General features: G+C 46.4%; 1 protein-coding gene across 1 annotated transcript; it reads left to right on the top strand.

Annotated features, from left to right (window-relative positions):
- The first annotated feature begins 141702 nt into the window (after positions 1-141702).
- LOC139278343 (tripartite motif-containing protein 16-like) lies at positions 141703-143739 on the top strand. Its single transcript, XM_070897012.1, has one exon. The coding sequence runs from the start codon at positions 141703-141705 to the stop codon at positions 143341-143343; it is 1641 nt and encodes a 546-aa protein (XP_070753113.1). The 3' UTR covers positions 143344-143739.
- Positions 143740-288358: the final 144619 nt, after the last annotated feature.

The raw sequence follows: 288358 nt of genomic DNA, 5'->3' as shown, positions 1-288358 counted from the left end.
ATTGTTACATTGCATACATTTTCATACTTGCACCCTTTAATCGCATCTTTAGATTTAAAGTCCGTGTACTCAACTAGTTGAAACTTCCCCTTTAAATTTTTTTGGTTACCGGTCTCCTTTAAGGGAGCCTTCAAATCCGATTGGCTGCTCGATGTCACATGATGCTCCTCCATGTTCACTTGTGGCATGGCGGAGGCCATTTTGATTACAGGTTCTGCTGCTTGTGATGCTGCAACCATTTTCTGATCTTGCTGCAGGTAGGCTGTGGTGCTCTTTTCTTCCACAGGTTCGATCCTGGAAGTTGGGAATCCATTTCTTTCGTCGATGTTCACCTCTTGGAATGCTGCCCCAGCCTGGAAATTGGAGTTTGGATCCTCGGTCTCGGAGATTTTGCCGGGGTGCTGTGAGCAGTCGAGCTGGACAGTGGAATCTCCGGATGCTGCAATGGATCCATGTTCAAGGTCGATTGCTGGAGCCTGGAGGTCTGGGAGCAGCTTCGCTTGGACAGGCTGTCGTTGTGGTCGATTGGCGGGATTCACCCAAAGTTCTTCAAAGGTCGCTTGGCTCATCACAGGCTGGCTCGCTCCTGTGTCGCTCTCTATAGAAACTGGGACCCCGTCGATGACTACTTTCATCACCCACGGAGAACTTTCGGTGGAGCAGGTATGAGTTCCATACTTTTCTTCCAGGGGTTGAGTAACTTCATCTTCCTCTGTGTCAGAGCCCCGGTGATCAGCCAACTCATCCGAGACGTGGTGAGTAAAGCTTTTTCTGCATATCCTTTGAAGGTGCCTTTTCTCTTTGCATGCATAGTCTTTGTAGAGGCACTGGTGGGCTCTGTGGTTTCCTCCACAGCGTCAGCACGGGGCTAGCCGGTTTGCCCCATGTGGCGGACTCAGGGTTGTGGGACTCGGGGCAGCGTTTTTGCCCTTAGAAGTATCAATGCGGTGCACTGCTCTCGTCAGTTTAGAATCCCTTTGTGCTTCATTTAGTTGCACGGTGCAGCTAGTCTCCTTAAGTGTTCCAATCTTTCTACAAAAGCATCCCAATCTTCCCCATCGGAAATTGCTGAAAGTTGTTGAGATTCGACATGCTGAGTGTGTGGTTTGTGACCTCGTATTGCCGTCACCAGTTATAGCGTATATAGGCATCTTTAGTAATAACTCCACGAGGCAGGGTATGATACTTAAACAGTGTTGACCTGTAGTCCTTTATTTGCAGCTCCTGAGTGAGGACAACAAGCTGTGTGTTCCTTTTTATACTGGTTTACCTGCAGTGTGCAGGCAACCCTTAGGTCTCCTCCAGCAGCAGCACCCTCTGGTGTATAGGCAAAGTGTGTACAGTGTAAGGGTACATTCAGTGTTGCATAACAGTGTTACAGACATCACACAGTAAACAGGCATGCATACACTGCACCTAGCCTTTCCTGAAATCTGGATCTTGAATTTTATGAACTGGCCCTCTATGTACAAAGGAACCATCTGTGTTAGAATAAATTACTAAATTCTCTTGCTACATGTTTCTAATGAAGCCCCCAGACTTGTTTAGTCACCTCCTAAAATGCCACATACAGGATAGAACATCAGAAAGGTGGATTGGTATTCCAGTATTCCAGTGCGGAGTAGCGACGAGAGATCGTGGCGGAGGTGCGGCAAATGGGGGGTATGGGGCCCAGAAGAGCCGAGGGCCCAGGGGAAGCTAGGGCCAGCCCACACTGCGATATGTGTGCGCGCACTAGGTCCATGCAGCAGAGCTGGTCTCCAGCCGTCCTGGTTAACCCTTGCCACTGGATAAAGGTCTAGCTCTGTCAAGCCCATGTGGTGGCTGATGTGCAACAGTCACCACACGTTAAAAAAATCCATGCACAGGCATCTTCCACCCCTGGAGTTCAGGACTGGAACATCGGGTCCTTCATTGAAACATCTACAAACTCATCCCTTTTGGTGTGGAAACAAGTCATCCTCATTCGAGGGACCGCTTATGATGACTCGAGGGTGACCAGCTTTTTTTTATTTGTTCAGGGATGTGGGCGTCACTGGCAAGGCCAGCATTTATTGCCCACACCTAACTGCCCATGAGAAGGTGGTGGTGAGCCGCCTTCTTGAACTGTTGCGGTCCGTGTGGTGAAGGTACTCTCACAGTGCTGTTGGGGAGGGAGTTCCAGGATTTTGACACAGCGATGATGAAGGAACAGCGATATATTTCCAAGTTAGGATGATGTGTAACTTGAAGGGGCACTTGCAGGTGATGGTGTTGCCATGTGCCTGTTGCCCGTGTCCTTCTAGGTGGTAGAGGTCGTGGGCTTGGAAGGTGCTGTCGAAGAAGCCTTGGCGAGTTGCTGCAGTGCATCTTGTAGATGGTACACACAGCAGTCATGGTGGTGCACAGAGTGAATGTTTAATGTGGTGGATGGGGTGCCAATTAAGCTGGCTGCTTTGTCCTGGATGGTGTTGAGCTTCTTGAGTGTTGTTTCTGTGGAACTACACCCAGCTAGGAATCAACACGTTCAGGAAAGGAGAGGCAAGGACAATTGATGGAAAAAATAATCAGGTCATATAAATCACATGTATCAGAATTAATTTTGCTTACATTGTCCCAGATTCATTCCTATCTATTCAATATAAGAACATAATCATTTTGAGGAAAAAGCCATTAGGTCCAACAAACCCAATCATTTTTGATTGCTCTCGAACCCATCTATCTGCCTTCCTCCTTCAATTCATTCTTTCTCCAGAAACAAATTTGTTTGCCTCTTGAACCCATTTATAATATTCATTTCAGTTGGCTTTTCTTCTAGCTTGTTTCACAACTCTATCACCGTTTATGTACAAAAAGCTACTTTAGAGAAGCATATGTTTAAAGGTGATCTGATCAAGGTTTATAAGATGATGAAAGAAATAGATTGTGCTCGAGTTGATAGTTTGTTCTAATTATATAGATTAGGGAGGACCAGGGTTCACAATTTTAAGTTGTACAATGCCAAATCTAGGTTAGATGTCAGAAGTTGTTCCCTGCCACCCCCCCCCCCCCCCCCACCCCCTCCAACTCCCCAGAGAACAGTGGACCTCTGGAAAAGGTTATTGGCTTGTGTGGTGGACGTCAATTCACTGAATTACTTTGAGCGAGAGATGGACCTGTTTCTGGCTGGGGTGGAGCTCAACTCGTTTTAAAAAGAGCTAGATACTGCATAGAATTATCAGAGCCAGTGTGATCTCCTGGACTAGATTCAATTGACCTGGGCCGGAGGTGGGAGGTGGTGGGGTAAAGGTCGGAGAGGAATTTTCCAGATTATTTTGCCCCCCTAAATTGGCCTGGGTTTTTAATCTGGGTTTTTTTTTCCCTCTCCCAGATGATATGGTTTTTGGGTGGGAAGAGAATGTATATATTATGGGGTAGGCTGGATGAACCAGTGAGCCTTTCCTGTCCATCATTGTTCCTATATTCATATCTTTCTAAGTCTGCCTGACTTCCTTTTGTACTCTTAACATCCTATTTTTTTTAACTTGTTCCCCGTGGTATTTGAACCATTTGGCATAATTTTCCTGGATCAACTTTGTAAATTCTCTTTGGAATCTTGAAGATTTCAATTTGATGCATTGAACAAACTCTGCTTAATTAACCAATGCCCAGAATAGTCTTCGTTGCTCTCCTCTGTACCTCGAACTAATAATATCCTTTGCCTGAGGATGTGACCAGTATTGTGCAGGATGGGCAGGATCAACCTTAGACAGGCTTTACTTGTATTATTTTAAGAAAGGAAGAGGGTAAAATATGAAATCAATTTAAAGATGGTAAGTCTCAATGGTTTACAAAGCAATGCACCTTATCTGCTAAGGGCACTTTTAACATTGCAAATCGCCCACCAGCGAACAGTTCGGAGATTATAATCCAGTAAATTCATCTGACATCCTTGGAGGTCCCACAATGAATGAATTTGATTTTGTTGCAAATATGCCTTTAAATTCGACTTTGGAAGTCAAAGATACAAGCATTTGCAATGTGAAAGTAACTGATGTCTGTCTAATGTGTCTACAGTGTTGCCATCAGCCCGAGTTTGTCCTTTCAGATATTCAATGAGCTAAGTGCTGGGATGTGCTGATAATCGCGCCTCTTTGAATAAGTTGGAATCAATCAATTCGGAAGCAGGAAGGTTGATTTGCAAACTATGGGCCCATGACAAGTAGATGCTGCTATTGTCAGCGAGAGAAAGGATTGAACAATGGGCTAAGGCAAGAGCACACAATCTCATGAGATTTGATAAAATTAAACTCCTGAAGAGATACCAGCCAAGAGATTTTTCCCTGATAATTGATGGGTTTTATCCGAAAGTAGGTGGCAAATGAACAGGAAGAATGACGGTGTAAGCATGCTAAGAGATTTCGGTCCCTTTGAACATGCAATGTCAAGGCCACACCAGGTCTCACAGAGCTTATAGTATTGACTGTCTTTTGTTCCAATATTCATTTTAAGTAAGAATATATATTATAAAGTAAATTGAAGGTTGGCATGCAGGTACAGCAGGCAGTTAAGAAAGCAAATGGCATGTTGGCCTTCATAGCGAGGGGATTTGAGTACAGGGGCAGGGAGGTGTTGCTACAGTTGTACAGGGCCTTGGTGAGGCCACACCTGGAGTATTGTGTACAGTTTTGGTCTCCTAACCTGAGGAAGGACATTCTTGCTATTGAGGGAGTGCAGCGAAGGTTCACCAGACTGATTCCCGGGATGGCGGGACTGACCTATCAAGAAAGACTGGATCAACTGGGCTTGTATTCACTGGAGTTCAGAAGAATGAGAGGGGACCTCATAGAAACCTTTAAAATTCTGACGGGGTTAGACAGGTTAGGTACAGGAAGAATGTTCCCAATGTTTGGGAAGTCCAGAACCAGGGGACACAGTCTAAGGATAAGGGGTAAGCCATTTAGGACCGAGATGAGGAGGAACTTCTTCACCCAGAGAGTGGTGAACCTGTGGAATTCTCTACCACAGAAAGTTGTTGAGGCCAATTCAATAAATATATTCAAAAAGGAGTTAGACAAAGTCCTTACTACTAGGGGGATCAAGGGGTATGGTGAGAAAGCAGGAATGGGGTACTGAAGTTGCACGTTCAGCCATGAACTCATTGAATGGCGGTGCAGGCTAGAAGGGCCGAATGGCCTACTCCTGCACCTATTTTCTATGTTTCTATGTTTCTAAATGACAAACATGTCTAAATAGTTGTCTTCAAGTTCCTGTGTCACAGTCCAAATACAGCATGAAGTCTGACATCACTCAGCATTAAACTGCAATATCAGAGGAACGGGTAGCTTTATACAAAAAAGAAATACAAGATGTATGTCAAAGGATTACAGTCAGTAACCTAATCCTGGGATTCAGCTGCTCCAAATTCTGCTCTGGTGCTTTCTGATGTAATCTGACCCCCCCTCGCCCCCCTGCCGATAGCATCATTCCCTTGTAGGCTAATGCCAGTTATCCATACTTCAGTTCTCCAGGATTGCTTAGACTATCGGACAACCAAGTAGCAGATCAATCACGAGGATGTACATTGGGAAGTGATGACTAACAGGAAATTCATGTCAAATTAGTAAGGAGCGACACAATTCACACCAGCATTGCATGACCGAGTGAACTAAGTCATGTATGTGCGCAGTTTACGTTTAGTAATTGGCCACTATCCCTGTGTCTATGCTGTTTGTTCCAAACATTCCAACCAGATTGATGACCGTGCCTTTCTTTGGGGAGCAGGAACGATGGCTTGTGATTTTTGCTTTGCAGATATTTGTGCTGCACATTGTTTAGACGCAGATTGAAGACACCATTCGTGGGGAAGACCATTGTAAAGTCAACGTGGCGAGTCAATGGACTGAGCCCTGCACATGGTATATGAAAATGTTCTGAGGGAGGGTCACAGACCCAAAACGTTGATTCCGTTTCTCTCTCCACCGATGCTTGCCTGACCCGCTGAGATTTCCAGCATTTTCTGTTTTTATTATTGAAAACATTTAAAATGAGCTCCAGCCATAGTACTCGAGATCCCCATGAACCATTGTTCTTGAATCACTGCTGCTTTACTTCCTACAGGTTCAGGCACAGACACGATGGGCTGAATGGTAGGAAGAATAGAAAAACAGAATATTTTTTAAATGGTGACAAACTATTAAATGTGGGTGTTCAGAGAGATTTAGGAAACACAGAAAGTTAGCATGTAGGCACAGCAAGCAATTAGGAAGGCAAATGGCATGTTGGCCTTTATTGCTATGGGGTTGTGGTACAAGAATACAATTGTTACAATTGTAAAGGGCTTTGGTGAGACCGCACCTGGAGTACTGTGCACAGTTTTGGTCTCCTTATCTGAGAAAGGACATGCATGCCTTGGAGGCAGTGCAACAAAGGTTCACTAGATTGATCCCTGGGATGAGAGGGTTGTCCTATGAGGAGAGATTGAGTAGATTGGGTTTATATTCTCTGGAGTTTGGTAGAATAAGAGGTGATCTCATTGAAACATATACGATTCTGAGGAGGATTGACAGGGTAGATGCTGAGAGGTTATTTCCCCTGGCTGGAGAGTCGAGAACTAAAGGGAATTGTCTCAGGTTAAAGGGGTCGTCCTTTTAATAATTACAAGATTTCTGTGAACTTCCCCTTTTGTATCTGGATGTGGGTAGTGATCTGATGAAGGGAGAGTTGAGAAGGAGGCTATGATCTGTAGGAAGTACTTGAGTACTGTGTGCAATTCTGGTCACCACATTACAGGAAAGATGTGATTGCACTAGAGAGGGTACAGAGAAGATTTACGAGGATGTTGCTTGGACTGGAGAATTTTAGCTATGAGGAAAGATTGGATAGGCTGGGGTTGTTTTCTTTGGAACAGAGGAGGCTGAGGGGAGACCTGATTGAGGTGCATAAAATTATGAGGCACCTAGATAAGAGTAGATAGGAAGGACCTATTTCCCTTAGCAGAGCAGTCAACAACCAAAAGGCATAGATTTAAAATAAGTGGTAGGAGGGTTAGAGGGGGTTTGAGGGATTTTTTTTTCACCCAGGGGGTGGTAGAGATCTGGAACTCACTGCCTGAAAGGGTGGTCGAGACAGAAACCCTCACCACATTTAAAAAGTAGTTGGATGTGCACCTGATGTGCTGTAACCTACAGGGCTACTGACCAAGAGTTGGGAAGTGGGATTAGGCTGGATAGCTCTTTGTCAGCTGACGCGGACATGATGGGCCGAATGGTCTCCTTCTGTGCTGTAAATTTCTATTTAAGATTGAGATGAGGAGGAATTTCTTCGCTCAGGGGGTTGTGAATCTTTGGAATGCTGTGTCATTGAGTATATTCAAGGCTGAGGTCGATAGATTTTTGGACTCTAGGGGAATCAATGGATATGAGTGGGAAAGTGGAGTTGAGGTCAAAGATCAGCCATGATCTTATTGAATGGCGGAGCAGGCTTGAGGGACCGTATGGACTACTCCTGCTCCTAATTCATATGTTCTTATAGCGTTCTTCTGTGCCGTAAACCTCTATGATTCTATGAAGTAACCCAATTGAAATATAGTGTACCACTCCTACCAGTGAGATAAATCAACTTATACCAATAAATATAAAAAAAATTGCAAATGTTAGAAATCCAAAACAAAACCGGAACATGCAGGCAACACACCTAAGGTCGGATAGCATCTGTGTGGCGAACAGACGGACCAACATTTGAAGTCAGGTCTGCTCTGGTCCAAACCATTGGCCTGTCTCTTCTCTCTGCATATGCTGACAGGCCTGCTGCGTGTTTCTCGAATTTTCTGTTTTAACTCGGTGTATACCATTACGCTAATTAACATTTTGTTTAAAAATCTGGGAGTAACTTGATGCCAACAACAGTTAAGTTTCTTTGTGTTGTGCTGAAGCTACTTTATAGAATGTATTATGCCATAAATTAAAAGGTTATACAATTGTATAGCTATTCAGAATGATCACTGCAATAGAGCATGTGCAGAGTCATACCTGCATTATAAATACCTGCATTGCTCCTCGAGTCTCGTCGCCGAGTGCATGCAGAAGACAAGCGCAGGCAGCGGAAAGAACGTGCGGCTAACCTTTCCCACCCTCCCTTACCCTCAACGACTGTCTGTCCCACCTGTGGCAAGGGCTGCGGCTCTCGTATTGGACTGTTCAGCCACCTAAGGACTCATTCTAAGAGAAGATTCCGAGGGACTGCCTATGATGATGATAAAAGTCCTGCTATGGAGATCACTGCTGTACGAGCCACATCCCCATTTACTACCACAGAATTCAGTAGAATTTATTTGTGTACCTTTATTTGCTTTGATACACTACCTGCCTGACTATTGACCACCCACCAACTGCTTCATTTATTTGCCTCTTGTCATAATGATACCAATGATACTGTCGCCATGGCAACAGTAAAAGGTTGCTCGGACTAGGTGTTCTCAACAAAGCTCAGCCCCACTTGTCGTAGTTAGAAACCGAAATGTTTTATAAAACCTGCATCTGTCCAATGATGGATCATTGTGGTATGTGATTGGCAAACAACACATAACAGTATGAAGAAATCATGGGCTGGACGTGAGGGAGGTACTGTGTGCAGATTTGTACCCTATCTAACAGCATGAAGATCAATGGGCTAGTTGAGAAGTGCTTATTGTATACCAGAGTCTACCCTCTCCAACAACATGGTAAGAAATGTAGGAGTAAACTCAACAAGTTAGGATAGGATTAACATTCTATTTTGATATTCAAAGATCTTAAAGAGACGGGAGTGTCCGTGCTTTGAAGCAATGCAAGTCAGAGAAATCGGGGTAATATATATAAGGCAGTCACATTGATCTATTCTGCATCTGAAGTTAGTTTGCATTTGAACTTGCAAGCTTTAAACAGTTCCCGAGATAGCAACAGATGGCCAAGACTTGTCAGCAATTAAGATACAATAATGTATCAAACGACTCTATAAATTTAAGAATGAAAGAAAAACCCAAATTCTGAAATAGAGATGCATTCCCTTGGGGAACTTTGATGTTCAGGTATAAATATATACCAATTTAGCATTGGTTCATTCAGATAGAGGAACACTAAAGCAGATTGATACTGTGCCAAAAAAGACACAGACTAAGGACTGGCTCAGCCCGAAAAAAAATTAAAATAAACAAAGGGAGAGGAATTAGCCCATGCCAAGACCAATATCTGGGTCCTAAACAAGTGTTTGGTGGTTGAAATTCGGATAATGGTAACCGGCACCTTTCAAGTAGCCAGGCTAGCTTCCTGAATCGTGTTATGCCCCTTGAATATGCTAATCAGGGGTCTACTGCCTGTTTCAGGACCCTGCTCCCACATTTGGCAGAAGCTGCATGCAAAGGTCCCGACTGACAAGCTCCATAGGTTCACCCGATTGGTGTCCACAGCACGCTGGTTTTATGGAAATGAGACGCAAGGCCTAATATGGAGTGAACCTCAGGCCAGTGTCGGCGTGCACCTCCCACTTTGTGCCGGTTTCCAGCTCAAACCAATTTCTCTGTCAAATAAAAAAAACCTATGAGACAGCCACAAAAGAGGAAAACTGGGAAAAGGCCCAGTAAGAGAAGTAGACCATTTTATAAACAGAATCAAAGTTGTGCAGTACAAGAAGTCAAAAGTGCTCAATTGAGGTCAGAGAGTGATCTAGCAATATTACATCATCATCATCATCAATATTACAACTAGTTAATTCAGTAGCATTTAAGAGAAGACGGCTGACAAACCAGGAATAAAAGTTACTCATGGAGAGAATTCAGTGTAGGCATAGCATGAATGCCATTTCATAAATATGGCATCATATATTAAACTCCAGACATATAAAGGTGAATTACGATAAATTTCCTGTCCATTGTAGGCACCATAATGTCATGGGTTTACCAATGAATTATTCCTCCGCTAACGGATGCTTGAGTCGAAAGTTCAGATTCCTCTGCTTAACAGGGGTTAGGGTTTTAGACACACATGAATCCTCCCTGCAGCATGAAGACTAGTTGGCTGCTCCATGCCAGAGTCCACCTCGTCCATCAACAGTGCAATGAAGTAGGCTATCGGCACTCTGCAAGATCATGACTTGGCAGCACTGCAGCAGTTGCTGGTACTGATGCCAGAAACACAAGAAGTGCTGCAGCTGTCCCTCTATATCTTGTATCAATCCAAATATTCAAAATCAGCAGTAAAATATTATGCACCGCAGCTTCTTCTGGCTGTGAAACTACTTTCCAATAGCATTGTTGGCAAGAATTTCCTCTTTTCTAAGTCCAATATTGATCTAATCACCATTTTGCTGAAATAGGTTTGTTGGAGCTTATACAGGTTGAACCTCCCTTATCCAGAACTCCCTTATCCGGAACCACCTCTCGTCCAGAACCATTCCCGGCACCGGGTGGCACATGTGCAGAACTCCGACATGAACAAATTGAAGTCCTTCCTCACTGCCGACTCCCACAATCACTGGCCTGACCCTGCGATTCACTGCCACCCTCCCCCACGATGATCTCTCTGCCCTTGCTCAATACCAGTACCATCCAATTTAACGTGACCACCCCTCATCCAGAAAAATCCCTTATCCAGAACAGGCCAGGTCCCGAGGGTTCCGGATAAGGGAGGTTCAACCGGTATCAGGCTACAGGAAGCATCTGGGTTTAACCATTGGTTCCCCAGTAAAAAATACATTGGGTCTCTCAAGAACTCAACAACTGTGATTATCAATTTAGTCAGATTCTGTTTTTTGTACTTGCAGCCACATTATTCACCATCTAAATATGTATGTTGTTCTGTAATGAGTAGCAAATTTGTGGTAAGACTGTGGGTCGCTCACAGAGGTGGTGTAATAATGGGGGATGGTCTTACTGTGCAAGTTCTCACCATAAACTACATATATTTCTTTAAGAATGTACTTCTTGGACTTTGTCATATCTGATTGGGCTACTTCGCAGGTACGTTACATAGGGAACAGCAGGCTGCCTCTCCTTTGGTGGAAATACATCAAAGACAATAAGTTCCATGGGATGTGTTCAGGCCAAGGTTCTTTGAAACAACAATCAAAGTTGAAGACACTGCACCACCTTTTCAGATGCTCCCTAGTAGCTTAATTCACAGGGCAGCTGAAGCCAAGGCTCTTTCTTGCCTCGTTGTTGCACATCAGTTTAAAAAAAAATCACCTCTTTTTAACAGCAGTGAGACTAATGTTTTTCGAATCAAAACAGTACCTTGCGACAATATGTCCTTTGAGAGTACACTAATGGAATCTGAACACATTGTACATCTTGTGCGAACAATCATCGCAATGGTATAGGCCTATTGACATTACAGGAGAACATTGAAATGGGACAGATGTTGAGTCGTGTAATTTAATTTTGGAGTCTCACAATGTTGAACCCTGCTCCAGTGTACCAGTCAAAACTTAACCATTAAGCAAATTAGCTCAATGGCCAAGCTATACAGTGGATGGTGGAAATAACAGCAACATAATTCCTATAATAAGACAGCAACAAAAATCTGATGGATTTCTTGTCAGCTCAATAATTATAACATGCAAATTTATACTGGGGATGTGTCAGAGGACATAATTAGCTTATCTGATCGAATCTAATTCAGAACTTCAAAACCAAATCTGGATATGCACAACCCTCTCTTAAGCAGACGCATACAGAAAATTTGTAATTTAAGAGCCTATTTTTAGATTTTTAATAGAGCAAGTATAGAAAGTCACACATACCCATATGATTTATGATTTTCCCTAGTTATGGGGGTTATGGAGGCTGATGCACATGTTCTGCCTGTGGTCACTAGAGGGAGCTGAACTTTCAGCAATTAGCTTTTTGCTATTTCACTTTTTGCCAGGACGAAGCTATATCTAAGGCACAGTTTCCAGGACCATACAGACCCCTCTCTGGCTAAAAACATTGCTGCTGGCCTTGCATGGTATTTATTGCAGTTGGTAAGTGCATTGATTTGTATGTTGAGAACTGGTTAACCTCACAGCAAATGTATTTTCACTACAGTCGTGCACTGCTTGTGTCTCATAAATTTTGATTACTGTTAAATAATACTTGCTGGACTGGAGGACAGTTCAGTTTTTTACATCCAATAAACGTCTTGAATAAGGATAGTACGCTATTTCTGTAACAGAACAATTTGTAGTTTGATGTCCTCGGTATGTCAGAGTAAAACCATGTTAATGGGTGTGTTGGTGATTGCTTGCTTTGTTTGAGAAAGGTGTCTACTGTACATGGTCCATGTCTCCGAGCCATACAAGAGGGCGGGTATTACTACAGCCCTGTAGACCATGAGCTTGGTGGCAGTTTTGAGGGCCTGGTCTTCAAACACTTTTTTTACTCAGGCGGCCGAAGGCTGCATTGGCGCACTAGAGACGGTGTTGGATCTCATTGTCAATGCCTGCTCTTGTTGATAGGAGGCTCCCGAGATATGGGAAGTGGTCCACGTTGTCCAGGACCGTGCCATGGATCTTGATGACTGGGGAGCAGTGCTGTGCGGCGAGGACAGGCTGTGGAGGACCTTTGTCTTAAGTATATTTAGCATAATGCCCATGCTTTCATACACCTCAGTAAATACGTTAACTATGTCCTGTTGTACAGTAGACACCACAAGTCGCTGGAGAAATACCACCAATGATGTCTCTGAAAATCCAACAAATCCCCTGGGAGGACAGATGCACCAACATTAGCGTCCTCGACCAAGCCAACATCCCCAGCATTGAAGCATGACCACACTTGATCAGCTCCGCTGGGCAGGCCACATAGTTCGCATGCCAGACATGAGACTCCCAAAGCAAGTGCTCTACTCGGAACTTTTTCACAACAAACGAGCCAAAGGTGGGCAGCGTAGCGTTACAAAGACACCCTCAAAGCCTTCCTGATAAAGTGCAACATCCCCACTGACACCTGGGAGTCCCTGGCCAAAGACCACCCTAAGCGGAGGAAGGGCGCTGAGCACCTCGAGTCTCATCGCCGAAAACATGCAGAAATCAAGTGCAGCCAGCGGAAAGAGCGTGCGCCAAACCAGTCCCACTCACCCTTTCCCTCAATGACTATCTGTCCTATCTGTGACAGGGATTGTGGTTCTCATATTGGGCTGTTCAGCCACCTAAGAACTTATGTGGAACAAGTCTTCCTCGATTCCGAGGGACTGCCTATGATGATGATGTTTGAGAAAGAAAGACCTGCATTATATGGCACCTTTCACGACCTCATGACATCCCAAAGCGCTTTACAGCCAATTAAGTACTTCTGAGGTGTAGTCACTGTTGTAATTTAATAGTGGCAGCCAATTGCACACAGCCAGCTCCCACAAACAGCAATGGGATCATTGTTATGTCTTTAGATGCTCTGATAATGAATCCACGAAGCAAGGTATTACACTTGAACTGTAGTGACCTTAGTCCATTTAATATAACTCCAGAGTGAGGATACCACACGGTAGATTCCTCCTTTTATACCTGGGTACCTGTGGTGTACAGGTGACCTCTGGGTCTCCACCAGTTGCACCCTCTGGTGGTGCCAGCATAGTGTATACAGTGTGAACCTTGTTGATGGTACCTCCCCTAATCAAATCTCCATCTTATGCAACGATACAGTGACTACACAGAGAGTATATCTATCATGTACATATATAACATCACTCTTTCCCAAGTCTTTTGTGTGAATACCTTTGCACTATGTGCTCTGGCTTGGCTCTCCTCAGACTTAGGTGCCAATAGCCCTTGCATCTTGGTTGTGCTTTGGCTTGGCTCTCTCCCTGATAACCCCCAAGTCCTTATTGCCATAAAATTGGGTAGTGGTTACCAGTTGGGATGGTTCAATGATGCAATGGGACTTCAGTGAGTTCTGGGTGTGATCCATGTGTGTGTCTATGGCTACATACATCCATTTTCCCCGCACATGTAGATCATGCTGGTGGCTCATCACATTCATAAACATCCAAGTGCAGAACATGAAATTTGCATTTAAATCATTGCATTTGTGGTACAGTTGTAAGGCAAGTACATTTGACTGATGAGATACACTGATGGTACATCTATGGGATCAGTGCTGGGGTCAGCACCGGTGCGTGAGGATAAGCTAGTTCCAGAGCTGCTGGATGGTGTCCAGGCAGCCTTGTGGCGCCGTGTTGCCCGATGCTGGCAGTGGGAACCCGGTTGGCTTAATTGCCCGCTCTCGGGGCCTTTGCCGTTGCTCCTAGCGTCAGGCAGGTTCACAGATGCCTGTGATCTCCCTGTCCTTTCGTTGCGCCCCGGGTCTGCTGCTCCCAGAGGAGCAGTCGTCTAGCAGTGCACAGGGAAATGCTGACTCGCTTGCCTGGGTGTTATTTGGTTTTGGATCCTGGCTGGTCCCGGTCCCAATTGGGAGAACCGTCGTGGGTGATCCCTCATTCCTGGGCGTAGCCCTGGTGGCAATGGGGTCTGGGGGCTGCACCTTAGCGCAGTTTGCTCTTTCAGGCTTGTGGCAGTTGGTGCCATCGGGTGCCTGAGAGATGGAGCCGATCAGGGTGTTAGATCTCTTAATTTCCAATGAAATACGAACTCCGATGGTAGTTTTAACTTCTTTATTTTTGGCAGAGAGCAACAAGCTGCTGGCTGATTGCCAGTTCCTTTGTCTTACTGGGACCACATGGTCAAAATGGCTGTATTTATACCGGGTTCAATTTACAGAAAAGAACTCGCCTTCTTTGACCTTATTGGCTCAATTAATAGTCTTTTAACCTTTTAATTGGCTCACTACCCAAGGTCCTAAAATGTCAAGTTGATTGATGAGTTAATGCAACATGCTGAGCAGCACATAGTAGCTTTGACTTGGGGGTCTGTGAATTTTCAAAGCCTGTCTAAATGAGCCTGTTTGAATACTCTATCAATCCCCCCTTTGATTCTTTCATAAACTGAATCATAAAACTTCAGGTATCACTGGTTAAACATTCTACAAAATAATTTCATATATGTTAATAGAGTTTCCTTCCAAAATTTGTTGATGTGTTTCGCCACATGTCCGGACTCGTAGCTTCCACACAAATTTACACCAACCTGAGTTCCATCGTGGCCACAATGGAAGTCTGGTTTTAGTAGGTTAATTAACCTTATTCCAATTTAATCCAAATCAATATCTTAATTCAACCAGTAAACAACCTTTCCTGAAGCATAACATACCCCTGTGCCACGTACAGACGGTCTGCTGGGACCTGCAAGGTGTCTCACCTGCGGGACAGCAGCTACATCTGCCTGGTCGCAACAACATTTAATCAACATAAACAAACAATATAAAAGTAAAACAATTACAACAAATAGAATTAAACCTTCCACCAATGAAGTTCCTATTGAACCTAGCCATTCAGTGGCTCTGCTCCACAAAGTGAATGATGGGGGTTGCTTAAGTTTTTCTACCACCTTTTGGATATGCTCCGCTAAGTGGGTAATTTCTTCGGAGCTATCTGGGATATATGTGCGACACTCAGTTCCGAGTAGGGCACAAGTACCTCCCTTTTCAGCCAGGATGTAATCAAGGGCCAGTCTATTCTGTAGGGCTACTGTGCGGATTGCTACCATTTCTGCATTGATTTTAACTAGGGCCTCTGAGGTATCATTGGCTACTCGTCCCACAACGGATGCCATGTTAATGGTTTCCCTTGTCAGTCTGGCGGTCCCATACCTGGGGATCAGATTGGCAAAGAACCTCTCTGTTTCTGTGATAGCTCTCTTAGACCGGTGTAAATGTTCCGACAGTGACTTTATATGATACATATAAAGCACAATGTAGGCTAAATAGCAGGATCCCATCCAATTCTGGGGCAGCCAAGGGTAGGCCTTGTGGCCACACACCCAATAGGTGCCATTATATGCAATGAATGTTAGCTGTTTCTTTGTCAGCAACACTCCGGGGCCTGTCCAGGCTTTTCCATCTGTTTTATTCAGAATCCCCGTTACGTTAAAAATTCCCACATCGGCCCAGTTTGGACGGTTCCGTGGCTTGATTATATTATAATTCCGGGAGCAGTTACTATACCCCATATTTTGGCCTCCTTTGATGTTTCTAATCAGACAGACCGATTCCCCCGGTCTTCCTATTCCCGTTGTATTAGTGATAACAAAAAATGGGGGCCGTTTGGAATTATTGTAGCACGGTTGGTATCCCCCTTCAAAGGTAGTCAGATTGTAACCTGCTGACTTCCATTTACATGCCCAGTTTTCCGTATCCTAAAACGCATTGCCTGTTTTATTTTGATTAATTATCCACTCAGCCATTTCCGAGATATTCAAGGGAACTGGCCTCAAGGGAATCCCTCCCTTTGAGTGAATAGGAATATGCGCACACACCCAACAACTAGAAATGTTACCTTGTTTGGCATAAATGTATGACATATATAAAAATGTATTTACATGTAATTCCCTTGCTACCCTACTATTTCCCTTTGGTGCAGAAGGTCGGCTAGTAAGAAGTAGGCCTATGCCTAGAATACCTACAATCAATAATACAGTAAATTTATACATTTTCGCAAAATGTAATTGTCCTTATTAGATTTCAGCTTCAGTTACGGGTGCTCGTTTAATGTGTGAAGCGTGGATCCAGGCTTTCTTTCCTTGGACTTTAATAGCTGCCTGGGTGGTCAATAACACTTGATAAGGTCCCTCCCACTTGGCACCCAAAGGCTCTTTATGCAACTTTTTCACATACACCCAGACTCCCGGGATGATGTCATGTCCTCCTTCGGGTGGATTACCCCAAGCTGCCGATACCTGTCGGGAAACAGAACTAATAGCATTGGTTAAGTTCTGACAGTATGATAACAAAGTGTCACTCATTAAGTGAACATCAGCTTTCCGTAAATCGATAGTTCCTGGCAGCGACATGGGTCTTCCTGTTATAATTTCAAATGGGCTTAGACCTGTAGTTCTGTTCGGGGTTGCCCTAATGCTACATAGCACTATTGGTAGTGCCTGGGGCCATGGTGTTCCTTCTTGGTGATATTTGGCAAGCTGTTGCTTCAAAGTTCGATTCATTCGTTCTACTTGTCCTGATGATTGTGGATGATAAGGACAGTGTAAATCCCACGTAATGTTCAGTAACCTACAGATTTCTTGGCAGACAGCACCTGTGAAGTGTGTTCCCTGATCTGAGTCAATGCTACTCGGGACTCCCCATCGGGGAATGTAATCCTTACACAAGACCTTTGCAGTGTGATTGGCTGTGGCTCTTTGAGTTGGGACAGCTTCTACCCATCTAGAGAATCTGTCGACCATGACAAGAATGTTAGTGTATCCTTGGCATGAAGGAAGAGATATATAATCAACTTGCAGATGCTGGAATGGTCCGACAGGGGCAGGGGGCCTCAGTTGGGGCATTACCGTGATGGGTCCAGAATTATTTTTCTGGCAGACCACACAGCGGTCTGTTACCAGCTGGACATGTTTTTTAAATCCCCGACCCCACCAGCTTTTCTGGAACCGTGCCGTCATCTGTTGTGAGGCCAAGTGTCCCCACGAGTGGATCTGTTGGGCTAAAAAAAGCATAAGCGCTTGTGGCGCGACTGGCTTGTCGGTAACTCTTTGTCTCCAGACACCATCTTCGCATAGCTTAATTCCTGCCTCAATCCATGTCCATTTTTCTTCTCGGGAGCACTCGCCTTGCATTGTTTGAAGGTCTCGTGTCAGAGTCCTGAGTGCTTTCAATCTGCACATCTGTGTTGGTTCTTCTGGAGGAACGCCCTGTGAGGCGGCATCTTTAGCTGCCTGGTCGGCTAGGGCATTTCCCTGTGCTTCTGTGGTATTTTCCTTGGTATGGGCCTTACACTTCAGGATGGACACTTCCTGAGGTAATTGTATGGCCTCTAGTAAGTCTCGGACTTCTTTTCCATTTCGGATAGGTGTACCAGCAGCAGTGAGGAATCCTCTTTTCCGCCATAACAGACCAAAGTCGTGAGCGACTACAAAAGCATAACGAGAATCTGTGTAGACATTAGCTGTCTGTCCTTCTGCTATTCGACATGCTTCTGACAGGGCCCGTACCTCGGCCTGTTGTGCTGACATTCCTGAGGGTAAACATCCTTTTGCCACTACCTCATATAAGGTTGTAACTGCCCATCCTGCTTTTCTGGTACCATTGTCAACAAAGGAGGAACCATCTGTAAACAGGATGAGGTCTGGGTTGTGCAGAGGCTCCTCTGCTGCTAAGGTTGCTTCTTCTGTTTCTTTTAAAATCTCCACGCAGTCATGCTCTTCACATTCTCCCCCCTCTTGCTCCCCCGATTCTGACATCGGGAGCATAGTTGCGGGATTAACCGGGCTGGCCCGGACGATATGGAGATTAGGAGCTTCCAAAACTGCTGTCCAGCGGGTCCATCTTGCTGCCGTCACCTGAGACATTCTATTCATAGACAGCAAAGTGTGTACGGTGTGGGGACACTTGACAATCAGCTTTTGGTCGAGGACTAGACCCGCAGTGATCTTTACCGCTCGACATGTAGCTTCCATGACCCATCCGAGGGCTACCGCATCCAGTTTTGCCGAATAATAGCCAATAGGTCTTTGCTGATCCCCATGTTCTTGTGTCAGTATAGCTGTCATATATCCTTCTTTCTCATGGACAAACAGGGTAAATGGCTTACCACTGTCGGGGATTCCCAGAGCCGGTGCCGAACACAAAGCCTTTTTCAAACTCAGGAAGGCCTCTTGCTGTTCTTTAGTGAGGGTGATGGCTTCTTTAGAGGCACGTTTCCCCTTTAAAATATCATTCACTTGCTGAGCAAGCTGTGTGAAGGAGTCAATCCAATTTCTGTTAAAGTTACACAATCCCAAAAAAGACCTTAGTTCCTGAATAGTGGTGAGTTTTTTAGCAGCCCGAATGGCTGCAGTTCTATCCTGGGTAAGTTCTCTCTTTCCTTGTGAAATCTTTTGTCCCAGGTATACAACCTCTTCTTGGGATATTTGTGCTTTGTTGATGCTGGCTTTATGTCCTTTCAGCCGAAGGTGATCCAGCAAAGCTCGTAAATCTTGTTCATGCTGTTCTTCCGTGTTTGAAGCTAGCAGGATATCGTCTACATATTGGATGACTGTGGATGACAGGGGAGGTAATTCTCACAAATGGCTTTGTAAAGCCATGTGGAATACTGTAGGGCTGTTGTGGAAACCCTGCGGTAACCGGGTCCAAGTATACTGTTGTCCTTGGACCGTGAAAGCAAACCACTGTTGAACCTCCGGTGCCAGAGGCACCGACCAAAATCCGTTGGCCATATCTATAACCGAGAAATATTTATGTTCCAGTTTGAGGGCATTAAAAATGGTGGAGGGATCTGCGACCAAAGGAGCTTTTTGATCAATACACTGGTTAGCTTTCCTATAATCGACAGTCAAACGCCAAGTCTCATTTGATTTCTGTATCGGCCACACGGGGCTATTGGAGGAGCTATGCGTTTTAATAAGCACCCCTTGTTTCTCCAATTGCTGAATAACCGGTAAGATTCCCGTGATGGCAGTTGGACTGATGGGATACTGTTTAGTACATGGAGGCTTGGTCCCTGTAAATGACGCAGGCTCCATCTGGAGTAGGCCACAATCGTTCTTATCTTTAGCCCATATCGGGTGTTCCTTCAATTCTTCTTTCTTCAAAGTTCTAATTGACCATGTCACCCGACCATCCTCAAAATGCAACGATGAATCTACTTGGATTAGAACGTCCATTCCCTAAAGGGGTTGATCTACTGGGCCTATCCAGACCGGCGTGGTTAGTTCATGTGGACCCAGCCCTATAAGTACCGGTGTTGTCCTTTTAATTTCCATTTTATGGCCCCCAACTCGATAGGCTGTACGTGCCCTACCATCCAACGGCAAAAAGTCTCCATATTGTAGGGGTAAGCATGTTAATTCCGCCCCTGTGTCTAAAAGACAGTCCACATTCTTATCGCCCACCCTCACAGTTATATATAGCCCATCTCCCCTTTGCTTTATTAGTGTGAGGAGGGGGGCCAGGGTGGGCTCTAATCGTTTTTTGCTATCCCAAGTAACTCCTTCTGTTGTTGTATTGTCAGTCGCTTAAATGCTTCTATGAGGTCATTATCTTGTGACAAGCCTGGTTTGTTGGCTGAATTGTATCCCTGGCTGCGTCCTCTTCCCCAGCCACGACCTTTCTGTTTTGCCCTGCACGTCTTGGCCCAGTGACCTTCTTTCCCACAATAATGACATTTTCTGGGTAATTTTCCTAATAACTGTTTATCGGAATCCTGGGATTTCCATCCCATAGCCTGTACAGCTCGGACTTTAGCTCCCATATCCCGATCTAATTGGTTACATCGATCCACCAATGCTGCAAAGGTAGTTCCTCTACCTTCCCAGTCCGGTAACACTACCTTAAGCATTTTGGACAGTTCTGGCTTTAGACCTGCCACGAAAGCTGCTTTCAGGGGTCCAAACACTTGTTCATCCATTTCCTCATCCGTATTATTCATACCCGAATGTTCTAGCCACGTGCATCTAAACCGCTCGTCATACTCCAGGACCTCCTCTGTTCCTTTCTGCTGGCAGGCTGCAATCTTAGCTGGACTGAAGACTTGCAGCCAGTGTTTAATCGCCTCCCATCCTGCGTCTAATTCTTGCTCATTCTGCCCCAAAGCTCAATCTACCTTGTCGTGCAATTTTCTTCCCTGTGTTTTTGGCACCATTGTGGTCAAAATTTGCACTCCGTCCCAGGGATGAAGTTGATATATATTTCTTAAGCGGTCCAATTGGTCCCACGTTTTTACTCCCCCTTTCTTTGGATTGGGCAATTCCTTGGACCATTTATCAATTTTCTCTGGGTCTGCCGGAGCATGAACTAAGTATTCTTCGTACACCCTTCTCTTTGATTTTTTGGTTCCGCCCTCATCCGCAGTCTCTTCTGATTTGACTACAACTCGTTTTTTTTTTAAACAGGGCAAAACGCATCCCTAATTCGTCATCCTCCGACACTGTATTGTCGGAGGATTCAGAATCTGTATCTACTCCTCGGTCGTGTCTTCGGGTTTGCGCTTTTAATTTATCCAAACATGGGTACCCTGGGAATTGATCAATACATTTTACTTTTCCTATTACTGTCTCTTGACCTAATGATTTTTTCCATTCTTTAATTTCACCTTTAAGATCTTTAACTTCCGCTTCCAGCTTTTCAAGTTCAAGCTTTTTCTGTCGCAGCTGCGCACAAACTGCTTGCAATTGATCCTTTGTACTGGTCATTCTCGATCATGTTTCATTCCGGTTTCGGATCTTTCCCATAACCGCTAGGGACCATCTAGTTCGCTCTTTATTTTTCATACGGGTCGTTTTTCCCCAGATCCTTTTAATCTCGTCCAAGGACCATTGTCCTTTGGAGGTTCTGTACTTTTGTTCGATCTTAATACAGGTTTTAGATAAGTTGAATTGTTGCTCTATGTATTCTTTCAACTGTTCGAGAATTAAATCTAGCGAAACTTCAGGTGGTGCTTGCCCACCTTTAACAGTTGTAGGCAATTCTTTGCCCTTATCTCCTGCTGTCATAATTTCTTTACTGGGGTCTCGAGTCGTAGGCTTTCCAGCCGATCAATAGGTCAGTGATTAATTAACTAACACACCGCCGAAGTTTAGACGTCTATGGGACCTCGAGCCGACTACCAACCGGTGGGTTCACAAACCGGAGGCTTTCGGAAATTGCATAGAAGGAGAGGCGAATGTAGACTTTTGACCGAGGACTTTTAAAAAGAGGTGTCCTTACCTCTGTATGTAGGTCCCATGTCCAAAATTCAATTCTTTCCTCAGCGATCCTGTTCGTGACGCCAAAATTGTTAGATCTCTTAATTTCCAATGAAATACGAACTCCAATGGTAGTTTTAACTTCTTTATTTTTGGCAGAGAGCAACAAGCTGCTGGCTGATTGCCAGTTCCTTTGTCTTACTGGGACCACATGGTCAAAATGGCTGTATTTATAACGAGTTCAATTTACAGGAAAGAACTCACCTTCTTTGACCTTATTGGCTCAATTAATAGCCTTTTAACCTTTTAATTGGCTCGCTACCCAAGGTCCTAAAATGTCAAGTTGATTGATGAGTTAATGCAACATGCTGAGCAGCACGTAATAGCTTTGACTTGGGTGTCTGTGAATTTTCAAAGCCTGTCTAAATGAGCCTGTTTGAATACTCTATCACAGGGGCAGGGTATCGATACCAGTGCTGTTGCCCTCCTGAGATCGCTTGCTCTGCAGCTTGTCTATTTTAGCTGCTTGTGGCCACACTCCGTGGTGCATCACCCTGGTCTCAGGGGTGCAGGCTACAGCATCGGGTAGCCCGCTGGACCTGTGTGTTTCCGATGGGTGTTTGCCTGCTACATCATCAGAATACAGTTGAAATCCTGCAACGCACAATGTTTCTTTGCTTATTGTAGATAAACTGTAGCTCCGATCGCAATCGCCCGACTTTTCTTTGCTTATTACATGTATAAAACTCTGATCAGCAATTACAAGCTTTACATTTAGCTCACAGTTGTTATTACATTGAGTGAGAATGTGAGACTGTCCCTTTAAGTGTGGTGGGTTGCTGGCCTCCTTTAAGAGAGCCTTGCTATCTTTACCCCAATCCACTTCTTCGCTGGGTACCACGTGTTGCTCCATCAGCGCTGCACCTCGTGGTCTGGCCGCTGCCACCTTTTCCTTCAGTGCTTCAGCTCGTGGTTTGGGCGCCATCTTTCTTCCATCCACGATGTCGGCTGCTGTGACCCTCTTCTCCCCGGGTTCTGCCACCGAAGCTGGGATGTCATTTTTGGATCCAATTTTCTTCCTCCGGAGTCCGAAGGTGCGTTCGGGTCATTTCAGCTGGATCATCTCCATGCAGTCGTGCTGGGCGGTCTATGCCTCGGATGCTGTGCTGGTCTGTTCTCTGGTGTCGGATCCAACCTCAGGTGGGGGCTTGCTTTGTCTCTGAGCGCGGGGGTCGTCGATCGCTGGAGGGATGAAATCTTCCCAGCTCCAATGAATCTTCTCCATCCACCTTCTTCCAAGTAGCGTTAGTCCATCACCTGCAACAATCCACAGGGGTAACTTGCGCACAGCGCCATCATGGAGTACCTCAACATTCGCACTACCAACGACTGGGATAAGTTCATTGGTGTAGGTGAGCAGCTTTGCTTGAACCGGGACCAACTTGGGTTGTTCATTGTCTCATAGCCTCTCAAAAGCTTCTTGATTCATTACTGGCTGGCTCGCCCCCGTGTCCACCTCCATGAAGACTGGAACGCCGTTTATCTCGACTTCCATTCTCAACATTCTGTGGTGCAGGCAAACATTCCGTTCACCTCATCGTGGGGCTGAGCTGCCTCTCTGACTATCGCTTCATAATCCGCGCTGGATTCATGGCCCTCTGCAGAGTCTTCATCAACACGGTGAGTTCTACTACTTTTATTCATTCGCTGGAGGTGGCCCTTTGTGCTGCACCCTTTGCACACACAGTCCTTAAAATGGCACTGGTGAGCCCGATGATTTCCTCCGCAATGCCAGCATGGTGCTAACCGATTAGCCCCCCTTAACGGACTCAGAGTTAAGGGACTCGGGGGGCCTATACTCTCTCCCCTGAGGAGATTCACGTTCTAATGTCGAGCCTCTAAAAGACGCCAGTCTGTGTACAGTACTTGCCGGGTTTGAGTCCTGAGGATGAGTCATCCGCCTAGAGCCGCAGTTCGAGATCATGAATGCCTGGCTCATGATGATGGCCTTCTGCAGTGCGACTGTGGTATCCGCAGACAGTAGCTTATGAAGAAGGCCCTCATGGCCAATTCCAATGACAAAGATGTCCCGCAGCGCTTCGGTGAGGTGTTTGCCGAAATCACACGGTGTCGCCAGCCTCCTGAGGTCTGCAGCATATTTCGTGATTTCCTGGCCTTCGGGCCATCGGTGGGTGTAAAACCGATGTCTGGCTGTGAGGATGCTCTCTTTGGGCTTGAGTTGTTCTTGGCTCAGCAGTACAAGCTCCTCCTGCATCTTGGTCGTTGTCTTCGCTGGTGCCAGCAAATCCCTGACTAGGGCATAGACGGTGGGCCACAACTGGTGAGCAGGATAGCTCTGCGTTTATCAGCCAGCATGGCTGGATCATCGCCTGCCAGGTTGTTTGCCGTGAAGAAATGGTCGAGCCTCTCCACAAAGGCGTCCCAATCATCCCCATCGGCGAACTGCCTCAACGTACCAAAGTTAGCCATTTTTGCGTGAAATTCCGTAATCTTGTTGCCAATTGTTATGTTTTTAGATGCTCTGATAATGACTCCATGAGGCAAAGTATTGCACTTGAACTGAAGTGACTTTAGTCCATTTAATATAACTCCAGAGTGAGGATACCACATGGTGGACTCGTTTTTATACCTGGGTACCTGTGGTGACCTCTGGGCCTCCACCAGTTGCATCCTCTGATGGTGCCAGCATAATGTATACAGTGTGGACCTTGTTGATGGTACCTCCGGTAAACAAGTCTTCATCTTATGCAACTATACAGTGACTACACAGACCGTATATCTATAGTATGCATATATAACAATAATGACCAGATAATCTGTTATTGTTATGTTGATTGAGGGATAAATATTGGCCTGGACTCTGGGATAATGCCCCTGCTCTTCTTTGAAATAGTGGCATAAGGTCTGTTACATCCACCTGCGCAAGCACATGGGGCCTCGGTTTAATGTCTCATTCGAACGACATCACCTCCGACAGTTCAGCACACCCTCAGTACTGCCACAGAGTGCCAGCCTAGATTTTCGTGCTCAAGTCTCTGAGTGGGACTTGAACTCACAACCTTCTGATTCAGAGGCGAGAGTGCTACCCACTGAGCCAGGGCAGACATATATACAGCATATGAATTGCACATCTTTCAGAGTCTATTGATTCATATAGGAAGCTTTACCATAATTTAATAATTATGTCCCACTCCAGAGACTTGAGCACAAAAATCCAGGCTAACACTCCAGTGCAGTGCTGAGGGAGTGCTGCAATGTTGAAGGTGTCATCTTACGGTTGAGACATTAAACCGAGGCCCCGTCTGCCCTTTCAGGTGGATGTAAAAGATCCCAGGGCACTATTTCATAGAAGAGCAGGGGATTTATCCCCGGTGTCCTGGCCAATATTAATCCCTCAATCAACATCACTAAAAATCAGATTATCTGGGCAGTATCATATTGCTGTTTGTTGGAGCTTGCTGTGCGCAAATTGGCTGCCAAATTTTCCTACATTACAAAAGTACTTCATTGACTGTAAAGCGCTTTGGGGGGTCCTGAGGTTGTGAAGGACACTATCGAAATGCTAGTCCTATTTTATCCTGTACGCGCATCTTTGGTCTAAGTGGTGAAAGTAAATTCTTTCTTTTTAATTGTAGCTTCTGTACTCTTATTTATGATTTTTTCCTTTGCTGCAATGTGCCTTTTCTACCCTGCCTACTGGATGTATTTTTATTTCCTCCTACTCTCTCTGGGCTGCACGCCATTCATTAACTTTGACAACGTCCCAACTCTTGGCGTTCTCCATGAGCGATCTGTGAGAAGGTGCATGTCTACAGCAGCAACAATGACTCACTGTCTGATTGCCTTTGCAAAGAGGCACCGAGTTCTCTTCTGCATCTTCTGGATGCTACGGTCGAGATCAGGAACTTGCTGTGCCGAAGTTTCTCAGCAGCCAACCTGGATTCTAATACTTCATGTACTGTGCATCAGAAAACCACATTGTTCTCATTCGACTTTTTGCTACTCATGCACTACAAATTATAGAAAGAAAAACTTGGATTTATATAGTGCCTTTCACAACCGCCGGACGTCTCAAAGTGCGTTACAGCCAATGAAGTCATTTGGGAGTGTAGTCACTCTTGTAATGTGGGAAACACGCAGCCAACTTGTGCACAGCAAGCTCTCATAAACAGCAATGTGACCAAATAATCTGTTTTTGTTATGTTGATTGAGGGATAAATATGATGATGATGATGGTCCGGGATACCAGGGATAACTCCCCTGCTCTTTCTCAAAATAGTGCCATGGGATCTTTTATGTCCACCTGAGAGAGAGCAGACTGGACCTCAGTTTAAAGTGTCAACTGAAAGATGGAACCTCTGATAGTACAGTACTCTCTCACCACTGCACCTGGAGTGTCAGCCTAGATTTATGTGCTCAAGTCCCTGGAGTGGGACTGTGAACCCACAACCTTCTGACTCAGAGGCAAGTGTGCTACCCACTGAACCACAGCTGACATTTGGACTTATAAATAAAACCTCAATGCTGTCCTTGGAACAGAGTACCATATTAAAATAATGCTCAAGGAGAGGGGGCGTGGGGTGGTGTGTAAGAGGGATTTGTGTCAGAGAGAATTGGTTGCACAAAGACATGCCTGCTGATGGGAGACTGGCAGAGTCAATTTTCTGTGGCAGACTCGGTAATTGGATTCCTGAGCGAGACAAGTCCGCAGCACCCCATGATTCACCAGTCAGCCTGCCTCACTGATGTCACCTAGGAAGCTAAATCTGTCACTAGAGGCTGGTGTTCTTCCCACTCGGCTTCGGATAAAACCTTCTCAAACAACAGCTAGGATGGTTTTATCTGGTTCAACTCTAGCAGCACCTGCACACATCCTTAGGGCATCTAAGCTTTGACTCATGCTAGCTATCTCTAGACTTAGATAAATACGGTATCTCCCTATGGTGTGCGGCATCCACATCCACCTGCACAGAAACTTTGCTTATGTGGATTCCTCCGTGGATTATGCATTAGCAATGGGTTTTTTACGTGACAAACACCTGACTGATGAATAAAAAACCTTTACTTAGAAATAACTAAAACAGAAATTGTCCTTTATTGTGAAGATAATACCTGTCAAAAAAGAACATCCGCTTTACTTTGCATATGGTTATTCTCCAGAAATTTCACAAAGTCTGTGCAACAGAAAGGGTCAACAATCTGGAACGCTAACTCTGCTCTCTCTCCACAGATGCTGCCTGACCTGCTGAGATTTCAAGCATTTTCTGTTTTCATTCCAGATTTCAGCATCCACAATATTTTGCTTTTGCTTTTGGGTGTGCAGCCCAAGTATAAAAGGCCAGCCATTTTGTATATTAGTCACGTTGGGCCTTAATAAAGCAGAGCCAAGGTTATACCTATTGGAGTTAAACAGTACTCAGTCTAACAGTTATTGCATACACAACACTGCAACATCTATTCACATTTCTGTGCCAAAACAATTACAAACTGCTGTGTAATCCTATAATGCACAGAACAAAATTAGTACTTCTATCATCGAGACATCGCCATCCATTTTCCAGTCATAGACAGGACGGTTTCAAGCTAATGGCGAGACATTAATGTCAACTAATATGTCCTTACTATACAGTATACATGCACATGAGGCCCATACTTGAGAGAAGGTCACTCTGTGACCAGTTACCTTTATTACCAAGACCTCAAGAAGCAGACGGTGGGTGGAGCTTCCCCTTTTATACCGGCAAGTCCAGGTTAGGAGCGTGTCTCACAAGTTCGCCCCCTGTGGTCAGTGTTCTCAAGATGTACAACTTGGGTCAGCTTATACATGGGTTACAGTGACAGTTGAATACATGACATCACCTCCCCCCAAAGTCTTATTGGGATCACACGTTAAGTCTCTCTGGTGGTTTACGCTCCCTTGAAGAGCGCCTGAGTTGGGGCTCCGGTTGTTGGGTGCTGGCCTGAGTGTCTGTTGTTTGCGGTGCCTCAGAACTGTCGGACTGCCCACAGTGATTGGGCTCTCCTCCACTTGGTTCCGGTGTTCAGTCACCTGTGGTGGAGTAAACGCGACGTCGTGTTCTTCCTCTGCTTCTTCTATGGGGTTGCTGAACCTCCTTTTAGTTTGATCCACGTGTTTGCAGCAGATTTGTCCATTGGTAAGTTTAACTACCAAAACCCTATTCCCCTCTTTGGTAATCACAGTGCCTGCAAGCCATTTGGGCCCTGCAGTGTAATTAAGGACAAAAACAGGGTAATTGACATCAATACATCGCGCCCTCGCATTCCTGTCATGGTAGTCACATTGTGACTGATGCCTGCTCTCAACAATTTCTTCCATAGTAGGGTGCATAAGGGATAACCTGGTTTTGAGCATCCTTTTCATTAGCAGCTCTGTGGGTGGAACCCCTGTGAGCGAGTGTGGTCGGGATCTATTGGCCAACAGGAGGCGTGATAAGCGTCTTTGTAGGGAACCCCCTTGGATTCTGAGCAATCCCTGTTTGATTATCTGTACTGCTCGTTCCACCTGGCCGTTTGAGGCCGGCTTGAACGGTGCCGTTCTGACATGGTTGATTCCTTTGCCTACTACAACCAAAAACATATTTCCCATGAAAGGACCTGCGTAGTCCACATGGATGCGTGACCATGGCTTGGCGAGCCAGGACCAGGGGCTAAGGGGGGGCTTCCCTGGGTGCGTTGCCCAGCTGAGCACACGTGTTGCACCTGCGAACACAAAGTGCCAGGTCTGCATCTATCCCTTGGCCACCAAACATGTGACCTGGCAATTGCCTTCATTATGACAATGCCCGGGTGCTCATTGTGAAGTTCTCTGATAAACAACTCTCTGCCCTTCTGCGCATGACTACTCGGTTTCCCCACAGTAGGCAATCGGCCTGAATCGAGAGTTCATCCTTGCGCCTATGAAACGGTTTAAACTCCTCAGGGCATGCCCTGTACGTGGCTGCCCAGTTCCCATTCAGCACACATTTCTTAACTAAAGACAGTAGCGGGTCTTTATTTGTCCAGACCTTAATCTTACGGGCTGTCACAGGTGAGCCTACGCTTTCGAAAGCTTCAACAGCCATAACCATCTCAGCATCATGCTCGGTAGCCCCCTCAGTGGTGGCTCATGGTAGCCTGCTGAGTGCATCGGCGCAGTTTTCAGTGCCCGGTCTGTGCCGAATTGTGTAGTCATAGGCGGCTAATGTAAGTGTCCACCTCTGTATGCGGGCCGATGCATTCGCATTTATGGCCTTGTTGTCGGCCAAAAGGGACGTTAGGAATTTGTGATCTGTCTCCAGCTCAAATTTCCTGCCAAACAGGTACTGGTGCATTTTTTTTACTGCATATACACATGCTAGCGCTTCCTTTTCTACCATCCTGTAGCCCCTTTCTGCCTGGGACAGACTTCTGGAGGCATAAGCTACCGGCTGCAACTGACCACTGGCATTCACATGCTGCAACACACACCCGACCCACATAGGACGATGCATCGCACATTAAAACTAGTTTCTTACACGAGTCATATAACGTTAACAGTTTGTTGGAGCATAACAAATTGCGTGCTCTATCAAAAGCCCTTTCCTGGCTGTCCCCCCAGACCCAATCGTGACCTTTGCGTAGGAGTACATGTAGCGGCTCTAACAGTGTGCTCAATTTGGGAAGAAAGTTACCAAAATAGTTCAGGAGCCCCAGGAACGAACGCAGCTCCATCGTGTTACGGGGTCTGGGTGCTCTCTGGATTGCTTCCGTTTTGGACGCAGTAGGTCTGATCCCGTCTGCTGCTACCCTCCTCCCCAGAAATTCTACTTCTGGAGCTAAGAAGACGCACTTCGCCTTTTTCAGTTGCAGCCCTACCCGGTCCAGTCTGCGTAGCACCTCCTCCAGGTTGTGAAGGTGTTCTTCAGTATTGCGACCCGTGATGAGGATGTCGTCTGAAAACCACTATCCTTGGAATGGACTTGAGGAGGCTTTCCATATTTCGCTGAAAAATCGCGGCAGCCGAACGAATCCCGAATGGACATCTGTTATACTCAAACAACCCCTTGTGTGTCGTGATGGTGGTCAGCTTCTTCTACTCACTCGCCAGCTCCTGGGTCATGTAAGCTGAGGTCAGGTTCAATTTTGAAAAAAGTTTGCCACCGGATAGCGTGGCAAAGAGGTCCTCCGCTCTCGGTAGCGGGTACTGGTCTTGGAGTGACACCCGATTGATGGTGGCCTTGTAATCGCCACATATCCTGACCCATCCATCCACCTTGAGCACCGGCACGCTCGGGCTTGCCCAGTCACTGAATTCGACTGGCGAGATGATACCTTCTCTCAGCAGGCGGTCCAATTCGCATTCTATCTTTTCCCGCATCGCGTATGGCACCGCTCTGGCCTTCTGGTGCACTGGCCTGGCGTCCGGGTTTATGTGAATCACTACCTTGGTCCCCATGAAAGTGCCGATGCCGGGTTGAAATAATGAGTCAAATTTGTCCAGGACCTGTGAGAATGATACTCGCTCCACAGAAGAAATTGCATTGACATCGCCCCATTTCCAGTTCATGACAGCAAGCCAACTCCTCCCCAGTAGTGCGGGACCGTCCCCCGGGACAATCCATAGTGGCAATCTGTTCTCCGAATCTTTGTGGGTCACGACTACCACGGCGCTGCCTAGCACCGGAATGATCTCCTTTGTCTATGTCCATAGCAGTGCGTCAATCGGCGATAATTTTGGCCCCCTGGCCTTGGACACCCAAAACCTTTCGAATTGTTTGATACTCATCAGGGACTGGCTGGGCCCCGTGTCTAGCTCCATTAATACTGGGATGCCATTGAGGAGCACTTTCATCATTATCAGTGGCATCCTGGTATATGAACTGTATATGTGCTCCACATGAACTCGCTGAACTTCAGCTTCCAGCGATTTCCCCCAGTATTCATTTGGCCTCGTAGGGCTTACATCGGGCCCGTCCTCCTCGTACATCAACCTGGCTGCAGGCTTTCTGCACATACTCGCCAAGTGACCACTGACGTTGCAGTTTCTGCAGGTATATTGCTGATTCCTGCAAGCTCTGGCTGGGTGTTTGCCTCCACACCTCCAGCATGAGCTGGAGGCTCCATTGTTGGAAACAAAAGGTCCATTACCACTCGATCGTCTCTGACTGTCTCTGTAACTGTCCTTAAGCGCACCATTGACAGGTATTGATGGCCCCATTACTGGCCGCATTGTCCATTGCGATGGCATGAATCGCCATTCAGCTAGCCATTGTCTCTGTTGAGTTCTGCCTTTGGGTTCGATTGCATGCTGGGGCATGTCCGATTGCCCTTGTCTGCCTAGAGAACTGTGTGCCGCATTAACAATGTTGACTCCCTGGTCGTTTGACGCATTTGAGCCAAGATTTTGCCATAAATCATTCTGGTCTCTTCCTCCCCTGAGATAATTGTCTGGGCTATCAGAGCCGCCGCTTCCAAGGTCAAGTCTTCCGTCTCAATTAGTTTCCTGAAAACCCCAGCATGCCCGATGCCCTCAATAAAAAAAGTCTCGCAGCATCTCTGCTCTGCGTGCATCTGGGAACTTACATAGGCTCGCCAGTCGCAGGAGATCAGCCACGAAGTCTGGAACGCTTTGCCCTTCTTGCTGCCGGTGCGTGTAAAACCGGTGTCTCGCCATGTGCATGCTGCTCGCCGGTTTAAGGTGTTGCCCGATCAACTTACTGAGCTCTTTGAACGTCTTGCCCGACGGCTTCTCTGGCGCTAGAAGGTCCTTCATCAGGGAGTAGGTTCTGGATCCACAAACCGTCAGGAGAGGAGCCCTGCGTTTGTCGGCCGATTCCTGTCCCAACCATTCCTTAGTGACAAAACTTTGCTGTAGTCTCTCAATAAAGTCGTCCCAATCATCACCAACACAGTACCTCTCCTGTGCTGCTAGTGGCCATGCTCACATGGTTTAAATCACAGTTTCTCGTCGCCAATAATATGTCCTTACTATACAGTATAAATGCACACGAGGCCCATACTTGAGAGAAGGTCACTCTGTGACCAGTTACCTTTATTACCAAGACCTCAAGAGGCAGACGGTGGGTGGAGCTTCCACTTTTATACTGGAAAGTCCAGGTTAGGAATGTCTCCCACAAGTTCGCCCCCTGTGGTCAGTGTTCTCAAGGTGTTCAACTTAGGTCAGCTTATACATGGGTTACAATGACAGTTGAATACATGACACCAACCAAGCTAATCTTGAGCACTTGGACTTGTGTAATTGCACAACTTGCCTCTCCTTGTGCCTCAGTGGGATTATTGAGTGAGGGGCTGGGCCCTAGAGACCAGCAGGGCCCTATGTTTTATCCGCTGGTGTGTAACGAGTTAGCCAATCAGAGCAGGGGTAGCATTCGGGCTGTTGCCACAAACCTAGGTCAGGGATGGAAAAAAATCGGCTCCGATATCTGCTCCTGTGCAAGTACACGTGTCGGCTGAGGATGGGATTGGGTTGGGCTGCATTTCCCCTGGCAATCTAACAGGCTGGCAGCCTTCACGTCAAGGTTCTTGGGAATGGTGCTGGAGAATGCCTGACACCCGTGGAATTGCATCCAGGAATCAGCAGGAGGCAAGCGGACAAAATTGTCCAGATTGAAAAAAAACAAGAGTCCAGATGCTACTGCAGCAGTTGATATAAAAGCACTTTCTATTTTGCTCAGGGTAATGACGTCAGCTGATCAATAGTTGAATTACAAGTGAGAACATTTATTTTGATGTATTAGCTTCTGTAGCAGACAAGCAGAACAAGCCTCTTTGGCTTGTGATGTAACTGCTGCCCCATTAGCACTTTCAGTACACTTAAAAAAATATGCCTACTGTACATAAAATGTGATATAATGCGAAGCCACGCACACCTCATTACTGTTGTGAGTTTCGCTCAGTGCTCAGCCGCACAACTGGCCAGAAGGTGGCATTGACTCACTCAACCGTGATGCATCGTCCTTCCTTGTCTCTGAGAAAATGGAACGCCCCCCACCGCTCCCCCCCCACAGGGTACCCAGCTGGCATCGGTACTTCACTACAAGGGGGGAATTATGGGCTTGAAGCTAAGTCCGACCCTCCATGTCAAATTGTCCCGTGTTGTTGAACTAACAGGTGGAGCTGCCCTGTGATAATAATAACATACGTTGCTCAGGAAAACTCATTTCTCTTTAAAACTGGGGTTAGTGTGATAGATCGAGGGTTCTCTTGAGAAACTGCAAGCCTGCTCATTTAAATTGCAAACACTTTGCGCTGAATTTACACTTTAAACACAATGGCAAGGAGGTTAAGAGGCTGTTAAAGTTGTCTACATGTTACAGAATTCAAGTAAAAATACAGAAATAATTACATTGGAGATCTTCACTTTGACAGCCGTTTTAAAAGTAAAAATTATGCAAATACACATTTGGTTAATCTGCGAGGTTTTCATTTTCTATTTTCAATTTGCGCCAGCTGCTGTGGTTGGAAAATTCTTTTCTCCAATTCTCTTTCCTCTTGTCTTCAAGAAAGAAAGACTTCATTTATATAACGCCTTTCATGACTACCGGACATCTCAAAGCGCTTTACAGTCAATGAAGTACTTTTGGAGTGTAGTCACTGTTGTAATGTGGGAAACGCGGCAGCCAATTTGTGCACAACAAGCTCCCACAAACAGCAATGTGATAATGACCAGATAAACTGGGTTTTTGTTATGTTGATTGAGGGATAAATATTGGCCAGGATACCAGGGAGAACGCCCCTGATCTTCTTCGAAATAGTGCCATGGGATCTTTTACATCCACTTGAGAGCAGATGGGGCCTTGGTTCAACATCTCATCTGAAAGACAACACCTCCGACAGTGTAGCACTCCCTCAGCCCTGCTGTGTCAGCCTAAATCTTTTTGTGCTCAAGTCCTTAGAGTGGGACTTGAATCCACAACCTTCTGACTCAGATGCGAGAGAGTGCTACCCACTGAGCCATGGCTGGCACTAGAAGCACCACTTTATACTGAGCAGAGGAGCAACTGCAAGCGGAGAATACAGCCTGAGATCTGTTGTCATGTTGGGGACCTGGTAATTGGCTCAGGCTGATTCCTCCCTCATGCACAGGGATGGTGAGTTTATTTCCCAGGCAGGAAAAGCGGCCTAGCGGGTGGCCAGTCCATCTGGGAGCAGCAGCAGGAGCCCTCCGGCCGGCTTTAATGACCGGGCCTCATTAATGTTCTTCTGGCCGACCCCCTGACCAACCCAGCCAAGCTCTCGTCAGGAAACAGTTGCGCAGCTGTTAAAATTAGATAGTTCGGAGGCTGAGAGCCAGGCCGTGCGGGGCGGGAGAGAGTGACGGGACATCAAAGCTAGTCAACGGTTTGGGAAGGGAGTGGGGAGACCTACAAATTACTCTTGGTGCCTCTTCTCTCAGTGATCAGCCTTGGGCCTGCTTTAGCCTGGCAGGCAAGCCGCAGAGCCTTCCCCTACTCAAGCCAAAGTTAAAATGGTAGCCTGGTTCCGATGATGTCATCTGGATCCAATCTCCATATTTAAAGAAGAACCTGGCTGAATTTGGTGTCCTTAATGCCTGCAATTTAAAATTTCAGTTGGCGGGATTGAGGTGGGAGGCCAGCGGGCAAATGCCCTGTTCCATTTTAACAGCTTCCCCTCACAGTTTTCTGCCATTTGGGAAGAGTTGAAATGTCCCCGCCCTCCCCCGCCCTCCCCTCGCCACACAAACACCCGACCTCCACGTGTGAACAGAGGCATTTATATTATGGCCCTGCAGGAGGATGCTGATTGACTTTTCACTTTGCCTCTGACTTTGAGAACAGCCGCTCAGTATTGGGGCGGTGAGGCACCACCATTCGGCACGTGCCAGCCATCACTGCCCATGTTCCGCTGAATTGGCTGGTGAGCCACATGGGTGATGGAAAGCAGTCCCGAGTCGGGGTAGGGCTGCTCTCTGTCTTGCTTTGTATGTGGCTGTGTGTAGGCTGCTCCTATTTCATAGTCTGAGAAATATCTCTCCAATGAGTTTGTCCTCCAAATGATCAACAAGCCTGAAGATATGGTAGCCAGAGGCGTTGTTTATGTCATAGCAACAGTGTACAATATAACAGGCATCTCCTTTATGTTGAATCAATAAGAAAAACTACAGGCTCAGTTACTGGTATTACAGAGTCATTTTTAATTAATATAACCATGGCCGTGGTTTGCTAAGCTTATACCTGTACTATGAAATACCGAAATAAATGTCTTTATTGTATGTATTGAATCGTAATATTTCACAGTTGTAATGTATGCACCTGTGAGCATTCGAAATAAAGTAAATGAGTTGACGGCACAAATCATTACAAATGGGTGTGATTTGGTGGCCATTACAGAAACGTGGCCAAGACTGGGAATTAAACATACAGGGGTATCTGACGATTCGGAAAGATAGACAAGAAGGGAAAGGAGGTGGGGTAGCTCTTTTAATAAAGGATGATATCAGGGGAGTTGTGAGAGACGATATTGGCTCTAATGAACAAAATGTTGAATCATTGTGGATGGAGATTAGAGATAGTAAGGGGAAAAAGTCACTGGTGGGTGTAGTTTATAGGCCCCCAAATAATAACTTCATGGTGGGGCGGGCAATAATCAAGGGAATAATGGAGGCATATGAAAAAGGAACGGCAGTAATCATGGGGGATTTTAACCTACATATCGATTGGTCAAATCAAATCGCACGGGGTAGCCTTGAAGAGGAATTCATAGAATGCATACGGGATTGTTTCTTCGAACAGTATGTTACAGAACCTACAAGGGAGCAAGCTATCTTAGATCTGGTCCTGTGTAATGAGACAGGAATAATAAACGATCTCCCAGTAAAAGATCCTCTCGGAATGAGTGACCACATTATGGTTGAATTTGTAATACAGATTGAGGGTGAGGAAGTAGTGTCTCAAACGAGAGTACTATGCTTAAACAAAGGGGACTCTAGTGGGATGAAGGCAGGGTTGGCTAAAGTAGACTGGAAACACAGACTAAACGGTGGCACAATTGAGGAACAGTGGAGGACTTTTAAGGAGCTCTTTCATAGTGCTCAACAAAAATATATTCCAGTGAAAAAGAAGGGCGGTAAGAGAAGGGATAACCAGCCGTGGATAACCAAGGAAATAAAGGAAAGTATCAAATTAAAAACCAATGCGTATAAGGTGGCCAAGGTTAGTGGGAAAATAGAAGATTGGGAAAATTTTAAACGACAGCAAAGAATGACTAAGAAAGCAATAAAGAAAGGAAAGATAGATTACGAAGATAAACTTGCGCAAAACATAAAAACGGATAGTAAAAGCTTTTACAGATATATAAAACAGAAAAGAGTGACTAAAGTAAATGTTGGTCCCTTCGAAGATGAGAAAGGGGATTTAATAATGGGAAATGTGGAAATGGCTGAGACTTTAAACAATTATTTTGCTTCGGTCTTCACAGTGGAAGACACAAAAACCATGCCAAAAATTGCTGGTCACAGGAATGTGGGAAGGGAGGACCTTGAGACAATCATTATCACTAGGGGGGTAGTGCTGGACAGGCTAATGGGACTGAAGGTAGACAAGTCCCCTGGTCCTGATGAAATGCATCCCAGAGTATTAAAAGAGATGGCGGAAGTTATAGCAGATGCATTCGTTATAATCTACCAAAATTCTCTGGACTCTGGAGAGGTACCAGCGGATTGGAAAGCAGCTAATGTAACACCTCTGTTTAAACAGGGGGCAAACAAAAGGCAGGTAACTATAGGCCGGTTAGTTTAACATCTGTAGTGGGAAAAATGCTTGAAACTATCATTAAGGAAGAAATAGCGGGACATCTAGATAGGAATAGTGCAATCAAGCAGACGCAGCATGGATTCATGAAGGGGAAATCATGTTTAACTAATTTACTGGAATTCTTTGAGGATATAACGAGCATGGTGGATAGAGGTGTACCGATGGATGTGGTGTATTTAGATTTTCAAAAGGCATTCGATAAGGTGCCACACAAAAGGTTACTGCAGAAGATAAAGGTACACGGAGTCAGAGGAAATGTATTAGCATGGATAGAGAATTGGCTGGCTAACAGAAAGCAGAGAGTCGGGATAAATGGGTCCTTTTCGGGTTGGAAATCGGTGATTAGTAGATACATAGATGACCTGGAAGAGAGGACACAAAGATTAGTGGGAAAGCGTGTTGTGTAGAGGACACAGAAAGGCTGCAAAGAGATTTAGATAGGTTAAGCGAATGGGCTAAGGTTTGGCAGATGGAATACAATGTCGGAAAGTGTGAGTTCATCCACCGTGGGATAAAAAACAGTAAAAGGGAATATTATTTGAATGGGGAGAAATTACAACATGCTGCGGTGCAGAGGGACCTGGGATTCCTTGTGCATGAATCCCAAACAGTTAGTTTGCAGGTGCAGCAGGTAATCAGGAAGGCGAATGGAATGTTGGCCTTCATTACGAGAGGGATGGAGTACAAAAGCAGGGAGGTCCTTCTGCAACTGTACAGGGTATTAGTGAGGCCGCACCTGGAGTACTGCATGCAGTTTTGGTCACCTTACTTAAGGAAGAATATACTAGCTTTGGAGGGGGTACAGAGACGATTCACGAGGCTGATTCCGGAGATGAGGAGGTTACGTTATGATGATAGATTGAGTAGACTGGGTCTTTACTCGTTGGAGTTCAGAAGGATGAGGGGTGATCTTATAGAAACATTTAAAATCATGAAAGGGATAGACAAGATAGAGGCAGAGAGGTTGTTTCCATTGGTCAGGGAGACTCGAACTAGGGGGCACAGCCTCAAAATACGGGGGAGCCAATTTAAAACCGAGTTGAGAAGGAATTTCTTCTCCCAGAGGGTTGTGAATCTGTGGAATTCTCTGCCCAAGGAAGTAGTTGAGGCTAGCTCATTGAATGTATTCAAGTCACAGATAGATAGATTTTTAACCAATAAGGGAATTAAAGGTTACGGGGAGCGGGCGGGTAAGTGGAGCTGAGTCCCCGGCCAGATCAGCCATGATCTTGTTGAATGGCGGAGCAGGCTCGAGGTGCTAGATGGTCTACTCCTGTTCCTAATTCTTATGTTCTTATGCTCTAGGTTTATAGAGCGGTTACTTCTCTACGTGGGAGTTCTCCCTTTATCTATTCAGGACTTGGCCTGGAGGATGTTGCACAGAGCAGTCCTGTGCAATAACTTTTTAAGACAGTTCACGGAGTCACAGGCCGCCTGCAATTTCTGCGGTCTGGCTGAGTCCATGTTCCACGTGTATGTTCAGTGCGTGAAGTTGCAGCCCTTCTTCCATTATTTGAAGGGGCTGCTCCTCGATTTTTGGCTGCTCTTTAGTCCCATGCTCCTGATCTTTGGGCACCCTGTGCAGAGCGGTGTGAGCAGGTTGGAGGGCCTCCTTGTAGGACTGCCCCTGGGCCTGGCCAAGGTGGCCATTAACAGGTCCAGGCAGCGAGTGGTCGAGGGGGTTGTTCAGCCCGACTGCTGGCCTCTCTTCCGTGGTTACATTCACGCCAGTGTGTCCCTGGAGATGGAGCACGCTGTGTCTACCCGTACGCTCGCGGCCTTCCGCAAGAGGTGGGCACTGGAGGGACTAGATTGCATCATAACCCCTGGCAACCAAATTTTAATTTGAACTAAGTTTCCTTTAAAGTTTTATTTGGAGATTTGTGGGTTCTAGTGCCCTTACCAAAAGGGGTTACTTGATTTAATGTTACAATTAAAATAGTTGTAGAGCGGTTGCATTGTGATTGGCTTAGCCAGTCATGTGATGTTCACAAGACTCAATAAAACCCCAGTCAGTTGGGTCCAGGTCATCCACGAAGAGGTATGCGGTTGTGAGCTCAGTGGATGAACTGGTAGGTAATGTGTAATGTGATTGTTAAACCTTTATTAATAAACCAAGTAGTTCTTAATAGCAATGTGTTGCTATGAATTCTTAAGCAAAGAATCCGCGAAACAAATACATTACAATGGTATTTTGAGGGGTCTGGCCTGTTCATTGACCAATTCTGATCAGACAAGTGATGCAGCTGACGCTGACAGTGAGGAAATATATATGGGGCAGTAGACCCCACCTAAAGCTGAGAATAGGTATAGATTTGAAATGTGTGACCAAGAGGGAAAGCTTTCATTTGCTTTGTGGGGAAATTGGCCTCTTAGTGCCAGGCCATTTGTAGTATTGAGTCTGACAACACCTGAACAAGTTGATACTTCTTAGTTTACCTCAGCTGGCTAAGGTATGAAGGGCCCCAGTTTGAGGTGTTACCACTGTAAGTCGTAAGCGAGGTTCCCGCTGCTCTTCTGGTGAAGTAACGCTGGAGAGGCAGCTTCGAGGAATTTCCCCGGCCCTACGTTTTGAATTTTTTTGTGACTGACTTTTAATATCAATCTACATTGGTCCCCTTCAACGCTCTGCCTTTCATTTTTCCCTGCAACTCTAATTTCCACTGAGGCCTACTCTTCAGGGACTCTGGGCGAGACCGTGGGAGATTTAATTTAAAACAAATACAATAGCGGGCTTAGCTCTGCACAAAGAAGTCTAGGGCATGATAGTCAATAAAATGCCATTAAATCGATGTACGTAATGTTCTGTATTCTTTCTTATTTATCGAAGCGTTTTGCATGTACCAAATACTGACAAATAATTGGAACTAACGGCTGAATTGTCACATTATCTATTAATGATATTTCACAATGTAATGAATTTCATAGTGACGGAGCAGAAAGCTCTAGATCAAAGCTACACTTCAGCTTTTTGGCATGCATGCTTTTGTCTTCATTACACTCTTAATAAGTTCACGTCAGCAATGCAAATCCACATCTGTCATTGTGATCACCCATGCAAACTTATTTCATTGCATTTTGGTTGTCGATCTCGCCCAAACTGCACCTCACACGTCTCGCGCTTCAAATTAGCAAAAGGAAAACATATTTTTGAAATAGTTTTCAGCTGGTAAGCAGAAGCATTTTTCTTTTGTTAAGTGCAGGCACCTTTCATTTGCATTTTAAGAACCCCTGGAAAATTATTTGCAGCACATCTATTGGGCATGACTGTTTTCATATGTTGCATGAACAATGCGAAGGCCAGATTTTCCACACTAAACGGAATTGTCAACCACTATAACACGCTGTCAGTGGTCCAATCAACAACTAACAAATTCCATCCTGTTTAGAAGCTGTTCTGACAATCTAGACAGGAAATGAACCTCTCACCACCTTTGAAGTGAGCTCTCATATTGATGTAGTAGGTGTAAGCACTAGTGCACAGCTAGGAGAATTCTAGCTGCTTACTTAGGCTTATGGAGTTTGGATAATCTAGACAGGAAATGAACCTCTCACCACCTTTGAAGTGAGCTCTCATATTGATGTAGTAGGTGTAAGCACTAGTGCACAGCTAGGAGAATTCTAGCTGCTTACTTAGGCTTATGGAGTTTGGATAAACAGAGTGAAATATGGTTAATCCTCTCACCAGTATGAACCTTCATTTAAAATTGAACAAAGCACTTCATAAATAGCAGCAACCAAAATACAATAATCGTTTGCTTAGATATCAGCTTACATATGATCTACGCGTTTCTGACACTTGATGAATAATGTGCAAATGAATAGGATGCAATTCATTGAAAAATCCTCACCAGCTTAGAAGGAAATGTCAGCTTGTGACACTTTCATCTAGTACAATTTTTCAGCAACCATTCCTTAGAATCATGAGATGTTGTACCTCGGGTTGTTGGCAGAGTGATCATAGGACACACAATTAATCTTCGACAATCAGAGATGTATGTAATCAATTACACTGTCGACAAGCTACAACTCAGTGGCTTCATCAAAAGAAAATATAGTTACCAAACTGAAGGGAGATGTAAAGGAACAGTAGATTGTCAATATTTTGTTTAACATTTTATTTCCGCTCATCCTTTCCTGCTTGAAGGCCTTTCATGTGATCTTTTTCTATTAAAATTATTTTTCTGAAGATAGCATAGGCAACAGTTTTTTTTTTAGCTCTGAGCCAGAACACTAGAAGTACAATAGTGAAACAACAGTAATAAAAACAGAAAATACTGGAACTACTCAGCAGGCCAGGCAGCGTCTATGGAGAGAGAAACAGAGTTAACCTTTCAGGTCGATGACCTTTCGTCAGAACTGGAATAAGTGAGGGATGCACCAGTTTTTAAGCAAGTGCAGAGGCAGGGAAAGGGGCGTGGGGAGGAAAGAACAAAAGGGGTAAGTCTGTGATAGGGTGGAAGACAGGAGTGATTAAATGACAAAAGGGATAATAGTGTAAGGCAGTGGGACAAGTAAAGAAACAAATTATGGGTCGAGAGGAGCTATACATGGCACAACTGAACCATTGCACCTGCTGTCTGAACAAAATGGGAGCAGTGGTTATGGTCTGAAATTGTTGAACTCGACGTTGAGTCCAGAAGATTGTAAAATGCCTAATCAAAAGACGAGGTGCTGTTCCTTGAGCTTCTGTTAAGCTTCATTGGAACATTACATCAGATATACAGCACAGAAGCAGGCCATTTGGCCCAACCAGTCCATGCAGGCATTTATGCTCCACTCGAGCCTCTTCCCGTCTTTCCTCATCTAAATCTATCAGCGTAACCCTCTATTCCCTTCTCCCTCGTATGCTTATCTAGCTTCCCTTAAATGCATCCATACTATTCGCTTCAACAACTCCCTGTGGTAGAGAGTTCCACATTCTCATCACTCTTTGGGTAAAGAAGTTTCTTCTGAATTCCCTATTGGATTTCTTGGTAATTATCTTATATTGATGGCCTCTAGTTATGCCCTTGCCCACAAGTGGAAACATTCTCTCTGTATCTGCTCTATCAAAACCTTTCCTAATTTTAAAGACCTCTCAACCTTCTCTTTTCAAGAGAAAAGACACCCAGTCTGTTCATCCTTTCCTGATAGGTATACCCTCGCATTTCTGGTATCATCTTTGTAAATCTTCTCTGTACCTTCTCCAGTGCCTCTATATCTTTTTTATAATATGGCGACCAGAACTGTACGCAGAACTCCAAGTGTGGTCTAACCAAGGTTCGATACAGGTTTAGCATAACTTCCCTACTTTTCAATTCTATCCCTCTAGAAATAAACCCTAGCGCTTGGTTTGATTTTTTTTTAATGACTCTGCTAACTATCGCAACTTTTAGTGATTTGTCTATTTGTCCTCCGAGATCCCTTTGTTCCTCTACCCCATCTAGACTCGCACCCTCCAAGTAATGAGTGACCTCCCTATTCTTCCTACCAAAATGCAATACCTCACATTTATCTGTGTTGAGCTTCATTTGCCAATTGTATGCCCATTCTGCAAGTTTATTAATGTCCTCATGTAATTTGTTGCAGTCCTCCTCAGTATTGATTATCCCCCCAAATTTGGTGTCATCTTCAAATTTAGAAATTGTGTCTTTGATTCCAAAGTCTAAATTATTAATGTAAATTGTGAACAACAGTGGTCCCAGCACTGATCCTTGTAGAACACCACTACCCACCTTCTGCCACTGTGAATAGCTACCTTTTACCCCTACTCTCTGCTTTCTGTCTTGAAGCCAGCTAGCTATCCATTCTGCTACTTGTCCACTGACTCCGCATTCTCTGACCTTGTTCATCAGTCTATTATGGGGTACCTTATCAAAGGCCTTTTGAAAATCTAGATAAATGACATCTACTGCATTACCATTGTCTACTCTCTCTGTTAGCTCTTCAACAAATTTAATGAGGTTGGCCAAGCAAGATTTTCCCTTTTGAAATCCATGCTGACTATTCAATATTATATTTTTGATTTCTAGATGTTCTTCTATTTTCTCCTTTAGTAAGGATTCCAGTATTTTTCCTACCACCGATGTTAAGCTGACTGGTCTATAATTCCCTGGACATGTTCTATCCCCCTTCTTAAATATAGGTATTACGTTATATATCCGCCAGTCCTCTGGCACTATACCTTTTTCGAATGAATTATTAAATATATGTAGTAATGCTTCTGCTATCTCTTCCCTAGATTCTGTTAGAATGCATGGATGCAATCCATCCTGAGCAGGGGGTTTATTCGCTTTGAGTTTGATTAGTTTATTTGATTTATCCCCTCTTTCAATTTTAAATGCACTTATCTCATTACTAATCAAATCATCCAATGTCATGCCCACCTGTTCTATCTCCCTGGTAAATACTGAAGCAAAATAATGATTTAATATTTCTGCCATCTCTCTATCATTACCTGTGGTATTATCCTGGCAATCCCTTAATGGCCCTATTCTCATCCCAATCTTCCTTTTTTTATTGATATGCCTATAAAATACTTTACTATTTTTTTTAAGTTCCTTGATAATTTAATTTTATAGTTCCTCTTTGCCTTCCTAATTGTTTTTTTTGACTTCTCCCCTAATCTCTTCATTGTAAGAATAAAAGTGTTTATTAATGATTTATACCTATATTTAAGAAGGGATATAGAACATATCCAGGGAATTATAGACCAGTCAGCTTAACATCGATGGTAGGAAAAATACTGGAATCCTTACTAAAGGAGAAAATAGAAGAACACCTGGAAACCAAAAATATAATAATGAATAGTCAGCATGGATTTCAAAAGGGAAAGTCTTGCTTGGCCAACTTTGTTGAAGAGCTAACAGAGAGAGTAGACAATGGTAATGCAGTAGATGTCATTTATCTAGATTTTCAAAAGGCCTTTGATAAGGTACCCCATAATAGACTGATGAACAAGGTCAGAGAATGCGGAGTCAGGGGACAAGTAACAGAATGGATAGCTAGCTGTTTCAAGACAGAAAGCAGCGAGTAATTAAAAGTGTAGGTTATACGGAAAGGCCTGTTTATGTTGAAATAAAATGGAAGCCCACAGAGCTGCCGCAAGGGTTTTGTGTATTGGAAAGCCATTTAAATTAATCAAGAGATGGCTGAGCCAGGTCAGACAGCCACATATGTGAGGAGAGCCAATAAGGAACTGCCCTGGAACCATGACCCAATCCCGAGGCTTTCGGAGGGACAATGGCTTTGAGAGGTTTAAAAGAACTCAGACAAAGACTTTTCTCTCTCTCTTAAACCAGCCAGCCAAAGGGAAGTAACATATATCACTCTTTATTATAACCTAATTGAATCTCTTGTAACTAAAGTGGATGTGCATGTGTGTGTGTTTTTTTTTATAAACTGTTCCAATTGTTTTAGAAGAATTGTCTCACTGTCAAATTTAATGCCAGAGATTTAGAAATCTTACATCATATTCTCCCTTATCATGCACTCCCCTGCTGTCCATGTACTTAATTTATGCCTCTTTCCTTACCCTCAATTGTTCCCTTATGGCTTTATTCATCCATGGAGTCTCATTAGTTTAGCAGAATATATTATTCCTGCACTCTGTTGAACTTTGTTTTAAATGTTTCCCATTGCTATTCTACATCGTTGTTTGCCAATATTGTTGTCCATTTTATTTTCCCAAGTTCTATTTTCAGCTCCTCAAAATTAGTGAAGGAGGCTAAGAAGGTAGAGACATGAGAGTGAGAGTGGGACGGAGATTTAAAATAACAAGCGATGGGAAGCTCAGCATAATGCTTGCAGGCTGAAGTGAGATGTTCAGCAAAAAGATCGCCCAATCCGTGTTTCGTCACCCCAATGTAAAGGAGACTCCATCGTGAGCAACGAATACAGTACGTCCTAGAACAGTATATTACAGAATCCACCAATGAGCAGGCTATCTTAGATCTGGTACTGTATAATGAGACAGGATTAATAAACGTTCTCCTAGTAAAGGATCCTCTAGGAATGAGTGACCATAACATGGTTGAATTTCAAATTCAGTTGGAAGGTGAGAAAGTTGGATCTCAAACCAGTGTCCTAAGCTCAAATAAAAGAGACTACAAAGGTGTGAAGGCAGAGTTGGATAAAATGGACTGGGAAAATAGATTAAAGTGTGGGACGGTTGATGAGCAGTGGCAGACATTTAAGGAGATATTTCATAACTCTCAACAAAAATATATCCCATTGAGAAGTAAAGACTAAGAGAAGGGATAACCATCCGTGGCTAACTAAGGAAATAAGAGATGATATCAAATTGAAAACAGGGGCATACAATGTGGCCAAGACTAGTGGGAGGCCAGAGGATTGGGAAACATTTAAAAGCCAGCAAAGAACGACTAAAAAAAAATAAAGAGCACAAAGATAGATTATGAAAGTAAACTAGCACAAAATATAAAAACACATAAGAGTTTCTACAGGTACCTAAAAGAGTGGCTAAAGTAAATGTTGGTCCCCTAGAGGATGAGACTGAGGAATTGATAATGGGGAACAGGGAAATGTCAGAGACTTTGAACAAATATTTTGTATCAGTCTTCATGGTAGAATACACTAAAAACATCCCAATAATGGATAATCAAGGGGATATAGAAGTAGTACTCAGTAAAATAATGGGACTAAAGGCAGACAAGTCCGCTGGACCTGATGGCTTGCATCCTAGGGTCCTAAAGGAAGTGGCTGCAGAGATAGTGGATGCATTGGTTGTAATCTACCAAAATTCCCTGGATTCTGGGGAGGTCCCAGCAGATTGGAAAACCACAAATGTAATGCCCCTATTTAAAAAAAGGAGGCAGACAGAAAGCAGGAAACTATAGACCAGTTAGTCTAACTGTTGTGTATGGAGAAAGAGTCAGACTGAACACTGTGAGCTCAAAGTAACATGTGACCTTAGTCTTTTATTGCAGGTCTCCAGAGTGCCTCTCTAACCTGTGAAGCCTCCTTAAATACCTGTGCTCCCAAGGGATTATGGGATCCCTTGGGACTCCTGGGAATGAGCCCTCTGGTGACTGTAGAGAGTAAATACAAGTTTACATATATAACAACACCCCCCCCCCCCAAAGTCAATAGTGTAACTATTTACAATGTGAGTTGATCTGGGCCCCTTCTTGCCCTGGTTGATTGTCTCAGTGTGAAAGCTGGTGTTGTTGAATCATTTGTTGGGCCCTCGCTGGGCTGCTGTGCAGCTGGCCTTGCTGGGCTGCCTGTTGTGTTGGGCCCTGTTAGGCTGCTGTGGATGATGTGTTCTGCTTCGTGGCCAACTGTGGTGCCGGTTGCCACTGGTGTGTATGTTGGGGAATCAAAAAAGGTAGGATCCAAGGTGGCTTGCTCAGGATAGTCCGTTAATCTCAGTTTGATTTGGTCCAAGTGTTTCCGGTGAATGAGTCCATTTGAAAGTTTGACCCGAAACACCCTGCTCCCCTCTTTGGCCACGACAGTGCTGGGAAGCCACTTGGGACCTTATTCATAATGTAATACAAATACAGGATCATTGAGTTCAATCTCGCGTAACACATTTGCGCTATCATGGTATAGACTTTATTGAAGCCGCCTGCTCTCTACCTGATCAGGGTGAACTAGAAAATAAGAACATAAGAATTAGGAACAGGAGTAGGCCATCTAGCCCCTCGAGCCTGCTCCGCCACTCAACAAGATCATGGCTGATCTGGCTGTGGACTCAGCTCCACTTACCCGCCTGCTCCCCATAACCCTTAATTCCCTTATTGGTTAAAAATCAATCTATCTGTGATTTGAATACATTCAATGAGCTAGCCTCAACTGCTTCCCTGGGCAGAGAATTACCACAGATTCACAACCCTCTGGGAGAAGAAATTCCTTTTCAACTCGGTTTTAAATTGGCTCCCCCGTATTTTGAGGCTGCGACCCCTAGTTCTAGTCTCCCCAACCAGTGGAAACAACCTCTCTACCTCTATCTTGTCTATCCCTTTCATTATTTTAAATGTTTCCATAAGATCACCCCTCATCCTTCTGAACTCCAATGAGTAAAGACCCAGTCTACTCGATCTATCATCATAAGGTAACCCCCTCATCTCTGGTATCAGCCTAGTGAATCATCTCTGTACCCCCTCCAAAGCTAGTATATCCTTCCTTAAGTAAGGTGACCAAAACTGCACGCAGTACTCCAGGTGCGGCCTCACCAATACCCTGAACTAGCGAGAGCCTTGTCTTAAGTGCTCTTTTCATGAGCAGTTCAGCAGGTGGGATCCCAGTGAGTGAGTGGGGTCTCGTGCGGTAGCTAAGCAGGACTCGGGATAGGCAAGTCTGCAGTGAGCCTTCAGTTACCCTCTTCAAGCCTTGCTTGATGGTTTGCACTGCTCTCTCTGCCTGACCATTGGACGCTGGTTTAAATGGGGCAGATGTGACATGTTTGATCCCGTTATGGGTTATGAATTTTTTGAAATCCGCACTGGTAAAACATGGCCTGTTGTCGCTCACCAGGACATCGGGTAAGCCGTGAGTGGCAAACATGGCCCGCAGGCTTTCAGTAGTGGCAGCGGACGTGCTAGCCGACATTATCTCACATTCAATCCACTTGTAGTACGCGTCTATAACCACAAGGAACATTTTACCCAAGAACGGGCCTGCATAGTTGACGTGTACCCTAGACCACGGTTTGGAGGGCCAAGACCATAAACTTAGCAGCGCCTCCCTGGGTACATTGCTTAACTGTGAGCATGTATTACATCTGTGAACGCAGGACTCTTAAGTCCGCATCGATACCGGGCCACCACACGTGGGATCTGGCTATCGCTTTCATCATTATGATGCCTGGGTGGGTACTGTGGAGGTCATTGATGAAGGTGTCTCTGCCCTTCTTGGGGACCACTACTTGATTGGCCACAGAAGGCAGTCTGTCTGTATAGACATTTCATCTTTGTGCCGCTGGAATGGCTTTATCTCTTCCTGCATTTCCACTGGGACACTGGACCAGCTCCTGTGAAGCACACAGCTTTTGACTAGAGATAATAAGGGGTCCTGGCTTGTCCAGGTTTTAATCTGCCGGGCAGTGACGGGTGATTGCTCACACTCAAATGCTTCCATAACCATGGCTAGATCTGCGGGCTGCCCCATTTCCACCCCCGTGGTGGGCAATGGCAGCCTACTGAGAGCATCGGCGCAGTTTTCTGTGCCTGGCCAGTGGCGGATGGCATAGTTATATGCGGACAATGTGAGCGCCCATCTCTGGTCAAGGCCGATGCATTGGTATTTATCCCTTTACTCTCGAAAAACAGGGATATAAGTGGCTTATGGCCAGTTTCCAATTTGAATTTTAGCCCAAACAGGTATTGATGCATTTTCTTTACCCCATAGACACATGCTAATGCTTCTTTCTCAATCATGCTGTAGGCTCTCTCAGCCTTAGACAGATTCCTGGATGCATAAGCAACCGGTTGCAATTTCCCGAAATCATTAGCTTGTTGCAATACACACCCGACGCCATATGACGATGCATCACATGCTGGTACCAAATGCTTACATGGATCATACAACACAAGCAATTTGTTTGAGCATAACAATTTTCTCGCTTTTACAAAGGCATTTTCTTGGCTTTTGCCCCAAACCCATTCGCCCCCTTTTCTTAGTAAGACATGCAGTGGTTCTTACTTTGGTAACTTCTTATGGGTCTCAGCAAGAGACCCGTAAGAAGTTACCAAAGTAGTTCAGGAGTCCTAGAAACGACTGCAGTTCCATCACGTTCTGTGGCCTCGATGCGTTCTCGATTGCCTCCGTCTTCACGTTGGTGGGCCTGATGCCGTCCGCCACAATCCTCCTTCCCAAGGACTCCACTTCAGGCGCCAGGAAAATGCACCTCGTTTAACTTGAGCCCCACACGGTTGAGTCGACTCAGAACCTCCTCCAGGTTCTGCAGGTGCTCGACTGTGTTCCGACCTGTGACCAAGATGTCGTCCTGGAAAACCACGGTGCGTGGGACCGACTTCACTAAACTTTCGTGTTTCTCTGGAATATCGCCGCTGCTGATCGGATTCCAAATGGGCATCTGTTATAAAAAAAAAGACCTTTGTGATGCAGGTGAGGCCCTTCGATGATTCCTCCAGTTCCTGCGTCATGTTGGCTGAATTCAGATCCAGCTTCGTGAACGTCTTTCCTCCCGCTAGCGTTGCAAAGAGGTCGTCAGTTTTTGATAGTGGGTATTGGTCCTGCAGGGAGAAACAATTGATAGTTATTTTGTACCCGCCACAGATTCTGATGATGCTGTCTCCCTTGAGGACTGGGATGATAGGACTGGCCCACTCGTTGAACTCGATCGGTGAAATGATGCCCTCTCTTTGCAGCTGGTCAAGCTCGATCTCTACCCTTTCTCTCATCATGTGTGGTACTGCTCTCGTCTTGTGATGAATGGGTCCCTCCCCCGGAATTAGGTGGATCTGCACTTTTGCTCCTTGGAATTTCCCGAAGGAAATTTGTTTAAGACCTGGGCACACGAAGTTTCGTTAGCGGGTGATGGCACTCGGACGTCGTCCCAGTTCCAGCGTATCTTTCCCAGCCAGCTCCTGCCGAGCAGCGTGGGACCATTGCCCGGTACCACCCAGAGTGGTAGCTTGTGCACCGCTCCATCGTTGGAGACCTTTACGGTAGCACTGCCGATTGCAGGTATCAGTTCTTTTGTGTAAGTTCTTAGTTTTGTGCGAATTGGGGTTAAGACTGGCCTTGAGGCCTTGTTGCACCACAACCTTTCGAAAGTCTTTTTGCCCATGATGGACTGGCTCGTGCCCGTGTCCAGCTCCATTGACACCGGGAGTCCATTTAGTTCAATATCCAGCATTATCGGGGGACAATTCCTGGTGAATGTGCACTCCATGTACCTCTGTCTCCTCGATCTGAGGCTCTGTTTCATCGTGATCCTCCGTCCTCCTCTGCAACATGGTGGTTTGCAGGTTTAACAGGCTTTGCACCTCGCCTGCACACTCGTTGGAGGTGTCCCATTGTTCCACAGCCCTTACAAACGTATTCTTTGAATCGGCATGAATGGAAACGATGATCACCCCCGCAGCGCCAACAAGGTGTTAATGGCCTTTCATTCATCACCCTTGATGGTGGACTCTGAGACATCTGCGGATGTGCAGCTGCAGGTATGTGTGACCTGCCTTGTACGTTAGAGATTCGAAAACAACTTCACTTTGTTCACAGTACTTTTAGCAGCAATTGTCTGCTGAGAGATTTGCTTCGTATTGTCACTGGTGGCAATGAACGCCTGGGCTATCGCTATGGCCTCACTCAAAGTTGGGATTTCTTCAGGCAAAAGTTTGCGAAGTATGGTTTTGTGGCCAATGCCAAGTACGAAAAAGTTGCTGAACATGTGCTCCAGATATCCTTCAAATTCGCAATGTTCTGCAAGGCGTCTTAGCTCGGTGACATAACTCACCACTTCTTGGTCTTCAGACCGTTTGTAGGTGTAGAACCAGTACCACACCATCAGAATGCTTTCCTTCGGGTTCAAATGCTCTCGGACCAGTGTGCACAAATCATTGTACGATTTCTCCGTGGGTTTCGCTGGAGTGAGCAGATTCTTCATGAGGCGATACGTTGGTGCCCCACAGACAGTGAGGAGGATCGCCATTCGTTTGGAAGCTCTCTCTTCCCCATCTAGCTCGTTGGCCACGAAGTATTGGTGGAGTCACTCCACAAAAGTTTCCTAATCATCTCCTTCTGAGAATTTCTCCAGGATGCCCACTGTTCTCTGCATCTTTGGGTTCACTATCTGTATCTTGTCGCCAGTTGTTGTGTATGGAGAAAGAGTCAGACTGAACACTGAGCTCAAAGAAACATGTGACCTTAGTCTTTTATTGCAGGTCTCCAGAGTGCCTCTCCAACCTGTGAAGCCTCTTTAAATACCTGTGCTCCCAAGGGATGATGGGATCCCTTGGGACTCCCGGGGATGAGCCCTCTGGTGGCTGTACAGAGTAAATACAAATTTACATATATACTGTAAAACTAACATCTGTCATTGGGAAAATGCTGGAGTCCATTATTAAGGAAGCAGTAGCAGGACATTTGGCAAGGTATGATTCAATCAAGCAGAATCAGCATAGTTTTATGAAAGGGAAATCGTGTTTGTCAATTTTGCTGGAGTTCTTTGAGGATGTAATGAGTAGGGTGGATAAGGGGGAACCAGTGGATGTGGTGTATATGGATTTCCAGAAGGCATTCGATAAGGTGCCACCTAAAAGGTTACTGCACAAGATAAAAGCTCACAGGTTTGGGGGTAATATATTAGCATAGATAGTGGATTGGTTAACAAACAGAAAACAGAGAGTCGGGATAAATGGGTCATTTTTCGGTTGACAAACAGTGACTAGTGGGTGCTGCAGGGATCAATGCTGGGGCCTCAACTATTTACGATCTATATTAATGACTTGCTGATGATACAAAGATGGGTGGTAAAGCAAATTGTGAGGAGGGTACAAAAAATCTGCAAAGGGATATAGACAGGCTAAGTGAGTGGGTGAAAATTTGGCAGATGTCAAATAATGTGGGAAAATGTGAGGTTATCTACTTTGGCAGAAAAAATAGAAAACCAAATTCTAATTTAAATGGAGAAAAATTGCAAAGTGCTGCAATACAGAGGGACCTGGGGGTCCTTGAGCATGAAACACAAAAAGTTAGTATGCAGTACAGCAAGTAATCAGGAAGGCAAATGAAATGATGGCCTTTATTGCAAGGGGGATAGAGTGTAAAAGCAGAGAAGTCCTGCTACAACTGTACAGGGTATTGGTGAGGCCATGCCTGGAGTACTGCGTACAGTTTTGGTCTCCGTATTTAGGGAAGGGTATACTTGCATTGGAGGCTGTTCAGAAAAGGTTCACTAAGTTGATTCTGGAGATGAAAAATCTGCAAAAGGACATAGCAGGTTAAGTGAGTGGGCAAAAATTTGGCAGATGGAGTATAATGTTGGAAAGTGTGAGGTCATGCACGTTGGCAGAAAACATCAAAGAGAAAGTTATTATTTAAATGGAGAAAGATTACAAAGTGCTGCAGTACAGCGGGACCTGGGGGTACTTGTGCATGAAACACAAAAGGTTAGTATGCAGGTACAGCAAGTGATCAGGAAGGCGAATGGAATCTTGGCCTTTATTGCAAAGGGGATGGAGTATTAAAGGAGGGAAGTCTTGCTACAGTGGTATAGGGTATTGGTGAGGCCACACCTGGAATATTGCGTGCAGTTTTGGTTTCCATATTTACGAAAGGATATACTTGCTTTGGAGGCAGTTCAGAGAAGGTTCACAAGGTTGATTCCAGAGATGAGGGGGTTGACTTGTGAGGAAAGGTTGAGTAGTTTGGGCCTCTACTCATTGGAATTCAGAAGAATGCGAGGTGATCTTATCGAAACGTATAAGATTATGAGGGGGCTTGACAAGGTGGATGCAGAGTAGATGTTTCCACTGATAGGAGAGACTAGAACTAGGGGGCATAATCTTAGAATAAGGGGCCACCCATTTAAAACTGAGATGAGAAAAAAATGTATTTTCTCAAAGGGTTGTAAATCTGTGGAATTCGCTGCCTCAGAGAGTTGTAGAAGCTGTGACATTGAATAAATTTAAGACAGAAATAGAGTGTTTCTTAAACGATAAGGGAATAAGGGGTTATGGAGAGCGGGCGGGGAAGTGGAGCTGACTCCATGATCAGATCAGCCATGATCTTATTGAATGGCGGAGCAGGCTCGAGGGGCCGTATGGCCTACTCCTGCTCCTATTTCTTATGTTCTTGTGTTCTTATGTGGGGATTGACTTATGAAAATAGGTTGAGTAGTTTGGGGCTATACTCATTGGAGTTCAGAAGAATGTGAGGTGATCTTATCGAAACATAAAAGATAATGATGGGGCTCGACAAGGTGGATGCAGAGAGAATATTTCCACTCATAGGGGAAACTAAAACTAGGAGGCATAGCCTCAGAATAAGAATGGCCGCCCATTTAAAAGTGAGATGAGGAGGAAATTCTTCTCTCAGGGGTGTTGTTTTATTCTGTGGAATTCTCTGCCCCAGAGAGCTGTGGAGGCTGGGTAATTGAATATATTTAAGGTGGAGATAGACAGATTTTTGAGCGATAAGGGAATAAAGGGTTATGGGGAGCGGGCAGGGAAGTGGAGCTGAGTCCATGATCAGTTCAGCCATGATCTTATTAAATGACAGAGCAGGCTCGAGGAGTCAAATAGCCTACTCCTGCTCCTATTTCTTATGTTCTTAATATACTAAATTGCAAGAAAATGACTGCTTTATCTGGAAGGTGTGAAGGACAGGTATTGCACTTGCATGGAAAGGTGCTGTGGGAAGGGGATCTAACATTGAGTTATATAATTTCAGATTATAACTGCTCCCATTCTTATTTCTGTTTTTTTCCAGAATTCCAGCATCCGCATTATTTTGCTTTTGTATTAGTGAACTATCTGTGTCTGTCCCTGTGCATTGCCTGGGGCGGAGGGAGGAAGAGGTCAACTGGGTAAAACTGCAAACCTGATGTTCCTCAGCCTACCTGGATTAATGAGAAAATATAGACAAAATAGCATAAGCACTCTCATTTTGATTTTATTTCTGAAATGAAAAAAAGTAGAGGCTATGCTTTAAGAGTTTTGCTAATGATAGAATCGATATTTAAAAAAACCTGCCAAAGGCACACTCGTCCTTTAAAGTGCTATTCCTTCAAATTTATGTTTTGTAAAAAATCATTACTTTTCTGTTTTTTGGATTTGTTATATTATCTATCACAGAAATACATTGAAAGGTTGCTTGGCGGGTGCAAACCTTTTATTAGGCTGGCTGCTATTTTGCACAATAAGACAGGGAGGAGTTATTACTATGCAGAAGGTGCTTGAGTTATTTATGCTTTTAAGCTTTTCATTCCCACTACTCATGTTGATGCTAGTGTATTCCTGGAACTGGAAGTGAATCTGTATGCTGCCTGAAGCAAACAATAGGACTTAGTTGGGAAGTCTGAAGTTTGTAGTTTCATTATTTTTTTTCCATTAGGTGGCATGATAACAGAGTGCTGCAGCACTGACGTGTATTGCAAATTGTGCAATGAACGCATTAACTCCTATGTATGAGATTCTTTTCTCTGCTATTTCAACAAAGGCATTTACCCTTTTTTAGAAGCTGGAATTATATACACGCATGTGAATGGGTCCATTGACTCAAAATCCCTGCATCCCAAGAAAGAAAGGAGATTGACTCAAGCACAGCACTTGTGAGGATGATGTTGTGTAAGCTCTGAATGTTGTTGACTACACACATAATAGTCTTGAGCTATTTGATGGACTGGTTATTCCGATCTGTTAAGATGCTAGCTACCCAAGGAATCACTCTTAAAGTAATCTCACCAATTTATAACCTCCGACTCTGGTCACTGCTATAATTACTACTCAATGGGGCCGAAATTCCCCCGCCCGAAATGTTCGCACCTTCCGCTCCCGAAGTGTTTTTTCTGCCGTGTCGGATAAGGTCGCCTCTTTCTGTAAATTCAGCTTTCTGTCTCTTTTTTTTCAGGCGGGCTGGAAGTCGGGTGGTAAGCAGCAGATCGACAACAAGAGGGGCAGAAGTGGTTGGGCGGAGCGGAGTCACTGCCGCTGTCAATCATCAGCGGAGTGGTGATGATGTCATAACGCGTGTGCGTCACCACGGCTCTCCCCTTCATTTAAAGGGGACAACCTTCGGCATTTTAAAACTTCAGTCCACTGGGCCACTAGGGAGGGTTCGGCCGGGCCAGCGGCCTGGCACCGAAGAGGGGGTGCCTGTTGGCAGCCTGGCCGAACTCGGGGGCATAATTGTCGGCCCAACCTGGCAGTCGGCCAACAACAAAAACATGGCAGCCGCAGCAGTGCGGCCTCCCCTTGAAGGGCTGCCACGCTGCCATGGCTCACACACTAAAGGCAAGGTGCACCGACAGAAAAAGCTGGCAGGGACATCGTGTAGCGGATCAAAGATTTTATGGAGCTAAATTTCACGGGAGCTGCAGGAGATCGGTGGTGCACTCTTTGATGACGCACTTAGGACGGGTCGGCAGCAGCGGGGCAGAAGTGGGGATCACCGGAAACTCCCCCCCCCCCGAGGTGAATTTCGCCAGTGGCGGCCATTCAACCACAAACCGGCGGCCACTGGACTCCGTCGCTTGGCCACGCATTCTGGCGGTGAGGCCTATTCGGGACTCTGAATTTCAGCCCCATTATCTGTTAACGCTGATTTTCAAAGATACAGTGTGTCACCAGTGCAATTTTTGCGAAGTAATTCTGTCCATTATTCATTTGCTACTCAACTGCTAGGTAGCTGTGATTATATGCATACCTATTGAGCAATCATGTACACTACTTTAACTTTTAAGTTGTGAATTGTAAACAATAAATAGTATTTAGCACATGACTTCTGGTCTGGTTTCTTCCTTGACAATTTGGCAAAAAAGAGTTAAATCACTCAGACAGCAGCTTGAGGGTAACCTAATCGAGGGATAGTAAATTAAATTAATTTTGATCCGAACTGGGTTAAATGTAAGATAGTTCGGTGAGGCAAGTCAGGCATCACTCATCCCTAGACCTAATCTGGGATGTTAAACCGTAGGATGTTCCTGAGTGAGGACTTACAGGAGGGTGTTGAGAATTTGTCTGGTTCCTCGGCATATATTTGTCAGGATACCGAAACATAAGAACATAAGAACATAAAAAATAGGAACAGGAGTAGGCCATACGGCCCCTCGAGCCTGCTCTGCCATTCAATAAGATCATGGCTAATCTGATCATGGACTCAGCTCCACTTCTCCGCCTGCTCCCCATAACCCCTTATCCCCTTATCGTTTAAGAAACTGTCTATTTCTGTCTTAAATGTATTCAATGTCCCAGCTTCCACAGCTCTCTGAGGCAGCAAATTCCACAGATTTACAACCCTCCGAGAGAAGAAATTTCTCCTCATCTCTGTTTTAAATAGGCGGCCCCTTACTCTAAGATCATGCCCTCTAGTTGATAGTGTCTAGGCCTTTGTAAGATTGAAAAAGGCCATGTATAAGGGCTGGCGCTGCTCCCTGCATTTTTCCTGCAACTGTCGCACTGCAAAGATCATGTCCGTTATGCCCCGTAGGGGACGAAATCCGCACTGTGATTCCGGGAGGATTTAAACTAATATGGCAGGGGGATGGGAACCAATGCAGGGAGACAGAGGGAAACAAAAAGGAGACAAAAGCAAAAGACAGAAAGGAGATGAGGAAAAGTGGAGGGCAGAGAAACCCAAGGCAAAAAACAAAAAGGGCCACTGTACAGCAAAATTCTAAAAGGACAAAGGGTGTTAATAAAACAAGCCTGAAGGCTTTGTGTCTTAATGCAAGGAGTATCCGCAATAAGGTGGATGAATTAATTGTGCAAATAGATGTTAACAAATATGATGTGATTGGGATTACGGAGACGTGGCTCCAGGATGATCAGGGCTGGGAACTCAACATTCAGGGGTATTCAACATTCAGGAAGGATAGAATAAAAGGAAAAGGAGGTGGGGTAGCATTGCTGGTTAAAGAGGAGATTAATGCAATAGTTAGGAAAGACATTAGCTTGGATGATGTGGAATCTATATGGGTAGAGCTGCAGAACACCAAAGGGCAAAAAACGTTAGTAGGAGTTGTGTACAGACCTCCAAACAGTAATAGGGATGTTGGGGAGGGCATTAAACAGGAAATTAGGGGTGCATGCAATAAAGGTGTAGCAGTTATAATGGGTGACTTTAATATGCACATAGATTGGGCTAGCCAAACTGGAAGCAATACGGTGGAGGAGGATTTCCTGGAGTGCATAAGGGATGGTTTTCTAGACCAATATGTTGAGGAACCAACTAGGGGGGAGGCCATCTTAGACTGGGTGTTGTGTAATGAGAGAGGATTAATTAGCAATCTCATTGTGCGAGGCCCCTTGGGGAAGAGTGACCATAATATGGTGGAATTCTGCATTAGGATGGAGAATGAAACAGTAATTTCAGAGACCATGGTCCAGAACTTAAAGAAGGGTAACTTTGAAGGTATGAGGCGTGAATTGGCTAGGATAGATTGGCGAATGATACTTAGGGGGTTGACTGTGGATGGGCAATGGCAGACATTTAGAGACCGCATGGATGAAGTACAACAATTGTACATTCCTGTCTGGCGTAAAAATAAAAAGGGGAAGGTGGCTCAACCGTGGCTATCTAGGGAAATCAGGGATAGTATTAAAGCCAAGGAAGTGGCATACAAATTGGCCAGAAATAGCAGCGAACCTGGGGACTGGGAGAAATTTAGAACTCAGCAGAGGAGGACAAAGGGTTTGATTAGGACAGGGAAAATGGAGTACGAGAAGAAGCTTGCAGGGAACATTAAGGCGGATTGCAAAAGTTTCTATAGGTATGTAAAGAGAAAAAGGTTGGTGAAGACAAACGTAGGTCCACTGCAGTCAGAATCAGGGGAAGTCATAACGGGGAACAAAGAAATGGCGGACCAATTGAACAAGTACTTTGGTTCGGTATTCACTAAGGAGGATACAAACAACCTTCCGGATATAAAAGGGGTCAGAGGGTCTAGTAAGGAGGGGGAACTGAGGGAAATCTTTATTAGTCGGGAAATTGTGTTGGGGAAATTGATGGGATTGAAGGCCGATAAATCCCCAGGGCCTGATGGATTGCATCCTAGAGTACTTAAGGAGGTGGCCTTGGAAATAGCGGATGCATTGACAGTCATTTTCCAACATTCCATTGACTCTGGATCAGTTCCTATGGAGTGGAGGGTAGCCAATGTAACCCCACTTTTTAAAAAAGGAGGGAGAGAGAAAACAGGGAATTATAGACCGGTCAGCCTGACCTCAGTAGTGGGTAAAATGATGGAATCAATTATTAAGGATGTCATAGCAGTGCATCTGGAAAATGGTGACATGATAGGTCCAAGTCAGCATGGATTTGTGAAAGGGAAATCATGCTTGACAAATCTTCTGGAATTTTTTGAGGATGTTTCCAGTAAAGTGGACAAAGGAGAACCAGTTGATGTGGTATATTTGGACTTTCAGAAGGCTTTCGACAAGGTCCCACACAAGAGATTAATGTGCAAAGTTAAAGCACATGGGATTGGGGGTAGTGTGCTGATGTGGATTGAGAACTGGTTGTCAGACAGGAAGCAAAGAGTAGGAGTAAACGGGTACTTTTCAGAATGGCAGGCAGTGACTAGTGGAGTGCCGCAAGGTTCTGTGCTGGGGCCCCAGCTGTTTACATTGTACATTAATGATTTAGACGAGGGGATTAAATGCAGTATCTCCAAATTTGCAGATGAAACTAAGTTGGGTGGCAGTGTGAGCTGCGAGGAGGATGCTATTAGGCTGCAGAGTGACTTGGATAGGTTAGGTGAGTGGGCAAATGCATGGCAGATGAAGTATAATGTGGATAAATGTGAGGTTATCCACTTTGGTGGTAAAAACAGAGAGACAGACTATTATCTGAATGGTGACAGATTAGGAAAAGGGAAGGTGCAACGAGACCTGGGTGTCATGGTACATCAGTCATTGAAGGTTGGCATGCAGGTACAGCAGGCGGTTAAGAAAGCAAATGGCATGTTGGCCTTCATAGCGAGGGGATTTGAATACAGGGGCAGGGAGGTGTTGCTACAGTTGTACAGGGCCTTGGTGAGGCCACACCTGGAGTATTGTGTACAGTTTTGGTCTCCTAACTTGAGGAAGGACATTCTTGCTATTGAGGGAGTGCAGCGAAGGTTCACCAGACTGATTCCCGGGATGGCGGGACTGACCTATCAAGAAAGATTGGATCAACTGGGCTTGTATTCACTGGAGTTCAGAAGAATGAGAGGGGATCTCATAGAAACGTTTAAAATTCTGACGGGTTTAGACAGGTTAGATGCAGAAAGAATGTTCCCAATGTTGGGGAAGTCCAGAACCAGGGGTCACAGTCTGAGGATAAGGGGTAAGCCATTTAGGACCGAGATGAGGAGAAACTTCTTCACCCAGAGAGTGGTGAACCTGTGGAATTCTCTACCACAGAAAGTAGTTGAGGCCAATTCACTAAATATATTCAAAAGGGAGTTAGATGAAGTCCTTACTACTCGGGGGATCAAGGGTTATGGCGAGAAAGCAGGAAGGGGGTACTGAAGTTTCATGTTCAGCCATGAACTCATTGAATGGCGGTGCAGGCTAGAAGGGCTGAATGGCCTACTCCTGCACCTATTTTCTATGTTTTTTCTATGTTTCCTCGGCCACAGGGAGAAGACGGTTGAGGAGAACTCTCGCGACAACCTTTCCAGTGGCTGATAGCAGGGAGATTCTCCTGCAGTTGCTGCAGTCGAACTTGCCCCCTTTTAAAAGATGGCCATGATAACTGTATCTCTGAGATCTCCCGGCATGCTCTCCTCCCTCCAAATGAGAGAGATGAGGTCATGTATCCGTGCCAACAGCGCCTCTTCTCCATACTTTAGCTCCTCAGCAGGAATTCCATCCGCACCCGTAGCCTTGTTATTCTTGAGCTGTTTTATGGCTTTGCCTACCTCGTGCAGCGTTGGGGTTACACTGAGGTGGTGGCAGGTCGCATGCTGCAGGATGGAATCGAGAACACTCAAGTCAAAGGTAGAGTCTCAATTGAGGAGATCTTCAAAGTGCTCCTTCCAGCGGACCCTGACAGCCTCGGTGTCCTTGATGAGTGTTTCCCCATTCTTGGCCAGGAGTGGGGTGGGGCCTTGGAAGTTTGAACCATAGGTGGCCTTGACTGCGATGAAGAATCCTCGCATATCATGGCTGTTGTATCTCCTGTGCTTTCTCCATCCACCACATGTCCTTTAGGTTCCGGGTTTTTTGTTGGACCTCAGCCTTGAGCCATCTGTAACATTGCTTTGCAGCTCCCGAGCTGGGTTGTTGCTTGAGGCTCAGAAATGCTCTGCGCTTACAATCTATTAGTTCTTGGATCTCCTGATCATTTTCATAGAAACATAGAAACATAGAAAGTAGTTGCAGGAGTAGGCCATTCGGCCCTTCGAGCCTGCACCACCATTCAATAAGATCATGTCTGATCATCACCTCAGTACCCCTTTCCTGCTTTCTCTCCATACCCCTTGATCCCTTTAGCCGTAAGGGCCATATCTAACTCCCTCTTGAATATATCCAATGAACTGGCACCAACAACTCTCTGCAGTAGAGAATTCCACAGGTTAACAACTCTGAGTGAAGAAGTTTCTCCTCATCTCGGTCCTAAATGGCTTACCTCTTCTCCTTAGACTGTGCTCCCTGGTTCAGGACTTCCCCAACATAGGGAACATTCTTCTTGCATCTAACCTCTGGACTCTGGGGAGGTACCAGCGGATTGGAAAGCAGCTAATGTAACGCCTCTGTTTAAAAAAGGGGATAGACAAAAGGCAGGTAACTATAGGCCGGTTAGTTTAACATCTGTAGTGGGGAAAATGCTTGAAGCTATCATTAAGGAAGAAATAGCGGGACATCTAGATAGGAACAGTGCAATCAAGCAGACGCAACATGGATTCATGAAGGGGAAATCATGTTGAACTAATTTACTGGAACTCTTTGAGGATATAACGAGCATGGTGGATAGAGGTGTACCGATGGATGTGGTGTATTTAGATTTCCAAAAGGCATTCGATAAGGTGCCACACAAAAGGTTACTGCAGAAGATAAAGGTACGCGGAGTCAGAGGAAATGTATTAGCATGGATCGAGAATTGGCTGGCGAACAGAAAGCAGAGAGTCGGGATAAATTGGTCCTTTTCGGGTTGGAAATCAGTGGTTAGTGGTGTGCCACAGGGATCGGTGCTGGGACCACAACTGTTTACAATATACATAGATGACCTGGAAGAGGGGACAGAGTGTAGTATAACAAAATTTGCAGATGACACAAAGATTAGTGGGAAAGCGGGTTGTGTAGAGGACACAGAGAGGCTGCAAAGTGATTTAGATAGGTTAAGCGAATGGGCTAACATTTGGCAGATGGAATACAATGTTGGAAAATGTGAGTTCATTCACCTTGGAAAAAAAACAGTAAAAGGGAATATTATTTGAATGGGAAGAAATTACAACATGCTGCGGTGCAGAGGGACCTAAGGATCCTTGTGCATGAATCCCAAAAAGTTAGTTTGCAGGTGCAGCAGGTAATCAGGAAGGCGAATGGAATGTTGGCCTTCATTGCGAGAGGGATGGAGTACAAAAGCAGGGAGGTCCTGCTGCAACTGTACAGGGTATTGGTGAGGCCGCACCTGGAGTACTGTGTGCAGTTTTGGTCACCTTACTTAAGGAAGGATATATTAGCCTTGGAGGGGTTACAGAGACGATTCACTAGGCTGATTCCGGAGATGAGGGGATTACCTTATGATGATAGATTGAGTATTCTGGGTCTTTACTTGTTGGAGTTCAGAAGGATGAGGGGTAATCTTATAGAAACATTTAAAATAATGAAAGGGATAGACAAGATCGAGGCCGAGAGGTTGTTTCCACTGGTCGGGGAGACTAGAACTAGGGGGCACAGCCTCAATATACGGGGGCGTCAATTTAAAACCGAGCTGAGAAGGAATTTCTTCTCCCAGAGGGTTGTGAATCTGTGGAATTCTCTGCCCAAGGAAGCAGTTGAGGCTAGCTCATTGAATGTATTCAAATCACAGATAGATAGATTTTTAACCAATAAGGGAATTAAGGGTTATGGGGAGCGGGCGGGTAAGTGGAGCTGAGTCCACGGCCAGATCAGCCATGATCTTTTTGAATGGCGGAGCAGGCTCGAGAGGCTAGATGGCCTACTCCTGTTCCTAATTCTTATGTTCTTATGATGTAACCTGTCCAGTTCCGTCAGAATTTTATATGTTTCTATCAGATCCCCTCTCATCCTTCTAAACTCCAGTGAATACAGGCCCAGTCGATCCAATCTCTCCTCATATGTCAGTCCTGCTATCCCGGGAATCAGTCTGGTGAACCTTCGCTGCACTCCCTCAATAGCAAGAATGTCCTTCCTCAGATTAGGAGACCACAATTGAACACAATATTCCAGGTGAGGCCTCACCAAGGTCCCGTACAACTGCAGTAAGACCTCCCTGCTCCTATACTCAAATCTCTTAGCTATGAAGGCCAACATGCCATTTGTCTTCTTCACCACCTGCTGTACCTGTATGCCAACTTTCAATGACTGATGTACCATGACACCCAGGTCTCGTGCACCTCGCCTTTTCTTAATCTGCCGCCATTCAGATAATATTATGCCTCTGTGTTTTCGCCACTAAAGTGGATAACCTCACATTTATCCACGTTATAGAAACATAGAAACATAGAAAATAGGTGCAGGAGTGGGCCATTCGGCCCTTCGAGCCTGCACTGCCATTCAATGAGTTCATGGCTGAACATGCAACTTCAGTACCCCATTCCTGCTTTCTCACCATACCCCTTGATCCCCCTAGTAGTAAGGACTACATTTAACTCCTTTTTGAATATATTTAGTGAATTGGCCTCAACAACTTTCTGTGGTAGAGAATTCCACAGGTTCACCACTCTCTGGGTGAAGAAGTTCCTCCTCATCTCGGTCCTAAATGGCTTACCCCTTATCCTTAGACTGTGACCCCTGGTTCTGGACTACCCCAACATTGGGATCATTCTTCCTGCATCTAACCTGTCCAAACCCGTCAGAATTTTAAACGTTTCTATGAGATCCCCTCTCATTCTTCTGAACTCCAATGAATACAAGCCCAGTTGATCCAGTCTTTCTTGATATGTCAGTCCCGCCATCTCGGGAATCAGTCTGGTGAACCTTCGCTGCACTCCCTCAATAGCAAGAATGTCCTTCCTCAAGTTAGGAGACCAAAGCTGTACATAATACTCCAGGTGTGGCCTCACCAAAGCCCTGAACAACTGTAGTAATGCCTCCCTGCCCCTGTATTCAAATCCCCTCGCTATGAAGCCAACATGCCATTTGCTTTCTTAACCGCCTGCTGTAGCTGCATGCCAACCTTCAATGACTGATGTACCATGACACCCAGGTCTCGTTGCACCTCCCCTTTTCCTAATCTGTCACTATTCAGATAATAGTCTGTCTCTCTGTTTTTACCACCAAAGTGGATAACCTCACATTTATCCACACTATACTGCATCTGCCATGCATTTGCCCACTCACCTAACCTATCCAAGTCACTCTGCAGCCTCAAAGCATCCTCCTCGCAGCTCACACTGCCACCCAACTTGGTATCATTTGCAAACTTGGAGATATTACACTCAATTCCTTCATCTAAATCATTGATGTATATTGTAAATAGCTGGGGTTCCAGCACTGAGCCCTGCGGCACCCCACTAGTCACTGCCTGCCATTCTGAAAAGGACCCGTTTATCCCGACTCTCTGCTTCCTGTCTGCCAACCAGTTCTGTATCCACGTCAGTACATTACCCCCAATATCATGTGCTTTGATTTTGCACACCAATCTCTTCCCGCTGGCTCTTCATCAAACAAGTCCTGGTGTTTTCTGGTTGAGTGACCAAGTGTCTCTTCACAGGCACTGGTTATGGAGACCTGGAGGGCAGACCAAGCGCTTTGGGCATTCAGCATCTCAGGGTCATCAAGGCATAGCTGTGAGGCGCTGGCTGTATAGGGCTCTCTTAGCTGAGTCTTTAAGTGCCCCAGCATTAACTTTTTTGCGGCACTGTTTTTGCTGACCCCTCTGCTTTGGGGCTATGTTTAGATTGATGATGGATCGGATTAGGCGATGGTCTGTCCAGCAGTTGTCAGCTGCTGTCATGGCGCGGGTGATGCGCACATCCTTACAATCCCTGGCTCGGACGATGACGTAGTCGAGCAGGTGCCAGTGTTTGGAGCGAGGCTGTTGCCACGATGCCTTGTATTTGTCCCTCTGGCGGAACAGGGCGTTGGTGATGAGGAGTTTGTGTTCTCGACATTTTGTCAGGAGTAGGGTACCGCTGGAGTTGGCTTTCTCTACGCCCTCTCTGCCAATCACGCCTCCCCAGAGGGCAGTGTCTTTGCCGACCTTGGCATTAAAGTCACCTAGGAGGATCAATTTGTCGCCTGTGGGGAAACGGGACAGGGATGTCTCGAGGTTGAAATAAAAACCCTCTTTAGCCTCATCCATTGCATCGAGTGTTGGGGCGTACGCACTGATGACTGTGGCGCATTGGTTCTGGGATAGGGTGAGGCAAAGAGTCATCCCCGCAGGGGGTCTTTGAGGTGGTCGACCATTTCATTTTTGACGGCAAAGTCGACTCCATGAAGGCGGTGTTCTTTCTCTGGCTTTCCTTTCCAGAAAAAGGTGTATCCTCCACCATGTTCCTTGAACTGGCCTTCTCCTGCCCGCTGGGTCTCGCTTAGGGTGGCGATGTCAATGTCAAAATGTCTAAGTTCCCGGGCAACTGTGGTGGTGCGACGTTCTGGCCTGTTGCTGTTGGAGTTGTCCATGAGGGTCCGGACATTCCAAGGTCCCGAACTTCATATTAGCGAAGAGGAAGATGCCTGTGCGTGAGTTCTTTTGACGTGCGGTGGCCGCTGCACACCGGCAACCACACGGGCTTAGCTGAGCAAGGTCTTGGTCCAGTGGCAAGGGGGTCCAAGACGACTGGAGATTAGACACTGCTGTATGAGCCTAATTGCCTATGGCGAGATGTTGGGATCAAGCTTGGCGCCGAGTAGCGCCATTGATGGTAGGTGGCCCGAGGCTTAGTTGGGGGGCAGGCATTGGGAAGGTCAACTGTCCGCTGGGGTAGTTATTTTAAAAGTTTAAGAGTTTAAAAGTATTTCCAATTTTTTTTTTAAGTTACACAGGTTGATTGAAGGTTTAATAAATAGATTAAGAGTTGATTAAAAGTTATAGAAAAAAAAAGTTCTCTAAGTTGATTAAAAATTTAAAAATTTTCCCAAATTGTTTGAGAAGTTTAGAAGTCAATTAAAAGTTTAAAAATTAAGTCCCTTCGGTCGGTTCAGCGCCGGCCCCGGAGTCCCTTCGGCTGGTTCGATACCGTCCCCGGAGTCCCTTCGGCTGGTTCGATACCGGCCCCGGAGTCCCTTCGGCTGGTTCGATACCGTCCCCGGAGTCCCTTCGGCTGGTTCGATACCGGCCCCGGAGTCCCTTCGGCTGGTTCGATACCGGCCCCGGAGTCCCTTCGGCTGGTTCGATACCGGCCCCGGAGTCCCTTCGGCTGGTTGATCGAGGGCTTGCACCTACCCCGGGCTGAAAGGACCCTGCACCTGCCGACTCTTCCCAGACCCACCGGGGCCCGCTGACTCTTCTGGGGCCAGCCGATTCTTCTGGGCCCACCGGAGCCAGCCGACTCTTCGGGGGCCACTGGCTATTTTGGGCCCTACGGCTCTTCCGAGGTCTGCCGACTCTTCTGGGGCCCGCCAACACTTCGGGGGCCTGTAGACTCTTCCAGGCCCGTCGGCTCTTCTGGGCCCGTTGGTCCGCCAGCCACAAGGAAGATACTGGAGTGGAGTGTTCCGGCAGTACTGTGAAACATTCTACTGAGTACCACCTCCTTAGTGATTGTGCTTGTGTTAAGTTCCTACCCCCTATAGCCCCTTCACTATCCACTGTCGGAATATTGTTTGTGCCCTCTACCGTAAAGACTGATACAAAATATTTGTTCAGAGTTTCTGCCATCTCCATGTTTCCCCGGTCTCGTCCTCTAAGGGACCAACATTTACTTTAGCCACTCTTTTCCTTTTTATATATCTTTAGAAACTCTTGCTATCTGTTTTTATATTTTGTGCTAGTTTACTTTCATAGTCTATCTTCCCTTTCTTAATCATTTTTTAGTCATTTTTTGCTGGCTTTTAAAAGCTTCCCAGTCTTCTGTCCTCCCAGTAGTTTTGGCCACTTTGTATGCCCTTGTATTTAATTGGATACCGTCCTTTATTTCTTTAGTTAGCCACGGATGGCGATCTTTTTTCTTACACCCTTTCCTCCTCACTGAAATATATTTTTCCTGAGAGTTGTGAAATATCTCCTTAAATGTACACCAGTGTTCATCAACCGTCCTACACTTTAATCTATTTTCCCAGTCCACTTTAGCCAACTCTGCCCTGACACCTTCATAGTATCCTTTATTTAAGCTTAGTACGCTGGTTAGAGATCCAACTTTCTCACCCTCCATCTGAATTTGAAATTCAATCATGCTATGATCACTCATTCCGAGGGGATCCTTTACTAGGGGATTGTTATTAATCCTGTCTCATTGCACAGGACCAGATCGAAGATAGCCTGCCCCCTGGCTGGTTCCGTTACATACTGCTCAAGGAACCCGTCCCTTATGCACTCTATGAACTCCTCCTCAAGGCTACCCTGACCAATTTGATTTGTCCAATCAATATGGAGGTTAAAATCACCCATGATTATTGCTGTTCCCTTCTTACAAGCCCCCACTATTTCCTGGTTTATGCTCTGACCAACAGAGTTGCTTTCTTAAATACTCCTGGTATAAATTGGCTGGGAGTACAGCATGGACTTGGGAAATCAGCCAAGACCTGGGTACACCAGTCCCCAGCAGAGGTTAGAAGCTTCTGACAGGATCTGGTTGGGGTGTAACCTCTGCCTGGCCCAAACATGGCACCCTGATGCAGGGCGGAGGTGGAGGGGGTTAGTTGGAGGACAGACTGAGGGGAGGTAATGACGACTGGAATTTGCTCAGTTTTGACCTTTCTAATAACCAGCAATATGGATGGTAGAATGGGCCTGGAGTACAGATCTTTGGAGCAACAGAAATAGAACCTACCTGCTGGTGCAGGACTGGATTGTGGCCTAGTCCGCGCCCACCCACCCATCGGAAAGCTGGGAGATTGCGGAATTCTCAGCCCCCTTGTAAAGGAACCTGGCACTGGAGTGAGCCCAAGTATTTTGAGGCCTGTTTCTTACAGCCTTCTTTGAAAAGCCAATTTGTTCTCTTTAGCATCAATCTAGAGATGGAATCGAATATTTTTTTGATATTATGCTTGATTTTTTAAAGGTTAAGATAAAGTTTGCTCTGGAACTACAATCTAGCCCTTTAGTCAATACTTTTCACAAGTAAATCATGCCTTTATACATGTAGCAAGCTTTTTGCCTTTTAAAAATAAACATCGACAAGTCTTTTGAATAGAACTGCCACAACTGTAATAAATCATCAAACACTTTTAAGTTAAAGGATGTGCTTTGCACTTAATTCCCCTTGCTGACAAAATCAATTCTGGGGCAGATTAGGGTCAAAAAAATAATTGATCTGAAATTGGTAGTTCTGATACAGTGGACTGCATCTAGATTTTATTTTGGTCTCATTTGTCAATTTGACACCTGTTTTTTATGGGGTGCTTGTGCATGGCCGTCATCATAAGATACGGCCTGAATGAAAGCAAGAGACCATGGCCTACTCTCTGTCTCTGCGAAAGATACAACTGTGCATTATGACCACCTTCTGGTTCTTGGGTACGTTGTATATATTGAAACAAAACCAGAAGATGCTGGCAATAGGCAGCAGCTCAACCAGCACCTGTAAAGAAACAAGCCAGCTTGATGTTATGCATAACAACATTTTATCAGAATGGTTCTGACGAAGAGTTACAAAAGAACATAAGAACATAAGAAATAGGAACAGGAGTAGGCCATACGGCCCCTCGAGCCTGCTCCGCTATTCAATAAGATCATGGCTGATCTGATCATGGACTCAGCTCCACTTCCCTGCCCGCTCCCCATAACCCCTTATCCCCTTATCGTTTAAGAAACTGTCTATTTCGGTATTAAATTTATTCAATGTACCAGCTTCCACAGCTCTCTGAGGCAGTGAATTCCACAGATTTACAACCCTCTGAGAGAAGAAATTTCTCCTCATCTCTGTTTTAAATGGGCGGGCCCTTATTAGAAGATCCTGCCCTCTGGTTCTAGTCTCCCCCATCAGTAGAAACATCCTCTCTGCATCCACCTTGTGAAGCCCCCTCATAATCTTATACATTTCGGTAAGATCACCTCTCATTCTTCTGAATTCCAATGAGTAGAGGCCTAATCTACTCAACCTTTCCTCATAATTCACCCCCCTCATCCCCAGAATCAACTGCCTCCAAAGCAAGTATAGCCTTTCGTAAATATGGAAACGAAAACTGCACGCAGTATTCCAGGTGTGGCCTCACCAATACCTTATCTAGCTGCTTTAAGACTTCCCTGCTTTTATACTCCATCCCCTTTGCAATAAATGCCAAGATGCCATTGGCCTTCCTGATCACTTGCTGGACCTGCATATTATCCTTTTGTGTTTCATGCACAAGTACCCCTAGGTCCCGCTGTACTGTGGCACTTTGCAATCTTTCTCCATTAAATAATAACTTGCTCTTTGATTTTTTCTGCATGACCTCACGCTTTCCAACATTATACTCCATCTGCCAAGTTTTTGCCCACTCACTCAGCCTGTCTATGTCCTTTTGCAGATTTGTTGGGTCCTCCTCACACATTGCTTTTCCTCCCATCTTTGTATCATCAGCAAACTTGGCTACATTACACTTGGTCCCTTTCTCCAAGTCGTTAATATAGATTGTAAATAGTTGGGGTCCCAGCACTGATCCCTGCGGCACCCCACTAGTTACTGCTTACCAACCAGAGAATGAACCATTTATCCCGACTCTCTGTTTTCTGTTCGTTAGCCAATCCTCTATCCATGCTAATATATTACCCTCAAACCCGTGAACTTTTATCTTGTTCAGTAACCTTTTGTGTGGCACCTTGTCAAATGCTTCCTGGAAGTCCAAATACACCACATCCACTGGTTCCCCTTTATTCACCCTGTTCGTTACATCCTCAAAGAATTCTAACAAATTTGTCAAACATGACTTCCCCATCATAAATCTATGCTGACTCTACCTGACTGAATTTTGCTTCCAAATGCCCTGCTGCTGCTTTTTTAATAATGAACTCCAACTGTAAAGTCCTGACCCTGCAGTACAGACTTACACAAGGCACATCTTGAAGTCAAGGTCACTCAGGACCTGCACCTTTATTTCACAGCTCTGGAATGCCTCACTTATCTGAGACCTGCCTTTATATACCTGTCGGGGACAGGTGTACAGTGTCTCCTGCAAGTGCACCCCTGGTGGTAAGATATGCTTGTGGTTACAGGTCATATCGAGTTACATTCATGTAAAGCATGGTAAGATACAGTTATATACAGTGATGTGAGATACATGACATCACCCTCCCCCAAGGTCCTATTGTCTTTATAGATTCAGTCTCTCAGATGGTCTAGGCTCTCGCGTGGAGCGTCTTAGTTGTGGTTCAGTTGTTTGCCTTGGTGCCTGTTTTTCTTTCGGTGTGATTGCTGGTATCTCGCCTGGGTTGTTTGTTTCGTTCAGTATGATTGCTGTTATCTCGCCTGGGCTGTCTGCTGAGACTGACCTTTCCTCAGGTTGTTCCCTCTGTCTGTCCACCAGGTATGGTGTGAGTTCCACATTGTAGTCTGCCTCTGGTTTTGCAGTGTTGTTGGTGAATCTACTTGGCCATTGTCCATTTGTACAACCAGTAGCCTGTTTCCTTCCTTGCCTGTTACTGTCCCTGCAAACCATTTGGGACCCCTGCCATAGTTTAGCACAAGCACTTTGTCCCCTATCTCATTCCACCTCCCCCTCGAATTTCGGTCATGGTACTCAGTTAGCTTCCGGCGCTTTGCCTCAACAATTTCATGCATGTCTGGGAGGATTAACAAGAGCCTAGTCTTTAAGATCTGGTTCATCAATAGTTGCGCGGAGGGAACCCCAGTCAACGAATGCGGACAAGAACTGTATGCCAACAGCAGTCGCGACAGGTGGCTCTGCAGTGTGGGACCTTGGATTTTAAGCATGCCTTGTTTAATGGTTTGCACTGCTCACTCTGCCTGGCTATTGGAGGCCGGCTTGAACGGTGCCGTCTTAACGTGATTTATGCCGTGGTCAACTATAAAATCTTGGAATTCTGCGCTGGTGAAGCACGGACCATTATCACTGACCAATATGTCAGGAATTCCGTGCGTTGCAAACATGGTTCTAAGGCTCTTCACAGTGGTGGAGGTGGTGCTCGAGTTTAAAATGGTGCATTCGATCCACTTTGAAAATGCATCGACGACTACGAGGAACATTTTGTCCATGAATGGGCCTGCATAGTCTACGGTGCACCCGCGACCACGGTTTGGTGGGCCAGGGCCAGAAGCTCAGGGGGGCCTCCCTGAGGGCAATGCTGAGTTGGGCACAAATGGTGCACCGTTGGATGCAGTGGCAATGCCAGGCCACCAGACGTGGGATCTGGCTATGGCCTTCATGAGAACGATCCCCGGGTGCTCGCGGTGGAGCTCCCGGACAAACGCCTCTCTGAATACAAAGGCATGACTACTCGGCTGCCACACATCAGGAACCTGCCTGTAGTGATAGTTCATGCATGCGCCTATGGAAAGGTTTGATCTCCTCGGGGCAGGCATCGCGAGCCTCTACCCAGTCACCAGTTAAAACACATCTTTTGACTAAGGATAACGTGGGGTCGCTGGTCATCCAGGTTCTGATTTGGCAAGCTGTCATGGGCGAACCTGTGGATTCAAAGGCATTGATTGCCATGACCATCTCACAGTCCTGTTCGTCAGACCCTTCCGTGGTCGCCAGGGGTAGCCTGCTAAGCGTGTCAGCACAGTTGTCTGTGCCTGGCCTGTGCCTCATTTTGTAGTCGTAAGATGCCAGCATGAGTACCCACCGTTGAATGCACGCCGAGGCGTTGGCGTTTGTTGCCTTGCTCTTGGATAGCAGGGACGTGAGGGGTTTGTGGTCGTTTCTAACGTGAACTTGGCCCCGAAAAGGTATTGGTGCATCTTTTTGACACCGTACACGCGCGCGAACGCCTCCTTCTCCACCATACTGTACCCGCGCTCCGCCCTCGAAAGTGACCTGGAGGTATAAGCAATGGGTTGTAATTTACCCGCACCATTAACATGCTGTAAAACGCACCCGACCCCATACTCTGACGCATCACATGTAAGAACTAACTTTTTACCTGGGTCAAAAAAAGTGAAAACACTGTTGGAACATCGAAGGTTGCGTGCCTTATTGAAGGCGTGTTCTTGGGTGTCCCCCCAAAACCAATTGCACCCCTTTCTGAATAGCATGTGGAGAGGCTCCAGCAGCATGCTTAAGTTCTGCAGAAAGTTCCCAAAGTAATTGAGTAGCCCGAGAAAGATGCACAGTTCCGAGATATTCCGGGGCCTGGGTGCCAGACGAATTGCTTCGGTTTTGGATTCTGTTGGGCGGATTCCATCAGCGGCAATCCTTCTGCCCAAAAATTCAACCTCGGGCGCGAGAAACATTCGCTTGGATTTCTTAACTCTTAGGCCTACCCGATCCAATCGCTTTAGTACTTCCTCCAAATTGCGGAGATGGGAGTCGGTGTCCCTGCTCGTGAAACACAACCGTCCCCGGGATGGACTTGAGCAGACTCTCCATGTGGCGCTGGAATATAGCAGCTGCCGACCTGATGCCGATTGGGTATCGATTGTACATGAAAAGGCCTCGATGTGTGTTGATGCTGGTGAGTATCTTAGACACTTCGGTCAGTTCCTGTGTCATATACGCAGATGTGAGATCTAGTTTCGAGAAATGTTTTTCTCCAGCCAATGTGGCAAATAGGTCCTCCGCTCTGGGCAGCGGGTAATGGTCCTGTAGGGAGACTCTGTTTATGGTAGATTTGTAATCCCCACAGATTCGTACGGATCCATCAGGCTTCATGATGGGGACGATGGGACTTGCCCAGTCGCTAAATTCCACGGGTAAGATAATGCCTTCCCGCAGAAGCCGGTCCAGTTCATGTTCAATCTTTTCCCTCATCACATAAGGCACAGCTCTAGCCTTGTGATGGACCAGTCTAGCATCCTGTGTGATGTAGATTTTAACTTTCGCCCCTTTGAAGGTGCCCACACCTGGCTGAAAGAGATTTTCAAATCGACTTAGAACTGTTGAGCAGGAGGTCCATTCCTCTGACGACATGGCGTTCACATCATCCCATTTCCAATTTAGTTTTGCCAGTCAGCTTCTCCCCAACAGTGCTGGGAGATCTCCAGGGACAATCCACAGGGGAAGTTGGTTCACCGTCCCTTTGTGTGTGACTGAGAGCGTGGCGCTGCCAAGGACTGGGACGATTTCTTTGGTATAGGTCCTTAGTTTGGTGTCGACCCTTGTGAGTTTTGGTCTGTTGCTTTTGTGCGGCCACAGCTGTTCAAATTATTGGACGCTCATGAGAGATTGACTCGCTCCCGTGTCCAGTTCCATGTTGACAGGTATCCCGTTGACTAGGACGCTCATCATTATTGGAGGCGTCTTGTTGTAAGAACAGTGGACATTGATCGCGTTGACCCGCTGTACCTCGGTGTCCCGGGTACTGTCCCCACCGTCTTCTGGTCCGCTTTACGACCCTTCCGATTTGTATACCAGCTGAGCTGCTGTTTTTCTGCACATGCGGGCCAGATGCCCTGTATAGTTGCAATTTCTGCAAACGGCATGCTGAAATCGACACCCCCTTGATGAGTGTCTTCCCCCACATCTCCAGCACAGACCGCTTCCATTGTTTCCAAAGGATGAGCTGCGTCTGGATGATCTCTCTTGAGCTTCTCTCAGGTTGTAGTTGATTGTTTGCATTGTGGGTTGATGAGGTGTGAACGGCCGTTCCTGTGGCCCTTGATGGCTTCTGGTGCCACTGCCTGCTGTTGAAGGCCTGCTCTCCTGCCTTTGTCTGTGTGTGGGGGTAGCGGCTTGTTTCACCCCTTGTGAACCCCTTGTTCCTATGTTTCGTTAGTTGTTGTACCCGCAGTATAGATCAACCTCGTTTCTTCTTCTCCTGCCAAGAATGTCTGTGCGACCAGTGCTGCTGCCTCTAAGGTCAAGTTCTTGGTCTCTGTGAGCTTTCGAAATATGCCTGCGTGGCCTGTTCCTTCAATAAAAAAGTCTCTCAGTACTTCTCTCTTTAGTTCATCGGTGAACTCACATAAACTAGCCAGCCTCCGAAGTTCCGCCTCAAAGTCGGAAATGCTCTGGCCCACACATCATCTGTAGTTGTAGAATATGTGTCTGACCATATGTAGACTGCTCGCTGGCTTCAGGTGGTCTCTCACCAGTGTGCTCAACTCTTCAAACGACTTGCTTGCTGGTCCTTCATTAAGGCGTATGTTTTCGAGCTACAACTGGTCAAGTGATAGGCTCTTCTCTTGTCTGCCTTATCGTCGCCCAACCAGTCTTTGGTTACAAAGCTTTGCTGGAGCCTTTCTATAAAGTCCTGCCAATTATCTCCGGCATTGTATTTCTCATCTCAGCCGTTGGTAGCTATTCTGTGGATTCTGTGATCCCGTAACTCGTCACCACTGTAAAGTCCTGTCCCTGCAGTACAGACGAACACGAGGCACATCTTGAAGTCAAAGTCACTCAGGACCTGCACCTTTATTTTACAGCTCTGGAATGTCTCACTTGCCTGAGACCTGCCTTTATATACCTGTGTGGGACAGGTGTGCAGTGTCTCCTGCAAGTGCACCCCTGGTGGTAAGATATGCTTGTGGTTACAGGTCATATCTAGTTACAGTCATGTAGAGCATGGTAAGATACAGTTATATACAGTGGTGTGAGATACATGACACCAACATTGTCCCAACCACAGATATTAGGCTAACTGGTCTATAGTTTCCTGCTTTATGTCTGCCTCTTTTTTTTTAAATATGGGCAATACATTTGCAGTTTTTGAATCTTCTGGGATCTCCCCAGAATCCAGGGAATTTTGGTAAATTACAACCAATGTATCCACAATCCCTGCCGCTACTTCTCTTAAGACCCTCGGATGCAGGCCATCAGGTCCAGGGGATTTATCTTCCTTTAGTCCCATTATCTTACTGAGTACCACCTCCTTAGTGATTGTGATTGTGTTAAGTTCCTCCCCCCCATAGCCCCTAGAGTATCCACTGTCGGAATATTGTTCGTATCCTCTACCGTAAAGACTGATACCTGAAATATTTAACTAATTAAAGACTCATGGAAACACTCAGGAGCAGGGCAGACTCCATCTGTGGAGAGACAATCAAGGTTAACGGGGGTAATTTTAACCCTCAAGAATGGATGGGTTTGGGTCAGGTGAGAAGTTAAAATTTGAAAAATTTCAAACACGACCCGCACCTGCCCACTGCTGGTTTTAACAGAGGTGGGCCGAGGCGGAAGGCGGGGTAGGGTGGTGGGGGCTGCGGGAGGCAGGGGGGGAGGTGCACGTGGTTGGATAACCAATCGGCTCTCTAGAGGCGGGTCTATCATTGAAAGCTTTGAAGAAGGCAGTGTGCCTCACTTTTAACAGGCTTTTTATTTTTAACCCATTTTGGCCAGGTTTCCCAGGCCTCAGGAAACCCATTTAAAAGCATTTTCAACACAAGGAGGAGTGGGAGGGATTCCTCCAGGTCCAACAAAGTAACCTGCTTCCAGTTCCAAGATCGACAACTCCTCCTAATCCCCTCTCCACCATCTCTTCCCCTCCACCACGATCTCTCCCCCCGACCATAAGCTCTTCCCCTGATCATGTGGCCCAAACAACCCCCCCTGGCCCCCCCACCACCCAGCCCCCCGACCACCATCTCTCTCTCAGGCCGGCTGTTGGGTGGGAAACCTACAAAAAAAAATGTAAAGGATTTTGTGCAGTTAATAAACTCGTGCTTCTGGGATTACCGCCCAGAACACCTCCCGGCCTGACCCCTCCCGGCCTGACCCCTCCCCGTCTGCTCCCTCCCGGCATGCTCCCTCCCCGCCTGCTCCCTCCCCGCCTGCTCCCTCCCGGCCTGACCCCTCCCCGCCTGCCTCCTCCCCGCCTGACCCTTCCCCGCCTACTCCCTCCCGGCCTGACCCCTCCCGGCCTGATCTCTCCCCGCCTGACCTCTCCCCGCCTGATCCCACCACACCTGACCCCTCCCGGCCTGACCCCTCCCGGCCTGACCCCTCCTGCCTGACCTCTCCCCGCCTGACCCCACCCCGCCTGACCGCACCACACCTGACCCCTCCCGGCCTGACCCCACCCCACCTGACCTCTCCCCGTCTGATCCCACCACACCTGACCCCTCCTGGCCTGACCCCTCCCGGCCTGACCCCTCCCGCCTGACCTCTCCCCGCCTGACCCCATCCCGCCTGACCTCACCCCACCTGACCCCACCTCGTCTGACCCCACCCCACCTGACCCCTCCCGGCCTGACCCCACCCCGCCTGGCCCCACCACACCTGACCCCTCCCGGCCTGACCCCACCCCGCCTGACCCCTCCCAGCCTGACCCCACTCCGCCTGACCTCTCCCCGCCTGACCCCTCCCGCCTGGCCCCACCACACCTGACGCCTCCCGGCCTGACCCCACCCCGCCTGACCCCACCCCGCTTGACCTCTCCCCGCCTGACCCCACACCGCCTGACCTCACCCCACCTGACCCCACCCCGTCTGACCCCACCCGCCTGACCCTTCCCGGCCTGACCTCACCCCGCCTGACCTCTCCCCGCCTGACCCCTCCCGGCCTGACCCCACCCCCCTGACCCCACCACACCTGACCCCTCCCAGTCTGACCCCACCCCGCCTGACCCCTCCCGGCCTGACCCCACCCTGCCTGACCCCTCCCCGCCTGACCCCACCCCGCCTGACCTCTCCCCGCCTGACCCTTCCCGCCTGACCCCACCACACCTGACCCCACCCCGCCTGACCCCTCCCGTCCTGACCCCACCCCGCCTGACCCCTCCCGTCCTGACCCCACCCCGCCTGACCCCTCCCAGCCTGACCCCACCCCGCCTGACCTCTCCCCGCCTGACCCCTCCCACCTGACCCCACCACACCTGACCCCTCCCGGCCTGACCCTTCCCGGCCTGACCTCTCCCCGCCTGACCCCTCCCTGCCACCCTGTAAATACCCCGGCCAACATTTCAGGCTAATGACCGTTCATTGGAACTGTTGACCGTCCTGATTGGTGGTATTTCTTAGTGAAACTGTGATGTATTTAACTCAATTGAAAAAAAAAATTCTTCTCACCTCAAGCACCTGTCCAAATATCATATTCTGTTTTTCGCTGAAAAAGCAATACTTTGTTTTCAGCTATCCCTAACTATTACTGCAACCCAGTGAGTGTTGTAGAGGAATATGGGAGACCTTTGCTCTTATGTCCTGCTACTTAGTCAGCTCCTCCACATAACTGTGATCATTAACTCAAGGGGAATAATGGAACTAGAACCATGATCCTTGCATGAAACAGCACATTAGTGTACCCTGGAAAGGTAATACTTCATTATTTAAAAAAAATACAAACTATGATTTGTACCTAGTTCATCACTAAGCAGAGTATCCCATAGCTAAATCAAACAAGAGTGACTTACCAATGCAGGCAAAACAGTAAGCACATGATGATTCTTGGGCTCATCGGTGAGAATGGATGTGAGTTAGCCCTCAGGACCAATAAATTGCCCCAATAAATTGCAAGCAGAAGATGCAGTGATTGAATTATTGTACTGGAAGGAAACAAAATGTTACATGCAGTAAGAGTGTGTGAGCCCACAATCTTTTAACGCAGAGTGAGTGCACTATTAACTGAGTCAAGCTGACAACCAATTTGAAAGGGTTGTATAAATCTTGTAGGAGATTGTTGATATGAAAAAAGAAGAAAGTGAGAGCAGTGCCCTGAGACATCTCTAAACTGATGTCAGAAGAGTCAAAGAACTTGCCATTGACTACTGCACAGGTTGAAGAATTTGAGAGGAAACAAAATTGTAATCTCCTTACACATGACTATAAACTCACACGAGGCACGTTCTGCAGACAAGGTCACTCTGTGACCCGAACCTTTATTCACAGGACCAAGAAGTGATGACCCTGCGTGGGACCTCCCTTTATATACCTGGGTGACCAGGTGAGGAGTGTTTCCCACAAGTTCACCCCCTATGGTCAAGGTGTGCATTTCTTAGGTGTATACAGTATGCAGTGTTGTTACATGAAGGTTACAGTTACATGAAGGTTACATACATGACATCACCTCCCCCCCCAACGTCTTATGGGGTCAAAGATTAAGTCTTTCAGGCAGTCGACGCTCTCTCGTGGAGCGCCACAGTTGGGGCGCTGGTTGTTGAGCCTTGGCATGCGTCTCTGTCACTTGTGGTGATTCCGGCCTGTCCGGGCTGGCTGCAGGGACTGTGCATGCTGCTGAATGTTCTTGTTGCTCATTCACTGGCGGTGGTGTGGGCAATATCTCATGATCTTCCTCAGGTTCCTCAGTGTCCATGCTGAACCTTGTTTTTACTTGGTCCAGATGCTTGCGGCATATCTGTCCATTGTTAAGTCTGACCACTATGACCCTATTCCCCTCTTTGCCAATTACAGTACCTTCAAGCCACTTGGGCCCCAAAGTGTGATTAAGAACAAATACAGGGTCATCGATTTCTATACATCTCCCCTTTGAGTTACGGTCATGGTGCTTATTTTGGGACTGGTGCTTGCCCTCAATAATGTCTGACAGGACTGAGTGAATGAGGGACAGCCGAGTTTTAAGTGTACGTTTCATGAGTAGTTCCGCGGGCGGGTCTCCCGTGAGCAAATGCAGTCAGGACCTATAGGCCAGTAGAGGCGAGATAGGCGGCATTGAAAGGAAGGTCCTTGAATCCGGAGCATGCCCTGTTTTATGATTTGGACCGCACGTTCCGCCTGGCCATTGGAAGCCGGCTTGAACGGTGCCGTCCTGAAATGTTTGATGCCATTGACCAAAATGATTCCCGCAATTCATAGCAAGTGAAACACGGGCCATTGTCGCTAACTAGGATGTCCGGCAAGCCGTGGGTCGCAAAGACCGCACGCAGACTCTCCACAGCGTTGGATGTCATGCACGAGTTCAATATGATGCACTCGATCCATTTCGAGTACGCATCAACAACAATGAGGAACATTTTTCCCATGAACGGGCCCACGTAGTCTACGTGAATACGTGACCATGGCCTGGTGGGCCAGGGCCGTGGGCTGAGTGGGGCCTCCCTGGGGGCATTGCCCAGCTGAGCACATATCGTGCACCTGCGAACACAGTGTTCCAGGTCTGAGTCAATTCCCGGTCACCATACATGTGACCGGGCAATGGCTTTCATTAGCACGATGCCTGGGTGCTCACTGTGGAGTTCCCTGATGAATGCTTCCCTGTCCCTCTGGGGCATGACTACCCGGCTGCCCCATAATAGGCAGTCAGCTTGGATGGAGAGCTCATCCATCCGTCTGTGAAACGGTCTGACCTCCTCAGGGCATGCTTCGTGTGCGGGCACCCAATCCCCAGTCAGGACACATTTCTTAATCAAGGATAGGAGGGGATCTTTGTTGGTCCAGATTTTGATCTGACGGGCTGTGATGGGGGAGCCTACACTGTCAAAGGCATCTACGGCCATGACAATTTCATAGGAAGCGGGTATTGGTCTTGTAGTGACACCCAGTTGATAGTGGCCTTGTAGTCGCCACAGATCCTGACTGAGCCATCCGTTTTTAGAACAGGGACGATGGGGCTTGCCCAGTCACTGAATTCAACGGGCGAAATTATGCCCTCTCTTAGCAACCTGTCCAACTCACTCTCAATTTTCTCCCGCATCACATATGGCACAGCTCTGGCTTTGTGGTGCACTGGTCTGGCCTCTGGGGTGATGCGTATCGCTACTTTGGTACCTTTGAAAGTCCCGACACCAGGTTGAAATAGTGACTCAAATTTCTGTAGGACCTGTTAGCATGAACTTCACTCCACAGATGAAATGGCGTGCACATCCCCCCATTTCCAGTTCGTCTCAGCTAGCCAGCTCCTCCCCTAAAGTGCGGGACCATTTCCCGGGACAATCCAGAGTGGCAGCCGGTTCTCTGATCCATTATGTGTGACCACCAACATTGCACTGCCTAGCACTAGGATGATCTCTTTGGTGTACGTCCGTAATTGCGTGTCAATGCGTTCTAGTTTGGGTCTGCTAGCTCTGAGTGGCCATAGTTTTTCGAATTGTTGGACACTCATAAGTGACTGGCTGACCCCTGTGTCCAGCTCCATGTGTACCGGGATGCCGTTTAATAGGACTTTCATCATCATAGGTGGCGTTTTGGTATATGAGCTGTGGATGTTTGCCACATGAACCCGCTGAACTTCAGCATCCATTGCTTTGTCCCAAGCATCAACCTGCCTTGCAGACCCCTCTTCTGGTTCATCTGCCACGTAAATTAGCCTCGCTGCACATTCTGGCTAAATGTCAACTGAAGTTACAGTTTCTACAGATAAATTGTTGAAACCAACAGGTTTTTGCAGCATGTCTGTCCCCGCACCTCCAGCATGAGCTGAGATAGTTGTGAACAAAAGGACTGTTACCAGGCATTCCTCTTTGATTGTCTCTTTGATTACTCTTGAGCACTCTGTTAGTGGATGTCAATGGCCCCACCCCAGGACGCATTGTCCACCGTGATGGCGTAAATGTCCATTCAACCTGCCATTGTCTCTGTTGAGGACCCACTCTAGAGTCTGTTGCTGCCTGGGTGGTGTAGAATTGCCCTTGCCTGCCTGCAGAGTTTTGAGTCGTGTTTACAATGTTAACTCCCTGATCCATCGTCACGTTGGAAGCAGAGTTGCGCGCGTATATTATCTTGGTTTCCTCCTCCCCCGCCATGAAGGTCTGAGCCATCAAAGCCGCCGCTTCCAAGGTCAAGTCCTTGGTCTCAATTAGCTTTCTGAAAATCCCTGCATGACCAATGCCCTCAATGAAGAAATCCCGTAACATCTCCCCCCTGCAGGCGTCTGTGAACTTACAGAGGCTGGCCAAGTGCCAAAGGTCCGCGACGAAGTCCGGTATGCTCTGTCCTTCCCAACGTCAGTGTATATAGAATCGGTGTCGGGCCATGTGTATACTGCTCGTCGGTTTGAGGTGCTCACCGATCAGTTTGCTGAGCTCTTCAAAGGTTTTGTCCACCGGCTTCTCAGGTGCGAGCAGGTCTTTCATCAGCGCGTACGTCTTAGGTCCACAGCGGGTCAGTAGATGCGCCCTTCGCTTGTCAGCCGCGGCATCTCCCAGCCATTCCTTCGTGACAAAGCTCTGCTGGAGCCTCTCAACGAAATCATCCCAGTCCTCACCAACACAGTACCGTTCCTATGTGCTACCGGTGGCCACTCTCGTGAGTCATTGCTTCCCGTTTCTCGTCGCCAAATGTAATGTCTTTACACACTACAGCAAATCAACACGAGGCACATTCTGCAGACAAGGTCACTCTATGATCCGAACCTTTATTCACAGGACCAAGAAGTGATGACCCTGCGTGGGACCTCCCTTTATATACATGGATGACCAGGTGAGGAGTGTCTCCCACAAGTTCACCCCCTGTGGTCAAGGTGTGCATTTCTTAGGTGTATACAGTATGCAGTGTTGTTACATGAAGGTTACAGTTACATGAAAGTTACATACATGACAAAAATAGTCACAAACACTTTACTGCTGGTAGAAACATATAAACATAGAAAATAGGCATAGTAGTAGGCCAGTCGGCCCTTTGAGTCTGCATCGCCATTCAATATGATCATAGCCGATCTGCTATCTCAACACCATATTACCGCTTTCTCCCCATACCCCTTGATGCCTTTTGTTTCTAGAAATCTATCTATCTCCCTTGGCCTCCACAACCTTCTGTGGTAGAGAATTCTACAGGTTCACCAGCCTCTGAGTGAAAAAATGTCTCCTCATAATAAGAACATAAGAACATAAGAAATAGGAACAGGAGGAGTAGGCCATACGGCCCCTCGAGCCTGCTCCACCATTCAATAAGATCATGGCTGATCTGATCATGGAGTCAGCTCCACTTACCCGCCCGCTCTCCATAACCCCTTAACCCCTTATCGTTTAAGAAACTGTTTATTTCTGTCTTAAATTTATTAATTGTCCCAACTTCCACAGCTCCCTGAGGCAGCGAATTCTACTGATTTACAACCCTCTGAGAGAAGAAATTTCTCCTCATCTCTGTTTTAAATGGGCGGCCCCTTATTCTAAGATCATGCCCTCTAGTTCCAATCTCCCCCGTCAGTGGAAACATCCTCTCTGCATCCACCTTGTCAAGCCCCCTCATAATCTTTTGCGTTTCGATAAGATCACCTCTCATTCTTCTGAATTCCAATGAGTAGAGACCCAACCTACTCAACCTTTCCTCATAAGTCAACCCCCTCATCTCCGGAATCAACCTAGTGAACCTTCTCTGAACTGCCTCCAAAGCAAGTATATCCTTTCGTACATATGGAAACCAAAACTGCACGCAGTATTCCAGGTGTGGCCTCACCAATACCATGTATAACTGTAGCAAGACTTCCCTGCTTTTATACTCCATCCCCTTTGCAATAAAGGCCAAGATTCCATTGACCTTCCTGATTACTTGCTATACCTGCATACTATCCTTTTAGTGTTTCATGCACAAGCACACCCAGGTCCCGCTATACTGCAGCACTTTGCAATCTTTCTCCATTTAAATAATAACTTGCTCTTTGATTTTTTTCTGCCAAAGTGCATGACCTCACACTTTCCAACATTATACTCCATCTGCCAAATTTTTGCCCACTCACTTAGCCTGTCGATGTCCTTTTGCAGATGTTTTGTATTCTCCTCACAAATTGCTTTTCCTCCGATCTTTGTATCATGAGAAAACTTGGCTACGATATACTCAGTCCCTTCTTCCAAGTCGTTAATATAGATTGTAAATAGTTGGGGTCCCAGCACTGATCCCTGCGGCACCCCATTAGTTACTGGTTGCCAACCAGAGAATGAACCATTTATCCTGACTCTCTGTTCTCTGTTACTTAGCCAATCCTCTATCCATGCTAATATATTAGCAGGCCGGGGAGTGGAAGGAGCAGCGTGGCAGCCTAGCCCAGCAGTCTGTGGGGCCCTGGCCTGTGAGCACTATCGGAGCAGGCAGGGGAGTGGAAGGAGCAACATGGCTGGAGCAGGAGAGCAACAACAGTGAAGAGTGACGTCATCAAGCTCCAGGTCGGTGATTGGAGCGTGGGCAGGTACTGCAGGAGTGGTGAGGTCAGGGCGAAGGAGCGGCGAAAGATTGTAGAGGAACGTGATCGGGACCCAGGAGAGGTGTGAGTTCTGGGCCCAGAAGAGGCGAGAGCTCAGGGGCAGCACGGGCCAGCCCACACTGCGATATGTGTGCGCAGTAGGTCCATGCAGCAGAGCAGGTCTCCAGTTGTCTTGGTTAATCCTTGCTACTGGACCAAGACCTAGCTCTGTCAAGCCTGTGTGGTGGCTGGTGTGCAACGATCACCACATGTTAAAAACATCCAAGCACCTTCCACCATCATTGAAACGTCTGTGAACATTTTGATGTGGAAGCAAGTCATCCTCGATTCGAGGGACTGCCTATGATTACCCCCAACCCCGTGAACTTTTACCTTGTGCAATAACCTTTTATGTGGCACCTTGTCAAATGCCTTCTAGAAGTCCAAATACACCACATCCACTGGTTCCCCTTTATCCACCCTGTTCGTTACATCCTCAAAGAACTCCAACAAATTTGTCAAACATGACTTCCCCTTCATAAATCTATGCTGACTCTGCCTGACTGAATTTTGCTTTTCCAAATGTCCTGCTACTGCTTCTTTAATAATGGACTCCAACATTTTCCCAACCACAGATGTTAGGCTATAGTTTCCTGCTTTTTGTCTGCCTCCTTTTTTGAATAGCAGCTTTACATTTGCAGTTTTCCAATCTGCTGGGACCTCCCCAGAATCCAGGGAATTTTGGTAAATTACAAACAATGCATCCACAATCCCTGCCATTACTTCTCTTTAGACACTAGGATGCAAGCCATCAGGTCCAGGGGATTTATCTGCCTTTAGTCCCATTATCTTACTGAGTACCACCTCCTTAGTGATTGTGATTGTATTAAGTTCCTCACCCACTATAGCCCCTTGACTATCCACTGTCGGAATATTGTTAGTGTCCTCTACTGTAAAGACTGATACAAAATATTTGTTCAGAGTTTCTGCCATCTCCATGTTTCCCATTACTAATTCTCTGATCTCGTCCTCTAAGGGACCAACATTTAATTTAGCCACTCTTTTCATTTTTATATACCTATAGAAACTCTTGCTGTCTGTTTTTATATTTTGTGCTAGTTTACTTTCATAGTCTATCTTCCCTTTCTTAATCATTTTTTTAGTCGTTCTTTGCTGGCTTTTAAAAGCTTCCCAGTCTTCTGTCCTCCCATTAGTTTTGGCCACTTTGTATGCCCTTGTTTTTAATTGGATACCGTCCTTTATTTCTTTAGTTAGCCACGGATGGCTATCTTTTTTCTTACACCCTTTCCTCCTTAGTGGAATATATTTTTCTTAAGAGTTGTGAAATATCTCCTTAAATGTACACCACTGTTCATCAACCGCCCTACACTTTAATCTATTTTCCCAGTCCACTTTAGCCAACTCTGCCCTCATACCTTCATAGTCTCCTTTATTTAAGCTTAGTACGCTGGTTAGAGATCCAGCTTACTCACCCTCCATCTGAATTTGAAATTCAATCATGCTATGATCACTCATCTCGGTCCTAAATTTCCTACCCCGCATCCTGAGACTGTGACCCCTTGTTCTCGACTTCCTAGCCAGGGGAAACATCCTCCCCGCATCCAGTCTATCCAACCCAGTCAGAATTTTATATGTTTCAATGAGATCCCCTCTCATTCTTCTAAACTCTAGTGAATACAGGCCTAGTCGACCCAAGCTCTCCTCATACGACAGTCCTGCCATCCCATGAATCAGTCTGGTGAACCTTTGCTGCACTCCCTCTATAGCAAGTATATCCTTTCTTAGGTAAGGAGACCAAAACTGCACACAATATTCCAGCTGCGGTCTCACCAAGGCCCTGTATAACTGTAGTAAGACATCCTTGCTCCTGTACTCAAATCCTCTTGCAATGAAGGCCAACATACCATTTGCCTTCCTAACTGCTTGATGCACCTGCACGTTTGCTTTCAATGACTGGTGTAAAAGGACACCCAGGTCCCTGTGTACATCGACACTTCTCAAGCATCACCCTTTAAATAATACTTTGTCCTTATGTTTTTCCTATCAACGTAGATAACTTCACATTTATCCATGTTATACTGCCATGTGTTTGCCCACTCATTCAACCTATCTAAATCACCTTGCAGCGTCTTTGCATCCTCCTCACAACTCACAATCCCACCTAGTTTTGTGTCATCAGCAAACTTGGAAATATTACATTTGGTTCCCTCATCCTAATCATTTATATATATTGTGAATAGCTGGGGCCCAAGCACTGATCCCTGTTGTACCCCACTAGTCACTGCCCGCCACCCTGAAAAAGATCTGTTTATTCCTACTCTCTGTTTCCTGTCAGTTAACCAATTTTCAATCCATGGCCCCCAATCCCATGTGCTTTAATTTTGCACACTAACCTCTTATGTGGGACTTTGTCAAAGGCCTTCTGAAAATCCAGACACATAATGGTGGCTTATTTAGATGTGCACTCTGTCAAAGGCTTTGGAAAGGTCCTACGAAATTAATCATCAAAATGTTCACAAGCAGAGAAGCCAATAAACTGTTATGGAGTTAGGAGAAGTAACTAATGAAATATTACATGTATAGTTGTGTGCACAGTTAGCTGGCTCGCCTTTGCCATGTACTTGATTTACCTTCAGGTTCACGTGGATTAAAGTTTAGGAACTAAAAATCTGATTGCCCCTGAAAACGCAAACTTCATGCTGCCTGCTAATTAGAATGATTGTGGCATGTAGCCCAGCGCTGCACACAATGCTGAGTGACTGTGCGCTCAGCAGGGTATCAAAGATAGTGCAAGGCTGGTATCACTTAAAGCTAATCTGCTCTTCTTAAAGCCAGCCTGTACCTCTTAAAGGGGAGGCGCATTCTGGCTGCAACAAGTGATTCTACTGGCGGGGGAACAGAGTGTGAACATGAAGAAAACGTATTAATGCCACAACTAATGGGGGAGAGAGCATGCTCCAAGGTTCTGGGATACAGCACTGAAGGTCTTGGTGCAGGAGGTGGACAGGAGGAGAGAGGTCTTATTCCCACAAGAGGCCCTCCAGGCAAACTCGGTAAATGCAATGGGAGCAGATAACAGTCATGGTCAATGCCAGCAGTGTAGCCCCGAGGACATAGATGCCATGCCATAAGAAGTCTAATGACCTCGCACGAATGGTCAAGGTCAGTGAATTCATCCTCAAATGCCATATCCTTACAACTGAGCCACTAGCCTCAGACATTGCCCAATACACCACACCCCCTTCACTTCACTTACCTACCAACAATCTCTATCAATCACGACTCATACCTCACATTCGTAGCTTCAGCTCACCATCACACACTTAGCACTGCTGCAAGCCTCACACCTCAAAGCTTATACACACTGGCAGCTATTCAATCATGACAGGTGCATCACCCAAACACATTGCACAACATTCATTGACCCACTTCCCTCTCTCTTGCAGGACAGGGTGGCTCATAACTGGAGGCAGCAGGACCTAACTGGTGGGGGACAGGCACGCCTGCATGAACTGACCCCCATGGAAGAGACGGTGCTGTGGGTAATTGGAGCAGCTATCGCTGAGCCCGTGGTTAGCAGCGCAGCTCAAACAATACAAGATGATGGTCCCCTCATACCTACTCCTCCTTCTCACATCCCACTTGCCCCTCATTCCACAATCTCTTCTGATTTGCATGCTCTCATCGCCGAGAGTATGCAGTAAACAAGTGTAGGCAGCGGAAGGAGTGTGTGGCAAACCAGACTCCCCACCTACCCTTTCCTTCAACCACTGTCTGTCCCACCTGTGACAGAGACTGTAATTCCCGTATTGGACTATACAGTCACCTGAGAACTCACTTGCCTATGATATGATGAAGACTCCTCCTTCTCACATCCCACTTGCTCCTCATCACACAAACTCTTCTGATTCACAAGCTGCAGATGGTGTAAGCCTGTGTCTCTAATCTTGGGATTGCTACCAGTGCCACGTGCTAGTCAGAGGAGGAATCGCAGGATAGCACAGATGAATACGTGGCTTGAGCAGTGGTGCAGCAGGGAGGGATTCAAATTCGTGGGGCATTGGAACAGGTTCTGGGGGAGGTGGGACCAGTACAAACCGGATGGTCTGCACTTGGGCAGGAACGGAACCAATGTCCTAGGGAGAGTGTTTGCTAGTGCTGTTGGTGAAGAGTTAAACTAATATGGCAGGGGGATGGGAACCTATTCAGGGAGACAGAGGGAAACAAAAAGGAGATAAAAACAAAAGACAGAAAAGAGATGAGTAAAAGTGGAGGGCAGAGAAACTAAAGGCAAGAAACAAAAAGGGCCACTGAATATAAAAAGGCTGCAGGAGGGGTAAAAACTAAAAATCATGGTTTAATAACTAGGATGAAAACACTCTACCTAAATGCATGCAGCATTAGAAATAAAGTAAATGAGTTGACGGCACAAATCATTACAAATGGGTATGATTTGGTGGCCATTACAGAGACATGGTTGCAAGGTGGCCAGGACTGGGAATTAAACGTACAGGGGTATCTGACGATTCGGAAAGATAGGCAAGAAGGGAAGGGAGGTGGGGTAGTTCTGTTAATAAGGGATGATATCAGGGCAGTTGTGAGAGATGATATTGGCTCCAATGAACAAAATGTTGAATCATTGTGGGTGGAGATTAGAGATAATAAGGGGAAAAAGTCACTGGTCGGCGTAGTTTATAGGCCCCCAAATAATAACTTCATGGTGGGGCGGGCAATAATCAAGGGAATAATGGAGGCATGTGAAAAAGGAACGGCAGTAGTTATGGGGGATTTTAACCTACATATCGATTGGTCAAATCAAATCGTAGGGGGTAGCCTGGAGGAGGAATTCATAGAATGCATACGGGATTGTTTCTTAGAACAGTATGTAACAGAGCCTACAAGGGAGCAAGCCATTTTGGATCTGGTCCTGTGTAACGAGAAAGGAAAAATAAACGATCTCCTCGTAAAAGATCCTCTCGGAATGAGTGATCACAATATGGTTGAATTTGTAATACAGATTGAGGATGAGGAAGTTGTGTCAGAAACGAGCGTACTATGCTTAAACAAAGGGGACTACAGTGGGATGAGGGCAGAGTTGGCTAAAGTAGACTGGAAACAAGGACTAAACGGTGGCACAATTGAGGAACAGTGGAGGACTTTTAAGGAGCTCTTTCATAATGCGCAACAAAAATATATTCCAGTGAAAAAGAAGGGCAGCAAGAGAAGAGATAACCAGCCGTGGATAACCAAGGAAATAAAGGAAAGTATCAAATCAAAGACCAATGCGTATAAGGTGGCCAAGGTTAGTGGGAAACTAGAGGATTGGGAAGATTTTAAGCAACAGCAAAGAATGACTAAAAAAGCAATAAAGAAAGGGAAGATAGATTACGAAGGTAAACTTGCGCAAAACATAAAAACAGATAGTAAAAGCTTTTACAGATATATAAAATGGAAAAGAGTGACTAAAGTAAATGTTGGTCCCTTAGAAGATGAGAAGGGGGATTTAATAATGGGAAATGTGGAAATGGCTGAGACCTTAAACAATTATTTTGCTTCCGTCTTCACAGTGGAAGACACAAAAACCATGCCAAAAATTGCTGGTCATAGGAATGTGGGAAGGGAGGACCTTGAGATGATCACTATCACTAGGGAGGTAGTGCTGGACAGACTAATGGGACTGAAGGTAGACAAGTCCCCTGGTCCTGATGAAATGCATCCCAGGATATGAAAAGAGATGGCTGAAGTTATAACAGATGCAATTGTTATAATCTATCAAAATTCTCTGGACTCTGGGGAGGTACCAGCGGATTGGAGAGCAGCTAATGTAACGCCTCTGTTTAAAAAAGGGGGCAGGCAAAAGGCAGGTAACTATAGGCCGGTTAGTTTAACATCTGTAGTGGGGAAAATGCTTGAAACTATCATTAAGGAAGAAATAGCGGGACATCTGGATAGGAATAGTGCAATCAAGCAGACGCAGCATGGATTCATGAAAGGGAAATCATGTTTAACTAACTTACTGGAATTCTTTGAGGATATAACGAGCATGGTGGATAGAGGTGTACCGATGGATGTGGTGTATTTAGATTTTCAAAAGGCATAAGGCATTCGATAAGGTGCCACACAAAAGGTTACTGCAGAAGATAAAGGTGCGCGGAGTCAGAGGAAATGTATTAGCATGGATAGAGAATTGGCTGGCGAACAGAAAGCAGAGAGTCGGGATAAATGGGTCCTTTTCCAGTTGGAAGTCAGTGGTTAGTGGTGTGCCACAAGGATCAGTGCTGGGACCACAACTGTTTACAATATACATAGATGACTTAGAGGAGGGGACAGAGTGTAGTGCAACAAAATTTGCAGATGACACTAAGATTAGTGGGAAAGCGGGTGGTGTAGAGGACTCAGAGAGGCTGCAAAGAGATTTAGATAGGTTAAGCGAATGGGCTAAGGTTTGGCAGATGGAATACAATGTCGGAAAGTGTGAGGTCATCCACCTTGGGAAAAAAAACAGTAAAAGGGAATATTATTTGAATGGGGAGAAATTACAACATGCTGCGGTGCAGAGGGACCTGGGGGTCCTTGTGCATGAATCTCAAAAGGTTAGTTTGCAGGTGCAGCAGGTAATCAGGAAGGCAAATGGAATGTTGGCCTTCATTGCGAGAGGGATGGAGTACAAAAGCAGGGAGGTGTTGCTGCAACTGTATAAGGTATTGGTAAGGCCACACCTGGAGTACTGCGTGCAGTTTTGGTCACCTTACTTAAGGAAGTATATAGTAGCTTTGGAAGGGGTACAGAGACGATTCACTAGGCTGATTCGAGAAATGAGGGGGTTACCTTATGATGATAGATTGAGTAGACTGGGTCTTTACTCCTTGGAGTTCAGAAGGATGAGGGGTGATCTTATAGAAACATTTAAAATCATGAAAGGGATAGACAAGATAGAGGCAGAGATGTTGTTTCCATTGATGGGGGAGACTAGAACTAGGGGGCACAGCCTCAAAATACGGAGGAGCCAATTTAAAACGAGTTGAGAAAGAATTTCTTCTCCCAGAGGGTTGTGAATCTGTGGAATTCTCTGCCCAAGGAAGCAGTTGAGGCTGGCTCATTGAATGTTTTCAAGTCAAAGATAGATAGATTTTTAAGCAATAAGGGAATTAAGGGTTACGGGGAGAGGGTGGGTAAGTGGAGCTGAGTCCATGGCCAGATCAGCCATGATCTTATTGAATGGCGGAGCAGGGGCTAGATGGCCTACTCCTGTTCCTAATTCTTATGTTCTTATGTAACTAAAACTATTCCTAACCAAAGAAAGTGGGTACTTAACCCATACATCCAAAACGCAACTTACCGCATCAATGGACACACCCCAACCGAAGACTACGCAGTCCGAAGTCCTCTCCTCTGTCCGGGGTACGGCTCGCCTAGAAGGCCAAGTGCAGCGAACCCCGAATCCATGATTCACCGGCAACTGCCAAAAGGGATTGGTGAGCATAACCTCTGACCCCCCAGAGCTATAACTTAGTTAGTTAGGGGAATTGGGAGGGGGAGGCTGGGATAACTTGTGTAAATGTATCTGCATTCTCCTCTTTAGCCCATTTAGAGTTTAAGCCGTATTCTTTTCCCCACAGGCTGTAATTTGACATTTTATTCAATATGTTGTACCCGTCAGTGTGTATTGGTATTGCTATTCTGTGTGTGTTATTAAAGGTGTGCCTTTTACTTCTTTTTAGACACAATAAAGCCATACCTGCTTCCTAACTTGAAACCGATTGTCTGTCCAAGTCTGTCACAGTCCCTTCATAATTCCAGTGTCTAGAACCAAGGGTGTTGGAGCGATTCGAAACCGCTCATATAAGGTCAGAAGGGAAAGCTGACCCCTTAAAAACCACCCCTTACAGATGTAACTAGTAGAATGGTCAAAGGAGAACCAGTGGATATGGTGTATTTGGATTTTAAAAGGTTTTTGACAAGGTCACACACAAGAGATTGGTGTGCAAAATTAAAGCACATGGTATTGGGGATAATGTATTGACGTGGATAGAGAACTGGTTGGCATACAGGAAGCAGAGAGTCAGGATAAAGTCCTTTTCAGAATGACAGGCAGTGACTAGTGGGGTGCCACAGGGGTCAGTGCTGGGACCCCAGCTATTTACAATATACATTAATGATTTAGATGAAGGAATTGAGTGTAATATCTCCAAGTTTGCAGATGACACTAAGCTGGGTGGCGGTGTGAGCTGTGAGGAGGACGCGAAGAGGCTGCAGGGTGACTTGGACAAGTTAAGTGAATGGGCAAATGCATAGCAGATGCAGTATAACGTGGATAAATGTGAGGTTATCCATTTTGGGGGCAAAAACACAAAGGCAGAATATTATCTGAATGGGGGCAGATTAGGAAAAGGGGAAGTGCAACGAGACCTGGGTGTCATGGTACATCAGTCATTAAAAGTTGGCATACAGGTACAGCAGGCGTTGAAGAAGACAAATGGTATGTTGACCTTCATAGCTAGGGGATTTGTGCATAGGAGCAGGGAGGTCTTACTGCAGTTGTACAGGGCCTTGGTGAGGCCTCACCTGGAATATTGTGTCCAGCTTTGGTCTCCTAATTTGAGGAAGGACGTTCTTGAGGAAGTGCAACGAAGGTTCACCAGACTGATTCCCGGGATGGCAGGATTGACATATGAGGAGAGGCTGGATTGACTGGGCCTGTATTCACTGGAGTTTAGAAGGATGAGAGGGGATCTCATAGAAACATATAAAAATCTGACGGGACTGGACAGGTTAGATGCAGAAAGAATGTTCCCGATGTTGGGGAAGTCCAGAACCAGAGGACACAGTCTAAGGACAAGGGGTAAGCCATTTAGGACTCAGATGAGGAGAAACTTCTTCACTCAGAGAGTTGTTAACCTGTGGAATTCCCTACCGCAGAGAATTGTTGATGCCAGCCCATTGGATATATTCAAGAGGGAGTTAGATATGGCCCTTACAGCTAAAGGGATCAAGGGGTATGGAGAGAAAGCAGGAAAGAGGTACTGAGGTGAATGATCAGCCATGATCTTATTGAATGGGTGGTGCAGGCTCGAAGGGCCGAATGGCCTACTCCTGCACCTATTTTCTATGTTTCTATGTTTCTATGTCCTGGTACTCAAAGGTGACGGCACGGTCAGAATTTGTGGGGACTATAAAGTAACAATTAACCGTTTTTCTCTACAGGACCAGTACCCGCTACCCAATTTGCGACCCTGGCTGGAGGAAAGACGTTCACTAAGTTGGACCTGAGCTCGGCCTACATGACGCAAGAGCTGGAGTAAATCTTTGAAAGGCCTCACCTGCATCAACACGCACAAAGGTCTGTTCATCTATAACAGATGCCCATTCGGGATTCATTCTGCCATGGCAATTTTCCAATGGAACATGGAGAGCCTGCTAAAGTCGGTTCCACGCACCGTGGTTTTCCAGGATGACATACTGGTCACAGGTTGGGACACCATTGAATACTTGAAGAATCTGGAAGAGGTTCTTATTTGGCTAGCTCGCATGGGACTCAGGTTGAAACACTCGAAGTGTGTTTTCCTGGCGCCAGAGGTCGAGTTCTTGGGAAGAAGAATCGCAGCAGATCAGACCCACCGACGCCAAGACGGAGGCCATCAAGAACGCGCCGAGACCACAGAATATGACGGAGCTGCGGTCGTTCCTGGGACTCCTCAACTATCTCCCTACCAGGTTTAAGCATCTTGCTAGAACCCCTACATGAGCTACTGTGCAAGGGAGATGACTGGGTATGGGGGAATTCACAAGAGGCTGCCTTTGAGAAAGCCAGAAATCTGTTATGTTCAAACATACTGCTTGTTTTGTATAACCCATGTAAACGATTAGTGCTAGCTTGCGATGCGTCATCATATGGTGTCGGGTGTGTGTTACAACAAGCTAACGAATCGGGGATTTTGAAACCGGTCGCCTATGCATCCAGGAGTCTGTCCAAGGCTGAAAGGGCCTGCAGCATGATTGAAAAAGAAGCTCTGGCGTGCGTTTACGGGGTGAAAAAAATGCACCAGTATTTGTTTGGTCTCAAGTTTGAGCTAGAAACTGACCATAAGCCGCTAATATAGCTATTCTTAGAGAGCAAAGGGATTAACACCAATGCCTCTGCCCAGATCCAAAGATGGGCGCATTTATGCTGTCGGCATACAACTATGAAATCCACCACAGACCGGGCACAGAGAACTGCGCAGGAAATGGCACAGCCTGCAGACTTGCTCATGGTGATAGATGCATTCGAAAACGAAAAGTCATCCATTACGTCCCGCCAGATCAGGACCTAGACCAGCCAGGGTCCTTTACTGTCCCTGGTTAAAAAAAACTGTGTCCTCCATGGGAGCTGGTCCAGTGTGCCAGCGGAGGTGCAGGAAGAGATTAAGCCGTTCCACAGGCGCAAAGACGAAATGTCCTTACAAGAGGGCCCATTTCTAGGCAAAATGTTCTTGGTTGTTGTGGATGCTTATTCAAAATGGATTGAATGTGTAATAATGTCTGTAAGCACGTCCACCACCACCATCAAAAGCTTACGAGCCATGTTTGCCACATACAGTCTGCCTGATGTCCTAGTCAGTGACAATGGGCTGTGTTTCACCAGTGCTGAATTCAGGGAATTCATGACCCGCAATGGGATCAAGCACGTCACATCTGCCCCGTTCAAGCCTGCATCCAATGGCCAGGCAGAACGGGCAGTTCAAACCATCAAGCAAAGCTTGAAACGCATGTCGGAAGGCTCCCTGAAGACCCGACTGTCCCGAGTCCTCACCAGACCCCACTTGCTCACCGGGATTCCCCCAGCTGAGCTGCTCATGAAAAGTGCGCTCAAAACAAGGTTCTCTCTTGTCCACCCTGACCTCCATGATCATGTCGAGGGCAGGCAGCATTAACAAAGCATGTAACATGATCGCGCAAACTTGTCACGCGATATTGCGGTCAATGACCCTGTGTTTGTACTCAATTATGGACATGTTCCCAAATGGCTTGCTGGCACGGTTACAGCCAAAGAAGGGAGGAAGGTGTTTCAGGTCAAATTGGCCAATGGACTAACATGCAGAAAGCATTTGGACCAAACCAAATTGCACTTCACCAACAGCTATGAGCAACCCGAAGAGGACACCACCAACTTCGACCCTCCAACACACACACACAAGTGGTAACCGACATCACGGTTGACCATGAAGCTGAACTCACCATCCCCAGCAGCCCGGCAAGGCCAGCTGCCCAGCAGCCTAGTAAAGAACCAACCAACTCACCCACACCTGCATTTGTACCGAGACGATAGACAAGTGAGAGAAAAGCCCCAGATCGTCACACCATGTAAATAGGTGTAGTATTGACTTTACGAGGGAGTGATGTTATGTATGTAACCCTTGGCAACCTATATCACACCACCACCAGAGGACCTACCTGTTGAGTCCCAAGGGATCCCAGCATCCCTTGGGAGCACGGTATATAAGCAGGCTTCCCACGCTGTACCTGCACTCTGGGAGTCTAATTAAAGGAGCTATGGTCACACTTACTCATTGCCTACAGTACTCAGTTTCATCCTTTATAATGAGCGTAATAACCACGACAAACCAGAGGGTGGCTATCCGCTGCCCACCTGGTTCATGACTCCGGTGCACCAGCCGACCACACGTGGGCACCGCACATATAATAAAAGCAATGGTGCCACACGGAATTTGATCGAGCAGACCAGTGGCATCCTTGAACACCACTTCTACTGCCTGGGCTGCTCTGAAAGAGCCCCGCAGTACTCGCCAGAGCACGTCTCAAGATTCGTCATGATCTGCTACATGCAGTACAACTTCGCCATCATGAGGGCACAGCCCTTGCCACCAGCTATACAGTGCATAGCTCAATAGGAGCAAGAGGAGGAAGAAGAAGAAGAAAATGCGGAGGAAGAGGAGGAGGAAGGGAGGAGGCAACCAACACAGTCCCTTTCTGGCCGGGCTGATCCGATTGTGATACCAGGGAAGGTAACCTCAATTCTCCATTCACCGCAGTCCCACACCTTACCTTCTCTCTGTTATGGACCATCACAGTGTCCTCTTGGCCACAATGCTACAATAAAAGCTATCACTAAACAAATATTCCAACCCAACTTTATACATCAATCCATTCAATATTATATAACAAAGTCAACCAATCACCCTCATGCATTCCCTTCGTGCATGTCTTCCGTGTGCCTTTGCCTGTTCTAGTGCTCCTACGCAGTGCTACCCCAGTGGCTGCAACGTGGTTGGTGAAAGGCTGCTGAATTTCATTGGGGGAGATGGCAGATGGCTTTGGAGGATGATCTCAAGCAGCACTGGGCCTAGAAGGCCCGGCTTTAGACTGCACCAGCTCGGCATGGGTGGCAGCAGTATGGACAGGCTGGCTAACAGCCAACAGCTAGGGTTCTGGCGGAGTGACATTGGTGAGAGGACGAATGCTGCCATCCTGAGAAAGGACAGCAGGTTCATGCTCCCTGAAGCCACTGCCACTCCCCAGAGGCGGCGCCTCAGCAATCCTAGGAATCTGTTGGAGGATAGATTGCTGGACTGCTGTGACACCCTGCAAGTCCTTTTCAACACTGGTAACTGCAGCCATGAGCTTGCAAGGCAACAAGCCGAGCTTGCAGGACCTCAGTCTGAGCTTCCACTGTAGCACTCAGACATTGGGTGGCTTCTGATTGTGCTGCAATGGAAGCTGAGACATCGGCTTCAGGCACTGCATCATGTTTGGGTCCACAAGTGCGCGAATGGAGTTACCCATCACTTCCATGATGGAAAGGATGGGCTCCAAACTCTGGTGCCGGACTCCTCCAAGCTCCTTGACATTGCACTCAGGCTTTCTGGCAGACCTTCCAATGCACCACACATTTCACTGTGCATAGCAATCTTCTGTAGGCCACCCCTTCCAAATCCTTGCCAGAGTCCTGTGCAGCAGAAATCATGTGCGACTTTGCCCTCCAGGAAGCTGGCACCTGTGCTACCCTTTCCTTTGCCCTGGCTGCAGGCCACTCCTGCCCAGTGTTTCACCATGTGACAATCCCGCGTCTAACTTATTCTCTAAAATACGCAGAGTATCAATATCTGAGATGGTGATTGTGAGCGTGAAATCAAGTGACGGTGCATCTTCTGCATCACTTCTTTCTTCCTCTTCCACCTCCTGCTCCTCCACCACCGCCTGGCCAGGTTGCAGTTCTTGGCTCAAAGGAGAAAGGCACAAGATTAGGGTTGTGGTGAGGTGAGGGGGGGAAGCAGAGAACATAAGAACATAAGAATTAGGAACAGGAGTAGGCCATCTAGCCCCTCGAGCCTGCTCCGCCATTCAATAAGATCATGGCTGATCTGGTCGTGGACTCAGCTCCACTTACCCGCCCGCTCCCCGTAACCCTTAATTCCCTTATTGATTAAAATGTTCCTTTTGGTAATTTCTCACCTGTTGGGTTGTTCAGAAGTAGATTGTAGAGTGGTTGTTAATTTGGTTGCTGACAACCTTCCGTTTCGTGGGCCTCGTGCTCGGTCAGTTCTTGATGAGTTCTAGTAGTTTCCTTCACTACACCATTTCTTCACTCCCCAGCTCCGGCTGCTTGTGTCTGTCTGTGTTCGAGTCTGTGCCTTTTCCTGGTAAAACTGGGAATAGTTATACCCCAAAAAGGCTTTCTTATCTCCCACCAAATCTGGCCCAGCTCTTTGTTTTGATTTTGCAGCCCAGCTAACTGAAACTTGAAGTGGTTTTAATCTGGCATTAATAGACTTTTCGAAGTTGATGAGCTCTCGTCCATTGTGCTAGTCTGGCCTGAGCCAGATATTTCTATGTCTGTTGAAAAGGTGTTGGAATATGTATGTGACATTTGGGTCCTCTGGGTGGGGTGATAATGTTTCTTCCATGGTCGATTGTTTGAATGCTAATGTTTTCTAGGCGCAAGTTTCGAGGGTAAACAGTTCGCAGACAATTTGATTAGCTCCAATGTCGAAACTGGCCCTTTAGAGATTGACCCCACCCTTTTTCTTGCAGACCCAACATTCACCTTTTAAAAATCCCAAATTTGATTAAATTTCATAGTTTCTTCCATGTGCACTTTAGGATTTCAAACTTTCTGGTAGATAGTTCCAAATTAAATTCCCTTTCCTGTGAGTCCAAACACTGCGGGGGGGGGGTCTCCATGAATGCATCCCCTTTTATCCACTGCAGGCCCCATCTCCCCCTTTAAAACTCATTTGTGTCCCAAAGTTTTTCCTTCCATTTTAAAAGTCCAGAAAGGGATTCTTCTCCTCTGCAGGGAAAAGGCACCAGGAATCTTTGCGAAATATTGGTAAATTCTACAATCCTCAAAAAATTCCAGAAGATTTGCCAAGCATGATTTCCCTTTCATAAATCCATGCTGACTTGGACCGATCCTGTCACTGCTTTCCAAATGCGCTGCTATTTCATCTTTAATAATTGATTCCAACATTTTCCCCACTACTGATGTCAGGCTAACCGGTCCATAATTCCCCGTTTTCTCTCTCTCTTCTGCTTTAAAAAGTGGTGTTACACTGGGATGCAGACTATCAGGCCCCGGGGATTTATCGGCCTTCAAATCCATCAATTTCCCAAACACAATTTCCTGACTAATAAGGATTTCCTTCAGTTCCTCCTTCTCACTAGACCCTCGGTCCCCTAGTATTTCTGGAAGGTTTATTTGTGTCTTCCTTCATGAAGACAGAACCAAAGTATTTGTTCAACTGGTCCGCCATTTCTTTGTTCCCCATTATAAATTCACCTGAATCTGACTGCAAGGGACCTACTTTTGTCTTCACTAATCTTTTTCTCTTCACATATCTATAGAAGCTTTTGCAGTCAGTTTTTATGTTCCCAACAAGCTTCCTTTCATACTCTATTTTCCCCCTCCTAATTAAATCTTTTGTCCTCCTCTGCTGAATTTTTAATTTCTCCCAGTCCTCAGGTTTGCTGCTTTTTCTGGCCAATTTGTATGCCTCTTCCTTGGATTTAACACTATTCTTAACTTCCCTTGTTAGCCACGGTTGAACCACCTTCCCCATTTTATTTTTACTCCAGACAGAGATGTACAATTGTTGAAGTTCATCCAAGTGATATTTAAATGTTTGCCATTGCCTATCCGCCTCCAACCCTGGGACAATCGGACTGGCGCGAATTCCACCGGCGCGATGATGCATTCTCGCTACAGCCTGTCCAGCTCAATTTCCACTTTCTCTCGCATCATATACGGTACCGCCCATGCCTTGTGGTGGATGGGTCGTGTACCGGGAACCAAGTGGATCTGCACTTTCGCCCCCGCGAAACTTCCAATGCCTGGCTTGAACAACGATGGGAATCTGCTCAGAACCTGGGCACATGATGCGTCGTCGACGGACGAAAGCGCTCGGATGTTGTCCCAGTTCCAGCAGGTTTTTCCCAGCCAGCTTTTGCCGCACAGTGTGGGGCCATCTCCTGGCATGATCCATAGTGGGAGTTCGTGCACTGCTCCATCATAGGAGAGTTTGACTTCTGCGCTGCCAATTACCGGGATCAGCTCTTTGGTGTAAGTTCTTAGCTTGGTGTGAATGGGGCTGAGCTTGGGCCTGTGTGCCTTGTTGCACCACAGCCTGTCGAAGGTCTTTTTGCTCATTATGGACTGACTCGCACCCGTGTCCAGTTCCATGGATACTGGAATTCCGTTCAGTTCAACTTTTAACATTTCGTGGTGAAAGTGTGTACCCCGTAGACTTCTGCCTCCTCGGTTCGAGTCTCTAGTTCAGCCTGATACACCGTGGATCGATCTTCCTCTGCAACGTGGTGGTTTGCAGGATTTGCAGCTCGCCTGCACATTCGCTGGAGGTGTCCCATTGTTCTGCAGCCATTGCACGCATAGTGCCTGAAGCGGCATTGATGTGCCTGATGTTCACCTCCACAACGCCAACAAGGTGTTAATGCCTCGCATTAACGATTGATGGCAGACTCTGGGTCATCTGAGGTCGTGCAGCAGCTGGCGTGTACGTTCTGCCCATGTCTATTCCTGCTCGAAAACAATGTTACTTTGTGCACAGCACTGGCTGAAACCTCTTTATGCTGCAAAATTTATTTGGTTTTATCGCTGGTGGACATAAATACCTAGGCTATCGTTATGGCTTTGCTCAGATTCGGTGTTTCAACCGTCAATAGTTTGCGAAGAATTACCTCATGGCCAATGCCAAGCAGAAAAAAGTCTCTTAGCATTTGTTCAAGGAATCCATCAAATTCGTAATATCCTGCAAGGTGCCTTAGTTCGGCCACTTTGTGGCCCTCCGATCGTTGACACGAGTAGAACCGCTCCTTGCCATCAAAATGCTTTCCTTCCGATTTAGGTGCTCCCGGACCAGCGTACACAGTTCTTCATAGGATTTGGTGTTGGTTTTACCAGAGCTAGATGATTCTTCATAAGGCCATAGGTTGTTGCCCCACAAATGGTAAGGAGGATCGCCCTTCGTTTGGCAGTGTTCTGTCCCTTTCCAGCTCATTGGCCAAGAAGTATTGGTTGAATCGCTCCACGAAGGCCTCCCAATCGTCCCCCTCTGAAAACTTCTCCAGGATACCAACAGTTGTTTGCATTTTCGCGCGGTTGTTCGTTACCTTGTCGCCAATTATTATGCTCATAATAAAGGATGAAACTGAGTACTGTATGCAATGAGTAAGTGTGACCTTAGCTCCTTTAATTAGACTCCCAGGGTGCAGGTACAGCGTGGGACGCCTGCTTATATACCGTGCTCCCAAGGTGGGCCCTCTGGTGGTGGTGTGATACAGGTTGCCAAGGGTTACATACATAACAGTGGTGAGATATAAACTACAGCACCTATGTCTGGGAGCAACTGGTCTAAGCAAAAGCCTTGAAGTAACCTGCCACACCTCTCCCTTGAGACTTCTGCAACTTCAAATAAGACACCAAGCCAAGAAGCACCTCTGTAAATGCACCCAGAGCTAGTAGAAATCAATCAGCAACTAACCTGATTGTGGGACCTTCCTGCTGCTGAATGGATGTTCAGCTGGGGGAGGTCTGATCCACCGTTGAGGTCTAAAATGGCAGCGCTGGCGTTAAATCCATCTTACACTTTGATTGACATCACGATCTGTGTACTCCGTATACTTCCGGCGCACGCTGCCTGCCCAATCCCAAATGACCTCACCAAAATGGTGTACAGTGTGGCCTATACCAGAAGTGTGTGCTGCTCCTTGGACGTCATTTTGGACACACAATGGCACCCATAGCGCTGAAAAAACACACACTCTTGAGCCGAATTTCTGAGACATATGGTCGGAATTCATTTGGCACTTAAATCTCAAAGTGTATTCATTTGTCTCATCTTACGAGTATTCCTAGTTAGAAATTGTTAAATACATTTTTTAATAAGACAGAAATGAGAAATAATATTGTAAGAAAAAATATTAATTCAATATTAGAACCCCTCATTTCACTAATAAAAGGATTAGTATAGCAGAAAAAGAATCCATACCAAATTGCAAAGAATAAATGTATAATAATTTACCGTCATGCGATTCCTTAACCAATATTTAAACAGTTGACATATACAAACAGAGCTGTTATGTTAGTTCACTAACACGCGGTGTTAATAGTTTCTTTCTGTAGTCTGCAGATTAATCAAGAGTCATTGGTGGTGCCCACTAGTAGTTGTAGCATGTTATAACCGGTCTATTGCTTTAATATAGGACAGGATCTTCGTTGCGGTGCTGGTGTCAACGGTTCCATCCAAGCATGGACTGGACAAAAAGGTAAGCGTAGCATCTACCTCATTGGTTGATTACTGACTCTAGCCTCTGGAGTCAGCCTCATTCGAATATGTGCAATGAGTCTCTGGGGAAAACCGGACATTTTTGTCAGCTCAAGTCGGCAAGAAATGCCTAGCACCTAACACCATTCAGCATCAGTAGTCCAATTTTGCCCCCAAGTGCACGCAGTTCACATTTAGAGAAATCAAATTTGGTTCCGCTGAAATTCAACTGTTTCCAAGGAATGTTCTTCACTGTGTTCCGAACACAGGTGAGACTGCACAAGGGAGGTTAAAGTAACAGTGACCTCAGTCTTTATTAAGACATTCTAGAGTGAGGAACAGGCCTTAGGGGCCGGCTGAAATACAGTGCTGCCAAGGGATGCTGGGATCCCTTGGGACTTCAGGGGATGCGTTCCCTGGTGGCAGAATATGGGAGTGCATGCTTTACAGATACACAACATCACTCCCCCCCCAAAGTAAAAGTGAAAACTATTTACAAGGTGAGGCGGTTGGGTGCATTTCTTTCCCTGGTGGACTGCCTCGGTACAATGTCTGTTCTGGTGTGTTGGCTGTGCCCTCGCTGGGCTGACATGTTGTTGGCCCTGCAGGGCTGCTGGGTGAGCCTGGCCTTGCTGGGCTGTTGGGCGTGATGGGTTCAATTTCCTGGTCCAGGGTGGTGTCGTTGATCCTTTGGGTGTGTGTTGTGGGCTCGAAAAAGGTGGTGTCTGCTGTGAGTTGTTCAGGACAGTCTGCGAACCGCAGCCTCGTTTGGTCCAGGTGCTTTCTGCAAATTTATCCATTGTCTAGTTTGACTACAAACACCCTACTCCCTTCTTTAGCTATCACCATGCCCGCGATTCACTTGGGACCGTCCATAGTTTAGCACATACACAGGGTCATTCAGATCAATTTCCCGTGACACAGAGGGGCGACCATCGTTTACATTTTGTTGCTGCCGCCTGCTCTCTACCTGATCATGCAGGTTGGGGTGGACCAGCGAGAGTCTGGTTTTAAGTATCCTTTTCATGAGTAGCTCAGCCGGGGGCACGCCTGTGAGTGAGTGGGGTCTCATGCGGTAGCAGAGCAGTACTCGGGACAGGTGGGTTTGGAGTGAGCCTTCTGTGACTTGTTTAAGGCTCTGTTTGATTGTTTGTACTGCCCGCTCTGCCTGCCCATTGTAGGCTGGTTTAAACGAGGCCGAGGTGACATGTTTGATCCCATTGTGGGTCATGAATTCTTTAAATTCGGCACTGGTGAAACATGGCCCGTTGTCACTGACCAGTATGTCAGGCAGACCGTGGATGGCAAACATGGCCCTCAGGCTTTCAATGGTGGCGGTGGCGGTGCTTCCCGACATTATTTCACATTCAATCCATTTTGAAAAAGCATCCACCACCACCAGGAACATTTTACCGAGAAACGGGCCCGCATAGTCGACATGGATCCTTGACCATGGTCTGGAGTGGTGCCTCTCTGGGCGTGTTGTTCAACTGAGCACACATGCTGCATTGCCGTACACACGACTCGAAGTCAGAGTCGATACCCGGCCACCACACGTGGGATCTGGCTATCGCTTTCATCACCCAGGTGTGTGCTGTGGAGATCCGAGATGAACGTCTCCCTGCCCTTTTTGGGTAGCACTACGCGATTACCCCACAACTGCCTGAATGGGCAGCTCGTCCTTTCGCCGCTGGAACGGCTTGATTAGCTCTTGCATTTCAACGGGGATGCTGGCCCATCTCCCATGCAGTACACATGCAGTACACAGATTTTTACTAGGGACAGCAGAGGATCTTGGCTGGTCGAAGTCCTAATCTGGCGGGCCGTGACAGGTGATTTTATCATTTTCAAACGCTTCCATGACCATCAACCAATCTGCGGGCTGCGCCACTATCAACAAGTTTGCAGGCTGCGCCATTTCCACCCCCATGATGGGCAACGGTAGCCGACTGAGAGCATCCGCACAGTTCTGGTGGATGGTATAGTTATACGCTGATAGCGCAAGTGCCCACCTTTGTATGCAGGCTGAGGCATTAGTAATTTTCCCCTTGTTTTCAGCACACAGGGATATGAGGGGCTTGTGATCAGTTTCTGGCTCAAATTTGAGGCCAAACAGGTTACTGATGCATTTTCTTTACCCCGAACACACATGCTAATGCCTCTTTCTCAATCATGCTGTAGGCCCTCTCGGCCTCAGACAAGCTCCTGGAGGCATAGGCGACAGGCTGCAACTTCCCCGCAACGTTAGCTTGTTGTAATACACACCCGACTCCGTACAATGACGCATCACATGCTAACACAAGTCTTTTACACGGATTATACAATACAAGCAGCTTGTTGGAGCATAAAATGTTTCTGGCTTTCTCAAAAGCAATTACTTAGTTTTTTCCCCATACCCAGTTCTCACCTTTACGCAATAACACATGTAGGGGCTCTAAGAGGGTGCTTAACCCCGGTAGGAAGTTACCAAAATAGTTGAGGAGTCCCAGGAACTACCGCAGCTCCATCATGTTCTGTGGCCTGGGCGTGTTCCTGATAGCCTCTGCCTTGGTGTCTGTGGGCCGAATGCCGTCCGCCGCGATCTTTCTCCCCAAAAACTCCACTTTTGTTGCCATGAAGAGGCATTTCGACCTCGTCAGCCACAGCCCTATGCGATCCAGTCACTGGAGGACCTCCTCCAGGTTTTGTAGGTGCTCGGCGGTGTCCCGACCCGTGACCAATATGTCGTCCTGAAAAACCACCATGCGCGGTACCGACTTGAGTAGGCTCTCCATGTTTCTCTGGAAGATCGCTGCAGCCGACTGAATTCCAAACGGGCATCTGTTGTAGGTGAACAGTCCCTTGTGTGTGTTGATGCAGTTGAGGCCCTTTGAAGACTCCTCCAGCTCCTGCATCATGTAGGCCGAAGTCAGGTCGAGCTTGGTGAACGTCTTGCCTCGTGCCAGCGTTGCAAATAGGTCGTCTGCCTTAGGTAGCAGGTATTGGTCCTGTAGCGAGAAACGATTAATAGTTACTTTATAATCGCCACAAATCCTGACCGTGCCATCACTTTTGAGTACTGGAACAATCGGGCTGGCCAACTCGCTGAATTCCACTGGGGAGATGATGCCCTCGCGTTGCAGCCTGTCCAGCTTGATTTCCACTCTCTCCCTCATCATGTGAGGTACCGCTCACACCTTGTGGTGAATGGGTCGAGCCTCTGGGACCAAGTGCATCTGCACCTTTGCCCCGGAAAAGTTTCCAATTCCCGGCTCAAAAAGGGAAGGAAATTTGTTAAGAACCTGGGTACATGAGGCCTCATCAACATGTGATAGCGCTCGGATGTCATTCCAGTTCCAGCTGATTTTGCCCAGCCAGCTCCTTTCAAGCAGTGTGGGGCCATTGCCCGGGACAATCAAGAGTGGCAGTTCGTGCACCATGCCCTTGGTGACCTTGGTGACCTTGGCCATGACGCTGCCCAGGACAGTGATGAGCTCTTTGGTATACGTTCTCAGTTTCGTGTGGATGGGGTTCAGGGCTGATCTGAGTGCCTTGTTGCACCACAGACTCTCAAACATCTTTTTACTCATGATGGATTGGCTAGCGTCAGTGTCCAGTTCCATGGCTACGGGTAAGCCATTCAATTTTACATTTAGCATTAATAGGTGGACATTTCATTGAAAATGTGTGCTCCCCGTGTACTTCAGCATATGCCTCCTCTCTCTGAGGCTCGAAATTGCTTTGATCCACCATGGACCGATCTTTCTCTGCCACGTGGTGGTTAGCAGGTTTTACCGAGCTTGCAGCTCGTCTGCAAGCTTGTTGGAGGTGCCCCATTCTTCTTCAGCTCTTGCAAACATACCCTTTGAAGCAGCATGAATAGGCTGAATGCAAGCCTCCACAACGCCAATAAGGTGTGAATTGCCTTGCATTCATCCTCAGTTGCAGATTCTGAGTCATCTGGGTCACCTGAGGCCTGCTGGCAGTTGCAGACTCGTGGTTTCTGCCCTTACATTTCTGCTCGCAAACACAGTTCCAGTTATTTTATGAACATTTGTTGCTGAGAAATTTGTTTGGTGTTATCACTGGTGGACATAAACGCCTGTGCTATCGCAATGGCCTTACTGAGGGTCGGTGTCTCTACAGTCAAACGTTTTCGTAGCATGGTCTTGTGGCCAATGCCCAGTACAAAAAAATCTCTGAGCATCTGCTCCAGGTAGCCATCAAACTCATATTGTCCTGCAAGTCGCCTTAACTCGCTGGCACGTGTAGAACCGATACCTCGCCATCAGCATGCTCTCCCTTGGGTTAAGATGCTCCTGAACCAGTGTACACAGCTCCTCATATGACTTATCTGTGGGTTTCACCGGAGCCAGAAGATTCTTCATGAGGCTGTAGGTCGGTGCCCCGCAGACTGTGAGGAGGACCGCTCTCCTTTTTGCAGCGCTTTCTTCTCCGTCCAGCTCATTGGCTACAAAGTTATGGTCTAGCCCTTCGACATAGGCTTCCCAGTCCTCAGCCTCTGAGAACTTCTCCAGGATGCCCACAGTTTGCTGCATCTTTGCATTGGATTCATATACTCGTCGCCAGTTATTGTGTTCTTAACACAGGTGAGACAGCACACAGGGAGGTTAAAGTAACAGTGACCTCCGTCTTTATTAAGACACTCCAGAGTGAGGAACAGACCTTAGGGGCTGGTTTATATACAGTGCTCCCAAGGGTTGCTGGGATCTTTTGGGACTTCAGGGGATGAGCTCCCTGGTGGTGGAACATGGGACTGCATGCTTTACAGATACACAACATTCTTGATATAGTGTTAATGTTTCATCAGTTGACAATATTGGATTCCTAGTACTTTAATTGCAACTGAATGTATCTATGTGAAGGTGCATTTAGTTGCAGCGTGACAAAGATATCGAGGGATTTGTGGATGCATTGGCCGAATGGAGAACTTAGGTGACATCTATGAGAGCCTGGTTAATGGTTGCAGCAGTCTCAAAAGATACTTCAGCAACACAACTGTTTGTATTGCTTATCTCCTTGCCGTGATTTGTTCTCCTCCAGATGCTCCATGGTTACGCCTCACTGGATAGCAAAGTTGTGCAGCATGCAGCAAATGACAATGATCCTGGAGTCTTTGCCAGGCTATATTATGGCAGGCTCCCAGTCTGTCAAGGAATCCAAAGAGCTGCTTCAACATGACTATTGTTTGTTTTATGGTAATTCTAGTAGCTACATGCACCTCATTGTACCTGCACTGTGAACTGCATGCATGTGTTGTAGAGGTAGCAGAAGCCAAGGGTCAAGAGGCTAGCCTTGGCTGCCAGGGAGTCAATCTTGCATTCATATTTCTGGATCAAAATATTGGGGCACAGTGGATTACCTCAAAATACATGATTACTGCCTGTGACTTGGGCTTTGACCTGCATGATCCTGTGATGATGGTAACAGACTCTCGCTGTACGTTGATCGACTGATAGCTCTTGCAGTGCGTTAATATGCAGCTTTTGTGTACAGAAGCCTGAAATGGATGATATTAATGATGTCCTTCACTTTAGGAAACCCTACCATTTGGAAGAAGGGTGATGCCCTGTTTTACTATTCCAGGGAAAATGTGCTGTAGCAAACAAAGGATCAGTTACCTGCTTGACTTGTCCCTGCATGCAGTTTGACAGACAATGCTGGTATCCCTTGTCAGAGCCTGGAGTGAATGGAAACGTAAAGGTTGCGTGTCATGTGACCTTGACAGTACATGCTATGCCTCTGGTGCAGTTTGGCTAGAATTGAAGTTCCAGCAAACAGCACAACTTGATCAGAGCCTCTCTGGTGAATCATAATTCTGCCGATAAATCTAAGTAAGTGGATCTCTGCAGGTCTATCTGAATCCTAAGGTAATGAAGGGTAAGGTTTGTCGACCTGTGATGCAACCTCACCTGCCCATTGTACCTCCTTTGCTCTTCTTCCTCCTCCAAAATACATAAGTAGTGAGGCATTCACATTCCAATATCCGTACTCTTAGTTTAAATTGTCAGGCAGAAAAATGAAAATGGCAAAACCTTTAGCTCAAGTATTTATAAAACAAGCTGGGTCTAACTCTTCCCCCCACAAAAAAACTATTATACTGCAGCCTTCAAAAATTCGTCCCAATTGGAACTGTTCCCATTTAAATTTGCAATGCGCAACAACCATGAATGCTGTGTTACTGGTCATCAACACTGAACACATTCTCAACATGAAAAAGAATAATGATGTGGCCCTTTATTATCATTCATTTATATATAATTGTTATATGGAAATTAAGCTTCTGCCTTTTTCCGCTGAAGCTTCCTGCAGTCATGTCTCGCCCAACTGAGAATGCATATGACACGTAAAATTGGCAGCGACACCAAGCACAATCTCCGCTCTGATTTCTGGATCCCACTGCTGTGCCTGTACCGCCTCAGATGTTATTACCCTGCTATCTTAAGCTTTGGAGAGTAAAGTATTTTGTTAAAATACAAATGAAATTCAAACATAATAAATGTCTTCCCAGACCTTCAAAATCTCTTCAGACTACATCAAATTAAGATTTATTGTAAATAGAAATGTTAAACATATATATTTTGTATTAAAAATTCTTGATATTCCCCAGCTGTAGTAATTTCCATTAATAATATTGCTACAAGGCTCCATTGAGGATAGTCAAGGCAAACCAACTAACTGCAATATACAATAAAGCACTTTAGATGTTTTATCGTACCTGCACTGTGAAATAAAGGAATAAAAGAATGTTGGAGAACGGGATTTGCAATCTATCTAAAATTGACCCAATGTATAGTATTTGTATCTTGAACCACTTTGTCATTTGGTTGTAACTGAATGTAATGATACAGTTCCACTACACATCTTACTTTGCCACAAAGTACTTTTTGTAGTGCCCAAACACAAGATGAGCAATATAACAGTGCCAACCTCACACTGACATTCTACCAACAGTGAGACCATTGAGAGGCGGTAATCTCACACTGCTTCAGTTTCAGGCCAATAATTGAAGCCCCAGGATTTTACTGCAGGAGTTCCTCAGAACAGCATCCTCAGCCAAACATCTTCAGCTGCTTCATCGCTGACCTTCCCTCTATCTTAAAGTCAGAAATGGGGCTGTTCGCTGACAATTCCACAGTGTTCAGCTCCAATATCAACTCCTCCAATAATGAAGCAGGCCGGACTAAGCCTACAACAGAACTTGAACAACATCCAGGCTTAGGATGACAAATGGCAGTTGACGTGTGGCCCAGCCAGCTCCCCTTGACCTTTACTTGCACTACCATTGCTGATCATCCACCATCTACATACTGAGGGACACCATTGTCCAGAAACTTAACTGGACCAGCCATATCGGTGGAAGGGTAGGAACTCCCTACTTAACAGCACTGTGGGAGTACCTTCGCCACACAGACTGCAGCAGTTCAAAAAGGCGACTCACCACCACTTTCTCAAGGGCAATTAGGGACAGGTGATATATGCTGGCCTTGCCAGCGACGCTCACATCCTGTGAATGAATTAAAAAATATATATCATTGTGGCTGCAAGAGCATGGCAGAGGCTGAGTGATCTGTGATGAGTAGCTCACCTACTGATGCCTCAATATACTCTGCACCATTTACAAAGCTCACCACTCACCCGGATGGTTGAAGCTGCAACAACACTCAAGAAGCTCGACAGCATGCAGGACAGAACAGTCCGCTTCCTCCACTACTGGCGCACTGTGGCTGCAGCATTTACTGTTTACAGGATGCACTGCAGCATCTCACCAAGCTTACTGCAACACCACCTCCCAGCCCTGTGACTTCTACCACTGAGAAGTATATGAGTAGCAACAACATGAAACACCATCACCTACAAGTTCCCCTACATCACACATCATCTTGGCTTGGTAATATACTTCCATTCCTGGGTCAATATCATGGAATTTCCTATCTAATACCAGTGGCTGCCCTATCAGCCCAAGCACCTCAATAGTTCAAGGAGGAAGTCCAGGACCAGCTTCACAAGGAAACTGAAGAATGCCAATAAATGCGACCTTGTTATAATTACCCACATCCTAAGAAATTACCAAGTTTAACAGACAGAGAAATCTCATCTGAATGAGATTTATCAGTGATTGTCATTTTGAGCATTACATTTCTGGTGATGGGAAATAACAAAGTAATAGCTATTTCCTAACCATAACATGCTCTGTTCTGCTCAGTGAGTCTGTTAGCACGGGATGGGTTCAAACATTTAATTCAGCATTTTTCTTGCTGCATATCACATTAAATTCTCAAATACTCAAGCGGTACATTATATGGTCATCACGCTCCAGACACTGGAGAAAACTGACCCAGCGACTGCTTCAGGAGTACTTGTGAAATACAATTGCTATTTACCAGCAAACAGTGAAAGGGGCTGCTTTATTCAGTCCCTATGCACATTTCATGAGCTCATTGGCGTTTGGAAATAAGTTCATGATCCAAACTGTCAAAAGAAAAATAGAGAATCAGCAACCAAGGAGAAGCATTTGAATAAAGCCCACAGCTCAGCACATCTCTGTATCCAGCCTGCCATGCATGCCAGCACACAGCTTTCACCCCTATTAACTCAGGATGGAAGAGAGAAGGAAAAAAAATACATAATCATGTTTAAGAGTATCTGAATGAAGCATGAGCACGTAATCAGAATTTATTTTGTAATTCTGGAAAAGAATGATAATTATTGGCTACGTTAGCCCCCCGCTGGAGTGGAACTAAACTACAGAACCAGTGGGAACCTGTTCAACTGCGCAGTCTCCAGGCCAGGTCCAAGACCACCCCAACCTCTGTCATCGAGCAACAGTACGCGGACGATGCCTGCGTCTGTGCACATACAGAGGCTGCACTCCAGGACATAGTCGACGTATTTACTGAGGCATACGAAAGCATGGGCCTTACGCTAAACATCCATAAGACAAAGGTCCTCCACCAACCTATCCTCACTACACAGCACTGCCCCCCAGTCATCACAATCCATGGCGCGGTCCTGGACAACATGGACCACTTCCCATATCTCGGGAGCCTCCTATCAACAAAAGCAGGCATCGACGACAAGGTCCAACACTGCCTCCAGTGCGCCAGTGCAGCCTTCGGTCGCCTGAGGAAAAGAGTGTTTGAAGACCAGGCCCTCCAAACTGCCACCAAGCTCATGGTCTACAGGGCTGTAGTAATACCCGCCCTCCTGTATGGCTCAGAGACATGGACCATGTACAGTAGACACCTCAAGTTGCTGGAGAAATATCACCAAAGATGTCTCCGCAAGATCCTACAAATCCCCTGGGAGGACAGGTGCACCAACATCAGCGTCCTCACTCAGGCTAAAATCCCCAGCTTTGAAGCACTGACCACACTCGATCAGTTCTGCTGGGCAGGCCACATTGTCCGCATGGCAGACATGAGACTCCCAAAGCAAGTGCTCTACTCTGAGTTCCTCCACGGCAAACGAGCCAAAGGTGGGAAGTGGAAACGCTACAATGGCACCCTCAAAGCCTCTCTGATAAAGTGCAACATCCTCACTGACACCTGGGAGTCCCTGGCCCAAGACCGCCCTAAGTGGAGGAAGTGCATCCGAGAGGGCGCTGAGCACCTCGAGCCTCAACGCCGAGAGCATGCAGAAATCAGGCGCAGACAGCGGAGAGAGTGTGCGGCGAACCAGTCCCACCCTCCCCTTCCTTCAACAACTATCTGTCCCACCTGTGACAGAATCTGTGGCTCTCGTTTTGGACTGTTCAGCCACCAAAGAACTCACTTCAGCAGTGGAAGCAAGTCTTCCTCGATTCCAAGGGACTGCCTATGATGATGATTAGAGCTGGTAAAGTGTTTTTACTCCTCCACCGTGGACAGCGTGTTCAGTTTAGTTCAACAGTACAAACTCCATAGGATAAACCTTCCTGGTCACCGAGACCTGGCATTGGACAGGAGCAGTACATCCAACGTAGGCTGCACCCTGGCCAGTGCCCAGAGTGTTGGGATATTCTGTTCCAGGCCATTAACATGGTCCGAAGCATCCACCCCTCCCCCAGCTTGGAGCAACCCTGCACCCTGGCTTGGCTGAGCGCAGGTCAAGTGAAGTGTCATGTATGTACATGCTGTTTGTAGCCATCAAATGGTGTCATTGTTGGAGGCCACTGAGCAGCACGCACATGGTGCTGCTCTGATATAAAAGGTCAGCCATTTTGTGAGTCAGGCACTTTGGGCCTAAATAAAACAGAAGAAAGGTTGTACCTTGCTTAGTTAAACTGTCATGTATTTAACCATCTTGCAATGACATAGTCATGTAACTGTAACTCATGTACACTGTACCTGTACCCTAGAAATGCACACCCTGACCACAGGGGGTGAACTTGCGGGAGACACTCCTCACCTGGGTTTCCAGGTATAAAAGGGGTGGTCCTACCCAGGGTCAGCACTCCTTGGTCCTGGCAATAAAGGTGAAGGTCACAGAGTGACCGTGTCTGATATAACTATGCCTCGTGTGAGTTTGTAGTAGAGGTGCAGGGACACTACATTTGGCGACGAGAAATGAGAATCACTGAACCAAGAGGATGGCCACCGGTGGCACAGGGGAATGTTACTGTGTGGGTGAGGACTGGGACGACTTCGTGGAAAGACTCCAGCAGAGCTTTGTCACAAAGGACTGGCTGGAAGAGACAGCGGCTGACAAGCAGAGGGCGCATCTACTGACCAGCTGTGGACCACTGACGTATGCGCTGATGAAAGACCTGCTCGCACCCCAAAAGCCAGCAGACAAGTCCTTCGAAGAGCTCAGCCAGCTGATCAGTGAGCATCTCAAGCCGGTGAGTAGTGTACACATGGCCCGGCACCGGTTCCACTCTCACCGGCGTCAGGATGGTCAAAACGTCTCGGACTTCGTGGTGGAACTGCGGATTTGGCCAGTCTCTGTAAGTTCTCCGATGCCTGCAGGGGGGAGATGTTAAGGGACTTTTTCATCGAGGGCATTAATCATGCCGGCATTTTCAGGAAGCTCATAAAGACTAAGGACTTGAATTTAGAAGGGGCGGCATTGATAGCTCAGACCTTTATGGCAGGGGAAGAGGAGGCCAAGCTAATTTACGCACGCAGCCCTGGTCCAAACGTGGCAACGGACCAGGGAGTTAACATGGTGAATGCAGCTCTGGACCCCACAGGCAGGCAAGGGTATTTTGAAATCGCCCAGGCAGCAACAGGCTCTAGGGTGGGCCTGCAACAAGGACAATGGAAAGGGGATCGGCAATTCACGCCATCTCAAAGAACAATGCATCCCACAATGGGACCATTAACACCCACCATCAGAGTGCTTAGAAACAGCCAAATGGACAACAGAGAGGAATGCCTGGTAATAGTCCTTTTGTTAACAGCAATCGCAATCTCAGCTCATGCTGGAGGTGCGGGGGTAGACACACTGCGAGAAGCTGTAGGTTCCAGCAATATACCTGTAGGATTTGTAATGTCAGTGGACACTTGGCCAGGATGTGCAAAAAGGCAGTAGCGAGGCTAATCTGCGAGACAGAGGAACCAGACAAGGGGTCTGCAATGCAGGATGAGGCCTGGGGTAAAGCCATAGATGCTGAAGTTCAGCGGGTTCATGTGGCTGACGTCCACAGCTCATACACTAAAACGCCACCCATGATGATGAAAGTCTTACTGAATGGCATCCCGGTGCACATGGAGCTGGATACGGGAGCTAGCCAGTCACTCATGAGCGCCCAACAATTTGAGAGACTATGGCCACACAGAGCTAGCAGGCCCAAACTGGAAGGCATTGAGATGCAGCTACGGACGTACACCAAAGAGATCATTCCAGTGCTGGGCAGTGCAAACTTGGTGGTAACACATAATGGATTACAGAACCGGTTGCCACTCTGGATCATCCCGGAAAATGGACCTGCGCTTTTGTGGAGGAGTTGGCTAGCTGAGATGAATTGGAAATGGAGGGATGTGCACGCTATTTCATCCGTGGAGCGAAGTTCATGCTCACAGGTCCTGCAAAAATTCGGGTCACTGTTTCAACCTGGTGTCGGTACGTTCAAGGGCACTAAAGTAGTGATACGCATCACTCCAGACGCCAGACCAGTGCACCACAAAGCCAGAGCGGTGCCGTACGTGATGCGTGAGAAAATTGAATGTGAACTGGACAGGCTGCTCAGAGAGGGCATAATTTCGGCCGTTGAATTCAGTGACTGGGCAAGTCCCATCGTTCCCGTCCTCAAAGCAGATGGCTCGGTTAGAATTTGTGGCGACTACAAAGCCACCATCAACTGAGTATCGCTGCAAGACCAATACCCGCTTCCGAGAGCGGAGGACCTTTTTGCCATGCTGGCAGGTGGCAAGCTGTTCACAAAGTTGGACCTCACTTCGGCCTACATGACTCAGGAACTGGCAGAAGAATCCAAGCTTCTGACCACCCTCACGACGCACAAGGGATTATTTGTCTACAACAGGTGTCCGTTTGGCATTCGTTCGGCAGCAGCCATCTTTCAGAGAAACATGGAAAGCTTGCTCAAATCCATTCCTGGAATGATCGTATTCCAAGACGACATTCTCATAACGGGTCGAGACACCGAAGAACACCTCCACAACTTGGAGGAGGTGCTACGCCGATTGGATCGGTTAGACTTGCGGCTGAAAAAGGCCAAGTGTGTGTTTTTGGCCCCAGAGGTCGAGTTTTTGGGCAGGAGGGTTGCTGCAGACGGGATCCAGCCCACTGAATTAAAAACTGAGGTGATCCGCCGGGCGCCCAGGCCCGGCAACACGTCGGAGTTGCAATCATTCCTGGGACTTTTGAACTATTTTGGGAACTTTCTACTGAACTTAAGCACATTGTTGGAGCCATTACACATGCTCCTGCGTAAAGTTTATGAATGGTTTTGGGGGGACTGTCAAGAACGGGCTTTCAATAAAGCGAGGAACATGTTGTGTTCCAACTGTTGACTTTGTATGACCCCTGTAAAAAACTGGTGTTAACATGTGATGCGTCATTCTACAGGGTTGGGTGTGTGTTGCAGCAGGCTAACGATGACGGTCGACTCCAACCGGTGGCTTATGCCTCCAGGACGCTCTCCCAGGCAGAGCGTGGATACGGCATGGTCGAGAAGGAAGCACTCGCGTGTGTTTACGGTGGGAAAAAGATGCACCAGTACCTTTTTGGTAGACAGTTCGAGCTAGAGACGGACCACAAACCGTTAACATCCTTGTTGTCCGACAGCAAGGCTGTCAACTGCGGGAAGTGTATCCGCCTCCAGCTCCTGACGGACCGCGTTGCAAAATTGGAGCTGAAGGTGGATTCACTCTGGAGCATCCACGATGGTGAGAATGACGTGATTAGCACGTGTCGCGAGTTGGTCTTACCGCAGGTAAAGGATCCACAGCCATATAGGGAATGAAAGATCAACAGGAAGAGCAGTGCAAGGAAGGTAGTACAGGGGTCCCCTGCGGTCATCACCCTGCAAAACAGATACACCGCTTTGGGTACTGTTGAGGGGGATGACTCATCAGGGGAGGGCAGCAGCAGCCAAGTTCATGGCACCGTGGCTGGCTCTGATGCACAGGAGGGCAGGAAAAAGAGTGGGAGAGCGATAGTGATAGGGGATTCAATTGTAAGGGGAATAGATAGGCGTTTCTGCGGCCGCAACCGAGACTTCAGGATTGTATGTTGCCTCCCTGGTGCAAAGGTCAAGGATGTCTCAGAGCGGGTGCAGGACATTCTGAAAAGGGAGGGTGAACAGCCAATTGTCGTGGTGCACATTGGTACCAACAATATAGGTAAAAAATGGGATGAGGTCCTACGAGACGAATTTAAGGAGCTAGGAGCTAAATTAAAAAGTAGGACCTCAAAAGTAGTAATCTCGGGATTGCTACCAGTTCTACGTGCTAATCAGAATAGGAATCGCAGGATAGCTCAGATTAATACGTGGCTTGAGCAGTGGTGCAGCAGGGAGGGATTCAAATTCCTGGGGCATTGGAACCGGTTCTGGAGGAGGTGGGACTAGTACAAACCAGATGGTCTGCACCGAGGCAGGACCGGAACCAATGTCTTAGGAGGAGTGTTTGCTAATGCTGTTGGGGAGGATTTAAACTAATATGGCAGGGGAATGGGAACCAATGCAGGGAGACAGAGGGAAAGAAAATGGAGACAGAAGCAAAAGACAGAAAGGAGATGAGTAAAAGTGGAGGGCAGAGAAACCCAAGGCAAAAAACAAAAAGGGCCACTTTGCAGCAAAATTCTAAAGGGTAAAGGTGTGTTAAAAAGGCAAGCCTGAAGGCTCTGTGCCTCAATGCGAGGAGTATTCAGAATAAGATGGACGAATTAACTGTGCAGATAGCAGTTAACAAATACGATGTGGTTGGCATCACGGAGACATGGCTCCAGGATGACCAAGGTTGGGAAAAAAACATCCAAGGGTATTCAACATTTAGGAAGGATAGACAGAAAGGAAAAGGAGGCGGGGTGGCGTTGCTGGTTAAAGAGGAAATTAATGCAATTGTACGGAAAGACATTACCTTGGATGATGTGGAATCGGTATGGGTGGACTACGGAATACCAAAGGGCAGAAAACATTAGTGGGAGTTGTGTACAGACCTCCAAACAGTAGTAGTGATGTTGGGGAGGGCATCAAACAGGAAATTAGGGATGCATACAATAAAGGTGCAGCAGTTATCATGGGTGACTTTAATATGCATATGGATTGGGCTAACCAAACTGGAAACAATATGGTGGAGGAGGATTTCCTGGAGTGCATAAGGGATGGTTTTCTAGACCAATATGTCGAGGAACCAACTAGGGGGGAGGCCATCTTAGACTGGGTGTTGTGTAATGAGAGAGGATTAATTAGCAATCTCGTTGTGCGAGGCCCCTTGGGAAAGAGTGACCATAATATGGTGGAATTCTACATTAGGATGGAGAATGAAACAGTTAATTCAGAGACCATGGTCCAGAACTTAAAGAAGGGTAACTTTGAAGGTATGAGGCATAAATTAGCTAGGATAGATTGGCGAATGATACTTAAAGGGTTGACAGTGGATGGGCAATGGCAGACATTTAGAGACTGCATGGATGAACTACAACAATTGTACATCCCTGCCTGGCGTAAAAATAAAAAAGGGAAGGTGGCTCAACTGTGGCTATCAAGGGAAATCAGGGATAGTATTCAAGCCAAGGAAGTGGCATACAAATTGGCCAGAAATAGCAGCGAACCCGGGGACTGGGAGAAATTTAGAACTCAGCAGAGGATGACAAAGGGTTTGATTCGGGCAGGGAAAATGGAGTACGAGATGAAGCTTGCAGGGAACATTAAAATGGGCTGCTAAAGCTTCTATAGATATGTAAAGAGAAAAAGGTTAGTAAAGACAAACGTAGGTCCCCTGCAGTCAGAATCAGGGGAAATCTTAACTGGGAACAAAGAAATGGCAGACCAATTGAACAAGTACTTTGGTTTGGTATTCACTAAGGAGGACACAAACAACCTTCTGGATATAAGAGGGTCTAGTAAGAAGGAGGAACTGAGGGAAATCCTTATTAGTCGGGAAATTGTGTTGGGGAAATTGATGGGATTGAAGGCCGATAAATCCCCAGGGCCTGATGGTCTGCATCCCAGAGTACTTAAGGAGGTGGCCTTGGAAATAGCGGATGCATTGACAGTCATTTTCCAACATTCCATAGACCCTGGATCAGTTCCTATAGAGTGGAGGGTTTCCAATGTAACCCCACTTTTTAAAAAAGGAGGGAGAGAGAAAACAGACAATTATCGACCGGTCAGCCTGACATCGGTAGTGGGTAAAATGATGGAACCAATTATTAAGGATGTCATAGCATTGCATTTGGAAACAGGTGACATGACAGGTCCAAGTCAGCATGGATTTGTGAAAGGGAAATCATGCTTGACAAATCTTCTGGAATTTTTTGAGGATGTTTCCCGTAGAGTGGACAAGAGGGAACCAGTTGATGTGGTGTATTTGTACTTTCAGAAGGCTTTCGACAAGGTCCCAGACAAGAGATTAATGTGCAAAGTTAAAGCACATGGGATTGGGGGTAGTGTGCTGACGTGGATTGAGAACTGGTTGGCAGACAGGAAGCAAAGAGTAGGAGTAAATGGGTACTTTTCAGTATAGCAGGCAGTGACTAGTGGGGTGCCGCAAGGTTCTGTGCTGGGGCCCCAGCTGTTTACATTGTACATTGATGATTTAGACGAGGGGATTAAATGTAGTATCTCCAAATTTGCGGATGACACTAAGTTGGGTGGCAGTGTAAGCTGCGAGGAGGATGGTACAAGGCTGCAGAGTGACGTGGATAGGTTAGGTGAGTGGGCAAATGCATGGCAGATGAAGTATAATGTGGAGAAATGTGAGGTTATCCACTTTGGTGGTAAAAACAGAGAGACAGACTATTATCTGAATGGTGAGAGATTAGGAAAAGGGGCGGTGCAACGAGACCTGGGTGTCATGGTACATCAATCACTGAAGGTTGGCATGTAGGTACAGCAGGCGGTTAAGAAAGCAAATGGCATGTTGGCCTTCATAGTGAGGGGATTTGAGTACAGGGGCAGGGAGGTGTTACTATAGTTGTACAGGGCCTTGGTGAGGCCACACCTGGAGTATTGTGTACAGTTTTGGTCTCCTAACTTGAGGAAGGACATTCTTGCTATTGAGGGAGTGCAGCAAAGGTTCACCAGACTGATTCCCGGGATGGCGGGACTGACAAATCAAGAAAGACTGGATCAACTGGGCTTATATTCACTGGAGTTCAGAAGAATGAGAGGGGATCTCATAGAAACGTTTAAAATTCTGATGGGGTTAGACAGGTTAGATGCAGGAAGAATGTTCCCAATGTTGGGGAAGTCCAGAACCAGGGACACAGTCTAAGGATAAGGGGTAAGCCATTTAGGACCGCGATGAGGAGAAACTTCTTCACCCAGAGAGTGGTGAACCTGTGGAATTCTCTACCACAGAAAGTTGTTGAGGCCAATTCACTAAATATATTCAAAAAGGAGTTAGATGAGGTCCTTACTACTAGGGGGATCAAGGGGTATGGTGAGAAAGCAGGAATGGGGTACTGAAGTTGCATGTTCAGCCATGAACTCATTGAATGGCCTACTCTTGCACCTATTTTCTATGTTTCTATGTTTCTATGTAACGCCAATGCGTCAGCTCGCATACAGTGCTGGGCCCTCACGCTGGCTACGTATGACTACACTATACTACACCGGCCAGGCACCGAAAATTGCGCCGACACGCTCAGCAGGCTCCCACTGGCCACCACCGAGGGAGCGTCGGAGCAGAGCGCCAAGATGGTCATGGCCGTTGAGGCTTTTGACACTGCGGGCTCCCCCATCACAGCCTGCCAGATCAAACTCTGGACCAACAGGGACCCCCTCCTATCCATGATAAAGAAATGTGTCCTGACTGGGGACTGGGCGCCCGCGCACAGGGTGTGCCCCGAGGAAGTCAGGTCGTTTCAGAGACGGATGGGTGAGCTCTCCATCCAAGCCGACTGCCTGCTATGGGGCAGCCGGGTAGCCATGCCCCAGAAAGGAAGGGAAGCGTTCATCATGGAACTCCACAGCGAGCACCCTGGCATCGTGTTAATGAAGGCCATTGCCTGGTCACATGTATGGTGGCCGGGGATTGACTCAGACCTGGAACACTGGGTTCGCAGGTGCATGACGTGTGCCCAGCTGGGCAATGCCCCCAGGGAGGCCCCACTCAGCCCGTGGCCCTGGCCCATCAGACCATGGTCACGTATTCACGTAGACTATGCGGGCCCGTTCATGGGGAAAATGTTCCTGATCGTTGTTGATGCATACTCAAAGTGGATTGAGTTCATCATATTGAACTCGTGCACGACATCCATCACCGTGGAGAGTGCGTACGGTTTTCGCGACCCATGGTTTGCCGGACTTCCTGGTCAGCGACAATGGCCCGTGTTTCACCAGCCATGAATTCCATGAGTTCATGTTGGGCAATGGTATCAAGCACGTCGAGACCACGCCGTTCAAGCCGGCTTCCAATGGCCAGGCAGAGCGGGCGGTCCAAGTCATAAAACAGGGCATGCTACGCATCCAAGGACCCTCCCTTCAGTACCGCCTATCGTGCCTCCTGCTGGCCTACAGGTCTCGCACTCGCTCACGGGAGTCCCGCCAATGGAACTCCTCATGAAATGCACGCTCAAGACGCGGCTGTCCCTCATTCACCCAGACCTGGCAGACATTGTTGAGGGCAAGCGTCAGTCCCAAACCGAGCTCCATGATCGAAACTCAAGAGGGAGGTATATAGAAATAGATGACCCGGTATTTGTTCTTAACCATGCTTTGGGACCCAATTGGCTTAAGGGCACTGTAATTGGAAAAGAAGGAAATAGAGTCATGGTGGTCCGACTAAACAATGGGCAGATATGCCGCAAACACTTGGACCAAGTAAAGAAAAGGTTCAGCATAGACATGGAGGAACCTGAAGAAGAGCATGAGATGGTACCCACACCACTGTCAGCGGACGAGCAACAAAGACAGTCCTCAGCATGCACAGTCCCTGCGGCCAGCCCGGATAGGCTGGAATCACCTCAAGTGACAAAGACGCGTGCCGAGGCTCAGCCACCAGAACCACAACTGCGGCGCTCCACGAGAGAGCATCGACCACTTGACAGACTTAACCTCTCAAACAAAAATACTTAAGGAGGGAGATGATGTTATGTATTTAACCATCTTGCATTGACATAGTCATGTAACTGTAACTCATGTACACTGTTACTGTACCCTAGAAATGCACACCCTGACCACAGGGGGTGAACTTGCGGGAGTCACTCCTCACCTGGGTTTCCAGGTGTAAAAGGGGAGGTCCCACCCAGGGTCCCCCCCTTGGTCCTGGCAATAAAGGTGAAGGTCACAGAGTGACCGTGTCTGATATATCTATGCCTCATGTGAATTTGTAGTAGAGGTGCAGGGACACTACATAAACAGTACTCAGTTTGAACCTTTATTGCATACATAACATTTGGCGACGAGAATACAAGAACCTTTGTTTGCAAAATGAGTACGATTGGACTTTTAGAGCGATTCATGGCGGGAGAAGATTGGGCAGACTTTGTGAGCTGTTTGAACCAGTAATTTGTGGCGAACAAAATGAAGGGTGTTGACGAAGCAGATCAGCGCCGGGCCGTGTTCCTCACTGTGTGCGGTTCAAAGATCTACGGCCTGATAAAGAATCTACTCATGCCTAGTGATCCAACAGAGAAAACGTATGAGGAGTTGTGTACATTGGTATGGGAGCACCTCAAGCCAGACGACGGCATCATCATCTCGAGATACAGGTTTTATACACACTTTCAATCGGAGAGCCAGAGCGCGGCAGAATCCGTTGCCGACCTGAGATGTCTAGCGGGACTGTGCAAGTTGGTGATGGTGTTGGCAGACATGCTGCAGGACTTCTTCATTATCGGTATCAACCACGAGGTGATCCTGCACAAACTTCTGGTGGTGGAGGAGTTGGATTTAAAAAGGGCCATCCAGATCGCTCAATCTTGTATGATGACGGACAGGAGTTTAAAGCAAATATCGGTGAAGAACCAAACCTCGGCAAGGACTATAAATGCGATTGATTCGGTGTTCGGCAGAGCGTCACATGGCAGGGCCTATCCGGTTGCGTTCGCGAACCCTGTGGCTGCCCAAAGTCTGCTAGCGGGAATGTATCTGACTTCTCCGTGTTGGCATTGTGGGCAAAATCATTGGCACCAGCAGTGCCGATCTAAGCAATATAGTTGCAAAGTCTGTCTGAGAGTGGGGCATCTCCAGCGCAAGTGTCCGCAGATGAACAAGCGAGCTGCAACACACCACTTGGAGGATGAGAATCAGACTAGAGTGGATCCGGATACGCGATCCGAGATGCCAGAGGAGAAAGTGTATCGAAACATAGAAAATAGGTACAGGAGTAGGCCATTCGGCCCTTCGAGCCTGCACCACCATTCAATAAGATCATGGTTGATCATTCACCTCAGTACCCCTTTCCTGTTTTCTCCTTCATAACCAAGAGTAAACCAATTTTGATTAATGTGAAGTTTAACAGGATACCGGTATCGTTGGAACTGGACACAGGGGTGAGTCAATCGATCATGAACAAGAGGGCATTTAATAAGCTGTGGGATACTAATATTGTGAGGCCCAGGCTGAGCCTTGTTAAGGCCAAGCTGCGCACGTACACCAAAGAACTGATAAAGGTGATTGGCAGTGCACAAATGAATGTGTCATATAACGGTACGCTTCACAAGTTACCGCTGTGGATTGTTCCAGGCAATGGCCCAACACTGCTCGGCAGGAGCTGGTTGGAGAAAATCAGATGCGACTGGAATGACATAAAGGCATTGTCGTCGGAGGAAGATACATGTGCCCAAGTATTGAGCAAGTTCCCCTCGCTGTTCGAACCGGTTATCGGCAAGTTCACGGGAGCCAAGGTGCAGATCCACGTGGACTCAGATGTAAGACCCTGAGTACATCTTACTCATAAAGCTTGGGCAGTGCCGTATATGATGAGGGATAAGGTCGAAATTGAACTGGACGGACTCCAGCATGAAGGGGTCATATCACCGGTTGAATTTAATGAATGGACCAGCCCCATTGTTCCTGCGCTGAAAAGTGATGGCACAGTTAGAATCTGTGGAGGCTACAAGGCTACGATCAACAGGGTTTCGAAACAAGATCAGTACCCGTTACCGAAGGCTGATGACTTAACATAGAAACATAGAAAATAGGTGCAGGAGTAAGCCATTTGGGCCTTCGAGCCTGCACCACCATTCGATAAGATCATGACTGATCATTCCCTCAGTATCCCTTTCCTGTGTTCTCTCCATACCTCTTGATCCCCTTAGCCGTAAGGGCCATATCTAACTCCCTCTTGAATATATCCAATGAACTGGCATCAACAACTCCCTGCGTTAGGGAATTCCACAGGTTAACAACTCTCTGAGTGAAGAAATTTCTCCTCATCTCAGTCCTAAATGGCCTACCCCTCATCCTAAGACTGTGTCCCCTGGTTCTGGACTTCCCCAACATCGGGAACATTCTAACCGCATCTAACCTGTCTCGTCCCATCAGAATCTTATATGTTTCTATGAGATCCCCTCTCATCTTTCTAAACTCCAATGTTTAAAGGCCCAGTTGATCCAGTCTCTCCTCATATGTCAGTCCAGCCATCCCGGAAATCAGTCTGGTGAAACTTCGCTGCACTCCCTCAATAGCAAGAACGTCCTTCCTCAGATTAGGAGACCAAAACTGAACACAATATTCCAGGTGAGGCCTCACCAAGGCCCTGTACAACTGCAGTAAGACCTCCCTGCTCCTATACTCAAATCCCCTAGCTATGAAGGCCAACATACCATTTGCCTTCTTCACCGCCTGCTGTACCTGTATGCCAACTTTCAATGACTGATGAACCATGACACCTAGGTCTCGTTGCGCCTCCCCTTTTACTAATCTGCCGCCATTCAGATAATATTCTGTCTTCTTCACGTTTTTGCCCCCAAAGTGGATAACCTCACATTTATCCACATTATACTGCATCTGCCATGCATTTGCCCACTCACCTAACCTGTCCAAGTCACCCTGCAGCCTCTTAGCATCCCCCCTCACAGATCACACCGCCACCCAGTTTAGTGTCATCTGCCAACTTAGAGATATTACACTCAATTCCTTCATCTAAATCATTAATGTATATGGTAAAGAGCTTGGGTCCCAGCACTGAGCCCTATGGCACCCCACTAGTCACTGCCTGCCATTCTGAAAAGGATCCATTTATCCCAACTCTCTGCTTCCTGTCTGCCTACCAGTTCTCTATCCACGTTAGTATATTACCCCCAATACCATGTGCTTTGATTTTGCACACTAATCTCTTGTGTGGGACCTTGTCAAAAGCCTTTTGAAAGTCCAAATACACCACATCCACTGGTTCTCCCTTGTCCACTCTACTAGTTACATCCTCAAAAAATTCCAGAAGATTTGTCAAGCATGATTTCCCCTTCATAAATCCATGCTGAATTGGACCGATCCTGTCACTGCTTTCCAAATGCGTTGCTATTTCATCCTTAATAATTGATCCCAACATTTTCCCCACTAATGATGTCAGGCTAACCGATCTATAATTACCCGCTTTCTCTCTCCCTCCCTTTTTAAAAAGCGGTGTTACATTAGCTATCCTCCAGTCCATAGGAACTAATCCAGAGTCGATAGACTGTTGGAAAAATGATCACCAATGCATCCACTATTTCTAGGGCCACTTCCTTAAGTACTCTGGGATGCAGACCATCAGGCTCCGGGGATTTATCGGCCTTCCCTTCAATCCCATAAATTTCCCTAACACAATTTCCCGTCTAATAAGGATATCCTTCAGTTCCTCCATCTCAATAGACCTTCGGTCCCCTAGTACTTCCGGAAGGTTATTTGTGTCTTCCTTCGTGAAGACAGAACCAAAGTATTTGTTCAATTGGTCTGCCATTTCTCTGTTCCCCATTATAAATTCACCTGAATCCGACTGCAAGGGATCTATGTTTGTCTTCACTAATCTTTTTCTCTTCACATATCTGTAGAAGCTTTTGCGACGCTAGCTGGAGGGAAGTCATTCACAAAACTGGACTTGACATTGGCCTATATGATGCAGGAGATGGTCGAGACATCGAAATGAGTTACGTTCATTAACACGCACAAAGTACTGTTTACTTACCTCAGGTGCCCGTTTGGAATTCGCTTGGCTGCAGAAATATTCCAGAGGAATATGGAAAGTCTACTGAAGTCTGTTCCCAGATCGTCGTGTCCAAGATGACATCCTGATCACCGGTCGTGACTCCAAGGAACATCTGAACAACCTGGAAGAGGTCCTACCGCGTTTGGACAGAGTGTGACTCAGACTTATATGCTCGAAGTGCATCTTCATGGCACTGGAGTTCGAATTCCTCGGGAGGAAAATCGCCACTGATGGCATCAGACCTACTAACCTATAAACCAAAGCCATCAAGAATGCACCCAAGCCGCAGAACGTAACGGAGTTGCGTTCGTTCCTGAGTCTACTCAACTACTTTGGTAACTTCCGACCTAAATTGAGCACCTTACTTGAACCACTGCACATGCTATTGAGAAAAGGCAACAACTGGGTGTGGGATGCATTGCAAGACAGAGCTTTTGACAAAGCCACTAATCTGCTTTGCTCGAACAAGCTGCTGGTACATTATGACCCATGTAAACGTTTAGTTTTGGCCTGTGACGCATTGTCATATGGAATTGGTTGCGTGTTACAACAAGCCAATGAGCCGGGGAAACTTCAATCTGTCGCGTATGCATCCAAAAGTTTGGCTAAAGCAGAAAGAGCCTACAGTATGGTAGAAAAAGAAGATTTAGCGTGTGTGTACGGCATTAAAAAGATGTATCAATACCTGTTCGGTCTGAGGTTTGAGTTAGAGACCGATCACAAACCGCTCATTTTGTTGTTTTCCGAGAGCAAAGGTATCAATACCAACGCTTCATCCCGCATCCAAAGGTGGGTGCTGACATTATCTGCCTATGATTATGTCATTTGCCACAGACCTGGAACAGAGAATTGTGCCGATGCTTTGAGCTAGTTGCCGTTTCCCACACCAGAGGTGGAAACGCCACAACCGGCAGATTTAATGTTATCATGGATGCTTTTGAGAGTGAAGGTATCTCTGTCATGGCTCAACAAATTAAGACCTGAACCAGCCAGGACCCGATATTAAGGGTTGCATCCTCAAAGGTGATTGGTCTGCTATACCTAAGCAAATGTGCGAGGTGGCCAAACCGTACATTCGTCGCAAGGACGAACTGTCTATTCAAGCAGATTGCAAATTGTGGGGCAATCGAGTTGTAATGCCTAAGAAAGGGAGAGAGAAGTTGGTGCATGAGTTACACATCACACATCCTTGTATAGTGATGATGAAGGCCATTGCCAGGTCCCATGTATGGTGGCCAGGAATTGATTCTGAGCTGGAAGCATGCATGCATCAGTGCAACACCTGCATACAGCTCAGCAAAGCACCAGCGGAATCACCTCTGAGGTCCTTTCCTAGGCAAGATATTTTTAGTGGTGATGGATGCTTATTCGAAGTGATAGAATGCATAATCATGTCATTCAGTAGGTCCACGGCAGCCATAGAGAATCTCAATGTCATGTTCTCGACACATGGTCTGCCTGACATAGTGGTGAGCGACAATGGGTCGTGCTTCACTAGTCAGGACTTTCAGGAGTTTGTAAAACTTAACGGCATAAAACATATAAGGTCAGCACCATTAAAGCCTGTGTCCAATGGGCAAGCAGAACGTGCAGAACAAATGATCAAGTAAAGCATGAGGAGAGTAACCCAAAGGTCACTCCAGGTCCGCTTGTCTTGCATACTGCTGAGTTACAGGACAAGACCCCACACACTCACAGGGGTCTTGCCTGCTGAACTCATGATGAAAAGAGGCCTTAAGACCAAGTTATCTCTTGCACACCCGGATTTAAGTAATCATGTTGAATACAGAAGACAGAGTCAACAAAAGTACCATGATCACGCAACTGTGTCACGTGAGATTTCTGTTAATGATCCTGTATATGTAATGAACAATGGTCAGGGTCCCAAATGGATCGCTGGTACGGTCATGGCCAAGGAGGGCAACAGAGTATTTGTTATTAAGCTCAAGAGTGGGCAAACTTGCAGGAAACACATAGATCAAACAAAGCTGAGGCACACAGACGAGCCAGAGCAGTCGGACGAAGAAACCGTCGACAACCAACCAACCTACCAGCAGCCTTCAGTGGACTCAAGGGTCATCAGTGAACCCGGAATTTCCATCACGGACCTGTTCAATAAAAACGGAATTGCAATTCCTGACATGGCCACTGCCACCCCCAACAAGTCAGCCATCCAGCCACCAGCCACAACAGACCCCGCACACTCACCCAAGGCAGGAATCAAACTGAGACGGTCAACCCGGGAGTGTAAAACACCGGACTGTCTCAACCTGTGAAAGACTGTGATAAGATCTCAGCGGAGGGTATTGTCATGTATGTACATGCTGCTTATAGCCACCAGATGGTGTCATTGTTGGAGGCCACTGGTGCTGCTCTGGTATAAAAGGCCAGCTATTTTGTGAGTCTGGCACTTTGGGATAAATAAAGCAGAGCCAAGGTTGTACCTTGCTTAGCTAAACAGTACTCAGTTTGAACCTTTATTGCATACATAACATGAAGTGAAGCTGCAGGTCTCTCAGAAGTGTAGCTGCTTATCAGACCTTGAGATCAGGCCTTTCTGGCTACACCTTAATATCCTTTTGGTTGTTGAAATGGTAATCAAAGCCTAACTCTCAAGTCTTTGGGCTGTCGTCAGGATCCCCATGGTGGTGGGGTTTCAGTGAAGGGTGGGGGAGGGGGGCAGATACTATACCGTGTTTTTGGGCAACCCTGCATTTTGATGCCCCATGAAAGCTATTCCGGAAAATGAGCCAGGGCGCCATGAACGTGCTTTCCCACCTCATTTGCATTGCTACTTGGGGATTTGCACCTACTGCAAGCATAGGCCCAGGTCTGCCCCAGCCAAACAAAAGCCCTTGAAATCCCAAGGGCAACATAAATGGGGCAGAGAACTGGTGATGGGGTTGTCTGCCCCTTTTTTTCTGACCTTTGCCAATTCGCTAATGCCCTTTTTTTCACTCGACGACAAAAGTTAAAATTACCCCCAAAATTAAGTCTGACCGAGAATCTGAATCCCAAACCGAATGTCTTTCAAATCTCAGGTGAGTTTTTAGTCTGATTTTTTTCAATGTCTTATTATTTGGTTCTTAATATTAGCTGTCAAATTTAAGAATTTCAGAAGTAGTTTAATAATGTCGAATTCCGTATGAATAATTCATTTGGTATTTCTACCGTCACATCACGACAATTATTTTTCAGTCGTTGTCAAATTAGATTCTTTCTATCTATTTGGGACATCTATCACCCCCATTTTCTTTCTTTGTTTTCTCTTCCTTGCAGAACCGCATAAACCATAAATGAAGCTTTCTGGATTTTAACAAAACGATCGCCATGCCAACCTGGCACAGGGCTGTCCTATTCCTCTTACCATTTTTCTCTGAATTTTACTGAAAGCTGAATTTGACAAAATACCCATTGTTATAATAGTTGTCTCAACTTGAATTCCCGCTGGTAAGTAGAATGGAGATCACAAGTATAATTATGCTGTCATATCTGCTATCACTTGCGCACTAAAATTACACAGACTAAAATGTCCTGACAAGCAGCAGCACTTGCTATATAGATTATTACAAGTCACATTCCCTGAACGTGACAGAATTCTGGATCAATAATAAACACAACAAAGCCCATTTTATAGAGACCGATGTTTGCAGTAGTCTACATGCTCATTTACTTTATTGCAAGCAATCTGTAACAAACATCTCCGTGATTATTAGGTTTGCTTGTGATGGCTTCAGCACTGATGTATCTCCAATGGCAGAGAAAACCAAGCAACTTCAGAAGTAATAATTTGCAATCTCTGCAAACAGATGATTACTCGATTATGCCCATTAAAATCCTGTGAGGAAGCAGTCATTAAGTGGTTGCCAACAGATTGCAATAATATTATGGCTAACAATAACCACTGCTGGTAATATGACAGCCTGTAAATGCACAAATAGTAATAATTGCTTATCCCTACACTTTTTAAAGTTTAACAGGTAATAATGCAACATCGAAGGTATGGGGAAATCATTTGTTCTTCATCACTAGACAGTGGGTCGCTTCATTGTAGTTTGCTGCTTTCTGCACAACTTGGCAATGTAAAGATGATTGAAGTTGAAGGAAGTGCAGCAGCATGTTGAGGCATCATCAGATGAGGAAGGCGAGGGAAGATCACATGAAGGAGGACCAGCGCAATGCATTGCAGCTTGACAGGCCAGGGACCTATTGATAGAGCAATGCTTTCAATGGCCTTACCAATCCCCTTACCTGAAAAGGAAGAAAGAAAGACATGGATTTATAAAGCTCCTTTCATGACCACTAGACATCACAGAGTGCTTTACAACCAATGAAGTACTTTTTGGAGAGTTGGCACTGTAGTAATGCACACAAGCAAGGTCACACAAATAGCAATGTGATAATTACCAGATAATGTGGGTTTTTTTGATGGAGGGAAAAACATTGGCCAGGAAAGGACATAACTGCTCTGCTCTTCTTTGAAATAGTGCCCAGGATCTTTTACATCCACTTGAGAAAGCAGATGGGACCTCAGTTTAACATCTCATCTGAAAGACATCACCTCCGACAGTATGGCACTCCCTCAGTACCGCACTGGAGTATCAGCCTAGATTGTTTTTGTGCTCAAGTCTCTGGATTGAGATTTGAACCCACAACCATCTGACTCAGAGGCGAGTGTGCTGCCCACTGAGCCACAGCTGACACTACGTGAGCAGTACAAACAGCCCCTCAGCATTAACAGTCCTTGTTGCCACTTTAGCACTCTCGATTCTGCATTAAAGAACATTGAGAACATCCAGCCAACCTCTGTGTCAATGACAATCTGACGATGCAGACTAAGAAACGGTAATGAAAAGAAACTATAACTGGCAAATTTAATAAAGGTGTTGAATTTAATTCCAGACACAATATTTTAGTGAATACTTGTGTCACACAAGTGATCTACCTATAGAGCTTCTCTTAAAAGGTTTACGAACTCTGCTACTCAGATGAGGTGCTCTGCCAGGGGCTTCAGCAGAGGCAGCAGAAGGATACTGTTGCTTATGTGGAGACTCTTGAGATATTTGTGGCTGGCAACTTCTGTGAGCCCGAAGCTTGTCTGCAGACTGCAGCACTTTGTCACCAATCGTAGCCAGAGAATCAACTGCAACAGCTTTTCTTCCCGCTCCTGCACCGTTACCTCTGGGGTCCCCAAGGATCTATCCTTGACCCCTTCCTATTTCTCGCCTACATGCTGCCTCTCGGTGACCTCATCCGAAAACACAGGATCAGTTTCCACATGTACACCAATGACACCCAGCTCTACCCCACCGCCACCTCTCTCGACCCCTTCACCGTCTCTAAATTGTCAGACTGCTTGTCCGACATCCAGTACTGAATGAGCAGAAATTTCCTCACAGTCTGCCACAAACTCCATTCCCAAGCCACCAACTCCACTCCTCCCCCTTGGCAACTGTCTGAGGCTGAACCAGACTGTTCGCAACCTTGGTGTCATATTTGACGCTGAGATGAGCTTCCGACCACATATCCGCACCATCACTTAGACCGCCTATTTCCACCTCCGTAACATTGCCCCTACCACAGCTCATCCGCTGCTGAAACTCTCATCCATGCCTTTGTTACCTCCAGACGTGACTATTCCAATGCACTCCTGGCAGGCCTCCCACGTTCTACCCTCTGTAAATTTGAGGTCATCCAAAACTCTGCTGCCCGTGTCCTAACTCTCACCGAGTCCCATTCACCCATCAATCCTGTGCTCGCTGACCTACATTGGGTCCTGGTTAAGCAACGCCCAAATTTTAAAATTCTCAATCTCGTTTTCGAATCTCTCCATGGCCTCATCCTTTCCTATCCCTGTAATCTTCTTCAGCTCTACAGCCGCCAATGGCAGAGCGATATCTGCGTTCCTCCAATTCTGGGCATCTTGCACATCCCTGTTTTTAATCGCTCTGCCATTGGCAGCTGTGCCTTCAGCTGCCAAGGCCCTGAGCTCTGGAACTCCTTCTCTAAACCTCTCCGCCTCTCTACTCCTCTTCCCTCCTTTAGGACGATCCTTAAAACCTACCCCTTTGACCAAGCTTTTGGTCATCTGTCCAAATATGACTCGGTGCCAAATTTTGTTTGATAACGTTCCTGTGAAGCGTCTTGGGATGTTATACAACATGAAAGGCACCATATCAATAAAAGTTATTGTTGTTGTTGTTGTTGAATGGTGCAGTGAGCCATGGGCAGCAGTCACTATTTATTATATAATTGGAAAAGGATCTTCAAAGGAGTGCTCCACAGCTCAGGCAGCTCACAACTCAAAGTTCTAATGTACATGTTACCATGGGGATGCAGCATTCAAGCTCCTGCTGCAAGAGACTTGGCAGAAAGGGGATCGTTTTGAAGTGTAACACAAAGGCTCCCTGGATGGTAGTTGCAGAAAAAATAAATGTTGTTACACTTGTGACCAAATCCGAAGGGCAGATGAGGAAGAAATTTGATGCCAATGTAAATGTGTTTATATTTTGCTTCACTTTACAATGTTGCCTTACAATGCCTCTCAACAGCACTTCATTATTCCTTGGTGGGGCAGCACAGCAACCTACTTCCCTTGCCAGTGGACCAAAACCTTGTTCAGCTAAGCCCGTGTGATAGCCGGTGTGCAACGGCCACCCCACATTAAAAGAACTCACGCACAGGCATCTTCCATCCTTCAATATGAAGTTCGGGACCTGGAACGTCAGGACCCGCATGGACTACTTCCCAAGTGCACAGCTATATCCACGTTTTAGCACTGCACTGCCACGTGAATTTATTTGTCCTATAGCCCATGAAATGTGGCAAGGAGTAAATAGCAATCATGCCACAACACAAGATTCTTGCCCGCTACATGTTCACCGCCTGATATACAGTGGCTGCGGACCAGAAGGACTCTCTTCCACCATTGGTTGAGGCAGGCTCTCTTTTTCTCCCCCTGCTCCATTGCGTGGTAAGGTTGTGTAAGGGGCATAAGGTTGCAATTATCTTGGATAATTAAGCTCTGGAACTGCGTTCCTAAACCTCTCCACCTCTCCACCTCTCTTTCTTCCTTTTAAGGCGCTTCTTAAAATCTACCTCTCTGCTGTAATTTCTTCTCATGTGGCTCGGTATCAAATTTTTGTCTGACAACACTCCTGTGAAGTACCTTGGGATGTTTTACTGCGTTTTACTATGAGGATTGGCTAACTAGCAAAAAACAGATAATCGGGATAAATGGTTCATTCTCTGGTTGGAAACCAGTAACTAGTGTGGTGCCGCAGGGATCAGTGCTGGGACCCCAACTATTTACAATCTATATTAACGACTTGGAAGAAGGGACTGAGTGTAACATAGCCATGTTTGCTGACGATACAAAGATGGGAGGAAAAGCAATGTGTGGGGAGGACATAAAAAATCAACAAAAAGACATAGACAGGCTAAGTGAGTGGGCAAAAATTTGGCAGATGGAGTATAATGTTGGAAAGTGTGAGGTCATGCACTTTGGCAGAAAAAAATCATTTATTATTTAAATGGAGAAAGATTGCCAAGTGCTGCAGTATAGTGGGACCTGGGGTACTTGTGCAAGAAACACAAAAGGATAGTATGCAGGTATAGCAAGTGATCAGGAAGGCCAATGGAATCTTGGCCTTTATTGCAAAGGAGTGGAGTATAAAAACAGGGAAGTCTTGCTACAGCTATACAGGGTATTGGTGAGGCCACACCTGGAATATTGCGTGCAGTTTTGGTTTCCATATTTACGAAAGGATATACTTGCTTTGGAGGCAGTTCAGAGAAGGTTCACTAGGTTGATTCCGGAGATGAGGGGGTTGACTTATGAGGAAAGGTTGAGTAGGTTGGGCCTCTACTCATTGGAATTCAGAAGAATGAGAGGTGATCTTATCGAAACGTATAAGATTATGAGGGGGCTTGACAAAGTGGATGCAGAGAGGATGTTTCCACTGATGGAGGAGACTAGAACTAGAGGGCATGGTCTTAGAATAAGGGGCCGCCCATTTAAAACAGAGATGAGGAAAAATTTCTTCTCTCAGAGGGTTGTAAATCTGTGGAATTCGCTGCCTCAGAGAGCTGTGGAAGCTGGGATATTGAATAAATTTAAGACAGAAATAGACAGTTTCTTAAATGATAAGGGGATAAGGGGTTATGGAGAGTGGGCAGGGAAAATGGAGCTGAGTCCATGATCAGATCAGCCATGATCTTATTGAATGGCAGAACAGGCTCGAGGGGCCGTATGGCCAACTCCTGCTCCTATTTCTTATGTTCTTATGTTCTTATGTTCATATGTAAATACACTGCATGGTTCCTCTGATCCCACCCTTCCTCCTCCAGAACCAGTTTGACAGAGGGGTAATTATAATTGGGGCATTCCCAATAAGTTCTGTTTACGCAAATTTCCAATATAATTCCCTCAGTTGATGCCCACAGTCGACAAATGAGATGCAGCTTTTAAGTAGATGTGAATAACTGCAGTTGTGGAACACAAAGACACCTGGAAATAAATCATGAATTCACTTGATCAACATGCAGCTGCTTGATGCGACTATCAAGCAGGCTCCACGATAGAGTACACGAACCAACATAGCTGAACAGACCAATCATCCTGTGCTTATTTTATATGGGAATGGTAACATAGTGGTAATGTTACGAGACTAGTAATCAAGAGGCACGGACTAATAATCTGGAGACAAGAGTTCAACTCCCACCACCGCATCTGGGGGAATTTAAATTCTGTTAATTAAATAAAATCTGGACTTAAAAAAATACTAGTATCAGTAATGGTAACCATGATACTACCAGATTGTTGTTAAAAACCCATCTGGTTCACTAATATCTTTTTGAGAAGGAAATCTGCTGTCCTTTCCTGGTCTGGCCTACATGTGACTCCAGACCCTCAGCAAATGGGTTGACTCTGAACTGCCATCTGAAATGGTGGCTCACCACCTCCTTCTCCAAGACAATTAGGGATGGGCAATAAATGCTGGCCTTGCTGGCAATGCCCACATCCTGTGAATGTATAAATTAAAAAAATATGGGTTGTGAGATCCAGCTGCGTTATTCAAACACTGAGATACAGCAGTGTGGGGCAAGGATTTGACTATTTTTTTCTAAAGCCTTAATGAGTCGAGGGCACAGTTGTTGGATTGGCCCTCAATGCCCCACTTTATTATCCAATGTAATATGCAATAGGTGCACAACAGGTCCTAGTGCCTATCAATGCAGCTAAGCTGGACAACAACAACAACTTGCATTTATATAATGTGTTTAATATAGTAAAACGTTCCAAGACACTGTACAGGATGTAAGCAGACAAAAATTGGCACCAAGCCAAAGAAGAAGACATTAAGGCATGTGACCAAATGTTTGGTCAAAGAGGCCAACTTTGCAATCTTCCTCAACATCACAATCCAACCAGCACTGTGGATTGGCTGGTTTTTAAGCCAGATCTACATGTTTACAGCAGAAGACGATGTTTCTGACTGTAAGCTCCTAGCTGTAAGACATCTTTTATAAGAACAGGTTTTTATCCTGTATAATGTTGTCTTGTTGTTTTCACTAAACAGAGTCAAGACTTATTTACGACTTGACCCTACACTTTCAGAGTTCGAACTTGTGAGACAAAACAATGCAGACACAGGCTGTTTTTCCAACCACCCCAATCCAGGGGTTATCTTTACTTAGAATAATCAAAAGAAATACAAGCAATTTACAATAGCACTAAATGCACAATAATTTCTTAATTATTAGCTCGCACTAACCTATCCCATTAAATCCATTATAACGGTTAAAATTGCTTATCCCCTAAGTGATTAAAAGGAACAAAGTCACCAGACCAGACCATGGTCAGTGATTGTAAGACTTAACCCCACGATTCTCTTGGCAACGAACCAGGTTGCCAGTTCTCTTGACTGCCTCAGCTCCCTATCTCACGTGCTACAGCTATTTTATATTGTTTTTCTGGATGTCTGCCCAACGTGTGTACGCAATTGTTAAGTTTAAAACAAGGAATATTATTAAATGAATCCTTCCCATGAATAGATCTCGTTTCTTAATTACCATAGTTGCAGCTTTCTTCACAGTTCGTAAACAATTCAAGGACGTCTCTTACTGCCTGTGAAAAATGCCTCTTCACAGCTGTGAGATCTCTCAAAAGTTCATTAAAAAAAAAATCACTTGAATATTGCAAAGAATTTGGGGTAATTCAAAAAATGGTCACAACTGTATCAGCCATCTTGGAGCAGTTTGCAAGCACACTTTATTAGCAGAAAAATGAGACAAAAAAACCCGTTTTAGTCTTACACAACGCAGAGACTCCCCACCAGGAACATCGATTGGGAAATTGTGGGTTTGATCTCCACTGTTTTGGGTGGAGAGTCGCGGTGAGTGTGACTGTGGTTTCTCAGTATGTGCACCTGGCAGGTGTGGCTCTGAGCTGAGAGCACATATTTGCAAAACTGCCCTTCAGGAGTACAAAAGCTGTTGTACAGGTGTAAGCTGTGGCTCAGTGGGTAGCACTCTCGCCTCGAGTCCGAAGGTTGTGGATCCAAGTCCCACGCCAGAGACCTGAGCACAAACGTCTCAGGGAAGGGCCCAAGCTGCATACTCTGCAGCAAATAAAGGGTCCTACCAGGACCACCAGGGAGTAGGGGTACCGTGCCAACAGTCCAGCAATCAAGCAGAGTGCTGGGCTGATCGATCGCAGCACAGACCCCGCGTTCAAAGCGTCAACAGGGCACACCAAACAATCGGAGGATTTTTTTTTTTAAAAAGCACCATACTTCCCCTTTAACTTGTGTCCTGCGAGCGGCCGGCTGACAGTACATGTATGTTGAAGTTGCCGCTGTCGTCGCCCCGGTACAGGTGTCTGGTGCGCTGTGCACGGTGATGACGATATCATTGCCGACACCGCTAAACCCCCACCAAACTTAGCGGGAGTCGTTAGCGGCGCCGTGCCCGGTCAAAAAGTCATTTGCGCCCCGTTAGTGCCACCCGAGGGTGCTAACAGAAGACGCAAATAACCCTAATTTCTAGGCCATTGTCTCGTCACTATCTCAGTGCTGTCTGTGGCACATTGGCTGCTGTGTTTCCCTACGTTACAACAGTGACTACTTCATTCATTGTAAAATGCTTTGGGGTGTCCTGAGGTCGTGAAAGGACCTATATAAATGCAAGTCTTTCTTTCACATGCGTCTCAATATTCTGTAGTGTGCCCTAAGATCAGTAGTGAAGCTTTACACAGCAGGCTCGCTGCTTTTGGAGAGATGGCTCCTGGGCAGTATTCTCATTTGGAATTCTGACCCTTGTATTCAGAAGTTTTAGAAGATTATCTGTCCACTTACTAATCATCAGAAGGCCTAGGCTTATCCATTGGCAGTTGTCTTCGCCTGCAAAACAAATGCCTTTGGCATCACATGCTGGTTTTTCTATGCTCTCAGGAAATCAACGGGCCTGTTTCATAACACATCTGACCCCATCACAATTGCCTCCAGCTGCAATCTGCTGAATACACCATATGGATGATCAGTGACACAAATTCCAATCCCCCAAAAATAAAGCATAATCTGTATATGGAAACATACAAAATTAGTATTAAAAAATATGATTTACAACCATAAAGTGATGTAATATACAATTCAGGTTTTAAATTTATATTCAATGAATGCAGAACGCCTAATTATACACGTACTACTGATAGTCACTTCCTATTAGTGTTTGTACCTCTGAAATTGAAAATATTAAATTTATGAATATATTATTCACAGACCCTCAAGGTGCTGTATCCTTCAAAAAGCAGAGTGGTTCTGTAAATACTAATGGCGCTAGAACAAAGCAACACAATAAGCAGAACAGGTCCTCAAATATCATCACTGGACACAGTTTCCACAGATGGTTAAAAAGTATTTTAGACTCTTTGGCCTTTAAACAGTAATAGGGTCTGGATTTTCTAGTGTTGCTTGTGCCGACAGACGTGCAGGGGATGTGAACATCTACTTACTGGTTGACCCTGCCACTGACTTCAGCAGGTTTCTTAGGAAAAGCTAATTCGCATGAGAATTGGTGGTCTCCTACAGAGGAACGCCTGGAGATTGGGCTCAAAGTGGTGGGAGGGGTAGAGTCGGGGAGAAACTGGGAAGCTGCCAGAGCTTTTAAAGGCCTGTGGCGGCTCGTGGGGAAGTGGCAGTATTACAGCACTGAAGGGGATCCGAGGAGTCATGGCAACCAGAACACCTGTAGGGAAACAGCTTCTAATGTCACTGGAGGAGGGATGGATATGTTACTGAAATCGATGAGGGCGAGAGGTTCAAAACAGTTTGGCACACAGGGAAAGAAGCCATGTGAGGGCCCACGAGAGGGGGTTGGCTGATGTACCAACACCACATTCCCAATGTCAGGTAAGCAGTGTAGGAGTTTTTTTTTTAATTATTTGACCAGAATGGACAAGGTAAGTGCCTCATCCAGCCCAGTAAAGGTAGTATATTACCACCTTGACACAATTAGCATGTCTCACAATGGAATCGGATGCTTGTATGGAGGCGTTCACGCCCCTAAGATACTGCACGCAAATTGCATCCCCGCTGGATAATGTTTAATTGTAGGCAACTCGCATGCATTTCATTTAAACTGCAACTGCTTACTCCTTGAGTGCTACAGTTACTAGTTTTGGCATATGCATGCAGTTACTCACACTCACTATCACTAGGGGGGTAGTGCTGGACAGGCTAATGGGACTCAAGGTAGACAAGTCCCCTGGTCCTGATGAAATGCATCCCAGGGTATTAAAAGAGATGGCGGAAGTTATAGCAGATGCATTCGTTCTAATCTACCAAAATTCTCTGGACTCTGGGGAGGTACCAGCGGATTGGAAAACAGCTAATGTAACGCCTCTGTTTAAAAAAGGGGGCAGACAAAAGGCAGGTAACTATAGGCCGGTTAGTTTAACATCTGTAGTGGGGAAAATGCTTGAAACTATCATTAAGGAAGAAATAGCGGGACATCTAGATAGGAATAGTGCAATCAAGCAGACGCAGCATGGATTCATGAAGGGGAAATCATGTTTAACTAATTTACTGGAATTCTTTGAGGATATAACGAGCATGGTGGATAGAGGTGTACCGATGGATGTGGTGTATTTAGACTTTCAAAAGGCATTCGATAAGGTGCCACACAAAAGGTTACTGCAGAAGATAAAGGTACGCGGAGTCAGTGGAAATGTATTAGCATGGATAGAGAATTGGCTGGCTAACAGAAAGCAGAGAGTCGGCATAAATGGGTCCTTTTCGGTTTGGCAATCGGTGGTTAGTGGTGTGCCACAGGGATCGGTGCTGGGACCACAACTGTTTACAATATACATAGATGACCTGGAAGAGGGGACAGAGTGTAGTATAATAAAATTTGCAGATGACACAAAGATTAGTGGGAAAGCGGGTTTTGTAGAGGACACAGAGAGGCTGCAAAGAGATTTAGATAGGTTAAGCGAATGGGCTAAGGTTTGGCAGATGGAATATAATGTCGGAAAGTGTGAGGTCATCCACCTTGGGGAAAAAAAACAGTAAAAGGGAATATTATTTGAATGGGGAGAAACTACAACATGCTGCGGTGCAGAGGGACCTGGGGGTCCTTGTGCATGAATCCCAAAAAGTTAGTTTGCAGGTGCAGCAGGTAATCAGGAAGGCGAATGGAATGTTGGCCTTCATTGCGAGTGGGATGGAGTACAAAAGCAGGGAGGTCCTTCTGCAACTGTATAGGGTATTGGTGAGGCCGCACCTGGAGTACTGCGTGCAGTTTTGGTCACCTTACTTAAGGAAGGATATACTAGCTTTGGAGGGGGTACAGAGATGATTCACTAGGCTGATTCCGGAGATGAGGGGGTTACCTTATGATGATAGATTGAGTAGACTGGGTCTTTACTCGTTGGAGTTCAGAAGGATGAGGGGTGATCTTATAGAAACATTTAAAATAATGAAAGGGATAGACAAGATATAGGCAGAGAGGTTGTTTCCACTGGTAGGGGAGGCTAGAACTAGGGGGCACAGCCTCAAAATACGGGGGAGCCAATTTAAAACCGAGTTGAGAAGGAATTTCTTCTCCCAGAGGGTTGTGAATCTGTGGAATTCTCAGCCCAAGGAAGCAGTTGAGGCTAGCTCATCGAATGTATTCAAGTCACAGATAGATAGATTTTTAACCAATAAGTGAATTAAGGGTTATGGGGAGCGGGCGGGTAAGTGGAGCTGAGTCCACGGCCAGATCAGCCATGATCTTGTTGAATGGCGGAGCAGGCTCGAGGGGCTAGATGGCCTACTCCTGTTCCTAATTCTTATGTTCTTATGTTTTTATGTACTAGGTGCCGTTCCTAATATGCTGATGAACTGATGTAAGCACCAAGTCCCGTTCAACCATGTGCTCACTGACCTGCATTGGCTTCCGGTCCGGCAATATCTCGATTTTAAATTTATCATCCTTGTTTTCAAATCCCTCCATGTCTCTGTAACCTCCTTCAGCCATACAACCCTAGGAGATCTCTGCGTTGCTCCAAATTTCATCGCTCCATCATTCACAGCCTTGCCTTCAGCTGACAAAGCTGTAGAATTCTCTCCCTAAATCTCTCTGCCTCTCTACCTCTCTCTCCTCCTTTAAGATAGTCCTTGAAACCTATCTCTTTGACTCAGCTTTCGGTCACCTGTCCTAATATCTCTCTTTGTGGGTCGGTTTCAAATGTTGTCTGATAACGCTCCGGTGAAGTGCATTGGGACGTTTTACTATGTTAAAGATGCGATATAACTGCAAGTTAATGTTGTTGTTATGCCATATACCCTGTATTTGTTTTGCAGAAGAAGACAATCATTAATGTGAAAGAGAGAAATGACTGAGGGAGGAATAGCAAATACAGGACAGTTGATCACCACGAGGAGGAGGCACGCAGGATAATAGGGCATTGAGAGACCAAAGGTGTAGGAGTTGGAGAGATTGGTTTGCAGGTGGCACAACCAGGTTTACACATGGACAAATTCATTCTGCTTCCTGCATATCATGCAGCCATAATAAGCAGACAGATGCTATAATTATAGCACCACACCATTAAGGGGAGCTTGCTGGTGAGAGACCTAATATTAATTTGTGTTCTTCTATACTCCCAGTTGCTTCCAGATATTGGTGATAAAATGTAGGACAAGGAGCCCACTCACTCTGGCTGCCAGACGGTATAAATGCAAGTTGTTATATATCTGCTACAAATGTACTTGATACTGGCTGTAGAAAGTAGTCAAATATTGCATTCCCAGTAGTGACATCCATTAGCTTGATGAACACTAGAAATTCCAAAGATTTAAATTCAGAAATAATCTTAAAAGCAATCATTCTCTCAGTTTCCACGAATGTAAGATACAAACAAAGGCACTAATGATGCCCTCTAGTCTTTACTGACATGTTGCTATCGAGTCACTAGTGAGTAAGCCGTGCTATTAAAATACAGCTGCTGCATCTTAGGCAATTTTACAGTTTGTTGCCTCTTGACACAATTAGACAAGCAATTATGAAAACTTTAAATAAAGTGACATTGAAAATATGGGACAAAATTTGTTCAGTTATTGCTCAACAGCTTTTTTGGTGGCAATAACAGATACCTGATTGAGACGTGATAAATTTAATAAAACATTGTCATTCTCGTTGCAGCACTTGAAAAGAGCCCTACTATGAATAAGAGTTAGAAACATAGAAAGAAACAGAGAAATTTACAGCGCAGAAGGAGGCCATTTCAGTCCATCGAGTCCGCACCGGCCGACAAAGAGCCACACGGCCCTCGGTCAGCAGCCCTGAAGGTAACATATAAACCAATGAACAATGGCAGAAAGGTAAAGAGCATCCGGCCCAACCAGTCCGTCAGTTCAACAATGGCAACAACCATTAGCTCAATGAGTAGACCAATGGGATCACAGCGGGGTGCACATTTCCCCTTCCCTTCCAGTTTTGACTATAATTTTATTTAAAAAAAATTCATTCTTGGGATGTGGGCGTCACTGGCAAAGCCAGCATTTATTGCTCAACCCTCAATGTCCCTGACACAGTAATGGTGAGCCTTCTTCTTGAACTGCTGCAGTCCGTGTGGTGAAGATGTTCTCACAGTGCTATGATGATGATGATTAGGGAGGGAGTTCCTGGATTTTGAGCCGGAGACGATGAAGAAGCGGCGATATATGTCAGAACGGGATGGTGTGTGATGTGGAGGGGAACCTGGAGATGATGGCGCTCCCATGCACCCGCTGCCCTCGTCCTTCTAGGTGCTGGTTTTCTGGGTCTTAATTGGAGATGTCTTCAGATTCCAGCTGATGGAGCATCTCCCAGTGTTTCAGGTTGAGGAATAAAAAGGAAGAAAGGCGTGTGGTTCTCCCATGTCAAAGTATGCTTTCTCTTCACCAAGTAGTATGGATAATAAGTGTAGGGACTGGGAGCATCTCATCTCCACCACCCCCCACAGCCCAATGTAAGGAAACATACAGAAAAGCTAAAGGCTAAGAAGCAGATCGGGAAAGATTTGCGCCAATTAAAAGCAGATTGGAATCTTATTGTATCTGAATGACTAATATCTAGAATGAGTCTTGAAGTGGCTCATTGAGGCTTGAAGTGACTCTACCCAGCTCCATTTGACTTAAAACAAATTCTGCATTTAGCAAAATTTTAAGGCCGGAATCTTCCCAACCTGTGAGTGTGGGTTTGGGGGTGGGCCCGCTGTCAAAATGACCCTGGTTGACAGCAAGTCGGAAGTCAGCTCTGAAACCGCCTCCTTGTCAGTTTCTTAAGTGTGGGGTATGCCTACGGATCGCAAACCCGACACCAAGCGGCGGGCCAGCCAATTAAAATCGTTAAGAGACACTATAAAGGTAATTTAAATTATTTTTACCAGGCACTTACCATTTTACCAAGTTTTCAACTAGTTTGTCATCCCTCGGGTTTCACGCCAGATAAGTGTGTCGGGTTTTCAGTGACTCTCCATTGCTTTAACTGGTTGACAGCTGCAGAAGTGGTATAAAAGCTACCATTTCACAGCTGTTCACTTTCCAATCTCAGAAGCTGAATCCTTCAGGCATTGGAAGACACTTTTGAACTGTATGCAGTTTGGAAGAATTTGCAATGAGCTCTCTATCCACTTTCACCTCCTTGGAGCAATCTCTCTCACCATTGACAGATCGCTTCTGTCATCTCAACTTCAGCTGCCATCTATTCCAGTAGCATCGGTGCCCTTGAAAAAATATCACCTAGGTCCTCGGAATCCCACCACGATCAACCCCAACACCAACTTCACCAGGTACACCAGCATCACCAACAACAACAACCAACCTTCTCCACAATCAACTGATGTTGCACAGGACACAGGCCATCAGCACCCGACCACATTGCTGCCCGGGACGCCAGGGATGGCCTCACCATGGCCACATTTACTTCACTTGCCACTGTATACCCTGGCTGCCACATGATGCGCCAGGTTGGCACCATCCCACACCATCACCATAAAGCATTCCCGCAATGCCCAAGCCATTCCTTTTACACTCAGGATGAGGCTGAGTGTAACTGGTGGCTAGTGAGATGGGGATGTGATAATGTAGATAGAGAGAGCGTGATGGGTGGAGGTGCAAGGTAAGTTGTGTGAGTAAGGATGCACAGGAGTAGGGTAGGGAAGGCAGAGTGATGGGGATGTGATGAGTTGCACAGTAGGATGAGGTTAAGTGCGGCTTTGCAGTAATGTTTCGTAATCTACTGAGATAATTGAAAGGTTTGTGCCAGTGCAGCCAGGTCCTCCTGACAACCTCCCTGCTTGTGACCTCCAGTGCAATGTGCAATTAGGTTGCGTTGGTGTCCTGGGGAGGTGTCTTCCACCCATTGGAAAGGAAGAGAACCGCCCTGTGTGCTGTGACTCCCACCATAAGCATTTGGACGGAGTCGTGGGAGAGCCTGGGTGCAGCCGTGTACCTTTGTGCAGTGCTTGTCTGTGATTTCAGCATCTCAATCTGGCAAAACACTGACAGAACAACAATCAAAAGGTATGTGGATATGGTCCCTTTAAGAAAACCAGCTGATGACACATCATCAAATGATGTCGTCAGACCCGCTTCTTTTTAATTGGCCAGGAACCTCAAAGAGCAGGCTTAACAAGCCCCAATGGAAGATTGTTGTGAGAGGTTGGGCTGGAGCTGGGAACACCTTCTCCACATACCACCAATGCCGGCTGCCCCGGACTTGCCATTGTTGGCGAAATCATGGTCGAAGAGTGGGGGGAAATAACTCAAGGTGTGCAAGTGCATTTACATGCATTACTGTTTTTGAATTTAGCCTTCTCTCCTCTGCTGCCCCATTAGTATATTTTGTACATATTTGCTATGTTTTAGAGACAGAAGAGAGTAAGAAAGAAGATCTAAATGAGAGTCAAGCTTAATCCCTGCATTTTGGTTCATAATTATTTCAATGGCATAAAATAGAGAATGTAGCAGAAAGAACTTGCATTTATATGTTGCCTTTCCTGAATCTAAGACTGGCCACAGTGCTTCACAACCAATGAATTACTACAGGTTGAACCTCCCTTATCTGGAACCCTTGGGACCTGGCCTGTTTTGGATAAGGGATTTTTCTGGATGAGGGGTGGTCAAGTTAAATTGGATGGTACAGGTACTGAGCAAGGGGATATCGGGGCTGGCTGGCGTGCAGTAGAGAGATCATCGGTGGAGGGGGGGGGGTGCGGTGGATCACGGGGTCAGGCCAGCAATTGTGGGAGTCGGCAATGAGGAAGGACTTCAATTTGTTCAATTTGTTCATGTTGGAGTTCTGCGCATGCGCCACCTGGTGGCTGGGAATGGTTCTGGACGAGGGGTGGTTCTGGATAAAGGAGTTCTGGATAAGAGAGGTTCAACCTGTATTTGAAGTGTAGTCACTATTGTTTTGTATATGGACATGGCAGCCAAATTGTGCACAGCAAGGTACCTTAAACAGCAAATGAAATGAATGACTAGATAATGGCCGAGATTTTTCTCGGGGCTGCTCCCATTCCCCAATAGCAAATTTACCAGAAGTATGGCGGAAACCCCGTTCATGAACATAAATATGGTTTTGATTACACGTTCAGTGAAGTGACGGAGATGAAGCAGGAGCAGCTCCGAGGAAGTGCCAGTCAATGTATTTTGGTGATGTTAGCCATGGGATGAATGTTGACCCAGGACACTGGGCGACCTCCCTCCTCTTCTACACTTGGCCTTTGTGTTTCTTCTGACAGTCAACACCTCTGACATTGTGGTACTCCTTCAGTGCTATGCTGAAGCGCCAGAGTAGATTATGTGCTCAAATTCTGGAGAAAGGTTTGAACTCACAATCTTCGAAGCCAGAGGGAAGAATGCTACCAACTGAGATAAGCTAAATATAGAGACAAGCTTGTATATATGCAATCTGCAACTGAGACTGAGAATAGTCGTGAATTATAAAGGAACGTAGACAGTTAATTTGCAGTTTATTAATGGATGATGAAATATAGGTGGTGCTGTTTACTAACTTGCTCCAGAGTTCAGAGTTCACTGCAAAGTGAATCATTCAGGAAGTTACATTTTACTTTCATTTTCAGCACTCCTCTTTTGTCTTCACTATGGCTGTGTCGCATCAGTCTCTTTTTGGGGAGGAACTTGTCTGTGCCATCTGTTTGGAATTGTTCACAGATCCTGCTACAATTCCCTGTGGCCATAATTTCTGCATGAAGTGCATAAAGAGTTATTGGGATAAAGAAGTAACACACAGTTGCCCAAAATGTCGAGAGAACTTCCTTCACAAGCCTTGCCTTTGTAAAAATATTGTTCTGTGTGAGCTGGTGGGGAGGATTTCCAAACCTGAGAAGCTTGCTCCTCGAGAGTCTTGCATTGCGTGCGATTTTTGTATTGACAACAAGGTCAAGGCTACCAAGTCCTGTTTAGTGTGTGTGGCATCGTTCTGTGAAACCCACGTCAGGCCTCATCGTGAAATTGCAGCACTGAGACATCACAATCTGGTCGATGCAGTCAACACCATGGAGAACAGACAGTGCAAAAGGCACAACAGGCCATTGGATCTGTTCTGCAGAACTGATGAGAACTTCATCTGTTGCATATGTATTGTCCAAGAGCATGGAGAGCACACGATCGTGACTATTGAGGAGGAGAGAGTGGAGCAGCAAAAAAAACTTGCAGGTAAAGAGATGACATTGGAAAAACATGTAGAAGTGACTGCAATTGAGATTGAAGACTTGAGAAAGCAAACGGATGCAATTAAAAACTCTACAATCGCAGTACGAGGAGGCATTGCTGCCAAGTTCAATGAATTGGTCCAGGATATCGAAAAAGCAAATTCGAGAGTGGCTGAATTCATAGAGAAGGAAGAACAAGCAGCAGTGACCAAGACTGAGGAAGCCATCATCAAGAAAGGCGAGGCATGTATTGAATTGAGGAAAAAGAAACTTAGAATGAGAGCGCTTTCAGGAATTAATGATAATATCAAATTCCTACAGGAGTTCAAAGCTTTCAACGATGAGAGTGAAAAGGCCTCATCTCAGGTCATCCGTGACGTGGATATTAGTTTTGCTGGTTTAAACCAGGTTGTAGTTAATCTGAAGGAACAGCTGGTGAGTAAATGCAATGAAATTATGGAAAGCCTCGGTACCGAAGTGGCAGGACTGAGGCAGTATTGGCCAAAGCCACCAGGACCGCAGAACCGGACCGAGCTTCTAATGTACTCCCGTCAGCTGATGTTTGACTCAAAGACAGCACACAAGTGCCTCTCTCTGACCAAAGAGAACTGCAAAGTGACAAATATCTGGCCCGAGGAGGTTTATTCTGTTGATCACTCAGAGAGGTTTGACTGTTGCTGGCAAGTGTTGTGTGCAGAGAAATTGGATAAAGGCGCCCATTACTGGGAAGTCAAAATCAGTGAAGGTAGCTGCCTGGGTGTGACATATAAAGACATAAAGAGAAAAGGGTCAGACAACTCATGCTTCATTGGGAAGAATAACCAATCTTGGGGAATACAGTTGTATAGTAGTCATTGCTCAGCGTGGCACAATAATTCAGAAGTTAAAACAAAATCAGAGAAATATGAACAAATTGGTGTGTACCTAAACTACTGTAATGGAAATCTGGCATTTTATGGTGTCACTGACACACTTACATTAATCTACAGATTCCAGGCTGTATTCACTAAGCCACTGTACCCAGCTTTTAGACTTATAAACAGTGAGTCCTTTTGTTATATTTCCAACTGAATAGGGCATTAAATCATTTTAGTAAGGATCAACATCATAAAAATAACACATTTGCCAAGATGCTGAGTTTTCAGGAGCTAAGTTAAGCAATGCCTCAATTTCAAAATTCTCATCCTTGGTTTCAAATCCCTCCATGGCCTTGCCCTTCCCAGTCTCTGTAATCTCCTCCAGCCCCACAACCCCCCCGAGATATCTGCGTTCCTCTAATTCTGGCCTCTTGAGCATCCTTAATTATAATTGCTCAACCATTGGTGGCAGAGCCTTCTGTTATCTAGACCCTAAGCTCTGGAATTCCCTGCCTAAACCTCTCCGCCTCTCTACCTCTCTTCCCTCCTTTAAGACTGATATGTCCTTACTATTCAGTATAAATGCATACATAAGAACATAAGAACATAAGAATTGGGAACAGGAGTAGGCCATCTAGCCCCTCGAGCCTGCTCCGCCATTTAACAAGATCATGGCTGATCTGGCCGTGGACTCAGCTCCACTTACCCGCCCGCTCCCCGTAACCCTTAATTCCCTTATTGGTTAAAAATCTATCTATCTGTGACTTGAATACATTCAATGAGCTAGCCTCAACTGCTTCCTTGGGCTGAGAATTCCACAGATTTACAACCCTCTGGGAGAAGAAATTCCTTCTCAACTCAGTTTTAAGTTGGCTCCCCTGTATTTTGAGGCTGTGCCCCCTAGTTTTAGTTTCCCCGACCAATGGAAACAACCTCTCTGCCTCTATCTTGTCTATCCCTTTCATGATTTTAAATGTTTCTATAAGATCACCCCTCATCCTTCTGAACTCCAACGAGTAAAGACCTAGTCTACTCAATCTGTCATCATAAGGTAACCCCCTCATCTCCGGAATCAGCCTCGTGAATCGTCCCTGTACCCCCTCCAAAGTTAGTATATCCTTCCTTAAGTAAGGTGACCAAAACTGCACCCAGTACTCCAGGTGCGGCCTCACCAATACCCTATACAGTTGCAGAAGGACCTCCCTGCTTTTGTACTCCATCCCTCTCGCAATGAAGGCCAACATTCCATTCGCCTTCCTGATTACCTGCTGCACCTGCAAACTAACTTTTTGGGATTTATGCACAAGGACCCCCAGGTCCTTCTGCACCGCAGCATGTTGTAATTTCTCCCCATTCAAATAATATTCCCTTTTACTGTTTTTTTCCCAAGGTGGATGACCTCACACTTTCCGACATTGTATTCCATCTGCCAAACCTTAGCCCATTCGCTTAACCTATCTAAATCTCTTTGCAGCCTTTCTGTGTCCTCTACAAAACCCGCTTTCCCACTAATCTTTGTGCCATCTGCAAATTTTGTTACACTACACTCTGTCCCCTCTTCCAGGTCATCTATGCATATTGTAAACAGTTGTGGTCCCAGCACCGATCCCTGTGGCACACCACTAACCACCGATTGCCAAACCGAAAAGGACCCATTTATGCTGACTCTCTGCTTTCTGTTCGCCAGCCAATTCTCTATCCATGCTAATACATTTCCTCTGACTCTGCGTACTTTTATTTTCTGCAGTAACCTTTTGTGTGGCACCTTATCGAATGCCTTTTGAAAATCTAAATACACCACGTCCATCGGTACATCTCTATCCACCATGCTCGTTATATCCTCAAAGAATTCCAGTAAATTAGTTAAACATGATTTCCCCTTCATGAATCCATGCTGCGTCTGCTTGATTGCACTATTCCTATCTAGATGTCCCGCTATTTCTTCCTTAATGATAGTTTCAAGCATTTTCCCCACTACAGATGTTAAACTAACCGGCCTATAGTTACCTGCCTTTTGTCTGCCCCCTTTTTTAAACAGAGGCGTTACATTAGCTGCTTTCCAATCCGCTGGTACCTCCCCAGAGTCCAGAGAATTTTGGTAGATTATAACGAATACATCTGCTATAACTTCCACCATCTCTTTTAATACCCTGGGATGTATTTCATTAGGACCAGGGGACTTGTCTACCTTGAGTCCCATTAGCCTGTCCAGCACTACCCCCCTAGTGATAGTGATTGTCTCAAGGTGCTCCCTTCCCACATTCCTGTGACCAGCAATTTTTGGCATGGTTTTTGTGTCTTCCACTGTGAAGACCGAAGCAAAATAATTGTTTAAGGTCTCAGCCATTTCCACATTTCCCATTATTAAATCCCCCTTCTCATCTTCTAAGGGACCAACATTTACTTTAGTCACTCTTTTCCGTTTTATATATCTGTAAAAGCTTTTACTATCCGTTTTTATGTTTCGCGCAAGTTTACCTTCGTAATCTATCTTTCCTTTCTTTATTGCTTTCTTAGTCATTCTTTGCTGTCATTTAAAATATTCCCACTCTTCTGTTTTTCCACTAACCTTGGCCACCTTATACGCATTGGTTTTTAATTTGATACTCTCCTTTATTTCCTTGGTTATCCATGGCTGGTTATCCCTTCTCTTACCGCCCTTCTTTTTCACTGGAATATATTTTTGTTGAGCACTATGAAAGAGCTCCTTAAAAGTCCTCCACTGTTCCTCAATTGTGCCACCGTTTAGTCTGTGTTTCCAGTCTACTTTAGCCAACTCTGCCCTCATCCCACTGTAGTCCCCTTTTTTTAAGCATAGTACGCTCGTTTGAGACACTACTTCCTCATCCTCAATCTGTATTACAAATTCAACCATACTGTGATCACTCATTCCGAGAGGATCTTTTACTAGGAGATTGTTTATTATTCCTGTCTTATTACACAGGACCAGATCAAAGATAGCTTGCTTCCTTGTAGGTTCTGTAACATACTGTTCTAAGAAACAATCCCGTATGCATTCTATGAATTCCTCCTCCAGGCTACCCCGTGCGATTTGATTTGACCAATCGATATGTAGGTTAAAATCCCCCATGATTACTGCCATTCCTTTTTCACATGCCTCCATTATTCCCTTGATTATTGCCCTCCCCACTGTGAAGTTATTATTTGGGGGCCTATAAACTACACCCACCAGTGACTTTTTCCCCTTACTATCTCTAATCTCCAGACGAGGCCCATACTTGAGAGAAGGTCACTCTGTGACCAGTTACCTTTATTACCAAGACCTAAAGTGATGAAGGTGGATGGAGCTTCCCCTTTTATACCTGAAAGTCCAGGTTAGGAGTGTCTTCCACAAGTTCGCCCCTTGTGTTCAATGTTCTCAAGGTGTACAACTTAGGTCAGCTTATACATGGATTACAATGTTAGCTGAATACATGACAAAGACTCTCCTCAAGACATACCTCTTTGACCAAGCTTTTGGTCACCTGCCCTAATTCCTCCTTATGTGGCTCGGAGCAATTTTTTTTGTCTTATAGTACTCCTGTGAAGCACCTTGGGACGTTTTACTACATTAAAGGTGCTGTATAAATACAAGTTGTTGTAAGTTGGTGAAGCCGCTGAGACTAGTGCCTCTAAAATCTCAGTTTATGTACTTGCAAATAACCTGTAACGTATCAGGACTGTTGAAAAAAATAAAAAATACTTTGCTGAATTGAATTGAGAAAATGTTATAAAAGAGAGTAGGGAGAGTGGCAGAGGCTAAGTCTGTGCTGCAGCAAATGCTATTCTGTTTTAATGTGAATTTTCAAGTGCAGTTGTTTTCTGTCTTTGAACAGAGTGTATTATCCAAAACATGTCATGGCAGTTTTCATGATAAAATTACATCATCATACCACTGGTTAAATAATTGGACACAGTCTGGTTGACAGAGTCTTGCAAAACATTTTACTGGGTAATAACATCCATTTCAAGCTGCTTTTATGTTTAAAATCAGCAGCAATACTCAGCTGCAGTTAGAGATATAAGGGTGGATTGTTCCCTCTGGGTGCTGTATAGACACAGTGCTCTGCATGTGAGGAAGCTGTTTCCTGCATTGTTTATTCCCTGGACCACCTGGAAGAACTTAAGACACGTGTCCATCCTTCGGATGAAAATTCGGCCAAAAGACCATGGAGCAAATCTAGGTGCAGCCGCAGGCCGCTTGGTCTTCTGAGGTTTGCAGCAGTGTATCTGACTCCTAAGATCAGGGTTTTTTGCCTGTTGATGGAGATAAGCAGCCTGACGGTCCCTGGTGGCTCAATTCCTCCTAGTGGCTGGTTGTTAAATTACAGAACCTGCCTATCTTTGGGCCATCCCCAGGACTTCTGTAGCTGTTCTGGTCAGTGGTGATCTGGGGCAGGCCATAGCATCAGGAATTTATGTGCTTGTGTGCCCAACAAGTGCATCACACAGAAATTGATGGCCGGGAATGTCGCCTCCCACCTCATTACAATAATTGGGCTGGACCAGCACCTTCTACGGGTACAGATACAGTTCTGTCTGAGCTGTGGCTCAGTGGCTAGCACACTTGCCTCTAAGCCTGAAGGTTGTGGGTTCAAATCCCACTCCAGGGACTTGAACACAAAAATCTTAGTTGATACTCCAGTGCAGTGCTGAGGTGTCTTTCAAATGGATGGATGTAAAAGATCCCATGGCACTATTTCAAAGAAGAGCAAGGGAGCTTGTCCTGGTTAATATTTATCCCTCAATCAACATAACAAAAGCAGATTATCTGATCATTATCACATTTCTGTTTGTGGGCGCTTGCAGTGTGCAAAATGGTTGCTGTGTTTCTGACATTACAATTGTGTCTGCACTCCAAAAGTACTTCATTGGCTGTAAAGTGCTTTAAGATGTCCGGTGGTTGTGAAAGATGCTATTTAACTGCAAATCTTTCTTTTTCTCTCACTTCTGCCCTGTTGGACAGGCACACAAGTGTGCTGTGCAAATTTGGTGTAGTTGGTCAGTAATATCATGCGATCACACAACACGCTGGGCCTAGTGCTGGCAATGGAAGGGGGATAGGCTCCCGTGGGCATGGCTACCAGCCTCAGGACCTTCTGGTTTCCCCTGGGGAGCCAGTAAAATTAGAATTAATAATATTGCATCATCAAGATCTTGATTTGGTCATCAATCTGCCATTTTCTGGCTACATTTTTACATGGAGCAGTTAGTTCTATTAGAAATCGCAAATATTAGCTACATTAGGTTTAGATTTACAGGCAACTCGTGTTTATCCGGATCGCTCGAGGATTCGGCAATTCCGGGTAAACTAATTTTCCGTTCGGGCGAGTTTACATTTTAAAGTTAACCCTTTAATGAATAAATACAATCGTTAGGGCGAGTTTACATTTTAAAGTTAAAACTTTAATGAATAAATGCAATCAGCTACAGACAGTAACAAGGCAGTTAAGTATACAAAAGATGGACCTTACCAGCATGCACGCTCTTCCACCGGACTATAATTGCGAAGGGACGAATGCTACACTGGGAGTGGCTGCAGGTGGCCTCGAGGAGGAGATTGTCTATCTCGGGGTTCCGGAGCGCACTCTCCGGGGTGCGTTCTGTGCCTGGAACCCGGTGCCGGCACTGCCCCCTAATATGTCCTTACTATACAGTACAAATGCACACGAGGCCCATACTTGAGAGAAGGTCACTCTGTGACCAGTAACCTTTATTAGCCAGCACTGAAGTGATGAAGGTGGGTGGAGCTTTCCCTTTTACACCTGAAAGTCCAGGTTAGGAGTGTCTCCCACAAGTTCACCACCTAGTGGTCAATGTTCTCACGGTGTACAACTTAGGTCAGTTTATACATGGGTTACAATGACAGTTGAATACATGACATCAGCTACCCCCAAAGTCTTATTGGGATCACAGGTTAAGTCTCTCTGGTGGTTTACGCTCCCTTGTGGAGTGCCTGAGTTGAGGCTCCGGTTGTTGGGCGCTGGCCTGAGTGTCTGCTGTTGCGGTGCCTCAGGCCTGTCCAGACTGCCCACTTGGGCTCTCCTCCACTTGGTTCCGGTGTTCGGTCACATGTGGTGGAGTGAACTCTACATCGTGTTCTTCCTCTGCTTCTTCTATGGGGTTGCTGAACCTCCTTTTAGTTTGATCCACGTGCTTGCGGCAGATTTGTCCATTGGTAAGTTTAACTACCAGAATCCTATTCCCCTCTTTGGCAATCACAGTGCCTGCGAGCCATTTGGGCCCTGCAGCGTAGTTGAGGACAAAGACAGGGTCATTGACATCAATACATCGCGCCCTCGCATTCTTGTCATGGTAGTCACATTGTGACTGGCGCCTGCTCTCAACAATTTCTTTCATGGTGGGGTGTATAAGGGATCACCTGGTTTTAAGCGTCCTTTTCATTCACTCTGCGGGTGGAACCCCTGTGAGCGAGTGTGGTTGGGATCTATTGGCCAACAGGAGGTGTGATAAGCGACTTTGTAGGGAACCCCCTTGGATTCTGAGCATCCCCTGTTTGATTATCTGCACTGCTCGTTCCGCCTGGCCATTTGAGGCCGGCTTGAACAGTGCCGTTCTGACATGGTTGATACATTTCCTGCCATGAAGTCCTGGCATTCAATGCTTGAAAAGCACTGGCCATTGTCGCTGACCGAGACGTCCGGTAGATCATGGGCAGTGAACATTGCCCGTAGACTTTCTACCGTGGCAGAGGATGTGCTTGAATTAAGAATGTCACACTCGATCCATTTGGAGTAGGCGTCTACTACAACCAAAAACATTTTTCCCATGAAAGAACCTGCGCAGTCCACATGGATGCATGACCATGGCTTGGTGGGCCAGGACCAGGGGCTAAGGGGGGGCTTCCTTGGGCACATTGCCCAGCTGGGCACACGTGTTGCACCTGCGAACACAAAGTTCCAGGTCTGCATCTATCCCTGGCCACCTTACGTGTGACCTGGCAATTGCCTTCATCATGACAATGCCCGGATGCTCATTGTGGAGTTCTCTGATGAACACCTCTCTGCCCATCTGTGGCATGACTACGCGGTTTCTCCATAGTAGGCAATCGGCCTGAATCGAGAGTTCATCCTTGCGCCTGTGAAATGGTTTGAATTCCTCTGGGTATGCCCCGTACGTGGCTGCCCAGTCCCCATTCAGGACACATTTCTTGACTAAAGACAGTAGCGGGTCTCTATTTGTCCAGACTTTGATCTGACGGGCTGTCACGGGTGAGCCTTTGCTTTCGAAAGCTTCAACAGCCATGACCATCTCAGCAGCATGCTCGGTTGCTCCCTCGGTGGTGGCCTGTTGAGTGCATCGGTGCAGTTTTCAGTACCCAGTCTGCACCGAATTGTATAGTCATAGGCGGTTAAAGTGAGTGCCCACCTCTGTATGTGGGGCGATGCATTTGCATTTATGGCCTTGTTGTCGGCCAAAAGGGACGTTAGGAGTTTGTGATCTGTCTCCAGCTCAAATTTCCTGCCAAATAGGTACTGGTGCATTTTTTTTACTGCATATACACATGCAAGCACTTCCTTTTCTACCATCCCGTAGCCCCTTTCTGCCTGGGACAGACTTCTGGAGGCATAAGCTACAGGCTGTAACTGACCCTTGGCATTAACATGCTGCAACACACACCCGACCCCATAGGACAACGCATCGTACTTTAAAACAAGTTTCTTACATGGGGCATGTAGCGCTAACAGATTGTTGGAGCATAACAAATTGCGTGCTCTATCAAAAGCCCTTTCCTGGCTGTCCCCCAAGACCCAATCGCGACCTTTGCGTAGGAGCACGTGTAGCGGCTCTAACAGCGTGCTCAATTTTGGAAGAAAGTTGCCAAAATAGTTCAGGAGCCCCAGGAACGAACGCAGCTCCATCGTGTTACGTGGTCTGGGTGCTTTCTGGATCACTTCCGTTTTGGATGCAGTAGATCTGATCCCGTCTGCTGCTCCCCTCATCCCCAGGAATGCTACCTCTGGAGCTAGGAAGACGCACTTTGCCTTCAGTCACAGCCCTACCCGGTCCAGTCTGCGTAACACCTCCTCCAGGTTGTGGAGGTGTTCTTCAGTATCGCAACCCGTGATGAGGATGTTGTCTTGAAAAACCACCGTCCTTGGAATCGACTTGAGGAGGCTTTCCATATTTCGTTGAAAGATCGCGGCGGCCGAGCGAATCCCAAACGGACATCTGTTGTACTCAAACAACCCTTTGTGTGTCGTGATGGTGGTCAGTTTCTTTGACTCACTCGCCAGCTCCTGGGTCATGTAAGCTGAGGTCAGGTCCAATTTTGAAAAAAGTTTGCCACCGGATAGCGTCGCAAAGAGGTCCTCCGCTCTCGGTAGCAGGTACTGGTCTTAGAGTGACACCCGATTGATGGTGGCCTTGTAATCACCACATATCCTGACCGACCCATCTGCCTTGAGCACCGGCACGATCGGGCTCGCCCAGTCACTGAATTCGACTGGCGAGATGATGCCTTCCCTCAGCAGGTGGTCTAATTCGTCTTCTATCTTTTCCCGCATCACGTACGGCACCGCTCTAGCCTTGTGGGGTACTGGCCTGGCGTCCGGGTTTATGTGAAACCTTGGTCCCCATGAAAGTGCCGATGCCGGTTTGAAATAATGAGTCAAATTTGTCCAGGACCTATGAGCATGATACTCGCTCCACAGAAGAAATTGCATTGACATCGCCCCATTTCCAGTTCATGACAGCAAGCCAACTCCTCCCCAGTAGTGCGGGACCATCCCCTGGGACAATCCAGAGTGGCAATCTATTTTCCGAATCTTTGTGGGTCACGACTACCGTGGCGCTGCCTAGCACCGGAATGATTTCCTTTGTATATGTCCGTAGCTGTGCGTCAATCGGCAATAATTTTGGCCTCTTGGCCTTGGACGCCCACAGCTTGTCGAACTGTTTGATACTCATCAGGGACTGGATGGCCCATGTGTCTAGCTCCATTGATACTGGGATGCCATTGAGGAGCACTTTCATCATTATCGGTGGCGTCCTGCTGTATGAACTGTATATGTGCTCCACATGAACTCGCTGAACTTCAGTTTCCAGCGATTTCCCCCAGTGTTCATTTAGCCTCATAGGCTTACATCGGGCCCGTCCTCCTCGTACATCAACCTGGCTGCAGGCTTCCTGCACATACGCGCCAAGTGACCGCTGACGTTGCAGCTTCTGCAGGTATATTGCTGATACCTGTAAGCTCTGGCTGGGTGTTTGCCTCCACACCTCCAACACGAGCCATTGTTGGAAACAAACGGTCCATTACCAGTTGATCGTCTCTGACTGTCTCTGTAACTGTCCTTAAGCACACCATTGACAGGTGTTGATGGCCCCATTACTGGCCGCATTGTCGCTTGTGATGGCATGAATCGCCATTCAGCTAGCCATTGTCTTTGTTGAATTCCCCCTTTGGGTTCGACTACATGTCCGATTGCCCCTGCCTGCCTGGAGAACTGTGTCCCGCGTTAACAATGTTGACTCTCTGTCCATTTGCTGCATTTAAACCAAGATTTTGTCCAACACCATTCTGGTCTCTTTCTCCCCTGAGATAAATGTCTGGGCCATCAAAGCTGCCGTTTCCAGGATCAAGTCTTTGGTCTCAATCAGTTTCCTGAAAACCCCAGCGTGCCCGATGCCCTCAATAAAAAAGTCTCGCAGCATCTCCGCTCTGCATGTATCTGGGAATTACATAGGCTCGCCAGTCGCCGGAGGTCTGCCACGAAGTCTGAAACGCTTTGCCCTTCTCGCCGCCGATGGGTGTAAATCCGGTGTCTCACCATGTGCATGCTGCTCGCCGGTTTAAAGTGTTCCCCGATCAACTTACTGAGCTCTTCGAACATCTTGTCCGTCGGCTTCTCTGACGCTAGAAGGTCTTTCATCAGGGAGTACATTCTGGATCCACAAACCATCAGGAGATGAGCCCTGCGTTTGTCAGCTGAATCCTGTCCTAACCATTCCTTGGTGATGAAACTTTGTTGTAGTCTCTCAATAAAATCGTCCCAATCATCACCAACACACTACCTCTCGTCTGTACTGCTAGTGGCCATGCTTGCGTGGTTTAAATTCCAGTTTCTCGTCGCCAATGATGTGTCCTTACTATACAGTACAAATGCACATGAGGCCCATACTTGAGAGAAGGTAACTCTGTGACCAGTAACCTTTATTAGCCAGCGATGAAGTGATGAAGATGGGTGGAGCTTCCCCTTTTATACCTGAAAGTCCAGGTTAGGAGTGTCTCCCACAAGTTCACCACCTAGTGGTCAATGTTCTCACAGTGTACAACTTAGGTCAGTTTATACATGGGTTACAATGACAGTTGAATACATGACACCCCCGTTCCCAACGTCAGCGGCGGCCGCGAGAGACAGCGGCTGCAGCAGCGCACACACACACACGCCAGCAAAGCAAGGGCAGAGGAGGATGGACTAGTGTATTCAGTTTTTAGATTTTTATGATAGATTTTCTGAGTCCTTGCTCATGGTGAGTGTCACGTTGTGCAATTGTTAGCGATTTTGCAACAGAATTTTAAATTCTGTTACAGCGGGTTTTCCGTTAGATCCGTATCCGGATAAACACTGTACTTTGGATATGGTGGTAGTGGTGGTGAGGGGACATATGAAGAGGCACAAACAGCTTCAAGCACACCCTAATGTTTTTTGTGTGCCCCACTGTAGCTTCATTCATGAACAAAGTGACACTGTCCAGTTGTGCACACATGTAGTCATTTTGCATATTCCTCCATCTGTAGTTGCAACTGCATCAACAAACAATAGTGTTTTTAGTGCTCAATAATGCAGTGGGGAAAAGAGGCAGGAACCACAATGGACTAGTGGCAGCTTGCTTTTCTTGGCTGTCCCTGTTGGTGGAATGATTAGCGAGGGCAGAAGAGCGCGGGCGTCTCTTCCTTATTAGTATAGATGAGATTATGCGCCTATGCCTTACTGTATAGTGTACGAATGATCGCGTGCCCTATGGCAGATCCAGATAAGTTGATTTATGTTTGATGAATACCTGAGATTAACGGATCCTGAGAGCCAACAGACAAAAATTTTACTTTAGTCCTGTCACAAGCCAAAAATAATGTTGTGTCTTTTTTGTTGGTGGACTGAACATCACATTTAATGTGTATGCCGTGGTCTTGCCATGGGTTTTCTTTCAATATCAACTGTTTATTTCATTTGCAGAGCCTAACCACCTCACATCATTCAGCTGCCTTGCTCTTTTGTACATCTCATGGGTTCTTGCAGTTACAATTTTCCCAGCTGCCTGTTTTCTGTAGCTGGCTTTGCTCTGGGGCCCTCTCTGCTTTATTCACAATGCTGCTTCTGTATCGTTCTTTTCATTCTCACTTGGTTCATTAGTTTCCCTGTCAGTCTCGCCTTTCTTCTCCCCAACACTTGGCCACGAGAACTGGACCTCCAGGAAGCATACAGAGCAGAGACCTAGAGAGCTAGAAATTGCGTAGCGTTCCTGTTTGGGGCGATAACGTTTGTGGGTGAAAAAGATTTGTAGCTGACGTGAACTTCGGCTTTAGCGCGTCAAGAGGGAAGTGGAGCGCTAAATCAAGTGCTATCGCTTCCCTTAGAGCGGTCAAGGGAGGGAGAAGGACGGTAGCGGCAGAGCTCTGAGCAATGTTCAGGGCAGCGCTGCCGTCTGTACAGGCTCCTTAATTCACTGAAAGGGAAGGGCCAATGCTGTGGTGACTGAGTTTTTCTGCTGCCTGTGTTGGACCTGCGCTATGTCCATAGCAGTCACAAGCACTGTAAGAGAGTGCAGGGCTGAGCAATTGCGGAGTCCGGAAAAAGCAAAAAAACACCACACTGGGGAGATAAATAAATGTTACCTTACCTGACCACCTTTAACTAGCGCTCCCCAAGTGGCCAGCCAAGGTGACAATGCCTCCCGCAGCTGTTGCTGTTGATGCCCGGTGATGCTGCAGGGGGTGGGAGCAACAATTGCATCCAGGGTGGTAATGGGGCGCTGCGCACCGGATGATGTCACGATTTCTGGGGTGCAAGAGAGCGAGGCAGAAAACCACCAGGGAAGTTCGCGGACTGTCCCCCGTTGTCACTCATCAGCGTAGCGCTGATGACGTCATCGTGCTGGAGTGTCACCACGTGTCTCCCCTTCACTGAAAGGGGAGAGTCGTTACGAGCGCTACGATTTTTTTAGTTCAATCCACTGGCCCACCAGGGAGTGTTTCTGCCAGGCCAGTGGCCTGGCACCCAAGAGAGGGTGCCAGGCTGCCTGTTGGCGGCCGAACCCGGAGGCATAATTGTTGGCCAGACCTGGCAGTTGGCCGACAAAAAAAATAAGATGGCAGCCGCGGCAGTAGGCCCTCCCCTGTAATGGCAGCCGCACTGCCATTTTGCAAGCACTCCAAGCACCGTGCACCGATAGAAAAAACTGTCGGTGGCACCGAGCGGCGGGAGGAAGATTTTCTGGGCGGAATTTCATGTTCCGGGGGGGTCATCGGCAGTGCGCGCACTGATGACACACTTAGAACGGATCGGCAGCAGCGGAGCGGTAGTGGGGGGAGCGGATCACCGCCGGGATACCACTGGAGCGGAATTTTCAAAATGGCAGCCATTCCACGAAAAATCGGTGGACATTCCACACCGCACTATGGCCGCCGATTTCCGACGGTAACAGGCCTTAAGGGAAGGGGCAATTTCGGCCCCTTGGTCTTCTGTCCAAATATCTCCTTATTAGGCTTGGTGTCAAATATTGTTTGATAATGCTCCTATGAAGTGTTTGGGATATTTTACTACATTAAAGGCACTATACAAATGCAAGTTGCTGTTGGTACTGAATACTGGATCAACTCCTAAGCCTAACAGCAATTATCCTGCTCCCTAAAGAGCCACAGGTTCCTCACACCTACATGATTTTCTCTCTCTCTCTTCAACTTCTCCCAGCATGGTTTTTCTCTCTCTCTCCTCCCTTTCAACAGGGTCTTCCCTTCTTTTTCTTCTTGATCCCTCTCAACAGGGTTTTCTCTCTGTCCCAACCCCCCCACCCCTCCCACCTCCTCAGCCCTCCCCCCCAATAGCTTTGTGGCTCACCAGGACAGTCTCTTTGCCTTCCCTTTCTCTCTCTCTCCATTTTCTTGGGCAGAAGTAAAAGGGCTGATTTTAACCCTGCACATCCCATCCTATCTTTCCTCACCCTCATATTTCACTTCTCTCAGTTTCTTATCTTCTCTCACTTATTTTCCCTTTTTCTCCTTTTATTACCATTCAAGTCTACACCCTCTGAGAAGTACCATTTCAAATATTGTATCTCTCTCCCATTTGTTTCTGCAACATCTTTCCCACATTATTTGCTGCAGAGCTTGCATTGCCATATTGGAAGACTCAGGGGAGGGTAGGAGTGGGGTACTAGAATAGTACAGCAATAGCGACAGGGTGAGGACCACAGTTACAGCAGATTGGGAGGGAGTAGACTATGTTAGACCTGTTGGGAGATGTTCCTGCAAATTGCTGCCTTGGGATCAAGGTTGAGAGTTTGGCGAATAATGTCTATCCTTTGAACTCTAGTGCACATTTGGGGAGGCAATAGTCATAGTGGCTTCTGGGAAATCTTGTACTAATGAGGCAGATGGAAACATCCAGTAAAGCGACTCCTGATAAAAATGCACTTATGGCCCTGTTTTTCTGGGCTACTTTTCAAAAATATGGCTTATTTGATTTCAGTGCAGATTTTCACTGCTTTTTTTCCCCTCGCTTTCGCTTTAAAGTGAATTCTGTGCTCATCAAAGTGAGGAATGGAATGGAATTCTTCCATTTAATGAAACAAGCGGCAACATCAAGCACTCCCGGGTTAGGTATAGGGTAGTTAATTGCAGATTAAATCTTTCTCCACTCTGCTCCAGCAATGTGACTTGGCTCAAACCTCTGAAGAGTACTTCCGACTGCACTGGTGCAATAATTTCCTATTTACCACAATAACCATCCTGGGGCTTTTCTGAATGTAACTGCCAGCTTAGGGGCACTTTTGTATTGTGGCCTCATGTCCACTCAGAACTGGGCCCAAAAATCATGACACAACAATTGCGCAAAGTCAAGGGCCAGAGGAGTCTTTCATTCCATTAATCCGCACTGGAGTTAAACTCAAGCCCCAGAAGTGAAAGTGCCAAACCCAACAAGCTCTCACTTGCTATGGTATTCGTACCAAAGCAGATAACTCTTTTTTACAAGAGGGATGAATGTCATGAATTAAAAACATCTCTACATGACTGACTAAAGCTTTCTATCATTGGAAATTATAATTAGTGTTGGGACAAAAAGGCTATAAAGTAGAACCCTTTACATATTAGGCATTGCAGCTTTGCAGTTCTTGAAACTTCAAAGAAGTTTAATTTTAATAATATGAAAGTATGTGAGGCTGCCTGGGTTAATACCACCCTAAAAAAGACTGTCAAAGAGAATCGAATGAATAGGAATGAGTCTTTATCAACAGACTCAATCACTAATCAGTTAGCTACTATGATATCAGGAAATCTGATGACAGGATTATAAAAATGGTCTCTATACCACAGAAATGCTTTGCCAATCTGCATATATATATATCACATTGGCATGTTATGGAAAGTAGTGTTTCTCTTGCACAGAGGATGGTTCAATAAATATACTTAAAAATAGCTCAATTTGTACTTCATTAGATTTGCTGCTTAGTAAGCCTTTATCTTTGCTCCATTTATAATGAAATATTATTTGTAGTGTCAAAATGGAAATCGAGTATCGTTGGATCGCGAACTGCCTGAATGATTAACTACATTAAGACTTATTAACTTTCTCTTCATAAAGGGCTTTTGATAATAATAAGGTTTCATTGTCATCATAAGGGGAGAAATGTTAAAACTCATTTTAAATTAAATTAAAAATGCTCACTCATTATAAATCCATTTCAACTTACAAAATTAATGAAGATTGGGGTTGGTTACAGAGCCCACAGAGTATTCATGGTTGCATAGAGGCCATTAAATAGAATATAGGAAAGTCTGCAATTGAATATTTATATCTGAACTACAGTGAATTAATATTTCTCATGCTATTAATTTGAGATAGATGTTTCAACTCTTTATTAAAATATACATTTTTCAAATCAGATAGTTTAATAAGATCTAATACTTCCTTCAACAGCATGGGCCTTTTCTAGGCAGAAAACCTAGTTTACGAAGGAAAGTTCTTAATAAACTGCATGAAACAAAACATAAAAGCCAAGTTTTGTGAGGTTTTGAGGTGCCATGCTGTGATTGGAGGCCATAAAATTGGTCACTTGAAGTTGTATGCTTGATTCTTTACATACCCAATTTTACGAGGCATGATTTGGGGGTGAATAATGAGACCATGTTACCCAAGGGGGAGTCTCATTAAAATATTAAAATGCCATTTTAAACTTTGCACCCTGGTCTCCGCCCAAAGCACAAGTTTCACTCAGAAAGTTTTTGAAAGGGAATTGGTAGGTTTCTGAAGATATTTTAGCATGGGGATGGGTGGGGTCCATTTGTAAATTACATCTGATTAAATAAGGGTTAGGCTGCTTAAAGGGGTATATTTTTTTAAACCATTTGGTTTTGCTGGGTAGTTTTCCATATTTGTTTTTTGGAACTTTTTCCCAACTTCAATATTCTTGGTTTCTACAAGGTTTGACATTGTACCTTACAAAGCGATGAGGATAGGCATTTATAAGATTACAGAGGATATACAGCACAGAAATAGGCCATTCGGCCCAACCAGTCTATGCCGCTGTTTATGCTCCACTCAAGTCTCCTCCCATCTTTCCTCATCTAAATCTATCAGCATAACCCTCTATTCCCTTCTCCCTCATATGCTTATCTAACCTCCCCTTAAATACATCTACACTATTTGCTTCAACCACTCCCTGTGGTAGCGAGTTCCACATTCTCATCACTCTCTGGGTAAAGAAGTTTCTCCTGAATTCCCTGTTGGATTTCTTGGTGACTATCTTATATTGATCACTTCTAGTTATGCTCGTCCACACAAGTGGAAACATTCTCTCTGTATCCACTCTATCAAAACCTTTCATAATTTGAAAGACCTCTATTAGGTCATCCCTCAGCTTTCTTTTTTCAAGAGAAAAGAGACCCAGCCTTTAGGTTTTTTTTAATGTGTTGAATAATTAAGACGAAGAAGAGGGGTTTTTGAGGGTCCAATGAATACAATCACCCTTGAGCCACTTTGGTCACACCCATCACTTCCCTGGGACCTGAGTCTTTGCCTGTAATGATGCTGGGGAGAAAAAGAAAATTAAAACAATTGGCACCAAAGCTCATGATGACGTAAGTGCCAGAAGAAAAGAAATAAGAAAATGGGTCAGATATTATCTCACAATTGCTGAATTGCTATTTTTTTCTATACCTTCAAACTTACTTTGATGCTCTCCTCAGCGCCTGGATACCCTGGAGAATGCCCATTTATAAGGACATCCCGTAGAAGTGGTGCTGTGCAGGTCACAAAAACATGTGAGGTGTCAGAATGGCGCTCCCATATCATTAGCATATGATAATGAAGCTCTTGGTTGTTTTAAATCGGAGCGTACTGTGCATGCCTGTCAGAAATGTGTGCCATGTGTAAAAAGGGTGAAGAGCCAGAACTATGGGGGTTGGGGGGGAGGAGTTTGCGGTTGGTGACATTTGGGAGCGCTGTGTTTCGGGCACTACATTTTATATGATTGACCATTTAGTGCCCGGCGAGATGAGCTGCAAAATTGAGGAAAATTGGGCACTTTTCCCTCAGAAATGCAGCGAGGAGATATCGGAGGCACTAATGGCCTCAGTGGGACACTGCAGGGGCACTATTACCAGGACTGCACCCAATTTCAGCTGACTTTTATTCAGTGATAATGAGGCTGTTGTTCATTCCAGTTCTTAAAGGGGATATCGTTTCAGGCAGCATCTGGTCATTCTCATTATTTGTGGAGTTTGACTGAGCTTTAAGGAAGGTGTACAACGGCTGCTCCAAGAGTTCATGCAAGGGCCACTCGGCTCAACGATCTGGCATTGGAGACATTGGTGGGGCTAGTGGAGAGAAGGAGGGAGGCACTGTTCCCTCCACATGGAAGACAGCCAACTCCATAGGTTTTTAGGGCTATGTGGGCAGAGGTGTTGGCCAGCATAGTTGTGGATAGAACCCCTATACATTGTCGCAAAAAATTCAATGACCTTACTCGGGTGGTCAAGGTGAGTTCATGTTTCTACCGCTCTTACATACCAGCCTCTGAGCCTCTGTCTGTGCACACTCTGCAAACCAACATTTAACCCAGCCGGCAACGACCAACCATCTGTGCCTACTCACAGTCACAGCCTCATTTCACGCCTTGTCTACATTCACAGCTATTTAACCACAGCTGGCATATCTTTCACATACATAACTGGACTCTTACTCGCACAGTTTCCTTTCTTTTTCAGGCCAAGATGGCACAAAACAGGATGGAGCAGCAGCAGTCTGGAGGGAGGGCGGGGGCGAGGGAAACTGCGACAGCCTTCTGACCTGCAGGAGTGAGTACTGCGACTCATTGGCCCGCAGATGGTGGGTGCCATGGCTGGCGGAGTTGTCGATCCCACTGGGGGCAACAATGGGTCTTCATCCCCTCTTCTCATCCCACTTCTCCCTTAAACCAGAAGGCCTTATCACTTTCCACCTCCTCATTCTGTCAGCCTTCCTTGCTCCATTCCTGCCACCCTTTGCTCAGCTTAACGCTACACTTGTGACATTTATGCTTTCAGATAATAAGCCAGCAGATGAGCACCCTGTGCCTGAGTCCTCCCCACCCTCCCCACCCCCCCAACTCAGCCATGAGGGAGAGGGTGAGGAGGAGGAGCCAAGTACTGCATCATTGCTTCTCTTACCCACAGGCACCAGCTCAGATACTGGCACTATGCAGCCATTAGAGGTTAGCTTAGGGCAGGGGTATGCATTGGGCGATGCACCGGGGCCTAGCGGGCTGCAGCACAAGCAAGGGGAAAGGGAAGCTCGGAAGCCATCTCCTCGGAGGGTGAGTACTGCTGGAGAGGACTCAGATGAGGACCTCGATGGGGAGGCGTTCACACAAAGTGTGATGGCCATGCACTCCAACATGATGGGGCAATGGCAAGGGTGCCCGAGAGCCTGTCGCAAGTGGTAAGGAGCGTTGATGAGTCTGCCTCCCGCATTGTAGACAGCTCTGCACACACCATGGGGCCCATCATTGCCAGTGTGCAGACAATGTGGACACCCAGGCAGACCATGTGGATCCAGACCTCATGATGCGTGTCATGGGGGATGTGGCAGCTTCCATTGCGGCACAGGCGGAAGCAACGCAATGTCTTGCTGCTGCAATAGAGTCAATGGTTGCTCGCATGGATGCTCAGACTGCTCAGCAGCATGCCATGCAACCCCTTACTGCTGCCATTGCCACTGGGTCCACCACATTCGACCAGGGATCACACGCTGTTGCAGCTGCCCAGCAATCTGTACTGCAGCAGATTTGTGGGGATGCTGAGGTGCTGCCTTGGGGGAATGGCAGTGAATGAGTGGAGCAGGAACCTGCTGTTCTCTCTCAGGATGACAGCATTCCTGATCCCACCACTGCCACTTTGCCATTGTACTTGTCGCTGCTTGTTACCCAGCCAGCCCAGACTGCTGCTGCCTAGCCTGAGGTGGTGCAGTCTGCAGCTGGGCCTTCCCGGCCCAGAGCTGGTCGAGGGTGTCCTACAAAGCCATCTGTAGTCTCTGGCCCTGACACACAGCAGCCTTCTACTTGCCTTGCTGCAGCCAGAGGTGTGACGTTGCGGAGAAGTAGTCGGTGGATGAAAAAGGGGCTATAAGGAAATGCACAAGGGTGATGATTAATTACACAGTTATACATTTTATTGTTGTTTCATAAATGTGATTGGAATGTTTAATGTTTGGTGTTGTCTCTCTTGTCAGTGTTGGAGATTTGGTATGGAAGGGCAAATTGATGTGGTGATCGAAATGTCCACAGAAACTGGGAAGTGGGATGGAAATCAGTGGAAACGAGCTCTGATGAGATGGTTGCGGACCTCCCTTGCGGGATCACGATGGACTCGCTGCCACCTCCGTCACGGCTGTTGCTGCTCCTGCTCCTCCTCACCCTCCTCCTCGTCCTCCTCCTGAGGTGACACGACATGATGGCAGCCCAGTCGACGCGAGGGCCGCCATTGTCGGGCCGATGCAAGAGTCGAGCGATAAAATAAAATGGCGGCCTGTGGTGCTAAAGACCATCCCTTTAAGGAGTGCCCCGGCGGTGGATTTCCACTAGCTTTGTGCCCCTCGAAGCAGGTGTTGACATTGGCCCGTGTCAGCTCGCGGCCCGCAGGGGTGATTTCCCCCGTGAGGCTCGTGGTGGTAAGGGGTCAACATGCACGCCGATGACCTAATCGGTGGGTGTGCGTCGACCCGGGACGCAAATCGCGAGGCATGCGTTACTGGCACAGCACCCCACCCACCCCCCCCCCCCGCAGATCTCCGGGGCAATTTCCCGGGAGGCGAACCCTGGGTGAAAACGCCATTGCGTCCCATTAGCGCCCCCCCCCCCCGAATGCGTTAACGGTGCTATAAAAAGGGGCAATTTTGGCCCCAAGTGTTGCAAGATAGTCTATTCATGAAAACATCAACGTGTTGTTTCTATGTTGAATGCAACAAAAATAATGAATGGGGGGAGGGTTTCAGTTGATTAAAGGAATTTCGCGACTGGCTGCTGCAATATGCTGCAGTCTGAGCAGCCCACTGAATATTTCATTCCCCTCGTGTGAATGAGAAACAAATGGACAATCTATTATAATTTAGGACAATGTGAGCATAGTCTTCTGTTTTATTCTAAAATATTTTAAGCCATGATGAAAATGATTTATCCTGGTATATTTTGGAATGCAGAGATCTGCCTGCCCATGAAATGTTCCTCACAATTGTATACAGTCTATGGTGAAAGAACTACAGCTGCCACAGTTCGCAGAGTGCTGCAGCCTAACATCACACATCTGCCATTGTGATTACCCTCAAACCATACTATTAATTACAAACTTTTTGAAGGTTGCCAATTTCTTCACGGGTTCTAGCTACGCACTCTGAAATCGAGTCAATTTAAGTTGGATCACAGAGGAAACAAATACTACATTCAAAATGATCAGTGACCAAAATATAAACATGTAAATACTAGACTACTGCGGCATCACTGGAATGCTTTAACCTCCTGTTGGAAGGTAACAGTCATACTCTTACTGTGAAGCTCATTAAAAGACAATTCAATTCAATGCACCCCATTACCCTGAATATGAATTGCATACGGCGAGCTCCTTCAACTGTTGCTGTAGAGTGATTTGAACATATAATGCTTCAACAGGCTTTGCAGTCAATCCATATCTAGTGATTGAAAATGCTTACTAAGCATTGCTGTCTAAAAAATGAATATATACATTAACCCTTACACAGCTAAACAGTGACAAACATTGATTTTCACTTCCTCCTCGTCAGGTTGTGGTATATCTCAATTTGAAAGATAGTTTTCTTAGAAATATAGAAACATAGAAATTTACAGCGCAGAAGGAGGCCATTTCGGCCCATCGTGTACACGCCGGCCGACAAAGGTTACATATAAACCTATGAACAATGACGGAAAGGCAAAGAGCACCCAGCCCAACCAGTCCGCCTCACCACAACTGAGACACCCCTTATACTAAAACATTCTACACTCCACTCCAACCGGAGTCATGTGATCTCCTGGGAGAGACAAAAAACAGATAAAAACCCAGGTCAATTTAGGGAGAAAAAATCTGGGAAAATTCCTCTCCGACCCATCCAGGTGATTGAAACTAGTCCAGGAGTTCACCCTGGCTGTATTCTATTCCCTGCAGTACTTACCATTATATCTGCGCCATCCAACAAAAGATCATCCAGTCTAATCCCAATTACCAGCTCTAGGTCTGTAACCCTGCAGGCTGCTGCACTTTAAATGCCCATCCAACCATCTCTTAAAAGTGATGAGGGTTTCTGCATCCACCACTCTTCCAGGAAGCGAGTTCCAGATCCCCACAACCCTCTGTGTAAATAAACCCTCCCTCAAATCCCCTGTAAACCTTCCACCAACCACCTGAAAACTATGCCCCCTCATTATAGACCCCTCCACCAATGGAAATAGACCCTTACTATCCACTATGTCCAGGCCCTTCAATATTTTGTACACCTCAATGAGTTCTCCACTCAGCTTCCTCTATTCCAATGAGAACAAACCCAGCCTATCCAATCTGTCCTCATAACTAAAATTTTCCATTCCAGGTAGCATCCTAGTAAATCTCCTCTGCACCCTCTCTAGTGCAATCACGTCCTTCCTATAATACAGCGACCAGAACTGCATGCAATACTCCAGCTCTGGCCTAACCAAAGTATTATACAATTTAAGCATAACCTCCCTGCTCTTATATTCTATGCCTTGGCCAATAAAGGCAAGCATTCCGAATGCCTTTTTAACCACCTTATCCACCTGACCTGCTACTTTCAGGGATCTGTGGACAAGCACTCCAAGGTCCCTTTGTTCATCTACACTATTAAGTGGCCTACCACTTAATATGTATACCCTTTCCTTATTAGCCCTCCCAAAGTGCATCACCTCACACCTCTCTGAATTAAATACCATTTGCTACTGTTCTGCCCACCTGACCAGTGGATTGATAATCTCCTGCAGCCCATGACTTTCCTCTTTATCAGCCACACAGCCAATTTTAGTGTCATCTGCAAACTTCTTAATACTCCCTATATTCAAATCTAAATCGTTGATATATACCACAAAAAGCAAGGGTCCCAGTACTGAGCCCTGCGGAATCCCACTGGAAACATCCTTCCAGTCACAAAAACTTCCATCAATCATAAGTGGGAAAATGTTTGATAAAAGATTTGATTCTATAGTTTCTTCCTACCTCTAAGCTAATTTTGGATCCAACTTGACACTTTGCCCTGTATCCCATGGGCTTTAACCTTCATGATCAGCCTACCATGTGGGACCTTATCAAAAGCTTTGCTAAATTCCATATATACTACATCGTACGCACCACCCTCATCGACCCTCTTGGTTACGTCCTCAAAAAATTCAATCAGGTTAGTCAGACATGATCTTCCCTTAACAAATCCATGCTGACTGTCCCTAATTAATCCTTGCCTTTCCAAATGCAGATTTATCCTGTCTTTCAGGATTTTTTCCAATAATTTTCCCACCACTGAGGTTAGGCTGACAGGCCTGTAATTACTCGGCCTATCCCTTTCTCTTCTTCCTTAAATTTTAATGATTTAAAAAGAATCAGTTATTAAAACAATAGTGTGGTACTGATGGTGCAGTGGGAATGGATAATTGCACCATACATTGAGTTATATTCCAGATATTAGGATGAGCAGTGCAGTCAGCTCTTTTCAATTGGTAAAAGACACTGAATATAATTGGAGGCTAATAAGCAGTGCGCTATGCATGGATTTGAGTTCATGTACGTGGGCTTCTGCCTTAGCCTACTCTACATTGTGTGAGTCAGCGGTGTAATCATTGCTTGCATTGCTACTGAAATCCTATTGCAATAAATTGGAGTCTAAGAGCACTATTAGATTTGATCTATTCTGAGGATATTGCTCCATAAAAAGTTGAATATCTTTCAAAATTTGTAAAAGATATACAACAATGATATGTTGGTAACTTTATATTTTGAATTTTGTCCATTCTCTATTTCCCTGCTAAATGTTCACTCAGATGGCAATTGAACATTTAAAAAATATATATTCTTGGGATGCAGGTGGTGCTGACATGGCTATGTTTATTACTGATCCCGAGTAGCACTCAGAAGTTAGTGGTGGGCTTTCTCCTTGAACCGCTGAAGTCCATGTAGTGATGGTGCTCTCACAATGGTGCTATATAGATAATCCTAGGAGATTAATGCAATAACGATGACGCAACTGCAATATACAACCAAGTCAGCATTTTGAGTATACTGCAGTCACAGTGTGCTGATGATGGAAGGTGTGGATATTAAGTTCAGTGGACGGGGCACCAATCAAATGAACTGCTCTGTCCTGGATGTTGTTAAGCTTTTTGAATGTTACAGCTGTAACCAAGCAGGTAAACAATGAGTATTCTGCCACACTCCTGACTTACACCTTGCAAATGATGGATAGGCTTCATGGTGTCTAGAGGTAAGCCACAGAGCACGCAGCCTCTGCCCTGCTCTTGAAGCCACAGTGTGAATATGGCTGGTCCCATTAACCTTCTGGTCAATGATGACCCCCAAGATGCCGACAGTGGAGGATTCAGTGTTTATACTATCATGGACAGTTCTCTGGAATTCCGAAAACCGGACATTTTTCAGACGGCCAATATGGCGACATCGGGCAGCGAGGGACGAGGAAACCGGTAAAAAGCGCAGCGTCTGGGGGCCATGGGCGGCGAGAATCGGCAAGCGGCGAGGAGTGGAGGAGCGGTAGGAATCGGCGAGCAGCAAGGAGTGGGGGATCGGCAGGCGGCGAGGTCCAAAATTCGTCAAAACCCAAAATCCACCACGGACTCAGTCCCAAGGACTGTGGATTTCAGACTATTGATTTTCTTGTCTGAAATCTGGCAAAACCCAAAAATCGGCACGGATTCAGTCCCAAGGATTCCGCATTTCAGACGTTGTACCTGTAGTTTACTCCGTAAAAATAAAATAGCTGTTTTTATTTCCCTTTAGTTAATCAATGCATTTGATACCAATAAAAATGTGAATGATGACAACTTAAGATTGCATTAATTTACAAACCTTACTCGACTATCAACAGTCCACTTCTTGCTGCTTTACTTTTATTTCCACAGATGTAACGTTCAGAGAAAAATCATTAGTTGTTTCTTGAAGTCTGGTTCAGATCATTTCCATCTTAATACCCTGAGTTATTTATCTTGCTTTGGAGTGAGAACACACCATTCCCTAATTCTGGCTCAAAGCATCTCCAAAGCAATGTGATTCAATTCCCAGTAATTCAAATCCCTAGTTACTTCCGCCGCAAGAGTCAATGCTCATCCACTGCACTGACAACCTGATACCACCTCGTAGTTCAATAGGACTGGGATAGAATCAAATCTAAATGCTGAGAGGTTGCAAACGATCCATGATCAAGTTGATGTGACCTGAAAGCGATATCTCATTGTAAGGCAAACTCCATTCTCAGAAATGAAAATCATTTTATGGGATATGAATATCAGCTTAACCCTTTTCAGCCCGTAAATACTTTGTAGATAGAGTAGTCACTGTATATAACATTTTAAAATATATTTTAAAGGTGATTTATGTTAATATTTAACATTATTTTGAGTAAAATATATTCTGTTGGACTAAAATCTGGTTATGGTTCCTCATTATTACTTTCTTTTTTATTATTAAACTTAAAGTGCTGATGATCCAGAATATATTACTATTTCTACTGCTATCACACAATGGATAGGTTCAGGAAGCCTCTTCCATTTCTGCTCTTATCTTAAGATAAAAATATTGAGGTTCCTCCTGCTTGGTGCAGCCCACCAAGCCTCCATGATTGATTATTCTAACATCCTCATTGCCATAACGCCAACTCAATCAGAATTCCATTGAATCCCATTCACCGATCACCCCTGTCCTTGTCGATCTCCACTGACAACGTCCTTTGACTCCCTGTGTTTTAATTTCAAATTCCGTATCCCTTCATGGCCATAATCCATCCCTCCTCTAACCTTCTCCAGCCCTATACCCTCAACCACACCATCTGTTCTTTCAACTCTGATCTACATTCCATTCTTTCCTCCCGCCCCTCCCCCCCACCGCCCCCCCAACGCCCCGCCCACCCTCAGCTCCACCATCAGTGCCAAAGCCTTCAATAAACTTGGCTCCATGATCTGCAATTCTTTTCTTAAAGCCCTCCGCCTTGCTACATCTATCTCTGTATCAGCCGTAGCTCAGTGGGTAGCACTCTCGCCTCTGTGTCAGAAGGTTCCAGGTTCAAAGTCCTACTCCAGGGACTTGAGCACAAAGATCTAGGCTGATACTCCAGTGCAGTACTGAAGGTGCCGTCTTTCGGATGGGATGTTACTTATGTACTTACTTATTTCTGGGAAGTGGGCAGGGAAGTGGAGCTGAGACCATGATCAGAACAGCCTTATTTGCAGCTGGAGGAGCTGGCCGAATGGACTCTGTGGTCGGCGTTTAACCAGCCGAAGGGACTCCGGGACTGGCGACTAACCGGCTGAAAGGACTCTGTGGCTGGCGTTTAACCAGCCGAAGGGACTCTGGTGTTGGTGTTTTACTGGCCGAAGGGACTCCGGGGCCGGCAATTAACCGGCCGAAAGAACTCCGGGGCCGGCCCAGGACAACACAGAAAACTACCCGAAACTACTGCTCAACACACCCAGCTTGTGCTCGGGCCCCCGGCGGTATCCAAGCCTCTCCCCGGCGGCGTTCAGGCCCCCTTCGGAGACGACTGGGCCTCTACTGCCCCGTGGTGCTCCGGGTGTGGCCTTGCCAGGACTTTGTGCAGCTGCAGAGGGCTAGCAGTGACCATGGAGCAGTGCCAAGGGAATAACCCACTGCTGACTTACATCTTAAACATTTAATCAACTTTTAATCAACTTTTAAACTTTTAATCAACTTGAGAAACTTTTTAAACAATTTGGGAAAACTTTTAAACTTTTAAACAACCTTGGAGAAATTTTTAAAAAAAACCTCTGGAGAAACTTTTAAATAACTTTGGAAAACTATTTTTTTACAACTTTGGAAGAAACTTTTAAAACTTCCCTCGGAACTCCAGCGGACAACTGACTTTCCTAATGCCTGCCCCCAACCAAGCTTCGGGCCGCCTACCATCAATGGCGCTACTCAGCGCCGAGATGGCAGCCGACATCTCGCCGTAGGCAATTAGGCTCATACAGCAGTGACTGGTCTCAAGTCATCTTGGACTTCCTTGCCACTGGACCAAGACTTTGCTCAGCTAAGCCCGTGTGGTTGCCGGTGTGCAACGGCAACCCCATGTTAAAAGAACTCACGCACAGGCATCTTCCACTTCGTTAACATAAAGTTCGGGACATGGAACGTCAGGACCCTTATGGACAACACCAACAGCCGCAACACCATAGTTGCCCGGGAACTTAGACGCTTTGACATTGACATTGCCGCCCTAAGCGAGAGCCGGGTAGGGGAAGGCCAGTTGAAGGAACAAGGTGGAGGTTACATCTTTTTCTGGAAAGGAAAACCAGAGGAAGAACAGCGCCTTCACGGAAGCAGCTTTGCCATCAAAAATAAGCTGGTCAACCGCCTCAAAGACTCGCCCTGCAGGGTTAACAAACGCCTCATGACACTTTGACTCACCCTATCCTGGAACCAATGCACCTCAGCCATATGCCCCAACACTCGATGCAACGGATGAGACCAAAGAGGGTTTTCATTCTAACTTCAAAACATCTCAAATTGATCCTCCTAAGTGACTTCAACGCCAGGGTTGGCAAAGACACAGCCCTCTGGGGAGGCGTGATTGGCAGAGAGAGGGTAGGGAAAGCCAACTCCAGCGGTACTCCACTCCTGATAAAAAGTCTAGAACATGAACACCGCATCACCAACACCTTGTTCCGCCAGAGGGACAAATACAAGGCATCGTGGCAACAACCTCGATCCAAACATTGGCACCTGCTCGACTATGTCATCGTCCAAGCCAGGGATCGCAAGGATGTGCGCATCACCCGCGCCATGACAGGAGCTGACGACTGCTGGACGGACCACCGCCTAATCCGATCCATCATCGACATTAACATAGCCCTAAAGCAGAGCGGACAGTAGAAGCAGTGCCGCAAAAAAGTCAATGCTGGGGCGCTTAAAGATGCAGTAAAGAGAGCCCTATACAGCCAGGGCCTCACAGCTAACTTTGATGACCCTGAGATGCTGAATACCCACAGCGCTTGGTCTGCCCTCCAGATCTCCATAACCTGTGCCTGTGAAGAGACACTTGGTCACTCAACCAGAAAACATCAGGACTGGTTTGATGAAAATGATCAGGAGATCCAAGAACTAATAGATCGCAAGCGCAGAGCATTTCTGAGCCTCAAGCAACAACCCAACTCGGGAGCAGCAAAACAACATTGCAGGCGGCTCAAGGCTGAGGTCCAACAAAAAACCCGGGACCTAAAGAACAGATGGTGGATGGAGAAAGCACAGGAGATACAACAACTGGCTGACAGCCACGATATGCGAAGATTCTTCATTGCAGTCAAGGCCACCTACGGTCCAAACTCCCAAGGCACCACCCCACTGCTGGCCAAGAACGGGGAAATACTCATCAAGGACACCGAGGCTGTCAGGGACCGTTTGAAGGAGCACTTCGAAGATCTCCTCAATCGAGACTCTGCCTTTGACTTGAGTGTTCTCGATTCCATCCCGCAGCATGTGGCCTGCCACCACCTCAGTGAAGCCCCAACGATGCACGAGGTAGGCAAAGCCATACAACAGCTCAAGAACAACAAGGCTATGGGAGCGGATGGAATCCCAGCTGAGGCGCTACAGTATGTTGGAGAGGCGCTGTTGGCGTGGATACATGACCTCATCTCTCTCATTTGGAGGGAGGAGAGCATGCTGGGAGATCTCAGAGATGCAGTGATCGTGACCATCTTTAAAAAAGGAGACGTCCGTCTGCGGCAACTACAGAGGAATCTCCCTGCTATCAGCCACTGGGAAGGTTGTCGCTAGAGTTCTCCTCAATCGTCTTCTCCCTGTGGCCGAGGAGCTCCTCCCGGAGTCACAGTGCGGATTTCGTCCCCTATGGGGCACAACGGACATGATCTTTGCAACGCAACAGCCGCAGGAAAAATGCAGGGAGCAGCGCCAGCCCTTATACATGGCCTTTTTCGATCTTACAAAGACCTTTGACACTGTCAACCATGAGGGTCTATGGAGCGTCCTCCTCCGTTTCGAATCCCCCCAAAAGTTTGTCAACATCCTTCGCCTGCTCCACGACGACATGCATGCCGTGATCCTTACCAATGGGTCCATTACAGACCCAATCCGGACCGGGGTCAAACAGGGCTGCTTCATCGCCCCAACCCTCTTCTCAATCTTCCTCGCTGCCATGCTCCACCTCACAGTCAACAAGCTCCCCGCTGGAGTGGAACTAAACTACAGAACCAGTGGGAAGCTGTTCAACCCTCACCGTCTCCAGGCCAGGTCCAAGACTACCCCAACCTCTGTCGTTGAGCTACAGTACGCGGACGACGCCTGCGTCTGCGCACATTCTGAGGCTGAACTCCAAGATATAGCCGACGTAGTTACTGAGGCATACGAAAACATGGGCCTTACGCTAATCATCCGTAAGACAAAGGTCCTCCACCAGCCTGTCTTCGTCGCACAGCAATGCCTTCCAGTCATCAAGATCCACGGCATGGCCCTCGATAACGTGGACCATTTCTCATACCTCAGGAGCCTCTTATCAACAAAAGCAGACATTGATGCGGAGTTCAACACTGCCTCCAGTGCGCCAGTGGAGCCTTTGGCCGCCTGAGGAAAAGAGTGTTCGAAGACCAGGCCCTCAAATCTACCACCAAGCTCATGGTCTACAGGGCTGTAGTAATACCCACCCTCCTGTATGGATCAGAGGCATGGACAATGTACAGAAGTCACTTCAAGTCGCTGGAGATATATCACCAACAATGTCTCCGCAAGATCCTACAAATCCCCTGGGAGGACAGGCGCACCAACATCAGTGTCCTCGACCAGGCTAACATCCCCAGCAATGAAGCACTGACTACACTCGATCAGCTTCGCTGGGCAGGCCACATGTTCCGCATGCCAGACATGAGACTCCCAAAGCAAGTGTTCTATGCGGAGCTTCTTCACGGCAAATGCCAATAGCATGCAGAAATCAAGCACAGGCAGCGGAAAGAGCGTGCAGCAAACCAATCCCACCCACCCCTTCCCTCAACGACAGAGTTTGTGGCTCTTGTATTGGACTGTTCAGCCACCAAAGAATTCACTTCAGGAGTGGAAGCAAGTCTTTCTTGATTCTAAAGGACTGCCTATGATGATGATGATTAATCTTATTGAATGGCGGAGCAGGCTCGAGGGGCGAAATGGCCTACTCCTGCTCCGATTACTTATATACGTTACACTGAGGCCCTGTCTGCCCTCTCAGGTGGACGTAAAAGATCCCGTGGCACAATCTTGAAGAAGAGCAGGGAAGTTATCCCCCGTGTCCTAGCTAATATTTATCCCTCAATCAACATAACAAAAACAGATTATCTGGTCATGATCACATTGCTGTTTGTCGGAGCTTGCTGAGCGCAAATTGTCTACCGTGTTTCCCACATTACAACAGTGGCTACACTTCAAAAGTACTTCATTGGCTGTAAAGTGTTTTGGAATGTTTGGTGGTCGTGAAAGGCGCTATATAAATCCAATTCTTTCTTGCTTTCTACATTCAACAGCCTGCTTAAAACTTCTCCCTTTGACCACATCTTTGGCAAACACCCCAAACTCCTCCTCCACCCCCCAATTATTCCCACTGAGGTCTGAGACCTATGGAATAACTTGGGTGTTTTGCTATGTTGAAGGTGCTGTTAATGCTAATTTTGTCACCATCTGGCTGCAGGTTATGCAACCGTGAGACAGGAAATAGAAATATTGGGATGATGCAGCTATCGATAAAATCCACAAATGAAGGAGTAGGTTACTTCCATGTCTCCTTTTAATGGAACAGTGTTTCTCGAAAAAGTGAGGGGAGAAATTCACCATTGACCCGATTGGAGGCGGTAACCGGTTCGGGGCGGGATTTCCCGCGCCCAAAGCGTAAGTCCCACCCCAGCCGCGAAGTTGCGGTTAACACCCTTCAGAGGAAGTGGAGTGCAATCTCATGCGCTGCACTTCCTCTTGGGGCGGGCTCCGGGGCGATGCTGGGGTGCGATCGGCAGCGCTACACGATTGCTCCACGGAGCACTGACATGGCTCAACACCCCTCTCCTTCGCTTAAAGGGGAGGGCCACTACGCACTCTACCGGGCCTCTCGTGACAGCTTCGCGGAACTTAGGGCAATATCCTCCGCAGGGCGGAACGGGGTCGGCATGCGGCGTTCAGGTGTGGCTGCGCATGGCGATGACATCATCGCCGGTTGTATGACGGCCTGGGGTGCTACCGTGGCAGCATCTCTGCTAACTCCCATGCAATTTCGTGGGAGACGTTAGCACCCGGCCCCCAACCCCGGGTGAAAAGTGTTACCCCCCCCCCACCCGGCGGTGCTAACGGGTGTCACAAAAAGGGGTAATTTCGACCCTATATGTCCGGCATAGGAGTTGGGCCGAAAATTAATTCTATGTAAGGTAGTGATATTAATTAAAGGGACAAAGATATTTGGAAGAAGTGAATGGCACAATCTTCATATAAATACTTCTGAAATTCTCCAAAACACTTAATGCAGAGATTGTGATGGAGTCAAACTTTTTACTTCAGGTTACAGTGCATTGACCCTTTAATGTATGATAACTGGTTCAAAGAAGTTAAGTTCCAACCTCCACAGGTTGACAACAAAGCGCATTTAGAAATAGCTCTACAAAAGCTGTTTAAAAATTGTACTTGGGTTTTACCATTTTCTAATTAGCACTATCTTTTAACAAATTTGTTTCTAATTAACGGTTGCTAACATTTCTCTCCCTCCCCCACAGGAGATTAATTACTGTTGAGCACTTGTGCTATTGATTCCCTTAGGACTAGTTTGAGATGATATTTTTCATTTAAAATGATATGTTTGAAAAGTCCAGAAAAGGTCAGTCAAATTATAATGAAGTCGCTTAGTACACAAATTATTAAAACGCATCTACATGTTGCAAGATTGAAGTAAAAACTGACAATTTTAACAAAGACTTGAACAAAACTCCAACATAGAAGGTTATGGGCCAAGCAATAGAAATGTTGCAGCAAGACAATCGCTTAATTTTTCTCCTCACTACAATGCACGACATATCAACATAATGAATTTCATAAATACATATTAGTGTTTCGTCTGGTGGAGGCGGACTGTGACATTGTCAAAAGAGAGCACGTATAATGAGACAATTATTACTGACAAATAAAATATACTTGTAATGTTTCAGCAAATGTTATTACTGCCAAGTTGCTTACAGGCTCATTGACCTTGAATGAACTGAGAAGCTCACCATTGTATGAATTGCCAACCAAAGTAGATATGTAGTGTAAAAACTTGGGCTTATTCCACACCTATAAATCCACAAGTCCCACTCCAGGAACTTGAGCACATAAAAAAAAAAATCTAGACTGTCACTTCAGTGCAGCGCTGAGGGAGTGCTGCACTGTCGGAGGGGTCGTCTTTCGGATGAGATGTTAAACCAAGGCTCTGTCTGCCCTCTCGGGTGGAAGTAAGTACTTCATTGACTGTAAAGTTCTTCCTTCCTTCTCTCACTCTCTCTCTCTCTCTCTCTCCTGGCCTAGAAACATAATAAGAGGCGCATTGCTGGGCGTGGGCAGACTGTGTCTGGTTCTCTACCTCATCCCTGGATTCCTATAAGTGGTAAATATGCAGTCGAATTACTTCACACAGGACAATGCTGGTAGAAGTTACCAGATTCGTGGATTTATAGGTGTGGAATAAGCCCAAGTTTTTACACTACATATCTACTTTGGTTGGCAATTCATACAATGGTGAGCTTCTCAGTTCATTCAAGGTCAATGAGCCTGTAAGCAACTTGGCAGTAATAACATTTGCTGAAACATTACAAGTATATTTTATTTGTCAGTAATAATTGTCTCATTATACGTGCTCTCTTTTGACAATGTCACAGTCCGCCTCCACCAGACGAAACACTAATATGTATTTATGAAATTCATTATGTTGATATGTCGTGCATTGTAGTGAGGAGAAAAATTAAGCGATTGTCTTGCTGCAACATTTCTATTGCTTGGCCCATAACCTTCTATGTTGGAGTTTTGTTCAAGTCTTTGTTAAAATTGTCAGTTTTTACTTCAATCTTGCAACATGTAGATGCGTTTTAATAATTTGTGTACTAAGCGACTTCATTATAATTTGACTGACTGCAGACTAAAGTTCAGCAGGGAGGCAGTTACAGAGCTACTTCACAGATACCTGCAGGCAGCCTTTACCATAGAAGCAATACTGTCAGTGGCAGTCAAAGGTGAACATGGCTCTCCTTTATGCCTCCAGCTCCTTCCAGGCTATTATTGGGGATATCTGTTGTATTGGCCAATTTGCTGTCCGCAGAGGTATCAAACAGGCTTGTTGCTTTGATCCAACAATTCCATTTCCTGCTATGTTTCAGTGGGTGTTGCTTGGAATCAGATGGCTGCATACCTCCATGTGCTAGCTCCTGAGATGGTGTGCATGGGCAGATGTGGCATTGACTAGAGAGACAGCAGCCTTATTTGTGCCTACTCTAGTCATGCCCCTACATCTGGGCACTTTTTCAGCATGTCCAGTGATCCATGAGAGAGCAGAGCTGAGGTCAGTAAAGAGCTATGTGAAGCCCTGACTCAAAGTTCTGTACATCCAATTCATCAGCATTTGAAGCCAGACAAGAGTGCCGCTTGTAGGTTGGTGCAAGGCTTCTAGGGGCCGAAATTCAGGGTCTCAAAGAGACCTGTTAATGCCCGTTTGCGGTGGTCATTCCTAAAAATTGAATGGCTGCCATTTTGGTGTCAACAGGCCGACCCGACCTAAATTCAGGACGGGAATTTTTCGGCCTGGACCCCATTCTGCCCAAGTAGTTGCACTGCCAATTTAAAGGAATAAAAAAATACTTACCAGCAATTTTCAGCTCCATCCGTCGATCTACCGTCGCGCGGTGCCCCCGGCAGGTTTGTCTGCCAGTGCACCATCTCCGCACTGAGTGCGTCCCAGCAGCGCGGCTGCCCTTAAAGGGGAGGGCCCACTGCCGCAGTCGCAATGGAAGAATTTTTGCGGGACGATTTGTCAATCAGCCGACAAAATACTGGCCCCGGATTCGTCCGGGCCGTCAACGGGCAGCCTGGCACACCCTCTTGGGTGCCAGGCTGCTGGCCCGGCCGAAACCCTCCCTGGTGGCCCAGTGGCCAAAGTAAAAAACGGTCACATCTCTCCCCTTTAACAGACACACGCTGCGACGTCACCACTTCGATTGACAGCGGCGGACAGTCGAACTGACCTATTTTCATCCAGTCAGCCTGGCTTTGAGTCTAAGGCCCGGTCCCATTATGATCCCTTTCCTGTAGGACTTTGAAAAAAATTCAAAATCCTGAAAATGGATCGACTCACTGCACCAAGAGTTCCAGCAGTGAGTACCAGTTAAAAACTCAGGTGTGCGACACCTTTCTGGCCCACCTGAATTTTGTCCCCCTCTGGTCGTAGTTTGAATATTTATGGGCTATGAATGGATCCTGTGCTACTGGTGCTCCAGAACAGCTGCTTCTGGTGTTGCCATACCCTCCATGGTAGACCCTCCCCGTACAACTGCACAGGTGCAGTTAGTGGACCGCACACACCTTGCCAGCCTTTGCAGGATATTTTGAACAGATTCAAGTGAACTCCTGTAAATAGTCCTGTTCAGACAGCAACTCTCTTTTGTGATGTATTTGCAGGGAGGAAGTGTTGTGATGTATTTGCTCTGTACTATGCATTGTACCATGTAATTACATGTAACAACCAACAAATGGGGAAAGCCCGGGAGGCACACATTACTGCACCTCATGCTGCCTCCCAATATAAAGCAGGCTCCTCCTGCAGGTTTCATTTTTGGAGTTTACATTAAACCTAAAGGTGATCAGCTCCAGCAATGGGCCACGTGTGATTTATTATAGTGATAAGCATATGTATCATCTTTTATCTGCAGAGAGCCTGTCAGATTCAAATCCTCAGACTGCAGCTGAAGAAGGCCACAAGCTAATCCCCCAGCCAGCAAGTTTCTGCCACCATCACTTACTGTTCCTCACCTGTACTCGGTGACTCACCTGGCACTATTCCTCAAGCTTGCTATCTAACGCTTCTGCGGCGAGTAGCAGTGCTGATTGGTGAAAATTGGTGACAATGATGCTGTGAGATGCAGGGCCATTTTTCTACCATTCCTACGAGTGCTGGCATTGCAATATACTGCGTGTGAACATTTGAGGCTGAATGTATGACTTTGTGGCAGAGAGTGAAACGGGGATCAAAACGTTACAAGAGCAGCATGATACTATCCTTTAAGGTAAGTCACTGGCTTTATGCTCCACTATTCCTTTGATGCTGTAACAGCCATTGATGTCTTATGTGATCTGCTCAAAAGGCTTGTAATTTCTTGGCCTTCTTCCAGTTTGGGTCTGTTCCTTTTTACTTTGTCTTCCAAGCACCACAGTAGTCTTAAGATGTTAAAAGATGAAGGAGCATGTGTGACAGACATATGCTCTATGCAGCTAGATTGTGTTAGAAGATTTTTCAAATGAAGCCTCTTCAAAATTTCAAGAATAACCTTTTCCAATGTAAATGCAGCTTATACTGTTGTCATGCTGAAGTACAGCCATGCATGCTAAGAGTTAAAGAGCAGTAAGGATCCATGGGTTTGAAATTGGCCAACACCAGTATAGCAATACAGGCTGATAGAAAATTGGCAGCCTGTTTTACACTGTCCCCTTAACTTTAAAAGAAAGTTGCATTTATCATCATCATCATAGGCAGTCCCTCAAAATCGAGGAAAACTTGCTTCCACTCTAAAAGTGAGTTCTCAGGTGACTGAACAGTTCAATGTGGGAATTATAGTCTCTGTCACAGGTAGGACAGGCAGTCATTGGAGGAAAGGGTGGATGGGGAGTCTGGTTTGCCGCACGCTCCTTCCGCTGCCTGAGCTTGTTTTCTGCATGCTCTCAGCGACGAGACTCTAGGTGCTCAGTGCTTTCCTGGATGCTCTTCCTCCAGTTAGGGCGGTCTTTGGCCAGGGATTCCCAGGTGTCAGTGGGGATGTTATAGCTCTTCAAGGAGGCTTTGAGGATTTATATAGTGCCTTTCACAACCTCACTGTCACTAATGAAGTAATGCTCGGTAAAATAATGGGACTAAAGGTGGACAAGTCCCCTGGACCTGATGGCTTACATCCTAGGGTCTTAAAAGAAGTGGCTGCAGAGATAGTGGATGCATTGGTTGTAATCTAACAAAATTCCCTGGATTCTGGGGCGGTCCCAGTGGATTGGAAAACCACAAATGTAACACCCCTATTTAAAAAAGGAGGCAGACAAAAAGCAGGAAACTATAGACCAGTTAGCCTAACATCTGTCATTGGGAAAATGCTGGAGTCCATTATTAAGGAAGCAGTAGCGGGACATTTGGAAAAGCATAATTCAATCAAGTAGAGTCAGCATGGTTTTATGAAAGGGAAATCATCTTTGACAAATTTGCTGGAGTTCTTTGAGGATGTAACAAGCAGGGTGGAAAAGGGAAACCAGTGAATGTGGTGTATTTAGATTTCCAGAAAGATTTCAAAAAGGTTACTGCACAAGATAAAAGTTCATGGGGTTGGGGATCATATATTAGGATTGGCTAACTAACAGAAAACAGAGAGTCGGGATAAATAAGTCGTTTTCCGGTTGTCAAACAGTGACTAGTGGGGCGCTGCAGGGATCGGTGCTGGGTCCTCAACTATTTACAATCTATATTAATGACTTGGATGAAGGGACCGAATGTAATGTAGCCAAGTTTGCTGATGATACACAGATAGGTGGGAAAGCAAAGTGTGAGGAGGACACAAAAAATCTGAAAGGGATATAGACAGGCTAAGTGAGTGGCAGATGGAGTACAATGTGGGAAAATGTGAGGTTATCCACTTTGGCAGAAATAATAGAAAAGCAAATTATAATTTAAATGGAGAAGAATTGCAAAGTGCTGCAGTACAGAGGGACCTGGGAGTCCTTGTGCATGGAGCACAGAATGTTAGCATGCAGGTACAGCAAGTAATCAGGAAGGCAAATGGAATGTTGGCCTTTATTGCAAGGGGAATAGAATATAAAAGCAGAGAAGTACTGCTACAACTGTACAGGATATTGGTGAGGCCACACCTGGAGTACTGCATGCAGTTTTGGTCTCTGTATTTAAGGAAGGATATACTTGTATTGGAGGCTGTTCAGAGAAGGTTCACTCAATTGATTCCTGAAATGAGGGGGTTGACATGAAGATAGGTTGAATAGGTTGGGCCTATACACATTGGAGTTCAGAAGAATGAGAGGTAATCTTATCGAAACATAGAAGATATTGAGGGGACTTGACAAGATGGATGCAGAGAGGATATTTCCATTCATAGAGGAAATTAAAACGAGGGGACATAGTCTCAGAATAAGGGGCCACCCATTTAAAATTGAGATGAGGAGGAATTTCTTCTCTCAGAGGGTTGTAAATCTATGGAATTCTCTGCCCCAGAGAGCTGTGGAGGCTGGGTCATTGAATATATTTAAGGCGGAGATAGACAGATTTTTGAGCGATAAGGGAATAAAGGGTTATGGGCAGCAGGTAGGGAAGTGGAGCTGAGTCCATGATCTTGCTAAATGGCAGAGCAGGCTCGAGGGGCCAGGTGGCCTACTCCTGCTCCTATTTCTTATGTTCTTATGTTCTTATGACATCCCCAGGTGCTTTACAGTCAATGAAGTACATTTGAAGTATAGACATTGTTGTAATGTAGGAAACACAGCAGCCAATTCGCACACAGCAAACTCCCACAAAAGTCATTTGATAATGACCAGATAATCTGTTTTAGTGAGTTTGATTGAGGGATAAATATTGACCAGGACACCGGGGATAACTCTCCTGCTCTTCTTTGAAATAATGCCATGGTGTTTTTTACGTCCAGCTGAGAGAGCAAACAGGGTCTCAGTTTAATATCTCATTGAAAGATGACACCGCCAACAGTGAAGTCTCCCTTAGCACTGCACTGAAGTGACAGTCTAGAATTGTATGTTCAGGTCTCTCTCTCTCTCTTAGGCAGTCTCCCGGATTTGAGGATGATTTGCTTCCACACTAATATGAGTTCTCAGGTGATTGATGAGTCCAATGCGGAACCTACAGTCTCTGTCACAGGTGGGGCAGGTGGTGGTTGAAGGGATGGGTGGTGAGGTTCTTGGGTTGCCGTACGCTCCTTCTGCTGTTTGCGCTTGGCTTCTGCGTGCTCCCGGCGAAGAGACTCGAGGTGTTTGGCACCTTCCCGGAGGCTTCTCCTCCACTTTGAGCTGTCGTGGGCCAGGGATTCCCAGGTGTCGGTGGGGATGTTGCACTTTTCAAGGAAGCTTTGAGGGTGTCCTTGAATCCTTTCCCCTGCCCACCTGTAGTGGGACTTGAACCTGTAACCTTCTGACTCAGAGGTGAGAGTGCTACCTGCTGAGCCACAGCTGCCACAGTTCTATTGTCTTCAATAGAAAAGAAAATCTGCTGTGCTGCAAAGTGGGCGGGCCTCCAACTCACTATCGGCCCATTTTGCACTTCTGCCATTGACCAATTTCACCCATCATCCGTGCTTTGGATAAGGGAGCAGTAAAAAAGTAACCGGTCATGAGTAAACACTGTAGCATGCATGCAGTGCTGCTACTTGGCACCAATATTTTATGATAGCCTTGCCTTCACATCTTACTTAAGGTCTGCCATATCTTGTGGATTTGGATCCATGTCCTTGGGTGTTACTGGCAGCTTTCTCGCTGTTAGCTGTGTCCTACCATGCTCTCTGCACTGGTCTTTACTGTATAAGGTTGCCTTGACATAAGAACATCAGAAATAGAACAGGAGTAGGCCATACGGCCCCTCGAACCTGCTTCGCCATTTAATATGATCATGGCTGACCCGATCATGGAATCAGTTCTACTTCCCTGCCCGCTCCCCATAACCCCTTATTCCCTTATCTTTTAAGAGACTGTCTATTTCTGTCTTAAATTTATTCAATGTCCCAGCTTCCACAGCTCTCTGAGGCAGCGAATTCCACAGATCCACAACCCTCTGAGAGAATAAATTTTTCCTCGTCTCAGTTTTAAATGGGCGGCCCCTTATTCTAAGAGTATGCCCTCTAGTTTTAGTCTCCCCCATCAGTGGAAACATCTTCTCTGCATCCACCTTGCAAGCCCCCTCATAATCTTATACATTTCAATAGATCACCTCTCATTCTTCTGAATTCGAATGAGTAGAGGCCCAACCTACTCAACCTTTCCTCATAAGACAACCCCCTCAACTCTGGAATCAACCTAGTGAACCTTCTCTGAACTGCCTCCAAAGCAAGTATATCCTTTCGTATATATGGAAAGCAAAACTGCACGCAGTATTCCAGGTGTGGCCTCACCACTACCCTGCACAACTGTAGCAAGACTTCTCTGCTTTTATACTCCATCCCCTTTGTAATAAAGGCCAAGATTCCATTGGCCTTCCTGATCACTTGCTGTACCTGCATACTAACCTTTTGTGTTTCATGCACAAGTACCCTCAGGTCCTGCTATACTGCAGCACTTTGCAATCTTTCTCCATTTAAATAATAACTTGCTCTTTGATTTTTTCTGCCAAAGTGCATGAACTCACACTTTTCAACATTATATTCCATCTGCCAAATTTTTACCCACTCACTTAGCCTGTCTATGTCCTTTTGCAGATTTTTTTGTGTTCTCCTCACACATTGCTTTTCCTCCCATCTTTGTATTGTCGGCAAACTTAGCTACGTTACACTCGGTCCCTTCCTCCAAGTTGTTAATATAGATTGTAAATAGTTGGGGTCCCAGCACTGATCCCTGCGGCACCCCACTGGTTACTGATTGCCAACCCGAGAATGAACCATTTATCCCTACTCTCCGTTTACTGTTCGTTAGCCAATCCTCTAGCTTTGTATCGTCTTCAAAGAATTCTAGCAAATTTGTCAAACATGACTCCCCCTTCATAAATCCATGCTGACTCTGCCTGACCGAATTTTGCTTTTCCAAATGTCCTGCTACTGCTTCTTTAATAATGGACTCCAACATCTTCCCAACCACAGATGTTAGGCTAACTGGTCTATAGTTTCCTGCTTTGTGAATGCTTCCTTTTTTAAATAGGGGCATTACATTTGCAGCTTTCCAGTCTGCTGGGACCTCCCCAGAATCCAGGGAATTTTGGTAAATTACAACCAATGCATCCACTATCCCTGCCGTTACTTCTCTTAAGACCCGAGGATGCAAGCCATCAGGTCCAGGGGATTTATCCGCCTTTAGTCCCATGATCTTACTGAGTACCACCTCCTTAGTGATTGTGATTGTGTTAAGTTCCTCCCCCACTATAGCCCCTTGACTATCTACTGTTGGAATATTATTAGTATCCTCTACCGTAAAGACTGATACAAAATACTTGTACAGAGTTTCTGCCATCTCCATGTTCCCCATTACTAATTTCCCGATCTCGTCCTCTAAGGGACCAACATTTACTCTAGCCACTCTTTTCCTTTTTATATACCTATAGAAACTCTTGCTATCTGTTTTTATATTTTGTGCTAGTTTACTTTCATAGTCTATCTTCCCTTTCTTAATCATTTTTTTAGTCATTCTTTGTTGGCTTTTAAACGCTTCCCAATCTTCTGTCTTCCCACTAGTTTTGGCCACTTTGTGTGCCCTTGTTTTTAATTGAATATCGTCCTTTATTTCTTTAGTTAGCCACGGATGGCTATCTTTTCTCTTACGCCCTTTCCTCCTTAGTGGAATATATTTTTCTTGAGGGTTGTGAAATATCTCCTTAAATGTACACCACTGTTCATCAACTGTCCTACACTTTAATCAATTTTCTCAGTCCACTTTAGCCAACTCTGCCCTCATACCTTCATAGTCTCCTTTATTGAAGCTTAGTACGCTGGTTAGAGATCCAACTTTCTCGCCCTCCATCTGAATTTGAAATTCAATCATGCTATGATCACTTTTTCCAAGGGGATCCTTTACAAGGAGATTGTTTATTAATCCTGTTTCATTGCAGAGGACCAGATCTAAGATAGCCTACCCCCCTGGTTGGTTCCATTACATCCTGCTCAAGGAACCCATCCCTTATGCACTCCATGAACTCTTCCTCAAGGCTACCTTGACCAATTTGATTTGTCCAATCAATATGGAGGTTAAAATCACCCATGATTATTGCTGTTCCATTTTTACAAGCCCCCACTATTTCCTGGTTTAAGCTTTGACGAACAGTTTGTACAGCATGAACTTGACTGCAAAATTTATAAGTCTGACTGATGGGTGAGAAGCTTCCATTGTCTGGTAGCTTTACAAATCAAGCACCTTCTCTTCTGTTTAATGAGAAAATGCATCAATTAGATTGGCCCAGAGCCTTTTAAATCAACCTCAACTATTACCCTTGTGTGAAAGTCCCATTTAGTAGCCTGCTGTATAGGTGGGATCTTGCACAGAACAGACAAATTATGCAAATCTCAAAAATCGAGCGTAAACAGCCATGGGCGTTCAGTCACAATGTACTCTTCATCAACATCTTCACTGAGGCGTACGAAAGCATGGGCCTTACACTAAACATCTGTAAGACAAAGGCCCTCCACCAACCTGACCCCGCCACACAGCACTGCCCCCTAGTCATCAAGTTCCACGGTGCGCCCTTGGACAACATGGACCACTTTCCATACCTCGGGAGCCTACTATCAGCAAGGGCAGACTTCGACAACGAGGTCCAACATCTCCTCCAGTGCACCAGCGCAGCCTTTGGTCGCCTAAGGAAGAGAATGTTTGAAGACCAGGACCTCAAATCTGGCACCAAGCTTATGGTCTACAGGGCTGTAGTGATACCCGCCCTCCTGTATGGCTCAGAGACATGGACCATATATAGTAGACACCTCAAATCGCTGGAGAAATACTACCAACGCTGTCTCCATAAGATCCTGCAAATCACCTGGGAAGATAGACGCACCAACCTCAGTGTTCTTGATCCGGCCAATATCCCCAGCATCGAAGCACTGACCACACTCGACCAGTACCACATCGTCCGTATGCCTGATACAAGACTCCCAAAGCAAAGCTCTACTCGGAACTCCTACATGACAAGCAATCCCCAGGTGAGCAGAGGAAACGTTTCAAGGACACCCACAAAGCCTCCTTGATAGGTGGGAATCCCTGGCCAAAGACCGCCCTAAGTTGAGGAAGAGCATCCGTGAGGGCGCTGAGCACCTCGAGTCTCGTCTCCAAGAGCATGCAGAAAACAAGTGCAGGCAGCGGAAGGAGTGTGCAGCAAACCAGACACCCCACCCACCCTTTCCTTCAGCCACTGTCTGTCCCACCTGTGACAGAGACTGTAATTCCCATATTGGACTGTACAATCACCTGAGAACTCACTTTTAGAGTGGAACCAAGTCTTCCTCATTTCAAGGGACTGCCTATGATTATGATGATGACTGTTTACTTCAGGTACCTCGAGGCTCATGAGCGAGCTCTGCCTAAATATATAAACACCCACTTCAGTAAATGTTTAGAGGCTGAACTTCCATAAGAATTCCACTGTTCACTCGTTATAAGTCCCAAACGGTGGAACCCCGCAGAATTTCACTCCGTTAATCTTTTGAGAGCACAGTAGAGCTTGGGGTCGGGTATCCGTTTTACACCCTGTCTACCTCGGCAGATCAGACCGCATCAGTTTCATGTCAGGCATGTTAGGTTAAAAGTAACCCTAAGAAACTGCTTCAGATTGTAAGATCCCAGAGCAGTTTTTCCACTTAGTTTGGCACTACACTGTAGTTCTACTCCATACAATGCTAAACACAATTGGTGGGAAACAGCCTCCTTGAGGAGATCTCGAAACTGTTGCATTCTGGAGTCAGATCAGGACCTAACTCTAGAGTTAAAGGGGGTGAATTTCTGCTCGTGTTCTTCCATTCATCTGCCATAACTTCATAGAGAATCATAGAATCAGGCAGCACAGTAGGAGCCAATGCAGCCCATCATGCTCTGGCAGAAATGCAGAGGGAGTCCCTGGAAAACCAACATTGACAATGTTTCTTCTTGTGTTTCTGCAGCTCTTCTGCAGAAGTTACAGAGATTGAGCAGGACAACCCCCAGAAAATTCAACCCCAAAATGCTTTGCAGCGATACACCAATAATAGTATAATTGCATCCTAAAAACACTGGTTAAGCCAATTGCTTAGGTTGTATCAGACTAAACTGGTGCAAACTATTTTCTACTTTAATAAAAACAGAAAATGCTGGAAATACTCAGCAGGTCAGGCAACATCTGTGGAGGTTTCAGATTTCCAACATCCACAGTATTTTGCTTTTGTATTTTCTACTTTATTGTGTGTTAAAGATTCCCATTTGAAGCTGAGATTTATACAATGTAGGAATTTACAGGCTTTCACTGTAGTGCAATATTCGATGCATTGTAAATAACTAACTATCATTATATTATCAGGGTAATTTTCTGCTTTTGTGCTCCCAGTGCAGCGCACGGCATGCTGAAGACACATATCAGCATATTGGGCGTGGAGAATAGTGCATCCATTACACAGCTCTCCTGTCCGCTAATTCATCTAAAATTTGGGCAGGCTGCATAAGGGGCAGCATCTTTTAATGTGCACTTACGTAGAATTACATAGAATATACAGCATAGAAACAGGGTATTCGGCCCAACTAGTCTTTGCTGGTGTTTATACTCCATACAAGTTTCCAACCATTCTATCTACCTTGCTTTGGATTAGGTACAAAGCTTAAGATAGTGTACAGAAGAGATTTACGAGAATGGTTCCAGTGATGAGGGATTACAGGTTCGTGGATAGATCGGAGAAGCTGGGATTGTTCTCCTTCGAGCAGTGAAGGCTGAGGAGATTTGAAAAAGGTGTTTAAAATCATGAAGGGTTTAGATAGAGTAAATATAGAGAAACTGTTTTTGAAGGTTGAAGGGTCGCTAACCAGAGGGCACAGATCTAAGCTGATTGGTAACCACAGGCAACATGAGGTAAAACATTTTTACGCAACAAGTGGTTAGGATCTGGAATGCACTGCCTGATAGGATGGTGGAAACAAATTCAATAATAGCTTTCAAAAGGGAACTGGATAAATACTTGAAGGAGAAAAAATTGCAGAGATCTGGGGAAAGATCGGGGGAGTGGGACTAACTGAATAGCTCTTTGAAAGAGTTAGTGCAGACTTGATGGGCTGAATGGCCTCCTTCTGTGCTGTACTATGCAATGATTCTATGATTGCATAGTACAGCCTTTTAGAATATCTTACTATTCCTATTCTCTCATGATATATCTCTGCAAGATCCTGCAAATTCCCTGGGAGGACAGGTGCACCAACATCAGTGTCCTCGCCCAGGCTAACATCCCCAGTATTGAAGTACTGACCACACTCGATCAGCTTCTTTGGGCAGGCCACATAGTTCGCATGCCAGATACAAGACTCCTTAAGCAAATGCTTTATGCGGTGCTCCTTCGTGGTAAACGAGTCAAAGATGGGCAGCAGAAGCATTACAAGGACACCCTCAAAGCCTCCCTGGTAAAGTGCAACATCATCAATGACACCTGGGAAACCCAGGCTGAAGACCGCCCTAAGTGGAGAAAGTGCATCCGGGAGGGCGTTGAGTTCTTCGAGTCTCAACGCAAAGAACGTGAAGAGATCAGGCGCAGACAGCAGAAGGTGCGCGCGGCAAACCAGCCCCACCCACCCCTTCCCTCGACAAATGTCTGTCCCACCTGTGACAGGATCTGTGGCTCTCGTATTGGACTGTTCAGCCACCAGAGAACTCACTTTGGGAGTGGAAGCAAGTCTTCCTCGATTCCGAGGGACTGCCTATGATGATGATGACTATTCCTATTCTCTCATGTACTCGTCTAGTTTCCTTTTGAAATCATCATCATCATCATAGGCAGTCCCTCGGGTTCAAGGTTTACTTGCTTCCACACTAAAAATAAGTACTCAGGTGACTGATGAACTCATTTTACATGGTGGAAGATGCCTGAGCATGAACTCTTTTAACATAGGGTGGCTGTTGCACACCAGCCACCACACGGGGTTGACGGAGCAAGGCCTTGATCCAGTGGCAAGGGGATCCAAGACGACTGGAAACCAGGCTCTGCCGCATGTGCCAATACATACACACTAACTCAAACATACTCCTACTGTCCTCCTTCCTTCCTCCTTCCCACAGGACCTCTCTCTACATGGAATTCATATTATGCAATGTGATCTCACAGCCTTGCTATTGGCTTCAGTACCCCATTTTTGCTTTCTCGCCATACCCCTTGATCCCCCTAGTAGTAAGGACTACATCTAACTCCTTTTTGAATATATTTAGTGAATTGGCCTCAACAACTTTCTGTGGCAGAGAATTCCACAGGTTCACCACTCTCTGGGTGAAGAAGTTTCTCCTCATCTCGGTCCTAAATGGCTTACCCCTTATCCTTAGACTGTGACCCCTGGTTCTGGACTTCCCCAACATTGGGATCATTCTTCCTGCATCTAACCTGTCTAAACCCGTCAGAATTTTAAATGTTTCTATGAGATCCCCTCTCATTCTTCTGAACTCCAGTGAATACAAGCCCAGTTGATCCAGTCTTTCTTGATATGTCAGTCCCACCATCCCGGGAATCAGTCTGGTGAACCTTCGCTGCACTCCCTCAATAGCAAGAATGTCCTTCCTCAAGTTAGGAGACCAAAACTGTACACAATACTCCAGGTGTGGCCTCACCAAGGCCCTGTACAACTGTAGTAACACCTCCCTGCCCCTGTACTCAAATCCCCTCGCTATGAAGGCCAACATGCCATTTGCTTTCTTAACCGCCTGCTGTACCTGCATGCCAACCTTCAATGACTGATGTACCGTGACTTAACTATGACTTAGCCTTTCAGAATCCATGCTGACTATTTTCTTATATTTTCTGTCTCTAGATCCTTTCTAGCACTTATTTTAGTATAAATTCCAATATCTTTCATATCGCTGATAAGCTGTCTATAGTTCTCAGGATTTATTCGATCGCACTTTTTGTACATAGGAACAGAATTAGCTGTCCGCCAGTCCTCTGGCACTATCTCCCCTTCTATGGAACTTATAGGGGCTGGAAATTAGGTTGGCGGTTTTTTGAAACGTAAATGTCAGGCAGTGGATAACTTTAGCGGTGGATAATGATTTGCATCAGCAACTGTGCCCTAACAATGGAGTGGAGCACTAAGGGAAGTGTTCCACACTTATCTTAGGGCGTTAGGCCAGGTGAGCAACTGAATATTTTGAGCTGAAGAGCCGGCTTTGTAATGCCCTAAGAGAGCCCTCCCTGAAAAAAAAGAGAATCGGAACAAAAAAGACAAAAAACATTCCCTATAAATTACTCGCCCCAAATGAAGATAAATCTAAAAAAAAAATCACACTTACCTTATGCAACCTATTCCCTCACCAATGCCGGGATAACTGTGCATGCCAGCTTTCTCTGGCGCTGTCACTACGAGGCGCTACGGGCGCTCCCGGGCGATACTCCTCTGCGCCGCTGGCACAGGTACACTGAAATTGCCGAGCGGCCCAAATGCCGGCGCTCGCGGCTGCAAACCCTTTAGCGCCCCTGTTCTGACCATCACGTGGGGCGGCATCCCAGTGAATTTCTAGCACTATATGTATGTAAACTAGTGCCTCTGCTATCTTCTCCCTAGTTTCCTTGAGTATGTGTGTGAACATACCATCTGAACCTGGGGTTTTATCCTCTTTTAGTTTTGTTAATTTGTCATTTATTTTCTCCCTTTCTATCTCGACGGTATTAATCATCTTTTTAAACTCATCCTCGAGTGAAGTGTCTATTTTGTTAACTTCTTTAAGAAAAACTGAGGCGAAGATAATTATTCAATACTGCCATTTCTCTCCTATTACCTGTGAGTTTATCTTGCTCATCCTTTAGTGGCCCTATCCCTACTTTCATTTTCCTTTTGTTATTTATGTGTCCATAGAACATTTTATTATTTACTTATATATTCCTTGATAACTTGATATCGTAATTTCTCTATGCCTTCCGGATGTTTTTGTTTAACCACTTCTGCTAAGTTCTTCACATTCCCTTTTGTCCTCTCTTTTATTATCGAAGTACTTCTTAACAGTCTTTATCTTTAGATTCAATGCTCCCTTTATTCTTTACTCATCCACAGTGTCCCATATTTAGTTTGCTTGTTTGTGGTTTTTAGTGGAATACATTCCTCTTGAGCCCCACTGATTACCCTTTCAAAGATTTCCCATTGTTTTTCTATTTCTTTTGTTTTTCAAGATTTTCTCCGAGTTTACTTTTTTTTAATGCCATCCTAATTTCCTCATAATTGGCTTTTTTCTAATCTGTTACCTTACACTTTGTCCTACTTATGTCACTGTGAATCCTAATCTTGAACCTTACGATGCTGTGATCACTACTACCAAGATGCTTTCCCACTCTTCCTATCTGTTCTGGTTCATTACCCATTACAAGATCCAGCAGTGATTCTTTCTTGTTGGACTTCTTACATACCGAGTGAGAAAGGGTCCTGTACACACTATAAACTATACACTGTAAAAACTCAATTCCCCTTTCTCCTTTTGCTACTACTTCCTACTAATTTATTTGGGGATAGTTGAAATCTTCCATGATTATTATTCTATACATTTTACTCACCTCGTAGATTGGTCTACCTTTTTCTTCCTCCAGTTCCTTTCCACTATTTGGTGGTCTAAAGTATAATGCTATTAGGATAATAGATTCCTTCTTATCTTTCAACTCAATACATATAGGGTAAAAAGTCAGGCCCGCTGCAAATCTGGCGCACCTACTGTTTTTAAAGTGTTTTTTCTGCCACACTGGTTGAGGTGGCCTCTTTCGCTAAATTTAGCTCTCGGTCATAATGGGGGCGGAAGTGGAGCAGTAAGCAGAAAATCGACAACGAGAGGGGCGGAAGTGGAGGCGGGGCGGAATCACCGCCACTGTCAATCATCAGCGGAGCGATGATGATGTCATGATGCGTGTGCGTCACCACGGCTCTCCCCTTCACTTAAAGGGGAGAGCCTTCGCCATTTTAAAACTTCGGTCCACTGGGCCACCAGGGAGGGTTTCGGCTGGGCCAAGAGGGGCTGCCAGGCTGCCTGTTGGCGGGGCCCAGCCGAAGGTCAGGGGCATAATTGTCGGCCCGACCTGGCAGTCGGCCGACAAATAAAAAACATGGCGGCCGCGTCAGTGCTGCCTCCCCTTGAATAACCGCTGCTCAGCCATGTCACACACACAGAAAACAAGACGCACCAACAGAAAAAGCTGTCGGGGGCACCGCGCGGCAGGTCAAACATTTTTCATACTGAATTTAGATGGAGTTGCAGGAGATCGGCGGGTGCGCGCTTTGATTACGTACTTCGGACCGGTCGGCAGCAGCGGGGCGGAAGTGGGAAGCGCCGGAAAATCCACCAAGGTGAATTTCGCTGGCGGCGACCACTCGACCGCAAATCGGCGGCCACTGGACTCCGCCGCTTGTCCGCCGCTTTCCGGCGGTATGAGACCTTTTCGGGAGGCTGAATTTCAGCTCCATAGATTCTTACTGCTAGTTACAGCCTCTTTTTCTACCACCATCATGTTATCTTTAACTAGTACAGTTACTCCACCTCTCCTTCTGCCTTCCCTTTCCTTCCTAAACCTGTTGTGTCCTGGCATGCAATTCAATGCAATATGTTGCAGTGTGATGTGAAGTGATACTCTGCATCAGGAGCATAAAAGTGGATTTCGACAGTATACATGGAACAAGATCAATGTTGCTTCCTTCAGGCAGAAGACATAATTGCAAATTCAGAAGGAATTTGTAGACCTCAGCAAATTAGCCAAGGAAAGATTATCCACCTTAGCCTTATAACAAATAGTTTGGCAAATTATAGATGCCACATTTTTCTTCACCCTCAGGCTACCTAACCACCCTTTTAATGCTTAGCATGAACACTCATTCAGCAGCAGGACACACTTTGCAGCAGCAACTTATATTGATAGCTCTTGATACATTATTGAAGAACTTCACCCGAAATTTACTTCAAATTCTAGCTGCATATGTATATTTATTTTCACCAATGATAGACTGCAGGATGGGCACTAGGGTGTCACTGTCTGTGCTTCTGACACTTCCAACACCTCAATACCACTTCTCAACTTGCAGGACTAGATAGCACTCAACGGAAGGAAGCAGTCATTAATGGAAGGATGGTCCATAATTGAGAGCCCACTGAGTTTATTTGAAGAGGCCATGTTGAAAATTATTGGCATGAAGGACATAGAAGCAGTGACGTGGAATGAAGTCAGTATCCTCCCAAGCTTAGGGCTAGTACCATCTTTTTCATTTTCTTTCTCCTCACCCCGACTCACTAACTCAAGTCCCTGAGCATACACTCGAGCACAGTATCATGTGACACAGCATATTCTCATGTAAACAATATTTGAAGGGGTGTAACATAAGTTTACCTTCCAAAGATATTGCACAGGAAGCAATGTCAGGTCCCAGCGCTGCAGAAGAAGGCAGCAGCTAGCTGCACCCTGCATCACTTCCTGCTCATGGCATCAGCACCAGCACAGGAACGTCCACTGCAAGAGGTTTAAAGAAAAAAAAGATTTGCATTTACATAGCACCTTTCACCACCACCGGACGTCTCAAAGCGCTTTACAGCCAATGAAGTACCTTTTGGAGTATAGTCACTGTTGTTTATTTTAGGTCATGGCAGGAGAGCCCAGACCCATGTCATGCTCCTCCTGTGCTATGTGGGAAGTCAGGGACGCTTCCAGTGTGCAGAAAGTGTATCCAGCTGCAGCTCCTGACAGACCGCATTGCAGCACTGGAGCTGTGCATGGATTCACTTTGGAGCATCCGCAATGCTGAGGATGTCATGTTTAGTGAGTTGGTCACACCACAGGTAAAGATTACACAGGCAGATAGGGAATGGGTGACCATCAGGCAGAGCAGTGGAAGGAAGGTAGTGCAGGGGTCCCCTTTGGGCATCTCCCTCCAAAAGAGATACACCACCTTGGGTATTGTTGGGAAAGATGACTCATCAGGGGAAGGCAGCAGCAGCCAAGTCCATGGCACCATGGGTGACTCTGCTGCACAGGAGGGCAGGAAAAAGAGTGGGAGAGCTATAGTGATAGGGGATTCTATTGTAAGGGGAATAGATAGGCATTTCTGCGGCCGCAAACAAGACTCCAGGATGGTATGTTGCCTCCCTGGTGCAAGGGTCAAGGATGTCTCGGAGCGGCTGCAGCGCATTCTGGAGGGGGAGGGTGAACAGCCAGCTGTCGTGGTACATATAGGCACCAACAATACAGGTAAAAAATGGAAAGAGGTCCTACAAGCTGAGTTTAGGGAACTAGGAGTAAAAATAAAAAGTAGGACTTTAAAGGTAGTAATCTCAGTATTGCTACCAGTGCCACGTGCTAGTCCAAGATAGCAGGATAGCAAAGATGAATACGTGGCTTGAGGAGTGGTGCAGGAGGGAGGGATTTAAATTCCTGGGACCTTGGAACCAGTTTTGGGGGAGGTGGGACCAGTACAAACCGGACAGTCTGCACCTGGGCAGGACCGGAACCAATGTCCTAGGGGGAGTGTTTACTAGTGCTGTTGGGGATGGGTTAAACTAATATGGCAGGGGGATACCAAGGCAAAAATCAAAAAGGGCCACATTACATCAAAATTCTAAAGGGACAAAGTGTGTTTAAGAAGACAAGCCTGAAGGCTCTGTGCTTCAATGCGAGGCGTATTCGTAATAAGGTGGACGAATTAACTGCACAGGCAGTTATTAACGAATATGATATAATTGGAATTACGGAGACATGGCTCCAGGGTGACCAAGGCTGGGAACTCAACATCCAGGGGTATTCAACATTCAGGAAGGATAGACAGAAAGGAAAAGGAGATGGGGTAGCGTTGCTGGATGAAGAGGAAATTAACGCAATAATAAGGAAGGACATTAGCTTGGATAATGTGGAATCTGTATGGGTAGAGCTGTGGAATACCAAAGGGCAGAAAACGCTAGTGAGAGTTGTGTACAGACCACCAAACAGTAGCAGTGAGTTGGGACAGCATCAAACAAGAAATTAGGGATGCGTGCAATAAAGGTACCACAGTTATCATGGGCGACTTTAATCTATATATAGATTGGGCTAAGCAAACTGGTAGCAATAAGGTGGAGGAGGATTTCCTGGAGTGTATTAGGGATGGTTTTCTCGACCAATATGTCGAGGAACCAACTAGAGGGCTGGCCATCCTAGACTGGGTGATGTGTAATGAGAAAGGACTAATTAGCAATCTTGTTGTGTGAGGCCCCTTGGGGAAGAGTGATCATAATATGGTAGAATTCTTTATTAAGATGGAGAGTGACACAGTTAATTCAGAGACTAGGGTCCTGAACTTAAGGAAGGTAACTTCGATGGTATGAGACGTGAATTGGCTAGAATAGACTGGTGATTGATACTCAAAGGGTTGACGGTGGATAGGCAATGGCAAACATTTAAAGATCACATGGATGAACTTCAACAATTGTACATCCCTGTCTGGAGTAAAAATAAAACGGGTAAGGTGGCTCAACTGTGGCTAACAAGGGAGTTTAGGGATAGTGTTAAACCCAAGGAAGAGGCATATAAATTGGCCAGAAAAAGCAAAAAACCTGAGGACTGGGAGAAATTTAAAATTCAGCAGAGGAGGACAAAGGGTTTAATTAGGAGGGGGAAAATAGAGTATGAGAGGAAGCTTGCTGGGAACATAAAAACTGACTGCAAAAACTTCTATAGATATGTGAAGAGAAAAAGATTATTGAAGACAAAAGTAGGTCCCTTGCAGTCAGAATCAGGTGAACTTATAATGGGGAACAAAGAAATGGCAGATGAATTGAACAAATACTTTGGTTCTGTCTTCATGAAGGAAGACGGATATAATCTTCCAGAAATACTAGGGGACCGAGGGTCTAGCGAGAAGGAGGAACTGAAGGAAATCCTTATTAGTCAGGAAATTGTGTTAGGGAAATTGATGGGCTTGAAGGCCGATAAATTCCCAGGGCCTGATAGTCTACATCCCAGAGTACTTAAGGAACTCATTGAATGGCGTTGCAGGCTAGAAGGGCTGAATGGCCTGCTCCTGCACCTATTTTCTATGTTTCGATGTTTCTATGGAAGTGGCCCTAGAAATAGTGGGTGCATTGGTGATCTTTTTCCAACATTCTATCGACTCTAGATCAGTTCCTATGGACTGGAGGGTAGCTAATGTAACACCACTTTTTAAAAAAGGAGGGAGAGAGAAAACGGGGAATTATAGACCGGTTAGCCTGACATCAGTAGTGGGGAAAATGTTGGAATCAATTATTAAAGATGAAATAGCAGCACATTTAGAAAGCAGTGACGGGATCGGCCCAAGTCAGCATGGATTTATGAAAGGGAAATCTGCTTGACAAATCTTCTAGAATTTTTTGAGGATGTAACTAGTAGAGTGGAGAAGGGAGAATCAGTGGATGTGGTTTATTTGGACTTTCAAAAGGCTTTTGACAAGGTCTCACACAAGAGATTAGTGTGCAAAAATAAAGCACGTGGTATTGGGGGTAATGTATTGACGTGGATAGAGAACTGGTCGGTCGACAGGAAGCAGACAGTAGGGATAAACGGGTGCTTCTCAGAATGGCAGGCAGTGACTAGTGGGGTGCCGCAGGGCTCAGTGCTGGGACCCCAATATACATCAATGATTTAGATGAAGGAATTGAGTATAATATCTCCAAGTTTGCAGATGACACTAAACTGGGTGGCGCTGTGAGCTGTGAGGAGGATGCTAAGTGGCTGCAGGGTGACTTGGACAGGTTAGGTGAGTGGGCAAATGCATGGCAGATGCAGTATAATGTGGATAAATGTGAGGTTATCCACTTTGGTGGTAAAAACATGAAGGCAGAATATTATCTGAATGGCGGCAGATTAGGAAAAGGGGAGGTGCAACGAGACCTGGGTGTCATGGTACATTAGTCATTGAAAGTTGGCATGCAGGTACAGCAGGCGGTGAAGAAGGCAAATGGCATGTTGGCCTTCATAGCTAGGGGATTTGAGTATAGGAGCAGGGAGGTCTTAATGCATTTGTACAGGGCATTGGTGAGGCCTCACCTGAAATAATGTGTTCAGTTTTGGTCTCCTAATCTGAGGAAGGATGTTCTTGCTATTGAGGGAGTGCAGTGAAGGTTCACCAGACTGATTCCTGGGATGGCGGGACTGACATATGAGGAGAGATTGGATCGACTGGGCCTGTATTCATTGGAGTTTAGAAGAATGAGAGGGGATCTCATACAAATATATAAAATTCTGACGGGACTGGACAGGTTAGATGCAGGAAGAATGTTCCCGATGTTGGGGAAGTCCAGAACCTGGGATCACAGTCTAAGGATTAGGCATTTAGGACTGAGATGAGAAGAAACTTCTTCACTCAGAGAGTTGTTAACCTGTGGTATTCTCTACCCAGAGAGTTGTTGATGCCAGTTCGTTATATATATTCAAGAGGGAGTTAGGTATGGCATTGACGGCTAAAGTGATTAAGGGGCATGGAGAGAAAGCAGGAAAGGGGTACTGAGGTGAATGATCAGCCATGATCTTATTGAATGGCGGTGCAGGCTCGAAGGGCCGAATGGCCTACTCCTGCACCTGTTTTCTATGTTTCTATGTAGTCAGATTTGGGTGAGAAGACTAGGTGAATCACTAGTGAGGAAAAGCACATGAAGGAAGCAGTGAAGGAGCAGGAACCTGCTGGTCAGATGGACAGTTTGCCTCCTTCTTCAGCTGCATAGCCCCAGAATTTTGAACTCGTCAAGTCTGCATTGAAAAGAATTATGTTATCTGAGCACCAGCTATTTATACAATCATTCGCAGACGTGCTAGTAATCCTTTAAAATTCAACAGTAAGCATGGAGTAGGCACTAGCCGCAGTTATTCATCAAAACCTTTTTCCACTGCGTTGGGTGCACAGCACCTCCAGGCCAATCTGCAGTGGATCCAGCTCTCCTTCCCCATCAGTAATAGAGGCCCGAAACCCAGTCATAGTGTCTGTGTGTCCACCTCATACACAAAATACTATATCTGAAGTACTTAAAATAAAATTACCTTAAGGTGTAAATGTGGCCCCAAAATGTTTCCACAAAAATGATTAAATAGAAATATCAAAATTATGAACATTTTTAATAAAATAACTCCATAGTAAACATTTACTGTAAGTTACACAAAAGACAAAAGCTGTTTAAGAGCTCATTTGCCCATGGAGTTTCTCTTACACCCAGTCCAACATTGCCGCTCAAGGGAGAAAGAGCAAATCTTGCACAAATACCTCAAAATTGTACATGGTGTTCATTTAACCATTTCTACATCTAACCTGGGGCCTTAATAAGGCCAGCACTACAACTCACTAAAGTGGAACGATGGTTCACCAGGCTGGTTCCTGGGATGAGAGGATTTCCCTATGAGGAGAGATTGAGTAGACTAGGCCTATATTCCCTAGAGTTTAGAAGAATGAAAGGTGATCTCATTGAAACATAGAAAATTCTTAAGGGACTTGACAGGATCAATGCGGGAAAATGTTTCCCCTGGCTGGGGAATCTAGAACATGGAGCCACAGTCTTAGAACAAGGGGTTGAGATGAGAAGTTTCTTCACTCAAAGGTTTGTGAATCTTTGGAATTCTGTACCCCAGAGGGCTGTGGATGCTCAGTCGTTGAGTATATTCAAGACAGAAGTCGATACATTTTTGGGAACTAAGGGAATTAAGGGATATGGGGATAGTGCGGGAAGGTGGAGTTGAGGTGGAAGATCAGCTATGACCTTGTTGAATGCTGGAACAGATTCTAAGGGCCAAATAGCCTACTTCTGCTCCTATTTCTTATGTTCTTATGTTAAATACAGCAGCCCAGTAGAAAATAACACATTGCCTGCTCTCTGAATTCTGCATCACTTTGCACCATTCACACTTCTGCTCTCTCCGCCTATGGTACAATTATATCTGTCTTAGACAATTACTTTTTATAGCTCTGCTCTTTTGGTCAGATATAGTGCCATATAAATGCCATATATAGTGACTCTTTATAGCTCCGTTTTTGATTCCGCAGGTGCCAACCATAGTCTACCTCATCCAAATGACCATTAGGCAATTTACCTATGAGGGCATCACAGCCAAAGCTGACTCTGTCCTTATGCAATATCCCTGCATGCACAAATTTCTACCAGAATCACCGGAAGACAATTTTCCCAGCCCTGGGGCTGAGGCCTACTGGAGCCCCTCCCCCACTACTATTCTGCTACTCTGGTTCAGAATAGTTAGTGCTGCAGATCAGAGAAGTAAACCTGGTACCTTCCTACTCTTTGTGGCTCAGTTACCCTCTTCATTTGACAACTGAACCTCTGACAGAGTTGCAGCTCTACATTCTCATTATAGTTACCGCTACTTACCACATGGAGTTGCTCCTCCAACTTATAATTGTCATGAATCCATCAGTAAAAGGATGTTGTTTGTATTGGACACCTTCTATATCAAATTTATCGACTAATGCATCCAATAAGTTGAGTAACTGTCGCAGACTTGAACCAATCATGGTTAGATGGTGTTAATGCTAAATTTACTGAAGCCTGAGCAGTTCCTTGGCTGGCAAAATATGAGAGAAATAAAAGTGCAAAATAAACTGTGCACAGAAAAAGAAAATTAGATTTTTTTTTAGCTGGTCTGTAAAAAGTAATTCAATATGCTGCAGACACTTGTCATTTCTTTGCAAGAAAATAAATAATATCAGCAAATTAAATAAAGTTACAGTGGGGGAGGTGTTTTGCATTCATACGAGACTATATTTACTGTAGTGAAATGGCTCCAACTTATTTCAGTCTCAGCACAAACTGGGTCTGTAAAACCCACTGCATTCAATGTGTTACCCTCTTCTGCTACTGCTAATGCATCGGGGTGACAGTGAGCTCCTGAGCAGTGAGTTCGATCCTTTCACTTGTACCAACACGCTAGCATTGCCTTTGTGCGTAGAGATCAGCTGACCTCCAGAGCAGCAGCATTTCTACTTTCTCTCCCTGATAATTTGCTGCTTTTTAAAATATTTGTGCAAAATTGTCAGCTTACCACTTGTATTATTACAATGAAAAGTCAAAATGGAATTGTCATTGGATTTTGTCCCTGGATCAAATCCAGCAGCACACTTATGATGTGAGGTGCTCGTTTGCTGTACGTGCGTGGTGTCTGTAGCATGGGCACGTGCTTTGCATGTGATTGTGTCTCTCTCCTGTGTGTGTGCGTAGGTTGGGCTGTAGACTCGTGGAGCTCAGCACTGGCTCCTGCAACTCATTAAAGTTTTAGCACGTTTTAAAATAAAAACAGGAAAGGCCGGAAATACTCAGCAGGTCAGGCAGCCTCCGCGGAGAGAGAAACAGAATTAACGGCTGCGATTTCCCCTACCTCAGCTGGGTCTGCGGAGGGCGAAGTCGCTGGTGGGTCCCAACCTCACTGATGGCTCCGGCCCGCTGTCCAACATGATTTTACATTGATTGAACTTGTTAAACCCGCCCAGTGTATTTCCTGGCCAATTGAAGGCAACGGGTCTGATGACGTCACTCGAAGACATGTCATCAGTCGGTTTCCTTAAAGAGACCATGCACAAATTTAGTTTGACATTTGTGCTCACAGTGTTCTACAGCATTGAGGTGCTGCAAGCACTGCACAGAGATGCACAGCGGCAACCAAGCTCTCCCATGACTCCCATATGCTTATGGAGGGAGTCACAGCATGCAGGGAGGTCCTCTTCCCTTCCCAAGGGCAGAAGATACCTCCCCAGGAAATCAACACAGCCTGGATACACATTGCACAGGAAGGCACAAGCAGGGATGTTGTCAGGAGGACCAGGCTGCAGTGGCGCAAACCTTTCAATGATCTCAGTTGATCACAAAACGTTATTGTGAAGCCCCGCTCAACCTCATCCTCCTGTGCAACTCATCACATCCCCACTCTGCCTTCCCTATCCTACTCCTGCACATTCTTACTCATACCAACTTACCTTGCACCTCCACCCATCATTCGCTATCTCCATTATCACATCCCCATCCCACTAGCCACCCCTCACACTCACCCTGATCTTAGTCAAATCATACCAACTAACAACACACAAGGGTAAGCACTTGGGTGTTGTTGCCAATGTTCATGTAAAAGTTTCTGTTAACATGGTGTCAAACATTGAAACCTTTATTTTCAATACTTTGCATTGATGGGCAGGTCTGTGTGCACCTTTGGAAGTGGCTTAGTGAGTTGCAGTGAATGGTGAGACCTAACTGTCATGTATTCAACTATCATTGTAACCCATGTATAAGCTGACCTAAGTTGTACACCTTGAGAACATTGACCACAAAGGGATGAACTTGTGGGAGACACTCTTAACCTGGACTTTCCAGGTATAAAAGGGAAAGCTCCATCCACCTTCATCACTTGAGGTCTTGGTAATAAAGGTAACTGATCATAGAGTGACCTTCTCTCAAGTATGGGCCTCATGTGCATTTATACTGTATAGTAAGGACATATCAGTGGCGATGAGAAACTGGGATTTAAACCACTCGAGCATGGCCACTAGTAGCACAGAAGAGAGGTACTGTGTTGGTGATGATTGGGACGACTTTATTGAGAGACTACAGCAAAGTTTTGTCACTAAGGAATGGTTGGGACAGGATTCGGCCGACAAATGCAGGGCTCATCTCCTGACGGTTTGTGGATCCAGAACATACTCCCTAATGAAGGACCTTCTAGCGCCAGAGAAGCCGGCGGACAAGACGTTCGAAGAGCTCAGTAAGTTGTTCGGGGAACACCTTAAACCGGCGAGCAGCATGCACATGGCGAGACACCGGTTTTACACGCACCGGCGGTGAGAAGGGCAAAACGTTCCAGACTTCATGGCAGATCTCCGGCGACTGGCGAGCCTATATAAGTTCCCAGATGCATGCAGAGCGGAGATGCTGCAAGACTTTTTTATTGAGGTCATCGGGCATGCTGGAGTTTTCAGGAAACTGATTGAGACCAAAGACTTGATCTTGGAAGCGATGGCTCTGATAGCCCAGACATTTATTTCAGGGGAGGAAGAGACCAGAATGATGTGTGACAACAATCTCGGCTCAAATGCGGCAAACAACCAGGGAGTCAACATTGTTAATGCGGCACACAGTTCTCTAGGCAGACAAGGGTAATCGGACATGCCCCAGCATGCAGTCGAACCCAAAGGGGGAATTCAACAGAGACAATGGCTAGCTGAACGCCGACTCATGACATCGCAATAGACAATGCGGCCAGTAATGGGGCCATCAACACCTGTTAATGGTGCGCTTAAGGACAGTTACAGAGACAGTCAGAGACGATCGGAGATATCAGCAATATACCTGCAGAAACTGCAACATCAGCGGTCACTTGGCGCGTATGTGCAGGAAGCCTGCAGCCAGATTGATGTACGAGGAGGACGGGCCCGATATAAGCCCTACGAGGCCAAATGAATACTGGGGGAAATCGCTGGAAGCTGAAGTTCAGCGAGTTCATGTGGAGCACATATACAGTTCGTATACTAGGATGCCACCGATAATGATGAAAGTGCTCCTCAATGGCATCCCAGTTTAATGGAGCTAGACACGGCGGCCAGCCAGTCCCTGATGAGTATCAAACAGTTCGAAAGGTTATGGGTGTCCAAGGCCAGGAGGCCAAAATTATTGCTGATTGATGCACAGCTACGGACATACAAAGGAGATCCTTCCGATGCTCGGCAGCGCCACAGTAGTCGTGACCCACAAAGATTCGGAGGCCAGGTTGCCACTCTGGATTGTCCCGGGGGTCGGTCCCGCACTACTGGGGAGGAGTTGGCTTGCTGTCATGAACTGGAAATGGGGCGATGTCAATGCAATTTCTTCTGTGGAGCGAGTATCATGCTCACAGGTCCTGGACAAATTTGACTCACTATTTCAACCCGGCATCGACACTTACATGGGGGCCAAGGTAGTGATTCACATAAACCCAGACGTCAGGCCAGTACACCACAAGGCCAGAGCGGAGCCGTACGTGATGCGGGAAAAGATCCAATGCGAATTGGACCGCCTGCTGAGAGAAGGCATCATCTCGCCAGTCGAATTCAGTGACTGGGCGAGCCCGATTGTGCCGATGCTCAAGGCGGATGGGTCGGTCAGAATATGTGCCGATTACAAGGCCACCATCAATTGGGTGTCACTCCAAGACCAGTACCCGCTACCGAGAGCGGAGGACCTCTTTGCGACGCTATCCGGTGGCAAACTTTTTTCAAAGTTGGACCTGACCTCAGCTTACATGACCCAGGAGCTGGCGAGTGAGTCAAAAAAGCTGACCACCATCACGACACACAAGGGGTTGTTTGAGTATAACAGATGTCTGTTTGGGATTCGTTTGGCCGCCGCGATCTTTCAGCGAAATATGGAAAGCCTCCTCAAGTCGATTCCAAGGACAGTGGTTTTTCAAGACGACATCCTCATCACGGGTCGCGATACAGAAGAACACCTCCACAACCTGGAGGAGGTACCACGCAGACTGGACCAGGTAGAGCTGCGACTGAAAAAGGTGAAGTGCGTCTTCTTAGCTCCAGAGGTTGAATTCCTGGGGAGGTGGGTAGCAGCAGACGGGATCAGACCTACTGTGTCCAAAATGGAAGCGATCCAGAGAGCATCCAGACCTCATAACACGACGGAGCTGCGTTCATTCCTGGGGCTCCTAAACTATTGTGGTAACTTGCTTCCCAAATTGAGCACACTGTTAGAGCCGCTACACGTGCTCCTATGCAAAGGTCGCGATTGAGTCTGGGGGACAGCCAGGAAAGGGCTTTTGATAGAGCACGCAATTTGTTATGCTCCAACAAACTGTTAGTGTTATATGACTCATGTAAGAAACTGTTTTAACATGTGATGCATCGTCCTATGGCGTCGGGTGCGTGTTGCAGCATGTGAATGCCAATGGTCAGTTACAGCCGGTAGCTTATGCCTCCAGAAGTCTGTCCCAGGCAGAAAGGGGCTATGGGATGGTAGAAAAGGAAGCTCTAGCATGTGTATATGGAGTAAAAAAAAATGCACCAGTACCTGTTTGGCAGAAAATTTGAGCTGGAGACAGATCACAAACCCCAACATCCCTTTTGGCAGACAACAAGGCCATAAATGCGAATGCATCGGCCCACATACAGAGGTGGGCATTCACGTTAGTCGCCCATGACAACACAATTCAACACAGATTGGGCACTGAAAACTGTGCTGATGCACTCAGCAGGTTCCCACTAGCCATCACTGAGGGGGCAACTGAGCATGATGCTGAGATGGTCATGGCTGTTGAAGATTTCGAAAGCGAAGGCTCACCTGTGACAGCCCGTCAGCTTAAAGTCTGGACAAATAGAGACCCGCTACTGTCTTTAGTCAAGAAATGTGTCCTGAATGGGGATCGGGCAGCCACGTACGGGGCATGCCCTGAGGAATTCAAACCATTTCACAGGTGCGAGGATGAACTCTCAATTCAGGCCGATTGCCTACTGTGGGGAAACCGAGTAGTCATGCCCCAGATGGGCAGAGAGGTGTTTATCAGAGAACTTCACAATGAGCACCCGGGCATTGTCATGATGTAGACAATTGCCAGGTCACACGTTTGGTGGCCAGGAATAGATCCAGATCTGGAACTTTGTGTTCACAGGCGCAACACGTGTGCTCAGCTGGGCAACTTACCCAGGGAAGCCCCCCTTAGCCCCTGGTCCTGGCCCGCCAAGCCATGGTCACGCATCCATGTGGACTACGCAGGTCCTTTCATGGGAAATATGTTTTTGGTTGTAGTAGGCACCTACTCCAAATGGATTGAGTGTGCCATTTTAAATTCAAGCACATCCTCTGCCACGGTAGAAAGTCTACGGGCGATGTTCGCCGCCCATGGTCTACTGGATGTCTTGGTCAGCAACAATGGCCCGTGCTTCACAAGCACTGAATTCCAGGACTTCATGGCAGGCAATGGAATCAACCATGTCAGAACGACACCATTCAAGCCGGCTTCAAATGGCCAGGCGGAACGAGCAGTGCAGATAATCAAACGGGGGATGCTCAGTATCCAAGGGGGTTCCCTACAAAGCCGCTTATCATGCCTCCTGTTGGCCAATAGATCCCGACCACACTTGCTCACAGGGGTTCCACCCGCAGAGCTGCTAATGAAAAGGACGCTCAAAACGAGGTTATCCCTTATACACCCTACTATGAAAGAAATTGTTGAGAGCAGGCGTCAGTGACAATGTGACTACCATGACAGGAATGCGAGGGCGCGATGTATTGATGTCAATGACCCTGTTTTTAATCCTTAATTACACTGCAGGGACTGTGATTGCCAAAGAGAGGAATAGGGTTGTGGTAGTTGTTAAGTTCTGACTCTAATGTACTGACTTACACGAGACACATGCTGAAGTCAAGGTAACTCAGGACCTGCACCTTTAATTCCCAGCTCTCCAGTGCTGCACTTGCCTGAGATCTCCCTTTATATACCTCAGTGGGACAGGTATGGAGTGTCTCCTGCCAGTGCACCCCTGGTGGTAGGGTATGCTTATTGTTACAGGTCATATCCAGTTACAGTCAAGTATAGCATGGTAAGATACAGTTATATACAGTAATGTGAGATACATGACATCACCCTCCCCCAAGGTCTTATTGCCTTTATAGATTCAGTCTCTCAGGTGGTCTGCATTCTCTTGTGGAGCATCTTAGTTGTGGTTCAATTGTTTGCCCTGGTGCCTGTTTTTCGTTCGGTGTGGTTGCTGGTATCTCGCCTGGGCTATCTGTTGAGACTGCCCTTTCCTCAGGTTGTTCCACCTGTCTGTCCACCAGGTGTGGTGTGAGTTCCACATTGTAGTCTGCCTCTGGTTCTTCAGTGTTATCAGTGAATCTACTTTTTACTTGGTCTACATGCCTCTGGCAGGTTTGGCCATTGTCCATTTGTACAACCAGTAGCCTGTTTCCATCTTTGTCTGTTACTGTCCCTGCAAGCCATTTGGGACCCCAGCCATAGTTTAGCACAAACACTTTGTCCCCTATCTCATTCCACCTCCCCCTTGAATTTCGGTCATCGTACTCAGTTAGCTTTTGACACTTAGCCTCAACAATTTCATGCATGTCTGGGAGGATTAACGAGAGCCTGGTCTTTAAGGTTCATTTCATCAATAGTTGCACGGGGGGAACCCCAGTCAACAAATGCGGACGAGATCTGTAGGCCAGCAGCAGTCGTGACAGGCGGCTCTGCAGCGTGGGACCTTGGATTCTGAGCATGCCTTGTTTAATAATCTGCACTGCTTGCTCTGCCTGGCCATTGGAGGCCAGCTTGAAAGGTGGCGTCTTAATGTGATTTATACCATGGTCAACTGTAAAATCGTGAAATTCTGTGCTGGTGAAGCACGGACCATTATCACTGAACAATGCCGGTCAGGAATGCCGTGCGGTGCAAACATGGTTCTAAGGCTCTCCACAGTGGTGGAGGTGGTGCTCGAGTTTAAAACGGTGCACTCGATCCATTTTGAAAATGCATCAATGACTACGAGGAACATTTTGACCATGAATGGGCCCGCATAGTCTACATGCACCCACGACCACGGTTTTGTGGGCCAGGGCCAGGGCCAGGGGCTTAGGGGGGCCTCCCTGGGGGCATTACTGAGTTGGGCACAAATGGTGCACCGACGGACGCAGAGCTCCAAGTCCACGTCAATGCCAGGCCACCAGACGTGAGATCTGGCTATGGCCTTCATAAGTACGATCCCCGGGTGCTCGCGATGGAGCTCCCGGACAAACGTTTCCCTGCCTCATAAGGGCACAACTACTCGGCTGCCCCACATCAGGCAGTCTGCCTGTAGTGAGAGTTCATGCATGCGCCTATGGAAGGGTTTTACCTCCTCAGGGCAGGCATCGCGAACCTCTGCCCAGTCACCGGTTAAAACGCATCTCTTAACTAGAGATAACGTAGGGTCGCTGGTCGTCTAGGCTCTGATTTGGCGAGCCGTCATGGGCGAACCTGTGGATTCAAAGGCATTGATTGCCATGACCATCTCACAGTCCTGTTCGTCGGACCCTTCTGTGGTCGCTAGGGGTAGCCTGCTAAGCGCTTCGGCACAGTTGTCTGTGCCTGGTCTGTGCCTTATCGTGTAGTCGTAAGCCACCAGCATGAGTGCCCACCGCAGAATGCGCGCTGAGGCGTTGGCATTTGATTGCCTTGCACTCGGATAGTAGGGACGTGAGGGGTTTGTAGTCGGTTTCTAACGCAAACTTGGCCCTGAAAAGGTATTGGTGCATCTTTTTGACACTGTACACGCACACGAGCGCCTCCTTCTTAAAAATACTCTATTCGCGCTCCGCCCGCGAAAGTGACCTGGAGGCATAAGCAACGGGCTGCAATTTACCCGCACCACTGACGTGCTGTAAAACGCACCTGACCTCGTACGCTGACGCATCACACATAAGGACTAACTTTTTACCTGGGTCAAAAAAGGCTGAAACACTCTTGGAACATAGAAGGTTGCGTGCCTTATTGAAGGCGCGTTCTTGGGTGTCCCCCCAAAACCAATCGCACCCCTTTCTGAGTAGCACGTGGAGAGGCTCCAGCAGCGTGCTCAAGTTCTGCATAAAGTTCCCAAAGTAATTGAGTAGCCCGAGAAAGGCGCGCAGTTCCGAGACATTCCGGGGCCTGGGTGCCAGGCGAATCGCTTCGGTTTTGGATTCTGTTGGGCGGATTCCTTCAGCGGAAATCTTTCTGCCCAAAAATTCAACCTCAAGTCCGAGAAACAGGCACTTGGATTTCTTAACTCTTAGGCCGACCCGATCCAATCGACTTAATACTTCCTCAAAATTGCGGAGATGAGAGTCCGTGTCCCTGCCCGTGATGAGTATGTCATCTTGAAACACAACCGTCCCTGGGATGGACTTGAGCAGACTCTCCATTTTGCGCTGGAATATAGCAGCTGCCGACCTGATGCCGAATGGGCATCGATTGTACACAAAAAGGCCTCGATGTGTGTTGATGGTGGTGAGTAGCTTCGACTCTTCGGTCAGTTCTTGCGTCATATACGCCGATGTGAGATCTAGTTTCGAGAAAAGTTTTCCTCCAGCCAACGTGGCAAATAGATCCAGCGGGTATTGGTCCTGTAGGGAGACTCTGTTTATGGTAGACTTGTAATCCCCACAGATTCGCACGGATCCATCGGGCTTCATGACGGGGACGATGGGGCTTGCCCAGTCGCTGAATTCCACGGGAGAAATTATGCCTTCCCGCAGAAGCCGGTCCAGTTCATTTTCAATCTTTTCCCTCATCACATAAGGCACAGCTCTAGCCTTGTGATGACATTCTGTGTGATGTCGATTTTAAATTTAGCCCCTTTGAAGGTGCCCACACCTGGCTGAAAGAGATGTTCAAAACTGTTGAGCAGGAGGTCTGTTCCTCTGACGACATGGTGTGAACATCATCCCATTTCCAATTAAGTTCTGCTAACCAGCTTCTCCCCAACAGGGCTGGGAGATCCCTGGGGACAATCCACAGGGAAAGTCGGTTCACCATCCCTTTGTGTGTGACTGAGAGCATGGCGCTGCCAAGGACTGGGACGATTTCTTTAGTATAGGTCCTTAGTTTGGTGTCGATCTTTGTGAGTTCTGGTCTGTTGCTTTTGTGCGGCCACAGCTGTTCAAATTGTTGAACGCTCATGAGGGATTGACTGGCCCCCGTGTCCAGTTCCATGTTGACGGGTATCCCGTTGAGTAGAACCCTCATCATAATTGGAGGCGTCTTGGTGTAAGAACAGTGGACATTGATCGTGTTAACCCGCTGTACTTCGGCGTCCCGTGCACTGTTCCAACCGTCTTCTGGTCCGCTTTCCGACCCTTCCAATTCGTATACCAGCCAAGCTGCTGTTTTTCTGCACATGCGAGCCAGATGCCCTGTGTAGTTGCAGCTTCTGCAAACGGCATGCTGAAATCAACACACCCTGGTTGAGTGCCTCCCCCACATCTCCAACACAGACCGTTTCCATTATTTCGGAAGGATGAGCTGCGTCTGGCTGATCTCCCTTGAGCTTCTCTCAATCTGTTGTTGATTGCTCGCATTGTGGGTTGATGAGGTGTGATCGGCCGTTCATGTAGCCCTTGACTTTGATGGCTTCTGTCGCCACTGTCTGCTGTTGAAGGCCTGCTCTCCTGTCTTTGTCTGTGTGTGGGGGTAGCGGTTTGTTTCACAATGTGAACCCCTTGTTCCGATGCCTCGTTGGTTGTCATACCCGAAGTATAGATCACCCTAGTTTCTTCTTCGCCTGCCAAGAACATCTGTGCGACCAGTGCTGCTGCCTCTAGAGTCAAGTTCTTAGTCTCTATAAGCTTTCGGAATATGCCTGCGTGGCCTATTCCTTCAATAAAAAAGTTTCTCAGTACTTCTCTCCTTAGTTCATTGGGGAACTCACATGAACTAGCCAGCCTCTGAAGTTCCACCACGAAGTCAGGTATGCTTTGGCCCACACAGCGTCTGTAGTTGTAAAACCTGTGTCTGGCCATGTGTAGGCTGCTCACTGGCTTCAGGTGGTCTCTCACCAGTGTGCTCAACTCCTCAAATGACTTGCTTGCTGGTTTCTCGGGTGCCAGCAGGTCTTTCATTAAAGCGTATGTTTTCGAGCCACAGCTGGTCAAGAGATGGGCTCTTCTCTTGTCTGCCTTATCGTCGCCCAACCAGTCTTTGGTCACAAAGCTTTGCTGGAGCGTTTCTATAAAGTCATCCCAATTGTCTCCAGCATTGTATTTCTCATCTGAACTGTTGGTAGCCATTCTGTGGATTCTGTGATCCCGTAACTCGTCGCCACTCTTAAGTCCTGACTCTAATGTACTGACTTACACGAGACACATGCTGAAGTCAAGGTCACTCTGGACCTGCACCTTTAATTCCAGCTCTTCAGTGCTGCACTTGCCTGAAACCTCCCTTTATATACCTCAGTGGGACAGGTATGGAGTGTCTTCTGCAACTGCACCCCTGGTGGTAAGGTATGCTTATTGTTACAGGTCATATCCAGTTACAGTCATGTATAGCATGGTAAGATGCAGTTATATATAGTAATGTGAGATACATGACAGCAGTTAAACTTACCAATGGACAAATCTGCCGCAAACACGTGGATCAAACTAAAAGGAGGTTCAGCAACCCCGTAGAAGAAGCAGAGGAAGAACACGACGTAGAGTTTACTCCACCACAGGTGACCGAACACTGGAACCAAGTGGAGGAGAGCCCAGTCACTGTGGGCAGTCTGGACAGGCCTGAGGCACCGCAAACAGCAGACACCCAGGCCAGAGCCCCAACTCAGGCGCTCTACAAGGGAGCGTAAACCACCAGAGAGACTTAACCTGTGATCCCAATAAGACTTTGGGGGAGGGGGAGGTGATGTCATATATTCAACTATCATTGTAACCCAGGTATAAGCTGACCTAAGTTGTACACCTTGAGAACATTGACCACAAAGGGGTGAACTTGTGGGAGACACTCCTAACCTGGACTTTCCAGGTATAAAAGGGGAAGTGCCACCCACCTTCATCACTTGAGGTCTTGGTAATAAAGGTAACTGGTCACAGAGTGGCCTTCTCTCAAGTATGGGCCTCATGTGCATTTATACTGTATAGTAAGGACAAATCAATAACGGTAACCCCCTGCAATGATGATGAGTGTGAAAGGAATGGCTTGGACATTGTAGGGATGATTTATGGTGTTGGTGTGGAGTGGTGCCAACCTGGCGCATCATGTGGCAGCCAGAGTGTACAACACCAAGTGAAGTAAATCTGGCCATGGGGAGGTCATGCCTGGCCTCCCGGGCACCAATTTGGTTGGGTGCTGGTGCACTGGGTCCTATGCAGCATCAGGTTATTGTGGAGAAGGTTGGTGTTGTTGTTGGTGTTGCTGGTGATGCTGGTGTTGAGGTTCATTGCGGTCAGATTCTGAGGGCCAAGGTGACAGAGTGTAAATGGTTCCCATCCTGATGGAGTAGATGCCAGTTGAAGGTGAGATGACAGAAGCACTCTGTCAAAGGTGAGAGAGGTTGCTGCAATGAGGTGAGCTTGGCTGGAGAGTTTGCTACAAAGACTTGCAGCCTGCTGAAAGCACAATCTGTCTTCCAAGGGGAGAAACCAAAGAATTTCTGGGTTTGGAAAGTGTGCCGGTGTAAATTGTGAGGTTTTATACAAGCTTTAACGCTGTCACCATTCATCTGCTTCAAAGGCTGCTCATCCTCCGCCTCAGATGAGCACAATGGGGTCCAGGAGCAGTGGGAAATCCATGGGCGACCTGGTAAAATTAAAAGGTGAGTAAAATATCACTGTTACGGGCTTCTAAATTGGCTCAATTGCCTCCCCATCTGCTGCGTGTCAGATCTGTTCAGTGCTGACAAACCCGACATCTGGGAAAGGTTGACTGCGGGATCCCGACCTGCTGTAAAAAAAAACATTTTCCCAACCGAACTGACTCCCCCCAAAATTCCCACCAGCGTTTCAGGTCCATGACCTCTCATCCGAACAGTTTAACATGTTTTAGTTGGTTAATAAAATGTCGATACTTTTCCTAAACACACGGCTTCGATTTCTCTCGAAAGAGATATCGACACAGCACTGTTGTGGTTATTTGGTTATTCGGGTGTCCAACCATTAAAAATAAGGATTCTCGCAACTAAGTGCTAGTTGGCATTTATTTGGCATCTATTTTCTCTCTGCTGCAGAATTCAAATGAGCTGTCTCTGTGATTCCTGTTAAATATGCTGGCTCACACTGGGAAGTGAAAATACTGCTCTTGCATTTAGCTGCTCTTGCTCTTGTTGATGGATTAGCACCAATGGAGAAAATTGTTGCCAATGTTGATCCTTTGATCGGCATCGCCTATGACCTGGAAGCTTTCACCTTTGTATTAAGTGATTCAAGTTTCCTGTATTCTGATATTGGGTCAAACCAGATCAAATCTAAACTATTGAAGACAATTGAAATTATTGACGATTTACAATTAACAATTATTGTAAATATCTCAGTTTGCTTATGACTGTAAAACTCCTTTTTGCTCTGTAATATTTTTATATTGCTAATCTGATATCTTGGCATGAAAAGGAGTTTATTTTTTTCACTCGTTTGGCACTCGGTGTCAGAATCAAGTGCCCTTTCGAAACTGAGGCATCAATTTCCTCATGACTTTACGTGGTGAGAAGCTTTGCCTGCCAAGAGTGCAGATTGGAAAGTCAGACGCATACTCCTCATGATTTGCTCATTCATAATGTAAAATTGTACAGTACACAACACATCACCACGATCCTTGAAGCTCTGGCTGCAATGTATTGCATTTCTCCCCCAGTTGATTCAGGCACCTGAAGTGTCCCTCTCAGAATGCTTATTATCTTCTAGTGACCCAATGCACCTTATTATAGTGGTGCAACACTGGTACCCGAGGGAACTGCACAGATGACATCAGCCACTGCTGTAGAGCATGGCCTCGGTTTCCTAGGAGGCACTCAGGCACTTATTGTTCTGGAGCACAGTGTGGTGAATGGTGGATTGTCTTAAAATGAAGGAATTTTGCCGACAGCCAGGAAAGTGAGCATTAACCTGCCTGATTTGATGGTGCTGTTCTGAAACAAGTTTTGCATTGACAAGAGTGGGACCCTTCCTATTGAGACAGTTGGTGACATTTTGAAAGGGAGCATGTATGACCATGTGGGTACAATCTGTGACACCTTGGGCTTTGAGAAAGCTGGCCCACTGTAGTGCCATATCGTGTTGCTGATGGATACCCATAGGTAAGCTGATGTACAGGCTAGTTCTAGTAAACAGTACATCTGTAATTTGATGTTAAAATTGGAAAAGACCCCGTAAGCAGCCTAAAATGAATCTGTAACAAAGAAACTGAGGGAACAGTGATCTTTATAGTCACTGCCATTATGGTGCCTATGGTGGAGCTGGTCTCTATCTCATCATGTGCCATAAGTGATTGATTTCTTCATGAGTGGATCATAGCCTCTGCATACACTGTTCATTGCTCAGGTAGAGCTAAGAGTGCGTTGGTGGATATTTGATGGTAGCTGTGAACGGGGGCAGGTGCCCCTTGTGGTGCCTGATGAGTATTGCTCCTCCTCATCCTCCTCTTCTTCCTCAAAGTAACAGAAATAGAATGAAAGACCTGGATTTATATAGCGCCTTTCAAGACCACCAGACATCTCAAAGCGCTTTACAGCTGTCATGTATCCAACTGTCATTGTAACCCATGTATAAGCTGACCTCAGTTGTACACCTTGAAAACACTAACCACAGGGGGCGAACTTGTGGGAGACACTCCAAACCTGGACTTTCCGGTATAAAAGTGGAAGCTCCACCCACCATCTGTCTCTTGAGGTCTTGGTAATAAAGGTAACTGGTCACAGAGTGATCTTCTCTCAAGTATGGGCCTCGTGTGCATTTATACTGTATAGTAAGGACATATTATTGGCGACGAGAAACTGTGATTTAATACCACACGAGCATGCCACTAGCAGCACAGAAGAGAAGTTGGTGAAGATTGGGATGACTTTATTGAGAGACTAGAGCAAAGTTCTGTCACTAAGGAATGGTTGGGACAGGATTCGGTCGACAAATGCAGGGCTCATAAGAACATAAGAACATAAGAATTAGGAACAGGAGTAGGCCATCTAGCCCCTCGAGCCTGCTCCGCCATTCAATAAGATCATGGCTGATCTGGCCGTGGACTCAGCTCCACTTACCCGCCCACTCCCCGTAACCCTTAAATCCCTTATTGGTTAAAAATCTATCTATCTGTGACTTGAATACATTCAATGAACTAGCCTGAACTGCTTCCTTGGGCAGAGAATTCCACAGATTCACAACCCTCTGGGAGAAGAAATTCCTTCTCAACTCGGTTTTAAATTAGCTCCCCCGTATTTTGAGGCTGTGCCCCCTAGTTCTAGCCTCCCCTACCAGTGGAAACAACCTCTCTGTCTCTATCTTGTCTATCCCTTTCATGGTTTTAAATGTTTCTCTAAGATCACCCCTCAACCTTCTGAACTCCAATGAGTAAAGACCCAGTCTACTCAATCTATCATCATAAGGTAATCCCCTCATCTCCGGTATCAGCCTAGTGAATCGTCTCTGTACCCCCTCCAAAGCTAGTATATCCTTCCTTAAGTAAGGTGACCAGAACTGCACGCAGTACTCCAGGTGCGGCCTTACCAATACCCTATACAGTTGCAGCAGGACCTCCCTGCTTTTGTATTCCATCCCTCTCACAATGAAGGCCAACATTCCATTTGCCTTCCTGATTACCTGCTGCACTTGCAAACTAACTTTTTGGGATTCATGCACAAGGACCCCCAGGTCCCTCTGCATCTCAGCATGTTGTAATTTCTCCCCATTCAAATAATATTCCCTTTTACTGTTTTTTTTCCCAAGGTGGATGACCTCACACTTTCCGACATTGTATTCCATCTGCCAAACCTTCGCCCATTCGCTTAACCTATCTAAATCTCTTTGCAGCCTCTCTGTGTCCTCTACACAACCCGCTTTCCCACTAATCTTTGTGTCATCTGCAAATTTTGTTACACTACACTCTGTCCCCTCTTCCAGGTCATCTATGTATATTGTAAACAGTTGTGGTCCCAGCACCGATCCCTGTGGCATACCACTAACCACCGATTTCAACCCGAAAAGGACCCATTTTTCCCGACTCTCTGCTTTCTGTTCGCCAGCCAATTCTCTATCCATGCTAATACATTTCCTCTGACTCCGCGTTCCTCTATCTTCTGCAGTAACCTTTTGTGTGGCACCTTATCGAATGCCTTTTGGAAATCTAAATACACCACATCCATCGATACACCTCTATCCACCATGCTCGTTATATCCTCAAAGAATTCTAGTAAATTAGTTAAACGTGATTTCCCTTCATGAATCCATGCTGCGTCTGCTTGATTGCACTATTCCTATCTAGATGTCCCGCTATTTCTTCCTTAATGATAGTTTCAAGCATTTTCCCCACTACAGATGTTAAACTAACCAGCCTATAGTTACCTGCCTTTTGTCTGCCCCCTTTTTTAAACAGAGGCGTTACATTAGCTGCTTTCCAATCCGCTGGTACCTCCCCAGAGTCCAGAGAATTTTGGTAGATTATAACGAATGCATCTGCTATAACTTCCGCCATCTCTTTTAATACCCTGGGATGCATTTCATCAGGACCAGGGGACTTGTCTACCTTGAGTCCCATTAGCCTGTCCAGCATTATACCCTAGTGATAGTGATTGTCTCAAGGTCCTCCCTTCCCACATTCCCGTGACCAGCAATTTTTGGCATGGTTTTTGTGTCTTCCACTGTGAAGACTGAAGCAAAATAATTGTTTAAAGTCTCAGGCATTTCCACATTTCCCATTATTAGATCCCCCTTCTCATCTTCTAAGGGACCAACATTTACTTTGGTCATTCTTTTCTGTTTTATATATCTATAAAAGCTTTTACTATCTGTTTTTATGTTTTGCGCAAGTTTACCTTCGAAATCTATCTTTCCTTTCTTTATTGCTTTTTTAGTCATTCTTTGCTGTTGTTTAAAATTTTCCCAATCCTCGAGTTTCCCACTAACCTTGGCCATCTTATACGCATTGGTCTTTGATTTGACACTCTCTTTTATTTCCTTGGTTATCCACGGCTGGTTATCCCTTCTCTTACCGGCCTTCTTTTTCACTGGAATATATTTTTGTTGCGCACTATGAAAGAGCTCCTTAAAAGTCCTCCACTGTTCCTCAATTGTGCCACTGTTTATTCTGTGTTTCCAGTCTACTTTAGCCAACTCTGCCCTCATCCCACTGTAGTCCCCTTTGTTTAAGCATAGTACGCTCGTTTCTGACACAACTTCCTCACCCTCAATCTGTATTACAAATTCAACCATACTGTGATCACTCATTCCGAGAGGATCTTTTACGAGGAGATTGTTTATTCTTCCTGTCTCATTACACAGGACCAGATCTAAGATAGCTTGCTCCCTTGTAGGTTCTGTAACATACTGTTCTAAAAAACAATCCTGTATGCATTCTATGAATTCCTCCTCCAGGCTACCCCGTGCGATTTGAATTGACCAATCGATATGTAGGTTAAAATCCCCCATGACTACTGCCGTTCCTTTTTCACATGCCTCCATTATTCCCTTGATTATTGCCTGCCCCACCATGAAGTTATTATTTGGGGGCCTATAAACTACGCCCACCAGTGACTTTTTCCCCTTACTATCTCTAATCTCCACCCACAATGATTCCACATTTTGTTCGTTCGAGCCAATATCATCTCTCACAATTGCCCTGATATCATCCTTTATTAACAGAGCTACCTCACCTCCTTTCCCTTCTTGTCATCTCGTGACGGTTTGTGGATCCAGAACGTACTCCCTGATGAAGGACCTTCTGACGCCAGAGAAGCCAGCGGACAAGACTTTCGAAGAGCTCAGTAAGTTGATCAGGGAACATCTTAAACCGGCGAGCAGCATGCACATGGCGAGCAACCAGTTTTACACACACTGGCGGCGAAAAGGGCAAAGCGTTCCAGACTTCGTGGCAGATCTCCGGCGACTGGCGAGCCTATGTAAGTTCCCAGATGCATGCAGATGCTGCGAGACTTTTTTATTGAGGGCATCGGGCTCGCTGGGGTTTTCAGGAAACTGATTGAGACCAAAGACTTGACCTTGGAAGCGGCGGCTGTGATAGCCCAGACAATTATCTCAGGGGAGGAAGGGACCAGAATGATTTATTGCAACAATCTTGGCTCAAATGCGGCAAATGACCAGAGAGTCAACATTGTTAACGCAGCACACAGTTCTCCAGGCAGACAATGACAATCGGACATGCACCAGCATGCAATCGAACACAAAGGGGGAATTCAACAGAGACAATGGCTAGCTGAACGGCGATTCATGCCATCGCAATGGACAACGCGGCCAGTAATGGGGCCTGCTGAGGGAAGGTATCATCTCACCAGTCGAATTCAGTGACTGGGCGAGCCCGATCGTGCTGATGCTCAAGGCGGATGGGTCGGTCAGGATATGTGGCGATTACAAGGCCACCATCAATCGGGTGTCACTCCAAGACCAGTACCCGCTACTGAGCGTGGAGGACCTCTTTGCGACGCTATCCGGTGGCAAACCTTTTTCAAAATTGGATCTGACCTCAGCTTACATGACCCAGGAGCTGGCAAGTGAGTTGAAGAAGCTGACCACCATCACGACACACAAGGGGTTGTTTGAGTATAACAGATGTCCGTTTGGAATTCGTTCGGCCGCCGCGATCTTTCAGCGAAATATGGAAAGCCTTCTCAAGTCCATTCCAAAGACAGTGGTTTTCAAGATGACATCCTCATCACGGGTCGAGATACTGAAGAACACCTCCACAACCTGGAGGAGGTGCTATGCAGACTGGACCGGGTAGAGCTGCGACTGAAAAAGGCGAAGTGCGTCTTCTTAGCTCCAGAGGTTGAATTCCTGGGGAGGAGGGTAGCAGCAGACGGGATCAGACCTACTGTGTCCAAAATGGAAGCGATCCAGAGAGCACCCAGACCCTGTAACACGACGGAGCTGTTTTCGTTCCTGGGGCTCCTGAACTATTTTGGTAACTTTCTTCCCAAATTGAGCACGCTGTTAGAGCCGCTACATGTGCTCCTACGCAAAGGTCGCGATTGGGTCTGGGGGTCAGCCAGGAAAGGGCTTTTGATAGAGCACGCAATTTGTTATGCTCCAACAAACTGTTAACGTTATATGACCCGTGTAAGAAACTAGTTTTAACGCGTGATGCGTCGTCCTATGGTGTCGGGTGTGTGTTGCAGCATGTGAATGCCAATGGTCAGTTACAGCTGGTAGCTTATGCCTCCTGTAGTCTGTCCCGGGCTGAAAGGGGCTACGGGATGGTAGAAAAGGAAGCGCTAGCATGTGTGTATGCAGTAAAAAAAATGCACCCGTACCTATTTGGCAGGAAACAAATCACAAGCCTGGAGACAGATCACAAACCCCTAACGTCCCTTTTGGCTGACAATAAGGCCATAAATACGAATGCATCGGCCCGCATACAGAGGTGGACACTTACGTTAGCCGCCTATGACTACACAATTCAGCACAGACCGGGCACTGAAAACTGAGCCGATGCACTCAGCAGGCCCCACGAGCCACCGCTGAGGGGGCAGCTGAGCATGATACTGAGATGGTCATGGCTGTTGAAGCTTTCGAAAGCGAAGGCTCACCTGTGACAGCCCGTCAGATTAAAGACCCGCCACTGTCTTTTTAGTTAAGAAATGCGTCCTGAGTGAGGACTGGGCAGCCACGTACGGGGCATGCACTGAGGAGTTTAAACCGTTTCATAGGCGCAATGATGAACTCTCGATTCAGGATGATTGCCTACTGTGGGGAAACCGAGTAGTCATGCGCCAGAAGGGCAGAGAGGTGTTTATCAGAGAACTTCACAATGAGCACCCGGGCATTGTCATGATGAAGGCAATTGCCAGGTCACACGTTTGGTGGCCAGGAATAGATGCAGACCTGGAACTTTGTGTTCGTAGGTGCAACACGTGTGCTCAGCTGGGCAACACAACCAGTGAAGCCCCCCTTAACCACTTGTCCTGGCCCGCCAAGCCATGGTCACGCATCCATGTGGACTACGCAGATCCTTTCATGGTTGTAGTAGACACCTACTCCAAATGGATTGAGTGTGCCATTTTAAATTCAAGCACATCCTCTACCACGGTAGAAAGTCTACGGGCAATGTTCGCCGCCCATGGTCTACTGGACGTCTTGGTCAGCGACAATGGCCCGTGCTTCACAAGCACTGAATTCCAGGACTTCATGGCAGGCAATGGAATCAACCATGTCAGAACGGCACCGTTCAAGCCAGCCTCAAACGGCCAGGTGGAACGAGCAGTGCAGACAATCAAACAGGGGATGCTCAGAATCCAAGGGGGTTCCCTACAAAGCCTCTTATCACGCCTCCTGTTGTCCAATAGATCCCGACCACACTCGCTCACAGGGGTTCCACCGGCAGAGCTGCTAATGAAAAGGACACTCAAAACCAGGTTATCCCTTATACACCCTACTATGAAAGAAATCCTTGAGAGCAGGCGCCAGTCACAATGTGACTACCATGACAGGAATGCGATGGCACGATGTATTGATGTCAATGACCCTGTTTTTTCCTTAATTATGCAGCAGGGCCCAAATGGCTTGCAGGCACTGCCAAAGAGGGGAATAGGGTTTTGGTAGTAAAACTACCAATGGACAAATCTGCCGCAAACACATGGATCAAACTAAAAGGAGGTTCAGCAACCCCATAGAAGAAGCAGAGGAAGAACACGATGTAGAGTTTACTCCACCACAGGTGACCGAACACCGGAACCAAGTGGAGGAGAGCCCAGTCACTGTGGGCAGTCTGGACAGACCTGAAGCACCGCAAACAGCAGACACTCAGGCCAGCGCCCAACAACCGGAGCCCCAACTCAGCCTCTCTGCAAGGGAGCGTAAACCACCAGAGAGCCTTAACCTGTGATCCCAATAAGACTTTGGGGGGTAGATGATGTCATGTATTCAACTGTCATTGTAACCCATGCATAAGCTGACCTAAGTTATACACCTTGAGAACACTGGCCACAGGGGGTGAACTTGTGGGAGACACTCCTAACCTGGACTTTCCGGTATACAAGGGGAAGCTCCACTCACTGTCTGTCTCTTGAGGTCTTGGTGATCTTCTCTCAAGTACGGGCCTCATGTGCATTTATACTGTATAGTAAGGACATATTAACGGCCAATGACGTACTTTTGAAGTATAGTCACTGTTGTAATGTAGGACACACGACAGCCAATTTGCACACAAGCAAGCTCCCACAAAGAGCAATGTGATAATGACCAGATAATCTGATTTTTTTTGTTATGTTGGTTGAGTGATAAATATTGGCCAGGACACCGGGGATAACTCCTCTGCTATTCTTCAAAATAGTGCCATGGGATCTTTTACGTCCACTTGAGAGAGAGACGAGGCCTCGGTTTAATGTCTCATCTGAAAGATGGCACCTCCAACAGTGCAGCGCTCCTTCACCACTGAACTGGAGTGACAACCTAGATTTTTGTTTTTGTGCTCAAGTCCATGGAGTGGGACTTGAACCCACAACCCACAAAACTCCGAGGCGAGAAGAGTGCTACCCACTGAGCTGTAGCTGACAAGGGCATTGCAAATGGAAATCCAATTATCTCCTCTGTAGAATATTTGAGGGTAACAACATGGAAGCACCAGAACACAAGTCAGAAAGGTGCAAGTTGATACAGGATTATTGACGGAATAACAACAAACAGCTGTAAAACACAATAGTTTAGAGCACCCCAAAGTTTCACTTCACTTTCCCTTTAAATTAACTGTCAATTGACACTTAGAAAGGATGGGCATCTCGCATAGGCTGACATTCTCAGCTTTGGCTCAACCACAGGTGTAAATGTCAGGAAATCTGAAGTTTGATATCATCTCAGAATTTAAATAGAATTTTAATGTGACAGCTGCTGTCACTTCCAGTGAAAAATTGTAAGAGCCATTCTTGGCATTGATGGAAATATACTTTAAGCATTCACCCCCGCCCCCCACCACCTGCCTCCACCTCCTTCAAAATGGCCCAGAATCAGGCAGAATAATATTTAAAAAACCACCCTGATTATCCAGTAAGTGAAATGCTGCCACGTTCTTGCTTCTATCAAGTTCTGGGTAAATGCAAATTTTGTTCTCTTGCTTTCAAATACTAATTGAAACCCTGTTTGAGATGTAACAATAAAACAGAAGTAGTAGAACGATTTCAGAGCAGATATTTCACATGATCTTCCCACTATCTCTTAAATAAACCTCTATTTAATTCTAATTCTATAGGTTCATTTGTGTTCCAGATATCCAATTTTGAAATTTATAGACTGTGAAAGCGTTTCTAACTGAATGTGTATAATTTCTCACAGGAGCACCCGGCCGTGTTTTATAGAGAAATAATGTGCCTTTGGTTTCTTTGAAGGAACTTATCTTAAAAGTCTTTATGATTTCTGTATGCAAAATAGGCTCTAATGACTTATCAGGATGGGCAAAGGTGGATTCATTTTCCATAGGTTGTGTCTTAGGGCACTGTGGTATTGCGTGAAAATGACCAGAACTCTCTCTACCCACACCGTAGTATTTTTACATTTCACTCATATTTAATATTAAATAAAGGAAAAATAAATGCTTGCATTTATATAGCAGTTTAATATGCTGTCAGAACATCTCAATGTGGGGCCATACTGCTTTTGTACTGCAGCGACTGTTATTTAGACAAATAGACAATGGCTCAACTCCAACTGACTCTCTTCCCCTTTCTCCTCCGAGGAGAGTTGCTCATGCCAGGCATCTCCTTCAATCAAGGTGCTAGGAATAAACTCCTTTCAAACTTTAGGACGGCTATTTCATTTTCCTCCTGGGAAGATCTTCAGCCTGGGGAAATCAACCTGCACCTCCCACTGTTGTGACACCATCTGTGTCAGCACCCATTGTATTTCTGTGCGAGCGGCGGCCATGGAGCAGTGTGGAGGCCCCGACCTTCAAGAAACCATCAGCGGCAGGTCGGGGCCATAAAAGGAGCGGTGAACGGTGGCCATGGGGCAGTGTGGAGGCATGCAAGGTACAGCACGAGCTGGTACAGGAGGGTGACGGCAGCAAAGAGGGACGTTAGCATGGTCCAGGTCGGTGGGCAGGTACAGCAGGAGCGGCGAGGCCGGGGCGAAGGAGCGGCGAGAGAATGTAGACGGATGTGATCGGGGCCCTGGAGAGGCGTGAGTTCGGGGCCAGGGTCCCAGGGGCAGCATGGGCCAGCCCACACTGCGATATGTGTGTGCACTAGGTCCGTGCAGCAGGGCTGGTCTCCAGTCGTCTTGGGTAATCCTTGCCACTGCACCAAGACCTAGCTCTGTCAAGCCTGTGTGGTGGCTGGTGTGCAATGGCCATCGCACTCTCCTGGAAAAAAGAATCCACGCACAGGCATCCTCCACACTTGAGGATGTAGTTCGGGTCCTTCATTCGAAACACCTGTGAACTCATCCTTTTTTGGCGTGGAAACAAGTCATCCTTGTTTCGAGGGACCGCCTTTGATGATGACTATGTCCATGTGTCTGTAATGTCATGTTTTCTCCAGTGAACCAGGAGAGCAGGATGACCACCTTGATTATCAATTTATCTTCTCTCTCTTCCTGCCCCAAGCAGTGGAGTATTGCTTAGAAAGAAACTAAGGGGCCGAGATTGGCCGCGCCCTGATTGGCGGCTGTGACCTTCCGGGGCTGGAGGCCCAGCCGGGAAGTCCTGCCCCCGGTGTAGAATTGGGCTTTGCGCCCCTGAAATGAGGCGGAGCGCTGTCTCAGTCGCTCCTCCTTGTTGGAGGGGCGCTCCTGGGATGGCAGTGTTATGCTGGACTTAGGGTAAAGGGAAGGGTCACTTGTGTGAAGGGCCGCTGTGCACTCTGCAGGCTCTTTGGTGGGTGCCACTGGGCCACCAGGGCCCAGTATAGGCGAGGGCCGCCATTGTCAGGCCGACTGAAAAGTCAGTCAACAAAATAAAATGGCGGCCCGTGGCATACATGGCCTCCCCTTTAAGGGTTACCCGGGCGGTGGATATCCACCAGTCCCATGAAGCTGGCGTTGACATCCGCCTGTGCCAATCTCGCAGCCTGTGGGGCAATTTTCCCTGTGGGGCACAGAAGGGTCAACTCACAGTCATCTTCATCCTCGATCGCGGGATCCGTGCTGCGATCTTGCAACCCGGCACTCCGCTTGTGTGCCAGGCAGCTGCCACGGCACCCCACTCCCTGGTGGTCCAGGGATTGCCCCGTTTCCCGCCTACAGAGTCGGCAGCTTGGCCCTTACCTTTAATGAAGGGGAGGGCCCTGTCTACGTGGCAGTACTACCGTGTAGTGCTGCGCCCTTCGCGGCGTCTTTCCGCCCCGCTTGCGCTCTGCTCCCGCCCCAATGAGCAAGTTGAGGACAATATTTTGAGCTCTACTTGCATGGGTGCGTTAAGGCGAATATAGGTCGCGGGGCGGGACTGATGCAAGAACTCCCACCTCGCGGCTGTTACTGCCCCCAAATGGGGTGCTACGCAATTTCGGCCCCATGGAATGTAAAGAAATTTTGGGCCGGATTTTTGCGAGGTTTGAGACCGGGTTTTCGCTGCGATTTGACCCTCCGTGGCGAAAACCCGGTCGCAAAGCTCGGGCCGGATCCTGTTTGTGGCGGCGCTTTCAAGTACCGCCGGGAGAGGTGACCGACATTCAATGACTTGGATTGCATTTGCGTCTGAGTTTCAGCACTCTCCCGAGCCGTACGTCGCGCCCAGAATAGCGACAGATCAAACCTGTCAGAGCAGCCCTGCCAGCAGTGGTAAGTATGAAAACCTGCAGAAAAGCTAAGTTCAGGTTTTTATTTTTATTTTTTTTTTTGCAGCGATTCGATAATTAAGCGTCTTCTAAATGTTTTTGGAATGTTTTTTTCCCCCCTCCCAAGGCCTCTCTCGCAGCGCTCCCGGCCCCGCACTAAAGTTGACGAAACTCACGGTTTGCGCCTCGAGTGCTTGGGCAACCTCTCCCTTACCGATGGCGCAGATGTAAAGGCCGAAGTTTTGGGCTAAAAACGGTAGCGCAGCGAAAAGGGTTAGTTTCACGTACCTTCACCGTTTTCACCGAAAAACCCCGAAAGCCGAAACTCCGGCCCGTATATTCTCCCAAATGCACTTTGGGAGAAACAACAGGGAGAGGCAGTATAATCTAAATGGTTCTATTTTGAGGTGGTACAAGAGCAGAGGGACCTGGGGGTGCATATTCACAAATCCTTGAAGGTGGCAGGGGAAGTTGTTGAGCTGGTTAAGAAAGCATATGGGATATTAATGGGCTCAATTTTCCCCAATGATTTGTGCCTTTTTTTGGGACAGGCTGCTTTTATTGGCCTAAGTTTAAAAAAAACCCACAGTTTCCCTGATCAATTTGCACCACTTAGTTACGATTTTTTTAGGAACATTTTTTTTTCAGCCAAAGGGGGCGTAATTTGCCACCCGTGCCAATTCTGGCCATTGAAGGAAGTTTGGCCAGCTGAGAGTTATTCCAGTTCTGCTTGAGCCAGTGTTTTGGCTTCTGCAGGAAAACCTTCTGAAGTGTTAAGGAAATCAGCGCAGTTAAGTGCAGCAGATGCCTGGAGGGCAGCAGTAGGAAAGGTAAGAGAGAGGGGGAGAGAGGGGGAAGGGAAGCCTTTCGGGTATAATTAGGTGTGGGAACCGGGAGGGAGGAGGCCATTCGGCCTGGGATAGGGGTAGGGGAGCGGACCGGAAGGCCACTCGTCCAGGGCTAGGGGCGGTGGAGTGGACCTGCAAGCCACTCGGGGCTAGGGGAAGGCAGGGGAAGCAGATCGGCAAGGAACTCGGGGCTAAGGGCGGGCGGGGAAGCGGATTGGGAGGCCACTCTGCCAGGGCTGCAGCGAGGGAGCGGACCGGCAAGCCACTCGGGGCTAGGGGCGGGCGGGGGAGCGGACCGGGAGGCCCTTCAGCCTAGAATAGGAGCGGGGATCGGCACCAGCATCTGGAGCGGGGGGGGGAACACTTTAATAATTGGAAGTAAGTCGCTGCAATGTATTTTAATGTGTTTTTAAGTTGCTGCAATGTATTTTAATGTATTGAGAGCTGGTTGTATGTTTCACTTTGCAGCCTCAGCCCGCATTGTGTCCCTGGTTACTTTGGCAACCCAATCTTTTTGGTGCAGATCAAAGCTGCATCCCCAAAACTAAAGGACGGGTTAGGCTGCGCCAAAATGAAGAAATAAAACGGGGAAACGTGGAACATTTTTTTTCGGCATACTTGCGCCCCCAAAAAATGGGCGTGACTCTTCAAGTACGCCAAAAATAAAGCTTTGGGGAAAATTGAGCCCATTGACTTTATAAATAAGGGCATTGAATACAAAAACAAGGAAGTCAGGCTAAAACTTTACAGATCTCTGGTTAGGCCTAAGCTGGAGCACTGTGTTCGATTGTCGCACCTCACATTAGGAAAGATGTCAAGGCCCCAGAGAGGGTACAGAGGAGGTTAACCAGGATGATACCAGGGATAAGGGAGCTCAGTTAGGTGGAGAGATTAACGAAGCTGGGATTGTTCTCCTTAGAGTGGAGAAGGTTAAGGGGAGACGTAATAGAGGTATTCAAAATGATGGGGGGGTTTTGACAGAGCAAGTTGGAGAAACTAATTCCTCTGGCAAGTGGGTTGGTAACCAGAGGTGATAGATTTAAAATAGTTGGCAAAGGAACTAGAGGGGAAATGAGGAGAAATGTCTTCACATAGACGGTTGCTGAGATCAGCAACGCACTATCTTAAAGGGTGGAGGAATCAGATTCCATAGGCACTTTCTAAAGGCAATTGGATATGCACTTGAAGAGGACTCATTTGCAGGGTTATGGGAAAAAAACCTGGGTGTGGAGCTAAATTGGACAGCTCTTTCAAAGAGCCGGCACAGGCTCCTTCTATGCTGTAATATTCTACTATTCTATACGTCAATAGGAGCTTTTTCAAAGCATTTATTCTGATATTCTTAAAAAACGCCTTTTATCCTTCTAAAAGTGCTCATTAAGGAAAGTTTTACAAATGAGACCTAGTAGCAGACAGATCACATTGCTGAACCACAATGAATGTTCGTATGTCTTGTATTTCCTGTTAATGCTGTTCATATAGTCAAGTGCTGTCTGATGATTTGTATTTAGCATTCCTGCAGCATAACCAGTTCAATGCAGGTGCATATATTTCCCACATGTGACGTTTACGCTGATATTGCAGGGACCATTAACTACAGGGTTTATTTAGCTGAATCTTGCTCTTGGACAAACATGTAAGGAGTCATTTTCCAAAGCTCTGCTGCCTTGTTGGACACAAACATGCGTCAGAGACAGGGCTATTATATTATAGCCCCAATTTTTTGACCCACTCTCTTTGCTGGCAAGGCTCCGTGCTGGCGCGAAATGATCTCTTTGTGCCATTCTGAAATAAACTCTGAATAAGACGCAAAACCCTTGATTGTCAGCTGTTTTGTGTTGGCCAGCATGTCATTGGCATGCAGCTGTTGTTAGTGTGATGGTGTCACCTCTCTGATCAGTCTAAGTTACATCCTGTGGGCAAGCTCGTGTCAACAGCTGTCATTGGGATCTCGCCCATTACTGAGCAGAAAATCATGTGCTGCAGCAGGTCTTAAAGGAACACAATTTTTCCTGACAGCAAAGGAGAATCACTGAATCAGGAAATTACAGAGCCATCTTAATCCAGCTCTTGCAAGAGGACACCCCAATTTTCCAATGGAGCAATTGAGGTCTTGGAGCAAAGGCATATGATTGGTGCTTCTGAAGATGAGCCACCATCATCATCATCATCATCATAGGCGGTCCCTCGAACGAGGATGACTTGCTTCCACAAGTTCACAGGTGTTTCGATGAAGGACCCGATGTTCCAGTCCAGAACTCCAATTGAGGGGGTGGAAGATGCCTGTGCGTGAATTTTTTTAACGTGTGATGACCGTTGCACACCAGCCACCACACGGGCTTGACAGAGCTGGGTCTTGATCCAGTGGCAAGGATTAACCAAGATGACTGGAGGCCTGCTCTGCTGCACGGACCTATCGCAGTGTGGGCTGGCCCGTGCTGCCCCTGGGCCCTCGCCTCTTCTGGGCCCCGTACCCTCATCTGTTGCACCTCCACCGCGATTTCTCGCCGCTCCTCCGTCATAAACATTCACCACATCTCGCCACAAACACTCGCCGTTCATCCACCCCGACCTTCCCACTCCTGTGTACCTGGACCCTGCCGATGTTCCTGCCCACACTCCAAAACAGGTTTTGATGACATCACCCAGTCGCCCATCTCAAAATCATCGCACACTTGGAGTAGCTCGCGTTGGAGGTTGAAGTGGTACGCCACTCCAGCTCTTTTACTGCGGAGCTGTTCTCTCGCAGGTTGGGGGGGCCACGAAATATATATGTATGTATATGTGTACGTATATGCCACACACATATACACACACACACACACACACACACATATACATACACACACACACATATACACATACACACACATACATGCATGGCATTTAAAATTTTGTCCACTTCATGCAGTCTTGCAATAATTTGAATGCCCATTATGCAGTAGCAACATTCCTCTTGTTAGTGCTCTTTTCCTTGCATCCCTGACTGTTTTTCCCAATAAAAAATGCTTCCATTTAACATACTTGATGCATAACGCATACTCATATAATCACATCCACATTACACTTGTGTTCCACAGGCTGTCATAAAGGTGTCATAAACTAAGGTTGCAGATGGTAGACCTGGTCTCCTGGTAGCCAGTCATACATTCTTCTTGGGTGATCTACTGCCTGGGAAATGGGCATTCACCTACATTACCCTGTGTAGATGTAAAAGATGAGTGGCACAATGGAGAGACAACCCTTGCAGCTAATAACTGTATAGTTATTGTGCAAGGCTATCTTGGTGCAATCAATGAAACCCTGGATTTGGGGGAACTGTATTATTTGAAAAGACTGTAGTGCCTGCTCGTGTTGTTGCCCAAATATTTAATTGATGCTCTCCATTTGTTTTTTCCAACTGTTTTTGAGCTTTGCATTTGTGCCACGAGTTTTGGGTTGCCCATTTTTGGCTTGCCATCTAGAAATTTGGGAAGGTGAATCCCTCGGTATTTATATTTTTTGGAAGAAAAAAGGACCAAAACATAATGCTAGACATGTCACATTGCACAAAGTCGCACGTTGTTGCCCATGGAGAGAGCAAATAAGTTCCTAGCTCTAACAAATAACACATCAGCGACTTGCTTGATTGGTCTGTGCACTGCAGATTGACTGACCTTATTGGTGCCCTTTGAGATAACCTGAAATGATCCTGAGACACATTTTTTTCGGGCTAAAGTGACTTTGACAGCCATTGACTATGCAATGCTTGTCTTGGAGTTCACGTTTCAGTATGCAGCATAACTCAGATGCAATCTTCCTGGCACACCCTAGCCTACGCATGTACTGATCCTTCAAAGGTACATGTAAGTCATCTTTATCAGTATAGAGTTTATTCTGCAATCCTAGACTCGCAGCAAGCAGGCTTGCGTGATTTAGGATCTAAGCTGCGATATTTTAGCCTTATCTCAGACCCACATTCCCATTCAGCAAGGCAGCAGGATAACTTTACTCTTATTTGTGATTTGAACGGTAAAGGTGGATGGATACAGTGCGCCTTTGTGCAATTTGACATGCCTGGCATTCTTTTTTGGTTCTCCTTTCTTCTTCCAAAAAAGTATAAATACAGAGGGATTCATCTTCCCAAATTTCTAGCTGGAAAGCCAAAAATGGACGACCCAAAACCCATGGCACAAATGCAAAGCTCAAAAATGTTTGAAAAAACAAATGGAGAGCAGCAATTAAACGTTTGGACTGTCCCTTTAAATAACTTCATATTCAAAGATATAACTTACTAAACCTTGACACCCAATTTATCTTGGTGAAATTAAGGAGCAATATTCTTCTGACACAAAGGTCAGGAAACGGTGTTGATGTCTAAATGATGTCACTCCTGTTGCATCATCAATTGTATTGCAGTTCCATGTGTTTCTGGTGGTAGCTGCCTGTGCTTTCTGTAACTTTGACCAGATTTGCATCTTATGTGCAGTGTGGACAGAGAGGAAGGGTAACTGATCTGCATACATATTTCCCCTCCTTAAGCCCCGATTGCATTCATCTATGAGGTACAATAAAAAAAATCTACCATAATGTATCAAATAGCCCAACCCAATGTGGACCAAAATCATTATAAAACACTATTATTGTCTTGTTACATATATATATATATATAAAGGCTACTTCCGCACTCCCAATGGCGCGCGTGTTAGTGTGTTCACTGGGAATGCTGGTTGGAGTATCAGGGCTGCAATATTTCAGTCCTATCTCCAACCCATATTTCTCTTCAACCCGCTTTCCCTGGGAGTACGGATTTCAGGATTTTGGGGTTAACCCTGTAGAGTACAACAGCAATCTTCCCCTGTTTGAACTGCTCAGTAAGTGTTTAGTAGACTCTTTATGGAAAAAAAGTGGGTGTGCTTACTCTTTACAAAGCTATAAAACAATTCAACATAAGGGGCTTTCCCTACTTTCATTTCTATCACTACTTTACCAATTAAAGATATTTATTTTCTTCTCCCACCTTAGCTTCCAAAAAAATAGCATTTTTTAAATGTTATATATTATTCTTTTTCTCCTCTCCAGGGTATATTTTCTGACCGATGCTGATCCCAAAGAACACTTTGCACCTTCATACTAAATCGTTCTATGTTGATTTTAATACAGATGCTATTGCATTTCAGTTAACATTTGCATTAAAACATTACACAGAGGTATTTAGTATGCACATGTTAAACATTTGGAAGGGAATAGTGCTGACTGGAATATATTGTCCCCTCTTTCTCCCATTATCTCTTCCTCTATGAACCTCTACATATTCACCACACGTTTTGAACAGTGCAGGCAGGCAACTTACTTCCTGGAGTTTGCTTGTTTTCTTTGTGAAGCAATTAATAAGTACATGAGAATTGTCCCAGATGATTCCCCACAACTTTGTGTCCTCCTCCTCCTCCCTGTCAACATGCTCTGAGTCTGTGCTTGACATCTAATTACAATACATTATCTCCTCAGCTTCTGTTCAGTCTCTGCCTACAATGGGAACTCAGTCTGCCGGTTATTGCAGCTGTAAGCCTTTTGTGGTTACGACATATTAGAATCCCAAGCTCAGTCTGCACCACCCTGCCATTTCCCACACTTAAGATATCCTCGACACCGTCAAGAACCTTTCCTTGAACTATCAGTACACAGTACATAACTCCAACTCCATTTCCTCATTACAAGTAAATAGTTAAATATAATTCCGTTGAGATGCATCCCTTGTTTGAACCCAGCGAAAGGAATTTAATGCTCTCAAAAATAAATATTTCAAACTATGTTCAAGCTCTCCACAAAATTATGCTAGCAGTTATTTGTAAACGGTGGATGAAATAAATTATAAAAATGGAATCATTTTAGTTCAAAGTAGTTCATAATTTCTGAGTAAAAGTAAATCATTGCAAGAAGTGCCATTATTATCGATGTTTCTGACTTGACATCAGCTCTTCAGGAGTAAGTGGTACCAGATTATGGGCCTGAAAATGGCCATTAATGTACTAAAGTATTGCGCCACGGAATGAATTGCTATGGGTTCTATGCTCATAATTCAAAACAATGAGTTTTTAAAAAATTTCAGCCAGCGATGTCTAACGTATGCCTCCTGAGGGATAGATACAATAAAAATTGAAGAGTACAATCAATTCAAGTCACTCCAATAAAGCTCCTGGCAGCTGGTTACATAAACACATTGGCTGGGTTTTCTGCCTTGGACTAGTGCTGCTTGTCCCTAGCACCAGAGAAAGAAAGCAGGCTCTCCGGCTCAAAAATACTTTCATACTGTCATATCAGAAATAGTAGATCCTAAAGTGTTTCAAATAATTATCAAGATTTTGAACTGAAAACTAAACCAACATTTCAAACAATACAGTTAAATTCCAGTTTTGGCTAAAGAGAGATTCCAGTTGAAAATCTGCAATCTATCCGGCAGGGTATAATGGGCATATCTCTATTTTGAGGATTGGGTTTTCAGACTGGACCGATTTTAATTGCTTTGCCATTAGTGGCCATGCCTTCAGCTGCCAAGGCCCTAAGCTCAGAAATTCCCTCCCCAAACTTCTTTGTTTCCCTGCCTCTCTCTCCTCCTTTAAGACGCTCCTTAAAACCTATCACTTTGACCAAGCTTTTGGTCATTTGTCCCAATACCTCCTTAAGTGGCTCGGTGTCAAATTTTGTTTGATAACACTCCTGTGAAGTGCCTTGGGGTGCTATAGAAATGCAAGCTATTGCTGTTGTTGGGCTAGTTTAGGGCACAGTTACGCTCCATTTTCACGTGCAATTTCTGGTCCAGGTGGGAGGAGACATTTCCTTCCCTTCCCCAGTGCACACATGCAAATAAGAAGGCTGGAATAAGGCAATTTAAATTGCCAAAGAGAGGAACTCATTGGTCAACAGAACATTTCAGCTCCCACCCACCGAAAGAGATATGGCAGAGCACTATGGTTTTCCCTTGGGGATCGTCCTGTGGGGGAGGAGAAGGAGATCGAAAGAGAGCAAAGGAAAGTGAGACAGCATTGAAGGAGGATGAAGAGTCACCTGCTATTCCCTCACCCAATGACACTGCAGGCCCCAGAAATCTGATGATGGACATGAGACAGAAGCCGTGCCTTCACCAACTTCACTTCACTAAGGAAGCCTCAGGTGAGTTATGCCACCTTCCTGCAGGTTAGAGGTAGTGCACAAGCATCTCTGCCAATAGCTATCAATGTCAGCACAGCTCTCAACATTTATGTCATTAGCTCCTTTAAAGCTGCAATTGGGGATATTTGCAACATCAGCCAGGGTTCCATCCTGGTCTGTATTTGACAGATCATTGTCACGATCTTCAGAAGAGCTCACTCCAGTGATCTGTGTAGGATGCATATTGAAGAAGAAATAATGGGCCGAGTTTGGTCAAACCTAAGTTCCACCCATTTATCATCAAAAAGACCGCTAAGATCCTGACGGTACTTTGGGTGGAAGTTTGGTGGAAAAATGTAAAAAAAAACGCCCGGCGGAAAAAATAGGCCAAACATAACGATTCTGGGTGGCAGTGGGCGGTAGGTTGGATTCTGGGCGGCAAATGTGATCCTCGGCAAAGTAACACCAAGGCTAGAGTTGGGCCCAGGAGGGGGAAACGGAAAAAAAATCTTCAACAAATGAAAAACAAACTATGACAAATCCTTCAGAGGACCCCATTCAATAAAATCCCTGCAAAAGAAATAAAGCAAATCATTTCACTAACATTTTCTTGTAGGTCTTCATACTTACTGTTCAGTTAAGACCTGCTTCCACGTGGTGGTCTTTTACATAAGAACATAAGAAATAGGAACAGGAGTAGGCCATATGGCCCCTCGAGCCTGCTCCGCCATTTAATACGATTGTGGCTGATCCGATCATGGACACAGGTCCACTTTCCTGCCCGTTCCCCATAACCCCTTATTCCCTTATCGTTTAAGAAACTGTCTATTTCTAACTTAAATTTATTCAATGTCCCAGCTTCCACAGCTCTCTGAGGCAGTGAATTCCACAGATTCACAACCCTCAGAGAAGAAATTTCTCCTCATCTCAGTTTTAAATGGGCAGCCCCCTTATTCTAAGATTATGCCCTCCCGTTCTAGTCTCCCCTATCAGTGGAAACATCCTCTCTGCATTCACCTTATCAAGTCCCCTCATAATCTTATAGGTTTCGAAAAGATCACCTTTCATTCTTCTGAATTCCAGTGAGTAGAGGCCCAACCTACTCAACCTTTCCTCATAAGTCAACCCCCTCATCTCTGGAATCAACCTTGTGAACCTTCTCTGAACTGCTTCCAAAGCAAGTATATCCTTTTGTAAATATGGAAACCAAAACTGCATGCAGTATTCCAGGTGTGGCCTCATCAATACCCTGTATAGCTGTAGCAAGACTTCCCTGCTTTTATACTCCATCCCCTTTGCAATAAAGGCCAAGAAACCATTGGCCTTCCTGATCACTTGCTGTACCTGCATACTATCCTTTTGCGTTTCATGCACAAGTACCCCCAGGTCCCACTGTACTGCGGCACTTTGCAATCTTTCTCCATTTAAATAATAACTTGCTCCTTGATTTTTTCTGCCAAAATGCTTGACCTCACACTTTCCAACATTATACTCCATCTGCCAAAATGTTGCCCACTCATTTAGCTTGTCTATGTCCTTTTGCAGATTTTTTGTGTCCTCCTCACACATTGCTTTTCCTCCCATCTTTGTATCGTCAGCAAACTTGGCTACGTTACACTCAGTCCCTTCTTCCAAGTCGTTAATATAGATTGTAAATAGTTGGGGTCCCAGCACTGATCCCTGCGGCACCCCACTAGTTACTGGTTGCCAACCAGAGAATGAACCATTTATCCCGACTCTCTGTATTCTGTTAGTTAGCCAATCCTCTATCCATGCTAATATATTACCCCCAACCCCGTGAACTTTTATCTTGTGCAGTAACCTTTTATGTGGCACCTTGTCAACTGCCTTCTGGAAATCCAAATACACCACATCCACTGGTTCCCCTTTATCCACCCTGTTCATTACATCATCAAAGAACTCCAGCAAATTTGTCAAACATGACTTCCCCTTCATAAATCCATGCTGACTCTGCCTGACCAAATTTTGCTTTTCCAAATGTCCTGCTTCTTTAATAATGGACTCCAACATGTTCCCAACCATGGATGTTAGGCTAACTGGTCTATAGTTTCCTGCTTTTTGTCGGCCTCCTTTTTTAAATAGGGGCATTACATTTGCAGTTTTCCAATCTGTTGGGACCTCCCCAGAATCCAGGGAATTTTGGTAAATTACAACCAATGCATCCACAATCCCTGCCGTTACTTCTCTTAAGACCCGAGGATGCAAGCCATCAGGTCCAGGGGATTTATCCGCATTTGGTCCCATTATCTTACTGAGTACCACCTCCTTAATGATTTCTGCTGCTGGAGCGGAGGACCGCCCGGATCAATCTCGGGAGGGAGCGGGCGGGAGGGAGGGCCTTTGTCGGCGTTGCATGCCGGCGCACACCAGCGCACACCTGCGGACGCTCCCAGCGGTCTTTTCTCCCCGCCGGCGTGAGGGCCCCGCCAAACTCGCTCAGTGGGAAGAGCGGCAAAATAACAGGGAGACTGCCGAGAAAACTCGGCGGCAGCCGATGGTAGGTTCACCAAACTCGAGCCCAATGTTTTTAAATATATTGCAGTGTTCATGGCAGGCGTCTGTTGTACTTGTGCAATACAAATCAGGAAAATAAAGTTGAATATCAGCCTTTGCACAAATTGCAGAAGAGATTTTCTGCTTCAGCACATCTAAAGTGAAATCATCCTGCTGGGAGAATTTATTGGGCAATTACACATTCCAGCCAATGATTTTTACCCTGTGTACAGTTTCCTGATATACATTCCCAGTGGACGCATGTTCCTGGCAGTTGATGGTCATTCTAGGAGCTTGAGAGTGGAAAATTCCCTGTATGTGCTTAGTGGCTGAAAATTCATCCTACTGTAATTCGATAATGTGTCAAGTATCCATCAAACAGCATATTTGAATCAGCAACTGAAAAAGTAAGTAATGCCAAATGCAATCGCCACATGCTACAGCACTTGACTGCACATTTTACATTGAGGATTCCTCCATTTTAACTCTTTATTTATGTTTACACAATAGCTAACTTACAATAATATTAAAAGGGCAAGCACAATAACATTATATTTGCATGTACTTCGGTAATTGCAGGAAACTTGACTAAGTTTTGAGAAATTCTACTTCTGATATCGCCCTGGTTTGCTCAGTGAGTTTATACAGTAAGTAGCTGAAACATACAGTTCAGGAAATTATCAAGTTTTATTGTGGCCAGTGCTGAATTAGCTCATCTCAGAGTATTTCTAAGAGCACTACTATTGGTTGTCGGGTTTTTGAATGAGGAATAGAAATATCATCCAGGGTTTACATGGCCAGGTAGTGACAGGATGGGGTCCTGTTTCGAGAAAATAAGAAGAATAAATTGGCAATAATGTCAGAATCATAGGTTAGGACAGCGGAATTAGAACTAGTCAATATGAGAATTTTCTCTTTGACCCAACATCTTAAGATGCCAAAATTGGCCTCCGCCCCGTTTGGGGCGGATAATTTGAATTAATTGGAGATTTAGCACCCATAGAGATGGGGCGGAGAATGGAGCGATATTCGGGACTTTGTATTTTGGGAGGCACTCGGGTGCTGTTGGAGGTGCGAGTGGGGCGCAACAAAGTTGGGAGCAGGGCGGAGGCGGGCTGTGTACCGCGGACATGCCGCGTCGTGCTGATGCGTCGCAATGTCCCTCCCCTTCACTTAAAGAGGAGGGATGCTGCGAGGTCCAGTAAGGCCTCTATTGCACCCACTGGGCCACCAGGGAGTGGTTCGGCCAGGCCAGCGGCCCAGCACCCAAGAAACGGTGCCGGGGTGCCTGTTGGTGGGCCGGCCCAACCAGCGGCCGCCATTAAGGGCCGACTCAGGATTTGGCCGACAATTAAAACAAAATGGTGGCCACGGTGGCACGCCCTCCCCTTTAAGGGTGGCCGCCGTGCCCAGCCACTGGCAGCTTCGCATCCCTTGAAGCTGTCAGTGGCACCGACCATTGGCGATCGCGCTCGCACGGGGCAATTCCCCCCGCAGGGTGCAAAAGACAGTAATGGGCCTTTAAAAAAGGGGCAATTTTGACCCCATAGGATCTCACTGGAGCAAGCTCATAGCTTGACCTGGTTTTTGCAAGCAATCAGAACAGCAATCATAATCTAGAAGTAGTGGAATCTTTGGAAACGACTGACCACAGATCCAATTTGCGTAAGTTTGAGTGACTTACAAAATATTTACCGCACAGAAACAGGCCATTCAGCCCAGCAAACCGTTTATGCTCCACACGTGTCTCCTCCCACCCCACTTCATCTTACCCCATCAACATATCTTTCTATTTTTTTCTCCTTTATGTGCTTATCCAGCTTCCCTTTAACTGCATCAATGCTATTCGCCTCAATTACTCCTTGTGGTAGCAAGTTCCACAGCCTAATCATTCTCTGGGTAAAGAATTTTCTCCTGAATTCCCTATTGGATTCATTAGTGGCTATCTTATATTTATGGCCCTAGTTCTGGTCTTGCCCATAAATGAAACATCTTCTTTGCATCGTATAAAAACAGAAAATGCTGAAAATACTCAGCAGGTCAGGCAGCATCTGTGGAGATCTGACAGAACTGACAGATCTTCTCTACATCTACCTTTAAAATTATTTCATGATCTTGAAGCTCTCTATTAGGTCATCCCTCAGTCCTCTTTTTTCTATGGAAAAGAGCCCCAGCCTGTTCAATTTTTCCTGATAGGTATAACCTCTCAGTTCTGCTATAATTTTAGTAAATCTTTTTTGCACCTTCTCCAGTGCCTCTATATCTTTTGTATAATTTGGAGACCTGTTCACAGTACTCCAAGTGTGGTCTGACCAAGGTTCTATACAAGTTCAACATAACTTCTCTGTTTTTCAATTATATCTCATTCATTTCCCTTTACTAGATCTCCTCTTCTTGGGCTTTGTACATGCTGGGTAAGATAGGAGTTTTGCACACATTGTAAAAACTCCATTCCCTGTACTCCTTGTGCTGCCTCTTCTTACCAATTTATTTGGGGATAGTTAAAATTTCCCATAATTATTATCCTATGTCCTTTACTCGTTTCACATATTTGCTTACATATTTCTTCCTCCATCTCCTTTCCACTGTTAGGTGATCTGTAGTATACCCCAATTGGCGTGATCAGTCCCTTCTTATATTTGATTTCTATCCATATGGATTGTGTTTCTAACCTTCTGTTAGTTATGTCCCTTTATTCTACTGCCATTATGATATCTGTAATTAATACAGCTACCCCCTCCACCCACTTCTTCCTTCCCTATCCATTCTGATTATGTCATAACCTGCAATATTTAGCTGCCTGTCCTGTTCTTTATGTAGCTATGGTTCATCTATTGTATTGCATCTAGTTCCTTGCGATGGATTATTGCTTACAGTTCTCCCCTATTTTATTTTAGATGCTGTGTACATTGCTGTAATTCATCTTTAAGAGTTACATAGAAACATAGAAACATAGAAAATAGGTGCAGGAGTAGGCCGTTCGGCCCTTCTAGCCTGCACCGCCATTCAATGAGTTCATGGCTGAACATGCAACTTCAGTACCCCATTCCTGCTTTCTCACCATACACCTTGATCCCCCTAGTAGTAAGGACTACATCTAACTCCTTTTTGAATATATTTAGTGAATTGGCCTCAACAACTTTCTGTGGTAGAGAATTCCACAGATTCACCACTCTCTGGGTGAAGAAGTTTCTCCTCATCTCGGTCCTAAATGGCTTACCCCTTATCCTCAAGACTGTGACCCCTGGTTCTGAACTTCCCCAACATTGGGAACATTCTTCCTGCATCTAACCTGTCTAAACCCATCAGAATTTTAAACGTTTCTATGAGATCCCCTCTCATTCTTATGAACTCCAGTGAATACAAGCCCAGTTGATCCAGTCTTTCTTGATATGTCAGTCCCGCCATCCCGGGAATCAGTCTGGTGAACCTTCGCTGCACTCCCTCAATAGCAAGAATGTCCTTCCTCAAGTTAGGAGATCAAAACTGTACACAATACTCCAGGTGTGGCCTCACCAAGGCCCTGTACAACTGTAGTACTACCTCCCTGCCCCTGTACTCAAATCCTCTCGCTATGAAGGCCAACATGCCATTTGCTTTCTTAACCGCCTGCTGTACCTGCATGCCAAACTTCAATGACTGATGTACCATGACACCCAGGTCTCGTTGCACCCCTAGAGTGTCCATCATAAGCAAGGAAAAGCTGTGCGATGCAGGATTCCCACTGTACGCAGCCTATGCAGCGGGCAGACACCCATCGGGTGCACACAGGTCCAGCAAGCTACCCAACGCTGTAGCCTACGTCCCGGGGACCAGAGTCATGCACCACAAAGTGTGGCCACAAGCAGCCAACACACACGAGCTGCGAAGCAAGCGACCTCAGAGGGCAAAGGCACCGGTGGTGATACTATGCCCTGGGTCGGCTCCATCTCTCAGGCAACTACCACGATTCTGAAGGAACAAACGGCACTAAGGCCATACCCCTGGATGTAGGGTCATCGGCCACTGTTTCCCCAGAGGAAACAAGCAGCAGCCAGGATTCCAAACCAAACGACGCTCAGGCCAGCGAGTCGGCGGTTCCCTGTGCACTGCTAGACGGCAGCTCCTCAGGGAGCAGCTGGGACCCAGGGCATAAAGAAAGGACGGGGGGGTCACAGACATCTGTGACCCTGCCTGTCACTAGGAACCATGGCAACAGCCCCGAGAGTAGGCTATACAAGCCAACCGGCTTCCCACTGCAAGCACCGGGCACTGAACCGGCACCACAGGGACACACCCAGCAGCTCTGGAACTAGCTTGTCCTTACGCACCTGTCACTGCATCGACAAAGCATCTAGCGGTCTTTTCGCACACACGGAACCACACACACACACAAAGAAGAAAAAATGCAAAACCCACTTACCTGAACTTGAACGTATATGAATGCCAGGAGCTCCCGCCACACCAACGTGGGAGTGGGGGGGAGAATGGAGTGGTCAGGAACACACACACACACACACAAACAGCAACCACCAGCACGCTACTGCACCAACTACCCACCCAAGGTTGAGCCGGCCCATCAGAGGTCCATCTGACAGAACCCACATAGAACTAAGCCCAGAGCATAGTTAATGCAGAGGCGATTTGCACTGAGGGTTCAGGGAGGAGTGATGTCATGTATCTTACATGGCCACTGTTGGTACTATATCAAGGTGTGCCACCAGAGGGCACAGTAGTGGGAGGCTCATAGGCTACCTGTACAGGTGTGCCTGGCCTAGTATAAAAGGCAGGCCACCAGGTGTGATCCTCACGCAGGAGTTAACTAATAAAGGACTACGGTCACTACAGTTCAAGTACAACACACTGCCTCGTGGAGTCATTGTTAGAGCATCTAAGGACACAACAGAATCCAGTGTGTTTGAGGTGGGAGTCAGCAAAAACTGGAGAAATGGGCAAGTGGGATTCAGAGCAAAACATGTTGTGGAGTTTTTGATGCATTCCAAACGTAAGCTGATAAATGATGAATCAAATAATAGAAATAAAGAAAGGTTGCATTTATATAGTGCCTTTCTGATCTCAGGATGTCCCAAAGTGCTTTACAACCAATTAAGTGCCTTTGAAGTGTAGTCACTGTTGTCCTGTTGGCAAAATGACAGACAATTTGTGCACAGCAAGGTCCCACAAACAACAAAGTAATAATGACCAGATAATTTGTTTTAATGATATTGCTTGAGGGATAAATATTACTCAAGGCACTGGGCAGAACTCCCCTACTGAAATTGGTACTTTTCAGAATGGCAGGCAGTGACTAGTGGGGTACCGCAAGGTTCTGTGCTGGGGCCCCAGCTGTTTACATTGTACATTAATGATGTAGACAAAGGGATTAAATGTAGTATCTCCAAATTTGTGGATGACACTAAGTTGGGTGGCAGTGTAAGCTGCGAGGAGGATGCTCTGAGGCTGCAGAGTGACTTGGATAGGTTAGGTGAGTGGGCAAATGCATGGCAGATGAAGTATAATGTGGAGAAATGTGAGGTTATCCACTTTGGTGGTAAAAACAGAGAGACAGACTATTATCTGAATGGTGAAAGATTAGGAAAAGGGGAGGTGCAACGAGACCTGGGTCTCATGGTACATCAGTCATTGAAGGTTGGCATGCAGGTACAGCAGGCGGTTAAGAAAGCAAATGGCATGTTGGCCTTCATAGCGAGGGGATTTGAGTACAAGGGCAGGGAGGTGTTACTACAGTTGAACAGGGCCATGGTGAGGCCACACCTGGAGTATTGTGTACAGTTTTGATCTCCTAACTTGAGGAAGGACATTCTTGCTATTGAGGGAGTGCAGCGAAGGTTCACCAGACTGATTCCCGGGATTGCGAGACTGACATATCAAGAAAGACTGGATCAACTGGGCTTGTATTCACTGGAGTTCAGAAGAATGAGAGGGGATCGCATAGAAACATTTAAAATTCTGATGGGTTTAGACAGGTTAGATGCAGGAAGAATGTTCCCAATGTTGGGGAAGTCCAGAACCAGGGGTCACAGTCTAAGTATAAGGGGTAAGCCATTTAGGACCGAGATGAGGAGAAGCTTCTTCACCCAGAGAGTGGTGAACCTGTGGAATTCTCTACCACAGAAAGTTGTTGAGGCCAATTCACTAAATATATTCAAAAAGGAGTTAGATGTAGTCCTTACTACTAGGGGGATCAAGGGGTATGGCGAGAAAGCAGGAATGGGGTACTGAAATTGCATGTTCAGCCATGAACTCATTGAATGGCGGTGCAGGCTCGAAGGGCCGAATGGCCTACTCCTGCACCTATTTTCTATGTTTCTGTGTTCTTCGAAATTAGATATTGGGTCAGATTCTGCTCTCAGCAGCTGTGGCTCAGTGGGTAGCACACTTTCCTCTGCGGCAGAAGGTTGAGGGTTCAAGTCCCACTCCAGGAACTTGAGCACATAAATCTAGACTGACACTTCAGTGCAGTGCTGAGGGAGTGCTGCATTGTCAGAGGTGCCGTCTTTCGGATGAGACGTTAAACTGAGGCCCCACCTGCCCTCTCAGGTGGACGTAAAAGATCCCATGGCTGCTGCGTTTCCCACATTACAACAATGACTACACACCAAAAGTACTTTCCAGCAGCGAAAGCCATTTGTTACATTTGCACTGGCCCAAAGATTTTCTGCAGGATATTGCATTGAAACTTGCTGTAATTAGAGAATCATTTTGATGCAGCACCCTCTAGAGGGGATCTGTAATCTGTGTGAACAGGGAAAGCAACTGTGTATCTCATTAACCAATCAGATTGAAGAATTGTTAATGTGACTCACAGAGTCTGAACCAGGATATGTCAGTTAGAATGATTCATTTAATGTTGCATCAAGTACAGAAGGCAAAATAAAGAAAGATGGGATTAAGAGAGAGAGATAAAGGGGGTTTATTTTGGCCATAGGGTGAAAACAGGTGCTAAATGGGTAATAAGCCAGGCCTGTTTGAAAGTCTGGATTTAGCACACAATTTTGGCCCCAATTACCAATTACCATAATTTGAAGTTGCATGGTTTAGCACTCAAGTTCTGATCAGACACAATTTGCATGGAGCAATATATGTGGGCTCCTCACACCCATTTCCACTGCAGCTGTGGAGTGCTCTGGCTGGCACACAGAGGTACATTGCAGGATGGCTCTGGGACCGAGGGAGAGGGCGCACAGGTTCTCGGACTCGGCACTAGAGGTCCAGAAGAGGACGAATGTCCTGTGCCCGCAGTGGGGAAAATACGCCACCTTGGAATTCTCTCCTCACCGTTTGCGGGTCCACGATATATGGCCTCATCAAAAATCTGCTAGCACCAACGAAACCAACGAAGAAGACATATGGAGAGTTGTGCACGCTGGTTCAGGGGCACCTCAAGCTGAAGGAGAGCATCTTAATGGCCAGGTATCGCTTTTATACACACCATCTCCAAGCTATGTTGCCGACCAAAGATGCCTTGTGCGTATTTGCTGGATTTTTGGGGGAAATGTTGCGGGACATTTTCGTGTTTGGAATCGGCCACGAGGTCATTCTTTGCAAACTGCTGTCTGCCGAATCCCTAGATCTGAACAAGGCCATCATGATAGCCCAAACTTTCATGTCCACGGACGATAACACTAAACAGATATCTTTGCAGCATCGAAGCTCACCGGCAAGTACTGTACATAAAATAATGCCTTCAGCAAGCAGAACTATACATGGCAGGGCCTACACGCCTGCAGAGGCCAGACCTAGGATGACTCCGAGTCCGCCGTGGGGCGTGAATGCGAATCCATTAACACCATGTTGGTGCTACGGGGGTAATCATCGAACCCATCAATGTCGATTCAAGCACTATGTGTGCAAAGGCTGTGGAAAAATGGGGCACCTCCAGCGAATGTGCAGATGTGCTGCGACTCACCACGTGGCAGAGTCGGCAGAAGATGACCAATCCAGCGTGGATCACGCTGAACGAGTAAGAGAAGCAACTCAACCCGAGACTGAAGAGGAAGTGTTTGAGGTACACACCTTCACTATCAAAAGCCCTCCGATAATGTTAAAAGTCAAATTAAACGGCATTCCAGTTTCCATGGAATGGACACGGGGGCAAGTCAATCAATTATGAGCCAGAAGGCTTTTGAGAAACTGTGGGGCAACAAGGCACAAAGGCCAAAACTAAGCCTGATCCACACCAAGCTGCGCAATTACACCAAAGAGCTCATACCAGTCATTGGCAGTGCGGCAATGAAGGTATCATACGATGGAGCTGTGCATGATTTACCACTATGGATTGTACCAGGCAATGGCCCAATGCTGTTCAGCCGAAGCTGGCTAGGAAAGATCTGATGGAACTGGGAAGACATCAAAGTACTGTCTTCGATGGATGATGCCTCATGCGCCCAAGTGATCAAACAAATTCCCGTCGTTATTCGAACCAGTCATCGGCAACTTCACAAGCGCCAAAGTGCAGATCCATCTAGTCCCTGATGCACGACCCGTTCATCACAAGGCCCGAGCGGTTCCATACATGATGCGAGAGAAAGTCAAAATCGAGCTGGACAGACTTCAACGAAAGGGGATCATATCACCAGTCGAGTTCAACGAGTGGGCCAATCCAATTGTTCTGGTGTTGAAAGGCGATGGGACGGTCAGAATCTGCGGGGACTACAAGGTAACGATCAACCGAGTCTCGTTACAGGACCAGTACCTACTACCCAAAGTGGATGACCTGTTCTCAACGCTAGCAAGGGGGAAGTCATTCACCAAGCTGGATCTAACCTGCTTACATGACAAAGAAACTGGCTGAACCGTCAAAAAGATTGACGTGCATCAACACGCACTAAGGACTGTTTATATACCACAGGTGCCCTTTTGGGATTACCTTGGCTGCGGCCATCTTCCAGAGGAACATGGAGAGTCTGCTGAAATCGGTTCCGCGCACCGTAGTGTTTCAAGACGATATCCTGATCACTGGTCGCAACACCACCAAACACTTGCACAACCTGGAAGAGGTTCTAAAGCGACTGGACAGAATGGGATTCAGGTTGAAACGCTCCAAGTGTGTTTTCCTGGTGCCAGAGATAGAATTTCTGGGGAGAAAAATTGCGGCAGATGGCATCAGACCCACGGACTCCAAGACGGAGGCCATCAAGAATGCACCCAGACCACAGAATGTGATGGAGTGCGTTCGTTCCTGGGACTCCTCAACTATTTTGGGAACTTTCTACCGGGGTTGAGCACTTTGCTGGAACCTTTGCATTTATTGCTACGCAAGGGTGACGACTCGGTTTGGGGTAAATCTCAAGAGACAGCCTTTAATAAGGCCAGAAACCTGCTATGTTCTAACAAGTTACTTGTATTGTATGACCTGTGTAAACGTTTAGTACTAGCTTGTGAGGCATTTTTGTATGAGGTCAGTTGTGTGTTACAGCAAGTCAATGTGTCAGACAAACTGCTACCGGTTGCATAATGCGTCCAGAGGTTTATCTAAGGCTGAAAGAGCCTACCGTATGGTTGAGAAAGGAGCATTAGCATGCGTATACAGGGTTAAGAAAATGCATCAATACCTATTTGGACTCCGGTTCGAGCTCCAAACCGACCACAAGCAGTTCATTTCGCTGTTCTCAGAAAGCAAAGGTATTAACACCAATGCTTCGTCCCGCATCCAAAGATGGGCACTAACGTTAGCTGCGTATGACTATGTAATCCACCACAGACCAGGCACTGAGAAGTGTGCAGATGTCCTCAGTCGGCTACCATTGCCCACCACCAGGGTGGAAATGGCACAACCCGCAGTCTTGCTTCTTGTAATGGATGCTTTTGAGGGTGAGGGGTCACCCGTCACGGCCCGCCAGACTAGGATCTGGACCAGCCAGGATCCTGTGCTATCACGAGTAAAAAGCTGGTCGGCGGTTCCCAGGGAAATGCAAGATAGAGTTAAGCCGTTCCTCCGACGCAAGGATGAAATGTCCATCCATTCGGATTGTCTCCTATGGTAGAATCGTGTAGTTTTGCCAAAAAAAGGAAGGGAAACGTTGATAAGCGACCTTCACAGTACCCACCCAGGCATAGTTATGATGAAGGCTATCGCCAGGTCGCACGTTTGGTGGCCCGGCATTGACTCGGAATTTGAGTCATGCATACAACAATGTAACACATGCTCACAATTGAGCAATGCACCAAGGGAGGCCCCAGTGAGTCTGTGGTCATGGCCCTCCAAACCGTAGTCCAGGGTCCACATAGATTTCACTGGCTCCTTTCTAGGAAAGATATTCCTAGTAGCAGTGGACGCTTACTGCAAATGGATTGAATGTATAATAATGTCGTCATGTACATCCACTGCCACCATTGAAAGCCTCCGGGCCATGTTCACCACCCATGGTTTGCCCGACGTCCTTGTTAGTGACAATGGACCATGTTTCAGCTTGGAATTCAACGAGTTCATGACCCACAATGGCATCAAGCATGTCAGGTCTGCCCTGTTTAAGCCCGCATCCAATGGTCAAGCAGAATGGGCAGTCCAAACTATCAAGCAGAGCTTGAAACGCGTGACAGACGGTTCCCTGCAGATCCGGTTTTCTCAGATTCTGCTCTGCCTCCGTACGCGACCCCACTCGCTTACCGGGGTTCCCCCTGCAGAATTGCTAATGAAGAGAGCACTCAAAACCAGGCTCTCCTTAGTCCACCCGGATCTCAATGATTATGTACAAACCCGGCGTCACCAGCATAACATGTACCACAATCGTGCGGCTGTATCGCGTGACATTGAGGTTAATGACCCTGTGTTTGTTCTTAATTACGGCCATGGTCCCAAATGGGTTGCTGGTACTGTTTTAGCCAAGGAGGGGAATAGAGTGTTTGTTCTCAAACTTTTGAATGGACAAACGTGCAGAATGCACTTGGATCAGACCAAACTGCGATTCACTGACAAACAAGAACAGTTTGAAGAGGACATTACCATCATTGATCTACCTACACACACCCAACCAGCAATCGACCTCATGGTCAACCACAAGGGTGAACCCACCATGCCCGACAGTCCGATCAGACCAGCCACACCGCAGTGCAGCAATGATCTGACCGACTCACCCATGCCAGGACTTCAACTCAGGCGCTCAACCCGGGAACGCAGAGCCCTGGATCGTCTCAACTTGTAAATAACTTGTATCTAAGACTTTGGGCGGAGTGATGTTATGTATGTAAACTTAACAATGTGTAAGACTTACCACCAGGAGGGCGCACCTGTGGGCGACCCACGGGTCACCTGCACACCTTGGGCAAGCAGGTATAAAAGGCAGTAAACCATGCTGCTTCCTCACTCTGGAGTTACATTAAAGAGACCAAGGTTACAACAGTTTGAGCTAAAAGCATACAATCTTGTGGAGTTATTCTGAACATAACAGTTTGCATAATTCATTTTTCTTGCATATCTACTGAACTTCTCATGAAGTATAATGGTATTTTCTGTGTCGTATCTTCATCTTTTTGAATCTTGCAATATTCGGGTTGAATTTTATCCACACATCTGGCTTTATACTTCTGCCAGTCTCTCTCTTTCTCTCATAAAATTAATGACATTAGTAGGACTAGTCACACATAGCAACAAATAAAATAGCATTATTAATTTTCTTAAATGTGACTGTCTAGATTATGTTCATTACAGGAGGTAAAAGGCTCTTCTATTTGAATGCTAGTTCATAATGAAAGTTGCCTTTCCTGCGGAATTGCATTTTAGTTATAATGAATCTGAAAGCATGCATCAGTAGTAAATGCTAATGACAATGTACAAAATAGGCGTAAAACTAATGACTAGACAATGACATTTTCTTTCAATAACCTTAAAGACATTGATACGGCACAGTTCCAGAGAAAACATTACTCGGTCTCTTGGTTTAATTTCACTTTGCACAATTAACCAAATCCCCGATTGAATTTTGATATTGAGAATAGGAAGATCAATACTTCAAAACCCACTCTTATGGGGGCAATTTTAACCCTAGTCGCTCTGTAGAGACCTGGCGGGTGAGCAGTTGAAATCGCCCTGGCTCTTACTTGTCCGAAAGCCGCCATGATCGCAACATCTTCAATTTTAATCTGGTCTCCTGAGCAGGCAGCAAGGACACGTGACTGGAGCCAACAGCGTCCTTCTTTACATATGCACATTGTGGCCTGATGACATAATTGAAACCCGACTATAACTATAACTCAGGAATGAGCAGGGAATCCATCTGGAGTTAAAATTGGGTCCACCAATGCAGAGGAAAATGAGGGAGTGTAAGAGAACTTCGAAGGAAGTAAATGGCACTCTCAGTCTGAAATTAAAAAATGGTCTCACTCCAAAATGATCTGAAACAGAACATTGGGAATGAAATTCGATTTCGCCAGCAGCGCAAAGCAGGCCATAGAAAATTGGCAGCCCGTTTTCATTGAGAAAAAATAATTGGATGGTGTGTAAAATGGGTGCCAATTCACTACCGACCATTTCGTTCCAATTTCACTCAATAGTCTTTAAGAGGGGCTGAGAACAGCCGGAAACGCTCCATGTGAGAATTTCCCATTGTTTTTCAGGCTTAAGGTTTTTAAAATTGAAGCACTATTTAGCTCTTGAAAAACAGATTTTCAGGCATCTTTCCTCTATGATATTTCCCATACACAGATTTTTATGGAAGATGGTTGAAATTTAAGGTAAGAAAGACATTCTCCATTGATAGTGAACACTAATTAAATTGGAAGTTAGCATGGAATATTCCAGAATATTCTGCACTAATGGTTGAAAACAGGTGGACAACCTGGAAAAATAGAGGCAGAGTTGCTGGTAAAAAATGATTCACTGTCTGGAGGAACTAAACTAAGGATTGCTGAATTTCCCCTCCCTGCACATCCCATCAAAGCTGGTAACATGCATTCCCTCAGGGTAAGATTCTGCTCAGTTTGAACAAAGTCACTCAAGAGGCTTTTCCAATCCCTTTTCTACCTCTCTCTCTCGATAGCGATTAAAAAGAAGATCGAATCGGCTCAACAAATCATATGGTGCCGATGCCTCACATCGTTAGTTCCAAAACATTTGTACCGAAGCAATAAATGGAATTGGTCCCAAACTAATCACATGGGGCTCTAAATTCAACATTGTTGCTCCTCTTTTCCAGCTGTGAAACTGGAGCAATAAGAGCAGAGGGCCTATGCCCAATCTGTATGGGTGTTCGGACCAATGGCCACTTGGCTCAGGCCGACTCTGACCAGTATTGGATGACACTCACAAAATGGTCCTAAAATTTCCTGAAATGTCCTTTCTGTGAAATCGGAAAAAGCAAGAGTGCTCCTCCTGGCTCCACAAAACAAATACCGGCTACTAGCGGCTCTCCATTTCCCTCCTCCTGAGCATCTCCCCCACAGAATTAAATGTGGATCACGGCACCAGATGAAATTAGTCAGGTCCTAACTTCGGAGTTGTGTCAGGCTGCCTAATTGGCTTACCCCTTATTCTGAGACCGTGACCCCGTGTTCTCGATTCCCCAGCCAGGGGAAACATTTTCTCGGCATTAACCCTGTCAAGACCCTTAAGAATTTTATGGGGGAGAAAGTGGGTGCCTTTGCGCCTCCCATTAGCGGCCCCCAACCGTGCACCCCGCTGACGTCGATTCTCGTCATAATGGGCAGGAGTTTAGCGGCGGCGCTACAGCGTTGCGCCCCAATCTCGTGCGCCCAGAGATCATGACATCATCGTCATGCGCATCGCCCCCGTTAGCATCCCAGACCCCAAATTCACTTCAGCAATGGCCCCTGCAGCAGCGCCGGGCGAAAGCACAGATAACTGCAGGAGGCGTGGCTCAGGCAGACGGCCGCTACCGGGGCGATGATTAAAGGCGCAGTGGCTGAGGAAAGAACAAAAAAAACTTACCTTTGATGTTGCCATTTTTCTCGTGGGTTCCTGCCCATGATTGTTCAGCAGGGCACTCTGCCTGAGTGCCGGGTTGATGGCGTGGGATTGTCATGGCCTTGGTGGTCCGGGCTTTTAAATTATCAGCAGCAATGGCCCTTCTCTTTAAGGGAGAGAAGGGCCCTTTGAACGTGGCACCGCTGCACGGCCCAGTGCGCAGCGCTGCTGACGTCTCTGCCCCACCTGCGTCCTTTAGCACTCCAAGGAGGAAGTGGAGCGCTTGATTTTGCACTCTACTTTCTTCCTGGAGTGCTAAAGCCAATTTTTTGAAAGCTGGGAAGTATTAACGCCTGGTGCTAAGTTTCCCAGCTTTGAAAATTTACCACCCCCCCAAACGGGTGATAATTAACTTCACCCCCCTGTATGTTTCAATATCACCTCTCATTGTTCTAAAATCTAGGGAATAGAGGTCTAGTCTACTCAATCTCTCCTCATGGGACAATCCTCACATCCCAGGAACCAGTCTAGTGAACATTTGTTGCACTCCCTCTATGACAAGTATGTCCTTCCTTAGATAAGGAGACCAGGGAGCAGAAATTCAGTGTCCTGAAGGGACCGTTACTGTGGGATTTGGGCGGCCGATTGAATAAAATCATCGATCGGCTGCTGCGGTCGGGTATTTTTCCTTCCCCGAGCCATATTCAGCTCGGGGGGGAGGTGGGGGGGTGGGGGGGTTGCGGTTTGAGCGATGTTCACTTGAGCAATGAGCAGCCATGATCTTATTAAATGGTGGAGCAGGCTCGAGGGGCCAGGTGGCCTACTCCTGCTCCTATTTCTTATGTTCTTATGTTCACTTCTGCCACAAATGGCGGGGTGAAGCTGCGGTTAAAGGCATTTATGCCGCGGTGACCTCATCAGAGGGCAGGCCACTGAAAAATGCCCATGCCGGTGATATTGAGCTACAAAGAGTGAAGATTTTTTCAGGCAGTGCCCCCATGCAGGTTTTCACTCGGTGCACAAATGCGACACCGCTGGAGTATTGGCGCGATCGGGTCCGTTTCTTTGGTATTTTTGTTATTTTTTGGCTCCATTAAACCTGCTGAGTGCTGCTCAGAGATTTTGACAGACTTTTGGTAGATTTTCAGGACTGACTCTTTAGTGCAGGCCTGTAGGCCTCATTCTGGGCTGCTTGACAGGGTGTTACACCTGGTCAGACGCAGGGCAGCACGCAGGAGGAGGCATCGCCGTCAGCACCGTGCAGAGAGGCAGCGGGCAAGAGAGGCAGCAGCCATGGCAGCACAGCAGAGAGAAGGATGTGCAGATGTGCGCAGGCCTGCAGCTAGAGAGGGTGGCCAGAAGGGAGATGGCCATCAGAAGGAGGGTGAGGGACGCTGCCTCCACCCCCCCTCCAAATACTGGGAGAGAAGCCTTTCCAGCAGGAGCTTCCACAGGAGCCCGAGAATGAGGAGGACCAGGGAGATGGCCAGGGGAGGTGGCCAATGCAGATGTGGGGGAAGGAGGCCATACCCTCAAAGGGTCTACAGACCTCAGTTTTCCTTCCTCATTTATGAGCAATGCCTGCGAAGGCTACGATTTAAAACTGATGTACTCAGGGAGCTTTGCTCTGTCCTAAGAGAAGATCTGCAGCCTCAAACATGGCTAAGGACCGCTCTCACCGTGGAGACCAAGGTCACCATCGCCTTGAATTTTTATGCCACGGGGTCTTTCTAGTCTGCCACGGCAGACATTGGCAATATTTCCCAATTTTCGGCACATCGGTGCATCCAGCAGGTCACAGATGCATTATACAAAAGGGTCCAGTTCATCTCCTTCCCGATGACAAGGGACAAACAGGTGGAGCGGCAGGCCGGATTTGCCCGAATGGCAGGCTTCCCGAGGGTGCAGGGTGCCATTGACTGCACACACGTTGGGCTGAGGGCGCCACATCATCACCCCGAGACCATTGTTAAATGCAAAGGCTTCCACTCGCTGAATGTGCAGCTCGTGTGTGACCACCAGCGTCAGATCCTGGTAGTTGATGCGAGGTACCCAGGAAGTAGCCATGATTCGTTCATTCTGCGCCAGACCAGTGTGCCCGCCGTCTTCACCGGCCCGAATCAGGAAGTCAGTTGGCTGCTTGGGGACAAGGGATATCCCCTGTCCACTTGGCTGCTCACTCCACTGCGGAACCCCAGGGCAGTGCCAGAGCATGCATACAATGACGCTCATTGTGCCAACAGATGCATCATCGAGAAGTGCTCTGCATTCCTTAAGTGCCTGGACCACTCAGGTAGAACCTTGCAGTACTCTCCTCAACAGGGCTCCATAATCGTCATGGTCTGCTGCACGCTACACAACCTGCTGGCCATCATAAGGGGAAAGGCGCTGGAGGTCAAGCCAGCGGCACCACAGGAGGAGGAGGAAGGGAGGAGGAGGAGGAAGAGGAGGAGGATGGTGATGATCCCTGTCGCCCCATCGCAACCCTGGAAGGGAGGTGCAGCCGCGTCTCATTGCTGTTCGCTTCAGATAATCCCATCCACACATGACCCTTCAGCTCCCACTTTCAATGGCCAATGGCAATGAGTCCCTTAACGCCGAATTGCCCGCTCCTAGATGAAACACCCAGTCAGATATATGTGCCAAAAATAAAGATTTATCAAATTATTCAAATCAGTGCAAAAACAGAACATAAACAATATAATTATACTCAAATCATTTTTTACCCTATGCATCTCACTATAACACCTCTTACGCGTGACTACCCCAACACTACGCCAAAGTGGCTGTGGCTGCATCATGGGTCCGGGAAGGCTGCTGTGGTTGTTGTCTGGGACCTACAGCTGTCCTTCTACGATGCCCTGTACACCTCTGGGCCTGGAAGGGCCGGGTGCAGACTGGCCAGCACCCTCCTGGGAGGGTGCTGATATGTCCTTACTATACAGTACAAATGCAAACGAGGCCCATGCTTGAGAAAAGGTCACTCTGTGACCAGCATCTTTTATTCCAGCACTGAAGTGATGAAGGTGGGTGGAGCTTCCCCTTTTATACCTGAAAGTCCAGGTTAGGAGTGTCTCCCACAGGTTCACCACCTAGTGATCAATGTTCACACAGTGTACAACTAGTCAGTTTATACATGGGTTACAATGACAGTTAAATACATGACATCACCTCCCCCGCAAAGTCTTATTGGGATCACAGGTTAAGTCTCTCTGGTGGTTTACGCTCCCTTGTAGAGCGCCTGAGTTGGGGCTCCGATCGTTGGGCGCTGGCCTGAGTGTCTGCTATTTGCGGTGCCTCAGGCCTGTCCAGACTGCCCACAGTGACTGGACTCTCCTCCACTTGGTTCCGGTGTTCAGCCACCTGTGGAGGAGTGAACTCTACATCATGTTCTTCCTCTGCTTCTTCTATGGGGTTGCTGAACCTTCTTTTTGTTTGATCCACGTGTTTGCAGCAGATTTTTCCATTGGTAAGTTTAACTACCAGAATCCTATTCCCCTCTTTGGCAATCACAGTGCCCGCGAGCCGTTTAGGCCTTGCAGCGTAGTTGAGAACAAAGACAGAGTCATTGACATCAATACATCGCGCCCTCGCATTCCCGTCGTGGTAATCACATTGTGACTGCCGCCTGCTCTCAACAATTTCTTTCATGGTGGGGTGTATAAGGGAAAACCTGGTTTTGAGCGTCCTTTTCATTAGCAGCTCTGCGGATGGGACCCCTGTGAGCGAGTGTGGTCGGGATCTATTGGCCAACAGGAAGCGTGATAAGCGCCTTTGTAGGGAACCCCCTTGGATTCTGAGCATCCCCTGTTTGGTTATCTGCACTGCTCGTTCCGCCTGGCCATTTGAGACCAGCTTGAACGGTGCCGTTCTGACATGGTTGATGCCATTTCCTGCCATGAAGTCCTGGAATTCAATGCTTGTAAAGCACGAGCCATTGTCACTGACCAAGACGTCCGGTAGACCATGGGTGGCGAACATTGCCCGTAGACTTTCTACGGTGGCCGAGAATCTGCTTGAATTGAGAATGTCACACTCAATCCATTTGGAGTAGGCGTCTATTACAACCAAAAACATTTTTCCCATGAAAGGACCTGCGTAGTACACATGGATGCATGACCATGGTTTGGCGGGCCAGGACCAGGGGCTAAGGGGGGCTTCCCTGGGCACATTGCCCAGCTGGGCGCACATGTTGCACCTGCGAACACAAAGTTCCAGGGCTGCATCTATCCCTGGCCACCAAACGTGTGAACTGGCAATTGCCTACATCATGACAATGCCCAGGTGCTCATTGTGGAGTTCTCTCTGCCCATCTGGGGCATGACTACTCGGTTTCCCCAGTAGGTAATCGGCCTGAATCGAGAGTTCATCCTTGCGCCAATGAAATGGTTTGAATTCCTCAGGGCATGCCCCGTATGTGGCTGCCCAGTCCCCATTAAGGACACATTTCTTGACTAAAGACAGTAGCGGGTCTCTATTTGTCCAGACTTTGATCTGACGGGCTGTCACGGGTGAGCTTTCGCTTTCGCAAGTTTCCACAGCCATGACCATCTCAGCAGCATGCTCGGTTGCCCCCTCAGTGGTGGCTAGTGGGAGCCTGCTGAGTGCATCGGCGCAGTTTTCAGTGCCCGGTCTGTGCCGAATTGTATAGTCATAGGCGGCTACGTGAGTGCCCATCTCTGTATGCGGGCCGATGCATTTGCATTTATGGCCTTGTTGTCGGCCAAAAGGGATATTAGGTGTTAGATCTCTTAATTTCCAATGAAATACGAACTCCGATTGTAGTTTTAATTTCTTTATTTCTGGCAGAGAGCAACAACAAGCTTCTTGGCTTTAAGCCAGGTCTTTGTCCTTCTGAGACCACATGGTCAAAATGGCTGTACTTATACCTGGATCAATTTACAGAAAAGAACTCGCCTTCTTTGACCTTATTGGCTCAATTAATAGTCTTTTAACCTTTTAATTGGCTCGCTACCCAAGGGTCTTAAAATGTCAAGTTGATTGATGCCTTAATGCAACATGCTGAATTGCATGTAGCAGCCTTGACTTGGGGGTCTGTGAATTTTCACAGTCTGTCTAAATGCAGCCTGTTTGAATTCTCTATCAATCCCCCCTTTGATTCTTTCACAAACTGAATCATAAAACATCAAGTATTACTGGTTAAACATTCTACAAAATAATTTCATACATGTTAATAGAGTTTCCTTCTAAAATTTGTTGATGTGTTTCGCCACATGTCCGGACTAGTAGCTTCCACACAAATTTAAACCAACCCGCGTTCCATCGTGGCCACAATGGAAGTCTGGTTTTAGTAGGTTAATTAACCTTATTCCAATTTAATCCAAATCAATATCTTAATTCACCAGTAAACAACCTTCCCTTAAGCATAACATACCCCTGTGCCACGTACAGACGGTCTGCTGGGACCTGCAAGGTGTCTCACCTGTGGGACAGCAGCTACAGCCGCCTGGTCGCAATAACATTTAATCAACATAAGCAAACAATATAAAAGTAAAAAAATTACAACAAATAGAATTAAACCTTCCACCAATGAAGTTCTTATTGAACCGAGCCATTCATTTGGCTCCACTCCACAAAGTGAATGATGGGGGTTGCTTAAGTTTTTTTACCTCCTTTTGGATATGCTCCGCTAAGTGGGTAATTTCTTCGGAGCTATCTGGGATATATGTGTAACACTCAGTTCCGAGTAGGGTGCAAGTACCTCCCTTTTCAGCCAGGATGTAATCAAGGGCCAGTCTATTCTGTAGGGCGACTGTGCGGATTGCTACCATTTCTGCATTGATTTTAACTAGGACCTCTGAGGTATCATTGGCTACCCGTTCCACAACGGATGCTATGTTAATGGATTCCCTTGCCAGTCTGGCGGTCCCATACCTGGGGATCAGAATGGCAAAGAACCTCACTGTTTCTGTGATAGCTCTCTTAGGACGGTGTAAATGTTCCGACAGTGACTTTATATGATACATATAAGGCACAATGTAGGCTAAATAGCAGGATCCCATCCAATTCTGGGGCAGCCAAGGGTAGGCCTTGTGGCCACACACCCAATAGGTGCCATTATATGCAATGAATGTTAGCTGTTTCTTTGTCAGCAACACTCCGGGGCCTGTCCAGGCTTTTCCATCTGTTTTATTCAGAATCCCCGTTACGTTAAAAATTCCCACATTGGCCCAGTTTGGACGATTCCATGGCTTGATTATATTATAATTCCGGGAGCAGTTACTATACCCCATATTTTGGCCTCCTTTGATGTTTCTAATCAGACAGACCGATTCCCCCGGTCTTCCTATTCCCGTTGTATTAGTGATAACATAAAATGGGGGCCGTTTGGAATTATTGTAGCACGGTTGGTATCCCCCTTCAAAGATGGTCAGATTGTAACCTGCTGACTTCCATTTACGTGCCCAGTTTTCCGTATCCTGAAACGCATTGCCTGTTTTGTTTTGATTAATTATCCACTCAGCCATTTCTGAGATATTCAAGGGAACTGGCCTTAAGGGAATCCCTCCCTTTGAGTGAATAGGAATATGCGCACACACCCAACAACTAGAAATGTTACCTTGTTTGGCATAAATGTATGACATATATAAAAAGGTATTTACATGCAATTCCCTTGCTACCCTACTATTTCCCTTTGGTGCAGAAGGTCGGCTAGTAAGAAGTAGGCAAATGCCTAGAAAACCTACAGTCAGTAATACAGTAAATTTATACATTTTCGCAAAAAGTAATTGTCCTTATTAGATTTCAGCCTCAGTTACGGGTGCTCATTTAACGTGTGAAGCGTGGATCCAGGCTTTCTTTCCTTGGACTTTAACAGCTGCCTGGGTGGTCAATAACACTTGATAAGGTCCCTCCCACTTGGCACCCAAAGGTTCTTTATGCAACTTTTTCACATACACCCAGACTCCCGGGATGATGTCGTGTCCTCCTTCGGGTAGACTACCCCAAGCTGCCGATAGCTGTGGGGAAACAGAACTAATAGCATTGGTTAAGTTCTGACAGTATGATAACAAAGTGTCACTCATTAAGTGAACATCAGCTTTCCGTAAATCGATAGTTCCTAGCAGCGACATGGGTCTTCCTGTTATAATTTCAAATGGGCTTAGACCTGTAGTTCTGTTCGGGTTGCCCTAATGCTACATAGCACTATTGGTAGTGCCTGGGGCCATGGTGTTCCTTCTTGGTGATATTTGGCAAGCTGTTGTTTCAAAGTTCGATTCATTCGTTCTACTTGTCCTGATGATTGTGGATGATAAGGACAGTGTAAATCCCACGTAATGTTCAGTAACCTACAGACTTCTTGGCAGACAGCACCTGTGAAGTGTGTTCCCTGATCTGAGTCAATGCTACTCGGGACTCCCCATCGGGGAATGTAATCCTTACACAAGACCTTTGCAGTGTGATTGGCTGTGGCTCTTTGAGTTGGGACAGCTTCTACCCATCTAGAGAATCTGTCGACCATGACAAGAATGTTAGTGTATCCTTGGCATGAAGGAAGAGATATATAATCAACCTGCAGATGCTGGAATGGTCCGACAGGGGCAGGGGGCCTCAATTGGGGCATTACTGTGATGGGTCCAGAATTATTTTTCTGGCAAACCACACAGCGGTCTGTTACCAACTGGGCATGTTTTTTAAATCCCCGACCCCACCAGCTTTTCTGGAACCATGCCGTCATCTGTTGTGAGGCTAAGTGTCCCCAGGAGTGGATCTGTTGGGCTAAAAAAGGCATAAGCGCTTGTGGCGCGACTGGCTTGTCGGTAACTCTTTGTCTCCAGACACCATCTTCACATAGCTTAATTCCTGCCTCAATCCATGTCCATTTTTCCTCTTGGGAGCACTCACCTTGCATTGTTTGAAGGTCTCGTGTCAGAGTCCTGAGTGCTTTCAATCTGCACATTTGTGTTGGTTCTTCTGGAGGAACGCCCTGTGAGGCGGCATCTTTAGCTGCCTGGTCGGCTAGGGCATTTCCCTGTGCTTCTGTGGTATTTTCCTTGGTATGGGCCTTACACTTCAGGATGGACACTTCCTGAGGTAATTGTATGGACTCCAGTAAGTGTCGGACTTCTTTTCCATTTCGGATAGGTGTACCAGCAGCAGTGAGGAATCCTCTTTTCCGCCATAACAGACCAAAGTCGTGAGCGACTACAAAAGCATAACATGAATCTGTGTAGACATTAGCTGTCTGTCCTTCTGCTATTCGACATCCCTCTGCCAGGGCCCGTAACTCGGCCTGTTGTGCTGACGTTCCTGAGGGTAAACATCCTTTTGCCACTACCTCATATAAGGTTGTAACTGCCCATCCTGCTTTTCTGGTACCATTGTCAACAAAGGAGGAACCATCTGTAAACAGGATGAGGTCTGGGTTGTGCAGAGGCTCCTCTGCTGCTAAGGCTGCTTCTTCTGTTTCTTTTAAAATCTCCACGCAGTCATGCTCTTCACATTCTCCCCCCTCTTGCTCCCTCGATTCTGACATCGGGAGCATAGTTGCGGTATTAACCGGGCTGTCCCGGACGATATGGAGATTAGGAGTTTCCAAAACTGCTGTCCAGCGGGTCCATCTTGCTGCCGTCACCTGAGACATTCTATTCATAGACAGCAAAGCGTGTACGGTGTGGGGACACTTGACAATCAGCTTTTAGTCGAGGACTAGACCCACAGTGGTCATTACCGCTCGACATGTAGCTTCCATGGCCCTTAGGCAACTTCCCCATCCGAGGGCTACCGCATCCAGTTTTGCTGAATAATAGCCAATAGGTCTTTGCCGATCCCCATGTTCTTGTGTCAGTATAGCTGTCATATATCCTTCTTTCTCATGGATAAACAGGGTAAATGGCTTACCACTGTCGGGGATTCCCAGAGCCGGTGCCGAACACAAAGCCTTTTTCAAACTCAGGAAGGCCTCTTGCTGTTCTTTAGTGAGGGTGATGGCTTCTTTTGAGGCACGTTTCCCTTTAAAATATAATTCAGTGGCTGAGCAAGCTGTGTGAAGGAGTCAATCCAATTTCTGTTAAAGTTACACAATCCCAAAAAAGACCTTAGTTCCTGAATAGTGGTGGGTTTTTTAGCAGCCCGAATGGCTGCAGTTCTATCCTGGGTAAGTTCTCTCTTTCCTTGTGAAATCTTTTGTCCCAGGTATACAACCTCTTCTTTGGATATTTGTGCTTTGTCGATGCTGGCTTTATGTCCTTTCAGCCGAAGGTGGTCCAGCAAAGCTCGTAAATCTTGTTCATGCTGTTCCTCCGTGTTTGAAGCTAGCAGGATATCGTCTACATATTGGATGACTGTAGACGACAGGGGAGGTAATTCTCGCAAATGGCTTTGTAAAGCCATGTGGAATACTGTAGGGCTGTTGTGGAAACCCTGTGGTAACCGGGTCCAAGTATACTGTTGTCCTTGGACCGTGAAAGCAAACCACTGTCGAATCTCCGGTGCCAGAGGCACCGACCAAATCCGTTGGCCATATCTATAACCGAGAAATATTTATGTTCCAGTTTGAGGGCATTAAAAATGGTGGAGGGATCTGCGACCAAAGGAGCTTTTTGATCAATACACTGGTTAGCTTTCCTATAATCGACAGTCAAACACCAAGTCTCATTAGATTTCTGTACTGGCCACACGGGACTATTGGAGGAGCTATGCGTTTTAATAAGCACCCCTTGTTTCTCCAATTGCTGAATAACCGGTAAGATTCCCGCGATGGCAGTTGGATTGATGGGATACTGTTTAGTGCATGGAGGCTTGGTCCCGGTAAATGACGCAGGCTCCATCTGGAGTAGGCCACAATCGTTCTTATCTTTAGCCCATATCGGGTGTTCCTTCAATTCTTCTTTCTTCAAAGTTCTAATTGACCATGTCACCCGACCATCCTCGAAATGCAATGATGAATCTACTTGGATTAGAACGTCCATTCCCAAAAGGGGTTGATCTACTGGGCCTCTCCAGACCGGCGTGGTTGGTTCATGTGGACCCAGCCCTATAAGTACCGGTGTTGTCCTTTTAATTTCCATTTTATGGCCCCCAACTCTATAGGCTGTACGTGCCCTACCATCCAACGGCAAAAAGTCTCCATATTGTAGAGACGCGGGAGTCGAGAGAGGCAGCGGCCTATAAAAGGCTCAGCAGTCCGGGGAGCGTCGAGAGACGCGGGAGTCGAGAGAGGCAGCGGCCTATAAAAGGCTCAGCAGTCCGGGGAGCGTCGAGAGACGCAGGAGTCGAGAGAGGCAGCGGCCTATAAAAGGCTCAGCAGTCCGGGGAGCGTCGAGAGACGCGGGAGTCGAGAGAGGCAGCGGCGTATAAAAGGCTCAGCAGTCCGGGGAGCGTCGAGAGACGCGGGAGTTGAGAGAGGCAGCGGCCTATAAAAGGCTCAGCAGTCCGGGGAGAGTCGAGAGAGGCGGGAGTCGAGAGAGGCAGCGGCCTATAAAAGGCTCAGCAGTCCGGGGAGCGTCGAGAGATGCGGGAGTCGAGAGAGGCAGCGGCCTATAAAAGGCTCAGCAGTCCGGGGAGCGTCGAGAGAGGCGGGAGTCGAGAGAGGCAGCGGCCTATAAAAGGCTCAGCAGTCCGGGGAGAGTCGAGAGAGGCGGGAGTCGAGAGAGGCAGCGGCCTATAAAAGGCTCAGCAGTCCGGGGAGCGTCGAGAGAGGCGGGAGTCGAGAGAGGCAGCGGCCTATAAAAGGCTCAGCAGTCCGGGGAGCGTCGAGAGAGGCGGGAGTCGAGAGAGGCAGCGGCCTATAAAAGGCTCAGCAGTCCGGGGAGCGTCGAGAGATGCGGGAGTCGAGAGAGGCAGCGGCCTATAAAAGGCTCAGCAGTCCGGGGAGCGTCAAGAGAGGCAGCGGCCTATAAAAGGCTCAGCAGTCCGGGGAGAGTCGAGAGAGGCGGGAGTCGAGAGAGGCATACTTGTGCAGCTCCAGCTGAGAGAAGTCAAAAAAGAAGTAGAAAGAAATCAAAAGGTGACGTCACAGTCAACGTGGTAAGTGATTGGCTGCTGATTGGTGAGTAGTTTTTCTTTTTCTTTATTAATCAGTAACTTTTAACATTGTTGTCGGCAATTTAAGTGTATCTAAGGGTTAAGTCATGGCAGGACAGCTCGGTCACGTGATATGCTCCTCCTGTACCATGTGGGAACACGGGGACAACACCAGTGTCCCTGACGACTACATGTGCGGGAAGTGTGTCCACCTCCGGCTACTGACGGTCCGCGTTGCGGAGTTGGAGCTGAAGGTGGATTCACTCTGGAGCATCCACGATGCTGAGAATGACGTGAGTATCACGTGTAGCGAGTTGGTCTTACCGCAGGAGAAGGGTCCACAGCCAGCGAGGGAATGGAAGACCAGCAGGAAGAGTAGTGCAAGGAAGATAGTGCAGGGGTCCCCTGTGGTCATCCCACTGCAAAACAGATACACTGCTTTGAGTGCTGTTGAGGGGGATGACTCATCAGGAGCGGGCAGCAGCAGCCAAGTTCATGGCACCGTGGCTGGCTCTGTTGCACAGGAGAGCAGGAAAAAGAGTGGGCGAGCGATAGTGATAGGGGATTCAATTGTAAGGGGAATAGATAGGCGTTTCTGCGGCCGCAACCAAGACTCCAGGATGGTATGTTGCCTCCCTGGTGCAAGGGTCAAGGATGTCTCGGAGCGGGTGCAGGACATTCTAAAAAGGGAGGGAGAACAGCCAGTTGTCGTGGTGCACGTTGGTACCAATGACATAGGTAAAAAAAGGGATGAGGTCCTACGAAATGAATTTAAGGAGCTAGGAGCTAAATTAAAAAGTAGGACCTCAAAAGTAGTAATCTCATGATTGCTACCAGTGCCACGTGCTAGTCAGAGTAGGAATCGCAGGATAGCTCAGATGAATACGTGGCTTGAGCAATGGTGCAGCAGGGAGGGATTCAAATTCCTGGGGCATTGGAACCGGTTCTGGGGGAGGTGGGACCAGTACAATCCGGACGGTCTGCACCTGGGCAGAATCGGAACCAATGTCCTCGGGGGAGTGTTTGCTAGTGCTGTTGGGGAGGAGTTAAACTAATATGGCAGGGGGATGGGAACCAATGCAGGGAGATAGAGGGAAACAAAAAGGAGGCAAAAACAAAAGACAGAAAGGAGATGAGGAAAAGTGGAGGGCAGAGAAACCCAAGGCAAAGAACAAAAAGGGCCATTGTACAGCAAAATTCTAAAAGGACAGAGAGTGTTAAAAAAACAAGCCTAAAGGCTTTGTGTCTTAATGCAAGGAGTATCCGCAATAAGGTGGATGAATTAACTGTGCAAATAGATGTTAACAAATATGATGTGATTGGGATTACGGAGACGTGGCTCCAGGATGATCAGGGCTGGGAACTCAACATCCAGGGGTATTCAACATTCAGGAAGGATAGAATAAAAGGAAAAGGAGGTGGGGTAGCATTGCTGGTTAAGGAGGAGATTAAGGCAATAGTTAGGAAGGACATTAGCTTGGATGATGTGGAATCTATATGGGTAGAGCTGCAGAACACCAAAGGGCAAAAAACGTTAGTGGGAGTTGTGTACAGACCTCCAAACAGTAGTAGTGATGTTGGGAAGGGCATCAAACATGAAATTAGGGGTGCGTGCAATAAAGGTGCAGCAGTTATAATGGGTGACTTTAATATGCACCTAGATTGGGCTAACCAAACTGGAAGCAATACGGTGGAGGAGGATTTTCTGGAGTGCATAAGGGATGGTTTTTTAGACCAATATGTCGAGGAACCAACTAGGGGTGAGGCCATCTTAGACTGGGTGTTGTGTAATGAGAGAGGATTAATTAGCAATCTCGTTGTGCGAGGCCCCTTGGGGAAGAGTGACCATAATATGGTGGAATTCTGCATTGGGATGGAGAATGAAACAGTTAATTCAGAGACCATGGTCCAGAACTTAAAGAAGGGTAACTTTGAAGGTATGAGGTGTGAATTGGCTGGGATGGGTTGGCGAATGATACTTAAGGGGTTGACTGTGGATGGGCAATGGCAGACATTTAGAGACCGCATGGATGAACTACAACAATTGTACATTCCTGTCTGGCATAAAAATAAAAAAGGGAAGGTGGCTCAACCGTGGCTATCAAGGGAAATCAGGGATAGTATTAAAGCCAAGGAAGTGGCATACAAATTGGTCAGAAATAGCAGCGAACCTGGGGACTGGGAGAAATTTAGAACTCAGCAGAGGAGGACAAAGGGTTTGATTAGGGCAGGGAAAATGGAGTATGAGAAGAAGCTTGCAGGGAACATTAAGACGGATTGCAAAAGTTTCTATAGATATGTAAAGAGAAAAAGGTTAGTAAAGACAAACGTAGGTCCGCTGCAGTCAGAATCAGGGGAAGTCATAACGGGGAACAAAGAAATGGCGGACCAATTGAACAAGTACTTTGGTTCGGTATTCACGAAGGAGGACACGAACAACCTTCCGGTTATAAAAGGGGTCGGGGGGTCTAGTAAGGAGGAGGAACTGAGGGAAATCCTTATTAGCCGGGAAATTGTGTTGGGGAAATTGATGGGATTGAAGGCCGATAAATCCCCAGGGCCTGATGGACTGCATCAGCCTGACATCGGTAGTGGGTAAAATGATGGAATCAATTATTAAGGATGTCATAGCAGTGCATTTGGAAAGAGGTGACATGATAGGTCCAAGTCAGCATGGATTTGTGAAAGGGAAATCATGCTTGACAAATCTTCTGGAATTTTTTGAGGATGTTTCCAGTAGAGTGGATAAGGGAGAACCAGTTGATGTGGTATATTTGGACTTTCAGAAGGCGTTCGACAAGGTCCCACACAAGAGATTGATGTGCAAAGTTAGAGCACATGGGATTGGGGGTAGTGTACTGACATGGATTGAGAACTGGTTGTCAGACAGGAAGCAAAGAGTAGGAGTAAATGGGTACTTTTCAGAATGGCAGGCAGTGACTAGTGGGGTACCACAAGGTTCTGTGCTGGGGCCCCAGCTGTTTACACTGTACATTAATGATTTAGATGAGAGGATTAAATGTAGTATCTCCAAATTTGCAGATGACACTAAGTTGGGTGGCAGTGTGAGCTGCGAGGAGGATGCTGTGAGGCTGCAGAGCGACTTGGATAGGTTAGGTGAGTGGGCAAATGCATGGCAGATGAAGTATAATGTGGATAAATGTGAGGTTATCCACTTTGGTGGTAAAAACAGAGAGACAGACTATTATCTGAATGGTGACAGATTAGGAAAAGGGGAGGTGCAAAGAGATCTGGGTGTCATGGTACATCAGTCATTGAAGGTTGGCATGCAGGTGCAGCAGGCGGTTAAGAAAGCAAATGGCATGTTGGCCTTCATAGCAAGGGGATTTGAGTACAGGGGCAGGGAGGTGTTGCTACAGTTGTACAGGGCATTGGTGAGGCCACACCTGGAGTATTGTGTACAGTTTTGGTCTCCTAACCTGAGGAAGGACATTCTTGCTATTGAGGGAGTGCAGCGAAGGTTCACCAGACTGATTCCCGGGATGGCGGGACTGACCTATCAAGAAAGACTGGATCAACTGGGCTTGTATTCACTGGAGTTCAGAAGAATGAGAGGGGACCTCATAGAAACATTTAAAATTCTGACGGGGTTAGACAGGTTAGATGCAGGAAGAATGTTCCCAATGTTGGGGAAGTCCAGAACCAGAGGTCACAGTCTAAGGATAAGGGGTAAGCCATTTAGGACCGAGATGCGGAGGAACTTCTTCACCCAGAGAGTGGTGAACCTGTGGAATTCTCTACCACAGAAAGTTGTTGAGGCCAATTCACTAAATATATTCAAAAAGGAGTTAGATGAGGTCCTTTTTACTAGGGGGATCAAGGGGTATGGCGAGAAAGCAGGAATGGGGTACTGAAGTTGAATGTTCAGCCATGAACTCATTGAATGGCGGTGCAGGCTAGAAGGGCCGAATGGCCTACTCCTGCACCTATTTTCTATGTTTCTATGTTTCTATGTTTTGTAGGGGTAAGCATGTTAATTCCGCCCCTGTGTCTAAAAGACAGTCCACATCCTTATCGCCCACCCTCACAGTTATATATAGCCCATCTCCCCTTTGTTGTATTAGTGTGAGGAGGGGGGCCAGGGTGGGCTCTAAACGTTTTTTGCTATCCCAAGTAACTCCTTCTGTTGTTGTATTGTCAGTTGCTTAAATCCTTCTATGAGATCGTTATTTTGTGACAAGCCTGGTTTGTTGGCTGAATTGTATCCCTGGCTGCATCCTCTTCCCCAGCCACGACCTTTCTGTTTTGCCCTGTACATCTTGGCCCAGTGACCTCCTTTCCCACAATAATGACATTTTCCGGGTAATTTTCCTTATGACTGTTTATCGGAATCCTGGGATTTCCATCCCATAGCCTGTACAGCTCGGACTTTAGCTCCCATATCCCGATCTAATTGGTTACATCGATCCACCAATGCTGCAAAGGTAGTTCCTCTACCTTCCCAGTCCGGTAACACAACTTAAGCATTTTGGACAGTTCTGGCTTTAGACCTGCCACGAAAGCTGCTTTCAGGGAACCAAACACTTGTTCATCCATTTCCTCATCCGTATTATTCATACCCGAATGTTCTAGCCACGTGCATCTAAACCACTCGTCATACTCCAGGACCTCCTCTGTTCCTTTCTGTTGGCAGGCTGCAATTTTTCCCCAGTCTGTCTTAGCCGGACTGAAGGCTTGCAGCCAGTGTTTAATCGCCACCCATCCTGCATCTAAATCTTGCTCATCCTGCCCCAAAGCTTCTTCTACCTTGTCGTGCAATTTTCTTCCCTGTGTTTTTGGCACCATTATGGTCAAAATTTGCACTCCGTCCCAGGGATGAAGTTGATATATATTTCTGAAGCGGTCCAATTGGTCCCACGTTTTTACTCCCCCTTTCTTTGGATTGGGCAATTCCTTGGACCATTTATCAATTTTCTCTGGGTCTGCCGGATCATGAAATAAGTATTCTGCATACATCCTTTTCCTCGTTTTTTTGGTTCCGCCCTCATCCGCAATCTCTTCTGATTTGACTACAACTCGTCTTTTTTTAAATGGGGCAAAGCGCACCCCTAATTCAATAACTGTATTGTCGGAGGATTCAGAATCCGTATCTATTCCTCGGTCGTGTCTTCGGGTTTGCGCTTTTAATTTATCCAAACATGGGTACCCTGGGAATTGACCAATACATTTTCCTTTTCCTATTACTGTCTCTTGACCTAATGATTTTTTCCATTCTTTAATTTCACCTTTAAGATCTTTAACTTCCGCTTCCAGCTTTTCAAGTTCAAGCTTTTTCTGTCGCAGCTGCGCACAAACTGCTTGCAATTGATCCTTTGTACTGGTCATTCTCGATCATGTTGGGAACGCATTATAATTTCATTCCGCTTTCGAATCTTTCCCATAACGGCTAGGGACCATCTAGTTCACTCTTTATTTTTCATACGGGTCGTTTTTCCCCAGACCCTTTTAATCTCGTCCAAGGACCATTGTCCTTTGGAGGTTCCGTACTTTTGTTCGATCTTAATACAGGTTTTAGATAAGTTGAATTGTTGCTCTATGTATTCTTTCAACTGTTCGAGAATTAAATCTAGCGAAACATCAGGTGGTGCTTGCCCACCTTTAACAGTTGTAGGCAATTCTTGGCCCTTATCTCCTGATGTCATAATACTGATTTCTTTACTGGGGTCTCGAGTCGTAGGCTTTCTAGCCGATCAATAGGTCAGTAATTAATTAACTAACACACCGCCAAAGTTTAGACGTCTATGGGACCTCGAGCCGACTACCAACTGGAGGGTTCGCAAACCGGAGGCTTTCGGAACCGTGTAGAAGGAGAGGCGAATTTAGACTTTTGACCGAGGACTTTTAAAAAGAGGTGTCCTTACCTCAGTATGTAGGTCCCATGTCCAAAATTCAGTTTCTTTCCTCAGCGATCGTGTTCATGACGCCAAAATTGTTAGATCTCTTAATTTCCAATGAAATACGAACTCCGATTGTAGTTTTAATTTCTTTATTTCTGGCAGAGAGCAACAACAAGCTTCTTGGCTTTAAGCCAGGTCTTTGTCCTTCTGAGACCACATGGTCAAAATGGCTGTACTTATATCTGGATCAATTTACAGAAAAGAACTTGCCTTCTTTGCCCTTATTGGCTCAATTAATAGTCTTTTAACCTTTTAATTGGCTCGCTACCCAAGGGTCCTAAAATGTCAAGTTGATTGATCCCTTAATGCAACATGCTGAACTGCATGTAGCAGCCTTGACTTGGGGGTCTGTGAATTTTCACAGTCTGTCTAAATGCAGCCTGTTTGAATTCTCTATCATTAGGTGTTTGTGATCTGTCTCCAGCTCAAATTTCCTGCCAAACAGGTACTGGTGCATTTTTTTTTACAGCATATACACACGCAAGCGCTTCCTTTTCTACCATCCCGTAGACCCGTTCTGCCTGGGACAGACTTCTGGGGGCATAAGCTACTGGCTGTAACTGATCCTTGGCATTAACATGCTGCAACACACACCCGACCTCATAGGACGAAGCATTGCAGGTTAAAACAAGTTTCTTACATAGGTCATATAGTGTTAACAGATTGTTGGAGCATAACAAATTTCGTGCTCTATCAAAAGACCTTTCCTGGCTGTCCCCCCAGACCCATTCATAACCTTTGCGTAGGAGCACGTGTAGCGGCTCTAACAGCGTGCTCAATTTGGGAAGAAAGTTACCAAAATAGTTCAGGAGTCCCAGGAACGAACGCAGCTCCATTGTGATACGGGGTCTGGGTGCTCTCTGGATCTCTTCTGATTTGGACACGGTAGGTCTGATCCCGTTTGCTGCTACCCTCATATGCAGGAATTCTACCTCTGGAGCTAGGAAGACGCACTTCACCTTTTTCAGTCGCAGACCTACCCGGTCCAGTCTGCGTAGCACCTCCTCCAGGTTACGGACGTATTCTTCAGTATCACAACCCATGATGAGGATGTCGTCTTGAAAAACCACCGCCTTTGGAATCGACTTGAGGAGGCTTTCCATATTGCAATGAAAGATCGTGGCGGCCAAGCGAATCCCAAACGGACATCTGTTGTACTCAAACAACCCCTTATGTGTCGTGATGGTGGTCAGCTTCTTTGACTCACTCGCTAGTTCCTGGGTCACGTAAGCTGAGGTTAGGTCCAATTTTGAAAAAAGTTTGCCACCGGATAGCGTCGCGAAGAGGCCCTCCGCTCTCGGTAGCGGGTACTGGTCTTGGAGTGACACCCGATTGATGGTGGCCTTGTAATCGCCACATATCCTGACCGACCCATCCGCCTTGAGCACCGGCACAATCGGGCTCGCTCAGTCACTGAATTCGACTGGCGAGATGATGCCTTCCCTCAGCAGGCAGTCCAATTCGCATTCTATCTTTTCCCGCATCACGTACAGCACCGCTCTGGCCTTGTGGTGTATTGGCCTGGCGTCCGGGTTTAAGTGAATCATTACCTTGGTCCCCATGAAAATGCCAATGCCGGGCTGAAAAAGTGATTGAAATTTGTCCAGGACCTGTGAGCATGATACTCGCTCCACAGAAGAAATTGCATTGACATCGCACCATTTCCAGTTCATGACAGCAAGCCAACTCCTCCCCAGTGGTGCGAGACCACGCCCCGGAACAATCCAGAGTGGCAACCTGTTCTCCGAATCTTTGTGGGTCATGACTACTGTGACGCTGCCTAGAACCGGAATGATCTCCTTTGTATATGTCCATAGCTGTGCGACAATAGGCAATAATTTTGGCCTCCTGGCCTTGGACGCCCACAACTTATCGAACTGTTTGATACTCATCAGCGGCTGGCTGGCCCCTGTCTCTAGCTCCATTGATACTGGGATGCCATTGAGGAGCACTTTCATCATTATCGGTGGCGTCCTGGTTGTATGAACTGTATATGTGCTCCACACGAACTCACTGAACTTCAGCTTCCAGCGATTTCCCCCAGCTTCCATTTGGCCTCGTAGGGCTTACATCGTGCCCGTCCTCCTCGTACATCAACCTGGCTGCAGGCTTCCTGCACATACGCGCCAAGTGACCTGGTGTACTGCTGATAACTGCAAGCTCTGGCTGTGTGTTTGCCTCCACACCTCCAACATGAGCCGTTGTTGGAAGCAAAAGGCCCATTACCAGTCGATCGTCTCTGACTGTCTCTGTAACTGTTTTTAAGCACACCATTAACAGGTGTTGATGGCCCCATTACTGGCCGCATTGTCCCTTGCGATGGCGTGAATCGCCGTTCAGCTAGCCATTGTCTCTGTTGAATTCCCCCTTTGGATTCGACTACATGCTCGGGCATGTCCGATTGCCCCTGTCTGCCTGGAGGACTGTGTGCCGCGTTAACAATGTTGACTCCCTGTCCATTTGCTGCATTTAAACCAAGATTTTTGTCAAACATCATTCTGGTCTCTTCCTCCCCTGAGATAAATGTCTGGGCCATCAAAGCCGCTGTTTCCAGGGTCAAGTCTTTGGTCTCAATCAGTTTCCTGAAAACTCCAGTATGCCTGATGCCCTCAATAAAAAAGTCTCGCAGCATCTCTGCTCTGCATGCATCTGCGAACTTACATTGGCTCGCCAGTCGCTGGAGGTCTGCCACGAAGTCTGGAACGCTTTGCCTTCTCGCCGCTGGTGCGTATAAAACCGCTGTCTCGCCATGTGCATGCTGCTCGCCGGTTTAAAGTGTTCCCCGATCAACTTACTGAGCTCTTCAGAAGTCTTGTAGCCGGCTTCTCTGGCGCTAGAAGGTCCTTCATCAGGGAGTACGTCCTGGACCCACAAACTGTCAGGAGATGAGCCCTGCGTTTGTCGGCCGAATGCTGTCCCAACCATTCCTTAGTGACGAAGCTTTGCTGTAGTCTCTCAATAAAGTCGTCCCAATCATCACCAACACAGTCCCTCTTGTCTGTGCTGCAAGTTGCCATGCTTGCATGGTTTAAATCCCAGTTTCTCGTTGCCAATGATATGTCCTTACTATACAGTACAAATGCACACGAGGCCCATGCTTGAGAGATCTTTTATTCTAGCACTGAAGTGATGAAAGTGGGTGGAGCTTCCCCTTTTATACCTGAAAGACCAGGTTAGGAGTGTCTCCCACAAGTTCACCACCTAGTGGTCAATGTTCTCACAGTGTACAACTAGTCAGTTTATACATGGGTTACAATGACAGTTATATACATGACAGGTGTAATCTGGCTTGGCTCGGATGGAACCATGTGTGGAGGCACTGGTGGAGTGGGAGGTCGGGGGCCAGGATTGTTGTGATCTTGAGAGACCGTATCATCGGGGGCGGCACATGACAAACACCACCAAGCTGAGGTAAGTCAGGTCAGTGCTGTGGCGCAAGACTGGAAGGTCCCCCATGGCTCCTGTTGAAGCCAGCCGCAAATGCAACACTGAGGTGTCTGGTGGCATCGAGCTGAGACTGCATGAGAGCAGCCACAGTATCAAATCCACCAGTGATGGCAGCGGTTTGACACTCCATGGCAGCACTAAGACGCTCTGTGGCCTGTCGGCCAGAGTGCATGAGCTTTCTGCGTTTCCAGTGCTGCGGCCATCCTCTCCAGTGCAGTACTGATGCGATTGTTCGATCGCGTCTGTGCCAACATGGCAGCTGCCACATCACTTGCGGGTTACAGCATCACAGGTGGATCCGCACGGACACTCTGGGAGTCCACCATCGCCTGCACACTGGCAATGACGGGCTCCATGGTGTGCGCAGAGCTGTCGAGCATTCGGGAGGCAGACTGCTCCACAGTTCTGACCACTTACGACAACCTCTCTGGAACCTGTATCAGTGCCTCCAACATCTCCGAATGCATCGCCTCCACCCTTCTCTCATAAGCCGGTACATCGATGGTCTGGTCTGAGTCCTGCTCATCAGAACTCCGGTGCAGACTCGCCCCGCCCCCGCCCCCCCACCACCCCCCCGGAGAGGTAGAACCTGAGGTTGCTTAGCCCCATCACCATGCTACAGCCCGCTAGCTCCCGGTGCAATGTCCAGTGCCGGCCCACCTACCACGTCAACGATATCAGACCGCGCACTCCCACCAGTCTCTGAGCTGGCGCGTGTGGATGGAAGCAGTGACGCACTTGTGCTATCTGTCTCTTCCTCATCCTCCTCTTCCTCATTATCTCTTGGCATGAGCTGGGGAGTGCTGAATATCATCCCTTCATCACTGGAGACCTCAGTGTCCTCATCGCTGCTTGTGGAGATATCAGGCAGCCTACGCTTCAGGTCTGTGTGTGGTCTCACAGGTGTGTGTCTTGGTGGTGTTTCATCTGTAAGCATAAATGGAAGAAGGGCTGCCCTGAGGGGGAAGTGGGGGATTGACGCATAGAGCCTGCAACTAGCACACTTTTGGACAGAAAAACACAGTAGGCACTGGCACATTCAAGTAGCGAACACATTCAATGGCGGCCTCACTTACCAATGCTGCCCTCATCGCTGCTCACAGGGGGCCTGACATCTGCAAGCATAAATGGGAGAAGGGCTGCTGTGAGGGGGAGGTGGGGGATGAAGGCATGGAGAATGCAATTAGCAGACTTGCATGAAGGTAAGGAGCAATAGGCACTGGCGCACTGAAGGAGAGTCATTCAAGGAGGGCCTTCACTTACCCACATCAGCGTCAGCACTACCGTCGGCCACAGGGAATGCAGCATGGCCGCCCAACAACGCTCGAGCCCTCTGCTCTATAGGTGTGGGCACCTGTGTTTCCGCTTCTCCGCCCCCAGTCATCATTTGCTCGGTTCTATTGTGAGCCAGTTTGGCCTGCAAAAGAAAGCATGGTTGGTGAGTACCACTGTGAGGATGCATGAGAAATGAGTGCACACTTGTTTGTATGTGACATGCAACTTTAAGTGTGAGATGAAGGGGAGTCTACATTGCGAGAACACACACATATATGTATCCTAGGCAGTCCCTCGTAATCGAGGAAGACTTGCTTCCACTCTTAAAATGAGTTCTTAGGTGGCTGAATATTCCAATATGAGAGCCACAGACTCTGTCACAGGTGGGACAGATAGTTGTTGAGTGAAGGGGTGGGTGGGACTGGTTTGCTGCACGCTCTTTCCGCTGACTGAGCTTGATTTCTGCATGCTCTCGGCGATTAGACTCGAGGTGCTCAGCGCCCTCCCGGATGCACTTCCTCCACTTAGGGCGGTCTTTGGCCAGGGACTCCCAGGTGTCAGTGGGGATGTCACACTTTATCAAGGAGGCTTTGAGGGTGTCCTTGTAACGCTTCTGCTGCCCACCTTTGGCTCATTTGCCGTGAAGGTGTTGCTTTGGGAGTCTCGTGTCTGGCTTGCAAACTATGTGGCCTGCCCAGCAGAGTTGATCAAGTGTGGTCAATGCTTCAATGCTGGGGATGTTGGCCTGGGCGAGGTTGCTAATGTTGGTGCGTCTGTCCTCCCAGGGGATTTATAGAATCTTGCGGAGACATCGTTGCATATATGTATAGAGGCGTGAACAATGAGATGCAGCTTGAGTGACTAAATATTGAGTATGGGAAATAAGGGCATGTTGAAGGAGAGTGTCGCAGATGCAAGGTCAGCAGTTAGTGGAAGAGGTACTCACTTTCATAAGCCAGATGATGTCACTGAACCTCTTTCTGCACTGCACGGGCGTCCTCACATATATGGAGGTGCCTAACACCTCCCCTGCAATCTCCCTCCATGCATTATGTACTGCCTGTCTGCCAGGTCTCCTCACGTCAGGAAACAGTATTCTTCTTCTGTCCTCCACACTGTCCATCGGTGTCTCCAGCTTCATATCAGTGAACCTGTTGGCTCTCCTTGCACCTCTTACACCAGCCATCCCTCCAAACTCCTTCCCCCCCCTCCCCCTCAGGGCCTTGCTGCAAACCCTGGTCTTTAAAAAGGCCAGGGAGCAGCTGGCTCATTAGAAACCCTTACCTACATGCTGAATTTCTCAGTGGTGGTAACACTCAAATTAAGGCAACCACGTCGCTGAAAAATCCACTTTGGAAGGGTTCATTAGCGCCGGAACCCATTTTTTCACTTTTGGAGCTGAAGATGGGACAGCCCAGCCACGAAAAAATGTTGTCGCTAATTGCCCCAAAAAGTTGGAGGGAGTGCCAGGTTTCCAGCGGTACTAAATTTCGGCCCCCAGAACTGTACATCGTGCTCCAGGTGTGGCCTCATCAATGCCCTGTATAATTGTAGTAAGAATTATTTACTCTTATACTCTTATCCATTTGTAACAAAAGCTAACATACCATTTGCTTCCCTAGTCGCTTGCTGTACCTGCATGTTAACTTTCTGCGATTCATGTACAAGGGCACCCAGGTCCCTCTGAATGCAATCGTCTTCCAGTCTCTCACCATTCAAAATTTGTTTCTGCATTTTTGTTTTTCCTACTAAAGTGGATAAATTCACATTTCCCCACTTGTATTCCATTTGTCATGTTCTTGCCCACTCAGTTAACCTGTCTATGGGCCGTAATTTGCAACCCTTACGTCCGCGTACAAAGTGCGCAGGCGTCCGAAAGGGCAGCGCAAGTTCCGGGTTTAGGCTTGCGCTGCCCATTCACTAAAAACCGTAACTTGCGATCTGTCAAGAATTTGCTGACTGATACAATGCATCCCTGGGAAAAGGGCATTCACGGGTGGAGAGTTGGGCTATTTGCCCAACTTCTGAAGAGCGAATGCTCATGAAGTTCATACACCTGGTAAAAACAGTTGTAAGGCTTGCTTTTACCAGCGTAAGAGCTTTAAAAGACAGAAAAATAAAATTTTATCAATAATTTATACATTTAAAAACCTGTGAAATATGGTAAGTTTAATTTTAGCCCCTTTAAAACATCTAAATTTATTTTTCAAAAAATAAAATTTTTGTTGTAAATATTTAATTAATTTTAAATATGTGGGGGTTGAAATTCGGTGGCGCCCCATTTGGCCTGCTGTTTTGGTGGCAGCATGGCTCTCATTGTATGAGAGCTGGGCAGGAGTGTTGGGGTTGTGGAGGGAAGTCATGAACCAGGTGGAGAGCAGATAGTCCCTGTCTCCGAGCAGCCAGCCGCGGGCTTGATGTGGTGACTGGAAGAGGTCTGGTGCAGGATGAAGGCATCGTGGTTGCTGCCAGGATAGCGGGCATTGACGGTGAGGATTCAGCGTGTGTGGTCACCTGTACATTCAGTGAGTGGTAGCCTTTGCAGATACAGTATTCCTTAGGATTGTGATGTGGTGCCCGCCAAGTGACGTGGGTGCAGTCAATGGCGCCCTGCACCATGGGGAGGCCCGCTATCCTGACGAAGCCACATGCACACTCGTGCTGCTTCTCTCTGATCATGGGGAATGAAATGTAGCCCCTCCTCCTTCTGTACAGAACATCTGTGACCTCGCGGATGCAGCAATGGATGGCTAACTGGGCGATTTTGGAGCTATCTCCAGTCGCACCCTAGAAAGATCGATTGGCGTGGAAATTGAACACAATGGTGACCTCGAGTGCTGTCCTCGCCCTAGGTCTGGTTGCAGCAGATGGCAGAGCTCTGTGACCATGTCCTTGCTGAAGCGTAGCCTTCGAACATACTGTTCCTCACTGAAATTGATGTGGGAGAATACCCTGGGAGGGTAAGGTCTCCTGTTGCCAGCCCTGTTGGGTCTTCTCCCTCTGGCCACATTTTGTTGAATTTCTCCCTGTCCTGCTCCCTGTCTTTCTCTCTGTCTTTCTCACTGTATTTCTCCTAGCCTTTCTCCCTGTCCTGCTCCCTGCCTATCTCCCGGTTCTGCTCCCTGCCGAACTCCCGGTTCTGCTCCCTGCCTATCTCCCGGTTCTGCTCCCTGCCTATCTCCCGGTCCTGCTCCCTGTCTTTCTCTCTGTCTTTCTCACTGTATTTCTCCTAGCCTTTCTCCCTGTCCTGCTCCCTGCCTATCTCCCGGTTCTGCTCCCTGCCTATCTCCCGGTTCTGCTCCCTGCCTATCTCCCGGTTCTGCTCCCTGCCTATCTCCCGGTCCTGCTCCCTGTCTTTCTCTCTGTCTTTCTCACTGTATTTCTCCTAGCCTTTCTCCCTGTCCTGCTCCCTGTCCTGCTCCCTGTCTTTCTCCCTGAATTTTTCACTGTATTTCTCTTAGCCTTTCTCTCTGTCTTTCCCTCTGCATTTTTGTCTACTTTTATTTCCATCTAAAAAGCTTCCGACACAGCCCCAATGAAACAATATAAATGTTGTCATTTCAAATCTGCCCTCAATGAAACAAAGGAATAGCTAGTTAGGAGCCAGAACAGTCCTTGAAGTGAAAATCACTGCAATCTGTCCATGTGCCGATGTGTTCGCACGCTGCACAGAGTAATGGGCGACAATAATTGTTAGTAAAGATGACGGCTTTAAATAGCGCTCCTCCAGCCGATTCCCGACTGCAATTCGACAGCTGAAGCTGTCATTGTCAGCGCCAGGTGGTATGTGATAGGATGCGGCCGAATTTCTCTTCCGGGGCGGTAATAGAGCGCTGCGCACAGCGATGATATCATCACCACCGCGCACAGCCGAGCAGGGCGCTAGGGGCAGGAGCGCGGCACTACTTCTTAGCGCCTCCACAAAACCCTTGCCCAATTTCGCAGCATGTGCTGTTCGTGCCGTGTCTGGGTGAAAACCCCTCCCAGAGGCCCTGACGGCACACACGCAGGAGCCCAATTTCAGCCCCGTGGTATTTTTTAATTTGAAGTGTAGAGATATTTTTGGGGGTATTCCCATTCATACTTATGGGGATACTGTACATACAGAATTTCTATAAGCATGAATGAGGATTCCCTTCTGTCATTGGTTGGGCTCGCTCATGTGATCATAGGGACGCATGTGAACCTCATGCACCCCTGAGATACTCGGCCCATGCATACCCGGAGAGGCCGAGGACCACGAGGCTCCGTACCTCCCAGACCACCATACAAGTGGGCATTTTATTTGCGGATCGGAGGCATTTCCCCGTGGGTAGCTTCCGACTGCAAACTTTTATCTCTCTTCAGCCTCTTTGCGTCCTCCTCACAGCTTATTTCCCCACCTAACTTTTTATCAACAGCAAACTTGCATATGTTACACTCAGTCCCTTCATCTAAGTCATTAATATAGATTGAAAATAAGTGAGGCCCAAGCACTGATCCTTACGGTTTCCCGCTAGTTCCAGCCTGCCAAACCGGAAAAGCCCCATTTATTCCTACTCTCTGTTTTCTGTCCATGAACCAATCCTCAATCCATGCTAATATATTACCCCCAATCCATTTGTCTTAATTTTGCCCAATAACAACATTTATTTTACTGGAAACAATTCCGTTTTATTGTTGGATGGCTGTCTCTTCTAATTTTATTGCCTTCTAACAAATAGGTTAGGAAGGTATTTCTACCATAACTATTGAATATATAATTATATCAAAGATAAATAGAGCCATCGGCAACTTCAGAGATTTTTTTTCATATCTATCTTACTTGAATGAGTAGACGGGAATTGGATAACACATGTAGCTTCAAAGGAGATTCAGAGAGTCATAGATGATAGAATCTGACAGCACCAAAGCAAGCTATTTGGCTCAATGTGCCTGTATCAGCTATCTGAAAGAACTATCCACTTAGTCCCATTCCCCTGCCCTTTCCCCATAATCTTTCTTTTTCTTTTTCAAATAGTTGTACACTTCCCTTTTAAAATCTGTCATGGATTTTGATTCAACCAGTAGGCCATTTCAAGTTCTAATAACACTCTGAGTAAAAACATTTCTCCGACACAGCACCTTGTCAAACATCTTTTGAAAATACAAATACAAATCATCCACTGCATTTCCTTTATCAATACACTTGAGTATTTACTCAAAGAACTGTTAAATTTCTCTGCTCCTCTACGTTTTCCTCCCAAAATGCATCAGCGTATACTTTTCTGCTGTAGATTTCATGGGGCCGAAATTGTCCTTTTTATAGCCTTGTTAGCACCTCCAGCAGAGGGGGGGGGGGGGGGGAGATTGGAGGGGGGGGTGCTAATGGGGCTCTAGGCAGTTTCTGCCCAGGGGAGGGGGGGCGCTACCACCTCCCGGGAAATCGCCCCAGAGGTTTGGGAGGCACTGTCCTGGCAGCGCCACGCCCCGCGATTAGCGTCCCTTTAATGGAAGAGGAGGGGCATTGTAGCATGTGAGCGCCAAGCGAAGCATCCGCTTAGGGCTAGACTCAGCACTGCATTACCGCCCGGGAGTGCTCCTCAGAGGAAGCGGTGTGCCGGAGACAGCGCTCCGCTTCCTTTGAGGGGCGTAAGCCCCAATTCCGCATCTGGACCGGGCGATAAAAGTCCCGGCCCCGGAAGTTTACCGCTCCCAATCGGGGCGTGGGGCAATTTTGCCTCCCATGACTTTCTTTTTAGAAATCTGTATTGGCTGTTATTCTACATGAATATTAACTTTATCCCATATTGTGGCTTTTAGTAGTTTATCCATTACTGATGGCAAGCTTACTGATCTATAGATATCTGATTTATTCTTTGTGCATTGGAAGCCTTCCAGTTCCCTGATGCAACTTTCATATCCAGCTGAGCTCAGCACAAGGAATGAAGCACAGGGCATAATTCAATACAAGCGGTTGATGATTACAACCTGTTCTGATAAGAATCGACTTTTCTACCTTCATCTGGGCACCACACCTTAGGAAGAATATATTGGCCTTGGTGAGAGTGCAGTGTAGATTTACCAGCTTGATACCTGGATTCCAAGGGTTAAATTATGAAGAGAGAATACACAAATTAGAGTTGTGTTCCCTGGAATTTAGACGGTTAAGATGATCAAATTCTTCAGGATATTAAGGGGAACTGATATGGTAGATAGAGAGAAACTGCCCAAGAAATTCGGGGACTTGTCACGCTCCGCTGAGGCGCGTTTCTTGAAAGAAAATGGCGGTACCCTCACTACTGCCCGCCTCTGGCGTGGGACTCGGAGGCTGCCATTTTGGTGAGGGCCATAGTGCTGTCATTAGCAGCGTTGGTCCTAGAAAAACAAAACAGCAGAGCGTGATGTTTATCAGCATGTAATGGTGACTTGTCGCCATGCTGTGCAAACTTTGACCTTTGTGCTGACTTTAACGCCGGGTCCTAAGCTCACTCATAAAAGCAAGTGTGCAGCAGATCTACAGAGATGCTGTCAGCGCTACTTAAAGGGACACATACATCTTTCAGGTAAGTTTGGATTTAAGGTTTGGACTGGATTTTTTATATTTTATTAAAATAGTGGCTTGGTGCAATAGATGTTCAAATTTTTTTAAGTGTACAGAGAGTGGTGCTGGATGTTTTCAAGGCCTTGGATGGTAAAGGAAGGCCTCTGAGAAGACAGAAAATGTTGGAAATATTCAGCAGGTCAGGCAGCATCCGTGGAGAGAGGAACGGAGTTCATGTCTCAGGTCGAGGTACTGCCTGACTTGCTGCATTTTTCAAGTAATTTCTGCTTTTATTTCAGATTTCCAGCAACCTCTCGCAGAGGGAAGAGGAAGGCACAGAAGAGGAGGAAGCAGAAGGAAGGATGTAACCCAGACACCCCCTTTCTGGCTGGGATATCCAGGATGGAATGATCCAGCTGCAGTACCCATGAACACAACCTCAATTCCCCTTTCAGCATTTGTTCCACACCTTACCTTCCCTCTATTACTGACCATCACAGCGTCCTCTTGGCCAGAATGCTGAAATAAAAGCCACCACAAAGCGAACTTTGCAATCCAACTTTATCCATATATGCATCCAATATTACATCAAGAAATCAAGAAATCACCTGTATGTGTTCACTAAGTGTTGATCCCTTAGCGATCATCTCCTCCTCCTCCTCTCTCCTCCTCCTCCTCCTCCCTCTTGCCTCCTCCTCTTCCTCCTCTCTCCTTCTCTTCCTCCTCTCTCCTCCTTCTCCTCTCTCCTCCTCCTTCCTCTTTTTGGTCAACCACTGGGCAGGCTGCATTTCTTGGGTGTGTGAAATGAAGAGGGCACAAAGGTAGAGTTGTGGTGAGAGGCGGCAGGAGAGCAAGAGGTGCATGCCAGAAGGATGATGATGTTTGAGGATACCAGCTTCTTGCCCCTGCCAAGAATGGTCAGCACCGTCTCCCCCGAGGGGGTGAGGTGAAGCTAGGAACGGGAGATATGCCTCGTGTTTGGTAGAGATTGTTGGTAGGTGAGTGATTGAGGGGGCGATCAGCAAGGAGCAGTGTGCAGGGCTAGTGGTGAAGTTGGTTGGAAACGGCCTTTAAAGATGCATTCACTGACTTTGTCCACTGTTCTGAGACTACTATGAAACTACAATGGGCACTGGAGCCAGATCGTGCGGGGAGTGACAGCCTCGGTAATCTGGTCCCACATCGTTCTTTCTAGAGGGCCTCCTGGCCCCTGTGAGTAGAGGACCTCTCTTGCAGTGTTGACCCCCTGCACAAAGCTGGAGTGCTATGTGCGAAATCCTGGGAGGCCCTTCCCTGACTTGTTGAGCCATTTGTGTTAGTACAGAAGCATTTTTACCATTTCTTTAGGTGCGGAAGGCAATTCAGCTTTAAGCGCTGACGACTGGCATTTGGGAATTATTTTTAATGTTGATTTTATTTCAGAATGAAATAAAATTATTTATGGATGAAATAACAACGCATTTGGAAAGCAGTGACAGGATCGGACCAAGTCAGCATGGATTTATGAAAGGGAAATCATGCTTGACGAATCTTCTGCAATTTTTTGAGGATGTAACTAACAGAGTGGACAGGGGAGAACCAGTGGATGTGGTGTATTTGGACTTTCAAAATGTTTTTGACAAGGTCCTACACAAGAGATTGGTGTGCAAAATCAAAGCACATAGTATTGGGGGTAATGTACTGACGTGGATAGAGAACTAGTTGACAGGCAGGAAGCAGAGAGTCGGAATAAACGGGTCCTTTTCAGAATGACAGGCAGTGACTAGTGGAGTGTCGCAGGGCTCAGTGCTGGGACCCCAGCTCTTTCCAATGTACATTAATGATTTAGATGAAGGAATAGAGTGTAATATCTCCAAGTTTGCGGATTACACTAAACTGGGTGGCGGTGTGAGCTGTGAGGAGGACGCTAAGAGGCTGCAGGGTGACTTAGACAGATTAGGTGAGTGGGCAAATACATGGCAGATGCAGTATAATGTGGTTAAATGTGAGGTTATCTATTTTGGGGCAAAAACACGAAGGCAGAATATTATCTGAATGGCGGCAGACTAGGAAAAGGGAAGGTGCAATGAGATCTGGGTGTCATGGTTCATCAGTCACTGAAAGTGGGCACGCAGGTATAGCAGGCGGTAAAGAAGGCAAATGGTATGTTGGGGATTTGAATATAGAAGCAGGGAGGTCTTAATGCAGATGTACAGGACCTTAGTGAGGCCTGACCTGGAATATTGTGTTCAGTTTTGGTCTCTTAGTCTGAGGAAGGACGTTCTTGCTATTGAGGGAGTGCAGCGAAGGTTCACCAGACTGATTCCAGGGATGGCTGGGCTATCATATGAGGAGAGACGGGATCAACTGGGCCATTATTCACTGGAGTTTAGAAGGATGAGAGGGGATCTCATAGAAACATATGAGATTCTGACGGGACTGGACAGGATAGATGCGGGAAGAATGTTCCAGATGTTGGGGAAGTCCAGAACCAGAGGACATAGCCTTAGGATAAGGGGTAGGCCATTTAGGACTGAGATGAGGAGAAACTTCTTCACTCAGAGAGTTGTTAACCTGTGGAATTCCCTGCCGCAGAGAGTTGTTGATGCCAGTTCACTGGATATATTCAAGAGGGGGTTAGATATGGCCCTTACGGTTAAGGGGATCAAGGGGTATGGAAAGAAAGCAGGAAAGGAGTACTGAAGGAATGATCAGCCATGATCTTATTGAATGGTGGTGCAGGCTTGAAGGGCTGAATAGCCTACTCCTGCACTTATTTTTTATGTTTCTTTGTTTCGAGAAGGCAGTTGAGCTATAAGGGCTAAAAGCTGTCTATTTTAAATGATACTTAGGGGCCAATGGAGAACGGTAACCTGCTGGGGCCGTGGCTTCCTGGGCCGACACAGATGTCCCGCCCCAGCCGCTGAATTGGGCCTACTGCCCCTCAAAGGAAGTTGAGCGCAATCTCGCGTGCTCCACTTCCTTTAGGGGTGGGATTAGCAGCGCTAACGGGGCGAGTAGTGCAGCGCTGAGCGGATGTTCCATGTAGCGCTGATGCGCTTAAAGGAGAGGGCCATTGCCCAGTCTGCAAGACCTCTGATGGCCATCACTTGACCACCAGGGCAGCGCATGACCGGGCCTGCAGCTCGACACCCATGCCGGAATGCATGATGGCGGCCCGGATCACACAAAAATACAGGTAGGAAAGCTGACCTAAGAGGCGGCAAAAAAAATATGACGGCGGCACAATGTGCTGGTGACCTCCCCTTTAACTCCCGGCCCGCGAGCGATTATTGGCCAGCTTCGTGATCTGCGAAGCTGTCAATGTCACCCAATCATGCACTTTCCCCCGAGGGGCAGTAAGGGGTCGGAGCGCGTTGCTGAGAGGACACTGCAAACGCGCTATCTCCCAGGAAATTTCCTGGGAGCCAGTAATGCACCCCCCCCCCTCGGGATGAAAAGTGTCTTGCACACCATTAGCGGCCTCCGGAGGTGCTAACGGGCCTCTGAAAAAAGGGAAATTTCGCCCCCTTATTTTTTTCTTTTTAGAAGGCAGTTCCCCTTTAAGGTACTGACACTACTTTCTAAAATGACATGCTAGCTTTAACACGACACTGTTCTTGCTCCAGGGATGCTATGGCCACACTACATTGGGCCCCCTGCTGAGAGTAGTGCTGAAAAACCAGCCTTACATGGTAAATTTAGGGCTGTGCTAATTTAAATTAGGCAGCATCAAAATACCAGTGCTGCTGCGCCATTAATTCGGGCGGCAGTTATCTACGGCCCACAGTGGCATCGGCAGGTTTTCGGCACATTGGAATTTCTAGGCCAGTGGCTGTGGAGTCTAGGAACAGGGACATAGCCTAGAAATTAGAGCCAGGTTTTTGAGGAGTGAAGTTCGGATACACTTCTACACACAAAGGGTGGTAGAAGTTTGAACCTCCCTTCTGCAAAGGGCAGCTAGATCAATTGTTAATTTTAAATCTGAGATTGATTAATTTTTGTTATCCAAAGGTATTAAGGAATATGGGGCAAAGGTGGATATATAGAGTTAGGTCATAGATCAGCCATGAACTCACTAAATAGCAGAACAGGCTTGAAGGGCTGAATGGCCTATGTTCCTATATTCACCTCCTATTTTAATTGAAGTCAATTCCTTTGTTCTAGCTATTGTAACCAAAAGCATTCATTAACTTTCTTCACATTGTTTCAGGCTGATGCATCTTAAAACTGCAGTATCCTTTGTGGTTTGCAGATCAATTTTTTTGCGCCTTTAATATTGGGCTTCAGAAGTATTAGATAAGAAGATGGCTTCTAAATGTCATTTTAAATTAAAAACAGTGGATTTTGTGACAAGGATAAAAGGTATACTAATCACTTCTGACTTTAAACATTTTAAAAACACAAATAGGGCTTATATTTAAAAATAACTATAGGACACCCCAACGTGTGGATTATTTTATACTTCTTTGGCTGTAAATCGTTTTGGGATGTCCTGAGGTCGTGAAAAGCACTATATAAATACAAGTCTTTCTTTCTTTATTTTGGTGAAAGGGTGAAAACAAGCGCTAAATGGGTGCTGTGGTTAATAAAACACGCCTGTTTGGAAGTCTGGATTTAGCACGCAATTTTGGTCCTAATTGCTGATTAACATAATTTGAACTTGCCTGGAGATGTTAAAACAGACACCTGCAGGCTTAACATTATCATCGTCATCATCATAGGCAGTCCCTCGAAACGAGGATGATTTGCTTCCACGCCAAAAAAGGATGAGTTCACAGATGTTTCAATGAAGGACCTAATGTTCCAGATCCCGAACGACATCCTGAAGGGTGGAAGATTCCTGTGCGTGGATTTTTTTAATGCGTGGTGGCCGTTGCACACCAGCCACCACACGGGCTTGACAGAGCTAGGTCTTGGTCCAGTGGCAAGGGTTAACCAAGACGACTGGAGACCAGCTCTGCTGCACGGACCTAGTGCGCACACATATCTCAGTGTGAGCTGGTCTATGCTGCCCCTCGGCCCTCGCCTCTTCTGGGCCCCGAACTCGCGCCTCTCCTGGGCCCCAATCACGTCCCTCTACATTCTCTCGCCGCTTCTTCACCCCGACCTCGCCGCTCCTGCTGTATCTGCCCGCGCTCCAATCACCGACCTGGACCTTGATGATGTCCCTCTTTGCTGCCGTCGCCCTCCTGCACCAGCTCGCGCTGCTCTCTGAAGTAGTGTGCCTCCACACTGCTCCCGGGGCCTCCACGCTGCTCCCGGGGCCTCCACGCCGCTCCTTTTATGGCCCCGACCTGCCGCTGGTATTCTTACGCAGGTCGGGGCCTCCCTGCTCCACGCTCCGTGGGGGGGTAGGCTTAACACTCAAGTGCTGATTAGACACAATTTTCATGGAACGGTATTTGTGGACTCCTCGCACCCACTTCCACTGAAGGTGTGAAATGTGCTGGCTGACTCACAGCAGCATGTTTTAGGATGGCTCAGGGACCGAGGGAGAGGGTGCAAATGTTCTCAGACACAGCACTGGAGGTCATGGTGCAGGAGGTCCAGAGGAGGAGGGATGTCCTGTACCCTCCCTCTCTCCTGCAGCTGCTGGTGCTGCTCTGCCTGGCTTTATGTCCTCCTCCTGCAGACCAAAAGGACATAGTAAGATGCCGATGACCAAGCACTCCCTTTCTCCTGGTGACTCCAATAAGGTAGAGTAACACTACACTTTGGGGGAAAAATTGGGTTACTCCCCATTTGGGAGCAGCTTCTAAATCTCCCCCCCCCTTTGAATCTAAAAGTTGAAACCAATAGGGATTGAGTCCCCACACTTGGTACAAATTCAATTAATTCAACAGAATTATATACTTATACCACGTACTTATGAAATAGATGCTGATGCTGCTTGACCTCAGAAAGCAAATCACAACTTAGTCAAATGTAAATTGATGAGGAATGATGGCGAGGATTTGAAATTATATAATGCCTTATCAAAATATTCTGATTAAATTATTGGAAAATGTCCCAAACCACTTCAAAATGAATTATGTTTGAAGTGCTGTGACTGTTAAGTAGATAAGCACAGCACCATTTTGCACAGAGCACGATTCCCACAAATATTATTAAGATGAATGATCAATTCATCTTTGTTTGGGTGTGTTAGCTACCCATGAGTACTCCCTACTCATACTTAAATAGTGACACACGATCTGTAAAATCCACCTCAATAGGCAGATGGGATTTGGTTTAATTTCTCACTTGAGCATGGTGCCTTTGACAACGCTGCACTCCCTCAGTACTATACGGTAGTGTCAACCTAGATTATTTACGGAATCCTGGTGTGGGAGTTGAACCACACAAATTCTAACTCAGAAGTACGGGTGAGCCAAACTGACAACAGTAAAACTGATATCCATCCTGAAGCCAAGCATGATTTTTGATACTTAGCAATCTGGTCTTTGAAGCCCAAGCAACTTAGTTCTACATGAAAGGTCATCGAGCCCAAATTTCCCCATGAGTTGCACCGTTTGTTTTGGTGTAACTTGATTTTTCTGGTGTATCTTTTTAGTTGCAAATATGGCCATTTAATTTGCGCCAGTGTAAGTGAGTTAGTTAGATTTTATGTTAGGTCAGTTTTTTTTTCAAAAGGGGGCGTTCCCAGCCTCTTACACCATTTATGTCAATTCGGCCAGAAAAAAGTTGTACTAAACTAACTTAGGGCAGCGTATGTGTCCACTTTTGTCCGCACAGAAAGACCTTACTTACAGTTAAGGAATTGGCGCAAGTAACTATATTTAAAGCACCACCAAGCACCAAACAAAGCACAAAAAACAATAATCAATTAATTAATAAATAAAATAGAAGGAACCCTGCCCCTAAAGCACCAAAATCAATCAGTAAATAACACGTAAAAAATAGAATTCCTACCTTAAGGAACGCAGTGGGCCGCCGATGAGGGAGCCCATTGGGCCAGGGCTAGGGACGGTGTGCTTCGGCCCCTCCCACACAGCCTGCAGCGCGCGTTTGCAGAAACGGTCTGCCAGGAGCTACTGCACATGCACGCAGACTCTAGCGCGCATGTGCAGAGGTCCCAGCACTGTTTTCAGCGCCGGGACCTAGCTCCGCCCCCAATCCATTGGGCTATGCTGCACCACGATGGAGGAGTGGCTGGGGAGCGGCCAAAATATGGAGGTCTTTTTTCGGCGCGCTTGGAGGCGGACAAAAGCATTGCAGCTCGAGTGAGGGCGCCAGAAAAAGAGGTTAGGGAAATTTGGGCCCATCAACCTGAAAGGTTGGCTTGGATTTTGCCAGCGCTCAGAGGCGGGTCTGCTGTCAAAATCTAAAAGATTGAATCCCACCACGATCAGCCCCAACACCAACATCACCAGGCACACCAGCATCGCCAACAACAATACCAACCTGCTCCGCAATCACCTGATGCTGCACAGGACACAGGGCATCAGCACATGACGACATTGCTGCCTGGGAGGCCAGGGATGGTCTCACCATGGCTAGATTTACTTCACTTGGTGCTGTATACCCTGGCGGCCTCATGATGTGCCAGGTTGGCACCACTCCACGCCAACACCATAAAGCATCCCTACAATGCCCAAGCCATTCCTTTCACACTCATCACCATTGCGGGGGGTACCGTTATGTCTCACCACTTACTACAACTCACTTAAGCCACCTCCAAAGGAGCACTCAAATCTGTCCAAGAAGGCAACGTGTTGAAAATAACAACACATGAACAGAAACTTTACATGAACATTGGATAAAACATCCATGTGCCTACCCTTGTGTGTTGTTAGTTGCTATGATTGGACAAAGATGAGGGTGCGTGTGAGGGGTGGCTAGTGAGATAGGGATGAGATAATGTAGATAGAAAGAGATAGGTGGAGGTGCAAGGTAAGTTGGTGTGAGTAAGGATGTGCAGGAGTAGGGTAGGGAAGGCAGAGTGATGGGGATGTGATGAGTGGCACAGCAGGATGAGGTTGAGTGTGGCTTTGCAGTAATGTTTCGTGATCCACTGAGATCATTGAAAGGTTTGCACCACTGCAGCCTGGTCCTCCTGATGACATCTCTGCTTGTGTCCTCTGTCCAGTGTGCAACCAGGCTGCATTGGTGTCCTGGGGAGGTCTCTTCCGCCCATTGGAAGAGAAGAGAACCTCCCTGTGTGCTGTGACTCCCTCCATAAGCATATGGAGGGTGTCATGGGAGAGCCTGAGTACAGCCGTGTACCTTTGTGCAGTGCTTGTCAGTGCTTGCAGCACCTCTGCTGATGATGCGTGTTCAAATGATGTCATCAGACCCGCTTCCTTTTAATTGGTTGGGAACCTCGCAGGACAGGCTGAATAAGCCCAATCAGGGGAAAATCGTGGGGGAGACAGGAACGGGTCACAGCCTGCCACCTACCTTGGCCACACTGAGCCCGCCTCAGCCTTTAACTCTGTTTCTCTCTCCACAGATGTTGCCTCACCTGGTGAGTATTTCGAGCATTTTCTGTTTTTATTGCAGATTTGCAGCAGATTTTGCTATTATAGTTCTATTTGTGCTTATGTTTCTTATTAATTTGCCCTGCTTGAATTTTGTGAGCCTGAAGGTTTAGAAAGTGTATTTTTTTAGGGCTATTGTGGATGGTGGATAAATCCTAAATCAGAATACAAAGATGTGAGATAAATGAAAATTAATTAAAACATTACATGTTGTCCGAGGTTTCACCTATGCAGTCTTCAAAGACTCAACTCTGTAATCGAGTATTTTAGAAATGGCAAAATTCTGTCAATAAATTTTAGCACTCATAACTTTAATAGTGAGTACAGACTTTTAAATAATCGTGTTTAATTTTGCCAGCTGAGCTAAACAAATCAAGACCCATAAATAAATAAAAAGTTTTCACTGTTAAGAAATGCTCCAAAACTGCTGCAATAATTCATTATTAAAGATGGGAAGATTTGTAAGGAAGAAACGTTTGTGCAGTGTACATCTCTGGTTCAAATGCTACCCAAACTAGTGGGGATGAAGGTCTCTGTCTATCTGCTGACAGCAAGGATTTCCACATGAAATAAATTTTGGTCTGATTCCACCCAGTTCCAAGCAGGTGTAGCCCACAGGACTAGGCTACCCATCAGTTAGCAATAAACTGGTAGTCTTGCTTAGAAAGCCGACAAGGATATTTGATATGGGTATTGAAACTGTGACACTGGAGTGGCAGCTAGTACTCGTTCGAGATTGATGCTAAAGTGCATTATTTAGGCAGGTTGGTGCCGGGTTTAGCTCAGTGGTAGCACTCTCACCTCTAAGTCAGCAGGTTGTGGGTTCAAGCCTCGCTCCAGGCCTCGATACACGTAATCTAGGCTGATGCTTCAATGCAGTACTGGGGGAATGCTGCACTTCCTCTCAAATGAGATGTTAAATTTGAGGCCCTGTCTGTTCTCTCAGGTGGATATAAAAGATTCCATTGCAGTATTTGAAGTGGAGTTCTCCCAGTGTCCTGGCAAATATTTATCCTTCAACCAACATAGAAACAGGACCAGGCCATTCATCCTTTTGAGCCTGCACTGCTATTCAGTTCGATCATGGCTGATCTGTACCTCAGCTCCATTTACCTGCCTTTGATCCATATTCCTTGGTATATTATCCAACAGAAATTTACTGATCTGAGCCGTGAATTTTAAAGATTAAACCTTGTTGTTCTTGCTTCTCCCCCCAGAGGAAATAGATTGTTCATATCTACCCTATTGAATCCCTTTATCACCTCTATTAGATCATCCTTCAAACTTCTAAACTCAAGGGAATGCAAGACAAGTTTATGTAACCTGTCCTCATAATTTCATCCTTTAAACCCGGCTATCATTCGAGTGAGTCTGTACTGTACCCCTCCAAAGCCAATATATTTTTCCTGAGGTTTGGTACCCAAACTGAAAGGAGTACTCGCACTGGGGTCTAACCAATGCTCTGAATAATTAATACAGTTACATGTCATAAACCAAACATCATCTTAAGCTCTCCATATGTTGCCGCCTTGGAGCACACTGCAGAACACATATTATCCTTACAATACTCAGTAGTGTTAGAAATTCCATTGTGTGTGATGATTGAACTCTTTTCTCACAGCAGGCAACATGATTTCTACCAGTCAACTCCCCAGACTAAATCCCAGCATTCACTGTTATGGACGAGAGAATCCAAAAACCCAGAAATCAAAGGAGAACAAAATAAAAATAAAGTTGGTTATAATTTGTTGAAATGGTTTTATTTTTTGAAAGATGAACAATGGTAAGGTTTCCTGTATAGAGCAGGAGTACTCAACTAATTGTTTGGAATACATATTCATTGTTCAGCTTTTAAAATAAATTATTCGATATGACCCATACAGATTTATTGTCTGTAATCTCCTCCAGCCCTACAACCCCCTGAGATATCTGCACTCCTCTAATTCTGCCTTCTTGAGCATCCCTGATTATAACCGGTATATAGACGGATTAGCCTGACATCAGTAGTGGAGAAAGTGTTGGAATCTATTAAGGCTGAAATAGCAGTGCATTTGGAAAGCAGTGACAGGATCTGTCCAAGTCAGCATGGATTTATGAATGGGAAATCATGCTTGACAAATCTTCTGGAATTTTTTTGAGGATGTAACTAGTAGAGTGGACAAGGGAGAACCAGTGGATGTGGTGTATTTGGATTTTCAAAAGGCCTTTGACAAGGTACCACATAAGAGATTGGTGTACAAGATCAAGGCAGATCAGTAGGTAATGTACTGGCGTGGATAGAGAATTGGTTGGCAGGCAGGAAGCAGAGAGTCGTGATAAACGGGTCCTTTTCAGAATGGGAGGCAGTAACTAGTAGAGTACCGCAGGGCTCAGTGCTGGGACCCCAGCTCTTCACAATATACATTAATGATTTGGACGAAGGAATTGAGGGTAATATCTCCAAGTTTGCAGATGACACTAAACTGGGTGGCGGTGTGAGCTGTGAAGAGGATGCTAAGAGGCTGCAGGGTGACTTGGACAGATTAGGAGAGTGGGCAAATGCATGGCAGATGTAGTATAATGTGGATAAATGTGAGGTTATCCACTTTGGGGGCAAAAACACGAAGGCAGAATATTATCTGAATGGCAGCAGATTAGGAAAAGGGGAGATGCAACGAGACCTGGGTGTCATGGTTTATCAGTCATTGAAAGTTGGCATGCAGGTACAGCAGGCGGTGAAGAAGGCAAATGACATGTTGGCCTTCATAGCTAGGGGATTTGAGTATAGGAGCAGGGAGGTCTTACTGCAGTTGTACAGGGCCTTGATGAGGCCTCACCTGGAATATTGTGTTCAGTTTTGGTCTCCTAATCTGAGGAAGGACGTTCTTGCTATTGAGCGAATGTAGCGAAGGTTCACCAGACTGATTCCAGGGATGGCTGGACTGACATATGAGGAGAGACTGGATCAACTAGGCCTTTATACACTGGAGTTTAGAAGGATGAGGGGGGATCTCATAGAAACGTATAAGATTCTGACGGGACGGGACAGGTTAGATGCGGGAAGAATGTTCCCGATGTTGGGGAAGTCCAGAACCAGGGGACACAGTCTTAGGATATGGGGTAGGCCATTTAGGACCGAGATGAGGAGAAACTTCTTCACTCAGAGAGTTGTTAACCTGTGGAATTCCCTGCCGCACAGAGTCGTTGATGCCAGTTCATTGGATATATTCAAGAGGGAGTTCGATGTGGCCCTTACAGCTAAAGGGATCAAGGGGTATGGAGAGAAAGCGGGAAGGGGGTACTGAGGTGAATGAATCATATTGAATGGTGATGCAGGCTCGAAGGGCCGAATGGCCTACTTCTGCACCTATTTTCTATTTTTCTATGTTTCTATAATCGCTCAACCATTGGTGGCGGTGCCTTCTGTTGCCTAGGCTCTGGAACTCCCTCCCTAGATCTCTGCGATTCTCCACATCTCTCTTCTCCTTCAAGACGCTCCTTAAAACATACCTCTTTGACCAAGCTTTTGGCCACCTGCTCTAATTTCTACTTCTGCGGCTTAGTGTCAATTTTTTAAATCTCATAATACCATGTTAAAGACGCTATATAAATACAATTTGTTGTCGTTGTTGTAAGGAGACCTTGACCAATTTTGCTCCTCCCTAACCCAGGGTCATGGTGGCCCATTTTGGTGCTCCAGTTGTTTCCCCACCTGAGATCTGATACCACTTTATCAGAGCAATTGAACTTGAGGTGATGCTGCATTTGTTTTACTGACACGGAGAATTTGAGTGTGCCTTCTTCATCAGTATACAGAGTGAAGTGCTGAGTAATATCATTGCACTCTCTGGACTGAACTTTGAGACCTACCACCTGGTGTAAACTGGGTCTCTTTAAAATGGCGTGGAAGAACTTACCGCCCCATATGGTTACATTTCATTGAGTAAAGATTCAGGGATAATATTGTATTCACCCCAATAATTGCACAAATATATAATTTACTGCTTATGACAGTACAAGACAACTACTGACCTACAGAGATACAACATATGGATCTGACAGATGTCCCACTATTAACTGTATATAAAGTATTAGTGTAAAGAAAGAAAGACTTATATAGCGCCTTTCACAACCACCAGATGTCGCAAAGCGCTTTACAGCCAATTAAGTACTTTTGGAGTGTAGTCACTGTTGTACTGCAGGTTTATAGTTATTGATCTGTTTACCTTCTCCCTTATAATTCACGGAATGAATTGCAACCATTTTTTTAATACATCTTATTCATTTTAAACTATCTGCAACCGTATAAAGTAAAACATTCACTTGGTGCTATATTAACTGTGATATTAATGTACAATGTGCGGTACAATTGTCTAAGAAGGGAATGTGGTCTACTGAATCCCACAGTCCATTAATGGAAGAAGGAAAGACAAAAAGGAAGGAAGGAAGGAAGGAAGGAAGGAAGGAAGGAAGGAAGGAAGGAAGGAAGGAAGGAAGGAAGGAAGGAAGGAAGGAAGGAAGGAAAGAAAGCTGCAGTACAGTACTTTTGATCATTTTTTCTTCACAGCAAGGATTTGAGAATGAGTTATGTTTAGGTGTTGTGTTTTAAAATAAAATAAATGTGCACAGATTTAAAACAAAACACAGGCTGCATGTATTGAAGTTGTGTATTAAAGCTTTCCCCTACCTCAAATGAAGATTCTGGGACACACAATGGGACCTTGGTTTAATGTCCTATTCAAAGGACAATGTATATTTTCCCCATGACAACATGTTCATTAGAACTTTGAGTTGTGAGCTGTCTGAGCTGTGGAGCACTCCTTTGAAGATCCTTTTCCAATTATATAATAAATAGTGACTGCTGCCCATGGCTCACTGCACCATTCAACAACAACAACAACAATAACTTTTATTTATATTGTGCCTTTAACATAGTAAAACATCCCAGGGCACTTCACAGGAGCATTATTGAACAAAATTTGACACCGAGTCACATAAGGAGATATTAGGGCAGATGACCAAAAACTTGGTCAAAGAGGCAGGTTTTAAGGAGTGTCTTAAGGAGTGAGGAAATGAGCTAGAGAAGCAGAGAGGTTTATGGAGGGAATTCCAGAGCTTAGGGCCGCCAATGGTGGAGAGCAAAATCGGGAATGCTCGAGGCCAGAATTGGAGGAACGCAGATATCTTGGAGGGTTGTAGGCCTGGAGGAAAATACAGAGATAGGGAGGGGCGAGGCCATGGAGGGATGTGAAAACAAGTATGACAATTTTAAAATCGAGGCGTTGCTTAACTGGGAGCCAATGTAAGACAGCAAGTACAGGGGTGATGGATGAACGGGACTTGGTGCAAGTTAGGACATGGCAGCAGAGTTTTGATTGACTTCAAGTTTACAGAGGATAGATCGTGGGAGGCCGACTAGGAGTGCATTGGAATAGTCAAGTCTAGAGATAATAAAGGCATGGATGAGGGTTTCAGCAGCAGATGAGCTGAGGCAGGGGCGGAGTAGAGTGATGTCATGGTGGTGGAAAAAGGCGGTCTTAGCGATGCCGTGGATATGTGGTCGGAAGCTCCTATCAGCGTCAAATATGACTCCAAGGTTGTGAACAGTCTGGTTCAGCCTCAGACAGTTGCCAGGGAGAGGGATGGAGTCGGTGGCTAGGAAACTGAGTTTGTGGCACGGACCAAAGACAATGGCTTCGGTCTTCCCAATATTTAGTTGGAGGAGATTTCTGCTCATCCAGTACTGTTTTCCAGACAAGCCATCTGACAATTTAGAGACAGTGGAGGGGTCAAAAGAGATGGTGGTGAGGTAGAGCTGGGTGTCATCAGCATACATGTGGAAAGTGAAGCTGTGTTTTCGGATGATGTCGCCAAGGGGCAGCATGCAGTTGAGATAT

The sequence above is a fragment of the Pristiophorus japonicus genome, chromosome 13 (genome assembly GCF_044704955.1).
Source record: "Pristiophorus japonicus isolate sPriJap1 chromosome 13, sPriJap1.hap1, whole genome shotgun sequence".
NCBI classification, from domain to species: Eukaryota; Metazoa; Chordata; class Chondrichthyes; family Pristiophoridae; genus Pristiophorus; species Pristiophorus japonicus.
This window is presented reverse-complemented; position numbering and strand designations above follow the sequence as displayed.

Bases quoted from the DNA above. Each gene is read 5' to 3' on its own strand.
- LOC139278343 (XM_070897012.1), top strand. From the start codon at position 141,703: ATGGCTGTGTCGCATCAGTCTCTTTTTGGGGAGGAACTTGTCTGTGCC.